Source organism: Lonchura striata, chromosome 5 (assembly GCF_050655825.1).
Source record: "Lonchura striata isolate lonStrDom1 chromosome 5, ASM5065582v1, whole genome shotgun sequence".
NCBI classification, from domain to species: domain Eukaryota; kingdom Metazoa; phylum Chordata; class Aves; order Passeriformes; family Estrildidae; genus Lonchura; species Lonchura striata.
Genome location: NC_140707.1, coordinates 64,513,875 through 64,802,232, shown reverse-complemented (window position 1 = coordinate 64,802,232; position 288,358 = coordinate 64,513,875). Strand labels below are relative to the sequence as shown.

At 40.8% G+C, this 288,358-nt stretch overlaps 1 protein-coding gene and 3 long non-coding RNA genes across 13 annotated transcripts; 2 read left to right on the top strand and 2 right to left on the bottom strand.

Annotated features, from left to right (window-relative positions):
- Positions 1-53,352: 53,352 nt before the first annotated feature.
- On the bottom strand, positions 53,353-64,251 carry LOC146767417 (uncharacterized). Of its 4 annotated transcripts, none has more exons than XR_014956086.1 (4): positions 61,346-64,251; positions 58,112-58,199; positions 53,921-55,181; positions 53,353-53,838 (listed from the first exon to the last, which is right to left on the bottom strand). It is a non-coding gene; the product is annotated as an uncharacterized LOC146767417 (long non-coding RNA). The 4 variants fall into 4 exon arrangements; XR_014956087.1 differs by having other exon boundaries at positions 53,353-53,810; XR_014956088.1 differs by having other exon boundaries at positions 53,353-54,068; positions 55,078-55,181.
- Positions 64,252-162,347: 98,096 nt separating this feature from the next.
- Positions 162,348-258,114, bottom strand: KIF26A (kinesin family member 26A). 7 transcript variants are annotated; one of them, XM_085582310.1, is made up of 17 exons: positions 257,980-258,114; positions 255,407-255,652; positions 225,323-225,823; positions 209,147-209,307; positions 200,112-200,297; positions 190,404-190,587; positions 178,367-178,576; positions 176,312-176,405; positions 175,562-175,824; positions 175,133-175,316; positions 174,687-174,846; positions 172,865-173,027; positions 168,933-172,317; positions 165,336-165,526; positions 164,861-164,881; positions 164,308-164,458; positions 162,348-163,826 (listed from the first exon to the last, which is right to left on the bottom strand). In XM_085582310.1, exons 1-17 carry the CDS (start codon positions 258,112-258,114, stop codon positions 163,651-163,653), a joined length of 6,411 nt encoding a protein of 2,136 aa, XP_085438436.1. In that variant the 3' UTR covers positions 162,348-163,650. The 7 variants fall into 7 exon arrangements, with proteins under 7 accessions (XP_085438436.1, XP_085438433.1, XP_085438431.1 ...); XM_085582307.1 differs by lacking the exon at positions 200,112-200,297; XM_085582305.1 differs by lacking the exons at positions 200,112-200,297; positions 257,980-258,114 and adding an exon at positions 255,840-256,191.
- Positions 256,510-272,695, top strand: LOC146767416 (uncharacterized). The gene is made up of 2 exons (XR_014956090.1): positions 256,510-257,067; positions 257,998-272,695. It is a non-coding gene; the product is annotated as an uncharacterized LOC146767416 (long non-coding RNA).
- A 4,725-nt stretch (positions 272,696-277,420) lies between these two features.
- Positions 277,421-284,035, top strand: LOC146767415 (uncharacterized). The gene is made up of 2 exons (XR_014956089.1): positions 277,421-277,751; positions 282,571-284,035. It is a non-coding gene; the product is annotated as an uncharacterized LOC146767415 (long non-coding RNA).
- The last annotated feature ends 4,323 nt before the right edge of the window (positions 284,036-288,358 follow it).

Below are 288,358 nucleotides of genomic sequence, written 5' to 3'. Positions count from 1 at the left end.
TAAATATTATTATCCTCTTTTTAGCGGTGGAGACAGCAACACACAGGAAGTTGAAGTGATTTTCTACATGCCAGAGATTCAAAAAGCGCAGCTGAAGACCCCAGAAAAACTTTAGCTGTATATAACACATCTCCTGCCACAAAATAGCATGGTATATCTGAATTTCATGGGACACTTTCAGGAAAAGGGTTAGCCAGAAACAATAATTTACAATATACTCCTTGATCATTTTAGAGATTGCATGGAAAACTTGTGCTGGAACACACATTCACAGGCCTTAGTTACCATTCTCCATTTGTAAAGGTGATTAGCATGGCATGAAAAAGTGGGGTAGGGGGTATAAAAGATACTATATTAGTACAATACATTTCATAATTTTATGTTATATTTTAGATATCCAAATATGGAAAGTAAGTCCTCTGATGGCACTAGTTGGTTTCCCACAGATCTGTAACAGAGATTCCTACTTCATGGAGAATATAAAGTCTGTGACTGGAGTCAGACAAATTAAAGGCCAGGCTCAAAAAAGAGATATGATTTATACCATATATACTGTGGTGTGTTCTGTTCTTCACAAAAATAATGGTTATTTGTATTGACTTTAGGAGGAAAGCACATTTTCCTCCTATTCTAAAATGGCTTTAAAAATAAACATTCACATTTACATTTGGTGGATGACCTTTAGTATCAAGAAGAGGTCACCTGAATCATATAATCCATATTTGAATGGTTATATAGGAATTATTTTACACAGAAGTCCCTAAGGTAATTATTTCATATCAGATCTAGGAAAGTTTAGTATCTGTATGCAGAATGTATTTACACTTCATGCCAATGCATTAAATAAAATTCCATCACATTCTGTCTTTGTATTCTCTTCTTTCCAAAGACACACAGTACATGACTAGATTGCAAATTCCCTCATAGTCTGAAAGGCTGTCTCCTGCTATTGTTGAAACAGATTTAGCCAAAACTGGAAAAAAAGTCAACAGAGAAGCCAACATTGGTTTAGAAAAGTGCACATCTTTGACAGCCACTCTGTCATAAATGAAAAGACAAAAAAATAAATGTGTTATTATATTATTAATAGACACACATAGATGCACAGGAAAAACAGAAGAATTTAAAACTTTAATGAAAACCTTATTTAAGAGAAACAGCAGAGAACTATTTAGCTAAAAGCCAAGTCCAAAACTTTTAGAAGCCAAAGGATATTCTTCAAAATCTTACACAACACTGTGAGATCTGCTCAGCACAAAAAGAGGAGGGCATGCAAATTTAAAGTCCTAAAACAGCATTTTAAGGACCTATTAAAGATATTTAAATTCCATTGTTAGAGTTAAAATGAAAAGACCTGAGAACGACCTTGAATCTGGGGTGTTTGGAATTTTGATTTGGATGCATCTGACGTCTGTGGACAGTGTGTACTCAGACCTGTTACCTGAGCTAGTTGAAACTCAACACAATTCATAAGGAGTTGGACATAAATGCCTTTTGAATTCTTGATACCTGAAAATCCTGAAGCCAGAGAGTAAACTGTTCAAAACACAGCTAGTTAAAATAGAAGAATCTCTTTCAGCGAGAAATGTTGACATAAATATAACATTTTCACATTTTCCAAATACTTCCTAGAGAAAGTAATAAAACAAAGGTTTGGACATTGCCTTTCCATTCTTTCTGCTACATTTTTCTCATCACTGTTGAAAGTGCCCACGTAAAAATAGCTGTTTAAACAAGCAAAATTATTTTTCAGAGCTTTTATCTCATTTTTCCAAAGGATATTAAAGAGGAAAATAGGAAAGGAGAAAAAAAAAAACTGAAAAAAGACCAACTCTCTTCAAAACAACATATTTTCCTGTTCACAAAAAGCCTGTTCACTGAGCATTGCATGGTCACCATCCATTTACATAAATCAGCTTGAATCCCCTCAAAATCTGGCTGTTGTTCAGCAGTTGGGCTGCAGCTCTCAGCGAAGCTGGCCTGGAGGAAAAGGAGCAGTGATGTCCATGTCCTGCAGGGCTTGGTGCAGCCAGGCTGCCCAGAGGGGCTGGGAGCAGCCTCCTGCCTGTATCCCCACTGCAGCAGGCAGCACTCACAGCCCCAGCAGAGGTGTTGAGAGAGGAAATGCAAGCACTCTTTTGATTAAAAGCTCCAAGCACATCTCCTTCTGTATGACCATGGAGGTGAGGTCCACATCACATTCCAACTTTGCATCTTCTCAAGAAGTCCCTTCCAGGATAACATCATAAGCAGGACTGCTCAGCTCCTAATTCAGACTCATACTGCAGCAAAAGCCAGGACCTAATGCATAAACCCCACATAGTCCTTGTAAAACACAGTCCACCTGAAGAAAGATCATTCCCAAAATTCCAGTGCAGACAGACAGTAGCAGAAGAAAAGCATCACAGGCTTTGCAGTCCAAATGACCTTTCCCACTTCATTCCAGCTATTGTGTACTTTGGAAATACAGGAGTCCATCTGGCATGGGACTGGCAGAATCTGTTCCAGAATTATGGAAAATGGGAACAGAAAAGGTGCTGCAGGTCAGGATGGAGGCATGTTTGCAATGTTGATGTTTGCACAGTGCTCGCCAGCACTGTGCCTGTTTTAAGCCAATACCATTAATCATTCACTAAACTCACTTGAAAAAGTTGCAAATAAAAATAATTAAATAGTGGCAAGGCCTTGTATTTTTATATGACAAGCTTTGACCTTCACATGTATATTACATGCAGACCATGCCTGCTTAAATAAAGTTCCGTAGCAGACAGAACATCTGTTAGGTCTATTTTATATTCATGTTTAAGATGGGATTAGTCTCTAGGCTTTGTCAAATAATGAAGAAAACAAAAGGGGAGAAAGAAATTAAAATCTTAATTCCCCTTTGATTTTGTGAAACAATTAGAATTTAACATAATTAGTGTAAATGCTTATAGAAAATTCTGTAGGATCCCTGCCTGAAATCTTCCAACCTTTCGGAGATTAATGAGCATCTATAGCATAAAGCCCTTTGCAAATGCAGCCTATGCACAGCTGAAGAATTATGAGAAAAGTTACTTCGACGTCCAAGTGCTTACGTGGTGTTAACTGGTACAGAGAAGATGGAGATAATCTTGTCAGACCAGTTTTACACCAGACTAGGAGCTGTCACCAGCTGAAATGTTTTCTGTATTTTTGTCTGGTGTGCAGAAAGAGACTGTTTTCCAAAAGTCACTGTAAACAGCACTGACACCAGGCTACAGCCATCCTACATTTAGAGTAATAGCCTCTCCATTCTCATCACCTCAAAATGCTACTCTGTACCAGAATATCCTGCTTTGAAGGTTTCACATGACTGAAGACCTACAGCAGAAGAGTGTCTGATGTCTCAGCGGGTGTTTCAGCCCAATGAACACTTCAAAGCTGGTCTCAGGAAAACTAAGTGACAGCTGAGTCACTGTGCACCACTCAGAGCCCACCCACAGGTGACAGAAGCTTGGTCAGGAGCTGAGGCCCCAGGGAAATTACACTGCAGGGAGGGCGGCGGGTGTGTTGGTAATGCTGAGCTACAAGGTAGCTCAAGCAGATATTGCCTATTTCCCAGGAAAGGCACTAAGTATCAAAAGCATTCCAGGAATGAAAGGTCAGAAAGGCAAGAATAACTGCACCCAGCTGAGTGGGGAGCTCATAGAGGAGTCCAGAGTCAATCCAGAGAACTGGAAGGACGGGGGAGCGAGCATTCACAAGCCATAGGTGAATGAAAGGGTGAAGTGTGATTTGAGCAGTAATTCCCAGTGTGACTCCTTTTCCCATCAAGCTGTGAACTGTCTCCATTCCAGCTCCACAGGCTGGGAAGGGTTGCTGTGTGAGGCTGCTAGTTTGCTAAGCAATGGGATATTGAGAAAAGAACACAAAGCAGGAATGAAAAGAAAGCTATTATTTAAAACAACCCAAATCCTACAGGCATCCATCTACTACAGCCCAGAGGCTGTGCCTGCTCCTGGGCAAGCACAGATCTACAAATCAGAGTATTTTCACTTGTATAAACGTTTGAAAGGCAGGACTCACTGCTTCTGCTGTACTTGAGTCAAGATCTCTTCCAGGTTCTCCTTACTGAAAACTGGACTCAGTGTTGCCCAGTAATGGCTTTTACAGCAAGCATGTGACAACCACTTTGGAGGGGTCACTTCACTGGTGGGGAAGCAGATGGGAGCGAGCAATTATGGACAGAGAAATATTGCATGTAGATAAATATCCACTGATGGAATGACACCAGCAGACCTCTCATAAGAGTTAATCACACCCCTTTGCCTTCTAGACTGTGTTACAAAGGTTCATAAAATAGTGGGTAAAGGGGATGTGGTGGGTGTAAATTACTTGCAATTTCAAAGGGCTTTTGACAGACTGCCTCACTGGAGATTATGAAAGGGACCAAATAACCATAGGACAAAGAGCAGTGTCATGTTAAGGATTAAATCCCAGTTAAATAATAGGAAACAAAGAGTTAGAACTAATGTGCTTTTTCTCAAAATAAAGAGAAGTTAGTAACAGGAAACCACACAAAGCATTACAGAAACTATTATGGCTCAGTATAGCTATTAATAAAAAAGGAGCAGGACAGTGGGATCATAGCATGTGCCTAGGACAAGAATAAACTGGAACCCTTTCTGATGCCTTTTTTTATCCAACCCCCCACCCCAAATCCCCCTGTGAAATCTATGAGAAAGTATGATCATGGTTCATAAAAACCAGCTCTCACTCCCAGACCTCTGCAAATAGCCAGCCATACTGGAACAGGCTGTAAATCAGTAAAAGGAGCTCCTGAACGCTGCTGCTCTAATACCTAACAGCTTATCTGTATTTCAAAATATCTGTCTGCCTAGTGATGAATGGGGTGTCATGGTTGCTTGGGAAAGCAGAGCTGGGACCTTATGAACCACAGGGTGAACTTCACGTCAGCACAGGTGATGCAATAGCTGGGCTCAACAGCTTTGATCAGTGGTCAAAGCTTTAGAGCAAGCTGGGGTGAGGGCAGGAGAGGGGATTCTTTGCTTGCTTTTCAGTGCATGGGGAGTTGATTGTCTAAATCACAAAGAGTTGTTTGTTTCTCCTTTTCTGCTCCCACTGACAATGGCTAGGCAGTGCTCTGTAGGGCTTTTGTAACCAGATACATAAGGCAATTGATTTTTTTACTTTTCCTTCACATACCTAAGCTACTTTGAAGGCACAAGCATCCCTTATTCCCTCCTCCCGCTATTTCAACCTTCTGCCCTGCAGAGACTGAAATGCTAGAACAGCTGCTTGCCACAAATAAGTTTTCAAGTGCACCAATTTTAGTGTAAAAAGAGGAAAGAAGCTGGGCAAGACAAGCCAGGCATGACCTCAGATATCACAGACCATGTCAAGAATATCACCGAAAGTGTGGTTGCTTCTGCACATCAACCCCTACAAGTACAATTGCAGATGGGAGAGCACCAAGAGGAAAAATACAGCTCACAGTCATTCAGAAAACTAACCTAAATTAGAAGCAGGGAAATGCATTGGTCTATAAGCAAGATAAAATCCAGAAGTGGGTCAGAGCCTTCTGATTTCATCAGCAAAGGGAAACAACATAATTTTAACTCAAGCATTCCCAGAAGCACTTACTGGTGCCTAATTCCTGTTTACATCACAGATAAAAATATCAGCTCCCACCAGCCATTTTGAATATCTTGCCCTTGGGATATCATTTATAATGTCCTTGTTATTTAGAAACAACTCTTCCTAGAGAAAATACAGCCCACTTAAACCCACAAGTCTGGGTCAACATTACAGTGTAAATCATTATAGCTTCGCTATAGGTATAATGCATAGCATCTGAAAATTGGGAAAAATTCATGGTTTTGAAGCATTTTCTCTGTCATACTATAAAACCAAAGATAATGCTAGTCTAATTTAATCAAGGAAAGAATGTTTTTAAAATTTAACTACATGGTTTAGAATAATAGTGAGAGCAGTATATTCCTATGCATACCTATCTTGGCCTCAGCACATATTTTTGAATCAGATTGAACTACTTTTGACAGTTATTAATTTTAAATGAAAAGTGAGTTGGCTTTAACTCAGAGTCCTAGAAATTACTACTTGTAGTTTTCTGTTGATTTTTTGTATTATTTGAACATCTACAGAGAAAAAGGAATTATGATAGTTTGAATCCTGGAATTCTAGCCAGGCATTATATTTTTAGCTGTGCAAATAAATTTATGATACTTAAAAGGTTAAAAAATGTTGTCCTCTTTACAAAATCTTTTCACGTACTGCACCAAAGGTGCTGTCAATTTTAATTGACTTTCCAATCTTATATCTTGCTTTCCAAACTACTGTTGGAAATAAGATTGAAAAACAAAAATTATTCACCAAAAATTAGACATTCTGGGAATGGTATGATAAGGTATTTTTAACCTTTAAGCAAAATGTTGTAACAGCAAAGCTTTCTTTTCCACATCATATTTTGTTGCTGCTGGCCTTGGTTAGTGCAGTTACAAATACTGGGCTGCTGTACTAAATAAGAACCTGGCCTTCACATTAATAATTTATTCATATCACTTCACTAACCATGCAACCATGCAAACATACATAGATCAGTAGAAGGGTCGTGCAGAATTAGGAAATATTTTGTATTGATCAAAACAAAGCCAGCCAAGGTAATTCCAGAATAAATTACCAAGAATGTGCTGTATTTTCAATAAGCACTAAGATCTTAATCTCTGCTCAAAAACCTTGAAATGTTCATTCTTTCAGTTTACTTAAAAATATTTTAAACATGAAAGTCTCTGCAAGATGTTAGCAAAGAAAAGCTTCTATCTGTGCAGTGGGTTTAGGTAGCAACTCTTTCGCAGGGGGCTACGTTGAAATGGGAAGCTGAGACTGTCTCAAGTAGCTGCAATAGCCCTGGAATATAAAACTGAAATAGCTATTGGAAAGACAGAACAAATTTAGGAACTGGACTTGGAGGCATTAAAAATTCATAGCCTCCAACACTTTACCTCTAATGCATTTGAAGCACTGAAACAGTTAAGGTATTTCACTGAGGCACAAAATAACCTCATTATCATTTCTAATACAGATCAATACTCAACAATGCCCTTTGAAAAGCACAGCACTTGCCAGTCCATGTGCTTATTGTGCTCCTTGCACTAGCCCTAGCCCACTGCCATTAGAGCTTTCACAGAAGCCCATTGCTGGCTTCTGAAATGTGCCTCTCCCCGCTCCCTCTTTGATCTGCATATTCCCATATCAAATTGTAAGGGAAAAAAAATGCAGATCAATATCCAACATATTGACTTTTTTTTTTTTCCTTTTTTCCTTGTGACATTTTGTCAGGTGGGTGTCTGCTCCTTGGGACTGCCTGGTGGCATTAGAGGGCTGCCCCAGTCAGGACTAATGGCACAGGCTCTGTCCCAGGTGGACACTGGGTATTGTTTGCAGTAACTGATTGGTGTGAGAGCCCTCTAGCTCCCTCTCCCCAGCATGTGGTCCAAAGCACAACATATGCTTCCTGCTTGCTAGATTTGTCTCCAATAATAAAAACAGGATTTCTTTTCAATTTTAGTCTTGTGCCCAATTTATCAAGCAAAATAACATCAAGGCTTCAAAAGGCTTGGTTGGTAATCTGGTTCTGCATTGGATTAGTGGGAAGAGGTGTAACACAGTGAATAGAGAATTACCAAGATAATATCTTGTGCTGTACTATGAAAGAAAAAAAAGACGTGTATGTGTACATGGGGTGGATGTGCATGTGAATTCTGACCAGTTATTAGGGCTTTTCCTGCACAGAACTGGGAATTGCAACCTGCAGCTCTCTAAAATGAGTTTAAAAAAATAATAATGCGGGGGGAGGAGAATTGAAGCCACAGTATTACTGAGATTCTGATATTTGTTCTTTTCATTGCAAACACTGATAAAATATGTTGGTTCCCTGGGGAGTGGAGGGATGCAATTGTTTGGTGATGTTTCATCCATGCTGCTATAGGGCTTTAAAGGGAAGGGAAGGAAAAGGGGGCCAGCTTTGTTGCTGGTTTTTGTTTCTTGGGTTTTGTTTATTGCTTGAGCTTTTTTTTTTTTTTGAAGATTGAACCATGAGAATAAAACTCCACCCCCTCAATTAACACAATAGCACAATTTAAAGAATCTTGTTATTGTTTACTAAAATGGTAATGAACAGTGCTACAGATGAATTTAGTGCTCTTCCTGACAGTACATTATAATAAATAACTAAGGCAATAATGTAAACAGCCTACTAAATAATATTAGAATGTAGTGTGCAAAATATTTAGCTAAGATTTTATTGTGAAAACCAGATTAGCCTTATTAAAAGCCACTGTTTAGTAAAAATGGTTAAGATTTCTGTAACCAACACAAGTTTTATTCTCTTTCAACAAAGATCTTGATTTGCCTAGAAATCTCTCTTAGCTATTTTGTATTTAGATCAGAAAAAAAAATAAAATAATTTGTCTTTATTGATAGAATAAATCTGGGACTAATTAGACTTCTTTTCCTCCTAGTAGAGCATGCAATTAAATGTATTGCTTCAGGGGAAGTCTTAATGCTGGTTGCACATTAGGTGAGGTAATGCCAAGCCAAACACTCTACAAGCTGCTCAAGGAACAGGCTGACTTCACAGCAACTCAGCTGCAAGAAAATCTCAGTATTCCCATGCAAACACATTTGACTGACTGAAACCTGGAATCAGCCCTAGACATTCAGTAAATTATATTTTAATTCCTGCAAAGTATTAGGATATTCAGTGATTTATGCTTTTGCCATATGAACTGTCTCTGTTTGAATGTCTAATTTACTTTGTATCAATCATAAAACTCCATGATAAAACTATGTCTTCTCCACTGTTCTTACAAGGAGAACTGAGCCATGCATGCCCCTGCAGAACATACTTTCAAAATGGCTCAATTTAAATGGAGGTTTGGACTTTCTGTATTAAAGTACTTGGAGAGATTTTGATATTAAACACTAACATTTATACTGCTTCATACTTTCCTCTCACAGATTAGAGGTTTTCCTTGTGGTTCTTAAGGGTTTTCTCAACCACATCTGATAAAGAAATCACTGCCAGGTAAATTAGAAAGGTCTTAAATTTGAGATCACCCATTTTCTGTCAAGGGAGCACAAACTTCTGAAAGTTCCAGGGTTAAGATTTCTCTCAAGAAGCACTTCATATTATTTTAATGATAACACTAGGCTGCTTGAAAAATTATGGTCTTGTTATTGCTAAGTTTCAGAAAACATCCGGAAAAAGTCTGAAGTCTGGATACCTCAGAACATCAGTTTCTTCCCAATTTAGCAGCAGGGGATTTCAAAAGAGGACCTTCCCCTGAACATGGCACTAAGCAAAGCACCACAGAGCTGCTGGTTTGTGGCACTGCCAGGGGAGATGGCAGAGTGAACAGGACAGCATCCAGCCTACCATAAGAAACCGTGGCCATTCCAGCCACCACGGGGCAAAACTGAGATATGGGTGGATGTGGATGTGGCTATCATTGCAAAAGGTTCAGCACTGTGTGAGCATTTGCAGAGTGACACAATGCGATTACATTTCTGTACCATATACGAATAGCTGCAGCTCATCCCAACATATCTTCTGGGAATGGCAGCAAAAAGTACAAATTTGCAGCTACACAATCAGATGGGAATACTGCACACGCTGAATACAAATATTCTGCTTTGTTTACACTAAAAAACCAACCCCACTGAATGAACATCACAGCGGCTGAGTTTTGATCACACCATGTGATCCATGTACAAGTTCTGCTCAGGGAAGGGATATTTATCATGTTAATCTCCAAGGCAAATAGAACAATGTGAAGTAGCACAACCCAGTCTAAAGCAAGAGTGCTTTAGACTCTTGCCTTATATGTCTCCTCAAATCATACATGCATCATGCAGAATCATGCGTCAGAGATAGGGTCAGAGAGAAATTTTATGGGGGAAATAAGATTTATTTGTTCATTTACCATGAAATCCAGAGTATTATGTTAAAACCTAAGGGATACAGAAACTCCACTGGAAACAATTACCACTGCATGATATGTGATATGCATTATATTTAGTTGATATAATTATTTGCTCCTGGAGCATCACCAAGGAGAGACAGAATGATCCCTGCATGAGAGAATTTATGGTACAACAGCTACTTTCTACAATTCTCAGGCACATAAAGTTCCCACTGAGGCCTATGTCTGATAATGCTCTGTGTAGTTAGGATGCACTTAGGGATTCAACACAGGTTTATTACAGGCTGTAATTCTAGGAGTAAGAGATCTTTTGTGAAGTCTTACAAGCATTACAGGTTTATATTACTGAATAGTCAGAATACTCCTATGATAAATGGGCAAGAGTCTATTTACCCAATAGCTTCTTAAAAGCAGTGTTCAAACCCAAGAAAAACAATAATTGCTCTGTTTGCATGCCCAAACACCCCTCTTTGTATCACAGAATCTGCAGAAAAGAGAAAATTCAGCTTGCAGAATGAAAAATGCCAACAAAGTGAAAAAAACCCCAAGATTATGTCAAACAATAAATAAATAACATCTGTATACTGAAGGAGCAAGGGAAAGAATGGGTGTTGCTCCAAATTCAATCATGTCCCTTTTACATAGTATTTGACACGGTAATGATTCACAATAATCAATTCTCTTTTGTAATGGCCATCCTGCAGAAAAGCAAAGAGGTGTACATACTAAGTGATAAAAAAGGAAACCATTTTTGCTATTCCACTTGTCAGGCAGCTGCATTTGTTTGTACGTCAGATAAATCTCACCTTAGAACAATTCATCTGTCAGTGAATATCATTGCAATGATGAAGTTACTAAGAAAAACCCAGGTAACCTCCCACACCAAAAATCCTTGGACATTTGATAATATTTCTTCAGAATAAAAGAAAAGCCTCTCTCCCCTACCTCCTACCTCCCATTTATTTCAACAAGAAGAAATGTGTGATTTTATTACACATACAAATTTGCAGTTACACCCCAGAATTCATTAAGAATTAAGACAAAAATATTCTTTGCACCATTCCAAACACTAATAAGCTTTCCTTAATTTCTCAGAAAAAATACTAGAGGAAAAAATGGAATAAAAATGTTAATAAGACAACTGATGTCTCCAAAGCTTTGTTAAACACAATAGCTTGGGAAATTATAATTTATTTTAGATTTGATGAATCTGGTGAACACAAGCACACCAGGGAAAAGTTGCAGCCTTTAACTTGCAAACCACACAGTAATATTTTGAGCTTGTCTCATCTTTTAAAGGCACAGATGCATGTCCTTCTTTATGTGCAGTAGACATATTTCCCCAAAGCTTTGCTAATCACAAGAAATATTGAAATTACTGATTTAAATGCTCTAAAGCAAGGCTGTTGTTGCATAAGGAAGACAGTTCAGCAAATCTTCTGTTATTTTATCTGTCCTGTTATTCCTTCAGGACTGGGCTGCGTGACTCCAGCCAGGGGGTGAGAAGCACGATTGGCAGCAGCCCCAGAGAAAAAAAAAAAGAGTGCAGGGAGAATCCTCCTCATCTCTGAGAAGAGAAAGACATCTCAGAGGCAGTTTTTCAGCTAGTCTTAATTTGTAAGGTTCCTTTGCTGAGACAAACAAAAATATTTCTCCTCACTCTCCCCAAAAGCAGAATCCAAAATCACAGATTCAAAGGATCGGTTTTCTACAGCCTCTCAAATATGTGTTTTTAAAATATCTGTACTGTTTTACAAGGCTTTTAGCAAAGAGACTAGATCTACTAATAGGAAAAAGAAACACAAAAACAACAAACCACAACCAGGCCCCTTTAATGACTGGTTGCTCTGCTTACAGTATGGCCTTCTCCTCCCTACAGTGGGAAAACTGCAGCTGGGACTGGTTGGAGATGGGAATTATAACCAATTGCAGATTTTTAATGGATGCCACCTGTTTCCAGCTCTAAGGAAGTCAAGATACTGTATTAGAGGTCTGTCTCCATCCAATATTTTTGGGAGTTTGGATGCCTGGTACAGCAATACCATGCCAAGGGATCCTGGCACCACTTTCTTTACTTCTTCCAAACCCACAGACCATAACAATCTGTCTGAAATTTTGAAATGAATGTGGAATTCACTTATCATCATCATACAGAAAGCTGCTATTTCTACACATTGCAGCATGAAGAATTAGGGTATTGTGTGAGATTTGGGGCACTGGAAGTCACATAAACACTGGGCTTCAGTATAAATTAGAAACTAATGTCTCTGCCTGTCCTTGTGAATGCTGCTTTCCATCTGAATGCTGGACTACAGATTTCTCTGCACTTCTAAACTGAGTTGTCTCCAGTCACTGTGAAAGTGAAGTAGATCCAAGCAGCTAGATGTTTTAGTTTAGTCTAATAATCACAGTTCAAAGATAAAGTAGAGAGGTGGGTGGATAAACCCTTGGGAAGCTCTGGGCCATTGGGCATGCTTAGACCAAACGTAGCAAACCTTGTCAGTGCACTATTCTAGAAAACTACTGCATCTCAGCATGGATTAGTTTTTTCAGTTTTTCTCAGGAGACTCTTTACTTTTAAATTGTGTGAGCAGGCTGAGATTCTATGGTTGGAAACACAACTTCTTCTCCTGAACTCTCTTATCAACACATCCTCAAATACAGCCTAGAGAAACAGACTCTTTCTTGCTTCCTCTCACTCTTGAACTCTTTCCTGCACAGCTTCAAAAGGATGGCCAGAGGCTGAAGACCTCAAAGTCAGGTGTACAAAGTGGTAAAGGGGGCCTTTCTGTGGAGAAAAGGCCTTTTCTTTTTTCACTGGCAAATTAACTGAAAGAGCTCTCTGCCTCTGTGTACCTGCACTAAATACCAGACTGCCTGCAAAGGTTATTTCTCTTTACTTACACAAAAAGGAGCATTAAACACCTGAAATTAGTTCCACCATCTTCTTCCTAAGGAAACAGAAGTCAGGGAAGAGTCTATCTGGTAATTGTCCACTGAAATAGTCATGGTGACTGTCTCTCTAATATCACAATTTAATTTCTGTGTTTGGGCATGACGCAGGTTGGTCTAAGCTCAAAGAAATTGGGGTGGCAACAAATCAATTCACTATTCTGTAATAAGATCTGATTTGTTTCTCCAAAGAGAAGCATTTAATTGAGGTAATGATGTATGAATGCATATATATCCATGAAGATGTGTGTTCAAGGAAAAGCCAGTCAGCCAGCACACTTCACAGGAGCTGCAGCTATAGCTACTAGGGATGATAAATCTGAATTAAAAACCAAATGCTTCAGCTAAAAATGGTGGTGCCAAAGTATAAACCAGAACTGATTCCAGGGAAACTTTTTAAAGTCAATATATGGGGGAAAGGTTATGGACTGGAAAGAAGAGGGATTTAAAAGATATTGAGAGACTGACATGGAATTTTTCTGAGTCCTGATCAGAGAGGCAGAGCCAACATTTTATGTCAAAATTATAGGGGACAAAATTTATTTGGGGCCATGATGAATGAACATGATTGATGAGTGCAAATGTGAGAAGCTAGAATAATACAGTGAGGTAAGTGAAGTCATCTCAGTGACTCCAGTGAGGCCTGGATTTAAGTATTATAATGTTGTGTCCAACACAGTGCAAACCACCAGTTATGTATTTTTATTTTTAAGGCTTCATTTCTTATACTAAAAAGGACAATTTAAAACTACCCCAAAATTAAAGAGAAGCCACAGGGAGTGAAAAAGTACAAAGCAGATAAAATACACCAAATTAGTTCTAGGTGGAGGTAATGCCTTCTGTGACTTGACAAGAAAATTGATCACAATTAGACAGAAATGAAGAGAAGAAACTGAAGACCTTGGGATCAGAGCTAAACACAATCAAAGGACCGAACACACAGAAGAAGAAATCAGAATGCAGCTGTGTGAAATTATTAAACCATGATCATATTTACATTATTGTCTATGAACCTGACCAACAGCTTTACCTTTTCAGAATTAGAAACTACAATTCTATCCCAGTAGTTTGCCATCCACTTAAATAATGAAAAAAGATTAAGGAATTAAAATTTTATCTTTGTTTGGAAAAAGGGAAACTCTCTAGAATTTCTTTGGTTTTGCCCTAGATGACATAGGAAGTTTGCAGAGAAGCTGAGATTTAACTTCTTTTAAATTCCTAACTTTCTCACAGAGCATTCCTCCTTCTCAGATACATGTTCAGAGTCTAAGTTGTCATGGAACTCAAAAATTATAGGAATGGAAGGGACAACAGAAGGACCACTGGATGTTTTTAATAGATGTACATCCTCCAGATAAGCTTATTACAATGATCATCTCCAGGCAACAAAGAAAACCATTCAATTCCCTGTAATAACGGGGAAAGCTGCACCATATTCCCTACTTTTAAAGAAAGTTAGGAAATAAGATCATGGTTAAGGGTCAGCTTTTCTTGCTCAGCTGGCCTGCCTTGGGCACAGATCAAAGAGGAACTTGCAACAAGCTGGATTTGAAGACTGCACCAACCTCTTCACTGAGGTGTAAAGCTTAATATATTGAAATTTCACCACGCCACCACGGCCATGTTAATAGCTCAGAGCAGCCCTTTGTGCTGTGTAAAGGTGCCAGCACGTTGGAGTTGATCTAGCATCTCTACACTTTGCTTCTGCTCATGAGCTTTAGTAATCTAAAGCTGACACACAACTGATTGAGAGAGAGGAAAGTGAACAAGAGACAAAACCTTGTGCTGGGTTCAAGGAGAAGCTGCAGTGCCCTTAATGTCACTGGTAACTCCAAGCCTCATTTTTCACATGTTAAATATTACAGGTCAAATATTGTTCCTTTCTAAGAATCAAAGCAACATTAACAGGCCTGGATCACACTTCCAAAGTTTTTTAACCTTTGTATGTTGCACATTTGTAAGACAGCCTTGCTTTAATCCAGGAAAAACTGTGCAGTGTTCACTGTATTTGAGAGAAAAGGCAAAAGGACCCTTTAATGTAGAGGAGACAACCTAATTGTCAGAGGTCTCCAGTTTCACCTGGCATTTTGGATTGTTACAGAGATCACCACCAGCCTCAGCTCTGCCCAGCTCTGGGCTTTTCTTTTTTAAGCACTGTTCTCTCCTCTGAGCAAAGTTTACAGGCAATAAATGGCCATGTTTTCCATTACCTGGGATTTGGTTCAATATTCAGAGATTTAGCCAGAAAGGAAGAAATATATGGGAAACATCTCAGGGGGGAAAGAGCAAAAAATCAAGTGGATCATTTCATTGAACCATTTCATTTCAATCTCAGTCAGCCTCCTGGCAGAATTCTAGGAGAAAAGGAATTATCCTTAGTCATTGGTCATCTATTCCTAATTCTAGTTAAAAATGTTTTCCGATGATCACATGATAAGCAAAAAACAAATGCTAGCATGGATAACTAGGATAATTAGAAATCATGGACTTTTCCATAACACTGCTTTGGTCAATAAGCACAAAATATATTTTGCAGTAATCAGTCTAAGGAGAGGGGTGAATGAAATGAAGCTGTTATGTTAATTTCATGTTTTGGAGGTGTTTCTTTTTTTCCCCATTTTTTCCCCTTCTAGATGAAAGCACGTACCTAAATATTCCAAGTACTGTTAGCATTTTCAAGCTCTCTGCATAAAGTTTTGAAATGGAAAATTTCTAAAAGATAAATCTGCATATATGCATAAGACTATTATATTTGAGACTACTATGTTAACTAGCTGGCATAAATAAAGATGGTTAGAAAATATATTTATTAATGTGATTTTGTTAAAAAGGAAAATCAGGTACTTTCTAAGCAAAACGCTCCTGTATATTTATCAATTACAAAATTAATATAGGGTTGCAATAGTATTTTTACTACAGTAGTATAAAAATGTGAAACATTTTTTTCTTCCTGTTTGGGTTTTTTCTTCACCAAGTATTGAAAAGCTGAAGCAATACTTTTGTCCTTGTCCACTCTAAATCTCTGTATATAACAAAATAGTTCAAAATGCAAACATATGGCTCAAAGCCTAAAAGGCTGTTGTGAGTTTTAACACAGATTAGAGATAGGTCAGACCTCTGTGTGGAGCAATGGGTAACAAAACCAGCAATGGAAAGAAAGAAAACAGTGAAAATACTCTTTCCCAGAAGGCACAATTTCCCTGATTTTCTTTTCTGCTTGATGCACCAGGCTTTGTATTCATGCCATCAACCTGTAGCCAGTTCCCTGGATACTACAGGGAGAAGAACAATCCCCAGTTTATTTCTAGATTTTCCCAATCTACTTGAACATTAACATAAGCATCTCCTGACTGTGGTATAGCCCCAGAACCAAGCTGAGCCTGCTGCTCTGTGTGGCTACAGGGAAGACATTCACCTCCTGGTTCTTCACGGCTTACCAGTGGCCCTGGGGAGGTGCAATGGAAACCTGCTCTCTCTGCCCCCCTTAATTTCAATATTTCATGTTTACCTCTATAAACATTGCAGTCACCACATTTTACAAAGTCATGAAAACCAAGGTGACTGCCTGCCATCACTCATCAGCTCAGCAGTGACTACACATGGAATGATGATGCCACATGAGATGCTGCTTGTGGAGAACTTTTTTCAATTTGCACACGCCAGCATCCACCCTGCTTGTGACACTGTCCAGTCCAACGAGGGCAACAGCACGATGTGATCTCTGTGACAGGGAATCTCTCTAACGAAGCAGAAGCAATGAATCTGTCCTACCAAGGAAACCAGATCTGTTTGATGCAGCTCAGACATTGTGTCTATAATTATTTTCTATCACCAGGCTAAGTGAAGATGTTCAAATAATGAGCTCTATTCAAGTAAATGGAGTTTGTTCTTTTGATATATTTGGGGCAGAAAAGTGAGACCAGATTTACTGAATATATTACTCCTACCTGGTGCATTAATTTAGTACTTTAGTGCTGCTGTGATTCTAATTAAATAGGTAAAATCTCAACTTGTTTGTTGTCTTCTGGCATCTAGTTATTAATTATCGTTTCATAGGATCATAGAAATACTTAGTATAGAAAAGAACTATAAGTTCATCAAGTCCAATAATAAATTTGATTTCTCTTTAAAATTACCTTTTTTTAATATTTATATTTTCTTCTTATGGAACATTTTAAAAGCACCCATGTTTTATTTCTGCAGAGCCAGAGGAATAATTCAAGAGTTTTCTTCAGGCACATTGCAGAAGCTGCTTCTTCAGCCCTTCTGAGCTTCCACAGTCATCAAAGAGCGTTGAAGTCAAATCAAGCAGACTCAAGCAATAATCCGAGTAATAATCAGATGACTGGATAAAAAACTGCATTTTTCTATTGTACATGGATCTTCACAAGATACACCATCCTGGAATTCATTATCATAGCAAACATTCAGGAGGAGCTATTCACAATTTACCCCTCAGTGAGTGAGATCAGAGCATTTTTTTTCAGGCCTTTTATTTCAAGTTACGTCCTATTTAAATAAAAGTTGATTTAGGGATAAATTTTTTTTAAATGTATATTTTTTAAGTAACAGGGAGTGAAAGTAATACACTGAGTACATATCCAGTTTTGAAGAGTAGCACAAGTTCCTTAAGGGGTTAGATCCGTACATATCTGTGCCACTGATGGCGATAACCACATTTTGAATCAACTCCCATTTCCCCTTAATTGTTCTGTCAACCTGTTTGGGATCTCATCTACCTTCCTCATTATGGCCTTCAGAGGGAGGGCTCCTACCACACTGAGAGTCAAGAGCAGATCATGTCCCTCATTTAGACCCAACACATCTTTCCACAGCCCACTAATTGCATGGCATCTCGGGCTCATTTGTCTTCCCAGATCGTTAAAATTCATCACCATGCTGTGTGAGCTCTCACTCCTGCCCTTGGATGGGCAGCTGTAGATTATTTAGCCACACCAATCCCTAATGTTTTTAACTAGGAACTGACCCCAGCACCTGAGCACCTGCTGGGCTCTTAGTCTCTGTCATGTTAAAAGAGTGCACAGAAGGACCCGAGCCATCAAAAGCATCCTGCTGCATTACATTAAATATTGATAAAAAATATGCAAATTGCTTATTGATCTTCTCCAGGAAGGCCTGAGATAATGAGAGAGGGACTGTTTGAGATGATGCTTGGGATTTTTAACTTTGTTTTTTCTGTTGTTTTTTTTTTTTACATTAGACTGTTGTTGATAGCTGAAGTTAATGAGGTCTTTTGGTTCACTCAGTATTTCAGATGTTACCACTAGTTTGACGATAAAAGAAATCAATGCAGCTTTATTGTGCATCACTACCAGCAAGTGCCCTGCAACTGGCAGGAGTATTTGTACAGGTGCAGTGCCAGCACTCCTTACTAACTTTACTTGTACTGCCCTGGTTAATATTACACTGCTCTAAATTGTCTTATCCTGCACTGTGTTTGTTTTCCAAGGCTGATATTTATCAGAAGTTGATGCTCACACTGTCTCCAACTTATTAGCAGTTCAGTATATAATTAATACCCAGAGACCAGTTGTTTCTCCGTTCCCCTTTGCTCAGAGCATTAACTGCATCACATATGCTTCCTACCCTTTGTGTGATTGACATGTGACAGCTTTTAGCTGTCTTTCTGCGCCTTCATCCTCATGCTGGAAATTTCTTCACACTCACACCCTTGGCTTATTTTTTCTTTCTTTCTCTTATATCTCATCCTAAATTTTTTGGGTACTCCCTGATACCTCAGAGGAATAAGCAACCATAAACCCAAAAGAGCTGGAGCAGAGTACTGTTGCCCCCACAAGAATCATCCATTTGAAACCAAAAATCTGTCACACCTGGATTACCTGCAGGACGTTATTTCTGCACTTCCATCAAATCTAATTCCAGCCAGAAACACTGTGGATGTGGCCACAAGAATTCTTCCTCTGCAACGGGGTCCTGTTAAACAAATTCCTGGGGTACCTGTATCTTGTCAGGCAGCAAAGAAGCAAAAAAAAAAACTTCATATTCTCACTATAATTATTCAAATTTTTTAGGATTTTGATGAGCAGGTCAGTGCTGCGTTTGGAGATGCACAAAACCATATTAAGCTGCATCTTTGCCCCAAAAAGTTTACTGCTCTTATGTGAACAGAGATGATGTGATCTGAATGTGAAAGAGTAACTTTTTGGTAGCAGGGAAACACCTCAGGTTTCTCCTTTGCCACATGATCCAACCATGTACCACACTGAGCAGTGCCCAGGAGAGAGGGAAGAACGGGGCAAAGCTTTTTTCCTTTATTTTCTTTCTCCTTAGTAACCTGCAGCTGACCACACAGGGACAGAAGAAGAAATTCAGGCAAAGGCATTTTGGAGAGGCAGAAGGAGAAGCAGAAGATTTGCTGCAAATTGCAACTGATTTGTGGCAAGACTGAAAATACAACCCAAATCTGGTGGGTTCCATTCTGCTGCTGTGGTCCTGGGCCACCAGTGTCCTCCTGGGGAATTTTGCAGGCATCTGCAACAGACAATGCCAACCTGACCTGCGCTTCCAAAAGCAACAGTCTATTTAATTAATGTTATCAAGTGGTTTTGTGGCAGAAAATTGACCTAGGAAAGGTATTTCCAACACAAGCAGACAGCAATAAACGTAGGTGGAAAAATACTGTTGACAAAACACTAGAGAGGGGGCAACATCTGGGGGTGATGTGTCCAAATGGGATGGTCAGACAAAATCTTGACTCTGTCATGCCCAAATTCAGATCCTTAGGGTATCAGTTGAAGAGCAGGAATTTGTTGTAACTTTGTCCAGGTGCTTAACCCTGAACGTACTCATGTTCTCAGTACCCCTGGCCACATTACACAACTTTACAAACACTACCAACTGTCCTGACAATGTGCAATGATAAAACAGAGACTTCAACACCTTCATATTTTTGTTCATATCTTCTAAGAGTTTGGATATAGAAAATGTTAAATATAAAATCTCAAGTATGCTATTCCTAGAAACAATTACATCCCAGCACCATTAGGAAAAAATCCAGGAGCAAATACTAAAGATATTCTAGTTCATAGACTGAATATATATGTATATTTTTCATCATCCTGCATCAACTAAGACCATGGGAGAAAAGGTATGTTTTCTCAAGGGAAAAGAGTCCAGTGAGAACCTGAAAAAGTTAGTTTCCCAGAGAAAATCAGAAAAACATAAATAAACAATTATTCAAAATTGGATGAAAGAACAAAGTGATTGATGGACTGTACTTCCCTGTGTACAATTTAAGATTGATGCCATACTATTGTGTATGTCAGGGTACAACAGACCTGAATTATTAATTGCTCTACGATTCCCATTCTCTGAATGATACACTCCCTCAGTGCTTCTCTCAATGTATATTCTGTACATGTAAAGTAGGAGCAAAAGCATTCCCAGACAAACAGAAGCACTTTTAGGTTTCACAGTTTTTTCCTGCCCCCACCAACAAAAAGAACCAACCAACTTATAATTGCTAAGCAGCAGGGAAAACATTCTTTTTTTCCCCCCGTCTCTTTCACACCAGAGTATTTAATTATGAATTTATTCAAACAAAAATTTCAGAGATTTCACTGCTCCAACAGTCTCTTGCCCGAGGTGCTTTCAAGCCCACAAGGGCAGAACAGAAGGGGTGGAGCAGAGCCCCAGCGTTTCAGACAATCAGCTTTGGAAGCATGTTACAGCCTGTGCAGCTGCATGGTCCTATTCATTTTCTGTGTTTCAAACAAGAGTCATTTGCTTGAACACCGTTTTGGTGGTTTTTGCTTGCTTTTTTAATATGTCCATTTATTCGAAGAAATGATAATATGTGAAAAGAACAAAAGCTAACTGCAAGCAAGAAACAATAGGAGGAAGAAGTTAAATGTGACCAATGGAATTATTTCTTTTGTCTCTATTAGCTGTATCAGAACTGAAAACACAAAGGACCTCTCAGTTACACCTTTGTAGGTTGAAAATGAAGTCACTGAAGTCAGGGGATCATAATCTGTTAATGAATTCAGAAAAAAATGCAAGATATCTCTGCCTCTTTAACATACTAAATTTGCAGTTCAAAACTACAATTCCCTTTTAATAAAAGGTCACTGTAAACATTTCTGAAGATGCAAACAGACCTCAGGGTAGGAACAAACTATATTTGCATCTACCAAATGACCACATTGAACAGTGAGTGGATCAAAGTGTCAACAGAAATTAGATCTTAAGTTCCAAAAGCAGAAGTATGCAATGACCATAGTAATAGTTAGCAATAACCAAATTGTAAAACCAGATGACTTAAAGCCTTCCAGATAACCTTGCAGTTCATAGTTTAGATTTACAAGAGGATTAGGTTTTTCAGGGGATGGTTGTCCACCATGCAGCAGGATCTACAGGAGCTCATCCAATCCTTGATCTCCAACAGCTCCAGAGCCTTTTTACCTGTGACCTGAGGATCCCATCCATAGTCCCAAAAGTAGGGTTCCTGCCTTGGTGCTTAGAAGATGCTACTGCAGCACTGCCTGGAAAACTTCCCAGGTATCACCCCCTCCTCCAGGGCAGCCTCCTGCATGAAGGGGCTCAGCCACCCCACTCTGCAAGAAAATGCAGATCAAATCAAATCAAATCCTTTTTTTCTTATTTCCCCCCATCCCTGGAAGTGTTCAAGGCCATTTTGCACGGGGCTCAAAGCATCCTGTTCTGGGGAAGGTGTCCCTGCCAGGGGGAATGGTGTGGTCTTTAAGGATCCTTTCAATCCAAACTATTCTGTAATTCTACTTGCATGTCTGCTTTACTCTTTGCATGAGAGAAATGTATGTATTTAATGCTAGTATCACAGGGTTGCTGGGCAGTTTCAGCACTCACAACAATGAAAGTAACAACACAGTCTACATTGTCCAGAAGGAACGTATGTTATTTATTGAATGGAAAATGGAAAACTGAAGCATAGAAGCCCTCTTAATACTGCAACAACCTAATTCAATATCCACTGAAGTTTTTTATTGTCTTTAACAAGCTTTAATAAGCCAGGTTCATAGAATTACTTCTTTACTAAATCAATTACAGAACTACAAGCTATTTTGCAGTAGGAATGTTAGTGCTGTTTACTCAGGATATACAATTACTGCTAACCACTTTTTTTCTCCTCTCTTCCTTCTCTTTTGTTATTTTTCTATGTACTTTCAATAGATTTTTTGGGGGGTCTGTAACTCTGCAATTCAACAAGTGAACACACTAATTATACACAGATACAAAGATTTTAATGATAAGCATATTTTATATTTAATAAAAAAGCAGATGAGCCTTAATTTGAAAAAAAAAAATACAATATGAATCACATTAAATGTCAAATCTTGACACAAACATCCCCTTTACTACAGTCACTGATAGAATCACCTGTGATTGTCAGTGGCATCCAGATTTAGGTCTAATGATCAAGCTGATAAGCACACAGGAGAGGGAAATCAGGATCCGTACTGGAAATTCAAGCTGACACTCTGACCTTAACACATGCTGTGGTGCTTTTTGAAAAAGAGGGCAAGGAGCAGCTTTCTGCCCAATCACATGAGTTCAGACAGAATTGTCATCCCATATTTTTCTTTCCTTCTTTGTGTAGTGCTATTAAAGATTACTTAAATATGTTCCAAGGTGGTTAAATATTTTAAAAGGGTCACTTTCTTGCATTAGAAAAAGTGCAATCAAAATGTTTCCATTTCACGGGGAGAATGCTCTTATCCATACTGAGTCTGCAAAGACTTGTTCTATAGTGAGAAGGCAATGTTTTTAAAGAAAAAAAAATAAAACTTTTAAAAACAGCCAGCTTGTATTGCCTGTTGGTTTATTTCCAGTGCTCCTTAAAGCAATAGAAAATGTCTTTTTCAAATGCTCAATTTCCTTCAGAAACTAAACTTGCCAATATAGAAAACAAAACATGAGCTCCTAATCTTGCAAGATCTAGAGATCTTGAAAATATATTTTATTTTGGTATTACCATGAGTTGCTTAAATGCATAATGGTGATGAGATTGTTTTTCTGATTTTAATGCAGGTAATGTACTCAGAGCTCAGTGATCCAAGAGAAAATTTCCCAGCAGGCCACACTTGACAAGCAGGTGTCACTCAATCATGCACGTTTTCACCTCCCTGAGAGGACAGATGGTCCCAGCCTACTTAGCAATTCCATCCTCTGTTGGCAGCCCCTCTCCAATGCAGTGCCATAATAAAGATGCTCTGAGATTTGTGTTAATCTGTGGTCTTTGGGGTAAACTGTAAACAAAGTGTGTAGAGTTATCGTTTCTCATTATGAGCTGGACCTCTTATCTTCTCCTCTGCCTATAGCATATAGCAATCTTTAATAGCCTATACCCCTGGACTCAGCTTCCATGGAGATTAGTTCCTATCATTTTAAGCACCACAGAATTACTCTGTCTGCAGAGACTTGACCTAATCTGTTTGAGGCTTTTACTATAAAGACAGTACGACAGCCTTTTTTCTCCAAATTAGGAGAACAATGGTTTAAATCGGCAGTGGCTCCTGTTGCTGAATTTTATGCATATACGTGTATTATACTTGCTGATTTCCTGCTCTGAGATTGAAGAAGAATTGTTATTCCCCTCGCCATCATTCAGAAACAAGTACAGCCAGGATTGAGAGGGAAGGGAATAAAAAATCCACACATCTGAACACCATGTCGAGGGGGGTTATTTGTCAATCCTTTTTTCACCACTGTGATACATTTCCACTGCATCCAATTTCCCCTGTGTAAAATGAAGATTATCTTCTCCCCACAATCTGACAAGTACGGTAGGGAAAAAAGCAGAGGGAGAGATGGAGAGCATGCAAGAGTTCCCAGAGTCAAGTCTGGCACCTCCTATAATTTGTGCCATTTGGGAATTTTCCAGGACTTTCTACATGCAGAAAGGAAAAAGAAGGTCAAAGGTTCAGAGTTCTCATAACACTACTCAAAACAAAGCCAGAGCTGCTTCCAGCACCAGCACGTGCCACAGAATTACATTGGAAAGAATATCACATCATTACAATGAATTATCCAAATTCATGATTATGTTGCAATTTTAAGTTTCAGATGTGATTGCTTGAATTCACAATCTTTCAGAAATTGCATGAAAAACAAAAGAAGTATATTTCTTTGGGTTTGACTTCTTCCAGTCTCCTAAAAGGGAGTCTGTGAAAGATTCACAGTGATTTTAGTGGGTTATGGGTCCAGTCACAGTGACTGGTGGGACAGAGCTCAACTGATGGAAAAGGGAATTTTGAACAGATTTTATTTCTAACAAGGTGGAGAACATTTTCACCTGCTGAAGCTAATGGAAAGAATTAAATAAGATTTACAAGTGTGTAATTTCAGAAGTTCTTTAGTTTCTTTGCTTTCTTAGCACCTATGTAAGCCTTACATTCCTCACAAGGTAATAGACACTTTCTGACCTCACACAAACCAGTCCTCGTACACATGTGAGAGTGGTGGAAACAGCCATGAAACAACCACTTAACTGACTGTATCCTCATCACTGACTCCAAGACATTAAAAGACTAGCAAGCAAGATTGGGATGGAAATTGCAAATATTCAAAATAAACCAAAACACCAAACAAACAAAAACTCACAAGATCAGTTTGTCTCAGTTGACACTACACTTCAGTGCTTGTCTTATAAAATTAAAATCAGTGAAAGACCTTTCCAGTATAGTGTAATACTGTATTTGCACATAAAGACAGAGACTGAACCATTGAATCCTTCTCCATATGAACAAATTATCCAGTTATTATCTGTATTAATAGAGTAAAATATAGCCCAGAAGCTTTAGGAGAACTTGGGGATTCAGTGGTGCCCTGAGTATCACACTGGGCTGAGGGCACAGGGACACGGGTTCACCCAGCTCTGCCTGACCACTAAGGCAGACCAAGTCCTGAAGCTGTGCAGACATCTCAATTCCCTTGCTAAAATATCCCACTTTCCCACACTTGCCCATTAGTTCAGGCTCAGCAATAGCTGCAAGGCTGCACTGTCAGAGCTGGCTCACCCACAGCTCGTGGGTGAGGAGAAAGAGCAGCAGAATTTACATTTCCATGGCTGGCTGTGGACAAGTGCCCTGTGAGTGAAGACACTGAGGCTTCTTTTCTTGTTTCCCTGCTGGTCTCCTGGGCCACTCAGCAGAATTCTGTCCTTTCACCACAAGCAACAATGGGGGCTTCCTGTGGGCAAATGATGCCCCTTGTCCTGGGATTCTTGCCAAAGGGAGAGGAAGAATAAGAAATAGCACCAGAGCAGTGGCAGGCTCTGGCCTTTCAGCTCAGTGCTCCGAAGGTGGGGCAGGTCCCATGTGAAAACCCTGAGAGCAGCTGTGCTGGGTCCTCCAGTGCCCCTCCACATGGCACACACAGACAGTGGTCCCAGCTCTCAGGAGCTGCAGGACTACTTCCACAGAGTCCTCAGGCACATGTTCCTTTCTTGTTTTTACTTCCCTAGAAATGGAGCTTTGCTCTCTTACTACCTTAAGCAACTGAGTTTAGAAAGCATCACATACTTTTTGAACTGAAGGCATATAAGCAGCCTATGAATATACTTTGGATAAACCATTTATGTTTTCTTCTTCCTATCATTAGGAGAGATCATAGGAAATGAGCAGTGAAGTACTTACAAGCTTATGCCACTTCAAGTTGTTGCCAAATATGTCTCTTGCTGAAAATAGGAAACTATTATAGGATTATTTCCCGTAAATTCAAACCACTGTCAAATGAAATATGATCATAAGAGTGACTACACTGCATCACACGAAAGGGGTGCCAATTTACAGCTGCAGATATAAGCAGATGCCCAATAAGAACAAGGTAAGTAGGTGAAACACTTATCACAGAACCACAGAATATCCTGAGTTGGAAGGGACCCACTCCTGGCCCTGCACAGGACAACCCCAAGACTCTCACAATGTTGGAGAGGTGAATCTGTAATTCTCAGACCTACAAAATTAGCCCCAAACCCAAGTTCTGGCCCTTACAAAGTAATGAAATAATTATGGGACAATTCCCACTAGAATGAATGCAATGTTATATACAATAGTGCTAGATTTTGTTGACTTTCCAGTTCTGTTGAAGCAGCAGTAAAAGCACAGATATTTAGTGAAGAAAATCTATAATTTCCCCACTTGCCAACCTCTTTAAGAAATTTTTTTTAGAAAATAATTAGTCATGATACTCATAATAGCTTATGAAAACTGGGAGTCCATGAGCCTCAGTATAGCTCCATCCTTTGTGAGGTGAGAGAAAAGTGAGTGTCCAGGGCAGAGTTTCCTGCAAGGGGCAGGATCCTTCAGGCAGGAGATTCAGTGGCACCTTCTTCCTCAGAGGCCTCAGCCATTCTGAGCTGCTGGTGGCCAGAGGCTCAGAGTCCCAGTGGACATCAGGGACAAGTTGTAGCTCTCAGGGGTCTGTACTGGGATGATCTTTGAAGCCCCTTCCAATCCCAAACCATCCCATGATCCTGTGATCCTCACTGCCTTGACCAAAGAGAACACATTGCTCTCAGCTGGTGCTGAGCTTCTTGCTCAGACTCCTCACATGCCTGTAAACAACCACTGAGTATGGTACAATTGGCTGATGGTTAATTTTCCTTTTACTTTTAATGCAAAAAGGCTTTCCAGACAATTATTTTCAGTGAGAAGGTATGTTATTTGTGCAGTTCTCTTTGCAACATTTTTTCTAAAATATCTCATTAATTTTTACTTAGGGAAATCACATCACAGCTTTCTTTTTATATTTTTTTCAAAATCTGTTTTTTCCCAGAGCTGGCTTTCTCTGTGAGCATTTTATAAAAATCTAAGAAAAAAAATGCTTTCTTTTCTCCAAATTATAGTAGATTATAGCTGTTAAAATTAGGGAAAACATTTAAATTATTGATAAAACTAATTTAAAACATTTTACTTCAGCAAGCCCTGAGAACTTGGGGTGTTCTCAGATTTAAGACCATTTGAGTTTCAGTTAAATACAGTAATTGGTTGTAAGTCAGCCCATCTATGCTAAAAGCATTGCTAGAAACTCTTCATGTATTTGAAAGGAAGAACAGAAAAAGAAAGAATAATTTAGTACATAGCTCAGAGGTATCATTAGTAGCAATAGTGTGATGTTAAAAACAGGGAAATTTAGGTTAAACAGCAGGAGAGAGGGCTGAGTGCAGCCAGGGGTGTGATGAGATGTGAAAGCCTCTCCATCCACATGACCCTGGGGCACATCCCTGCCACAAACCTCTCCCCACGCTCAGCTCTTCGTCCCCTTTTTCCCCAGGGATAACTCCTGAACTTGTTAAATCACAGGACATGCACCAAAACTTTTTTAAAACTACATAGTTCAGAAGATAACAAGTTGTCCTTCTGCACTGGAAATCCATGGGTTCAAAGAGACTTTGTGAGAGGCACCTTTCTCTTGCTGCTGGAGCTCCTCCACCGTGACCACATCTCCAGGTTTACAGGTCCTGTGAATGCCAGGGCTGTCTCCTACAGGAGAAACAAAGGGTCTCAGAGATTTTCAAGTTCATCTCCTGCCCCTACAGCTTCTCTCCACACACAGCAGACTTTGAATGTTTCTAAGTATATCAGCTTCATCTATTAGAAAGCATCACTTTAAAACCAGACACACTGAGACCAAGAAAGTAGCGGAGTTATTTTCTTACTTTAAATTTTTTTTGTACTTTATTTCAGGTAAAATAATATTTTACTGTTGAGTCTTTTTTTTAGAAAAAAATATTTAAACACATCAACCTGACAGCCACAAAACCTGCTACCAGCAGAGCAGGATTTAAGCACTGCATAATCTTTCCCAGAGACTTTTTCAAACAAAGATGCTGTGGTTTTATTTGGTTTCTATTTAAGTCTCCAGAGAGGTCTCTCTTTAAATCCAGGCATGAAAAATACATTCTCAGTCCAGACACAGAGATTTTGGAAAAGAGAAATGCAGTGAAATAGCATTTCATTTGCAAGTATTTTACATTTTAACAGTGTCTTTCGCCTTCCACTCAGCAAACATTACCAAAACTGCTGCTCCCTACAATAAATTGTCTTTGAATTTGTAATATTTTAAGTAGTGTACATACAGTATATATGCAATATAAACAACTTCAGCATCTCTGTAAAAGTGGGCATATAGAATGCTTGTATTTTTGCCTGTGCATACTATGTATAAGTAGACCATTCACAATATATACCATATATTGACATGTGTAATTTCACTTTGGTTCTAAATAAAATAAACATAATTTTAAAAAAAAAGTTTAGAAAATGAGCAAAATGAGCAGCAAAATCCTGTAGCAAAGACTACTGAATAGATGCTTGGGAAAATTAGGGTGGAAAAAAGTTAAGAGAGAAAAAGAACAAATAAATCAGGTTAAAATTGGCTTCTGATACACAAGGAAGACAGAGATATTTTAGTCATTAAAAAAATCAAGTTTTCTTGTGTTCAGTCATATCATTTAGGGTCTAGAAAAGGAAGGGAAATTGAATAGAAATTACTGCAACTTGTTTGCATTTTTTGGTAAGTTTTTCCATAAAAAGAAATTTAATTCAGACCCTTTTAAGCCAAGTAATTGTGTCCAGGAGTTCTGTTTTAAATATGCTCTGGGGCATCTCATTGTTCAAACTGAGTGTAAAGTAGATTGTTTCTATGCTTAAGGAACCACAGTGTGTGGGATTAAATTATGCACTTAATGAAGGGGCTAAAATGACTACAGTCTTTCTATTTCAAAAACATTCCAGGAAAGAAAACCACCCAGGATCAGGGAAAAGAGACTTTTACCATCTCATATTTTATTAATACACTTTCTGTAGTGCACCCTACTTAAAGCTGTGCTTAAGGAGTATCCAGCTATAATATTACACCACCACAGACTTTCTTAGTATAAATCAGAACATCCCATCTTTCATCTTACTTATCCTTTCAACACACACAGGACCAGAGCTGGCCAGATGAATTTGGCAAGGCTGAGTCAAATGCTAGTGAGCTCTGAGAAAGGTGAATCCCTGTCTCTAAATCACAGACTATTAACCCAATCCCTTGAGTAGTGATGGCTACATTTGGGCTGTGAAATCCTAAATGGTCTGGATTGTCACAACTCCAATTCATTGTCCCATCTCAGCTTTCTCCCACTTTGTGTTTTACATCTCAAATAAAAGGGAATTTAACTGCTGTTCTCTGGCAGCTTCAGACACATTCTCACTTTCTCCTACCATCATCTTCCAAAGATCCTCTAAGGTATTTTCCACATGCACAGTGTTAGCTTAGGAGAACACATCTCTTTGTGGTTCTCAGAGTACCAACTCTATTTTAAACCAAGGGAATCAGAGCTCCTTCCCTGCCATTCTTGACTACAGCTGGAGAAGAGAAGGACCTGGATAAGCAGCTGTAACACCTGGGGAAAGGAGGGATTTGCCTAGGTCAGGCAACTCTCAGTGGTGTTTACTCTTGCAACACCTGAGAGGATAAAAGAGAGCTCTTGTCGCTTCAGAAATCTCTCCTTGTCACTTCATAGCACTGTTTGCTCAAGCTTTTAATGACTGGGCATGTGCCACATGCTTTGCATGGCCCCTGTGCATGTCCCCACTGGCATGTGCCACATTTCACAGACAGATCAGCAGAGGCACTCACACACAGAGGCCTGGCTGGAACACAGGTGCTTAATGCTGTCTTTGTTACCAAGCTGGCCAGAGACTTCAATTTCTTTTTTTGGAAAGGTTAGGGGCTTCTATGTGAAAAGAGAAGCTGCCAAAGAACTCTGTTCTGGTATTGGCACTCTTGTCCTTGCTGAAGCACACAAAGGCTCAAGCCAAAGCCATTTAGCCTTTCTGCCCAGCTCTGCATTTCACCCTCTACTGGGCCATATAGACACAATGTCCAAAGCACAGCTCTAATGATCTCAATTCTATTGCTTACTGGCTTTTGGAATTTAATCCAAAATGCAGACATCTGATCTATGTGTCCTTCTCAATATGTATACAGAAGTAAAGTTCTATTTATGAAGCTCCACTTCTAATGCAATTGTGAGGGAAAAATATTTAAGCTCCCTTCCCACCATTTGCAGATAGTCTCTGTAATTTGTCTCTGATGGCCAAAGCTTTTGCAATTAGCAAAATCAGACAACAAGATGGAGCCAACAGAAATGAGACATTATCTTCTGCTGCCAATGCTTGCATCATCCTACTGAGCTCATTTTATAGAATACCTAAAAGGTGAGCCAGTCACTTGGAATCATAAATTGTGCACTTCCCTCCCTTACCAGCTGCCAAAGTGCACTGTGGACATTGCCCTGCCTTTGTTACTGCAGCTCTTACTCATTCTTTCTATTTATTTCTTCTTTTCCCAGGGGAGAGACTTGGAATTCTTTTATTTCTCTCACAGCCACAAATCCTCTGGTCTGTGCATGGTCACCAGCCAATAATCTAAAGCAATGGAACCGAGACCTTTGGAAAAAAATTCCTGACACATCTTAGAATGCTGCAAGGACTACTCAGACCAGGAGAAAAAAGGAACTTGAGTGTGCAGAAAAAGTTCATACATTTCTGCATCTTTGCACACATCTGGGACCGAGCTTGCAGAAATTTGCATGATATTTCTTTTGACAAGGAAGCTATAAATTTCATGCAAGTCTACCTAGATTTGAAACAAACTAAAAAACTAACAAAAAAAAAAAAAAAACCAAACCAAAAACCCACACACACACACAAAATGTGTAACTCAGTAAACTGGTGAGTACATGGTGCAATATCCACTGCTTTCTTCCTTCTACATTACCCTTCCCATAGAGCCAACAAGATGGCTGGCACAAGAGCTGGCTCAAATTGCTCTATACCCACTGAGAACCATGTTCTCTAGAGGAATTAATCACTAATTTCTCACAGCCAGATCCTAGACTCCTTTGGCTTCCTGAGCCAAACAAAGAAATAAAAACACACATGCTCACATGAAGCCACTGAGAGGATTGTGCTTGCAATTAGGGGCAGCAGTATTTTTATTCAGTTTTGCTAAAATATCAGAAATTGTGGCAATAGACTAAAATTCAATAATCTCCATTAGAAACAAATAGATTCATCCTCTAAAGGAGTTATGGAACCTGACTTTAGCTATGGACTTCATGTACCACCATAATACTAAACAGAGACTTGCAGAGAAAGAAAACTCCATCCTTAATCATTTCAGAAAGTATCTACAGCTGCAACACACTATCACACTGACTAAACATTGTCTGCTCTGACCACCATGCTATCTGTCACTCTAAAGCTGTATTGCACCAGCTTATCTGTTCCCTTAAAGCTTGGGGATTTATGGACTGCAAAGTCTATTTGTAAAACCTAAGTAGCCTGAGTGTGAATTCATCACAATAAATTTTGTTTTCAGCTCCCCGGGATTTTCCTGCTACTGATTTGTCACATCCTGGACACCTTCAGTACAATGGAGTCCCACAGTACGTGTCCAGAAGGGGGAGGATGACATATATGCAATACCTGACTGGTGAGAGTCATAATGTCAAACAGCTCCTACCTAAAGGTTACCACCTACTCTAGGAAGATGGTGGGTTCTCCCAGTCATGGACCTTTCCAGGGGATAGACTCAGTAACACTAAAATAACATAAACTGGCACAGAAAAGAAAAAGACTGCTTAGCAGACAGTTTCTACCACCTGATATTTTTATGTGTTTATTCAGATATAGCTTTATTTATAGGTCCAAGTCCTGTTTTTTTTTTTTTGTTTTGGTTTGGTTTGGTTTTTTTTGGTTTTTTTTTTGGCTATGAAAACTGAATATATCTATCATTCTGCTAAAACACCTCTAGTAAATACCCGCCACTGCATTGACTTCAGCAGCTTTTTAACTGTTCGGACTGATAGATGTTCTGATGCCTCCATGAAAATTGAGCTTGCAGAGGAGCATCTGGTGAAGAGCACAAGCAGAGAGGATTAGGAAGCAGATGTTGTCTAAGGGTCAGCAAAGCACTAGAGGAAAGAAACAGAACCTATATCTCTGTAAAAGCACTTCCTACCTGGGTATTGCAACAAATGAATATTTGAACTGCCATAAATATTTGAAATGAGACTGCTGAAAGTGCAAGATAGATATTCCAACTAGAGAATGGGCTTAAACACAGATTCTTTATGCAGAATACATAATAAACTGTCTGTACATGGGGGGAGAGATGACCACAGCACTGTGGACGGGAACACACAACCTTCTGCCCAGTCACAGGGCATCCACCTCTGCAGTTTAGCTTTTGAGTAAAATTACCTTTTAACCTGCATCTGTCCTTGTTTCTCAACTCCTTTCCTTCCTTTCAATCCACATTGCCAAAGCTACACCTGCTGCTGAAGGGGTTTTCTGTAGGAGGACAGTGAAGGATAAGCCATGAGCGGGTAGTAGAGATGGAAAACATTTCCCTCTTCCTGAAGCAATAATGAGAAATGAATCTGTCTGGATGCAGGAGTGGCTGAAAACAGCACTGCTCCAGGTGTGTGTGTTCTTCTGTTTCTGCTTGGGACCTTCCTCACCCTGCCTCCATCAGCATGAGGGCAAAGCCACTTCCCATGGCTGCTCTCACCAGCCCCAACACAGGGCTGTGAACTGCCTCTTACCAGGTTAGAGGCAGGAAAAGCAAATGGAAAGGAGCAAGAGAGAAAGATAACTAATTAGAGAAAGATGGATGAGAGAAAGGGATGGGATGTCAGCTTTGAAATGGAGCCTTTTTAACCAGGCAGACTCCAGGCTTGGTCCTCTTCTGGCATTGCCTCAGAGCAGGATCCATGCAGGCCTCTACATGTGTCCATATGTGTATGGCAGGGAGGCATGGGGAGCCTTTAATAATTCAGTTCAAGTGCATTCCTGTTGCTCATGAATGTGCTGTTTTAACAGCACATTCATTGTTGCAAAGCTGCCAAACCCCCACCTGTGCCTCTTGCCCTGACTCCTGGCAGACCCTGGAGACTCTGGGCTGGCTTCTCCCCTTGCTGAGCCTCTAGCCCTGCCTGGCTCCTCTGCTGCCTCCTCCTCCTCCTCCACCAGAGATTTCCACCTTCACTGAGCTATGGCACTTCTGCCTTCTTCCCATTTTAAGTCACGTCTGTCACAACTGCTGCTGCCACAGACAAGTGCACGTTGTTATTAATGCATTATTAAATTTTATCTCCCATTTAGAGCCTTGTCGATGGTGCTCACTTAAAGACACTGTGGTGATAAGCACTATAGGAATGGCTATAAATAATGAATATTATCCTTCTCATGTCTTTCCCAGTCTGCCAACCCGGTAGGTATTCACTGAAAGGCAAATGATCATCAACTCAGTTTTATTTTTACTGATTAAAAGTATCAGGATGCATAGCTGCCACAAATTAGGCAAAAGACTGCAGCTACTATGGGAGACAGCCCAAAATATTTGAGCAGCTTCTGTTCCCACCGGAGTACCTTTCTCTAAAAGCAAAGCATTAATCCTAATTTGCCTTCTATGCTCCTACTCCTTGCCAGGTTCCAGAAACCAAGTGAGAGGGTGAAAATGTAGAGAAAGGGTCCAAATTCTCCTGATGCTTTCTCTTTACAGATCAAGTGCACAGCACAATTTTTAGCTGGGGAATACATCACCCCCAGAATTTTCCTCCCATCCAGAAAAGTTCAGGCACACACTCTGGTTCAAAATCAGAGCCCTGAAGAGCAGGGCACCACCAGTGCCATCTCATTAATGTTTGTTATTCACGTTGTCTTTCTTCCATCCCTTTGTAGCTCCTGCAAATTAAGCCTTTGAATGCTGTTAACATTCCTGTGTATCTGCAGTTCTTGATCACTTAGACACTGAAAAATGTAAGAAATCTTTGCTATTACCTGAGTATTTATGGGAACTTGGAGAGAAAATCTTGGAAAAGAAAATGGTTCAGGACAATGCTGAGAGGTCTTAAAAGAAGTGCTGCAAACACTTTGGGTGTGGTCGCAAAAATGCCCAAGCGAAAATCTAGACTAATGCTATGGAAAAAGATTTCTCAATTTCTTCCTAGTTTTATAATGGACAAAAGATTGCATGGTTCAGATCTCGAAGGGAATTCTGGACTCAGAATAGATACCAAAATCAGGCTGCACTCTGTCTTTAAAGTTTGGGCTTCTTGGAGTTACTGATTAAATTTGGCTCAACAAATATTTTCATCTGGCAGTTCAGATAAGATGTCATATATAAAGCTGAAATGGGCAGAAAATTGCTTTTTAACCTGAAAAAATATTTTGGATATCATAATTTTTATTCAAATGAGTTTAAAATGTCAAAAAATAAGTCTTTTTAATACATAGGAGTCCAGACTGAGAAAACAAAAAATAAATTTGGGTCAATTACATAATTTTCTTCTGTTAATGTTGTACTGTTTAATTTTTATTTTGACCTGTTTTTCAGTTGTGTATAATTAGCTGGTACTGAGCATTAAAATGTTGTTTAAGTAAAAAAAGTTTTGTTTGGGTTTTTTTTAATGTTAAAAAGGTCCCTACATTTTCTCAAACAAGCAAATACACTGGTGGAAGACAACTTTTTTCAGTTAGAAGAAAGTCCCATTTTAGCACATCCTTGGCTTTTTCTGTATTAGAAAAACAATTTTGTGAAGAAACTATCATCTGTTTCACCTCAGATAAGGTGAATCCTAAGTCAATCATCCCCTCAGGTATTGACTAAAGTTACCCCTGATTTCATCAAGTCTGAACTAGACCTTGCCACAGTCCTTTAGCCTCACTACATGAATTCTGAAAGAATCCAAAACTACTACAAGGAAAAATTCTCATATTTCTTTTCCTTGAGACCTCCTGACTTCACTCCAACTTAGACTCATGCTTGCCAAGCATTTGACCTAGGATCCCAATAATTTTTCACTTAATACCTTTGCTTGAGCTGCTTCAAGATTGAACATGGGCTTGTTTAAAACTCAGATTCCCCCTTGCTCTGCTCTTTCCTGAAAGATGAGCAGGATTTTGTTAAGCTATCCTAATGAATGGCTTTTTCTCAGCAGTCACACATTGTCCTACATGGTGGTCTCACAACACATGAAGAAATTCTCCCACATTAATAGGTCTAATCACAAGGGTGCATTATATCACCTCTAGGGGTGTATCCTTCTGTAAAGCTTGGGTTAGATTTAATATGGCTACAAAACTTTGGGTCAGCTTAAAGTAGAAGGAAGATTAGTTTTTGCTTCCTTGCAGAAGTCTCCTTGGATGCAGCCTTGAGAATATGTTATGAAAACCACATAGAAATTTGGTAACAAACCAAAGCATTCAAGCACATATATTAATCATTATGTCATTTCCATCTTCTATCATTACTTAAGTACATATAAATACATATAAATTAAATTTGTATTTGAGATTGCATACATTTGTGGATCCAGATCTCAAACCTCCAGTACCAAACCTGAATTTTAGGGACACTAAGCATCCACATCTCCCATTAGTTTCTATTTTGCCAGGGTTCTCCCACCAACAGAGATAGCTTTGTGAGTGAAATAAAGCTCAAGCAGACAGGGAATAGTTATCACTCAGCACTCCCAAGATATGATTCAGGATTCCTATCACTTACCTTAGGGTTCCCCCAACAACACAAAGTACTAACTCATCACACAGAAGGGAAAAAAAAGTTGAAGCAGCTGAGCTCAGTGCAATAAGGCTGTCAAGGTCCCTCTCCTAAAGCAGAGATGCCAATCAGTCCACTCCAATATTTACTTTTTTATCTGCCCATCACAACAGACAATAATTAGATTACCATGGGTCAGGTTTTTTCTAGAGAGGTCACACAATGGCATAAGATGCTGTCTTGACAAGACAATACCAGCATTTTACTTTCAAATGAGAAGCATTTTCCACTTCAGTTTTACAAAAAGTTTCACCATCTGTAATTACAGCACGGTCATTACACCACATACAAACCAAGGCACACAACACAGGCCCACAAATTACAAAAATGAAGGCATAAAAAAATCAACAGTCTTACACACTCAGTGCATCAAGGAGAAAGAGCAAATATATTTTACAACCCAAACTGGGAACATCAAACTTCTCGAAGTGTCCAGTAACCCTCCCCAGCCACCTCTTGTTCATTTGAGTTTTCCCTACACCTACACAGTGTTTCTCAAGATTAAAGAGGATTAAGTAACTCCTTCCATAAAGGTTTTCACCAGCTCACACATGTCAGAAGGCCTCAGCAATCATATCATAAGGTATAAATGTTGCTACTCCCAGTGCTGTACTTTTGGGAGGCAAGATTGTCTGAGATAAATGTTGCTCGGAATACGAGCTGTTTCTCCTCTTATCAAGGAAAAATTTTGTATCCTGAGGATTCCCTCGTAAATTAGCCAAGCCCCACTGCTACACCCACTGCTCCCCTACAGCAATACAAAGAATATGGTAACACTCATTAGAGCACACCACCAGGGAAAAGTCTAATTGCTGGATTTACATTTTGTAGGCAACGTGTATTTATACTAATAATTCTATTTTGTGCGGCTTTACTAGTCAGAGAAGAAAAGAGCATATTGTATTAAGCTCCAGCCCCCAAGCACTGAAATAGCACTAACAGATCCAGGGAGATGGGCTTTCATATAATTGGCATCCACCCATAGAACACAGTTGATGATGAAGCATATTTCCAGCAGTTCATAACAAGGGCATGCGATTCCCTGAGGATTTTCAACCTTTAATATTCACCTATCTTTGGGAGCATCTACTCATCTCATCATTAGAGTAGTACTAGTCACTTCTCTGATTGCAGTGGGACTGGAAAAAGCAGCACTTTAACCCTGCCCATTCAGATCTTAGGTATTATTTCCCTCAGTAGTCACCTCCAGGCTCCCACAGATCCTGCAATAAAAAAATGTTCTCTACACTGTCTATCAAGAAAATAACTTTAAGAAGGAATAAGAAGCTGTAGAATTAGCATTACATCTAGAAACAATGCCTACATATGAAAAACCCAAATATTTATTTATTTACTGTATCCTATTCCCAAAGAACATTAAAAAACTCCTTCTTCACAATATCCCAGTGTTTCTAACTACAGGTAAAGTGAGGAAGTGCTAAGTTGTTGGCAAACCTAACTTCCTTATAATGAGTTTGTAAAATAAATTTTACAACCTGCAAAAGTCCTCAGATTTTATTCAAAATTTCTGAAGTCTCTTATTTTATCTGAAAAAAAATCACCCAATCAAAATATTTTCTTTTCATTTAATACTATAAAAGTGGGAGTTTTAGACCTATCAAATGGATGAAAGATAAGACAAAGCTTAAATTCAGTATGAACTCTTCTAAAGATCAAAGTTCTTAGATGCCAAGGTTTTGCTTGGGACTGTCTTGACAACTACTAATAAAAAAAGTTAAAAGCAAAGGAAGAAATATTTCTCTTACTCATAATAGGTTCACATAAACTTAACTCTACATAAAAAGAAATTAAAGGCCTCTTCTAAAAGGAGCTGGGAGCCATGGTGTTATGTCTCCTTCCATACATTTTTCATCCAATTGAGCATTCTCAAAAAAGTACATTATACATCTTTAAGACATGGCTGCTTCACATTAGCTCACGTAGCTGTTTTACCAGATCACTGCACATCCTACTTCTGGCCTCTTTACCTGGAAACTCATTCCCACAAATTAACACCATGCTATTAATACTTTTCTGTTTGATGTTCTCCTCACCTTCATTTTATGTAGCATTGCCAAACATCAGGCATCTATTTGCATGGTTCTATTTGCAAATCAGCCCAGCCTCCTTTCAAGTCCTCTCAGTTTTTGCGTGGGAGAACTTGTAACAAACTTGTAAATGAGAATAGATGTCAAATCTTCCCAGGCACTGGAGACTGGTTGGGCTTTTCATGAGCAGGACATCATTCTTAACTAATCTTCCTACTCATCTTAAGCTGCTAAGTCATGAGACTTCTGAAAGCAGGTTTTTTTAACGGGTAAAAAACCAAAACAATAAACAAACAAAAAAAAAAAAAAAAAAAAAAAAACAAAAAAACAAAACCCAAACAAACAAAACAAACAAAAAACCCAAACCAAAAAAACACTAAAACCCAATCAAGATGTGGTTGTGGATTCCAAGTTGAGTCATGGAAGAGCAATAGCACAACTGCACAACTGCCACTGAAATAGCTTTGCTCACCAGAGGCATTCAGGAAATGAGGCTCCATGAAATGCAGGCAGCATGGAAGGAAAAAAGCCTCTGCTGAGCAAATGCTGCTTGCTGTCAGGCTCTGCGTGACATTTTCAGTAGGTACAAGATGGGAAGATTGTGGAACATGTAATGATTAGGTGTACTGCTCCAAAAATACCATTTGGAAAAATAAAATCCTTCATTATAATGCAGCAGGAAATATGCTGGGATGTGAGAATGCCAAGAATAACTAATTTTCTACCATTCCTTATCTTACCTTTTTTACATCTCATGTAAACACTTGTTAAAGCAGCCACTCTGGCATAAAGGAAAGGAAGAGCAGAAGAGTTCCATTTTTGTTTTCCATCATCTGCTGAAGTGATGACTGCTAACAGAATCTCCCCTGGTAGCACACACATGGCCATCAGAGACAATGACTCACTGTAAAACAAACCCAGCAGCCAAAGCAGCCACTGTGGATATTTTTTTGCTGATTCTATTTGGGATGGGCTGGAGTAGGGTAGGACATTTTACCTTATTTGATTTTGGGGCAGACAATCTTATGCAGACCTAATTATTTCCTTATTCATAAAATAACTTGCTTCCTGGAGACTCTAATGTTGGTTGTCTCAGGCACCCTGCATCTAATGATTTAAAATGCATTGGTGTTTTAAAGGAGCAAAATATCAGGGGTCTGTTGTAGGCTGTTGTACTCAGCAGGAGAAGGCTGGAGAAATTATTGCTTGACCTCCTGGAGTGTGTATAAGACAAGCACACAACCACTAGCCCTCATCCACCCTTAATCCAACCCTGCTAATCCTGCACACCAAACCCAGGACAAGAGCCATTTGCAGGACAGTAGCATGACCTCATTCCTGGGAAGATTTAAGAAAGTAAAGACTACTCTCCTGGATTAAATCCTTCCCAGCTGAGTGTCTAACTCCTAACAGTGCACCTCATCCACAAGGTCTCTTGCTGCAGTCCCTGCCAAGACATGATCCCAGACAAAGCCCCATGTCTGTGATGTAACCCACTCTCTGCTGTGTTTTCATCACATCAGGAGCAGAGGCTGAGAGGTCTGTCCAAGTCCAAGCTTCAGGAATGGGACAGACCTCAGGTAGTCAGAGGCTGACACGTCTCAAAAAGAAAGGATTGCTCTTATCCAAGCATATGCTGTTGCAAATCCCCGTCCAGTTCCCCCGGCTGGCCACTGACTTAATTAGGAAGGCAGCCTATTGCTCTCAGCATTAGCTGATACCAGAGGTTATCAGCCCCTAGCTGGGCCACACGCCTTTCTTCATATTTCCAAATCTAAGTGATTTATTTCTATTAAAAATAAAAAGCTTCATCAGAGTAGAAGAAAGGAATACAAAATTCCTTTTCAAAACTTTTCCATCATCTCTTTTTCTGTTAAAAATAATTAAGACTGGGTGTTCATCAGTGCAAAGACCTCATTTGGCTTGTCCAGAAGGAGCTTTGAATAGCTAGTCAGTATAAATACTGCATAAAAAAATAAAAGTAACAAAGAGAGGATTTTTTTCTTCATTTGTTATTTTTGGGAAGAAAAACCAGCCATCTGTGTTCCAAATGTGTTGCTTTTCAATGATCCCCAAGCTGTTTCTATGGTTAAAAATTATTTGACTTTGCTCTTCTTCTGAATGGTTGCCTTCACCATATTAAAATACAGAGCCTCACCCTGCTGAGTGCTGTGTTATTTGTCCGGCTGCTCTGCTTGATAAGTACTGTTCATGTCTGGAAATGATAACCTACACAAGAGGGCAGTTTGGTTTTCACTGTAACAGTGGAGGAAGGAAGGAGGGAAGCAAGGAGAAGTTCACATTACTTTAGTGAAGATTTTACCTGAAACACAATTTTATATATTTTGGATGAGAGAGAAATTGTTTTATTTCTATTTGCAGCCATCATGAATGCTGTTTCTTGACCATTTCTCAGCTAGTTCTGAAATGTCTACAAATTAGGCATTCAAGTACTTAAAACGTGTGGTATGGAGGGGAAGCATGTGTAAAGAATATTCCTGCCTATATAAAAAAATCTTCCATATACATTGCTTGTACATAAAGCATTTTATTTTGATTGAGAGCAGATTGTTCATTCCTATACCAAATTTGAGATTGGACAGACTGCACTGTGTGCCCATTTTCACAATATAATGATCTTTATGTACACACAGATGTACATACAAAGACGTACATATGGCATTTTTTGTAAATTTAGCACTTGTAATTGTTTTGATGTTCAGATCTATACTTATTAGTTAGCCCAGAACTCATTTATTATTGAGAACACTGTGGATTCAGCAGCTATTCATTAAAGGTAGAAATGCAAATGCAAAAATATTTACATAAATATCTGCAAACACTATGCATCATTCTCTTTGTCTTCAGGAGCACAGCCACATGCCAGGTCTTTTGTATGTTGAATGACCAAACACACACTTAAATCAAATAGCAGTTCCATTCAGTCTGTGCTCTCCACAAGTCGTTAGACACGCTATGTTGAAAGGAGTGACTTCGTGCACACTCAGCTTTTTCAAAGAAACATCTGTGATTTAATGGCCAGATCTGAGCCATACAGAAGCCTGAGCTCTGCGAAACTTCCAGCCTGACTGCCACCCACCCAGGAAACTCCTGCTATAAAGGAGTCTATAAAGATGCCATTCACACAGTCATTCACTGGGCCCCTGATGCATGACAAACCCAAAAACTTTTACTGAGCTCTGTCCTACAGAAACTCCAACTGCTCAAAGTCTGGGAGCCACCGACCCCTGCTGCAAACACAAAGCAGCCCTTCCTCTGAACAGGCATCTCTTAATGAGAGCAAACATTCCCCTCTCTGAAGAAGGCAGCAGGAGACGGATGTGTGCAAGGACCAAGCTCTGTCTATTGTATTTCCATGGTTCCCACTACCACAGCATTTTAGAGCCTCACAACTTAAACACATTTCTCCCCAAGATGCCCCAGTGAGGGTCGGAAGTGCTGTCACCATCTGGGACAATAATTCTCTCCACAACAGGAAACCCAGGGTAAAATCATTGGAGATATTCAGGTCAGACTAAGAAAATATAGATGACACTTCTGATTTTCAAAGATCTGCTTTTAAGTTTCTCATTAACACTACAAATTTACATTGAATATTGGTCAATATTTAATAAAATTGAAATTTAATTCCAGAAACAAATGGAGAGATCATGTACAGATTCTCAAATATGAAAATATGTGACAAAACCACTTTATTTTTCTCTCCACATCACACTCCCTTCCCAATTTTCACCAAAGCCCTTCTTCCTGCTCCAAGTTATTTTCTTCCTTTCCCACCCAAAAGGGTTTGGATTCACCTAAGTCAGAAGGACTGAAAACTTCAAGAGTTACACAGAATCTTACCAAAACAACCTAAACAATCCAAATCTGTGAAAATGGGCTGTAAATCTCACCAAAGCAGGCATACATACATCCTTCTGCCCTTTGTGGCACATCAAATATTCCCACAGTATTTTAAATAAGAAATGAAAATGATGAATTGTGCTTCGTGTCCCAAGGAGAGTGGGACACGTTCCTGGCTTAGTATCTCCAGAGAAGGAGAGGTATCCCAATAAACCCTCCCTGAGGCTCTCTCTGGACACATCCCTTGCAGAGACCATGCTGGGACCTCAGCACTCTTTGCAAAACCAGGTCTCCTGTCCCCACATGGCTCTCGAGGCTGTGCCAGCTGAGCTTCCTTCAAGGTAACCCTGTGAACTTCGTCAGGAACTGGTCTACCTGAAATATAACCTATTCTTTTGTCCTTTGTTCTTTTATTTTTTGCAAAGTTATCTTTCAGCTGATGCATTTACTGCACAGACATGCATTGTCTGTGCTGGCACAATGAAGAGGCACTGGGCAGAGACTGCTAAAACCATCTTATACAGCACGGCTGCTTAATATTTAGCCATGGCCTTAAGCTCCTGACTCTGGTCCTCTGAACTGCAACCAAATTGGATACAGGAAACAAATCCAACTGTGAAAAATCTACTGCATCTCAGTCTAGGGTTTTCATCACCACTCTACCAAACAAGTTGGAAATATTTCATGGGTTTTGTGGTTTGTCCACGTTCCTCATTCCATCTGTGCAAGTTTGAAAAGTTAATAAAAAAGTATCAACTACTACAAAAGCAACAACAAAAAAATTCACAGAAAATTTTTACTATCTCTACCTGAGATGCTGCTTAAAGCCTGAAAGATTATCTAAGCAGAGATATATGTCTCAAAACCAGGTTTAATCCACTGAAGCCAGTTGTAAAGCTTTCATCAGTCTGGGTACAGCCATAAAAATATTTCTTTCCAAATACATGCAAGCAGATACACATTTGCCTCCATTTAGAGAGATGGAAATCTGTGTACAGTCATACAAATATTTATTTTCAAACACATATAATCTCTGATTTGTATTTAAGAGACATGTGACTCCAGAAGAATGTGTTGTAACCTGCAACATCGATAGCCTCCAAACTTGTGTCTCAAGAAAAATTAGGTAGTTTCATAACTGTATTTTCAAGATTTTAATCCTCCAGGAAAACGCATGAAGTATAATTTCTTACCTTAACTTCACTTTTTCAGTTTTGAAAAAGATTTCTCATTAAAGTGAGCATTTGTATTATAATAAAACACATAATTTCTATTGCCCTATTATATGCAGTGCCCAATGACTCTTGGCCTGTGGTTTGCACAAGGATGAAATACACAAATGAATTTGCCTCAAATACTGTAACAACACCATGGACTCCTTTCAAGCTCACCATAAGACTGGGATAGGGAATCAGAAAATACACATCACATTATTTTTGTTGGGTTTTTTTCCCCTCAGCTAATCTGTACTTTATTTATGACCCTTACATGCTACTGAAAAACAGCAGAAAAATCAATATTGACTTCTGTGCTGAAATATGATCCACTGTTTGAAAGGCCATTGAAGTAAAGATTATGATTTCTAGCAGGATGCATGTTAAAGGCAAGCAATGTCCTTCCTTTGTAGGACTGTATGGGAAAACTGATAAGGGCAGACTGGTCCTTTGTAGCCATCATTCCCAAGAAGTTGAAATGATGGGGAGACACTGGGTGAACTATCAAGAGCAGACTCAAAAGAAACAGTTATTTGGTGAATAAGCACAGAGGTTTGGCAGATTTCTCTGCCTTGGGCCCCTCAGTGCAGCCATAAATGACAGCATCCACTGAGGAGATCCAAAGTGCCTGCCAATTTAGGCATTCCAGATTTTTAAAAAATGGTCTCGGAGACACAATTAGGGTCATAAAACCTGTTCCCACTTTCAGTTCATTGCTAATTCTTCAAAAACCCCTTGGTATTAAACCACAGTTTATCTCTTTCCTACTAAGTCATGCTTTTGTTGGATGATCTCTGCTGGCAGCACATCCCCTCTATGAAATCACAAGGAACTGAATGCTCAATGATAGTTCAAGTGCTAAAAATGTCATCCTGGATCTTTTTTGCCTCTGATCAGCATAGGAATCTCCAGAGTTCAGTGAATACCTAAGAAGTTACAGTTCTAATTTTACAGCAACAGCTGTACCTAGGTTTTAAGAGCAGGCAGATGTCTTTGTCTTTCAGTAGCCTTCAGCGACGTGACATCACTTGTGTTATCAAGATTGAAAAAAAAGAAAAAAGCAGTTTGTGCAAGAAGCCTAAGTATATTCATTTGTATTGCATTTCCAAAAGGAATTTTTTTTTTTTTTTTCTCTTTACTGAATGTAAAGCTCAACCTTTGTTTTCGGCAGTGTTGATGCTCTCTGAATGCAGATTGAGCTGTCTACAATAGCAGAACTAGTTGGAGGGAGAAGGTCTCTGTTTAAGCATAAAATTCCTTCATGAATGAGTAGAAATGCCAAGCAAAATACAGAAGAACTAGAAGTCCTGTTTGTTGAACTAAAAGTCCTGTTTGTTTCTTTGCTGTAATCTGGGAATGCTTCTTTTTTTAAGATTTGTCTTTGCCAGTTGAAAAAATATTCATTTTACATTGTGACAAAAGTTTCAGAACTCAATTTGTTCTCCAGAAGGGATCCTCAATCACCACTAAAAACAAATGGAAAGACTGATTCCCTAAATTGCACAGGTCTTATTTCCTTAACCTGTGAAATTTAACAGGGAAGAACTTCCCTGGGATAACAAGCAGTTTCTCTTCTCTTTAGTGGGACAAGAGCCACTTCCTTTCAGCAAATGTCAAGGTGTGAAAGCCTAAGGTTTTACCATAAAATGCACAAATCACATCAGCTGTTCCAACCCCAGCTATGCCTCAAGCTGCCCTGCTATCCAAACCTCACCTCCCATTCCTCCTCACTCCCCACTACCCCTGGTGTCACCAGTCAGGCATTTCTTACAGGAGAGCAAAAGGCAATGACATTCTAACACTCCTTTTGTCACTATAGCACCACTGTCTGAGAATCCTGGACATCAGAACATCTTCACCCAGTGTCAAAGACCACCCTGGGTTGTGGGGTGGCTTTGTGTGGTGGAAAAATTTCTCCTCCAACCCGTGCTTGCAAAGAAAGGCTCAGCAGTCTCTTGTTGTTTGGTCTCATGGTTGTTTATTGCAAGTTATCTAAAATATTTTCTTCTTGAGCTGCTGTGGTTTGCTCACAGCTCAGGCAGAGGCACACACACCCCCTGACATCCTCTCTGACTCCTGACTGCTTCTCCTCTCCCCCTGCCCAGGACTGGTGCTCTCTTTTATATTGTACATTACGTGTTACATATTTACAGTTTTTCCCCAATACCTACTACCTATATTAAATGGTGCTTTTCTACTCTAAACCAATCTGTGAGTGCCAACATCACCAAAAACATGGAGGTAAGGAAGAAGAAAGAGGGAGGACAGGACCAGCCAAAATCCCTCCATCTTAAAACCTCTGACCCCCATGTACAAAACCAAAATCCCCCTGTACAGGTGCTAAAACCCCCCTGTACAGCACTAAAAATTCTTCCCTCTACTTTATAACTACTTCTACTATAATATCTAAACTTTTGTAACTTCTTGTTCTTCCTGCAAGGTTGGTAAATCATTCCATGGCTCAAATCCAAAGTCACAGCTGTTTCCAGCTGCCTGCCAGGGTCTCAAATGCTTCTGACCTGGACCCAGAACCTCCAAAAATGTCTCAGGGACATTTTGAGTTCTCACAACCCAGGACTCCTCCCAGGCATCTGCAAGTACCACCCTTCCCCACAGAAACAGCCCTCACCTCCCACAGCCACCTCCAGCCTCTGCTGCAAATGTGCAACACGAGCAAGACCAGCACAGTCACAGCTCCACACATTTATCCAAATGCATTTTTGCTTTAGTCTTTCCTTCCCTCAAAAATCAGACAGAAACAAAACTCCCTGAGTGTGGAGCTTATCAGAGCAGCCTCTTCTGAACCAGCCAGCACAGATAGCTATTGAACACCAGTTTCTCAAGCTGTAGAAAAAGAAATATATATCAGAAACCTGTTAAGCCATTACAGTAAAAAACAGTCATGTGTAAAGATGATCCAAAGAATATTTTACTGTTTAACTCATCTTGTCATAAAACTTCAGTAGGACTTACCTCATAAAATAGAAATTTCCCAGATTTTATATGCACTCAAGAAAATTTTAAAAGCCCTGATGCACAGTACATCCACTTCAGCACAGAAGAAAATTTCTGTTTAAAGTACCTGAGGCATGGAGGAAAGACAGGGCAGTGGGGACTGGGTGAAAGAATGCCAGCCCTGAAAGAAAAATCTCTTAGTAGTCTTTCCTACCTGGTATTGATGTTGACACAGCGTAAATAACACCTATTGCATGTTCAAAGCTTCTGGGTCAAAATCTCAGCCAGCATAAATAATTGATGATTTTTCTCTGTCCCTCTGATTTTAGGAGGGGAGCACTTTTTATTCCATACTCTGTAAACTGCAGTGATCACATCATCCCAGAGGGAACTGGTCAGACAAATGTGTGTTATTCAGACTACACATCTCCAGTAAAATTTAAATACCAGTTTCACTTTGAAGGAAGGATGGAAAAAGATTCCGACCCCGGTAAAAAACAAGGCAGAAAGTATTGGAAAAACACATTCAATGTTTTTATGTCATTGTCTTCCTATGGAAGGATGTATTATATATTATTTACACTTTAAGCCTTATGCTTTAAGGTTTTAAACCTTTATATATATTGGAAATGAAATTAAGTGGTAAGGCTGTGAAAGAAAAGTTGTCTATCGATCCAAATCAGAGAGAAGCATTCTCCACTACTCCCAAATGGTCTTCTGTAAAATTGTTGATTAATTTGATTTTCACAATTAATCACAAAAGTGGGTTTCACCATTTTGAATCCCACTACAAAGCAAGTTCCCATTTTTCCAATTTCTGTGGTCATGGCAGTTCTTATAACTAAAGCAGGGTACTTCAAGATTTACAAGAATATTCTCCAGTTACAAGGTCCATGACCCAACAGGTCATTGTTTGTACCAGATGCTCTCCTCAAACTACCATCAAGGAACCACAGGAATCATTGTCTCAATGCATAATAAAAAATTTCTCCTTTATTTCTTAAAAATAATTTTTATAGCTTCTTCCTTCCCTTCTATCCTTCCATCTATCCCACATTCTCTTTTTTCTCTCTTCAACATATCTCTTGACCTTTTTTTTTCTCTCTCCAGTTCTACTTTGGTAACATCATAAATCACCACCCCTTCCCCCTAGCTTTGACTTTTCTCACTATATATTTGCTGACTGTTCCTGTTTCTCTCCTTCCTCAGGATTGCTCCTCAGAGTGTAATTTTGTACTCCAAAAGAGATGAATGTTTTCAAAAAGCTTCTTTCAGCCCCAGGAGCGAAAGTGCTGCGAGAGGTATTTGGGAAGAACTGTCAGTGCTTCTACATTGAGAAACATTGAAACTATGCAGGAAGAATAAAACATAGCTTGGAGTAAAAGAGACCACTATAATGAGCTCAGGATCAGGTACAGAGAGCTTTTGTAAATCTGTTAAACCTTAGTTTAGTGAGAGAAGAGAGAATCTGTTCCTAAATGGGGAGCTTGCATGGACTGATTAATTTTCAGTGATCATACCCCAACATCTGACCACAAGACCTGAGTGAAACTTGTGTGCCCACATCCCTGTCCAGCCACAAGACACACTTCTCCATCCTTCTGGATGCCTCCTATTTGCTTCAGGTGAAGATGGTGCAGTGTGTACCCTGGACAGAGAGGGATATGGCGTCACATCTGAAGGTGCCATCAATGCGAAGCTAAGAACTCCCTGTTAGTGACAATTGTAACTAATCATCACATTTGTTATTGCTTCCATCTCATTCCTGGGCTCCTTTACAATGTATTGTCCACACCCTCACAATTTTCACCAAGGTGGCCTTTGCTGCAAGGAGCTCATAGCCAAATGGGGCAGAGGACAGAAGTGCTCTGCCTGTGAGGGGAGTCTTCTCAAAAACATTGCCTTCCCAGTCTGTCTGTACTACCCTTCCTGGATTTTTCTTTACAAAAGCCAATAGCCACCATGTTAGTCCTTTTCTGACATTACAATCAACCATCCACACCAAGTTAAAAGCAGTCTCCCAAGTTCTTTCCTTTACCGAGTTCTTCAAGATTCCTGTCTTTCTTCTCTAGACCAGTAATAGGCACATGCTGACCTGAGAGCTTTAAAACTGCTTTACTTCCATGCACAAACCTCAGGGGAATTTTCCAAATGCTGCTGGGATGCTCCCACCAATGCTACCCAGCCCAAATCCCATTAATTGCTCCCAAACCACATGGAATCTTTTCTCATGGTATTGAAATAACCTTGCCATCCTGCTGGCTTCACCACTTTCTTCAAAGGCCCATAACAAACATATCATAACAGTTTTATATCTTAACTTTTGGAGCTGTTGAAGCTTCTCTGAGGTAGAGACTCTGATTTATATTCTAATGCCTTCCTTAGTCTAAACTAAATGTAATTCTTTCTAAAATGCCCAACTTTAAATTATGGATTATAGTGCCCAGAGTGTTGCTGCAAAACCTCTCACTGAGCTTAGATCAAGCTCACCAAGTGGTCTTGTATTGCACTCATTTTTGTGTCCATTTTAAATTGTTTGTGATATTTAAACAATCACAAATCATTTTCCAAATAAAATTGATTTACAGGTGAAGAAAGGCTTGTCCTGCTAAATTTTTTTCAACCAAGTTTGTTCCAAGACAACACTGAAGAAAAAAATTAAGGCAAATGAGTGTAGCTGCACCTATTTTTTCAGTCAGATCCTGTGTTCATGGAAACAACAGTCTTGACAAATGGGAAAGCCAGCATCCTGGCATAGGCACGCTATTAAAAACCCCAGAAAATGGACATTCCCCAGATCAATACCTCTCTTAGGACCTATCAAAGTGTGAGAGGAATGCTCCTCATTAAGGCTATGATGGTAATATGCAGTCCTTTGACTTTTGTACTGCAGTTATCATTGCAGACGTATTGATATCCATTGGCAATGGACATTTTCACAAGACCTGAGATCAAGAGATCAATCTAGAGAAACCACAAAAGAATCACCAACCAGTGGTAATAGCTTTCACATTCTCCACACCCTAAATTCAAAGAGAAGGTCTAGATGTATGATGTTAAAAGTCTCATTGCACTGCAAATCTATCAACAGGCACTATCCACCTTCCCATGATGGCTGGTACTCAAACCTCAATTTCATTGACATTTTAAAACATCTTTAAATCCACTGTAAAAAGTCTGTGAAGTACCTGTCAGAGGAAGCACATCAGACACTTCAGAGACTGCCTGGGATTTGAAACTAGGTGATTTCAGATAAAGTTAGAAAAACATCTGTAAATTTTCATAGTTTAAAGAAAACCCCATGGAAAGGTTCATTGAAGACATCCAATTCTATGTAAAATTGAATGAAACACAGGCACATAAACCCAACAAGGTGGTTATAAAAAAAAAAGATTTTTGCTCCAGCCATAAACCGATGAGTTAATATCCATGGCCCATTTCTGCAGTGTGTTCCAGCTAAGCAGCCACCCTCTCTGACCTCAACAGGCACAGCAGGCTGCATACACAGAGCTGATTGCAGAACCAGGGCCCACTGTATGATACCATCTCAGAAAAAAATAAAAAGAATCGTCCAGTCAAGCAGAAAGCAGACAAAAACCCCAGTCTATCAAAAGAGAAGGATACGAAAGTTTACCAGACAAAAGCATCATGCATTTTATCCTCATATATTTTCTTGTTTTAGCACAACCCTTACTTACAAAAAGCATTGATGGAGAAAGAAAAAGAGAAAGAAAGAAAGAAAATAGAAGAGTTCGACACATCCCTGTAGAATTAATTAGTTGTGTAGAGTTTTCACCCCTATTAAAAATTAAAATGAATTAGTTCTCTTAGCCTATCTATAGACCCCGGATGTAATTAGTGTAATAATCAATATATCAGTAGGAAACAGCCACTTAAGTGCAGCCAGTGCAATTGTAGATTTAGGACAAGTGAAAGGGGCGTACTCAACAACAGCAGGGAAGAGTATAAATGCAAATGAAGCTCATAAAAAAGAATGAGTGGTTCTGGCTGTGCAAGCTGCTCAAAATTCATCTAGGTTTTTTTTACGAAACAGTGAAATATTAGGCTGCTGTGAACTACCCATACTTGGCTAACAAACATGAATATGTACTACAGACCTTCATTTGTTTTCTCACTTACTTGAAGACTTGTTAAAGTGCTGCTAGCTCCCTACTCTCCACTAATGCACAATAAAAAAGTTCTAATAAAATGTGCACCTGTCACACTCACATTTTTAGTGTTAAAAATACTCCCCATTGTGTGTGGAGTACCAGCTGTGCCAGCAGCTTCGGTGCATGACTGACATGCTCAGGGACATCAATGGCTGAAGGTAGTTTGCCTCAGATTTGGCTCTGATATTCTCTCCTTACAATGGGACTTTAAAAACTGCAAGTGAGTGAATCACAGAACACCATTTCACAGCAAATTTCACCTGATCAGCCTCTAAGTACAGGAATCATGTGCATACAATGAACAGAAAATGGCATTATATGTTTTATATAATTCTTTAGGCTGTGATACTCCTTTAAGGACAGAGGCATCCAACTCCTGAGACTTTCCCTGCCACTAAAAGGCAGGAAAAAATGGACTTGGAAGTAATGATGTGGCAGAAATAAATATGACTGTAGTAAAGGTTCATGTTCATTGTCCCACTCATGATGCTCTGACCTATGTAGAAAGAAAAGGGGGAAGATATTAAAAGAAAAGGGGGAAGATATGACTGAAGCAGGGATAACTGATATCCATTCCTCTGGGGGGGATCCCAAAGGCCCACAGTTTCTGTTCCTGGCATGAAACATTTTTGTCAGATTTGATCTTCAGTCAAATGTAGAGGAATCTTGCACAAAATATCCATCTCAGTCATCAGACCTTGACTCAGAGATGGGCTTCACATGAAACTGCAGATAGCAATTAAAGCAGGAAAATACCTTAGTTGTTGATTTCAGCCCCTGGAGGGCCCAAAGCTTCTTGGCTTTCAATATCTTACAATTCTTTATCCAAAAATTAAGTTATTTATTTCCTCTACATAGAATTACTTTCAACTCTGTGTTTCTAATGAATTTTTTAATATCCCTTCAGTTTCAGTCCTACCCAGGTAAGTTCAACATTTTTCTTTCACAGGAGTCCTTGTCACTAAAACATGGTTTGAAGTGAGCAATTTGGTGTCAGAACCCACAGCAAGATTTACAAGAACACCTCAACTTCACAAGCCAGGGTCTACCTCAACAAAACATTTAAACAAGCACTTAATGTTTTGGTCTGTGGGAAAATTTTATTTTAAAAAAATCAAATAAATACAACGAAGCTACCAGATTCATCCATTTGTTCTGGAATAGTGAAATGAGGATCAGAGGTGGCTCAAGAAATCTGCAACCAAAGAATTGGTGCCAGGCTGCCAAATCCTCAAGGCACTTAACACCTAAGTGCCCCAGACACCCTCTCTTCCATCAATGTGTTATTCTAAGCAGCACAGAAGGGAGTCAGAGATGGAAAGCACAATTACTGTTTAGGGCATTCTACCTGTGAGTTTCCATCTTTTCTAAAGTTTTAGAACCATCTTCCCCAAGCATCCAGGATTTTTAAGGTACAACTTTTTTTTTTTAAAGAGAATACAGATATTCTTTAAAATATTCTCTACCCTGCAGTTACTGATAAAGCTTTATCACCTCACGTGAAGTTGAATTATGATTTTGCCTGGAAACATATACATCCACTAGAGAGAAACAGACGGTGTGTATTCATATATTTCAAAACAGAGGATTTAACCTCTGAAAAGAGATATCAAAGAGCCACTGAAGCATGGACCTGCATTCAACATTTTCACATTTGGTTCACAAATATCCAATTAGGTTTCTGTCTGAATCACAGTACCCCAAATTTATAATTAATCATCTGTCAAAGTTACAAGGGCAACAGAGCACCAGATTATTTTGAACAGTGATTTAAAAAAAAAGAAAATATGTCAGGGTTTTATGAGAGAATATCTTAGCTTTGAGCAGTAATATCAGACTCCTCTTGAGCAAAGAGTTAATAAAGAACCACACAATATCTCTATAGCAAACTCAGCAACCTGTTTACATCAAAATAAAGACAGAAGGGACATACAATATTTAATGTAAACTCAAAATGTATTGCTGGAAACGATAAATTTTTTAATGTAAAATGTTTTTAAATGTAAATTGTTAGAAATCAATCCCCATTTTTTAATCTAACACCAATATTAAGATTGATTCCTACAACCTCAACTTTAGAAAAAGAGAAAAAGACTTTTTTCCCTCTGTGTTAATTTCAAGTGGTTAATGACTTTTCTTTGTTGGTCTGGGAACATGAGAACCTGTGGTAGATTCTAACAATGTTAATTAACACCACTATATAAAGGGACAAATGTTTATAACTTCTAAGGATGTGGAAACTCTATCAAACTAAACTAAAGCTCTTTTGTCCTAATTTGGGATATAATTGGAATGAATCCCGTAGGATTTTTGCTATTCCTTCTACATAAAACCCTATTACTGGTTGATCCCAGAACAAAGATATATTCCTAGAGATTCCCATAACCCTAATCCATACAGTTCTGTCCCTAGCGGGTACACAGGTGCCCATAAAATTGATGGTCCCCATCTTTTTTAAAGCACCTTTAATTGATACAACCCAGACAGACTGCAGACAAACACAGCAACATGGTCGGAAAATTACCTCTTTCCCACTTTTCCAGTGGGAAAAAGATAGAGGTTATTTGGCCCAAAGAATACCTATAAGGTTAATTTCAGAAAATGGGATTTTGTCTGAAGGCTGAAGTGATGCTCTCTCAGTGTCAGCAGCCACATACTGCTATAGTTTTGGACTTTATGCTACTCACTATGCTACTCCACTGTACACAAGGATGTTTGCCAGGATTTATTCCCTGGTGTTATCTGCTTGTAGTGTTTCCAGTTATTCTAGAAATGTAAATTCTCCTTCTTCCTCACATTGGTCAGGTTTAACACGGGACTCAGTTTTAATCTGCACTTAGACAGGAGCAATCCCACTGAATGAACCCAAGGGACAGCAAAGAGGGGGAAACCTGCTGTGGGAAAGAGGATAGGATCCAGCCCTCAGGAACAAAACCTTATTTGGCATTAAAAACATTCAAATCCACTTTTAGAAACAAAACATCTCAGCACTAGTCCAAAAGCCTCATTGTAGTGAGATGCAGAATTTTAATGCTTCTTGTGCACAAAGTAATCACCTCTTAGCCCAGTCTAATATTTCATTCTGAAGCAACATTGAGTAGACAACTAGAAGAGATAATCATGGAATCAGTTACCACCCACAGTTCTTGCTTTTCTTTGATCCTATGTACAGAGACAAAACATATTCAAACCTGGAGCCAAACTTACACTGGCTGGGACTCTCCCTCAGCAGAAGTTTCAAATCCAGCTGGAGCCCAGTTTAAGATACTGCTACCACCACATTTTGGGGACAGAAGAGCAAGTCTGAAGGGATGAGATCTACCAAGCTGTTGGAGCACAATTACAATGTAGGTCAGATTGTTGTGGGGGTCTTTTGTTTGTCAGGGCTTTTTAAAATTTAATTTGGGAATACTCAGCCTTTAAAATGCACAGAGACTGGCAACCATTACTAAAAACAGGATGTAAATACACCCCACTAACACTGACAAAATTTCCCTGACCACACACAGGCAAAGAGGCCCAGGCAGAGAAAAAGTGTCCTAGTTTATTGTTTTATTACTCCCTTAATCTACGAAACACAATTTGCTTTACACGGCATCACTAAGAATCACCCACCAAGGATTTAAATTTGCTTGAATAATGTAATTATCAATGTTAGCACTTCTTTTCATTGTTATGACAGACTCAGTTCTGCTGCCATCTCATTTGAGCATCCTCCAGCCTATAAAAGAATAAGCATTTCTCACCTGCTCTCCTTCTCCAAATTAGGTGCAAAATTTATGGACACATGACTTAAAGTTTCAGGCCTTTTTAAAATACAGAAATTATACTAAGAAACTGGGAAAATCTAAACCCATAAGGATATCAAAAGCAAATCAGCAAAAGGAATGTTTCATGTGAGGTTGTTTCTCTTCAGCCTCTTATCTGTCGTGAATCAATATAGGCATATTTTACAATCTTGTTCTTGACACGGAGCATATTCTATGGAAATAAGGCAAAGAAGGATAATCTAAATTTTCTCAGGCAGTTTTATATCCATTGCTGGAGCAGTTGTTTGAAAAAGTGGCCTGGGAATGAGCTCACTAGGATACCTGGTGCCAAATTCTTGACTGGTACAATGCAGATGCTCTTCCAGCACAATGCCATTCCTGCTGGCGTTGGTGAACTCCAGTGAGCATTCATGGAGCAGTAATATTTTCCTATCAGTTTGGATTCTTCCCTCCTTGGACCACTCTTGACCTGCTCTCCAGTTAAAGTCATGTGAGGAACAACTTTGATACCAGCATTTGCAAACCCAACATTCCCCTCTTTTCCTCCTGTGCATTTGTAATTACGTATTAAGAATCAATGACATGCACAGCACTGAGCAAGGGACAGGACTCCTGTTCATTGAGAGACAGGAGGGACAGGACTCTTGTTTGTCCTGTTTGACAGGCCTCTCTCCTTGCTGCACAGCCATCATCTGCCACATCAGGGCCATACAGATTTCCCTCAGTCACAAGGCTGTGCCTGAGACTGTTCATATCCAGTGCCCTCACAGCATGGAGTTCTTTTTTACTTTTTTGTATAGAGATTAGTCCAATCTAGGATGGGTTTCTCAGGTCAATGAACCTTCAAGGGAAAGCACAGCTTTCACAGTATACAAGAGAGATGGGAGGGTGAAACAAATCTTCCATGATTATACACAAAGAGTTTAAGCTGCCTTTCAGCTCATAATTTTTCAGACTCAGATAACAGCACAAAATCCATGCAGTATCCCTGCAGGGGAACAGGATGTGAGGTCTCTGAGCTAACCAGCCATGTAAAAAATACAAGGGATCAGCTGGGAAATAAGAACTACTGGATTTACATTAAAATAAAAGGTGTGTGGGAAGAATTAGGCCCAAAGTCTGCAGCAGAGCTATGTGTAAACCCAGATTCATGTCTGAACATCGTCTTGGTCCCCAGTCTGTTCTACTGTCAGCCTTTCACACAGTGGGCCCTTAAACAGTTAAATCAGAGATTTAACCTGGCACAAAATTATTCTTGGAGGACTTATTGAATGGAGGATATTAATATCACATCTGTCACAGATGAAAAGCTACATATATGGATAAGTGCTGTACAATGCATCCATTGTTTTATAGACCTGGAACTCCCCAGAGAAGAGCACAACAGCTGCATCTCACCCCCAAGTGAGGGATTTTACATTCAGATGTCCGAGCTGGCTGAATGTGTAAAACCACAGCCAGCTCCCAAGGGATCACACCTCTGAGGAGACTCCTCTGCCTTGCTGATTCCAGCACGGGTGTGGAGCATCTTGCACTCACAGGTGACAGCAGCACTTGTCTGCAGTGGCACTTCTGCACACCCCTGAGAAACAGGACAGAAAGATTCCACCTTTAGGGAAACCAAGTCCTTTCAGCTTACAGAAACAACAGACACATTAGCCCCGTGGATCCAGCCATGGTTTGCAGAACTGATGGAACTATGCACAGGCTGCTCCCTTTTAAAGGACAAATGGATGTAGAACTGAGCCCTGAAGTATTTACATACACAAGGGCTCAGGGCACATAGGGTGTCCAGTGTTTCCCCCAGGACCACGCTCCATCCAAAGGCTCCAGCTGGAAACTTGCTGACATTGGTGCTATTATTTCCTGGGTCTAGAATTTGCTGCCTTGCTTTGAGACATGCAAAACTGCTTCTACCTCCTCTCTGCATTTCTCCAATGGAAACCAAAGATTAGCAAATAAGTAAACAATTAAATAAATAATTTGAGCTCTAAGAAATGTCTTATGCTTTTGCACAAGAAAGAGCCAGGTTGTATCTCCTGCTGCTTTAACTGGTATATAAGTTATTATGTTGCTGGTTGGTCCTGTGTAAATAATGAAGAAGGCAAAATAGTCAAGGTGATTCTATCCAAAGTCCCTGTCTCAACTATCACAGGAATATGCCAGACAAACTTCTATAGGCAAGGACTTATCTGAAAATGAAAAATGTCTCCTAACATGTACAAAAATAACATGCCAGAGCATCCTATTTCCTGCTCTTTCCTAATTGGATTGAGTTTGGATTCAGTTTGGTATTACAAGTAACAGTCTATCTCCAGCCAAGAGCTAGGGAAGCTCTGACAGGGACTCCTGCAATCCTCAAATGACCCCACCATGCAGCTGCCTCCTCAGCTCCTAAAAGTCTCTTGGAATCCACAGACAGTAACACAGAAAAAATGCAATAAAATGAAAGTTAAAGACACCACAGAAAAGTGAAACTGATTTTCTGAAGACAGATATTCTGTTTCAACTGGAATATTTCATTTTCATAGAAGTTACTCAGAAGTGTGAGGGTGATTTTACTTGAGTTTGGCTTTTTGTAGTTGAATGGGGTTATTTTAAACTTTCTGACAGCAATTTGAAATTCTTCACAGAAAAATTAAATTTATATTTTATCATTATGGATAATTTCATGGAATAATATGTTAATTATTTCAAACCAGCTCTAATTTTCTCATCTGACCAGTTTCTTCAGGATGTATGCTGCTTTTGGTTTTCCCCCTATTGTAATTCTGTGGCCCAAAACTATCTTGGTGTGAAGCACAGATCACACTCAAAATAAGCAGATCCATTTAGAAATACTATCCCAGTATTAGTGTTCATCACTTTCTAATTCTTCCTCTTGCACATTGCCAGCTAGCTTACTGTTCACAAAGGGCATGGACTCACTTCATGTTACTACTGCTGGGGTCATTTTTATTATTCAGTGTATGATTTAAGTCTCATTCCTGCTGACTACAGACTTGATTCCTGGAGACATTTCAGGCTGAAGAAAAAGAAAGGAAATTATCTTTAAAAGACCTTCAGTCCTACCCTTTTTAATTTCCCTGGAATTCAGATGTGTGTGCTCTGTTCACACACAAAAATGAAATTCCTAAATGCAAATATATTGGTAATATGTACAATATGATCTGGCTTTCAAGAGGATTCTTCTGTGAGAAATAATATGCAGCACATAACTGCTGAGTTTGGGGGTTTTTTTCCCATCATTTTTTAGAAAAAAAAGAACTTTGAAAACCAGTTAAGCTTTTAAATGTGCACACTGCTATATCCAAGTAATATACTCTAAAATGCAAGTGAGAAATAACTGATGTATGAAGGTCTAGCAATTTATCATCTCAATATTTATAACAGTCTAACAAATGAAGTTTATTTTTCATTAATTTGTGTCTAATTATCAGAAGGAAAAGCTTACTATGTAACTGTAATATCTGCAGCCTACATGCAATTTCTGAAGCTCTGCTGAAGATAATGTCAAGGGGCTTGCTATTATTTCTTAAAGCAGCAATAGTTAGACATCATTCAATTCAAAGGTAAGTTTTACATATTTATCTTTAGCTTACAGGCATGCCTCAGATAGGATTAGGAAGGCATTCTGTGAAATATAAATGGGGAAAATTTAACAGAAACCAAAAATATGAGTCTGAGATAATATTTTTGTTAATGAATTCTGGATGTTTTTTTGTTTTGTTTTTTTTTTTTTCCATCTATTGCAAAGCCAAGAAAGAAATATTTCACAGTACAAAAGTTAATATGCTCAAAAATTTCCCAATATGCATTTTAAGTTCTCTCATCAGAATAACTTGTGGCTATTCAAAAAATACAGGGATAAAGAGGATAGAAGGAATGGATTAACAAAGAAAAGAAGACCAAAGCTGGTTACCTCTGTCCCAGTTATATTGCCACATAATTATTACTTTATGGATTTCCCAGTAAAATTCACTTAACTAGTTTTCTGGGTTTTATAGCTAAATAAATTGCTTAATCCATTTCAGAGGAAAAACCTTGTGCTGGTGAGTTTATGTTGAAGATGTCATAACCCCTTGGGTGTCGCTCACTAACCGCTCGTTCACGACTTCTGTCCCTGGAGACCACAGCACAGACATCAAAGGCACAGCTGGATAAACTATACAGATTGGATCCCGAGCAAGCATTATCATAAACACCATGAAGCCACAAAGAATGTGGAAGAAATGATCATTTAGGTCCAGAGAGTTATTAAAATTCTTTCAGTCCGTCTGCTTATGGAGGTATGCGACATTAACCATGGAGCGCGCCTGGCCTGAAGTTCAGGGAGGGGGGATTTCATAACAGCCATCCCACAACAAGGAGAGGCCAGGCCCAGCTGTGGCTCAGTTCTCACGAAATCTTGCAGTCCTAAGAGGGATTTCATGGCATGTGCAATCACACCATAATCACAGTGAGTGAATAAATCTGGCCTTTGAAAGATCTGGCGGATGATGGAGAACTGACCTTTGATTATTCACCCTGCCACTTTTCCCACTGATGGACTGCTTATTGCTCATAGATTTCTTTAGAGTCCTTAGGGAATTTTCCAAACCTGGGCCAAAAGAGAAAGAAACATTTTTTGTGATTATTCTTACAACATAAAAGACACACTTTTCCTGGTTTCCACTCTAAAAGTAGTTTTCTTGGAGCAAGAGCAGAGGAAGCTGAATTAATGAGAATGTTCTTAAGGATGCTTCCAAGAGTTAATAGCATGTGCAATAAAACATTTCAGTAAGTATCTCTGTTTATCAGGGCTGACAGTAAGTTTTTAGGAAAATCACTTACATTAGCACAAAATTTTCTTCTACTGAAAAATGATAATGATAGATTAAAAATCTGCTTCTTTTTATCACTATTAATGATACCCTTGCAGCATGCAACAAGTTAAATGTTAATTTGTCAGAGCTGTTTTATAAAAGGGTAATAATCCTTTTGGTTCCATATATAAATACAATTATTAACCTTGACTTGACTAAAACCTGCTTTCTTATTCCTAAGTGATCCTTCCATTTTATTCATCCTAATTGTGTGGCAATGCAAGCTGAATTAAGTATTTTCCAGTGTACAGAAACAGTAAAATACTAGTTTTCTTGGATACTAACTAATGTATATTAATGACCAGCCCCTTCTCCCTGAACTCACACTGTGCTTCATGCAAAATGAGATACTGTTAATAAATTGATTTTTAGCCTCTTCTCTGTGGGCTTTTGGGAACTAGCCTGTGGGCTATTTCTAAGAAGTCTTGTGAAAAGTGCCTAAAGAAAGCAAGGTCAAGCTGGTGCTAAACTAAGCCACATACAGAAAAATACCAAACTGTCCTTGGAAGAAAATTAGATACTAGTTAAAACCAGTCAGATAAAATATTTTCTTAAAAATATTCCTCAAAAAAAAAAAAGGAATAGAAGAATACAGGTACCAGACACCATAACTGCAAATGAAACCTCTACTCTCAAAACAAAGTTACTATATCACACAGAAAACCAGAAGAAAGCTGGATGTTACTGCTCAGGAAGGCACTCTAAAAAAAAAATGTATCTCCAGTTCTCTGCTCCAGTAGAAAAAGACCCACAGGAATGCCACAAGTGCCCATCTGTCTGCTGCTCTCCAAGTAGGAAGGCTGATCACATGCTGCTAGCTGACTGACTATGGAAATCACTTTATTTCTACGTTCCAAAAGGTCCACAAATATGCTTTAGAACATGCCCTGACAAAATATACAAATGTTCCAAACAGATTAAACATTAATTAATCTTAAGATGGGGACACCCACCTTTCTTAGATAAAGGCACCACCCTATTTTGTTGGTCTTAGTGACTAACTTCCAATGTGACTTATCTCACCCATGTAGGAAGGAACTGTGAGGAAAGGGTGTATCACTGGATTGCTCAACAGGATTGCCACCTCTCCCATTTCCCCTTCAGTCAATGCCTGCTCTTTTCCCTTCCAATACTTGGAAGGAAGAATGTCTTGTTTTCAGACCATTGCAGCTTCCAAGGATCATTCCTGGAACTTGAAGAAATGTGGTCTCAGTCCGTGAGATACCTTGTAAGGCAACTCAGTTCCTCACTTCTCACTAGTCCTCTTTATTTTAACAAGGTGGTAAAACAGAAAGAATTCTGTAAATTCTTTGTTAGATTTATTTATGGCTCCTGAAATTAAAAAGTAGACTTTTCTAGAAAAATAAGAATCTTTTCTAACAGTTAAAAGGGTTTGTGAATTTGAGCCAAATTTTGGATTTTTCTCAAACAGCATTTTCTGGTGAAACTGTCACTTGCCAAAAGAAATTATCTGTGATCTGGCTACTGTTTTCCAAGACCGAGATGGCAGCCAACAGTCAAATATATCTGTAGGTTAGAAAACTATTTGTTGAATGAGCTGGATAAACATTGGAATATTCTTCTTAACATATGGTGATGGAAAAGCAGTAAGACTTTTTCCTAACACAGAGATCACTGTGGAGTATTTGCAAAAGAGCCTGATTCTTACAAGTTTCCTATTTGATTTAGGCACCAAAAATTCGGTGTCATTTTTGACTAAGGCTTCTAAATAGCTGGGGGCTTTTAAACTCCCTTTTCAGTACTGGTGTTATAATTGCCTATTTTTCCTCAACACCGTTAGTGTGGCTGTACACTGCCATGCTTGTATTGCTTTGGGGAATTAGGGCCAACCATTTCAGAAACTGCAGCCAAGAGCTACACTTCCTAAATCCATATGTGACCACCCAAATAAATGCTTTGCTTTCCAAAAGCACCTGAAGAACTACCATTCATCTCCAAGACAGCTGCTGGATGTGCAGTACTTTGGTATATCATTCCAACTACTGCAAAGCTGTAAACAAAATCTGCAAAACTTGGCCTTTAGGTGGTTATCAACAGCACTTATCTCAACTGGTAAGTGCATTAAATCCATTTGCTGTCTTCCTCTGAGACTAAGTTGAAGCAGGAGAAAGCGAGTTTAAGATAATTGAAATACATAAATGATAAAAAAAGCCATTTGTGACAAAGAACCCTGTGTGTAAAAGATGCTGATGCTGTAGGGAGCAGCAGTGGGCTTGGCCTGCCTGGGGACATCTATTTGTATTTGTGAGGTTCAGGATGCCAGAGGCTTCTACGCTGCAAAAAGGAGGAAGTTAATATCACACAAGCATGCAAGCTGCCTGCCACATGCCAACACAAGCAGAATCTTCCCTGCTGTTACTCTGCCTCTCCTTCCCACCCCCAATGCATGTTTCCCATCTGACATCCTCTTTTCCCTAGCCTGCATCCACAGCAGCTTTGCTTTTTCCAGTGACAGTCTCCACTCAGCTCAAACCATCTTTGCTGAACAATGGATCCCAAGGCACTGGAGGCAGAGCAGAGAGGCTGGAGCAGCCAGGAAAGCAGCTCCTGAATTTGTGGGCAGATGAAGCACAGGACTCACTGCAATGCCAATAGAGGAGGGAAAGCACGTATATACTGACCCATTTCTATATATTGCCTAGGGGCTATTGCTGAAAACAACTAGATAGCACAGTGGTGGAAACTGCAGTTAACCAAATCTATTTTAGTGCTTGTTTATGCTCAGTGATTTGTTTTGAAAGATCAAATAAAAACTATCTATGCACTCTATACAATTATGTGTTGTTAAACCACCCTCCTACCACCACAGTTTCATCTTGCCTTCAATCCCCCACAGAAAAACAAGAAGAAGTAAAACTACCTGGATTTCAGCAGCGCTCTCAAAGAGTTGGAGTCAATCAAAAAGCTCCCAGAAGTAAGACTTTAGGGAATTAAGCTCTTTGCAACATGCTATTTTCTTGCTGTTCTGCAGCATTTATCTGTCAGGAAGTCCAGGAGCTCAGCCAGGTGATTTAGGGAAAGTAAATCTCCAAGCTCCAAGACAAAGCAGAGACACCTGAACCCAAGAAAAGCAGCCTTAGCTGGAGCTCAGGGATGCTTCTCCATTTCAGCTCCATTAACGTGTTGGGAGTTCCAAGCCATGGCAGCTGGGCTTCTCCGGGGATCCCAGGCTGGCCTCTCTAAAGCTCAGCTGATGTAGAAACAGAAATCAGTCATTTATCCTTATATCAATCCTGGCACTACAGGGTCCTTCTCCAAAACCAAGGTTTTCCAACCTAATGTAGTAATAGAACCACATTTGTCCCATCTCCATTGGGGATTCCTATTTTATTACAAGGTGCTGTTTTGACCACCATACATTATGTATGGGACTGTCAGACAGCCTCTTAGATTTCCTTGTGCCTCAAACAGTCCCATTACTTCCAGTGGGAATTTCTATAAGCCTTAAATGAAAGAAGCACTTTTCTGAGGCTATGAAACTACTTAATGGGTGCTACTTCTAGCTATCAACAGCATCATTAACTTCTTTCTCAAAGCAACTTTCTGACAGATACTTCTGTTCTTGCAAAGACCTCAATTTCCACTTCTACCAGAAGTAACTGGAATGAAATTGTGACACTCTGTATGAAATTTCCAGTTTGCAACTTATGTGGTACATTTCAATCAAGCTTTGTATTAGGTTTTGGCTTTCAGGTGCCATATATATCCCTGCAGGTGTATGTCAACCCATTTTCCTTTAGTCTGTACCATATGTTCAAATGATCTTTATATTATTGATGATGCTTCTTTAAATCAATGGAGTACTCAAAATAATCAATCTTCTTATTTTTCTGGCAAGCCAGGTGTTATTTCAGATCTTCATACTTTTAGTGTTTGCCTCCAGGTATAGCATCTATCAGAGTTTTTTTATAACTCAAACCAAGAGGGCTTTTTAAGGGGAAATATAATAACTAAAACTACTAGCTGGTGCCTGAAGAACATCAATAACATTTCGTCTACAAGAATGTTTCCATGCAAGACAGATTTTGGAGACCCTGCTTCTTTCTAAATCTAAAAGGCTAAGCAGTGTTGTGCAGTTCTCCATGAATTAATGTTTTCCACTTGTACTCAATTTGTGCTTTTTTGTTAATAACATTTATCTCTTTCCCAAAGTAATAATTTTGTATAATAGAATTTTGAAGTATCTCTGACCAAGATTACTCTCTGTAATATATTTTTATCAAGCTCACTGTTTTTTATCAGCACTATAATCTATTGAGGTTGTGACCTGTTATATTCTTTCTATTATTCTTATGCATATTTTTATAATGACCTCATGGGATTACAGTAATTTATTATTTATGAAACTCCCAGCCATTTCCCTCTGTCAACTGCAGATTCTGCCATCTCAAGCAACAGAAAGCTTACTTGACGCAGACTCTCCCAGCTCTTGTATTTAAAACCCTTTTGTTTTTTGGCTCATAGTGAAGAAAATTAACTTATCCTTAAGGCTTTGTGTAGGCTTGCTGCTTCACACCAAAGAAAGCTCCTTCATTTATGCCTCCTGAGGTAAGTTACAGACATTCAAATGCTAAAGACTATTGACTGCCTCTAATACCAGCTGTCTAATTCTGTTTTAGAGTTAAGATTTCTTTTTTGTTCACCTGTTATTTACCTCTGTAGAAGAGCAGACAGTCTGCTACCTATGCTTAAACTAGGAACTCTCCTGGATTCATTTGATAATGCAAATGTAGTACACAAACCTTTCTCCCTGCCCCAAATCCATCTTCTGAGAGAGAAAAGCAGTTTTCTGTGTGTAGGCAATGACCAAATAACAATCACATGGAAAACTCTCAAGACTTATATTTTAAAGTCCAGTTTATAAACTACAGAAATGAATCATAAATGCAATGAAAGTCTCTATTGGAAATGCAGTTTTTCTTCATGAAACTGGCACTGCTTTAAAACCAACCAAGTGCCCTTACATTTCAAGCACAGGCAACAAAATGTTCTGCATTATTAGCACCCACACATGAGCTCATGGTTTTTGCTGTATTTCAATGTGACCTGGAATTAGTCCTAATGGACCAATTAGTCCTAATGACCTAGGTGAGGGACAATCCCCAGTATCATGGTCACTGAGCACACATAACTCCCTCTCAGTCAAGCAGGACAGGTGCATGGACTTGCTGGGTATCAACTGGTGGCTTGAGAGCCATACTTGAAACTAAAAGACTGTAAAAAACCACAACAGTACTTTGGGACCAGACACAAATGTTCTCCAGCTGAATCCAACAACCCTGTCATCCCTGACCTGAGTAAGGTGCATTTGGAACCAGAACTACCTCTTTCTATGCTTATCAAAACATGTGTCCTACTAAGACTTTCCACATCTGTCCTTGATACTCTCTGCCAAAGCTGAGCCCATTGCCTAAAATGTACAATCAAGCCAGCCCACTGCATTCTTACAATCCCCAAATAGATTGTTGGAACGATAAATATTTCAGTGTTCAGTCTATCTCTGGATGATAATCCATTCTTTTCCTTGCATTTACACGTACAGCCAAACACACACCTCCATTCTGGGGTGTGAAGCTATGTGCTGCACCATTACAAATTGCAGTAATCAAGAACATCACAGGAATAACAAAAGGACTGAGTTCTGGGGGGCTCATCTCTGTGAGATGCCCCATTTCCTGCTGCCTGCCCCTCATGCCAGCTCTGTGAAGGTGGATTTGCAGCCCTTGGCACACTTGAGCAGCCCTTCGAGCACCGCAGAGCCCGCGGTGGCTTTGCACCATCGCAGGCGGGTGACGGGCAAACGCCACCCCGGAGCTGACACCTGTGCAGGGGAGGTTTGCAAAGTGCCTGACACCTCCAGAGGCTGTAACTTGTTTTTCTTTCAACTCCTCACTCAACCTGACAGGAGCTCGCTTTGCGTTTTCCATTTTGGCAGGGCCAATAAAATCCCCTCTCACTGAGAGATTTTGGGCTCTGCTCCTGCTCATCCTCAACTCCTCTCTTGGTGACATTGTTCCACACCGGGGCAATTACTGGCACTGTGTAGGACACATTAAATTCCTCATCAGCCAGTGTGTGGCAATATCACTCCTGCCACTGCTTACAGCCACCTCTGCTTCTCCTCTGTAACAGAAGCAGCTCTGGGGCCTCCAGTTCATTTCATTTCCACCTTTTAATTAGTTCAGACTTTTTCCGGGGGTGATTTTTCTATTGTTTTAGGGGCATCTTTCTAACCAGTTCATTTTGCCTGCTGTTAGAAACAGAACATACCTGAGAAGAGTGTCAGAAATGTGACATATTTGCATGCCTCCTTTTGCCAGTACTTCTGCCTCCTCTCCCAGTATTTTCACTGGATATTAGTGATCCAGAGCATGAGCTCATCTTTTTGGATGATGTTATACACTAGACATGCAGTGTACATTTTAACCTCCAGTGAAATCTGTTTTATCAGTGGAGGCCAATGGGACTTGAATTCTAGTGTGACAGGGAGATACAGCTCCTCCTGTATTAAAGGGATTGATCAACCCTCTTCCAAGCAGGGAAGGGAGGACAGCTGCCATTGTTAAATGATGAAATCTGAGTTTTCTGAAGCTTGTATTTACTGTTGCACCTTGCCTGGTTTACCTCTGCCCTGCATCTCAGTCATCATAATTTTGCAGTAATAAACCAGTCAGCAGTGGCAGGCCTCATGCTGTGGCTGCAGGGTGTTTGTTTTAAACAGCAGTAGCGTGCTTCCTTGTCTTTTCACTTTCTTAATTTTTTTCTCTTTTTTTCCCTGACAATAACCAGATTTAGCTGTCACTGCCAGTTCCCAGCAGCAGCTCAGGTGCTCTCATCAGCTCTGCCTGTCTGCCCAGAAACCCACAAATTGCCACAGGCAGCCTCCAGCAGCCACCTCAGACCCTGCTTTTCTCTACCGTTGATGTGCACTGCCCTCAGGATTTGTTTTCTTCTGAATCCTCTTCAGCAAAGAGAAATATCTTTCCCTATCATAATGAGGCATGCTGATGTATCAGCATTTCTGGGTTAATATAAGAGAAAAGAAGATAAAAAAACCCCAGTGACATTTAAAACAGTACTAGGAAAAGCAAATATCAGTCTCATCATTTGCTTAACAGTTATTTGCTTGATGGAATGGATCAATTGCTTTCCCTAGAAGAGAAAAAGCATAATTTGATAATTTCTTCTCTTTTTTTTAAATCTTAATTGAGCTTTTCCTCATATTCACTTCTTAATGTTCATAATTTAAAGTAATTTTCTTAAAAGAGAGTGTCCATCTACTTTTTTTTAAAAACAGTCATCCCCTATAAATACAGTGGGCAGTGAAAAAAAAGTTACAGCATTTCAGGGTGAGGAAGCACTCATGGACCAAAAAACAAACAAAGAAAGAGAAGCCCAAATAAATAACATTAAAGCTTAGCAAAAAAAAAAAAAAAAAACAAACAAAAAAACTCTAGATTTTATAAATTGCTTCTCATGTATGTATGTATGTATGGAAAAAATAAGTTTATGGACTTATCCCTACCTATTATGACTTCCTTAAACCCCATACACATCTAAAGAACCATGCATTCTTGGCAGTAGACAAAGATTTGTCCTAAATATATTTACATTTAATTTCATCTCATGAGACAATAATGTGCAATGATCTTTCAGAAAGGAGGCAACAAAAGTAAGATATTTTGTAGTGTAAGAGATTTGGAGCAGTAAACGTGTTGCTGTGTACTGGGTTCTAAATTCCTGCAGGCTCAAATTGTTATGCTAACTTCTTTCCAACCTTTATTAAATAATTTCAGGGTTTGAGGGAATGAGATTTCCTCATGCTACTTGAAGCTTTCTAAAAAGAAGCGACTTCAAGAGCAACACATCTGAGGAGAGGGGGATGTTCATCAGCTCTTTCACCTTGTGAAGATACAAGACAGAGATGATCAACCCAATCAGTTCCAGTCTCACCAGGGTTGTGTGGATTTTTCAAATTCTCTCTCTGCTTTCCCCAAAAATATTTCTTTTCCCCTCACCATCTGTGCAGTTCTGACAGAAAGATTTTCTTAGCTTTTTCTGTGGCAACTATTCCTCCCAAAACATTAATTTTACACTTGCATTGAGGGTGTTTCTCCCACTGCTCAGTCTCTTGGTTCACGTAGATTTTGCTCAAAGTCAAACATTTTCTCTATTAAAAATCAGCTCAGCACCTGTTGTCTGAGACTTTCTCTCCATTTCAAGGCAGACCACTTAATGTAAATTTATTTAGAAGTGATGAGATTAAGTCCTGAAATTACATGCCAGAATTTACTTGCTTGCTTATTTTGCTGAACCATACCACTTGCAACACTTTTTTTTTTCACCACCTTTTTTATTTAATAGTCTAAAACACAAACTTTCTCCTGAGGAAGCACTATAAACACCACTTTGCTGACCCAGATCCACAAGAGCCACCAGTTAGCCACGTTTTGGGAAAGAGAAAAAGGGCTGGGCTGTTTTTTACCACTCACCCCAGGCTCCTGCAGCTCTCCAGCCCCGTCTGCCTGCGGGCAGGGAGCCCAGCCCTGCCTCGCCAGGCTCCAGGCATGGAGTGCAAAGTGCAGAGATGAAACCTCGCCAGAGCAAGGGGGGTTTTTAAAGTCCAGCTCGCCTGATTTCAGGGTATTTAAAGCTAAACCCATAGGTATCCACAAGGACAGGCACACGGTTGTTTTTCAGAGAGTACCCATCTGCCAAATTGCATCTAAATGGCACAATTCGAATTTTGTTTGCTCAATATTTTGCTATCATCACACGGACTTTTTAAAAAAATATAAAATACTGTAAGGGAAAATATTTTCACTCTAAAACAGATATATTTACAAAAATTAGGAAAGCATGAAAAGGGCACTGTAGAACCACTGAAGTAAATAAGAGTATTTCTGCTGACGTCAATGAGGCTTTGGATTAGATTCTAATTTTTTGGGTGGATTTTTTGTTGACAAATCTTCATTCATCTATAACAGGAACAGACTGTGACACAAACAAGAATCTGGGCAGAGAAAATGTATTTGTATAAAAGCATTAGGACAAATGTTCAGACTGGATAAATTGGATCAGCTGGGTGAAATGTGACACTTACATGGACAGAGACATATGACTTTTCCTATAAGAAGGGCTGAAAAAAGACCCAGTTGAAAAGATGTGCTTTTTAGCATTTCCTGTGACATCTACAGCACATAATGTTACAGCACAGGGAGAAAAAATGACTCCAGCATGGAGTCATTCCTGGTTTTCACTGACATTCATGGTCTAACAGAACTTTTTCTTTTGCTCTTTGCCTGCCAGTCCAAAGCTCTGGTACGTGCAGAGTCAAAGCAGAGTAATCAACAGGTTAACCTGCAGCATGGTGGCTTTCAAAAAGACAATTGTATGCCCCTGTCTAGGAGGTTACAGCAATTTTATTCTCCAGGACTAACATTTCATTGCTGGCTCAGCTGTCTGATTTTCAGTGCAATGACACCTCCAGTCACCTGCAGACACTCAGATGTAAACAAAATGATAAAGGACAGCAGAGTCCAACTTTTTGACAGCTCTGGAATAGTATGTCATGTCATGTAACTTATCTTGATGCAATATATAGAAGCGTGTATAATCCTGCTCTCTCTGTGAAAAGTAGGTGCCCAGAAACACAACTTTTGGAGATCTTAAGGCTGCAAATGGAAAACATCTACTCTGAAGTGCATGGAGTAACTCAAGAACTAAATCTTTAGTTACTAGCAGCCAACAGGTTTCCTTCTTATCAGTCACAACTCCCACTTTTATTACTAGACTTTGGTTAAGGCAAGACATTTCCAAGACAAAAAAATATGTGTAAAATAAGAGCCACATACACTAAGCTTTCTGATTTTCTTTTCTGCAAAGAATTTAATGGGCAGCAGAGTAATGAAAAGGTGAAAGGTGAACCTCTTTTTAACAAAAACTGTTCCATCCACATATGCATGAGGGTTTCAGTATTAACTTGGAGCTGCAGGTTGTTTCCCTTCCTTCTCCCCACAGGACAGAGACAAGGTCAGTATTTGAACCCTTGCATGTTCATCCCCCTGCTCATAAGAGATCAGGAGAGTCTTCTGGAAATTAAGACAGGATTAGAGCAGATCAGTCAAACTCTTTCTGAACAAGTCTTGTTACCACCGGAAATTTGCTGAGAATGGAAGTTCACTGCTCATAGAATTGCTATGAACATCAGAAAGTAATGAGACTAACCTTAATCCAGATCATTCTCACTAACTCCCTGGCATCTGTCTTCCACTTAAATATCTTTAGTTTCAGCTCAGCTGTCTGCTTGAGGACACTTAAGGAATTAAGTAGAATTTTTCTTTTTTAAATAGAGAGGCATTAGAAAGGTAAGCTCTCACTCCTAATGTACATAGCAAAATTTAAAATCTGAGCAGAAGATGGGATGACTTCTAAAATCAAAATCTAAAAGACAAGCCACTTCTTTGGCTACTAAAGCCCAACATGAAATTTGTTGATAGGGCTTCTCAGTTGATGACTAGACTTCCATCAGATTCTTCCCACTTGAAAATCAAGATAAGGAACTATATAAGAGTTCATCTTCTCCAGGAATTTGCTCCAGAACTTGCTAGTTAGTGCCAATGATCCTATAGATTTAGCCTTTATCCTCAATACTTCAAACTGAAATGAGTGACTAAAGATGGAACAAATCAAAACTTGTTGCACCAGGTTATTTGCAGAATTATCTGCTGGTCTCCTGTAATAATCAACTGTGTTTCTACTGGCTGCAAGTTCACAGGCACTGCTTTTCATTTCCCACTCAATTCTAGTATTGACAGTAACAACAGAGTCAGCTGAGTCTAAACACTGGTTGCTGAAATCAAGGCATGTGGCTTGCAGGATATTGGTACTATAGGTGCTGATCAGTGGGAAGATAAAAGTGACCCAGCCACACAGGCTTTGGTGTGTCAGCACCTGTGCAAATTGAAACCTGTGCAATTAGCACAGCTTTCCACATCACAGCTGCTCACACCTGGGCAGTGCCTCTTCCCAGTCTGGTTTCAAGTAGGAGCTCAAGGCCAGGTTGGATGGGGCCCTGGGCAACCTGGGCTAGTGGGTGGCATCCCTGCCTGTGACAGGGGGGTTGAAATAAGATTACCTTTAATGTCTCTTCCGACCCAAACTATTCTATGATTCTGTGCTACTCCCAGTTAGGCTGGAAAGTGCACAGTGCCAGGAGAATTTTCACTGACTAACCATGGGCATAACACTGTACCCCAGACATGGGAAAAGGAAGATTCCTTCCAGCATCCCCATGCTTTGATGTAAGGAGAGGCAGATGCACTTATCCTGATCACCTGGCACATTGCAAACCTTTTCATGTCTTCAGTCACCAATCTCCAGATTCACCTGGAAGGGAGCAGCTCATCTCTTCCAATTTAGACACCTAAAAGGCAGTTGATTCTGTAAGAGGTGGGAGTCTGTTCCTGTAGTGATTCATTCCATCCTGAAATAAGTTCAGGGCTTTGACTTTCTGCACACTTATTCCTCATCCCTTTATCCCCTCAGATCTGTGTTTGCTCAGAGCAAAGCTCCTGCTTGGCACAGGTGCTCACAATCCCTCAGGGGGAATCAGGAAAGGGCTGGTGCTTGCTCAGGTCCTATCCCAGTGTGGGTCAAGATGTGTCTGGGACTTGGGAATTGTTTCTGCATTAGTCACAAAAGGCAAATCCCAAAAGAGAAGGAATAAGACATCCTCTGGCGATTCCTTCATCTTTGCAGGCAGATTAGACAAGTAAGTGTGGATCGGTTTGGATCCACCAAACTTGGATAGGAAAGGATAGGAATATCCAACACTATATCACCTTTACAGTATTCCCCAGAAAAAATAGCAAAAGGGAGAGCACAGTTGGTATTTTCATTCTTTTCCCCCTGGGAATTTCCTTATCATGAATCAGAAGCAGTCAATCCAATTGTGTTTTTTTCTTATAATTAACATTTCACAATATGTCCCAGCATGAATCCTTCTTGTTCAGTGTTAACTATAACACACTTCACATTAGCTGCAACACAGGCAGCAGTGACACCTGTTTCTTTGCTGATCATCTTTCCAGATACAAGAATAAATTGATCCATTCAGATCATTTCAGTGGGACCCTGACAGCACTAACATTGTGTGCTTTATGGGTAATATATCTATAAAGAAAAGCTTAGTGTGCGTGAGTTGCATTCTCTTTGTCTAGCACTTGGGCATGTGAGTCAGGCTTATATGTCTTTTGTGGTTCAAACAGAAAAATCCTCATTAAGTTACACATGTAATGGCCTCACAAAGTATGTGAGTAATAGACATGAAACCTGTTCAGATATGCTAGCTCAATGATTTTTTTTCCCCTACAGCATGCATTTCCCTGTGTCACAATGATTTATTCAAAATATCCATTAATTCAGAGAAAATAATCTCAGGTGGAATGAGAAGTAAAAAGGTTTAGGTCCCACTGGTGCTAATAAAGCAAAAGCACAAGGAAGCAAAGCTTGCATTACCTATATGGCCAACCACCATCACAGAATGAAAGAAGTTAAAGGAACAAGAGCTTCCAAATTCCTAAGTCCCTGTTCACAACCAACCAATTGGATGTTTGCTTACCTTCACAGGAAGGAAGGACTGGAAATCAGCAGAATCTCAGATGCTCACTGGACAAATCAGCTCATGCTCAGGTGAATTCCCCTTCGCTTAAATCTCTGCAAAGAGCAAACCATGCTACCAGAGACAGAGGAGGATTCCAGCAAAGCTTTGACTCTTACCTTGTGTGAATAAAAGCAGTGGGTGGGATGTAGGAGGGAGCCTAACCTGCACTCTGTTCATCTTTTTCATTGTGAAAGGTGTGACACTTACTCAGCAAGCACAGGAGTAACACAGAGACTAAAACCAGAATTCCCATTCAGCAGTCTCAAAATTGTAGCACAATCAGGGTCCAATTTTATGAACATCATCTCACCAGCAAATGCAGCAAGAAAACCTGAAGGGAAGCAGGCTGGGATGCTTTGTATTCCTAAGCAGTACCCAAACATAAAGAGAGTAGCATAGATAAGCACACACAAACAGAGCAACACTGAGCTCTATTTCCTTCTGAGAGTAACGCCAAGCACTGAGCAAGGCAAAGTGGTATTTTGTGTTTGGGCTACATGTTTTAATGCATGGGTACTGAACCACAAAATTACCTGATTGAATGGGGAATTAAATCAATACAAGCTTTTGCATTTAAACTCAGAAGTTTACTATTTACCTGCAAATTCATTATTTGCTTAGACATTGCAAGACACAGTGTGAGCAGCAGTAGCAACCTTTCAAAATTATAGTACCAAAGAATTCAAAGGCTGAAAAGCAGTGAAAGAAATAAACAGAAACTCCTATCCAGGATGAACTGAAATGTCTGACTCCTTGTTTCAAAATATAAAACAGATTGTGCTAAAAGAAGGAATGAAGAACAATTACCCTTTCTTATGCTGGCACCAGAATATATAAATAGAACACAGTTTTATGGGTGCTTACTCTCTCTCCACACTGACTTGTGTTATGGAACCACTGCTCTTTTGCAAATAAAAAAAAAATTAAAAATTAGGATAAAACTTCTATGCTCTCTAAAGCGGGTTAAACATTTCATACTACTTTAAAGAGAGTTTTTTTATTATTATTTAATTAGGGCATTTCTAGTGTTTGAGCAATATTATTACCATATATTGACTTTCTCTCAATGAAGCAGAACCATAATTCTCAAAAATTATCACCACAATTTGCAAAGGAAATGAAGTCTCATACTGCACAATTCATACTAAAATTAGAGTGATAACACATATTCTAAACTCTCTTCTGTGACTTAGTGTTGGCACAGCTTATTTAAAAGCATTTCTGTATTGTGTTGTCTTCAACAATTAAATGTACCTATATATACTCCACACTACCTGAGTATATTTTGATCTTCATTTTCCAAAAGACAGTTTGTTTGCATCCAGTCTATTTGCTAAATACAGCTCACAGCAGGCATTCTCCAGGCACACCCAAGAGAAATTTGCCATATGTGATTAACTACACCAACTATACCTTCACAGCTATGACAAAGTTCTCCTAAAAAATCTATGCATTTTTGAAAAACCTGGTTTGTATCTGAAGTTTGTGACTCAGTTTCTACCCAAATCAACTACTCACAAAATACAACCTTTTCATGTGGGGGAGCAATCCTCCTCCTTGCTTGAAGGAGTAGATTTCAGAGTTACAAACCATGTGCTTTCCACTTGAAAATTCAGTCTACGGGAGCTGAATGACTTTTCAAATGTGAAACAAAACTCATTTAGAAAATGGGCAGATTTCCAGATGAACTGTCAGGAGGTGACAAGAATGTGTGTGACAGAAGCACAGCCACCACTCTGCAGAGGAGGAAAACTCTCAACTCCTACAAGGAGCTACTGTATTCATCAGATCTCACCAGTGAAGTGTAAAACAGACCAATTGTTATCACTTGGCTTACAATCCCTGTTGTTAATAGAACCACTTTTAGCTGAAAATCATTTTGAAATTATTTTGTCATCAGCAAGTATTGCATGCAGCCCCCCTCATTTTGCTAAAGAGAAGGGATTGTGTCACCCCAAATGTGATGATGGCAGAATATGTTTCTTTTCTAAAGAAGATTTTTACTTCCCAGGTGATTCCTCTTTCCAAACAAAGAATCTGACATGTGTTCAGTGGCAAGGGGGTTATATATATTACTATTAATGTTATGAAAATAACTGTGCATCAGAGCCTGGTAAGTTTAGCTGAAAATAGTCAATAAATTATTTAGTTCACAAAATGTCATTATGTGTGGGGTTTACTTAATTGAATAGAATAATTTATGGTAAAACCTAGAAAAAAGATCAATGCAGATGGCTTGTGAGAATGATTGAGTTTCAGTGAAGGCAATTTGATTTTTATCCCTCATTATAATAATGTTAAAGGGAAAGCATCAACTTTGGTAAAAATCAATATTTGATGAGTGCCTAGGCCATGAATTTTAACTAGAGGTAGAACTGAGGTAGGAATAGGTGTAAATAATTAATAACTTCCACACCCTGAACAAATAACTGTTTTGTTTTGGAACAAATTCCTATTATCCAGAGATCCCTCTGGTTTCATAAAAGACAATTTAGTAATGAATGTTTGGTTTTTAAAATTCTTTTTTCAAATTGACAAGCGATCCTTAAAACATTCCTGAAATGTGTTTAATCAAGGATTTTTACAGACAACAGAAGGCTAAAAAATGCAAACATCTTACTTTTTTGAGTGAAGTAACACATTCCTAATTTTTCCCTTTCTCTTTACATTAGAAGAATATTTTCCACTTTGCCATCAACAGCTATGCTGGCTAGACAGAGAATGAATTTAAAAAGGTACACACTTAATGAAAAAATAAAATAGTAAATCAAATTTTTACACAACTGTGTACATGAACTTGCAGTTGTTACTGTCATGCTATAAAAGCAACTTGTAAAATCTGCTTGAAGAGCAATCTTACTGCAAAACACGGACCATGAAAAAAAATCATCTGTGTGGTTTTTTTAAAAGAACACATGATTGAATTGATGTGAATGTAGTGTATATCCTTATTTGCTGTGTAAAATATTTACCCCTCAACAAGACACTAAAGAAATATCTCAGACTATTCTAATGAACACTTTTTATCACTGGAGCATCCAAGAAAATACAGCCTGGAGTTACATCTCAGTGCCTTTCTCCCCAGCATGTTGAGAAACCCTCTCTCCCACTGACACTTCACAGCACTTCTGCACCTGCATGGATTCACCTGCACAGTCATGCTTCATCTCTGTGAATTATATGGCTCATCATGGTGAGCGAGTACACAAGTACCTTCAAAAAGGAGAAAAATATCTAATTAAGACCTATTAGCAATGCAAGGTTCTTCTATTTATTTTTGAAGGAGACAGAGGCACAGCATAGAAACTGAACACCCAATGGTTGCCTGAATGGGAGATTCTCATGTGGCACCACGAGTAACACACACCTCTGCATTCATGAAACAGTGACAAAAAATAATTCAGACTGGCAGCTGGTGGAAAGAAGACCTCTAAGAAGGGAGCACCAGTTTCAAACAGACTTGAATTCCCACTGTGATTGGTTTACTGAATAATACACTAGTTGCCTTTTTGCTTTTCTTTTTTTTATAGCAGCCAACTCTGCTTGACAGATCATACATGTGTGTGTAATTTTATTGATGCACATTGATATTCATTAGACTCATGACATTCCATTCCATTGGATCCAGAGCTAGAGGCTGTCATGAAGAAAACTGACATCCTTCAACAGCATTCCAGCAAAGTAACAATTTGCTTGACCTAAGGATTCAACAAGTCACTGATTTTTTTTCCCATTACATCTTTGTTTCAGGTTGAAAACCCTGACTGCAGTTTCCAAAATGTCATATTAACATCAATTTGTGGAACAGATTATGAAATGCAAAGATACTTGGAGATAATAAAAGATGGAAACCCTACACTTAGAAACGAGGTGGGGAGACATACTGCTCTCTTTGCAGCAGAATTTGTGTAAGACTCTGCTATTTAATGTACTTTGGAAACATTTACAGTCAGCCTGTTAAAGTTTCCTCTTATCACAGAGAAACATCCCATACGTGGGCTTGAAAGGCAGCATTCCTCACAGCAGGGATTATAGGTTAGAATAATAAAGCAACTTCCTGCAAGGCTTGTGAATCTTCTGTTCCCCGCTCTGTGCCTTATGGATATCATCTGCTTTCAACATTTACTTCTAACATACAATTCCTTTTGACGTTCATTTCTCAGCTCAGATTTCCTTGCCATTTGTACAATGATCCAGTGTGGGATTAATGCAGGTACCACAACATTTAGAAGTATGACTCATTTAGGCACAGGCCTTGCTATGCAAGCAGATGACACAGGTAATAGCTGGGATAAACCCTATGTTGTGTCTGCAGTTAATTTTCTTTGTTTGTGCCGAGTATCCTCCTGGCTGTGAGCAGTCACCCCATGTAAAGCAGCTTTTTCTTGTGCTGAACAGTTTCTCACGCTACCAGCAGAGCTCTGCAGGCCACTGGTTGAGGAAAGGTGCAAACCCCTGGCAAGGTAATTCTATCAGCCAAAGCATGCACTCATTTACATGAGCTTATGCTCCAAGCCACCCTACAAAAATCAATTCACACCTCTGTTACTCACCATAGAGTCACATCAAGAAGTGAGAAAATAAAGTGATGGGAAGCTGAAGCTAAAATTCATCCCTGGATTTATACTTCTGATATTGATATTCAGGCCAGATCCAGAGTCTGTTTCTTTTTAATGGCATTGAATAGAATAAAGGGGTAGGCAATAGATGCATTACCATTTGCCAGATTTAGCTCAAGAATTCAGTAAGGTGACCAGAACATTATTTTTTAATCTGTCTAAAGATGATTCCATTACCTAATCAGCACAGAATAATCCTGAGGTGTGGAGGGAAGGAGTATATTTTGGGACCACAAACATTCTAGCATTTGCACTTATTTTGGAAAAGCAGAGCTCAGAAAATGCAGAGGGTCCTCTGCCTTTCCTCTCATCTGCCCAAGGTACATCCTATCAATGCAATGTGGAGTTCTCCTTCCACAGATCCAAACCTGTGGGGAAGCAGGAACAGAGCTGTGCCTCTACTCACACAGGATTTCAACTTTTTTTCTTGCAAAAAAATAATGAGGAAATATCAGCTGGGCAGAACAGCCCGCAGAAACCTACCTAGGAAATTTCATTACTCCTTCATGATTTTTACTCCCTCTGTAAATTTTTGTCATTAAAGACAGTAACAACTATTTTAATGCCACCCTAAAAAGTATAAAATAGGCCTCTCTTGACCAGTTTTCCTCCAGAAGAATCCCAAGGCAGCAGAATATTGATATCACAGATTTTTAATGCTTCGCTTCTGAGTGATACAAGCAGAACCACATAATTTTATGCATTTTAAACATAAAATTTAGTCATTCTTCTGTCCTAGGAATATTCAGGCTGCCTGAAATACCCAGCATTGGGTACAGCCATGAGCAGAAAAGTAAGCAAGTTCAGAAAGCCATGTGCTTTCTCATAAAGACTTGAAATACCTCTTCCAAAGTTTTACACGCTGTGATACAGCGCTGAAAAATTTAGATATATGCTCTAAAATAATTACCTGAAGTAAACCTTAACTTATACCAGGGCCATTTTCAGACCAGGGTTGCTTGAGAGCTGTGTAACCCATTCATCACCAGTCCTGAGCCAAGCACAGGTCAGACAGGGCAGAGCATCTGACTGCTGAATGTGCTGTCCTGGACTGGCTTGCAAAGCCCAAAACACAAAACAGATAGGGGGGAAAATATTTATTCTCAAGATTTTGTACCAGCAAAATACAAGTCTGAAAGTTGTGAACAGGTTGAGCCTGAATTTATTGTTAGAGAAATGAGTAGAGCTAAAATTTCAGCTGTAATGGACCCCCCCCTTATGGGATTAAACACATCTAACTGCTCTTGTATCTGCATACCTGCTCTTACTCTGAAATGTCACACATTTTATCCATGCCAATCACCCCAGTACATGTGCCAATCACATAAATATTATCAGGTTTCTCAGCTAATGCAAAAGAGATTATAAATTGTCACTTCTTCCAAAAAAATAGAAAAAACCTAAATATATTTATAATTTTACTTTGAGAATGAGGCTAGAAAACAAAACATGTTTTCAGTTTATCTTTTCCCTAAAAGATAGATTTTCCTGCAAGAGAGTCAGAGAATTGTGTTTTTCTCTGTTTTGTTGCAAAACTAAAGTGCTGATCATGAAGTGTACAGTATTTTAATAGAGGTCATGGATTATAAACCATGTTTAAGTTTTATAAGCAGGTCCTCACCTCAGTCCTCCTCTACTGAAAGCTGTACTTCACCATATCCCATTGCAGTCTTCCAGGAGACTGAACAGTTAAAGAGGTTCCTAATTCATACTGAAGTCAGAATTCCCTTTGTGATCAGAAAAATTAGATCTCAGGGCAGATATTCAAAAACACATATTCAATACAAGAAAGAATCTTACAGGCTGTAGTTCAGTTAGTTTATGAAAATAATCGTCTATTAAGCATGTCTCTTTTTTTTTTTTAGCCATATAAGAAAACCTAAGACAGAAAGTCCTCCTCGACAACATTTGCTTTATTAATATATTGCCAATTCCACAGACATAAGACTTCTTAAATTTCCATTAGTGCCCACATAGATTTAGAAATATGTCCAAAACACCTTTTCTTCAACCTGTTGTCCAACACATGTTTTGAGTGCACTGGCTTGGTGTGCTATTATTAATTAACTTACCACCCTGTTTGGAAGTCCTCCAAGCAATCTGAAATGGGACTACAAATTCTGATCTGCTTAAGTCTGCAAACTTCAAGTCTCAAAAGGATTTAACTGCTATGATTTTAATAATCTTATTAATAACCCATGATGAATTTTTATGCCCATTAATCCAGAAGTTACAGGAAGTACAATTAAAAATTCTGAGTATATGATACAACCTGAATATATTATTTAAGCACCCATTCCTATAACTGGCCATAGTGATGAAAAATACATCATAAACAGCTTTTAAAAATTCAAATATCCAGGGAAAAAAATCCCTCAGAAAAAGCCTCAGGAGGTAGTTTATTGTACAAATAAAACTCTTGCAAATCACTGATGTTTTCTATTAAACATCAAAGCTTATTCAGTGTATAATTTCTAATTTTTACATTAAAGTTTGCATAGATTTCACAGTAAGAAATTTTTTGAGGAAATGGCATAGCCTCACACTTTCTCCCATTTTCTTCTTCATGGTGATTTTTAAAATAGTTTTATATTCCTTATTGATGATAGAGGGGCACACTGCCCTTTTTTCTCCCTTTTCTTTTTTTGTTTTATCAACTTCATATAATGTTCCTTCCAAATAAACTAGAAAAAAGTCTGGGCATGTCCCAGGAAATAATCTAAATCATAGATCTTGTAAGAGTAATGCCATACTTTACCTCAAGCAATGCCAAATGCAAAAATGGACATCTGATTGACAACCATATTAATTTTTAATGCCAGTATTTTCAGTTTTAGCTCTAGTGCAAGACATTTTGATTATAATATACTGTTCAGTAAAGTCACTTGTCACTCAAAAGGACAGGAAAACACACACAAGAAGATGGAGTAGGCACACCAACAATACAGAGAAGTGATAAGAAAACACTACCATTTCATCTCCCAGCAGTGATCATCACAGAAGCCAAGCTGTGGAGCTGAGCTGGCAAAACTACAGTGCCATTCAGAGAACAGCAATGTCGATTTGTTCAAATAAAAATCAAAGACACAAGAAGAAAATTATGCAGGACCATAGTGGTGACAAGAATTCCCAGCCCTTTTTCTTTAAGTCTTGTTTTTCTTTTTTAATTAACAGCAGTTTAAGCAAGCTGCAAACAATGTTCTATTAAATAGATTTAACACTTTATATAGTATAGACTATATACAGTCTATATTACACACATATACATATATACCATCCACATATTTGCCAATTTTATGTTTTGAGATAACTTCACATGATGATCTTGACTGTGATTTTCAGAAGCAGCTTGGAGTTCACAGTCTTAATATTCTGCTGTGGTTTACTTCTTGGTTCTCTCAGGGTATATTTTATATAATAAGTCATGGAAAACCTTACCAGCTCACATGTTGCAAGGTCAAGAAACACTTAAGCATGCAAGTGTGGGAAGCAGTACTGCCCTCAGTTCATTTCCCTGCAAGTAGTAATTAATAAAGAGATTTTTTTTTTTCTGGCAGAGAAGTTACAAGACGTTATTGAACAGATAGAAATTAAAAAATCAACAACAATTCTCATTCATCTAATCCACACCTGCATTACATTGTACTGTAGACTGAAGTGCCTCAGCTCTACTCATTCAAATTGCTTGCAGCCAATGAGCCACTTTAAGAATTTTTACGCTACTGCCTTTAGAATAACTCTCCCAAATCATACTGATTCTGCTGCAGATAGGCTTTTGTGTTGAAAGGCATTTTCTGAAGTAGCATTTATCAAAACTGAAACAAATGATAGGACAATCTAATCAAAACACTGAAATGACTGCCTGATTGTATTTTAAAAATCATAACCTAATTAGAACCGAATTGATTTTTCCGTTAGCATGAAATTAAAACTAATTTCCCTGCACAATATTTACTCTAATATTCCCCAGATGCAAATACAGACTCATAAAACATTTCATAAAAAAACGTTTTAAATTGTTTCCTGATTTTTTCATTACATCATCAATTGCATTTATCTTTCTAAACTATCCTTCTTGTTGTCTCTCTGAAAAATGCATTAATGAAGGGAGAGATGATGAAACATCACTGAAATTCTTTAACTGCTGAGATCCCATGGGCAGATAAAGAGGTATTTTTCAGAGCATACAGTCTTTCATTTCCTTTCCTAGCCAAACCTGCTGCTGAGATGACTTCTCCTAAATTAATGTTACAGTCAGTCTGATGGACAGCAAAAGGTGGCAGACACTCCCTGTTCAATTTCTTTCAAAGAAATAGGCTAGAAAAGTAGATTTGTCACCAAAAGAAATTCCTCTGTCATCCTTCAACATATTCACAGTTTTCTCATTCAGTGTCACGTCTGCTGCCCTAGGCTCTTCCTTTCTCTTTGCCACAGAAAAAGTTCCTGAATTCCTGCAGCATATGGCATTTGTACACTGGGAAATTGAGCACTGAGACACTACCTCACTCTAGCCCAGACACAATCAGATTTATAGGACTCTAATTTCATTTGCTACGATGGCTGCCTTAATGAGGAACGTATGTTTCTGTCCAACCAGGGCTCCTCCTAACACAATATACTCTTGACCTTGAGCGTTCACCAGGTCCATCTGACCACTGGCCAGTCGTGGGGAGTCCATCCTCTTTAAAGCCAAGGCAATGAACAAAGAGTGCTATACAAATATCAAGGAATTACTTAATTGCCTGAAGAAGAAAATTAACTATAGAATAGCCACCTCTCAACTTTTTCAGATTTGCATGCCTATTTATGAAGCACATCACCTTCTATAAAAACTGGTTCCCAAGTGACTCTGCTGCAACACTGCTTCAGGATAATATCTTCACAGCTCCTCACATTTCACTGGAATGTGCAGCATTCAAAAGGAAAATTAAATCCCAGAAAACTGTCTTGTTCTCCTTTCAGGAGACACATTTGCTTGTCACTGGAGAGAAGCAGATGCCCTCTTTTCTGTATATAAACCATTGATTTGTAAAGGCATGTTTCCTCACACTGAAGGAGACCATATTGTGTCCTTTGCCCTAATACACAAAATAAAACCATCCCTTCTGATTAGGAGAGTTCACACACATCCTTATTATAAAACTGTGGCAGCAGGATCTCCCAAGGTAGGTTTGGTGAGACGCCCTTGTGGCAGAGACATTTTAATGTATGTGGACCACAGAGTCTCTGGAGGGGAGCTGGGAATATTTTTACTGCACAAGCATATAGTTTATCAAGAAGGGAAGGTCTTTGAGGGACAAGAGTCTACGTGCTGCAGTAATAATAAAAAATAAACTGAGTCAAGGGCTTGGGAACTTTGATTTCTGTTCATACCTCTGTCACAAACCTTAGAGAAATCATTTCTTTCCTCTTTGACTCAACTCCCTGAATGTAAAATGAGGTTAATGGTATTTTTATAATATCCTTTGTCTGATTCATCAACTCAGAATTCAGGTTTTAGGGTGAGGTATGTAGGGATCTAAATGCATAATTCTACAGTAGCCACTGCAACAAGGACAAAAGTCTATTAGGGTGTCTGTTCTCCCCTGCCACCTATACAAATATGATAAATCATCTACTATTAATCATCAAGGCTAAGAAAATTAGCAATTCACAAAATGGTGATAACAGAGAACAATTCCTGCAATATCCCTCCCATTTATCAAAAGTTAAAAAAATAAAAAAAAAAAACAGAACAAAACCACCAATTCAAGAAAAAGTCAGGACTCTGTTGCTGGAGGAACACACAGCTGACTGATCCAAAAGAAAACTTCCATTAGCAAATTATGAATCCCACAGACAACTAAGTTCCTCTTCAGATTCCCTGCCTTTATGATTTCTCTCTGTAATTTCTTGAAGGAATTAAAGAAAGATTAGAATTTACCATGGAATTATTATCCCAGGGATAATTATTATTTTCTCTTTTGAAGGGCATTTTGCAGTCTATAAGCATTAGGAGGCTTGTATAGAGAACTAAAGACAAACTTATTTTAAAAATAATGACCATGCAACAAAGAAATTGGAATATGCAAATCTCCCACTTAAACAATTGCTGTTGTGAGGAAATGATCCCTCCTGAACCGAGGGTGAACAAATTCAGGGAGCAAGGTCCTTCCCCTCTGCTCTTTTTCAAAAGAGATGCTAGATGTTACTGCCTTGACTAGCCAATCTTTTTATTAAAAAAATACATATATATAATCTCATAATGATAACAAGTACTCAGGCTTACTCACCTGCTTTGGGAACTCAGTGGCTGGGTGCACTTCACTGCAAAATGCCACTTAGTTATGTACTCCTGGCCTTCAGCCAGCAAAGGGCTATACATTTTTCTCTCATTGCACAAATTTTATCTTTGTTATGGTACTGTTTGGCAGGCCATTAATAGAGCCTTCTTTATAAATTTTTTTTTTTTGCTTTTATAGCATGGTGAACAAAGCAAAACTAATGTGTATTTTCCCATGTCTTTGACTTAAATACCAACTTACCATCCAGCACTGACACCTGCAGAAAATTCTTTGTGAGTGGGCTGAGCCAAATCTCTCACAGGTCTATGCAAAAGCACTTCCAGTGAAAGTAATCTCCAAGAAAGAGACCATCCATTTTAAAATTTGTATTGCAATCCAACATCACAAAATAACAGAGCCATCCTGGATTAAAATATTGTTATTTTAAATCCTTTCTCAATATTACCTGTTAATCACACACTCTAGCCTAGCTTTGTGTTGCATTAAACCCATTGCACTGTCCCTGTTCACTCACAATGACATCACTAAGAAAAGCTCTTTTTCATTATTAAAACATAAAATAAGTATTTGAAATTCAGTTGATGTCTAGAAACAACAGGCCAGAATAACACAGCAAAAAGTTATAACAAAAGCTTAGATCTTCTTGAACAGACAAATATATGTAAAAGAAGCAAAGGCAGGCCACCAGCAAACCCACAGAGTGTCATGGCTGTGCACAAAGAAGGAATAATCTGATCCAGCAATGGGAAGAGGAGACTTCAATTAATGGAAGCTCAGCTAAGATGTAGACTCTGCAGATTTTATCCAAAACTAAGAAATGTTTTCTCTCAGGAAGAGAAAAAAAAATAAAAATAAAAAAAAATTAAAAAGAAAAGGAAAAGGAAAAGGAAAAGGAAAAAGAAAAAGAAAAAGAAAAAGAAAAAGAAAAAGAAAAAGAAAAAGAAAAAGAAAAAGAAAAAGAAAAAGAAAAAGAAAAAGAAAAAGAAAAAGAAAAAGAAAAAGAAAAAGAAAAAGAAAAAGAAAAAGAAAAAGAAAAAGAAAAAGAAAAAGAAAAAGGGTCTGTCCCAGTGCTTCCAACTAAAAGTGTGTCCAGTTGACTGCCACAAGGCATTCAAGACCATGAGCCTGGAAGCACTGGTACACATGAAAACTTAGATCTAAAGCTTTGCCCTCTTTAGTAGCCCTATAAAAATTATAATACATTTGGTTTTTTCACTGCCATCTCTCAACAATTCAAAGTGTTTATTATATACCAGATGTCATGTGAAGGATTTGAGTTTCAAAGTGACATGAGAGACTTCAGAACAGTGTGAATTCTAGGACAACATATTGTGTGTGTCCATCTCTATCTGTCATGGTAATGATAAGAAAGGGCAGGAATGCAGAGGCACTTGCTCCTCTCCAAATATAATCACCATGATCAGAAATTCCTAAATAACAGCCTCAAGTTGCTTATTGGGGTGAGCAGAAATGATAATCCTTCACTGGCCTAAATTAGCTTGAGACCAGCACACAGGAAAGCTGTCAGGGAGGAAGCTGACAGCTCCAGACAGCGAGGCTGGGTGTCTCATCTTACATATTCATCACCCGAGGTTCCGCTCACATCCCGGAGAACAACTGCGCGCGGGGACGGCCGCGCGCGGTGCTCACGGCGGTGAGGAACCCAGGATGAGGAGGGGGATGTTCAGAGAAGGACAGGCAGTGTGAAATTAGGAAATTAAGGAACCCCATGAGCAGACAAAGTAAATACTTGAGAGATTTTTAAGAAAATCCAGGTGCATTTTTTTTTAATTTGCAGAAGTTAATACTTTCAGAGGGTAAGGATACCATAAAATAAATGAGCGCACACTGCTTGGGGTCTCCCTCTTGGAAAATGACAAAGATCAAAGACTCCCTGCCTATTTTCTCTCTGAAAAATTGAAAATTAATTGCCTGAATTCACATACCAGTTTATTCAACTCCTGCCTTTTCCAGTCCTACAATTTGCATTGACTGACAGATACTTTTAAAATGCTAACATAAATAGCTGGCCTAATACTCCATGTCAGGGTGTATTTTAATTGGTAAAAAGCAATCATCATCTTTGTTGCAGTAGGGTCATTTTCTGAATGTCAGATATCAAATTAACACAAAATGATAAGGTCCCTATCAAAAAAGTTGTGTATGCAGAGCCGGCAAGATATAAGGTAGAGAATAAAATCCATCAGAATGAAAAGCAAACTCAATTCATAACGAGGACAATGGCATCCAAAGTGTTCCTCATCTGTGTTAAAAATAAAAAAGAATAAAGAAAAAGATAAAAGGGTGGGATTAAATCTATAGCACTGAGGTTGTCACATGTATGCTGTAGGTATACAAATGTTCACAGCTCCACCTATGCTACCAAAGATGAGCATTTGACAGGAACCCCTAATTAGTGATAGCTGTGGCTGTCACCAGTAGAGGCAAACTCAAACAACTCTGGGTGGTCTCTAGGTTGCCCTCACAGAACTCACCTCAATTAGTCACCCACCTGTATTACAGTTCTCAATATTTTATTACGTTACGTAGAGGTGAGTGCAAAATATGAAGCCTTGGAATGCTGCTTTCCAACAATAGAAAAATGTCTGTGCAAAATCTGTGCCTACCAATTCTCTAGCTGCCCTGTGATTAGTTAATTTTCATGAATATGCAAATCTTAAATATTGCAGTGGATACTTTTAGTTTCCTTTCAGTTCAATGGTGCACAAATAGACCTCGGTTTCCATCAGTAAAAGGTGCAACACCTCTGTGGTTTTGGATGCCAAATAATGTCTATATAGCACTTATCAAGAGGGTGCACTTTGTGCCTGTCAGCATCCTGCTTTCATTACCATTCCTCACAGCTTACCTGCAGCAAAGTCATGTCTAGGGCTCCAGAGCAGAGCCCAACATTCCTGTGAAAACTAGAATTGTCTGAGGGAGCTGCAGCCCCAGCTTTGTGGCACAAAATCGAGTAACTACCTCAGACCACAGCTGAAAGCTTCAGAGTCACAAATCACATACTCCCTTCCCAGGAGTACTCCCTTTAACAGCTCCATTGCCAGAAGTTACAGAAGGTGTCCTGGAGCCCGAGGGTTAAAACACTGGATATTCTTGTTACCTATAAATATCCAATCAGTTGAAAGTCTTGCTGCCACTGTGTGAATAATGGATTTTTGCTCAGCACACAGACATAAAGGAAAAAAAAGCCCAATGTGTCAAGGTGACCTTAAGTATTTTTTTATCTCTTGGCTTATTTTAAAAAAAATTTATATAGCACTACATTTGACTTATAGTCTTGAAGAATTGTGGGCCAAACACATCTTCAAAAGAGTTTCAAATATTTCCTTTTGAAAGTATTAAAAACAGCTATTGTCATTCTCCTCCTTTTTTTTACTTGTAGCTGAAGCAATATGTTTAGATTTGTCCTGAGTTTGAGCTGCTGTTCTCGGTGAACTTGCTCTTTGAAATCTGTTTTTGTCTATCTCTAATCCTAAAAGATTCTCAATTCCATGATATTTAACTTCCAAGTTCATATGGTGACTATAAGCTTTTTTTTTTTTTTTAGCAAAATCAGCTTCTCAAAGTTCCCATTACCTACAAAACACTTTTTTTTTCTTTTTTTGTCTGTCTATCAAATCAACTTCTCCACTTAGAGCAGAGTGCACACTGCTGCCAGGAGACAAGATAGTTAAACAAATTACTGTGCATGTGTATAATCTATACATGTACATGGTTTTGTTTAAAAATATAATAACAATAAGAGATAATCCTGAGAAATGGAGAGTGTAATTTCTGACCAATTTCAAAATGCCATCTTTATCAAAATTCTACCTTCAGCAAGTGAAATCAATATATGGATGTTGCTGTAAAATTAATGAGCTTTTCAATAGCCTGTGTTGAGCTCTTTTATTTTTTTTAAATTGTAAATCATCTCTAATTTTTCTTTCCTAAATTGTATAGACACATGCAATGGTTGACTAATGCTGCACCATAGCACAAGAAAAATCTACTGGAGAATTTGTTCCCTGTAATGATCTCCACTAGGCATATATTCTTTTCTCTCTGCACAGATAGACATCAAAATTAAGTACATTGGCTTAATTCAGTTGCCATTGTAAGCTCAAATGGGATACAAAGTGAAATCAATATTAGTGAAAAAGATCAGACTAAAATTGGAAGGTAATATAATTAGGTTGGCTTTGCTATACTTTGTAATGCTTATCTGTAGTATTTTACTAAATAGAATATGGGTATCTATTTTTTGAAAGTAGAGGAGGTTTTCAATGCTGTATTGTCCTTATTTATTTAACTTTGAGGAAGCACTTCAGAAGAACCTGTCTGTCCATCTCTGTGGGACTTAGGGTTGACATATCTCCCCAAGTGACCTGAATTTTGCACATACATGGGAGATCTACTTCTTAAGCAAAAGCAATAAGAGTTGTTTTAATAGCACAACACAGAGAAAGGTTTATGTGCTCTGTTTGTAGGAAATGTGCTCTTTACCTCTGAATACAAAGCATTTCACTGTGCTGCAGTCTCAGAGCACAGAAATTGAAAACATGAGATCTTGCACCTCTACTTCTCAGACTTCGCTCCAGCCTCATCAAACTTGCCCAGTCAGCGGGACAGCTTTACAGTGCATCCTTGAGATGGGGATGCAGAGCAGGATAACATCTCTCCAGGGCTCTCAGGAGATTAGGCAGCTCTCCTGCACGGTTTCTTCACTCCATTCTTGAGCTCAGCTGAGGTGCAGGGCCGAGTCTCAGCTTCTGCACAGAGGTTTTCATTAATTTAAGTAATTTCTGAGCAATCAAATGAGAGCCATGGGTTCCTTCCACACCTCTGACAAACCATCCCCCAAAGAAAGGTGAATTCATTCCCAAAACCCAAAGTATATTTCAAGGATGAATAAAGATACTTAGTGATTGAATAAGTTTGGAGCACTAAGTGGAGGGACAATTCTTTCTAAAGATGTTATTAAAAGGCTACATAAACTCTGTCTATGCAATCTTCTTGGTTGATGTAAAATGTTTTAAAAGTTTTAATAGGAAGAGACTAGAAAAATATTCAGATTTTGTCAAACATAGAATTTGATGTCTCCCAAAAGACCTGCTGGATATGCAATGAGAGCTTTATCTTACCAAGACCGAGCTATGTCACATCAGGACACAACCGCTGTAACATGGTAGAGGAATGTACCAGCCTTAGGTCATACCAGCCATGAATTCCCCCTGTTCTCACATGTCTTGCCCAAGGTGCCACATGAGATGGTGACACAGCATTAAACGTAGCCTTGCAAAGACACTGAGCTAGTTATTCATTCTAGTGAAAAGCTGGCTGATGAAGGAAGCATTCCTGCTTTTCCCACTCTGACATTGATGATGAAGCTTTTTTGTCACTTTCACTTCTTTGAATCCTGGGATTTTGTCCTCTCACTAGCTTGCTAATGGCACAACAGGTAGTTCCAATGCAAAAAGATGATTTTTTTTTTTTTTTAATCTTTATCACTAACAGAAGGAAAAAGAGAGTAAGTTACTTTCTGGGCCACTCTCTCTTCAAGGCTAGCTTTGATGATTTTATCTCTTTGTAACAAAACTTGTGATCCCAGAACTAGGTTTAGTGGCAGAGCACAAAAGAGGCATGTAAGAGCCAGTATAAAACCAAATACTTCCAGTATTCCTAAAGAATGGGAAAGTGAAGCAGGTTTCACACAAGACATAAAACCCCTGTAAAACAGATTAGAGGAAGCTCTCAAAAGGCTGGAATTTGTCCGTAACAATGTGATGCAGGAAAATTTGGAACCATAAAAGTAAATGTAGCAACAAAAAACAAAGCCTGTGTTCCCTGTTCCTAACTCAGCTCCTGCGTGCCAAGTAGGAATGACCTTCTTCAGCAGAGAAAGCAGCACAGCAGCAATAACCAGCAAAGGAAGGGCAGCACTGCAGGGGCACTGGTGCCATCACAGGGACAAGAGAACCAAGAGGAATGGGGAAATTAGTATATGAAAATAAAATAAAGGAAATCACTTGTAATTAGATTTTTATCTCATTTAGAGTCCCTGTTCCTTTTTTCTACTCTGCTACCCACTTTCACAGGTAAAATAAGCCAGAAATCAAAATTACAGTAATGCCTCACAGATTTATCATAATTCTAACATTCCCATCTGATTGAGAGGATGCCACAAATTTCAGTGTATGTCAAGGATCTCGTTTGTAGAGATACATCATAGAGTAAGAGGAAAAATAAGATTTCCTCATTTTGAAGTAAATTAAATAGAGTAAATCAGATCAAGTATAGCATCAATAAAATATATACTCTCATATTTTAATCACTGGTAAATGGGCTCACGTGCAGAATATGTCACACCTGTCATACAACCTGCCCAGAGATGTGCATTGTATAACAACTACTCAGCTTTGCTTTAGTGGCATGCAGCATTTACTTTTAGGTGACATGATGATAATGCTGAAGGTTCTGCCACCTCTCAAATCTGCTTAAATGATCATCAGACATGATCCAGGTGAGCAAAGAAGGGTGAGTCAGTTGCTATCAACTACAACAAATATTTCATGTCAGGGGGTTTGACTAGCCCGAGCTGAATTTCCTTCTGGAACACGAAAAACCTGAAATTTCACTGGAATAGACCGTTCTTAAGATTAAAAAATAATTCTCATAAAACCAGTCAATTCATATATCAAGGAGATAATAAAATCAAAAAATATCATCCATCACAGTATATAACACTATGTAGGAGTGAGTGTAACAGTATTAAGTTAAACAACACCATTTAACATTTATTGGCTTTTCTTAAAAAAATCAAGAGTTTAAAAAAAATCAAACACCAAAATATTTTCAAATGTGGCTTCACATAATGAGAAACAATATTTAAACTGTTATTGGTTTATTATTTTAAAAATATTACATCCATAAGAGAAAAAGAAATGCAGAACTGCCTGCCCAGGGCCAAGATGGCAAATCAGCTCATGGAAAAACCTCATGCTTGTTATTCTTTTAAAAGGCTTTTCCATTTCTCTTCACACGAGGAGCCATTCTAGACTCAAGAAACTATCCTGATGAAGCAAGTTCTCCCACAATCCAAAAGAAATGCTTTGTGAAGCTTCTGACATTACTGAGCAAGAGCTCTGGAACACAACCTCAGCCTCTTCTAGGCTGCAAGCAGGAGAGTACAACTTGTCTGAGGGAAAATGGCTTATAAACATGGAAATAATCTCATTCTCCCCCATCACAAAAGGATAAAAGGCTTTCCTTACCCTTGATACTTTGTTCAGCAGATTGATCTGGAAGCACACTGTTTTGCTTGTTAGAGACCACTTTCCACTCTAAAAAGGTTCTTCCTCCCTCCAGGTACTGTTGGAAGGTTAAACAATACTCACTCAGTAAAATAAATGTTTCTTCCCCCTTTGGACAACTTAGGTGCCCTCCTCAACAGCTGATCCAGATTGAGTTTATCTTCTTTGCCCCTGTTTTTATTTTCAAAATAATTTACCCCAACATGTACCCAAATGGCATTGTACTGAATGTCACAGCAAAAAAATATTGCATTTTTTTTTTATCCAGAAACTGACTTTTAGGCAAAAAACACCATTATGTTGGTCTGGTAATAATCTATCTTTGATAAACCAATGATAGATTTTATTCCATTTCCTATTTATCTTCAGGTATTCAAATATTCTTGCCTTCATTCTATAGTATGGTATAATCTGTCACCATTTCTTCAGGTTATATATCAGATTTGGTATTTATCTTCTCACTGTTAGACAGCTTCAACAAAAATACTGGTTGCCAAAATCTCTAATTTATGAAGCTATCTATTTCAAAGGCCAAGGTGGAGATTATTTGAGTCCTCAGACTTGAGTATATGGAGCACCTGTAACTGCCTTCAACACACAAACCATTTCCACTTTTGCAGCCCCTGTCTCTGAGTCCATGGTCACCTCTGTCATCCTGCCTGAAATAATGATGTCAAGTATACATTTCATTCCAGGACCATCCCTAAATCTTTCATCTCTAAAACATTTTCACTCTATAGGTGCCTCCTTTACCTACACTTAGTGTTCTCTGCAAGTTAGAAGTTACCAACTCTTGCTCCATAAATGTAGAGAGTTTCCTCTCTTATTATTATAAGAAAGGAATTATATTATTTTTCTTACCCAGGTGCCTTGGAGACCAGACTTTACACTTTTCTAATGTTAAGGAATCCAGTTGTGTTTTGTCACATTAATCCAGTTTCAGACCATTTGATCTATCAGGATTCTTTTGAGGCCAAAGATTGCTTTGGTATCAAGCTTATCATGTAGTGTTTTAATCTAACAGCCAAAAAAATTACTCAATTTGTATTTTGTATTAATTATTGTTTTTCAATAAACTTGCCTTACACAGAAGCTCTATCTGAGGTACTAAAAAAGAGCAGTTTAAATTACACAGTTGCAGATTTAAATTTCTTTATCATGGTAGCATCATATTCCAGATCATATGTGAAAGATCAATAATGACTATTGTTCATTGTTGAATCTGAACTGTAAAAAGGATTTCCCAATGAAAAAAAAAGATTATTAAAGAACAAATATGAACATGAAGAAAAATACATCTTCAAAGGTAGTGAGTCAGATATTGATTTCTGTCTGCTTATTATGCAAACCCAGATGGGCTTGAAAATAGTAAGTATTAGGAGACAAAAAATCATGAATGAACTTTGTCTCCCATCTTGAAGGAATCTCAGCTCAGTAAAAAAAAAAAAAAAAAAAAAAATCAACATTCCAACCCTTAAGTATTGTTTTGTTTTTATAGGTTTTACACCACTAGAACATGAAGGCACTGATCATACCCAAAAGTGAAGCCGCTCTTTGTAATTATATTTAGTCAGAGCAGCTAATTTTAAATCCTCCCCTTTGAAATTCTTTTCCATGTGACAGTAGTGAAAAATAATGCACAGCAATGTGCATTAATCATGTATGCACAAGCCTGAATCAAAAATCAGAGACCCATTGAGTGAAGCCTTGTGCAAACATACTGAAAGACAGGTGATGGAATCACAGCATTTTAGAAATCAGTGTGTGGTCTGTGTTTGATTTAACCTGGATAAGGCTGCTAAGGATTACACTCATTTCAGACCAAAATGGAAGAAGACATTGCAAGATAAAGCCAGGATGCAGAAAAGGCAAAAGGGTGGTGATAACAGTTCCATGAGCGATGGAATTAATGATGCTTTATCTTCAATTCATTTATTCCTCATGACTGACTGATTTATTTGGGGTTTTTAAAATTAATTTAACTAAAGTAACAAAATGAGATCCCCAAGACTTCCATTTTAGCACCAGAAGGTTAGTTTTATTTAAATTCCCTCCTGGGGAAGAGGTGGTTTGATCTGCAGTCTCACCCAAGCTACACACACCATCTCTGACCAGGAGTCTGGGCACTGTGTGCCTCCCAAGTGGTCAGCTGGAAACCAGCAATCAGGGAGTGGACTGAGAAAATTATTTACCATCTCTTAGTTGGTGCAGGATGAAGTAATGATTTTGGAGGTCAAAAATTGTACTTGATTTTATTGAGAATTCAGTACTTCGTGGCTTCCTATTATCCTATGGTATTTTATTGAAATAATACAACAGGTTCAAACATTTATGAGAGAATTAGGGAACATGCATTTATATTAAAAAGGTGACTTTCCACATCTCGTTTCCAGAGTTAAACTGAATAAATATTGGTTTACTTTCCCCAGGTGGCCTAACAGAATTTTTTAGAGAAATGCCTACTTACTGGACTGTGCAGCCTTACTCTAGCTCAGGCTCTGAACTGATTTGCACGTCAAAAAAATCCAGGTAATTTTTTGAACATGGAAACAAGAGCAATAAACAATACTAATAACACTTATGTCATCTCATTATGAGTTTACAATAATGTCACTCAAAAACACCTTAGCAAGAAGCAATTTAAACAAGGTTTAATCTGAATCAAGATACAAGGATCTCAAAGGACAGGGTTGGACTTAGTAATTCTCCTGCACAGAATAAAGGGTGAGGATCAGCCCCATTTTAGATGCAGGATCACATGAATTAGGTGTAAACAAGACATATTTCTGAGTATATAATGTGCACATTAAAAACTGTCTAAAGATACCAACTGTACAGAGTATGAATAATACACTGACAAACTTGTGAAAGAGTGATGTTCTTTGAGCTCATCATTGCATACTTGAATAGGATATGAATATTTTATATTCATGCTAACTGTCATAAAGCAAGTTGAGCTGTTTGTACTAGAAAGGTGTTCACATAGCAGCACTATTCATGTTTACAGTTATCCTGCAAATGTCAGCAAAATGTTTCCTACTTGTAAGCATCCCCCTCTCTCCCCCTCACTCTTTTTAATTCATACATAAAGTTATTCAAAAGGACCACACAGCAGCAGGTTGAAAAAAGATAGAAAGGGTTTCTGGGTATCCAGCCTAGGGAGAAGACAAACAGAACCTTATAATCCAATAATCCAACACCCACAGTACACATTAAGCTACCTACCACAAACAACTGCAAGAAGAGGCCCTTGATAGATGTGGATTAGAGACAGGGCAGGAGGAAGGAGGATAAACAACACAGAGATCCAGACAGAGTTCAGCAGAATCTGCAGAAACTAATAGGCAATGTGGAAATGACCCCCCAAAGAAAGGAGTCCTATTAGCTTTAATCTCAAATGATCACAGCACTATTTGATAAAAACATCTGCAAGAGCTGACACATCAAGATTGCTAATGGTCTTTCTTCAGCAACTCTCTTATCACTTGCTATCAAGAGAAAAAACAGAGGATTCAAAAGCAAGTAGTGTTCAACTCTAAATTAGCTTCTATAAATTAGCAGGTACCTAATTTATAAATGCTAAATGTTTTCCCTGAAGAGCACTGAAAAAACTTCAAACTTAAAACTTCAAACCTAAAACTAAGAGCTTGCTACTTCCACGGATCTTTAAGACACCCCAGAGTACTGGGGGGCTCCTGGTAAAAAGGCAGACCTGAACCTGTTGTCCTCCCAGCAGCTCACTTGACATTAAGGGAAGGACAGAGGATTTTCTACTTCCTGGGGTGAATCATCTGGTAACAGCCTGTACAGGATTCCTCTTTGCACAAAGATCACATCATGGTTACCAGAACACTCAGAGGATGGTTTTTAGGAGAAACTGCTCCATAGATTTGCCACTAATGGGCTTTTCTTGCCAGCCTAAGGGACCAATAACACTCCCACATCCTGGTTTTTACCATCACAGAATAGCTTTACACGTGACAAGCTTGCATATGCCTACCCATCATCATCAGAATCTCCTTACATTTGCTGTGTTCAGGATCTCCAAACAAGTATTTTGAGCATTTATTTCTCTAGGACCACATCTGGGCAGTGTGACTTGCGTAGTATAAACAGAACTGCTAACAATTCTTCTGGTCCTGAGCAAGCATAAAAGCATATGATCTAAAGTGTATCAGCCTTTCAAATCCTGCCCAAAGGCTGTGGCCAGGCTCCTGCTGACATCTGCACAGAAATCAGTCTCCAGCCTTCTGATGTAACCATCACTTAATATTTCAGAGATAGCACTGAAGACCTGCCATGCAGGAATATTTTTGAACCTAATTCATAATGACTGACATTTATAAACCATGCTACTGCCAGGGAAAAGTATAATGGTTCAGAAGAGGTCAAGACACCAGATAAAGGAAGAACTATCAGACCCCAGTGACAATATGGCTTACAGTGAAATATGAAAAGCTAAATTTAGCCCCTATATTGATGGCAGATTATTAAGGGTTTTCTTACTTTTACATTCCTATATATAGTGACATGTACTACTAAGGCTTAATCTCAGTGCTCAGATTTATTTTCCTCCCCTTAAAAGAAAGAAAAAAAAAAAAAGAGAAAGAATTTTTCCCTTTATTCTTCAAATATTTGCTCATACAGTAGAAGAACAAGTCAAGTTATTACAAACATATAGCATTTTGAACTACACCATCAGACTTCTCTATCCCTCTCATGCCACATATATGAAAGAAAGGGAGTGAATTTACTCACTTACAGTGAATTTACACAGGTGCTCTGGTCCAGAAGAACTACTCAGTAAGTTGACACTCCTTTGGACCAAGGTGTTCCCAAATGATTAAAAAAGAACCATGGATTTTTTTTTTTTTTTTTAAAGGCTGTGAAATTGGAAAACTGTAAAGGTTACCACCAGTTTTACTAGAAGAATTCCTTTTCACTAAAACATTGTCATAAGCAGCCTAATTTATTTTTTCTTAATCATGCAACAAGTAATGAAGATGCTGCTTTCTTTTTTACTGCAATTCATCCTCATTGTATTGCTTACAGACCAGCTCAGCCAATTAAAACCTTAAAGAATCACACAACACTTTCTTTCTTTCTTTGCTTTCCTTCTCTTCCTCTCTGTGGTATTGCCTGTGGTATTTTGAGAAACACAAACAGATAATAAATTCCTGCCAAGATTACTAAGCCAGTAAAGTTATCTAGGAGACTCGGTGGTTTCTTTTTTCTTCCTCCTGTGGTCTCTGTAGTAATTAAAAGAGTAAGCTATAGTCTGAGATCCCCTAATCATGCTACAAGTTGTTACATCTCCATTTATGCAAGAGCTATCCGTAATTTCTGTAAGTTATTGAGATGCAGCTGAATGTAATGCAGTCTTGTCAAGATAAGGTAAGCCTTGGCACTACTTCTGTGGGATCAATGATAAGTCCCTGATGTGGAATATCAGAGGCTGCCAATGAGTCACAAGAATCTTGAGTTCCACCAGGAAAGTTGGGCATGCACCCAAAAGAGCTTCTAGATTACAGGTCTATAATATGCCTCTTTCATGCTGATATACATAAACTTCTTTCATGTCAACACACATGAGATTTCTTTTAAAATAATTATCCAAAGGAGCTGGTGAATTTGTGCCTCGCTCAGCCGTCACTGGCCTACAGATTTGGATTCCTGCCCTGCATCCAGAAGAGTATTAACAGGGAACAGATATGAGAAATAACTACCTCCCAGGTACCAATGCAGGGCCTGCAGATTTACAGGGCTCAGAGGAACAGGCTGGTCCCACTGTCCCCAGTGACTCCACAATGAATAGGTCAGACCTCTCTCCATGGCACATCATCCCTTCCTCTGTGCACAGGCCCTGGAAAGTCAACAAGGGACTCTGTTTTCAGGGGTGACAAACCACATACTGTCCTCAAACACACACAGGAACTTGTGACAAGCCATGAATATATTGGCCTTTCTAGTGAGACACCAAAATGGGAGGAGGGGAGGAAAGAAGGCCTCTGACTGGTACCAATTACGCATTTTTCCAACTCACAATAACGTACCACTAACACTATCCAGAGGGAGTCCCTTTGGCTCTATTCTTAGCTGGTGTTTCTAACCCTCCTTTACAGAAGGATACTGAATAAATGAGGTATTTCTGTGACCTACAGCAAGCCTGCACACAACTGTTTGTATTATATATGGTTTCATTTTGCTCCCTGGCACTGCTCTTTGGTGACTGTTACAGCCCATAAAGCCATCTGTTAGGAACACTCAGTCATAAAATTATTAATGCCTACAGTCTAAAACCAGCCCTAAGTAAATAAACAGTACCAGAAGGCCCAGTGCAAAATTCTGGGATGTTAAATACACAGAACCATAAATCTTCTTAATAGTTCTACGTGCTATTATATATTCACTTGAAATTCTAACACACAGGAAGACTAGAGAGAAGTTGCTTCTAAGCCAGTGCACTGCAGACTAGCCTCAGAGTGCAACCCCACATGAAAAATTCTGGGAAGCTACTGTGAATCCTTGTGACATTTAAAGCTAATAATACAGAGTTATGCAATTAGGAAAGAAAGTTCTTAACAAAGAAACTCAGGGCACACATAATCCTCGACGTTCAAAATACAGAGAACAAAAGAAGAACGTCCCAAGTTTGAATCATTCAAATTCTTAAGTGGATAAAGGAAATTTATTTGTATGGGATACGTGGCATTTGCAAACATGAAGAGAATATTAAAAAATTAAGGACAGATGGATCTTTAGCACTACAAGGGCAAAGAGAAAAAGAGTAAAATACACATGATGGCCACCTTAGTCACTTGACACTGGCCCCTACTTTAATATAAAGACATAACCTCTTCACCCTCCATCATGGACTGTGCTGGCTGAGGGGTCTCCAGGAGGCTGGCATGGAGCCTGGCCTCTCAAGTTTCACATACAGGAAGCAAGATAGACAGTCAGCTCCACTTCCCACCCCTCCTGGCAGCCTGGGCCACATCCCATGTGTGCCCAGCACAGCAGAGCAGCCTGTCACCCCAGTCTGGTAGCCACAGATATCAAGAAATGACGTCAGCTGGAATTCCTGGGATCTAAGCATCTGCCAGAGCAGGAGAGAGGCTGCAGTGCTGCTGGCTTTATGCATATCTTTAAGAAAGGTCTGGTCTTAATGGGGTTCAGCATCTCCCTAGTGGCAGTTTAGCATCAACAACAAGTCCAAGTGTTCTCAGACTGGGTTTGTGAAGGAGGATCTGGCTTAGAAATGCCAGCCCTGCAAAGACAGCCAAGGCCTGGCTAAAAATGTATAAATGTTCACTGCCTGGAAACCAGCAAGTCCCCAGGAAATCTGGTACAGTCAACAGTCAAGCAGTGCATGGCATAATACCACTCCTATTTAAAATGTAGTTACTCTAAAGAATTTACCAGTCTTAATCCCTCATCCCAGCACAGTCACCAGCTCAGAAACTCATTGCAGCATATGCTCAGTTTAACTGGCTTGATTAGAGAAACCAATTAAGTTACTTTCTATTTTATTGTCTTAAATAAAGGCTTCACACCCTTCAAATACGTCAATGCATTGGAAACAGGAAGCTTTTGTTCCAAACTCTTCATATATTTAGCTACATTTTAAAACTGCACTGCCCTTTCCACCCTATCTCACTTAGTTTGTATCCCCAGCTTGTGCACCTTTCAGTTTTTAACCTAAGGTTTTTCTTCTTAATCACAGGGGAAAGAAGATGGATTATGAGAGTCACAGACACAGGGCTCTTTATTTACAGTATGTTGCAGATCTGGGTTTTCTCTCAAACTGCCAAATTCTGTAAACTGGGTTGTGATTTTTACCATGAATCACATTTTACATTTGTCTATCAAGGTTCTTTGAGACCTTGAATATCTCAGAAAGAGATATGTTTTATATATGTCAGAGCTCTGTAAAGTAGGAACTGAAGGGAAAAACCCACACTGGACCTAGTAATGCAGAGTGTTACATAAGAAAATGAAAATGTATTACAAAAATTATAAATTACCCACCACATGAAGGCTGGGACAGCAGTTTAATTTCCAAAATAAGATTAAAAACTCTGAGTTCTATTTCGACTTCAATGCAAATTTCCATTACAACTCTGATTTGATTTCTCTGTTCTTCATGTCTGCCAAACACAAACTAAGTTCTTCTTTTATCTATCCTGCCTATATACATGATAAGATTTTGTGGAAAAGAAGCTGAAAAGTAACAACACTAGTGGAAACTGTTTCTTAGCTGGGTTTTTAAGTGCCTAGTCTCATCTAGGCTTGGACTGCTGAATGTTAGTCTAATACTGATGAATTTTCCCTAGGGCACAAAAAAAATCATGTTGCTACCAGAATATATTGCTAATTGAAGAAAATCTTTAAGCCAACAGAAAATATCATTTTAAGTGACATCATTTGATATTTCACATCACATTTCACTTGTAAACACAATAACTTGTTATATCTTCTACTTTACTGACTAGGACTAGGACATCATAATGCTCTTTTACAGACCAGATGGATGCAGCAATAATTCTTATCCATCATGTGTCCTATTGTGTTCCTCCACAACCACAGTGCTTTACAAAAAGCTGTATTTTTACATATCAACCACTAATTTAATATAATGTCCATCCAGCCCATCTGACCCCAGAGATTCCCTCAGTGAATCCAGGTCAAACCCTGCCTCCTCCCAGATGAGCATTTTCCAGGTTTTTGCTATGCAACAGGTTTTCTTTGAGAGCAGGGGGACTCAACAGATCTGTATTTTCTAAATTACATATGTCAAAAGATATTCTAGGCACTCTATAATTAGCCAGCAAGGAAAAGCATTTCTGATTCATTAGGTCAACTTTAATGGTTTCCTCATTAAAAGTTTTCACTGTTAAGCTGACAGAAGCTAGAATTTAATAGTAGCTTCCAGCACTTTCTTTATTAGCCGATCTCTATTGAATCAGTCTTTTATCACCTGAAGAGATATTTTAAATGGAAATTCCTCAGCCCCAAGCAACCTAGATTGACCAAAGGCCTAGAGATTGCTCTGTCCCTGCTTTAATAAACTGACTGTATGTATTGCTGCAAAGGCCAGTCCTCATTAGTCAGAGATGGCTATGCAAGATTTAACACGTTATATTCCAGTACTAATTTGTCATTTGTTGATCCTGACCTATTCTTGGTAATATAAAGTATCTTTTAGAGGCAATTTATCAATACGAATCTCTGGAGACCTCTAACAAGAATTGTTCCCCTCCTCCCTGATTCACAGCAGCTGGATAATTCTATGGTCTGGACAAGCTAACTGCTGTTAAACCTGCAAAGGATGGAATTAAGCTCTTTTGCTGTTCCCTTTGAGTAAAAATCAGTCAAAGAAAAGTGACAGGCTTATATTCTATGTGCCTGGGAATAAGTGCTTTGGCAGGTAGCTCATAGAAGCTTAGATTCCCCCTTTGTCATGTTTCAGCCAAATGAAATCACATCTTATGCTAATATTCTTGTGTTTGCAAGGGAAATGATACTTTCTTTTAAAGGGCAAAATTTTATTTCTTCCATTTTTTATTAATGTCCCAGCTGCTAGACATTGGAATTTCATGGAGAGCAAGTCTACCCAGCTCTAGACAGCAATGATCTTGTGCAATCTAGTTATTTCAGAATGTACAACTGCAAATACAGTAAAGAATTGGGTCCACTGAAACCAATCAAGATTGCTCTATGTTGACTAAAAACTATCCTCCTTAGGAGACTAAATTAATTTTCTTAACAGCTTTTTAATAGATCTCTTGCTCTTTGTTTGCAAGTCACACAAAAAGAAAAGTCATTTCTTCAAACTTCTACTGTCTCTGGGGGCTTTGAGCAACTCAGATTATTTTAAGAGAGTTGCTTGTCTAATGAATTAGGTATTGTCCCAGTACTTGGAAAATGGGGTTTCAACCCATGAAGCTCTCACTGAGGCTGCATCTGACCTTGAAGAAACTCTCTCTCGGGGTTTCAATTTCCACAGACAAAAAGTAAAGGTGACATTTACCTTCTCCTGTCTTTGGTCTGTCTTGTCTGTCTGGGTCATAAACTCTATGTTGCCAGGGACTCCCTTTTGCAATTCATAAAATGCCTAGCACAGCACTTTAAAAGCTGTAACAGCTCGTTTAATATACATTTAAAATAGTAATTCATATGTCAACATACAGAATTTTTCCCACCATAAGCCTACATAGGTGCCTTAAGTAGAGGTGTTTCTTTCAAACAGTATCAGGTGAAAGAACTAAGACAAATCACATAAGATGGAAAGACATTACTAGAAGCAGTTCAGCTCTTCACTTCTATCTCCAGGTGCATTAATTTGGAATTTCACAGCTTGTTAGCTAAAGAAATATTTTTGGTTAGACACTGAAAATGGCATGGAAGGGAGAGGACTTTAGTCTTGGCCAGGGTGTTTGGCTTCACAGAATTCTCTCATTTCAGTAGCAATTTATAAGGATTCCAGGAACTCAGCTGGCAATGATTTGATATTTTTCATGCTAATCTCCTCTTAAGGCAAACCAAAACTAGCATCTAAGTTAACATTAAAATGTGGCTATCCATAGCTGCAAAAGCTTACTGGCACAGGAGTGACCTTGGCATCCTTCATCAGCGCCTTATAATGCTAATGGAGGATTAATATAGGGAGGAGGAGGCAGCAGCAAAATAGGGAATAGATGGGGAAATGTGTGGGCAGTAAAGTAGCAATGAGCTTTCAAAGCTTTTCCATGCCCATAAACCATAAAAAGTAGCTGAGAGGAGTATTTACAGAACCATTCTCCGGAACCAGGGTGAAATAATTCAGTATGACAGCAGTTTAGAGTCTCTTTGTAAGAAAAAAAAAAAATTAATTATAGATGAGGAAAATTATAAGCAGTATAGTAGTACCAGCAAGTAGGCACCTTGAACTTCTCATACTGTCTCTATTACTGGGGCTACTTTTGACTGCCAAAACACCTCAAACTCCCTTGTTTGCATTAGCATATGTGTCTTAAACAGACTCTGTGCTGCCATCAGCAGCATCAGAACAAAGGTCAAGGGTAGCTGTGAAGAATGTCTGTAAGCGTGGCATCCAACCATAGGCCCATTTCCAGTTTTTGTTTGGGTTTTTAAAAAAAACGCCCTTAGACAAGATGCAGAGTGGCAGACTTCTTGATGAACAGAGCAATCCTTGAAGGAGGAAATAACAGGAAGGCTTAGAGGCATATGGAACCCATTAGAAATGGCATGTTTGCAGGGACAGATTATAAATTGGATCAACTAGAAAAGCATCTGAAAAAAAGGCCTGCATAAAATTCCATCTTGTGTGAACAGTCTCAATCCAGATGAAGTGGCTTTCTAAACAGAGACTTCACTTTTCCATTGTTTCTTCATTTTACCACATTTGGAAAAGGCCCAGAAGTGATGACAGCAGAAGCCCTGTGCACACTAAGACCCATCCTGGGACAGAGAGAAAGGGGAGAGGAATGACTGGCACCATAATATACAACCATTATATCTCCAGTGTTCACTCAAAACAGAAAGGAGCCATTTCAAAGGTTTAATAAGGTCAAAATCCACACTTGGGCAAACCTTCAGACCTGGATGCAATAGACACACAGCTCCTGCACAATACCAGAGTGACACTCACTGGGGTGCTCCATGGCAGCCCCACACTTTGAATGCAGATTTCAAATCCTTGCTCCCCTCTACCTCACAACTTCTGGAGTCAGACTGCTAACTTCCCTAATTATTGATGCAGGTGCAGGGGATTTCAACCTAAAAGAATAGCAAACAGTCATTCATTAACATCGGACATGCAAAACAAATTTAGCTAAGCTGATTACTGTAATGGAGTAGCCAAGAGCACTGTTCAAATTGACATGGGAGTAGAAACACCTTTGATACTCTCAGTACAACAAGCTGTCTATTTTTGTGAAGTCTCATGTTTCCTAATTACCTTGATGCTGTAAGAATTAGGTAATACCAATGTACAATCACTCACACCGGGCTGGGTTCACAGCCTTCCATTCCATGGTGCTTACAGGGAATGTCAATCTGATACAAGAGGTCTGGCTGAGACAGCAGCAGTGTCAGACAGCTCCTGTGAAATAATCCGTTTCACCTCAGGATAAGGAAAACCCTGAAATGCTACAGGGCAGAATTCATGGTGGCCTAATGGATATGCTGCAGGCAAGAAGGCAGCTGTAAATACCTCCTCCTGAGCTGTGCCTTGTGCCCCTGCCTTGCTGAAACCTTTCTCAATGACAGCTGCACCACAGCAGACTGTCCCCTTGGAAAGCCCCTTCCCCTCTCTAGCACAGACAAAAATGAGGATGAAGTTGTCTGCCTTTCAGCACTGTGAAAGCAACTCTACTTTTCCAACTGTGTGTGTGCCAGAGGACACACAGCACAACCTCTTGTCCCACACATCACCTGTAATCCATGCACAACTCACAGAGATCTCAGTATGAACCTGGCACAGCAAAGAAGTGCAGCAACAGAGATGCCCTGACATAACCTGAGAGGAAGTGAGCAGTTACTGGAGAAGGTTAATTTTCCATTCCAGTTAAATTTCCATTCCAGCCTGTTCCAGTAACACTCAAATTTAGGTCTGAAGTAGCTGCATAGGTGATGCTGGATGTCAAGTATGATATGTGCTGCAACAGCTGAGCATGTCAGTGCTGGTAGACATGAAGCAGGACCTTCTGTGCTAACCTGTGTGTGCTTCACGGCGCAGTATTTTTCTCTGTGTGTTTATTTATGGGCAGATTTTGAAAAAGAAAGCAAAGCTTTCTAAAATGGGAACAGATGGGGCCTGCCTATTATCCCAAATCATTCTATGACAGAATAAAAACAAGCAAAGGCTCATGTGTGGCAACCTGCAGTGCAAGACACAGAGCAGACCCCGCTGACAGGCAGTATCTTGTTGCTGAAGAGACCCAAGCTGCTCCCCTTTCCTGTTCTTCAGCTGAGTTACTTCTAGCTTGCAATAGCAAGAATAAGGAAAGGAATCAGCCTTTGTGTGCCACAAACACAGCTGAGACTCAAACTTTGGCTCTTGAGTGCAAAGAAAACAGAAAGCCAAGTAGCTAGGAGCAGTGTTCAACTTTCCACAGCTACAAATTGCTCCTTCATGCATGATACATACAATTACAGTGTGCTTAAATCCTGGATTATTGGGACAATAGGTCATAGCAGCTTAAATCCAAGTGAGTCATTAAGCTGTGCCACTTCAGTAGGAATCTGCATGCTTAAAAAGTGCCTGTGTATCATACAGTCCATCTGTGTAACACACAGTCCATACAGCCTAGCTCCAGTAATTAACTCAACTGCAATTCCTCATGAACATATTGCTACCATGTGTATACATTAGCATCTTGGCAATATTTTCTTTTTGTAAAAAGATTGAAAGCATTAGTGCCAATGTGGTAAATCTGTCTATGTCTGTCTGTATGTCTAAGCCTTATGGCTGTTCACAGGGATTGTCTCTCCTTCTCCCCCCTGCTTGTGTTAGACTACCAACTGCTTTTGAAACTCCTTTTTCCATTTCAAATACATTTTGTGCTTCCATATTGAGATAAACCCCCCAGGAGATGACTAGCAAGCCTCTAGCATCTGAGGCAAGGCTAACAAAGGAGGTCTGTTAGCTGTTGATGATGCTGAGCTGAGTTGGAAAGCTTACAGGGAAATAAGGCAGTTGCCATCCAGTGCACCAGACCCTGGACTGCTCTTCATAGTAAGGCAACAATGCAGGTCTGCTGGGAATCTCCAGTGGCTTATCATCCTCATCACATAACTCAAGAAAGGAAAAAGGAATGTGTAACAGGCACCCTTGCTAGCTGATTTAGATTCACAGTTCAGTGACAGACTCCAAAACTTGAAGAAACCTTGTCATAACCAGACTGTTGAAGAGACCCTGACACAAACCCCAATAGACTGAAGAACAAAAAAAAAAAAAAACACCAAAACCTGGGGCAGGAAAATTTACTCAGCTTGTTCCTCTGATTTCTGCAAGAACATCTATACTGCAAAATGGATGCAGACCTCTTAATCCTGTAACCAGCCTGAAGTCCACACATCACAACACACCAGAATGTAGCTTGGCCATCTCAGCCCAGTCCTGCCCTGCGGTGGTGCCTGATCAACTGCCTCCAGCATTGCTCAAGTGCTTCTGGGAGCAAACACAGAAACAGCTGAATTGGGCAACCAAAATACATACAGGTTATTTCTTATGCTGTACAGACAGACTGGTATCAGAACCTTTGTAATGCTTGTAAATGACCTCTTTCAATATTTATCAGTGTCTAAGCTGCAACCCAAATTTCCATCTAGCAAATGTGCTTTCTCTGCTGGAGTATCTAGAGACAGTGAGGCTGCTCAAGCTGTTGAAAGCACATCCCAGTCACAGGTGGAAGTCCTAAACAGAGGATCTGCACCTCTGGATGCAGCCACAAAGGCAAGATGCAGCTGCCTGGAGTCTGCTTCATCTCAGGCAGCCTGTGAGAGGGGAGTATGTGGGAGCCAGATACTGCAGGGTGGTGTGGAACCAGCAGTCCAGGCTTTACCAGCCCTGTAACATCACTATCCTATAATCTGATAAAAAAAAAAAAATTACTTAACCACAAATGTTTTGCCATAGAACTGCCAGAAAGCTTATAAAAGCCCAAAGGCAGCAGTAGTCATGCTGCTTAGTCATATAGCTGCAAAGGATCACAAAAAATCCCAACAATAACTGGTACATCATTGCTCCCAAGCTGCAACTATACATGCCAAGCTTTACCACCAGGAAATAAATGGAAAAAATGCATAGGGAAAATCCAAATAGACCCCTGATTCCAGCTTTAGTAAGTTGTGCCAGAATTATGATTTGACATTAACTGCTAATCAGTGATTTGAGAATTCTCTTCCTCATTCTTTACAATATCTCTACATAGAAAGAGATACCTTAGGAAAAATATTTTAATAAATGGAATGCTAATTAAAATCAAGTTTGTGATCTGAAGCAGCAATCTCAGATTTTTACATATTAACTAGGATTACTAGTGGGTAACAGATTAAAATTTTGTATTGTTTTATTTTATTTTTGGACTAAATGGGACAAAAACCCCAAAATATAAGAGTTTACAGAGTGAAAATAATATACCCATCCACGCCTAAAATAAATGATTCTATATTTTTGGGTTTTTTTTGAAATTTATCTGGAGCTACATCCACCTAAGTGCCCTCTGAGAGCTGCAATATCAGAGCCTCAGGATTAATCAGGTAAAATAAAGTGCCCAGCCCATCTCTAATGCCCACCTTTTATAGTAATCAAGGGATTCCTACAAAGTCACAGCTGGCAAATGTTCTTTGTGCTATATATTGTAATTATATCTCACAGGAGATATGATCCAGCTAAGGAAAGGATCTAGGGAAAGAACAGCAAAATTAGATTGCAAAAACTCCACTCCTACATGGGACCATAGGAGCTGAGCAGATGCAAACGTGTTTTGAACTGACCTGACACATCCTGATGGGGTCAGCTACAGCAAAATATCTTAATTCTATTAAACTCAACATGAAATAGATTTTCCTCTCCAATTTTACTTCTTTTTTTTCAATTTTTTTCTGCTTTCAATCTTACAGTTTTCCTGCCAAAAAAAGTGTTTTGGTTTTGCTTTGATTTGGCGTCTCAGGAGGAAAGGCAAAAAACACACTACCACTTATACTCAGCAAGAAATGAGTAAAAGAATTTAGAAGGAAGAAATTTAAAGAGTGGTTGGCACCACTGCTTTTTAAGACTGAGCACTGTTTACATCCCTGCCTCAGCACTCACTGTGCTGTGCTAGGAAGAAAACTGAGAAAACAGGGCACTGCATGCTGTACATCCATTTTCTCAGGAAAGGAAGCAGATTCTGACATTAATAAAAGAGCATGAACTGCTGGAGGATTCAACAGCTCTGCTCCCATGCCCAGGGTCAGGGCAGTGTCCCATAATTCCCTCACTCTAGACTTGAGAGGCACATCCCACACAAATCTTTATTATTCTGGGTACTTAGGGAGGCTGAGGTGTGGAGAGGAAGTGGCAGCAGCTGATTTCCAAGCCCAGACACACAGATAAGAATGGCAAGCTGAAGCCATCACTGAGCTTAAGTAGAAATAGAACTTTTTAAATTTCAGGGGCAGAAGATTTGAGTTGTCTCACTGAAAAGTCAAAAAGTTGCAAAGGAGAGCCTTCATTGTCAGGCTGGAGAACATAAGGCAGATGTGGGCTCAGCAGCTGCCACAAGACTTGGCCTTGCTACCTTGGTAGGACAGGCATGAGATTGTGATAATCTGTAATTGTGATATTTTAGAGCTTTTGCGTCATTTTGGTTTGGGTAGTTCCATACCTTTTGACTAATTTTTCATGTTAGCAAGTTTGCTGGACTATCTTGAGTTGCATTAAAACACATTATGGAATTTGGATTTCCTCTAGAAACAATCCCATTTTTTATTTTATTTTATTTATTTTACTTGACATTTGCTCTAAGAACAGGCTTTAGAAACAAAACCTCTTACTGATCTCACAGGTCTCCAATTTGCAGTTGTGGGCATTTTATTTCAGCTGCTCCCTTGTATTCTGACTTGTTCTGCTGTGAGCAACAAGGTCATGCACTTTTCAAATCTGGATTCCCCTGAAGTAAGGCAGTCCTGACTACATTCACAAGAGACAGGATATATATTAGTACATGGAACCACAGGTCTTTTTTATCTTTCAGGAGTGTTATCAGTAGTTTCTGGGGTCATCAGCAGTCTTCACTCCTGAATCAACTGCACAACACCATCACAATGAAGTATGCCTGCGTTTCCAGGAAGCAGCAATTAGTACATCAGTCACTTTGCACTCCAGGTTTGTAAGCAAAGGTGAGCCAGCCACACTGAGGCCTCAGCTGGAACCCATTCTTAAAATAAATTAGTGACACTCACTTTAATCATTGTGCAAATAATAATTTCTGAAATTAAATCAATCTGGTGTTTAATTTTCACAAGAATTTATTGACCTTGGCATAAAAGAATGAGAATAAAAGGGTTTCCTTAATTTTTGTGGGTATCATAGTGAACATAAGACTGCAGGTCATAAAATAATCTGGAGAGCCTTTATAAACTAGTGCAGCTTCATTCTCTCTACATCTTTAAACACAGGGCAGATGGGTTTAGAAAAAATACAGATCTGCTCAAAATCTGTTTTCTCATTAAGAGATTCATTAGCCATACATTTAAGATCAGAATACCATTTTTTCTCTACATGATCCAGGCCCATACATACATCAAAAAAAGATACATACCCACAAAAAAAGTTGCAGAATAGTGACTGGGAGACAGCACATGCCATTGCTCACCTTTCCAAAGGTTTGTTTCCATCTCACTCATCACCATAATTTATGGTATTTTATGACTTTCAGGTAGATCAAGTTTATATATCTATCTCACCACTCCACTGGTCACAATACTCATTGCTGCTGTTGATCCATCGACCATCTGAGTCACCTGTTGGGTCTTAAATATCTGCACCATCACTCTGCACTGATCCAGTGTCTGGGTGCAATTTCCTTCTCCATGTCTATGGGAGCGAGGCAGGAGCTTTGCACAGCCTGCCAACTTTGACAGTGAGCACTTAGCCTAGAAGACAGAGGTAGAAAACTATTCTGGAAATAAACTACAGAGGAGTCATATTGCAAACATGCAAACAACTCTGGAATCCTGGCAGGAGGAGAAATAAACAGTGAAGAATGGAGGGGACACAGTTAGACAAAGTCAGCATCTTGGGAAGCATTTGGTAAAGTGAGAGACAGATTTCAGCTTAGTAAACAAGCTATAAAGTTCTCCACAGGAAGAGCAGACATACCACCCTGGATTACTGCAATGTCTAAGCCACTTCTCCTTTGTGATGACTTTCTTAGAAAAATCTTGGTTTTCTGCCTATTTGTTTATAGAAAACATAGAAGTGGCTGTCGCTTTTGGAATGACAACTTGAAGTCAAATGCTGTAACTTGGCCTAGACACACTCTCTCATGATGAACACACTTCCCACTTGCAGAAATAAAGCAAAGCAAAAAAGCATCTGGATGTACTTTTTTGGATTTTTTTTTTTTTAATATACATTTTTCTGGTTTGAGAATAGTTAAGCTCTACCGCTCACAATTCCAAAATGCAGGAGAACTTCATAACAATTGCGGGTTAGAGCAGCAGGAAGGTTAAATCAATAGAAACCTTACTTGGTCAGTGTATTGCAAAAATGACAGGCACAGCTCCCAAAGCTGTATTTTATGCTCCATGTTAATGGTATAGCAGCTGGCTTTGTTACCTTCTGCCCTGGCTCCCTCACAAACAGCATGTGAGCTGCTCATCCCCCAGCCCTCACAGACATGGCTATCTGCAAAGTGCAGGAAAGTGAAATTCCCGTGGAGATTACAGTGAAGAAAGGCATCTGTACCCCATCCCAGCAGCTGTAGGGGGTTTGTGGCAGCAGGGCTAGAGTGCCTCTCTTGTGCAAAGGGCAATATTGACATTCACAGATTTGGACAAAAATTAAGTGTTTTTAAACTGATCCCCCACTCTTTCTCTCCAGCCTTTTGACTCACCACAAATACATGATTTGGGCAGAAAACAGGCAGTCAAATATCCAGAAAGTCAGTGGGGAACAACTATGAAAACCAGCTCTGCAACCAAAGGAGAAAGATACCTTCTCATAAATCTCCCTGACAGAAATAAAGCAACAACCTGTAACTCTGACCAAGCCCGAATTCCTTTTTGGATCAGCATTGGAATGGTCTCCCCAGGGAAGTGGTCACAGCACAAAGTGTGCCAGAACTCCAGAAGAGCTTGGACAATGCTCTAAGGCACATGATGTGATCCTTGGGGCTGTTCAGTGCGGGGCCAGGAGCTGGACTCGATAACCCCTGTGGGTCTCTTCCAGATCAGGATATTCTGACTCTCCATGTGTGCTCATGTCCACATTTCACCTCAGTACTTCAGCACTGCAAGAGTCCATACAGAGCACCTAGGGGAGAGAGCAACATCTCTCATGTTTTCCTGACAGCCCTCTTACACTTCAAAATGAATAGTTTTATAGTTGTTCACATATCTCACCTACATCTGAACCCATTCAAGCTTCACAGGCAGAGAGAATTTCTTACAAGAATATAATTTCAGTCCCTAGGTGGAGGGAATTTCACAAACTCAATATTCATGTAAAGTACCTGCAGGCTACATGGATGTGCCAAAACCCTTACCTGTCTTCCCAAAAATCAAAGGGCTTGCTTAACAGGAAAAATATTATCCCTGAAGTTTAGTTTTATAGGAGTTACATCATTCACAGAGGTACTGCAGTACTAGAGGAAACAGTGAAAAGAGGAAAAAGAAAAAGAGGCCCTTTCTCTGTCTCAGCATTGTTGCTTTGCCACTTTAATTCAAGTAGTAATGTCACAACACTAAAATAAACCATTCTTTACACCACCACAGAAACTATTGCTTACATCTTAATATTGACACCAAACACTGAAAGAAGCTTCCTCAAGTGAGGTTGAAAATAGTTGATAAAGTTAGTTCATTAGCAAATAACTTGCTCTTTTTTTTCCATTATTTATTCATGTGGAGACAAGAATATAAGCATATATTGACTCAGACATAAAAATGCCAATTGACAAAAGGAAAAAAATCTTTAAATGTAAAGTTTGCTAAAATGCTCTTACCAAGAAGTGCAAATGTGTGATGATTATAAATATTCACTGAACAGACTAAAATAAATCTGATATGCCTTAAAAGGGCTATATATTTCCAGCCAATTTTATTCTTCCTGGAAGGCTTTATAATGCATTTATAAAGATATGCTTACAGGCAGGATTAAATCTCTCCTGTTTGCACAACTATAATGCAAAATATGCAAATACTGTGGTAAATTAGAGCAGTTGTTGGCTTTCCTCTTCCAAGAAAACTGGACTGTGAAAGTTTTTTCCCATTCTCCTGCTTAGTTTATTAAACTACCAAAAAAAAAAAAAAAACCCCAACAAAAAAAAAAAAACTTATCCCATATTTTCTATACTCTAAAATAATTTTTTCATGTGGCATCTTTCAAAAAAGCTATTGTGTATTTTCTCTAGGAAAAAAAAATGCAGGACTTGTCCTACTCGAGGAATGACAAATATGCCCTGTGAGCGAACCAAGGCTTGTACTGAGACAGGAAGAAATAAAACAACTTACATTTAGACATTTAACACAGATACTGATTACCAGAAAGAGCATTTACTGAATTAAATTGAAACCCATGAATAATTCACCAGTTTCAGCTGATGACAAACACAGAAGTGGCAGAATATTTGATGATCAATAATTATTTCTGATATTTTAGGAAGTATGGCACCTTATAACTGAACAATTTAATTAAACACTAGATGTGACTTTAATTGTACATGCTGTATCAATCCTCTTTTCCTTTTGAATTCTGTGCAGATGCTAAAATTGTTCATCACTGCTCAAGCAAATTCATTTCTCACCATGAATTACAAAACTGGTTCTCTAATAAAGTTTTCCAATATTACATTTTGTGCTACACTCCTGCTCTCATTAAACTGCTAATAGCCCTCAAATTATAAGTTTATTGGAAACCATAGCTGTAGGTTCACTGACATCACATTTGAATCTCATCTGCTGCTGAAGTTTACAAGTGACAGCGCTAAGACTGATGACCTTGTGTCCAGCACCACGTTACTCCAACAGTAGATAAAATTTCCAGCAGGCAGAGCCACAGCACATGCCCAGGTTGTCAGTGTCAAAAACATTCTTCAGAAATGAAGCAGACCCATATCCTTATTTACAGAGTTTTTCTATGGAAACAGTTTCTTCCTATAACATCTCCTTTAAAAATGTGGTATCACTGAACAAATCACACAAAGTCACTTAATTTTTTTACTAGGTCTGCTGGCTCTGCACCATCAGCTTGGGAAGCAGAAATGCAGCTTGTTTTTTCCAAACAGGTAACCAAAAGGGATTCTTTCAGCTCTGCATCAGAGCCACAACTTCTCCACTGTGGATTCCAACAGCTTTTGGTTTTTAAATATCATGTAGGATGAGGATACTGCTATTTCTCCTGCAGCACTGTGGGATGGCTTCTGATCTCTCTCACTTAAAAGATTTTTTGTTGCTAGCTGTTCCAGTTTTGTTTGCTGGGGTTTTTTCCACCATTACTCCAGGTTACAGAAAACCTCTTTATGCTTCTGTGAGAGGTTGTTTTTTCTCCTGAAAACACTCCATACAAGGAATCTCCATAAACAGGTATATGATTTTCCACACCATCTTCACAGCTTTTACCAACCCCCTTGATCAGATTTCAGCAGACTGGACCTTTAAACCTCTCCTAAAGTGATTAACCCAGAACCTTTGTTTGCATCCTCTTCAAACCTATATTTTCTACACCAGGATTCAGAAGGAAGCACCAAAAGTGCACTTTGCCATGTCTCTCCATCCCTAGACAAAACCAACTGAAATTAAAAAAAAAAAAAACCAAAAACAAAAACAAACAAACACACCAGAAAGCAAAACCAAAAAATGCAGGAGGCTTCCATTAAAGCTCTTGGTGTGCAAATACCAATTCCATCTCCATGATCCAGTGGTTTTGAACACATGTAACCCTGGAATTTGTGGACCATTTCAAATAATTTTTTCATAAAAAAAATTGTCATTCACTGACATCTCTTTTCATGGCTATGTTAGTTGGCAATAATTTTCAGTCAAGAACTGACATTAGCCTGTGACTGAGTCTTGCTGCAAACTCTCAACCAGATCCATGGTGTTTTCTGAAAGAGACAGAAATAAAAAATCAGTTCACACTTGTACAAGCATCTAATTCCATCACATCTCTGTTCATGGTAGCTGAGGTGCTGGTGAGACCTTTCTAACTTACTATGAACTCTAACTGCCCTTGGATTTACCACAAATTAAATTTTTACAGGACTGAGACACCTTTGTTATTAATCAAACAATCCAGTTATTTGGCACATTAAAGTAAATAATGCCAACTCAAAGATGAAAGAAACCTTACTAATTAATCTTGCACTTTAACAGAGTCTTTTCACACTAAAAAGATATTCTAGTCTAGTCTCAGCTTCCATAAGTAGAACAGCACCTACAGTTCATTTTCTATTTGTAGGACAGCTCATGTAAATTATGGCTTTTGTGTTCCTGAAACTAAGTTGATATATTGTAAACCATTAGTTGTGTCCTGGTGGAAATAATTCCTTATAGCTGCAGTGCCACATGCTATCCCCACTGTGAGAGAGCTGTGGTGATTGATATGAAAGCCCCTCCAGCACTAGATACCCTGATGTTGAAACAGCAGACTGAAGATACAAAAACCAGCATTCAGAGGGATGTTTTCCATGTGTATTTCACACTGCCATTCAAACTCCAATAACTTTTTGTGAGATTTTAATTTTTATCCATTAATTCTGCTCTAACCTTGCCCACAGCCCTTCTTTGCCTACTTTCCTAAAGTGTTCTGCCTGCTCAACCTTCACTGACAAAACTGCTCTCCACATCACAGGCTGTTACAGAGCAGTCATGGAGCAAGAATTATAAATGCAAACATTTTGCCCCAAGAGCCTCCCATATGCCAGGCTGGGAAGAGCCCCAGTCTGAAGGGCAAGGGCTCCAGAGCCATGTGGTGAATATCACTTTTTATAGCCCAGAGTGGGCAGGCTCTGCCAATTAGCAGTGGTGGGGGTGTTTCATCCAATTTGCTCCCAAGGTAAATCCTGCCTCCAGTCAGCATTATGCTCATTTGGTCTCAGCAGACATTTGATCTGCCTAATCAAAAGAATCCATTTTCTGCTATCCAAAAAGGAATAATGCAGTACACTCCAGGAAGGAAAAAAAAATGCAACAGTTTTACACAAACATACTGTCAAATCATACTTGAATAATTATGGCTCCTATGGCACTTGTGTCTGGAAAAGAAAAAGAAGAGTTCAATCAGTTAACATGCAACTCCTTACAGATAGGAGAATAAGGAGCTAGAAACCATGAATTTTGAATAATTTTGTTAGATTCATTGTTCCGTACAAAACATAACATAGGAATATCTTTTCAGAAGTTTCAGTTAGGAATATCTTTTTAGAAGTTTCATTTTTAACTGTTAGACATCGCTTGAGTTTACCTGGACATCACAGCCTAATGTGACTGAATGCCTCCCGTCTCTGGCTCACATATTTTAAGCCAATATTTGGAATAGTCTTCAGGGTTCTGCAACATTAGGTTTAATTCAAGGCTTGTGACACCTTTGTTTAATTTTTGATATTACTCAGTTACCCCTGTAACTAGGAGGCTTCGTTAGCAATGTGTGGCAGAGCAGAGAAGCAAAATCAGGATTTGGAGTACACTGCAATTAATACCTGAATCCATACTCAGCATCAAAATAAGAACACACAAAAGCAATAATTAAAACTGCTCAGAAAATAGCCTATCATTCTGGAGGAGCCTTCAGAGGTATTGCTCCATATCCCTGTATCATGCCACCAATTACTGTAAATGCTTCTTGGCAGACCTTCCGAAGAGGATACCTATACTACATGACCAGACAGATAAATATCATCTCACAAACATTAAGCAAAGCCACAAGAACACTCCCTTTCAGACTAAGCTTTACATAAAACAAGATTTTTAAAGTCCTGTGATAGTTTCTCTTCAGCTGTTTCTCACTTTTTTCATATAACAGTGTGTACCAACCAGGTGATGTTTCCATGCCAGAAACAGCCTCAGACAATGCAAGCATTGTGAGAAACAAGCTCTGGTCTCCATCAGCACAAGGCAGAAATTTGTTAGAACATATCAGCAAGCACCAGAGAATTAGTAATATTTTTAAAAACTTGGGGTATTATATTTAGCAAGTGTCTCCACGGCCTAAAACTGTACATGAAAATCATGTTTGTCTTTGCTTTTTCCTTAAAAAGCTATTATAATGGCACTTCTTCAGCTGAAGGCATTTGTCCATCAATATTCCAGCAGAAACTTCCTTTGCTTGAGTCACTGTTCAGTTCCCAACAATTGCTAGGATAAGATGTAATTTCTCTGGGAAGGTGACCTGGCTGCCACCTAACAGGCTGAACAAAGTCACACCAGCACAGCTAACAAAAACCACACAATTTCTAATCAAACCTCAACAACGGTTCCTGCAATAAGGGCAAGCGACTTCTACAGCTAAAAGGCTTTTCTTCTGCTGCATTTCAAAGTTGTGAACGCTTGTCAAAAAGAAAAAGGGAGCAGAAGTCATTCTGTATGGCATGTCTCAGGGAAACTTGAATGTGGGGATCACCATCTTTGACTCTGTAGGAAGAACATTTAACTTTTCAGCACGGAATCACAGCATCTTCTAGTCTCAGCCTATCCAAAACAGCTTTCTAGCACCACACTAAGAATGCTCTGGATGCTTTACAGAACAAAAATGCTGTTATGCAATCAAATTTCATCTTAAGGCATACACATTCTTGAGTACATATAGTTAATCCTATGGAGCAATTTGATTTTTTTAACCTGTTTGCACTCTAACTCATCTGCTCTTTTTTCTTTTGTATAAGCTTTGTGCTTTTGTGTTGCCTTTGTTAGTATAATAATAATAAATTATTAACTATTTAACTCGGTGATAATTTCTCTTTTATAACTTTTATAATTTCTCTTTTATAACTTTTATAACTTTTGTAGCTACTGTTTTCTACTTTGGATGATGACACATAATTCTTACATTTTGGAATCACTGCCACTTATTTAGCATCTCTGTATGAACCAGCTCTTCCCAAGTTTACTCATGCAAAGTTCTCCATAACTAATTCTACTCTAATCTACATCACAGAAAACAGGGTTCCTCTCAGGATCATCCTTAAAGAGTGAGGAAATTCTGCCTGAAGTCCTCACCTGAATGGGCTGATCACAGAAGGATTAAAAAATTACCTAAAATGATCTTGTAAAACAAAAAGTTAATTTACGTTACTTTTCTTCCCCTCTTCAGCTTCTCTATAATAGGAAAACTTTTTCTCTGGGGCATGGAATTTGCTTTTTGTCTCCACTGAAAAATTTGCAAGCATCCCCTAAATGCTCACTGTAGTTTTATTGGTATTAGAAGGAAAAAAAAAAAAATTTACTGAGATCAGTGTGGAAGAGTTCTTTGTACACCAAGGATGGATGTGACAGGTAACCAACATGCCCAGTTTAACCAAAGAAGGTGAGAAGCAGAGCTCAGCTTTTATCTAAGGTACATGGAAAAAACTTCTGAGGCCACTCATTCAAGGTTCTTCAGTCCTCAAAATTTGTTCTAATTTTAGATACTTGGCACAACACAAGGGGAGATTCGGCTGTCTCCCTCTGTTCAACACATAGTTAAATGCAACACATTTTAGAGGTTTTATTTTGCTTCTTATCAGAAACTCCAGAATTGCTACTCCTAAAAAGTTTCTTAAAATTCTAGGTTTCAGTCAATACATGGATATTACAAATAATATACCCTCTCTATTTACCTGGGATTTTTATGACATCCATTAAGGGGCTTCATCTAAATACTGACTATAAAGCTGAGACAATCAGCAGCAGCTCTCCACTCTGCTGTGATGGTGCACCAAGGAAGGGGGAGAGAGCTCAGCCTTCCCATGGGGCAGCTGAGAGCCACTCTGTCTCAGGAAAAAAACAGCCTCCTGGTCTACAGGGAATAAATCTATTACTGCAGTCTGCTCCCATCTTCAAGACAAGAGTCTGGAGAAAACATTCACATTAAGCATGATTTTTTTTTTTTTTTTTTTCAAGACTGATAATAAAGAGAAAGCTTCACATTCCAAGGCTTAACCTATCTAGTGACAGAAGCTGGGCATGTTGTATTGTGAGATTTCTCGTGTATTTTCAATCCATCTGGTACTGCCCAGAATATTGAACTAAATGGGCAAATAATCTAATCCAGTACAGCAATTCCTAAATGTTTCTTTCCCTCTAAACACACACAAACACAGAAATACAAACAGTGTGCTAAACATTTGAATCTCAGGCACTGAAGGTCACTGAACAGCACACAATATTCTCTGCCTCTCCAACCCACAGAACAGTGTGCTTTGTTTCCCCATAATTAATTTCTATTTAATAACTAAGCTTCTAGATAGCTTGTTACTTAGAAAAGAATTAAATACTCATGACTATGAGGTTTAAATTGGTCTTTTCAATAGATAAAACTATTGAAATAGGACAGTAAAATATCCTGATTTCAAGAGCAAGATGCATAACTCAGAGTTCAAGTAGTAAAGCAATTAATCTTCAACAGAACAGCACATGGTAGCTCTGAAAACAAAGCTCTAAATTCTGACAATCATCCTAAAATATTTAACACTGAATCTCTTCTGAGACTTCTGTTAGAACTCAATAGAAAAGCCCCATCATCTGCTCACAAAATAAATGCAAATCCTTACAAGCCTGGATAACCATAATATGGCTCCAGGCATACCTTTGGTTCTTTCTTACTATCAGCTCCTGTGAGAATCACCATATTCCCTGATGCTCAGGGAAAGCTCTTTAAATGCCTGTTTTTTCCACTCCCTCCCAGCACAGTCATTTTTAAACATCACCTCATTTTCGTCTCACATTTAACACTTCCATTAATGACTGAGAGCAAGAGTTCACATTTCAGTACATTAGTCCAATCAGCTCTCATCTTGTGATTTTCACATTGTTCAATAGTTTATAAAAACTATGCAGCAAGCTAAATAAATAAACAAACACTATACCCTGTCAAGGTAAATTCAGAAAGAATTATTCACAGTCAAGTCTTAAAAGGGATTACCTCACTTATGGCCAATGCCTACACCAGTGCTGCCAAGAGCAGATCCCACTGTCATGGTCACACTAAGCTCACACCTAAGGTGGCAGCACTTGGCAGCCCTTTTTTGATCCCCCAATTTACATTATACACATTTTGGTGACAAATTAACCTTTGGTTTGAAAATTGCTATGATCTCCAAAAGGCCAAAATGGGGAACCCCAAATTTATCTTCCTTCTCACTGACCCAGTACAACACTCAGTCTTCTTGTGTGTTCTCAATTTCTTTATGTTCCTGCAATGACCTTTGGGACATTTGTTTTCTCGTAGAGATAAAATGACCAGCTTTTCCCAGTGGTGACCTCCAAGTAGGACATGACCTCCTTTTGTTCTGAAGTTTCAGGACAAAGCACTGAAGAGGTAAAGGGCATTTCTCAGCTCAAACTCAGAAACAAATTCTCAGCCCAAAGTAAAACCAAATTATTTTTATGGATTATGCTAAGTCACACCAGGAAAGAGGCCAGCTATTTTTTTCTTAAAGATGGGAGGCATCATATATGTAATATTTGTCTCTTGTCATTTCTTACACAAATTCACTTTGTCCAGTTACATAATTTGCCCCAATCAGAGGTCCTAAAAAAGTGCACAATGGTATTTTAAAGTTCATCTGAGTCCTGTCCTTTGAGAAATTAAATAAAATTATTCAGCCCTCCTTTATTAGCTATGCTTTCTTACTGTGTATTCATTTCCATGGACTCTTCTCACCTCCTGTTTTGTCACCTCTTTCTTAAAAACAGCCCCAAAAGGAATATTCCACACTCCCTGCTACATCACATCATCACAAATATATACTCCTTCAGTTGCTGATTCAGATTTCTGCTCAAGAAAAATATATATGAGAGTTGAACTTGTCAGATGGCATTCTTGAGAAATTAGATTTGCACATACTTCTTCAGTTGTGATTAAATGGACAATAAATCTAACACTAAACCATAGGGCACTGTTGCAGGAATGAAACTTAAATTAGAAATTTTAGTTTCTTTTACATGCATAAAAGATGCATACTTGCATCTTAGCTTGTATGTCCTGGTATACGTGTGTGAGAGGGCCACTCATCTCTGCAGTAATCAAGCAGCATGCCCAGTCATTCACACATTACTCCTGTAAATCAAATAAAAATGGTTTCTTGCTTAAAACAGAAAAAAGGTCAGAACCCAACAGAAGAGGAAAAAACTGAGAGGAGATAGAGGAATCATTCAGAAATGAGTGTGCAGTTATAAAACAGCTCTTGTCTTTCTTTGAGACTGTATTATCAAGTCATTTGTGAAGGTTCAAGTGGCCCATTATTATTAAGAAAAAGAATCTTGAAACGCTGAAGAGCTGAATAATTTTAATAGGCAGATTATTTCTCTGAAAACTTCAGAAATATACATTTTTATCATATATTATCCATTTTGAGTTCAGTTTAATATTTTCCAGCCATCCAATGGTAAAAAAACTGCATGGCACTTGATACTCTTGAAACCCGTGTAAGTGAATATCTGGCAGCTGGGGAAGTTTGGGTATCACCAGCTGAGAGCTGCCCTGGAAGAAGCTAGAGTTGGAAGTGTGCTTATCAAATTGTCTTCTTTTCCCCACTGTCTTACAATTATTTATATTCTTCTTGCCACACCTGCAAAAGATCTCTGAAATAAAACTATGTCTCAAATGGTCTCCTTTTATTAACTGTTTCCAGACAAATCAATAAATTGTGTGAGAGATGTGGGCAGCATCTTTCAAGAGAAACAAATTGCCATTGTAACTCATAACATGCAATTAGTCATGCAAAAATGAAATGCTCTGGAAATAGGGTCTGCTTTATAAATGCTTCATTGTGAAGAGTGGATGGTACTTCAAAATGTTGGTGGAGTAATAAGTTCTTGTTTGTCAACATAATATTCCCATATGTAATTAGAAAATTGTGTGCAAGCTGACCACTTTACTTTGCTCTATTAAGGAAATGAACCACTAGCATTAAAAATACCATGACAAAACATCCACTTGCAACTGCAGAATGAAGAATAATTCCAGTCACTAAGCTGTTTTCACTGCTTATCTCTGACATATGTCATCTGTGGCCTTTAAGTGAAGTAATTTTTTCCCAAATATAACAGAAAAAAATAGTAATTTTTTTAAAAATTAAGGACAGTCAATTATTCAAACATCTTCCTGTGTTTATTGGGAAAACACAAAGAATCAGCTTAATTGCATCTAAAAAAATTTGGAATGAGGACCAGGAAAAGTTTCTGCTACTAAAGCTCATGACACACTAGAGTAAGGCCAAGAGAGGTCATATAATCTCCTATACTGCCTTTCCTTACACATGCCTGAAGATTTTTGACAGCTCCAGAAGAGACCCACATTGTGTCAGTGCAGAGCAGTGGATTTCTCAAAGTCCTTTCCAGCCTGACATTTCCATTATTCTCTGCTTTTATGCACCCTGGCTCTGTAAGGACATTGCTGGGCTGCTGCATTCGTACAGATGAAGCTGACAGGGCTTGGCATAAGTGTAGGGTGCTGTCAAAATACTAATACATGCTGAACCAGACCTTTTCCTTTAACACTCCATGGTTTTTCATTATTGAGACATGGATGAAGTTTCTACACACTTCAGTTTCCTGAGGTCATTACAACATCGTTTTTATTAACTGGTCAGTGCTGCTTGGTTTCTTGCAGCTGCAAAAATGACCTTCCTGAGTAATAGGAAATGCAGTTTTCATTCCTGGTGAGCACAGCTGATTAGGAAGAGGGGTGTAAAAGAAGCTATTTATTTTACTAAAACAAAGGAAAATTGTGGTAGCTGTAATTTAAACAGCAATTACAGCAAATGTTATGAGAGATTAGAAAGAACAAAATAGATATAGTGCAATGTACCTTCAAAAGATGGCGAAAACTAAGTATCATGCTGGTTACTATTTTTTCATCCTCTCTCAAATCAAAAATCTTTCCACAACTTACATGACCCAATCTGAAGATTCATAAAAACATAGGAAAACTGTACTTGGAACAGAAGTGTTCACATTTTTAGCCATATTTTACACCTCCACAAATTGATGTATCCAGTTTGCCTGTTATTTTATTTTTAACTACATTCATAAACTACACTGATGCCCTCAGGGAGATCTCTACAGCTGGCCCACCTAATACTATTCCTGGCCAGTACAGCATGACTGTTCCCTTCAATACATACTCCCTAGTTTGCTCCATTACCCAAGAAATCACATTTTTCCACTAGCCTGAGATAAAAATCAGGTAGCAGTCATGAGATCTGATGGAAAAATATATTTTACATAACCACTCTTTTATGCTCAAGAAATAAAAGATATCACTTCTTTATTGTGTACACAAAACATAAAGGGCCAGGGCAGGCAAATTAAAGTGTTTCCAAGAGACACTAAAATGGAAAAACTTTCAAGCATTTCAGAGCCTGCTGGGTGAGTAACAAGAGCATAATTTCCCATCTGAAATAAAAGCATTTCAAGTTTGAAGTTACAAAGAGTCTGTTTCTTTTTTTTCTCCTCCTCTGAATGATGTCTGCCAACAGACATGGGCAGCAGGGCCATCAGGGAAACTTATTTTCAAGTAGCCAATCTTTTATCTCTAATCACTACTGAAATATGGTTTGATACTGAACATGTCACACAACTGTTCTGGGCTTGTTTTGTTTCCCTCTATTGACAGCTCATATGAGCAGAATTTCACTTAACTAGAAATCCTGCCAATTTTAATCATGCAGAAAGACCTAGGCAAACATGACAGGCATTAAGAAGAAAACAAAACTTCCTCAAAGATGTTACAGTCAGATTAGTTTTCATGGAGTAAGAAATAAAAATCCATAAAACTTCTGGTTTATTCAAGTCTAAACAAAAGATGGATACACCTGAACTCAATTCCAGACTATCCATGACCCAGTATTACAGGTTCCTTTCCTTCCCTCTCACCACAGCACAGGGTGTTTCTTTCACTTAGTGCAAAACATGTGTTAAACAATCTCTGATTGTCACTGTTTCTGTACATTCACACAAAGGATTACAAATACTCTTAGAACAAAAATTAGGCTGCTTGTGCCACAGGGTTTACATATACAAGAATAAACATCATCACACACTATATTATTTCCTTAGTCACATGAGAGAAAAGCAAAAAGACTGGACAAAGCTTTATCCCTTAAATAAAGAGAAAGAAGCAGATTCTTTTGCAAATGTGGACAAAGGCTCAGGAAATTTCCAAGAGAAAGATATTACATTCTTTCCTCAAAAAGGGGTGTAATATGCTCTGCTCCTCACTTGGGATAAAAAAATCCATTTCTGTGTGACATTTAAATTCAGCAGGCTTTGCTGCTTCTCTAATTTCAGAAAATAAAAACATTATTTTTTATGTGAAGCCTTTTCTTCCTTTAATACTGAAAGAGTTCTTCTCTCCCTCTTAATTGTGCCTAATTTTTGGTGAGTTTGTCCGTTACTCATTCTTGGTTTGCTGCCTCAAATTTTAGCAAATTTTACCCCTTTTTTTTTTTTTTTGACAGAACCATATTTCACCTCTTCTGTCTCTCTAAAGACCAAAAAAAAAAAAAAATCCAACAATAAATAAGCAAGCTCTATTTTGCTTTTTCAAATAAAACAAGTATCAGCTGTTTCCTCATTCTCCATGTCCAGCTCTGTCCCAGCTCAGCAGGGAACCAGCCCCCTGCATAGCTACACCCCACTGTCAGTATATTTGGAAAACCCTTGACCTCAGGTTAGAATGTACTGCACAGCTCTCCATGCTCAGTATTCATGTTTACTCTCAATTGTCTTTAAAACAGATTTGTTTATACAGCCAGCTGTGTGTTGAAGCTGCACAGTTGCTGCTTGCATCCTGCCTTGAGCTGTTTCTTCCCCACAAAGGTTTCTGCTGCCCCTTTGCCCACATTTTTATTCCCTGCAACTGGGATCAACATCAGCTGCAATCCCTCTGACCACCACTCCACCCTCGTGCTGCAAACTGATGAATTCTAATCAAGATATCTCAGGGCATTTTACAGTCTCTCAAAGTCACTTTTGTGTTGCTTCATCTACTCCCCTCTCTTAACAAGTATTTCAAATTGGATGATAGCTCTAGAAGGTTTTACTGAGATACAAGTGGTACCCATTTTCCAGCCTTATTAAATCATAAAGCACTTGATTCATTTCCAGGGATTAAGTCCAAAATATCCTCTGGCTATATTGACCATTCAACAAATTGCATTATGAAAGCAGCACTACACCAGAATAGCTCTAAAAGCCTGCTTTGCTTGGATTTTGCATGGTTATTATTGCAATCAATATTGGAGCAGTTCAAATCCCTCATGATCAATCTCCAAGGCTTAAGGTACTTTTCTTATAGGTACAAACATTACACCAATATTTTTTGAACCACCCTCAGGGTTTGTAGCAACAACCTGCCTTTTCATCAACTTCTTCCCATACTGCCTCTGGTTTATGGGACACATCACACATCCCTCGGGAAATTCTTTGCCATCTTTCAGTATTAATTCTTGCTAGAGTCAGTTTTGTTTCTAAATCTCAAACCTCTAGAGCTGTCCTAGATGTTTGGCTTGATACCATATCTTTGAAAATGATAGCTCATTCAAAACAATGTGGGAGAAAAGTTCCTTTTAAACATCAAAAGCAACAAACAATTCGGTGCTGTATTAAATATTTCAGAACATTTTAATTCTAAAAATAAAATGCCTTTTCCCCACCAAAAAGATGTCTACTTCTGATTCTAGTCAGGAGTCCAGTATTTTAGTTCCTTACTTGGATAAATTCACTCTTCTAACAGGAAGAAAATCTCTGGTCTCTAAGCCCCTAATTTAGGAAAAACATTCCATCTCCTCACTTGGAGAAATGCTCTTTTAGTATGTGTTTCTAGAACACTATACCATAAAAATAAATCCTGTCATTCAATTCTATACCTTGATGTTGGGCTACAGTATGACCTCCACCACTTCCCCCAAACTGAGGTTAATTTTAACCTGTCTACTGCAGGGGTTAAATCAGTTAAAATCCAATGGAATTTCTATTTGATGCACTCAATAGTGTGACAAATCAAGGGAAAAGGCAGGGGCACATGAAGGGTGCACTAATTTCAATCAAGTCTTTCCAAGTGTGTGAGTGCCAGAGAATGATTGGATCTCAGATTTCATCATATGTGTGAGTATTGCTTTATTGGGAACATTTACATTAGTAGTTTAATCCCTTTAGGAGAAGAATACTGGAAATTGGTTTCAAAATGTTCCCTTCATTAAATCTACTGCAATTTCTTTAGAAATAAAAGGCACAGTCTGAGGTAGTAAGAACCTCACAGATGAACTGTTGGAAACATTAGGTAAGGACCTCTCAACCCTTAAAAGGAATGAAATTGTGCTGCACATTTCCCAGCTGAATAGTTTGCAACATATTAACATCATTTGGGGGAATAGAATTTTAAGTAAAGGCTGTCAATGTGTATCACATGTTTAAAGGAAATCAGAGACAAAATGAAGAGCTTAAAATGTATGAGGAAGCCACATCCACACACAGTCACTCAGGTTTTTCCTAAGCACTCTTTTCTGCCCATTATGATAGTTCATTCACAGTATTCCACTGTGCTGGGAGACAGAATAATGTTGTACCACCATGAGAAATCTCATGCTTGTGCTTCTTCTGATGCATCATGTGTTATATTTTATATTTTTCAGATTCTGTCCTGCTTGAGTGTGTGGGTCAGGGCTTCATAGGAGGGGATAGTAAGCTATCTCCCCAGAGTAGGGAGACAAAACAATTCCTTCTGGGGACCAAGGACAAATGATCCAACTCTCAGGCCCAAGAGTATAAACAACAGTGAGAGAAAAGAGAAAAACAAAGATGGGACTTCATAACATAAAGCTATAATTGGACAATTAACTCCAATTTACAAATGGACCAGAACTTCTAAATGTGTGAGATCTTGTGACCAGTCATCCATTCTGTGATCATTTTGGGTTCACCTGAGGTGTAGCCCTGGCTGGGCTTTTGTGCTGCCCAAGGTGGGTCCATCCTCCTAATAAATACCTACTTTATTCTTTAGCTCTGCCTAGTCTCTGTTCCAGGTCAGCCTTCACAAGGCATCACAGCAAGGTCTCATTTCAGATAAGATTTCATAAGAGTGTCATAAACCTTGAATTCTTGTATCTCATCCACTCAGCATGTCTCACATTGGCAAAAGAGATGTGGAAAAGCCAGCGACCAGCAGGCACCTGCACTGGGTACCAGATCAGATGCCAAGTGCAGAGTTCCCTTCTGGAAATAATGCTTTGGAGGAAAGTCTTGTGGAATGCAGAACCTGGTCCAGCAGCATTTGTTTTAAATTCATTCATACTCTGAGTCCTGTGATGTGTTAAAAAAAGCAGTTATGTGGCCTGGTGCATGCTAAGCAACCTTTTGTCTCTGTCCTCAATCTTCTCCAAATCACATAAACAGCCATCTATCAGATTATTAGAAATATCTATAGTTTCAATCTTAAATAAATTCAAATCTTCTCAGATCTGCTGTACACAGCAAACAGAGAGGTATAGACTAAATTACTAACAATTTATGATAAGGATGATATGGCTCTAGTCCCTTCCCTGAAATTGCTAAACTTGACTCTCCTGGATGCCAGGACATTTTGGCTCATGCTCTTTCCAGTTCTCTCAAAAACTAAATGAAGGAAAGTTTCCCTGAAGTTGGTCTGTTCTGTGAACTTATACTTGAATTATTTTGATGGATTTGCACTTTTGCAACAGAACACTTTACCTAAAATTTCTAAACACGCCTGAAGGCAAAATGTTTCAGACACTTAAAGTTTCTTCTGTACCTACAAATTAAGGATAAACATCTTAGCTTTTCTATTCAGCAGTGCAGCACGCTGTATTAAAAGAACAATGATACTGAAGAAATGACATAAGGCATATTTTTTAGAGGAAATATTATTTTGTTCTCTCTACTCATATTTCCAATAATCTTTTCTTTCTGTGCAAAGCACTTATGCATTTTTAGAACATCAGAATTAAACTTAAAGAATTAATTTTAAAAATATGTTTGACAAAAATGCATATTGGACCCACACAGAAAAGCTACAGAAAAAAACTTAAGTACTAATCCGTTAATGAGATGAAACAAGGTAGTAGAAGATTGATGTACAAAGAGTATTTGATAGAGTCCTCAAAAAAAATGGGTATTACAGAAGCAACACTAAAAGTAAACAGCACACAGGCAGCCTTAAAATCCTCCAGCTTCACTGCTGTGGGAATATTTTGAAAATAGGAAAGTAGGAATATGCTTACACTAGTAATTGCCACCATACTAGTGGCCTGATATACCTGAAATGAGAGGGAATAAATAACTCATTGGAAGCTTCCCATGTCTCTGTTGCCTTTTTATTGAGATTAAACAGGGCATGTTGTCTCTGCTCAGAACAAATATCCACAGCTTTAAATCCAGGAAGGTTAAAAATCTTCTTCTGACCCATTTCACTGTATGACACTTATAATCAGAATTATATTGATAACAAAACCAGAAGTGATACTATCTAAACTAAATGAAGTTTTCTCTGAGCTTACTCTTGATCTACCCTCTGGTATTAGTTGTTAAAAAAAAAAAAATCACAGAAAAAGTTAGGTTTTTGTGGGTGGAGCCAACACAAACTAGAAACACATGCTATCTATTCTCCTTGGTGGGTGATTTTTCCACATTTCAGTGCAGAGAAAAAAAAAAAATATAGATTAGTCTTCACTTGCAAAGATGCAATGGTTGAAAGGGCAGGAAACATTCCTTTGGACCAAGCTCTCATGTTGACAAAGCATAGCTTCAATACAACCTAAGTGCAGAAGTGCACAGGAAAACATTTGAACACTTCCTCATGTTCTAGCAGAACATGTGGTTGAAGTTAAGCATTTGCCTTTGTTCTTTCCCTAACTACAAAGCAATGAACAGACTCTTCTGTCTTCATGTGTTCTAAGGAAAAGAAAACTATTCCATCTACGACAAATGATTCTATATATCCAATAACTCTAGGAGCCCGAAGTAGGGCTGCAACTCTTTAAAATATTAATCCTAAGATCTGCAACATAGCTGAGTAACCATACTGGCTACAGCTAACAAGAAACCAGTTTAACAAAAACTCTCACAGAAACTCCACAGCAAAGAAGGCATTATTTTAAAAGTGCTTCATATGAATTGATTGCACTTTATCTATTCAGTATTGCTTTTTAGAGCCAGAAGTCCAGCATTAACTCAAGAATGCCTGGGTCTGTGCTTACACAGACACCCAGTCAAACAACTAGGAACCTAATCATTAAAGAGTTTAAGACAGAAAACAGATGTTCCAGCCAATTTTGTCAGATCTGGGAGCCTCTGAAGAGAGAAGTCTGGATTGTTTTGCTTGCTTATTTCTGCAGATCCAGAGATCATTCTCATTACTGTGTTTTGAAGCGGTAATTTCTGAATGACGATGCTGGCAGAACTACAAACAAAGACTTACACTAATCCAATCTGGAGGTCACTAACACACGTAAGACTGTCTTCAGATTTTCACAGGTCAAGCAGGATTTAAACTCTGCTCCATTAATAAGACAGAAAGACACCATTCTTGGGATTTAAAAGTGTCTTTGCCTAAAATGGCACAGGAATCCAGAGTGGACAACAATGCCTTGTCCTCCAACAGGAGATCACAGAAATAATTCATGCACATTGTACTGCCAACCATCAAATTTCTTTAAACAGATAAAACTTCTTACATTAAGCATTTGCAAAACCTTGCTAATCCAGAACTGCCTCTCCAGGGCCAGTCCATGCACATCAACTTTTGTTGTAACTGATAGCCCACTCTCAAAGAACAGTAAGTAATAGATTAGTAATGAAATATAACTTCAAACACTCTCCTCCAAGATATTGGTGAAGGGGACTGAGGGTTGATTTAAACCTCTGGGTCCAAAACCCATTTGGGGGTCTGGTTGTAGATCCAAGTGGCAAAGGCAATTTTAAAAAATTATACCTTAAATTTTTACATTACCTAGAGCAGCTTCAGGAACTGCTGAATTCTTAAAAAAGTTCTCTAATTACAAAAAAGCTTATAAGACAGCTGGGAGTAAGCAGCTTCTCATTTCTCCATCGCAGATATAAAGCTCATGTGTGCTCCAGCCTTACTGGAAGAGGCCAGAAGTATTTTGAAAAAAAAATTTGCAAGATACAAAAATAACAAACCAGAAACAAGAAGACATCAAAGTCCTCCACTGCTGAGGCCAGAGAAGCAATGGCCCATGGAACACACAACATATCATGCCTACATGACTAGAGGAAAATTCACATGCACGCATTCAGAGTGCTTTCAAGTCAAGCTGTCCAGATGTTTCTGCACAGCTGCATGTTAGTAATGTTCTGTGGGCAGTGTGCACCAGACCAAACAAGCCTGTCTTGCTGTGCAGAACACCTGCAGGAAAACGAAAGCACAACCATAACTCAGAAAAGCTAAAATTAGCTTCTCGTGTTCATGCTTTATAACTAAAGCTCAGACAATATGCATGAAAGAAAAAGAAGGGTAACCCAAATGAAGACAGCTTAAAAAAAAAAATTGAAAAATATATCCTTGCATTGGTTTGCAATTTGCATTGTAATTATGATGGTGGGGGTTTTTTTTTTCATTTCTCTCAGCAACCCATTTTCACATTCTCTTTCCCTCCTCTTTTTGTTCTGCATGTTGCTGATTTATGCTCCTTCACAGAGGAACTTAATCATTTGGAAAACTTCAAATCACAAAAACTCTAAAAAATGAAGTACACAGGCTGAAATAATAATGAATATCTCTGCTCAAAGAAGTTCTGACCATGCAATTTCTGTTAAAAGAGGTTGCAAAGAATGTTACTGATTTTAATGACATTTTTGATCATAGAATTGGCAAGGTCCATGATGAAATTTTCTCTCATTTTCAGAGTCTCAGAGTCAAAGCAGGTTTTTTTTCTGGAAAGTAATGCTTCAATCCAGCTTCAATTCACACAAGAAAAAAATACATTTTGCTCTTCTATAAAGTAAAATAAACTTTAAAACATCAGAATGTGTTCTTTCACCAGGACCTGTTTCTATCTGACCAAGAATCAGCTTTTTGAAATGCAGACACTTGGGTACTTGAGCATGACAGGAATTCAGTGAAATGCAGAAGAAAATTCAGAAAACTTTATTACTTTGACAAATTGCTCAGATATCACTAACATAAATGCCTACAACTTGAGCTAAAAGCATCAGAGATTACATCTTCTATTATTTGAAACAGTTAAAGGAACAGAGTTAAATCCTTGTCTGATATTCCAAGAACTTGAACAAATGTGCATTGCTGCATCTCTCACAAAGATCTATTGAGAAGATTTTTCTGATCCTCATGTCTTCAGATCAACTTCAATTTTAGGCTTTTTCAACTAAAACCTCTCCAGACTGCAATAATCTTCAGAGCTCAAATAGTGATAGAGACAAAGAAGACCCAAACATATGCAACAAGAGCATTAACTCAGTCATGTTTTCCAGGCATCCTTTCTGTAGAAAGAAGCTCCATGGCTAAAGGCTCTAAAAGAAATTTACTGTAGGAGAAAAGCCTACCAACTTATTTCAGCATATCAGAGGGAGCATAAGTGAAGGTCAAGGTTAGTGCTACACCTGTCCTTTGGATAACAGAATCCTCACAAATGTCAGTTACTATACGCATTAAATTAAATTCTTCTTTAACAACACATGATTTGCTTTGTAAAATTCTTAGAAACAAACTCTCCTCAGCAGGGAATTTGTAAAGGGAGTTCAAGCCTGAGAGATCTACCCAAGCCATACCTCACCTTCACTTAATCTAGACCATAAATGTGATCAGGAGAGAAAGCAACAGCTTCACTTGAACTCAGTCTACGCACTTGAAGCAACACAGGTTATTAAAGAAGTTCAAGGATGCTCAAACAAGCTGGACATCCCAATGAAGGCATATGGTACAAGAAATGCAACAATAACAACGAATGCAACAAAGCAACAGCAATATTAACATTTAAATACCATGAAAAGTAACTGATGACAGGTGTAACTGTATTGCCTTTCAATAACTAAATAATCAATCTGGTTTAGATGAAACCTCAGAAGCCTAAAGGCTTGAGACAAAGCCTGTGTGAAAATTCACACTATGATGACCTTTGGATCAAGTGTTTGGACTGACAGGTCTTCAAACCAGGGATCACTTCTGCTTTGCCTCTCCTCCTCCTGCCTGCAGCTCACCTTCCTCTACTTCTCTCATCACACAGATTTCTCTTGGTTTCCTAATTTTCAGCCCATTACTTCCTCAGTAAACTCCCATCTCCCTCATGTCTATTTTCACCTCATTTTTCCTCTTATATTTCTCCCTATTAGGATCCTCTTTCCCAAATATTTTAAGGTCTTGGCCTTTACAAAATCCACCCTTCAGTCCAGGTTATTATCCAGCTACCTCTTTTCATGATATTGTTTTTAATCTCAAAACATGAACTGTGCTGTCTAGTCTGCCTGAAGTAGAACTGGATGTGAATCAGTTTTCCCATGCTATGAAAGATCTTGAGCTTTAACTGTCTTTTTTGCTGCTTCACAATGAAATAAAACTGACATCATTTGATATTTTCATTAAAACCAGAGACAGAGATGTCTATCTCAGACTAGACAATAAGCCTTGCAAAGGTACTCATATGGGAAGATCTCAGTCTACCTAATTAGCACGAGAATTTTTCAAAGGATCACCCAGATTAATGATTTTCATATTGTGCTAAGGGCTAAAATAGGAATTCAGCACCATTTTACTTCCTTTCTCCCAAAAAGTAATATTGAGCTAGGGAAAAGCCTTTCATAAATGCTTCATTCAGATGAAAATGGCCTCAAACAGGTAGGGCTTCAGCAGAAAACTTGTCTAAAAACCATCTGCTTTAACCTCAATTGTCCCCTACAGCTCCTCTCCACCCAAAAGTGTCACCAAGTAATTCTTAGCTAAAGCTTGCCTGAAGATAACCATCATTTTCACCATTTGCCTGGTCTTCACAAAGCATCTTTGACTGTGTCCAAATAATGCTTGCATTCTCCTTTCCAGTCATACCCCATATTAGCTTCTGGAATTCCTTCACTGTGTGGGGACCATGGGACTGGCTTTGGTGGACTCTGCATGAGTGGCAGAGGAGGTAGGCCATGACATTTTAGCCACTAAAATGTCACCTTCAACTGTCCCATTCTCCTGGGCATGAACAATAGAGCACACCTGACACCAGCCCTTGGCCCAGTGTAGCATCTTAAGCAGACTTTACCTACATATAAATATAAAATCAAGATTACTCTGAAACAAACCAAGCCAAGTTAATCTATCTCAGGTGATGGCTAGCAATGGATGTCACAGGAAATATATTAGAACTGAATAAATCTATAGTCAAATTTCTACAGTTTTACTGTTCTGTTTCCTGAACCAGAGTCTTCTTTTCTCATTTAAGAGTTATGAGATATTCTCCCATTAATTTCTATAAATGCTATGTTTCTGATGCTTTTATATGTCATTTCTTACCTGGGTTCTCCCTGCAATCAGCCCACAAGCCAATCCAACAGTCATTATTGATCTCTCCAATAAATCCTTCTGTTTTCCCTTATGAGGCTCCTCATGGCAGATGTGCACATCCTTTCATTTCTGTGACCATGTCTGTGTGTGGTGCTTGGCAATAGCCTGCAGCTACATCTGAGTCTGCCCAGAGCTACATCTTGGTGTTTGCCATCTTGTACTTAACAGAGACACAGTGAGGGTGAGGCCACCCTGGATCTGTGTTTGACAAACAGGAGAATTCTGTCCCATGGCTAGACAGTACAGCGACAAAAAATTACAACTTGGGCAGCCAAGCTGTAGGGTTTGGGGAATGGGAAACATCATCTGTAAAGTGATTTGCACACATCCTGGCATGAGTCTGCTTTTTAAACCAATTTGTCTCAGAAAAAAAAAACCAACTCTGGGTCCTTCTGAGGAAAGGTCAGCCACATTTATCTGCCAAAAGTCAGTCTCAGTGTCAACAAAATGGCAACTATCCACACAGCAACAGGTAAATGTAGTCTGAAGGAGGAGGAGTTCCACAACTAATACTGACAGCTGGAGTGAATATGACCTCAAGGCTGCCCTTCAGGCCATTTGAGAATGGCAGGTGATTTAACAATGAAAATCTGATCACATTAGCACAAGGGAAGGAGGGGATATCAAAATAAATGCACTAATCCAAAATGGGAAGATCTTTGCCTTTGACTAATATAAAAATAATGTCAATTCTTGTTATTTTAGTATGTTTCATAATTTGGGTGATTATTTAAGTGATACCCCTTAGAGAAACATTATTGGTATCAGTACCTTAGCTTTTACATAGAAAAAGAATTTCAGCAAAAGCTGAAAGACATGAAAATCAAGCCACATAAATCAGAAAATAAATGGAATATATCTTTATTTACTGGGAGACATCAGGCACAATGATTTGGAAGGCCTCTCGAACTTTTGACTTTGCCTGATCAAACCTTATCCAGAAGTCTTTATTAAATCTAATATTACTGCTGTCCTTTTCCTGTAAAAAGTTTTCATTAAAACAGACCTGAAAATTAAAGCTTGAATAAAATAGAGTTTGTGTAGAGTTTGGGAATGAAGAGGATCTAGGAGCCATCCAGGAAAGGGCTGTAAGTATATCAAAGATGTAAACAAAACTTACTGTCAGAATTATCCTAAAGGATTCTGAACTTGCACAATTCCCGTCTCATCCATAGTCTGTGTTTCTTCCCCAAGAAATCTTCTAATTTCCCCCTGGTATAATTACCCCTTTAACTAAACTAGTTTGTCAATATGCAGAGAACACAAATAAACTAGTCATGGGCAATAAAGCCTAGCAAATCTTCTATTGTGCTGCTCCAACTCCCTACCATCCCTCCAATTTTTAATTGAATGGTTGCCATTAAATGGTTCACTTTAATATGCAGCCAGTGAGGTTCCTTTAGCATGCAAACTACTGTACTCCCAGAATAAGCATTAATTGCATGACATTTCTAATTCTAATTATTTTCGATAATTTTCTAACAGTCATTAAAAATAGAATGATTTTCTATATTCAATTAAGAAATAGGCCAACAGCCTAAGAAAGAGCCTTAGCAAATACACCTAAGGTATTCTCAAATATTTAAAATCTGCTGCCAGAGGAAATGAACATGATTTCCAAAGCTGCTTTCCAAAACTGCTACTAGAGATAGCAGGATAAGCTGTTGTAATCCTAGGTCTGGAAGCAAGGATACCACATCTTTCAAACTGCTGTGGGCAGCAACCAGGAGACCTTTCCCCCTCCTTGCCCACACTTTAAACCTGTTTCCAGCCCACTGGAGTGGGAAATACAGGCAGTGATACCACAGCCAGTTTCTGCCACCAAACAGATGGTGACTGCTGGAAGCCAGCAACACAGATCCTAGTCACTGAAACTTTATTGGGAGAGCCCACCAGTGTGAATAAATGTCTTTAGATGGACTAATTAAAATGACTCTTTTCATTAGTTAGGACCATCTGTTAAGCCACAGACCTGGTGGAATTGCACACAGGTGGACATTCCTGGGTGGGAATGGGCAAAAGAGCTTCTCATGGCTCGAAAAGCTATTGTGCCCTAATAACAGGCTACTGAGTTTCACACAGAATGTTCCCTCATTCTGTGTCCACAGAAGGACTTTCTCCCATCTCTCCAACTCACCTGGATGGGCACTGACTGGTATCAAAAGCTCAAAAGCCACTTAGTTTTTCTAGCCAAGTATAACAAATACATATTCATGTTACAACTGTCTGTACCATCCCATAATAACCCTGGTATTTTCTATGCAGCAGCAAAAAGGGTGGAAAAAACAAGTTATTTTTACCCCCCAAAAATTACAAAGTACTAGCTTGTAAAAGTTCAGGAAAAATCCACAAAAATAAATGTGGAATCCACAATATTGAGCTTTGGGGCAGAAAGGATAGTGATACATAACATGATACATAACACTGCCAAGATTTTGCTTGAAATCAAATCCTTCACACAGTGCCAGGTCATCCATGTAAGACTCAGCAGTAAAGACCTACACATGTCTTGTTCAACTTTCCTATGAATTCCACATAGACATTACAGATACAGTGCAATAGGCCTGACTTGCAGTTTTACATATATTCTTTCTTTTCCCTCACCCCAGAATGCCCAGCATTGCTCAGTGCTCACACAATCTCATATTCAAAGCTATTGGTAACAGAACTCTTGCTGACTCCATATCTTCTGACTGCTCAGGGCTTTATAAAAGCCAGGCCAATTTACCCCTATGAAGCAAAAAGCTCACACACAAACACCAAGTCATGGCTGTGCATCACTGCTGGCAATTGCTCACATTTCCTGGCACAGCAGCCTCTGACAAGCTACACTATTCTTTCATATTTGCTTTCCTGTAATTCTCAGACAAAGCAGAAATTGCACAAAATTAGATGGGTTCAAAGTTTCAGTCTAAGCATTTTAACAGAAGTACTGGTCACTGCCATTCATCTGTACTGCCCTATACACCACCAAGACCTCTGGGCATGAGAGCTGGATAGAGGAGGCATTACTGCCAAAGTAAAATAAAGGTCTGAAAAGAAACTATTTCAAGAAAACACTTGTTTCAACCTTAATTTACACAAAAGATCACCAACAGTTTATTTCCCCCCTCACTTTACATGCCACTGATTACCAACATCACCTTTAGACAACCAAAGAGTTAAAGTGAGGCAGACATCCAGGAAGCTGCCTAGCCAACATACAAAGTGCTTTAAAAAGAGCAGAGAGGCCAATATGCTTCTATTTGCAGTATTTTGTGACCCTAACCTACTCATCATGTTTTATTATTTCCTCATTTTATAGCTCTGCTCTTTCACAAGAGCCAGAAGCCAAGATTTCTTCTCCACTGGCCAAAGGAGCAGCCAAGTGTCTCCTTCACAGCCAATATCAGTTACTGAGCCATAAGCAGCCAACACAAGGTTGTGAATGCACAAGGCAGCAGCTGATGCCCTTCTACTGGAAAATTAGACTTGGGTTTAAGCACCTAAAGATTTTTTTCCTATCAACTTAATTCATTCTGCGAGCCTATTTGAAACAATTTGATAAAATTTGGATTTAAATTAGGGCAATGAGTGGAACTATGCCTATTTATGCCAGCTGAGGAACTGACTAATTTATCACTACATTATTTTTCTTTTGTGTGAGAATAAACAGAAAATAATTCTTGCCCAGAGAAAGCAAAATAGCATTGTGTAGTTTCAAGGCCAAATAAAAGGATGTGTGCAGAAATCAGAAGCTCTAATTTAAAAAGCCTTGGAAAAACAGGGAAGATTTTCCCCAGTGTGGAATCTGCAGATCTCAGTAGAAGGTGTTCAAAGCCCAGCGAGTAGAATTACTCAAATGTAAAACTAATCAAGAGTTTTCACATGCTGTGTAAACAGCAGTCACAGCTCTTGGCTTCATTTACTTGATGCTTCTACAAGCAGCCAAACCTTTGGTAGCCAAAATGCACAGGAAGGTTATGGTCCATTCCCATTATCTGAGAATGCTGCATTGCTTCACCCTTTACAAGACTTTCAGCACCAGCAATGACTGCCTCTTCTCCTTGTAACATTGTTCCTGAAAACAGCTGTCATGGAAAGGGGAAAACATCATGTTCAGCCTCTCAGAGTCCATCTTACCTGGAGACGTGGTCAAATGTCCAGAGACCCACATTTAAATACCATCTCACCCTGAAGTTTTATGGACACATCTCTGAAAATAATTTTTGTAAATTTAGGGCATGAATCCCTAGAGGATCCATAGGTTCTGTTCTGAGAGCAGTTTTGGGAACTGGAGCCTTAGGGGGGGTTATTGTAACTTAGTTCTAGTTTACCCAATTAAATGCACCTTCATGCAGATTTATGTGTTTTTTAACAACTTCTCACTACCAAAAAGCATGGGAAGCTCTTGGGCAGCAGCAAGCAGTAAAATTTCAGGCAGGCATCTGCATTTGCCCATCCCAGCCTAAAAACAAAACCAAATAGCTCTTCACTCAATCTGGTAAATATAAAAATAGGATGACTGCATGTCTAGAGTATCTACCTTTTTACATATTCATAAAAAATAATTCTGCTTTGAACACTAGCAGTGGCAGCTTTATCCTTAAACTGTAAGGAACACAAGTCTCTTGGATCTAAGAGTACAGGTTAAAACCTTCACTACTGCTTGTACAAATCCAGCACTGAATTTGTATAAGCAGTAGTAGACCAGCTTTACCCTTAAAATCTGAACATACCACTTCTGTGACATTTAAACTCATCACTGGCCCAAAACCAAGAAACAATTTGATTTTTCAGCTTGGAAATCCTTGAATACAAAGAGCACAGTCTTGAAGAATTTCAGGGTGGGGCTACTGTTTATCATTTACAAAGATTATAAATTAAGAGGAGGGGATTAAGGTGTACAGCAAAGGGGGTACAAAAAAACTGGGGAAAAGACCATTCTAGAATAGACATTAAATAGAAATGAAATATTTAGAGAAACTAATCATGCATAAAGCGCCACAACTTGGCACTCCAGCCCCACACAAAGCCTGGCAGTAGGGATGGGGGCCTGGGAACAGGCATGATTCACATGCATTGTAATGGCATCCTGAAACTGCTGGTAACAACAGAAGCACAACAAAACAAGCAACACCACTCAGCTAAATATGCCATTACAATGCATGCACAGTTGTTTTATTATGCACAGGCCAGTAGATTAGTACACTTCACCTAATAATGTACAATTAGGTTCACTTTAGAAACAAAAACAGATGGGCAATGTGGATGTTCACAGAAACTGCACCAGCAATGAAAACCTACGTGCATGGGAAAACTGGACAAACCTTGCCCTATGACAGATGAAGCACGTGGATAAAAAGAGACTGGTATTTTCCCTTACCACATGTCAGGGGATAAAAGGTGGTGTAAAATATTCCATTTCTTTATTACACACTACCATGAATGCCAGCTTGTAGTAATTAAAAGGATGGAACATCAGCATTTAACAAGGTTTAAAAAAACTGCCTAGGAGAGAAGTTCCATTTACCCATCTGTACTATACCACTTACAACTGCACAAGAACCCCATACCAAACACGAAGCTCATGCTTTTCAGCACTGCTGGCATTCCTATATAATTTCTGCACAAGTTAAAATAGTGGGTGATATAATGCAATGTCTACATCAGCTACCTGGCCATGGGCTGACCATCCCAACAGCTTCCATGGTGCTGTAGTCACTGTCCCCAAGTGGTTCTGTCTAAAATGGTTCCTCTAGATCAGATTAAAAGATGAATTATCTAATGCTTCCACGAGGCTGTAATCAGCCACCAGCCTGGCCATAAATATTTGTTGTGCATTGTGTAGCATCATGTATCATCATTTCCTACACTAATCATCTTCATCATGTTCAGGCCTTCAGTCCACCATTAAAGTTTCCCTTTACCTCAAATCTGAACAATCTTTTCCCATACTATCTTCCTCCTTCCCCAAATAATGGTTTCAGAGGTTTACAGTGTTGGTAACTGTAAAGAGCTTAATTTAATGTATAATTTTTTGCTTACATTATTCAAAAGGAACTTTGATAAATAATAGAAGCAAACCCAGACCACATAGTTATTTTAAATATTTTTTAAAGAAAATAAAATTTAAGACAGTCTTCACAGATCAACCAATGGCTGAATGCCAGGTCTTCTACAGCTGGTACAATTAATGTCATTCACCTTCAAAAAAACCAGACCCTAATGAGCCATGTTTCCTACACTCAGGGAGCAGTTAGAAATGCCATCATTGTAATTGAACCACTTTTTCAAACTTTTTACCAAAAAGCTTCACCAAAGATCTCAAATAGCAGCTTGAAATGAGGCTGACAGGCCTTTAAGATTAACATCAGATATTAAGCTCCATGATGAAAGCTGAAAAACTGAAAACACCAGCACTTTCTTGTAACAGCAAGAGAGCTGACTCCACTGAAACATAACTCACGTTACCAATTTGCAGTCAAAAAGTAATGTTTGCAACCTGGTGCTCTGAAGATGGGATTGGGGCAGAAAGGCAAATGTTAATTGCCTTCAATTAATACTTCATTTCAAGCAATTCACCCAAGTGCCTATGGCAAGTACAAAAGGGTAACTGAATACCAGTGGCAGCCAGGAAGAAGACCACTATTAACTGAGCCAAGTCCTGCTTCTTCTCCAACCTCAACCTGCACAAAGTTGAGATTTAGCCAGTGTAATTGTTTCAGGAATGTGTAAACCCTCAGCCTCGGTCCTCATGGCAACAGGTTCTGCAAATTAAGGAGTGAGGTAAATCAATTATTGACCAAAGCCAGTCAAGATCACATGTACATGAAGATGTTCATGTAGATATTCAGAAATCCAGCAGCACAGTCTCTCTCCATCATCAGTAAAAAATTCCAAGCACTCAGTGCAAGGAAAAGAGAGTGGGCACAATTCTGCTGCACATTAGAACAGCCCCAGGATTCCTGCAGCACAGCAGCCTGTAAAGGCACCCCAAGTCCATGACATCCTGGGTCAGATGCCTTGGTGCAGAGCACACACCACATTCTGGTCCATAAACACTCTTCAGATCCTCAGATTCACCTGCTTCTATGCACAGCCCAGAGGGCAGCTGCAATTACACTCACTGCCTTAGCCACCTGCTGAGTTTATTTCTCCAGCACATTTTTTAGACAGAAAAACAAGAACCAAGAAATTTAAAAGCAGCATACATTTGAACACTGCTAAAGACAAACATTAAAGCAAGAGCAGACAGACAATTATAAACTGAAACTGCTCCATGGCTCTTTCTGCAACTCAGAGCAGCAGCACTTTCCTTCCTCTTCCAGAACTCCTCTCTACATCAGCTGAATGATTGTTTAAATTCATTTATTTAATTTACTGTTCCTTCCTCTTGCAAAGGAGACAAAAATCAAGCAGACAATGATCAAAGACTCTAAAACATCAGCAGCCAGAAGGACATGTCTATTTTATCCTCCCTTCTCTCCACCCACTCCAGAATGTATTGCAGAGGCTTATTGAGAACCAAAAGGAATTGGGACTCTCTGGTTGCCTCTGACCCTTTAATTAGAGCAGCTGGGTAGAAATAAATATAACCTGCCTTCTACCTTCATGACCTTTGATTTCTGACACTGCAAGACACTCTGAAGGAACATTTTAATAATAAAACTCCTCTTCTTAGAGAAGAAGAAAGTCTAATCTTGCCCTTCTGGTACAGAAGATTTTTTAGAGATGAGACTGTGATACATTTCTATTCAGCAAATATCTCTACTTTATATTACACTCCTTAGTTAATAGGAGTGTTTCAGAGTCTGAAAGAAACTGCATCTGAAAGTTACAGTGACAGATGTGCTAAATGTAGTGAGCAATTGGTTCTCATTTTCATAATGAAAAAAAATCAAAGCAGAACCTCAATTTAACTCAACACAAACTATCCCATAACATTAGAGAAAGTACAAGTTTTAAAAGTACTTTGGTTCAAAGTGAGCATTTCTACTTAAATTTGGATGTAACTTTGTGAAGCATCTCTTTGTTATTGTTGTTAAGTTTTTAAACCAATAACACCACATTTAGATAAATTGAAACAATCCCTGAATGTAAAAATTCTCAGATGAAATCACCACCTATAATCCAAATTTTTACAGTTTTGGTTAATTTGGTTGGCTTTTAAATAGACTTGAAGATTTTTAAAGCAAATCAGTTAACCTAATATAACTTTACATTAAAAATTGTTTGCAGACTTTCCTTTAAACTGCAGCCAATTGTAATGGCCTTTCTTTTCAGACAAAACCTCTATCAGAACAAAAGTGAAACAGATCCTCCAGCTGGTATAATCTAAAGTAACTTTTCTGGCTGCTAGATTTGCACTAGACAGATTCTGGCACTTCATTTGAGCAGCAAACTTTGCTTTTATGGTTAGTTCAGGAAACATTTTGTAGAAGAGTGTACATACTTATTTTAAAAGAAACAGCTATGATCATCTGGTGTAGTTCTGGTAGTCCCCCATGAAGCATTGAGAGACATTTAGTCTTTTTCAAACACACCATATCCTCCCAGGATGCCAGAAAGCTTAACTTGGGTTGTGATTGTTATTAAAATCACTAATTCTCAAATGTCCAATTGCTCATTCTCAAATACTAAAATGAAGAGTGATAAAAATGGAGGTAAATACTACTGGGTTTAGTTTTCACTGGTTGAAACTGAGGTTTGTACCCCTGTTATAATTCTTTGGACATATGTTAATTATTTGCATTTAAAAGTCCTGGATGTGTTGATGTGGCTTTCATATGAAAAAGATAAAACAAGTCACAGATCCTTTATTTTGCTGAGAAGATGAAAATGACATTCAGGTAGAATCAGACATAACATAGATGTTTCCAATTTCACCAAACTTAACTGAGTTCCTGGCTGCTGCAAAGCAGCTGCAAAGTCTGAATAAACACAAATGTTCAAAGAACAGAGAGGTGCTGAAGAAAGTTCTTCTCCATGAAAGAAATGCTTTTACTATCTGAATGACCAGTTTCTCTGCAAGTCCCACCCAAAAATATCCTGGATGTACTTTGTAGCTAGTGTCTGACTCACACTACATTTTCACCTTGGTAAAAATACAAGATCAAAAGAGCAAAGCCAAGGGGTATAATTTTCTCCTCCTTTGTCACATCCCAAAATGTTAAGTACATGTTCTTTTCCAGCAATACTCATACAAAAGGATAAAATGAAGAGCAGTGAACTTCAGCCTACTAAATGTCACCCCAAAATAGGTAATTACCATATGAACATTAAACTGATGCACTCCTCTCCTTACAAGGTTCCTTTTTACAAGCTAAAGATATTACCAGAACTTAATTGATGTAAAAATGAAATATCTTGGAGCTGCAATTTCAAAGACCTCCAAAACTTCACCTACTAGCTTGTTCTACACAGAGTTGATAAACCTGGGCCAAAGTCAACCTTTAAAAATATTCACACTAAGCACATGGACATGGAGCATGTGCTAGAGCCAGAATTGTGTGCAGAACTTTGAATTCATGCCTGGGCACACAACCTACACGGGTCACTTCTCAGCCAGTAACTGCTGGTCTGTCCCTCTGTGGAAAGTTTACTGCATCCATCTGTGTCCTTGCCCTTGAGCTTTATGGTGAAGCACAGATACCCAAATATCAGTGTGCTACAGGCCAGAGGCAAATCAAATGTCAGCAATGGGCATCAGCTGAGTAGTTCCAGTCAAAAGCTACAGGCAAATTTAGACTGCACATGAATTTAGCACTTGGTTCATTCACTCTGGGGAAAACAACTATGCATTTTGGGTTCTCTGCAAGATTTATCGCTAAAAGTCAGAGTTATGTAGAGACAATTTGATTTAGCATCTCTCCCAAAAAGTACTCAACAGGGAATCTCTTCTGTGATAGCTCCTTCATCAGCACTTTCCTAAAATACAGGAAAGGGAGAGAAGCCCCTGGGGAGCTGACAGGGATCACAAGAATGGTTGCATTCATGTTACACCAGGACAGCCACGAGAGAAGTCTTAAAATTAGGTATCAAAGGGGAAAATCTAGAAAGCACTCCAGTCCAGGCAGGCTAAAGAATTAATCCATGGTACAGATACGCCACGTTACTTTAGTTCAGAATGTCCTGGTCAGATTTCTTCCTATATGAAGTGACACAAAGCACATTTTTCTGCTTATGTAGCACTTAAAGTAGAGTTCATAAAAAAATACACTGATTTTGGAAGGCTGAAAAAACCGTGGCATGTTTGAGATGATGATGTACATTCACTTTCAAATATTCATCTAAACCTTTTCAAACTAAAGCAGCTAATGTGAACTATGAAAAGTTACTTTTTTTTTTTTCCTAGAGGAATTGAGGTGTCTGAGAAGTTACTACAAATGGAAGCGAACATTTCAAAAGCTATACAAGCACTATGATTTTAAGGTAATTTCATATTGTTGATCAGTCCAGGCAATCTCCACATTAATATGGAGAGGTCAAATATGAAAATATACTATTACTATCTTTCTAAAAGATTTCTGATAAAGCCATATCCTCCCATGGACTCAGGAGTGTCTTTGATGCTCAACACTCAAAAGCCATAGTCTGTAAAATATTTTCACAAGCCCACAGATTTCCACTTAACAACAAATTTTCCTTAACAAGTGATTGTGAACACCTCTGTGCTCATAGTGATAAATGTGTTTCCTCGTTTCCTCACTGCAGACTCCATGTAGGAAACATCACCAACACAGCACAAAGCTGTGAAGGAGGCATGTCACAAAGCTGCAGCTTCCAAAAGCTTTCAACACAGAAATGAGCTTTCATATTTCTATTCCAATTTGATGGTTCTTTTCTCAATTTGTGCCAAAAGACAAGCCTCATCCAGTCTCTCAGCAGGCCAGTCCAAATGGCACTGCTAAATTCACACAGGCTTGATGCACGAAGCTACCAAGTCTGATATGAGTTACTGTCCCTGTTCCACAGACTTCCTCTCTGCCAGAGCAGCCAGGGGAAAAATAACAAGGCTCCAATCTGCTTGGAAGGGTTTTATTTTTCACTCCTCAGTATTCATCACTCAAGCATTTATTTGATACAATCACAGCCATCATGCTAAATTGACAGAAAATTGGGATTGCTGATTTATTCCCATAGCAGGAAGATTCAAAAGCAGGAAGCAGCACAACATACAATTCAACAGCAGCATGTAACTCCTGCACCTAAAATTTTATGGAAAGAGTTGTCTCATGTTACCTCCCTCCCAGCTGCTCCATTCCTGCCCTCTCCAAGCTCTCTGTGGGCTCCTGGGCTTCCATTCCCTTCCATCTGCTCAAGCCTGGAAGTCAACCCTGGACCAGCCCAGCTCTCACGAGCACCAGCTCCATGCAGACCAAGTTTTACTGCTGCTTCTCAGCACCTGAGCCACAACTCATCGACTGACTCATCTGAGAATACCTTGCCAGGTCCTCACTTGATTCTGCTTGAGGAGAACAGCAGCACCAAAAAGGGTCACAACTACCACTGTTCAGCCTGCACTTTTTATATGCTGAAATAGTTTTTGTAAGAGTGAGTACAGACAGAAAACAAAAAAAAATCCTTGCTCCATAATGCTTGCAAGGAAAATTGTTTCCTCTATCGACATGCTGGCAAGTAAATTTTTTTTTTTTTTTTCCCCTCTTCTCACACCAGCACTTTCATATTGTAAATTGAGCCTACAACAGGATGCTGGCCAGACTTATACAGGCCACAAGCATCCTAAAGCTGCCCTTTTTTTATTTGCCTGACAGTAACACTGAAACCTTTCAATATCATTCTAATTGACTGCATTAAACATCAATAAGAATTACTTTCAATACATAAATCTTTACCTCTCTCACTATCACCTTTATAGAGACAGATTCTTAGGTATATAAGCTGTTCTACCATGAGGTTAGGAGATAGCTAGATTTTGTTTTGTGCTTGTGCAGAGAGATTAATTTTGTACAGGGTCTGTCACTGACACATCCTGTCTGTACAGATTAACTCTTCCTGCTTAATCCAAATCCCAAACTCAATTTTGAAGCAAGAACATTCTGAGTTTTGCTGCTAACATGCTACCAGCCACTAGATCAGAGAAAAGCACCCTCCACTTTACACTGTACTTGAAATAAAGGAGGATTTGCAAGAGCTTACTCTCCTACTACTCAGCCATCACCTGGCACAGCAGATACAGCTTCTATTTTGTAGCATTAGACCATCTGCAGTAGAAGAGGGAACTACAACGCTCCATTTTTTCTCATTATAGATGCAAAAACTGAGGCTATTGGAGCCTGCCCACAGCTTCAAAATCTCCACAGTCACATTATCACATCCGTAGTGTGCTGTACACGGCATCACAGCAGGGCTTGTTGGGTTGGTTTCAGTAACAACTGAGACATGGGTCCAGAGCCTTCTGCCTCTAGCAATACTCACTGACATCTGCCTTACAGGCCTTGCACACTGCAACATCTACCAGGGCCTCTTCTGACTTCAGACGAGTCATGGGGATTTTAGCAGCAGCATTTCACAATCAAGGTCCTGCACAAACAGTTATTCCTGCAAGATGAAAGCAGCCTCCCTGGACAGCAAGTAACTGGCTCCCTGTAAAGTTACTGCTCTGTGCCCTTCAGATTAGGGAAACTGCACATTTGTTTTCATTATGGGAAATAAACTGATTAGCAGATGGCTATTCATTTTCCCCCCTCTGTCAACTCTAATAAAATATAAATGGAAAATATAGAAATAGAAATCTTACTTCAATTAACATTCAAAGAGCTCTAAAAAAAAATCAAAATTCCTGAACATTAAGTGTATGCTTCTTGCAAATTAAGTAAATTAATCTTTTAAAAAGGAAGTTTGTTTTTACACTTGACTGATAGCATGCAATATGATTAAAACACATTGATCTCCAAGCTTTAAAAAGATGACTGAAGATTCACTTAGACAATGGACCCACTTAACTAGCTTTTACCAACTGAGTGGATATTCTCCAGGCTACAAACTGCCCTTTCTTGACTTTATTTCACCTTTGTACCTTTATCAACATGGCAAATCACAATAGGATGTTAAAGGATAAAAATGTCAGGCAAGAAAGTCCCCTTTCAACTTGCCACACACTCTCTTCAGAGCCAAAAAGTCAGAAGCCTTTGCCTAGACTTTGGTTTCACATTTATGCATCATGCAGTGGAATGTGCTTTTAAAATAGTCAGGAAAGAGTTTGTGCAGGAGGCATCAGGTGTGTGCTGCAAGAAGAATTAGAGATTATTTGCCTTTCTGAATTTGTTTTTCCCATGTCTTTCCTCTCCCACCATTTCTCTACTTTGATTATAAACACTTCTTTGGGGTTCCTCATGACCAGGGAGGTCTCAGATCCCAAGGGTCTTCCCAAGGGCAGCACAATGTGAAAACAACAAATCTGCAGGGGATTTGCAGGACTAGAGAAATACATAGAAAGTATTTTCTCTGTAAGCTGTTGGTCAGAAATCACTGCAAAGGACAAAAATCACCATTACACTGGTGCCCTCCCCTCCAGATTCAGCAGATGCTACTTTAATGACAATGTGATCCAGCCTTGCTATAAAATTGTACAAAAAAACCCCACAGCATTTCAGTGCATTGCTATTGTGTTCTCACAAAATGTATGCCCTCTTGATCCCCAGCTATCACCTACCCAAAATACCATCAGCAAATACATTCTCTCAGACCTCACAGAGGTTAGGGAAAGTGCAGGCTACAATAATTTCCTTCTCTTCCCAAAACCAGCAGTCAGAGCAGCAGCCCGTCAGGTTCCAACAGACCAACAAAAAAAGTATAAAATAACTGTATTGTAATAGCAAATACAAATTCAGACCAAATAGGAGGCCTGTGGAGCAAGGCACACAGTCCATGAGTGCTTGCCTCCCACTGGGAATATGCCTCTGGTCAAGAAAACACGTTAACATATGTGTAAGACACATTGTGGTCACTGAGCCTTAAAATTAATAAATGCTTTGCTGAACAACAGCTTAAAGAAGAAATAAAATGTTCCCCTCTGTTTTCATAGTTTATTTCAGAAGAGGCTTCCTTGATCAGAATACTACTGTTTGTGTTATAAATGTTTGGCTCATGGCTTGAATTCCCTGCCATATGGAGCTTCCCCAAAAAAACACCTGGAAATTATGAAATAAGAATTTGTCTTAATGACCATTTCCAATCTTGCAGCAAGTTCCTCCTTGAAAACACATGATAAATTGGTATCTAAACAATCCAGTCAGCTATTAAAAACACATTCTGTATATAAGAATATTCTGTATCTAGACATTCCATTCCAGCCCCAAGGTCTAGAAAGGAGCTGGACATGAAGCCCACAGGGCCTGCCAGTTCCCTTCACTCCCAGTATGTTCCTGGCCTTACTCCTCTGATTCTCTGCTTGGCAAGGCTATCCCAGCATCTCAGCTGACAAACCCACACATCTGTTTTTTCAAAGCCATTCTCAAAGTGCTCAGCTCCTACCTCAGCTAGAGCTCCAGAGCTCTCCAGGAATTACAGAACTAAGAAAGGTTTGCCACCTTTCCCCCATGACCATCCCTTGAGTGGCTGCCCAAAGCAGGCAGGTCCCCAGCCCAGACCATCAGCAACAGCTCCCAGTCCTTCCCAAGGGAATCTCAGAGCCTGGATCACCCAGCCACAGGAAGAAGCTCCTGGTTATGGGGCCTGGCTCACAGTCCATATATTGCCAAGTTCTTTCCTCATCATATAATAATAAAGGGCTGCTTTACCACCACAAAATACCCTACAATTTGCATGGCTTCTAAACTTTTAGAACTTCTTAGTTATTTCACTCCAAAAGAAAGCGTTAAAGAATTTTAAAGCTAAGAGATTGGAGTTTTACTGTGTGAAATGAATTCAACCAAACACTGCAACCCAGTGGAAGCTCCAGACCTCTTTTAAATGAGCCCCTACAGCAGATAATGTCTTTTTAATCAGTTTGATGCTCTGATAAATTGACTCTTATTTTCTAGCAGGGGGAAAAAAGGAGCATCTGACTTGATGCTTGCTTGAAAGTATTTTGAGATAGAAGCTATTTGTGTTCATAAATGCCAGAAAGGCTAATTTAGAAACACAGGCAATTCCTTTCTATTTCAACTCCATAAATCTGTTTGTCTAAGCCTGGTATATTTTGAGGGATTTTATGATAGCCTATGTGCATATAATTCCACTTGCCTGCACAGCAAAATTTGGTTGAGTACACAAAACATATAGCAACTTGTTGGGCTGAGTAATAGTAATAATCCATCTAATCACACTCAATTCAGCTGCTGGTTGCTTATGGGCATCCTTTACACATTAATTTAAAGACTGAATAAGCAAGATCAGAGCAGCTATTTAACAAAAGCATGCTCATAAAGCTCCTCTAAGCACCCAACACTTATTTTCAGAGGCTTGTGATCTGGGAGCATGCTTTTAAAAAAAGTTTACCAGCTTTAACCTTTCTGCCTGTCATCAGAAACCCTCACAAATCAGGAGAATTTTGTTTAATTTCTGACTAAATTATACACATTTCTGAACACTAATTTGGGCATTGAGAAAAAGGACCCGTATACACAAACAACATAGTGGGGTTTTTTGCTTTGTGGTTTGATTTTTTTCTTAAATAAAGCACGTATTGTGTCCACTCTCCAGTCACAACCTGCCTTATTCTCAGTCAAAATTACCCCAGTGAGGTAGCACAGAAGGTCTAGGAGGCACCATCAGTCTTTCATTAAGAAATACTTCTTGTTTAAATGTGTCTGAACAGGAAAACCACACATATTAAGTGGCTGGGGTTTTGGCCCACAGTGAGTGCCCACTTTTTCAGCTGCCACAGAGGTGAATGGCAGCAGAGGTCACCAACACAGAACAATTCATGACCCACTCAAACAGGTCACCACTGCAAATCCCCACTGCATGAACCTGCTGATTTGTGTGCCTTACATTGTCACAACAGGGGGGGAAAAAAGCAGTGCATGATCTTGTGGGTCCAAATTCCCCAAACTGGGTGTACTTTCCCATGTGAAACAAGCACTCCCTTGGTGTAAAGTGTGTCAGGAGGTGCTATTGCAAAGCATGGTTACTAAACTTGACTCCAGATTTATGCCCAGCCTTTTGCTTCTACTGAGAAGAGCAGGTGATTTATCCCCCAAGACAACAAAGCAGAAATTTGGTTCCAGGAGAAATCAAGCGTCAGAAGTCCCCTCTTCCTTTCCAAGAGGAACATCAACAATAAAGCAGAAGTGGGTTCTGTGAACACTTGAGTGGATCTATGAGGGCCTAAGAAACACCATCCACTGAGAAAGAAATCCCAGTATGTGAGAGAAAAGAACAATTCTTCCCAGGCTTTTCCTGGCTTTTTGCTTTAAAGGCTGAGACAGTGAGTGCAGACAAATATTACATGAATGAAAACCCAATACAGTGCAAATAACTGAGTGGAAGTGTCGGGACCACAGATGCCTCTGCATGACAGTAGCTCTTCTGCAGAGTGCCATAACAATCCCAGAAAAATGCCATGTGAGAGTCAGGCCTTTTTTTGGTAGAACTCTACTGACCACAACACCATCAGAGCAGGTGGTTCAGGAAAGCAGAGATCAGTGGAAGCCATGGTGCTAAATCACTGATTGAGGCAGGGTAGGGTGTTTACTAGAATATGTGTCATGGGATAGGTATGCATCAAAAGGTCACTTACTTAGCTCCAACATCACATACAGAACCTAAATTTCAAAATTTCAATTGAAAATTGTAGTTGTATGCATGACTTTTCCCTTCTTCTAACTGGAAAAGAGATACTAGAAAAACTCTTAGGTCTTCATAGAATGTTATCTTCCTTTAAAAACACTTCTTTACACACGACTAGGGATGTGTTAAGTTCTTGACTATACGTCTAGTTAATATAAATTTAGCTTTTCACTGCAGCATCCGAGCTGTTGGCTTATAGAGCAGGAAAGTTTCTGGGCAGTGAACTCTGCTGGTACTGGCTACAAAAAATTAGAGTCTAGTTATAATACTTGAAAAATTTATCATCTTTTGATCGGTAGAGATACCATTATTACATCATTGCTATGCTATATTGCAACTGGGTTTCTCAAGGATGCTTATGAATCACCACAAACTTCATAATATTCCAGTTACTATTACTGTACTAGAAGTAAACAGAGATTGAGAAACCAAGTGTCTTGCCCTCAGATCCCTTAAATAGTCTATGGCAGATTCAAAGTGTTCTTTATAGCAAAGAAAAAGAAGGCAGTTTAATAGCTAAGCACCAGATTGATACTTGGGAGATCTGAAGTCACTTCTTTCCCATACACCTTTTGTTTTGTGTCTGGCATGCTTCCAAATATCTCCAGGTTCATCCTTAGTACAAGTGGGTGAAACTAATTAAACAGGAGTTAGATATAGAAAGCCTCAAAGAAACTCAGCCACGCACAGCCAAGCCAGTACTGTTTGTGCAGTAATGTTGTTTTTCACATGTAAGAAGGGAAAAAAATTCCTCCTTTAATTGCCAACTGCTTAGTCCTAGACAAAAGGAGCTAAAGCACAGGTTAATCCAAGGAGATTACATACCACCCCCAGTGCAGGTACACAAAGCACCTTATTCCACCTATCCTTTCAAAGTAGAAAATGACTTCACATCAAGGCAGTTTGGGAGCTCTGTGAACGTGGGCAAGTTTGTGCTAGTGCACTGCAACTGCACATCATGACTTGCTGCTTGTGCCTATCAGTGCCATGTGGACTGTCCTACACCCCTTGGGGAGTGTGCAGCTGCTTCTTGGCAGCAGAGGCATTGGGACACACAAGGAAATGCACAGAAGGCTCTGCAGGAAGACTTGTAAATGCTGGTGGGACTCAGCTAACCTCTTCCAGCAGGGAGAAGCTTTAGGATAAATGCTCATTCCTGTGTGCTTCAGCAGCAGTGCTGCCACCCCACCTCACATTAATGGGGGAAAGAATCTACAGAAGCAGCAATATGGATTTTATTTAGTCTTATTGAATTAAAGATGTGAAAGCAGAGACATAACAAAGGGATCTTGGCTTTGATTCCACAATTCCTTCAGTTCTGTGCTATCAATAGACTTGTTCAAAAAACTTGCTAAATAGAGAACTGACCTCATGCATGTGGGCTCCTAATGCACTGTTTTGGTTTCAGCTTGTCTTTGATACCTTCCCAGGCTGCTGCAGTATATATAACACATTAGCTTCAACCTTTTCATTCAATCACCTGTCGAATACATACCAGACATTGAAATACCTTTCCTTCTCTATGAGAAAGATTAACAGAAAAGACCCCTGAATCCGATTTAGAAAAAAGGTACAGGAAAGATTTGGCTCTTCCAGCTTCCCTGTATAAGTTCCCCCAGTAACACTAAGTCTGTTCTTCCCAGGGGAATTACATTTGATAGCATATTTAGTTCACAGGACTAGCACAGTTACATTAAACAGAAGCTGCTGATAAAACATTACATCTCCCTCCCCCCGGCACTCCATTTGCTGTGATGTAAAAGGCAGACACCCCTTAGAGAAATTAATCAGAAAGAAGGGGAATGACTCTAAAGAGTCAAAATTAAAGACCCCATGACATCTACATCCATCTACTACATCCAGATAAAAAAGTGTCACAAAACTCAAGGATGTATTAAGATCCTTCTGAGAGATGGAAGGGACCACAGAATTCAGCATATTATCATCAATATAAATTATAGTTATTTAAATTGAAAGAATTCTCTTTGCTCAGCACTGAAGCTCCACAGAGAACACAAGGTCTTTTAGAAGAAAGAACACTTGTTTTGCTTTGCAAACTGATGAAAAATACTTCAAGTTTAAAGACAACTCATATAGAAGCAGTATCAGTCTAACTTCAGTAAAACCACACTGCTTGGATACAGCCTAAGCATCTACATTTCTCCCATAATGAGAAATTTCAGAAAGTGTCCGTGTTAAAAAAAAAAAAACCACAAACCAACAAAGCAACCATAATTGTGTGTCCTCATATCCCAGTTCTTCCCCATTTGGTCTAATGCTCTCAAAACTTTTCAGCACCGAAAATATTCCTACATAAAGAATACCTAAAACAATTTTAAGGACATCTTGATCTCCTTTTATCCCTTAACCAGATACTCATCTGCCAGACTCCCTACAAAGACATTTGCAGAATCAAATGGTGCTCTATAAGGGAAGGATTCTAGCCTCAGCTAACAAATTTGGCTGAAAAGGATTAACCTGGATAGAATGTGAAAGAAGCAACCTTGGCTTTAAGCACACATGAACTACCCTAGCCTTTGTAAATTTGAACTACTAGAATGGAGAATGGACTTAACCAGCAAGGAAAATTACAAGATGTGGACAAAAGTGAATGGATTATGCAGCCTCTTTTAAACCACTACACACACCACCTACAGGTGTGCAGGTTTTGTTTGCAACACCCTAAATGCCAGGGTTTGAATTTATGATTCAGGAGCAAAATTATACGCAAGAAGAACCTCATGAACTCTTACAGACAGTACCTGAAGCAATGAAGCAATGCTCAGATTAGAGCTTTCTCAAAAAGGAATTTAGTAGAGCAGGGTTTGAAATGCTACTTTCAAATCAGTTAGGCTTTATTCAGGCAGACCTGAGTTTAAACCAGGGAGAGAAAGACCCTTAAATTAATCACGTCCCTTGACAACGTGGGATACAGAGTAAATATATAATTTTTCCTGTATAGTTATATCACTTCAGGTGTTTGCAGATGAATAAGACTGAATGAACCATGCAAGCATACTTATTTTACAAAAATCAAAATTTAACCTAATTTTAAATTGAAGATCACTTATTCTAGAGACACATAGCAACCTTAAATCACTTTAAGTGAGATGGTAAAAAGGCCTGGAGGAGAAGACTTATAAAACTGCTTCTATTCTCAAAACACCAGCATTACTCCAATCTTGGCAGTTCTAGGTCAGAGTTCAGGACTAGACCTTGAAAGATTATTAAACAAGTATTAAAGTAGAAGAGGACTATATTGCATGTTCTTGCTAAGAAGTCTCATAGCCTTTGTCTCTCAAATGCTGTTTCTTTGCAGGAAATGGCTGCACACTAGAAGATAGGAAAATGTAAGTTTAGTCAGAGCTGACTTTCAAACCACACTATTTATTCAGAGTTAAAACACCTTCTTACCTCCTGCTATTGCAGACTGCTGAGAGGGGTAGAATACAATGATCTTGTCTTCAGAAAGGATGGTAACATCAGACTGAGGCTGGGAAGAGTCTTCTCACATATTAAAGAATCTAGTTCGTAGCCAAACTCCAGTTAATTTTTTTTTTTAATTGTATAATGGTAGAGACTGCAACCAAATAGCAAGACAGATAGTGCTCCCATCAGTTGCTATCTATGCAACCCCACTACTTGACAGTAAAAGCTTTGGTACAGTCCTGCCTGTTCACCTTTCTCACTGTATCTCTCCAAATTCTCCTGTTTCCTTCCCATTCAAAACAGTTTCCTTACCTTTCTGCCACCGCATATGAAAAAGAAAGAAAAACTCACTGGCTGCCCAGGCCCTGTGTTTTTCAGAAAAGCCCCTCTGAGCCTCTCAGCTCATAAAGAGCCCCCTGGTTTAAACATCCCCTGGGATCATTGAATATGCTGAGCAGGAAGGGATACATCACTATCATTGGCTCCAGCCCAGTGCCCAAGCAGTCTCTGGTAACAATGCTACAGACATTTCATTTGACAGATTTCTCTAGATCATAAAATCATTTAGGTTGGAAAAGACCTTTAAGGCCATTCAGTCCAACCATTACCCAACATTTCCAAGCCATGTCCTTAAGCACAACATCCACACATCTTCTAAATACCTCCAGGGGTGCTTATTCCACCATTTCCCTCAGTAGCCTGTTCCAGTGCTTGACAACCTTTTCCATGAAGAAATTTTTCCTAATATCCAATCTAAACGTTCCCTGAAATAACTTGTGGCAGTTTCCTTTCATTCCGTTACCTGTTTGCTGGGAGAAGAGGCCACCTTGCTACACCCTCCTTTCAGGCAGTTCTAGAGGAGGATAAGGTGCTTCTGAGCCTCCTTTTCAGGCTAAACAACGCCAGCTCCAGACCCTTGTCCAGCTCCACTGCCCTTCTCTGGACTTGTTCCAGCACCTCAATGTCTTCACCGAAATAAGGGGTCTAGAACAGGACACAGAACTTTTGGCCACTTGCACACACTGCTGGCTCATGTCAACAGCACCCTAGATCCTTTGCCACTGTGCATTTTCCAGCCACTCTGTCCCCATGTTGTAGCACTGCAGAGGTCGTTGTGACCCAAGGACAGGACCTGGCACTTGGGCCCATCAATCCAGCCTGTCCAGAACCCTCTGCAGAGCCTCCCTACCCTCCAGCAGACCAACACTCCCACCCAACTTGGTGTCATCAACAAGCTGACTGAGGGTGCCCTCAGTCCTCTCATCCTGAACATCAACAAGATGTTAAACAGAACTGGATCACTACTAACTAATAGATGAGACACTAGAGAGTAAAAATTCCTTTCAGCATTACAGTGTAATGGACTTCCAACAACACCACCAACACAATAGCAAACCACATGAAAGCACTGTGACTATGACCAAGACTGTCCCAGGACTTAAATTTTCAAAGTTATGAAATACATCTTGGGCCGTGCAACACCTGTGAGACCAAAGTATCCCTTCCTACCACGGCAGGGACAGCAATGTGCTTCCTGGCTACATCAAAGAAAAGATGAAGTCAAAAATAGTGTTCAAGTAACATCATTTAGTAAAAACATTTATGCTACAACTTCCAGGCGTTAAGAAACATTTCAGATACATCTGAACAATAACAAATGTTATTAGGTTGTTTTTGTAAAGGATGGGAGGAGAAAGTATGACAAAATTTGTAACAAATGTTCGTGACATATTGAGCCAAGATGATTATCTATGCTTAAATATTCTTTGGAGGATGTTAGTTTATTTACCTTATGAAAGGCTTACATGGACTAGATCTTAGTTCAGATCAGCACCACACATGAGAACACTCTGCAAAACATTAACTAAGTGAACTGGAAACTTTGATATGTTTCTGACATTGTATAATACCAGGTTTTTCTAAGTTAGCTCTCGTTGGCTTACTCATGCTATTTCCCTTGATTATTTTCCACTACAGCCTTACAAACCAATAGGAACTATTTCATTGCCATGTTCAATACTATGGTTTCCTCTCTTTTTGTGCTACCATCACAAGGACAGTGGGAGGAAAGCTATTCTCTCTACATTTAAAAGAAGTTCTGGTGCCATGGGTACTTGCTGAATTGAAATGCTTTTTACACTTGGCACATTAAGCCATTCCCTAATACAGCAGGCAAACAATAATCAAGATAAAGACTTAGGTACATGAATAACTTTCATGCATTAGACTATAGTCTAATAATATACTATATAGACTATAGTCTAATAATACACTGAAGTCTATGCATTAGACTTCATTCAAGGGTTAATAATCCGCCCAGGGTTGAGGTCTGTGTGAAATGGCAAGATTTGTCTGAAGCTAAAAGGGGTGGTCTGTGCTAGCTTTCAACACCAGCAAATAAAACACCTTATTTTAACAAGATCACAAAGCAGAGCAATGCAATGTTGTTGCTATCACAATTTTCTGCCTGAATGTGTGTCTGTACGTATAACAAAATTAATCATTTTGTCCACATCAGCTTTCTTCAGGAATGTGACAATATCCAATTGTAAAAATATCAGTGAATTCCTACCTGAGGCAAGTTGAGGAGAATTCAGATTTTTTAGTGTTATAGCGATAAGCACCCTTTACTCAGAAGCACATTTTTGTCCTGTAAATAACATTTCTCTATTTGATTCAAAATCTTTTGGGCAGGTCCAGGCAATATTAGACTGGAAGCTGTTGAATGTGATGTTTCTTCCAACAGCCAGAGTGAGGAATAAGGAGCCAAGACATACTTGCCTTGCTAACTCATGTGCCTTTTCTTTTCCTCAGTTTACCCTCAATAGCACTCTTCTAATAATAGCTTGCTTTAATATTTGCAAGACATACTGAATGCATGTCACAAGTCTTGACATACATGAGAAAAGGCTTAACTGAAAACTTCTCCTCAGACTAAATACTTCAGCTCAAATTAGCAATTTGCATTAGAATCCACACACACTTCAGGCTAAGTTGTATTTCAAACTAACATAACTTTTTGCTCTATGACGAGAATAAGAGGACTCCAGTAGGAAGTACACACATCAGCACTTTCTTCTCCCTTTAAGCACAGCACAGGCTTTGAAGTAGCAACAAATAAGAACAGGTGTATTTTGTAAACAAATTTCTATATCAACTTTCAAGAGTCCCCCACAAAGTGATTAAAATACTCATCTTTGTTATTGTACAGAGTAACATAAATAAACAACTTTTTTTCAAATATATTAGGTTGATCAATTAGGCCTATTGCAGAAAGACTTGAATTAGTCTGATTAGTCTCGGCTACTTAAATTCAGAAGCAGATGCCTCACTTTGCAAGAGCAGTGATTAAAGGCTGCATTCACAAAAAAAAATTGGATTACGCACACTTAAGACAATACCTTCCATTTTTCAGCTCTCTCCCTCACAGCAGATGGTCCATACAATTACTGACTTCAAAAAAATCTCACTAGAACTCCTCCAAAGCTCACTTTACTTTTTGAGGCAAAGGTACGTACAAGTCGAGACTTTTTTCAAATGTTCTCCTCATATTAAGATTTATCACACAGGTCAAGAAAACCATTCACACAGGGTTGTAAGTCAAAATACAGTGCCTGCACATTCCCAGAAGAGTCACCCATATGGCTACTAGCAGCAAGGGAGAGGAAGAATAATAACATAAGAGCCTTGGCAGCAAATAAAATCCACATCTCACCCTCATAGCACTCTAGCCAGCACAAGCAAGTGAGAAAGCCAGGACTGAGAGATACAAAATGGCTTATTATCTACCCCAGAAGGCACAGCACTGCCAAGCTGCTCTTTATCAAGTCCTTAACAGGTGTAAAATTAGCACTTGTTATTAAAGACAATGGAGTTACATGTATTGCCAGCAGCTGAAGAAATGTGCTAGAATTGTTTTCACCTCCAGTTAATTCGGTGCCATTCAATAATGTGCATGAAGCCTGTAAATTAGAGAAGTGCCTCCTGAAGCATGGCAGAGAGCTAAGGAGTGTGTGAGCATCCTTTTTAAAACACAGGTGATTTCCCGAATGAAGGAATGAGGACCAAATCCTCTTTTCATCAGTACTGATGTAAGTTCAAACAAACTGCATTTACCTGAGTGTACTCTCAGGTAAACTTGTGCCAGCGCAATCTGTAACCAGAATCTGGAGCTGTCAGAAATCCTCATAAGCAAGTGCCAGTACAGTGCTCTTTTCATCTTTTCTAACCCCACAGAGCACAGAACCACTGGCTGCACTGATATTCTCTCTTCTCAGCTACTTACAATTCATTCCTGGGAATAAAGCAGAGAAAGGTGTTATTTACTGAGAATAGCAAAACCCTATTCCAGATGTATCTCATTATAGGCAGATCTCATTATAGGCAGACGACCTCAGGTTTAGGACAAGAAGTCACTGAATCACTCAGGACTGTGTAGCTTCATTGTGTATTTTTCTGTTCTAATATCCTTCTCAGCTCTGAAAGCAAATTATTTGGACAAATACTGCACATTGGAATGCATCTAACTGCTGAGCCCTATTATTCAATAGCACTCTACATCTCACCACTCTCCCCCTTTCCGCAGTAACTGGGAGAAGGGTTGGCCAACATCAAACAAATCTGATCAAGGACAGAAATCTCAGTGATAATTACATTCCCACAGGGTTTCATGAAAACTGGCAGTGAGATAGAGGAGGAAATTAACTCCTCCACCAAGGGGAGGCAAGTCAGGCATCTCGCTATCCCTGTGGCAGCAATTGGTCAGGCAGCCCATGCACAATTTGCTCTGTACTAGCCAAGGCACACGCTGCCTTTTGTCTGCAGGGACTGACACTGGGAGCATGTCAGGAGATCAGCTTTAGTGGGAAGGGGTTTTAAGCCCATAAGAATCCGTGCTACTCTGCTCCTCCTGCCATATACCATGCACAGCCTGAAGTGCAAGCCATGGGACAAAGCTCTCTTGTTTTAGTATTATTATATTACTGGTGTGTGGGAATGGTGCTGGTCTAGTGCAGAACAATCAACTCAGAGAGAGTTACTAATAGGCACAGGTTCTCTTCTGCTCTAGTGTTCTGTAGTTTTCCTAGTGTCATTTTATGATGCAGTCAGAACATGTCTGAAACACCCAATATAAAAAACAAACTGTGCTTCTATTCAAAGGCTTTTGGACAAGTTCAGGTTTGGACAAAATGGATGCCTGTTTGCTAAGGTATGAAACATCTTACCACTGTCTTTGGTTCATCATCCATCCTAGAGGAGGCAAAAACCAACATAAAGCAAATAAAAAGAGCAGTTTTTTTTTATACAGAGCAAATCTCCAGCTCTTGTTGGATTGATAGGTGTGGTGAGTCACCAGCACATTGCCAGGGCTGTCAAGTTGTCACTTTAGCTGGCTGCAGTACAAAGCTGAGTCCTTCCACATGGTCACCACTCCCCTCTCTGCGTGCAAATAAAGACTACAGCCTTTTCACTCCTTTTTCCAAATGCACAGGGAAATCTGTTATTTCTTCATCAGTCTTGCATCCCCCTGGGCAATGGGAGTGCTCATCATCTGATGCATGTAAATGCTAACAAAACTCCCATCTTGACATTAAATGGTTTAAAACCTATAAAATGGCAAATGCAGCATAATAATGACAAAAACTGGCAGGTTTCAGGTGGCCTACAGGGTTCTGCCATGCTGGCAGGAACATCTGTGACATTGCTAAACTAGCCCTGGGACTTCCCAAAGACTGGAAATTAGCAGGAGAACTTCAATTATCGTCTGCTTGCCACAGATATTTCTGTCAACCAGTAGAGCTTCTCAGTCATGCACTGACCCTCCCCAGCCTGCGTGGGTGCACTTCAGAAAGGAAAAGGAGCAGCAGGTTCCTTAGAAGAGTTCATGCCAGTGCGCTGCAGGCTGGCAAAACTCATCACTCATTCACTCTGATAAGATGATAGCACAGCAAAGGCAAGGCTTATGCAACACCTTTGTAAACACAGAGCCATGCTGGCTTTGTTGAAGTATTGCCACATTTTAAACCTATTTACAAACAACAGAACTACTGCAGCATGTTGCAGGGGTAGGTTGCAGGCAAATCACCCCCTGAAAAGCATCCAGGGCTCAGTGTAAGCAGCAACATGAGTGGCAGCCACTTGAAATGCATGCAACAACTTGCACTGGTCCTCAAGTGCTGCCAGCAGCCTTGCCCCTCAGTTATAATCAGCTGGAAAAGTATTAACCAGCTGCATCCATGCAAAGAGCAAAGAGAGGCTTTTGCCAGGGCCTCGGCATTTCCAAAGGGTCCCAGTTAGTTTGCACACAGTGCTGTCAGACTGCTGTGCTCCTTTCCAGCCTGATTATTAACATTGCTAATGGGGAGAGGCCTTGGAGGACAAGGACTGTAGAGCTGCATGCCTGGTGCACACAGAGCCAAGATTCCTGGCCATATTCCCAACATATACAGCCCTATCTACTACATTAATGGATTTTATATCAGAGATTCAAACAGTGCATCCAAACTGTGGAAGGGTTAATTTTACAAAAAAGTTCAATCCTATATTTACAGTTCACACACCTGAAAAGGGATCTTTAGTTGCTATAGTAAGCTAGTCAGTGTGTTCTCAGAATATTGGAAGACTTTCCTTACCTAGACCTGGATAGATTTCCTAGTTCTCATTTTGGAGGAAACATAAGTGAGACATATGATTGAAGTTGAATGCTTTAATGCTGTTTCAAATCTTGGTTTGTGTTGGGTCACCCATCTATCAAGGACAACCCCATCAAGAAACTTCATTACCATTACACAACTAATAGTAGACTGCATTTACAATAGGATAATTAGTAAAGAAGAGCAGGAAGAAAAGGGAGAGAGAGTTTGGATACTAAAGAGCAGATCAGAGACCAAGTGAATCATCCAAAGAGGAAACAGCAAGAATTGACAATGTCCTACTGAGCACTTAAAAACTGAGAAAAGGAGAAAACAGGGAAACCTTGTGTTTGCAAAAGTGTTTTAGAAAATTTCTAAACAAAAGCTATACATAGGGAGTTTGTGAATTATTTGGTTGGTGGGAGTCTGAGCTGAAATTTGACCAAGCACATAAACAGGGGAGCAACACACTTCACTCCTTGTGCTTGCCCAGAATGAGAAGCTTTGCAAAGAAGTGCACAGTCCATATACTGGCATTTTCTTCCATGGATGTATTTGTACACACCATTACATTTTCTTCCTCCTGTTTCTCTCCCCAAAAGCCAAATCAAAGCTGTCCCTCATTTCCTGTTGCATAAATAAGTAACATTATCTTCACTTTGAAAACTGAGCAGTTTGAAAACAGCAGCCCATTGGAGCCTGTCTGTAGGGTTTCAGCTGCCACAGCTGAATGTTCTTCTCTGTATTCAGCAAAGCACATTGGAAGAGACATATTTTTAAGAACTTTTATGAGCTCAATTTGAAGTCAAACACAGTAGTCCACTTTGTCCTTCCCTCTCTCATTCCCTATTTAGGCTAAAAAATTGTGTTTGTACAGCATTGAGCCCCATGAGACTGAAGCCTTTAGGTACAAATGTATCTCATTTAAATGGTAATATACAACAAAATGAGTGGCACTCTTCAAAACAAGCAGCATTTGTAAGTGTGTCTCTGCCGGGTGCTGACAAATGGAGGGTCATGGTTGCAGGCAAAGGGAAAGGTCTCGGCGAGACAATATTTAAAAGTCAGTTTTTCCAGTCAAAGGCCAAAATCTAAAATGTCTGCTTATTTCTCTACTGCCTGTGCCCTGAAGCACTGTGCCTGCCTCCCAGAGAGCAGCACACGAGGACTCCAAAGGTATTTCCTATACAAGGTCAGATCAATTAAAATGTGCTTTAAATAGAGTCACGTGAGCCATGTGCAGAACTCCACAGCCGGGTTAGAGCCCCGACGCACTGCAGGGCAGAGGCTGAGACAATCTGCTGACCTCGGGTAGGAAAGCCAGATAACAAGGAGGCAGGACCTGCTTTTTCCCTGCCCTGGGAATGAAGGCTTTGATCCTTCTGGTCATCTAATATTGCTTTAGCACCAGAGATGCCAGGAGTTAACTAGTCACCTGGTTCTTTTCCTGCTGAAGTCAACAGCAGAACTTCAAAACCTAGTCTTTCAAAAGTCAGGGCAAGCTCTTTTAGCTGTCCCAGAAAGCCCAAGCAGAAAAGGAGCTGCTGCTGCTGCCATCCTTTTCCAGACCTGATAGGAAGCTCCCAAATAAATGAATACATTAAATAAATAAATGAAGCAAGACCTTGTCAGAGTGAAGTCGTAATGGTTCATGCCAGGGCCTGGGCTGTCCACTTGGAAGACAAAGCAAATAAAACATGTCTGAGAGACCTTCTTAAAAGCAAGATTTGAGAGGTCCTATTCTCAAGAGGGAATATTGCTATAAAAGTGCAGCATGCTACTGAGTAAGTGTTGATGCAGTGGAGAGATGGCAGAAATGTTATTTGTCTGCTGTAAAAACACCCCTTCATTCTCCACCCCACAGTCTAGTGATGCCTGCCCTTCCGTCTCATAGAAGGGTCCCAGGAAAATCCTAAAACCAGGAATGACCTGTCTCAATCTAAATTCAGAAGCAAAAGACATATAAACAAGGTTAAAGACAGGCTGCTGAGAGAGTGCATCACCTGGAGCCCCTATGTGGGTTGCTCTAAAATATTCCCCTCCCCTTGGCTCCATGCTGCAGATGTCCCACCCACCCTCTGCTTCTGGGGAGGCTCCTGGGGAGGGAAACAAGGAGTGAAGCCATTGGCTTCCCTCTAAGCTACTCTAAGGTCACCGTCATGCCAAACACACCCTGTCATCCAGCAGTTCCCCTCAGGTCTGGTAATAAATCTCTGAGCATTTACACTGTCAAGGGTTATGTCTTATTCTGTGTATTTCACAAGCATATTTCTGGAAGTCAAATTCTGTATGAAGATGTGAGATGCTACACACAGGAGCAGCCTGGAAGGCAGTTTCTGCATTCTAATTTGCACTTGTGATATCATTGCACATCAGTATCTTTCTTTTCTCCTAAATACCACTGATAAATAAAATTATTTTAGCAGGATTTTCATCTGGTGAAAGTCAGGGTAGCTCTGCTGAACCTCTGCTAAAAGAATTTATACCATCTGAAGCCCTGGAGAAAAAAAAAAAAAAATACAAGTCGATGGGCCATAAGCCAAAATTGGAGTGTTTTGCTGGATACAGACCAGATTTACTTGCTTGCTTAAACAGGTGCCTAAGTGCTGTAGTGAAGTGGGTCCCAAATATGAAAGCATTTTTTATTTATGTCCACTTCTGCCAGCCTGGACATCTGATACAGAGGTCATCTTATAGCTAACATTTTTGTCTTAAACCCTGCCTATAGCCACACTATAGAACAGCTGCCTGTGGAGTTATGTTCCACACATAACTTTAAAAATAAAATGCAAGTGACTGGAAAATGTGGGTTTATAACTAGAAAGAGAATACAAGGGTACCTCGAAATAGAAATGAATGAAACATTTTCTGCATGCTGAGAAAATGAGAAAAATCACAATCTTTTATTTCAGCTGCATTCTCTTTTAGTATTGATGTTTCAATCTTGCAGTTACAGTGTCCTAGAACTGCCTTAGCTGGAACTGGTTAGACCAGAAGCACTGTACGGGAAAAGGGTTTACACATACATTAAACAAGTTTTTGTCTACAGGGCATTTTATTTCTCTATAGGGAATCTATGTTTGTGCTAACTGCAATTCCAAACACTCGAAGCAATGTCCCCAGCTGAAATCCCATCTCCCAGGAGTAGTTTTATGTATTGAACCACGATCATTGAATGGGAAAAGGCAAAAGTAAGCTTGGAGGCCAGGTCCAGAACACAAGTTCTTCCTCACTTTTTCCAGTCCCTGGTCACCAGATGAGAGTCCTGCCTTCTCACTTGATTTCTGTTCCAGTCCATGCTTCATCTCCTCCTGAAAGAGGCTTGACCATGTGGGCACCTCTCCTCTCCTTGTCCCTCACACACAGGCAAGTTCACCTCTGGCCTCCTCATGAAACCTCGTGAGATGTGAAGTTTGAGGAAAAGGGAATTTGTGTCCCTGAAATTTAATCTTTAAGCTTTGAATCACCATTGCACTTGTTCCAAAAAACCCAACAGCTGTCAATACTTTTTTTTCCCTGTTGTTGAGAAATAGGTGTGATGTGAGCTGCTTGATAAACTGGGCCATCAAGGGACTGTGAAAGTGTTGCCCCAGCAAGGAGAAGGTGAGGGATTTAATGGGAAGAACTGCAAGCAAAGGAGAAAAAATTCCAGTGTGAACTATCCCTGCCAAAAGTTATTCAGGCAGCTCTCCAAAGCCAATGGGTTTCTAAAGTTTTATTTGATACCGTAACAAGCTCAACACAATAAGGTGTTTGAGTGTGCAATTTAATGGTTATCTTAAACCATTAAATTTAAATAGACAAGGAATTAAATAAAGCACTCAGTTTAATTTTGAAATTTTTATGTGTAATCCGATATAATTAAGTCTTTGTAAAATAGACTCAAATAATAAACTAAGTATTTATTTGTATAAGTATTAGCTAGTCAGAACTGCAACAGCTAAAACAGTAAGCTAAAAGATTATCTCAGCTCTTGAGATATGAAAGATAATTTACTACCCCCAACTACTTATGAAGAACTCTATTTGCATAGGGAAAATTCTGTATTTCATTCATCAGTGCCTCACCTTATTTTGCATCTCAGGCTTGTTTTGTGCCACCTAGCCAGAGGCTAAATGCATTTAATATACAGATTATTGTCATGTTGACAAGGAATTCAGTAGCCCTGAAATGTCACATTTGTTTCTTTGTGGCAAACATAACTATAGTCAGAAACGAAAGAGAGAATATCAAAGGATGAAATTCTGATCAGCAAACACTATACAGGGGAATATTTAAACCAGTTATCAGGTTTATGGAAACTGGGATGAATGATTATCAGCTTGATTTTTATTTCAGAGGACAGTATTGCCAGGGTGGGGAGAAACAATGAAGACATCCAAGGAAAGGATGAGGTAGCCAGCAAATAAGTAAAAGAAACAAAAGCCCTTGGGTTCATTCAAGATGGTGTTAGAGGCTGCCTTGAGGAAGAGTGTGTGCCCAGCCTTGCTGTGCCCAGTGCTCACAGGTCCCACAGGTCACCTCATCCTGCCACAGCACCCCTGAGATGTGCATCTCCAGAGGACAGGGCAATGGCACCAGTGCAGAACCAAACACCAAGTGCAGAGCTCCTCATTAATACATTCTCCTTTTGCCATCATGTTTGTGGAGGTCTTCCCTTTTGCTAATAAATATTTGTTCCACAGCATGCTGCTTTTTTTTAATTGTTGTTTTTATTTATCTAATCCTCGCTCTGAAAAGCAATTGAATGTATTTAATCACAATGTATTGAATCACTACATGGTTTTGATTCTATATCTGAAGAACTGTGACTTTCTGCACACAGAAAGTAAATTTAGATGGAATTCACAAGTTAGTAAATATAGCTGGTATTTGAGGGTATCAGCAAAGGGATCCTCCAGAAATTCTAGATGCCATATTCCCTTGCATACAACCAGCCACAGTGCCAAGTATCAGTAAATATGGTGCACCCTTTTCCAGGGATAAACGAGAGGGATAGAGAAGGGGACTCTTTGTAACCCATAAAGTCAAAAAGCTATTTAAGCATCAAACTCTTGCTCTGATTCTCCCACTTCTCCAGCTGCAGAATGAGGAGGAAGGAATTTACCCCACCTCACACGCTTCTTGTGAGGGTAAGAAAACAGTACATGGATGCCATGCTGTTAGGAGAGAAAAAGAGGGAGGGGAAAACTTCCCACAGATCTGCCTTTTGGCCAAATGGCTGGAAAACACTGGAGCTGCTGTCACTAGAAGCTCAAGCTTTACATGAACCCTGTCTGGGAAGCTCCAGCCAGCATCAGGAGCTGAGGACCAGGCACAGCTGCTGTCCAGCCAGGGAGCAAACACAGCAGTGTCACAGAGGAATGAACGGAGCAGGTTGTCATGATGGACCTGTGGGGCCCAGGGCTTGATTCCACTCCCTACTCTTCTTGTGATTCCAGCCCCATTTTTAATTGCTTTTTCTCATCAGGGAAAACAAGTATGTGAGCCACAGGTCTTTGTTCTGTAAACTATCAAGTGCTAAGAGAATACAGGCATTATCACTGCTATTTATTTCACCCTTTGGTGTTTTGTCTCTCTTTCCTGATTGGTTTATGATGACGAATGTCAGAACTCTGTTCCCAATTATACACCTCTTGGGCAAGGAGACAATGCAATGTGACATTTAACACAGTGTACCAGAGACCACCCTCCCTGTTCTGAATACTAAAATCACATACACAGCAAAAAGCACTCGTAACAATAGATGTATCTTTTATTCACAGATAAAAACTGAAGCAAGCCGTTATAATACATATTTATACAAAGGATTTGAAAAAACCATAAAAAGGAAGATGATTAGAAAATATGATTCATTATGAAATGTGGTATTACATACACTATTAAACCTTTTCAAAAGTATTTGTTTGGCAACAATTTATATCAATAGTTTCCACACTTAAGTGGCCTCCTTCAAAAAAGCACAAATCTCATGCAGCATGTATAAACTTGATCCTGAGGGTTTGCCTTCCTTAGAAAAACTGTAAAAAGATATACTATTTGTCTTAAAAGTTCAAAATGCAAATGCTATATTTATAGTCAAAACTATATAAAAATATGGACCTAACTTAACATTTACAAAAACTTTTTGCTCCTTTTTTTTTTTTTTTTTTGCTTGTTTTATGGTTTTGGTAATAAACATAACTCTCAATTCCTGCAGTCAAGAGAGGAAAAAAGAGAACCAAAACCAACCACAGTGCCCTTTGTAGACTTCCTCACATAAAGTTTACGACTCCAAAAAAGACCAGGTCTGTGAAAAGTGAGGTTAGTAACCAAGGAATTAGGTAAGCAGTTAATATATATCTATATATGTATATATAAAATGGAAAACAAACATTTATTTTGATCTGAAAAAGTAATAATACAAAACCTGAAGGTAAAACAATCATCTCAAAATGCCATAATACTCCTTCTCAATAGATAAATGTTCATAAAAATATCTTGAACCCTAACCAAGAAAACAATTATAATACAATTTTAATTCTGCTACATAAAACAGCTTTTCTATGAAACAAGAAGGCAAGTTCAGGTATGAAAACATAATTTACTTATTGCTTTTGCTACAATGTTGTTTGTTTTTACATATAGTCATAAATACACTATACAGTATAAAATATTTCGTAGGAATACATTTTGTGGTCTGCTTAGGTTTGCTGGCTTTAATTCTAGCACCAAATACAAAAATGAAAATCAAATGAACTTTAAAGGCACTTGCATTTCATGTTTGTTAACATCAGAGTTTGTACTAAATTTCTTCGCTTCCCTCTGGTAGAAGCAATATTTGATCCTACTTTTACCTTTGTACAGCTCAGGCCACATTGAGGCACCAAATTATTTATGAACATTCCCATTCCTCAGCTGTTTCTTTCTCTTACAACATTCAGTGTTGCTTTTTAGTCTTCACCTTTCCTCCTTCACTTCCCAGCTACTTTATCCGTTTATTTCTTCATGTCGGACGACCCAGCTTCACTTCCCTCAGTCCCTGGAAAAACCTCTCTTCAAACCTCCACCTCCCGCACTCCATCCTGCACATCGCTTATCCCGATGTCGAAACACGTCACTATCATGATATGTGACTTGCACAGATTTACACACTGCTCCAGTTCTTCTGTCACTTGTTCCAGTGCCTCCAGGTACTCCTGTGACTCCTTATCAAGATCAGGATCCACTTCAACTGTCAGACAAAAAAACACTGAGTAAGAGAAACAGCTTATCATAAACATTATTCTATCACAAAGCAGCCAACATGGTAGAGTAAAATTTATTTTCTCTTGAACTAAGACTTTTTTCCCTGCTTTGTTGAGCAGATACAAAACTCTACCTTGAAGCTCCAGTTATGCACAACACTCAGTCTGGGAACAAATCTCATCCCTCAATTTCCCAGTAATAACATGGATATGGAAACAATATTTTCCTTCTTTGCAAAGAATAATAATAAAAGACTAATAAAATCACATTTAGTATTAATGGCACAATTTTAATGTCCTCTTCTGGTTGGTTTGTATGTTTTTTTTGTTCAAATAGCATATTACAGAAATACAGATTGAGTCACAAGTCAATTCAGCAAAATATCTTAGCAAGTGATTAAGTTTTTCAGTGGGACTGCTGACATGCTGAAAATCTAGATCATACTGCTGTTTTTGCAAAATACTTACAGTCTTCTTTCCACTTATTTGGATCCACCATCAACCTGCACTTTGTCTCTTCCAACTCTTCCTTCAAAAGTTCGTGCTTTGCCTTTATTTCTCTGATTCGCTGCTGGCGCCTCTCTAGTATCTTCAGCTTGGTATGGAAATACATCAGACCCTTTTAAGACACAGAAAGACCATTTCATGAATTTTCCTGTTGTGAGCTGGCCTATAATACTCTGACAAAAATTGCTCCCAGCTCACTACTTGTAAGAGTGAGCAGGTGGGTTGTTTTATTTAGTTGTGGGGTTGGTGGGATTTTTATGGGTTTTTGGGGGGTCTTTTTATTTGAAGCTTGCATTTAGGGATTCTAATCTAGAGGAACTGCAAGCTACATCACTTGAGCATTTGTTGCACTTCTCTGAATTAGCAAGCATCTCTTAATGCATTCTGAAATTACTACTGTTTGTAGATATTTTTTTTTTCCAGTACTGAAAATTATAAACACAGCTTAATGATAATGTCAGAGTTACAGTTAATAATAAAACATGAATTCTTATTTTCTAAAAAGCATTCCTACCTTCTCAACATCCTGGAAAGGCTATTACAAAAGAAAGGGGAAAAAGGCATCAGTAGAACATAGAATTCTGGTCTCTAAAACAGAATTAGCTGAAGTGTTTTCCAATTACAAAGTAAGTTAAACTCAGTATATCCCTGGTTTAACAGAATCCTGTCATTTACATAAAGAGTTAATGACCCTATCGTTGAGGGATGCTGTAAGGTTCCACAAGCCAGCCTAGGATTATGAAGTCTTCTTATAATGTATTCATTGGTAACTTCCATTTACACCATCAGTCATGTTAGACACAATTAATTTTAGACAGTAATCATTTTCATTTTCTGTGTTAAGAGTACCCCAACATATGAATTGTAAAATTAATAATTATAGTGCTTTAATTGCACTCAATTTCCTGAACACCATTCTGGCATTCAAGCAAGGACTTTGTCTGTATATTGTAATTTAAGTTGTCTACAGTTGTAAAATATGTGCTGACCTCAGTTTCCTCTTGTCTGTGTCGCTGTAATCGTTCCACATCATCAATCTCATAAACTTTAATTTCAAATGGCTCTTTCAAAGTGCCTGGCAAAGGTGGTAGATCAACCCATTGGCCAGTGACACTGGGTTTTCTTCCCAAGGAGGCAGCATCTGGCAATGGTGCAGGAATCAGTCTGCGACGCTGGAGACCTAAAACAAAAACAAACATTCCTCAGGATCTAAAAGACTAACACACTGCAGAGAACATACTGCAGTGAATTAAAGAAAGATCTAGGTTCTCAGTATACTTAGGAAAAAATGCTTTTCTTGATCTTTTCCTTTTAGTAAAATACCCTCAGGCTGCTAATTGAGGTACTGCCTTGACAAAGTAGGTTTCATTTGGTTCCCAGATGGAGGCAACAGCAGTTCCTCTCCCAGAGCAGATGTCTGAACATCAGTTCTTTATTCTCTCCTTGCAGAAATATTTTGCCTGGACTGATTTTTCTTTGGTGGACTACAATGTTTTTCATTACCTTGCAAAGGCAGTGAGATAAGTGAATAATCTGAAACTAGTACTGATAATGACTTACTTATCTGGAAATCTTCTGCTCCCCCAGTTAAAGCCAAGCCAGACTAAGATCCCTGTCACTGCACTCTATTTTTGCAAAGCTCAAACAGCTCCCTCCAGTACTACTAACTGCTATTTTAGGGTGCTAAATACCAGCTGTTTTCAGTGATTTTGTGGGATTGAGAGGCATTCAGAAGGCATCAACGAAGCTGCAACTTGAACACTTCTAATGTTGAGACATCTCACACCTTTGCACCAGCACCCAGAAGCTCAGTGCATGACAAAACTCAACAATTCTGTGAGCCTTCAATAGAATGCTCCCAGATTTTCCAAGCAAATCATACTGCTCCACTATGCTTCTGCTAGGGTTCACGTTTCATGAAGCAGAGAACGACTTATATCCTTCAGAAATGCAGGAGCTGGCACTCTGGTGCCCAGAAGGTTTTTTGTGATTATTAAGTCTCTTGTGATTCTCTGAAAATCTGACCTTTACAGTACATGTCTCAAGCATGAGTACATGCACAGAGCTGGTCAAGCAACATTAAAAAGCCTGCAGCCCAATCCTTAAGAAAAGAAGGGCTGAAGGCCACCAGAAGCAAGCTGAAATGACACAAGGTAGCACTAAGTGGAAGCTGGCTTTAGGTGACTGGTGACAATAAATTTAGCACTTAATTGCCTCTTCTTATTAAAAACTAACTCGGAGGTGAAGAATCTTGTTTCTTCTGCTCTTACGAAAGGGAGCACATCAAACAGACAAGGCAGCTCTGCTCAAAGGACATGCTGCCAAAATAACTTCTGGGCTGAGACCTCTACAGGAGATGTAAGCACAAGTTAAGGCTGTCAGATAAGCCCTGTCACGAACTCCAACATGAAATGAAGACAAAATCCCAGCAGGCACCCCCAAAGCAGCACACCTCTGGTGATACTCCAAAAGTTACCTGCTTTACATATTCTTAAGAAAAACATCCCTCATTCTTAATTGCATCCTTGCTGATTTCTAAGTAACAAGAACAAAATGAGAATGTTTTCAAAAGAGGAAAGCTCGATTCTACTTCTACAAAACCATTCTCACAACCCAAATCCATTCAGCCTGAAACACCACTAAGGTCCTGTTGGATGAAGCCACACACTGTAACCCTGACCCTGTAACTGCTGACAGGAGATCCCTCTGAGGAGGACACCAAACAGATATGGTCAAACATATGCAATAAGCAGGCAAATTTCATTTCTCCAAGAAATGGGAACCAAACATCATTTCTCTGTGAATGACGTTACAGGATAAGGGGACAGCTTTACAGTGACATACATGGGAGTAAGATGTGTCCTTAAATCTAGAGACTCCAACATAGTCTGGTGTTACATAATCTATTCAAAGAATATCTAATAATGTGCAAAGATTACAATTATTTTAGAACAGTAACAGGACTGAACCAAACATTTCTCATAAGAAATATTTGTTGCACTTCCTGGTAAACTGAATTTCATGCATAAAACACATTATTTTCTCAAAGTCTACAGCACTCCAAAAAAGTAATACATAATTTACAGACATAGAGCAATTACAACTGGAAAAAGAAATAGTTTGTCATTTTTAAAGACCGTATAAGTATTTCCTGGGGCAAAAACAAATACAAATCCATCAGTGGGTAATGCCTTCTCAATATGTGTGCTACTTATACAGCTGTTGATATTGATTTGTGGGAAAGGTTTAAGAGGCAGATATGCTATGGAAAGAGAAGAGCAGCAAATATTACGCTAAGTTTCCAAAATGATTGATCACTTGCTGAAGCAACTCAGTTTCCTTAACCAGAAAGCCCCATGAGATCGACTTCATTCATTTGGTTTTACTGCCAGAACTGAGCATCGTGGGTATCTACAGGGATTGCAGTAATTGCTACTTCCCAACCAGAAGTTCAGACCCAGCACATTGCTGATAATAGTTCCTACTTATTTCCAACAGTCAGGATGCCCAGGTTGCTGAAGGAGGCTGCAGGTCATGATCTACATGGCACTGGTTGCCATTGGCTCTTTACAATACCACAGTATCTCAACCTAGATCTGAGAAAATGTCACTGTAACACCAACCATATGAGCCAGATTACAAATACACTTGGACTGCAGCTGCACTTACATGAGCACCAGCAGTGAGAGCAGTAAGAAAAGGCACCAAAGGGAAGGAAAGGGGACCTGACCACCATATGCCCACTTTTTCTTGGCATGGTCAGACACACTGAGCCAGAGTTGCCTCTTCCAAGCAACTCTTCCAGTCAGTTTCCTACTGCGTATACTATCCACACACACAAAATTTCTTAATATAAATACTATTCTTAATATAAATACTATTAGAGTGCAATACAATAATGTTGCGACCAGCTAGCAGCATTAACCTAGGAGTCACTGCATCTTACACACACGCCCTACTGCTCTAAGCCTAATCTGATGCACATCTAGCAATCCTCATTAATTCACACTCTTCTCCCCTCCCAGCCTTTCCTTTGTTTCTAAACTACAGTCCCAGAAGTTCTCTCTGGCATTCCCTCACAGACACCCAGCAGCAGAGCTCCTCCTCTCCTCACTGCCCTTCTCTCACCAGTCTTCCAGGATCACTCACTCAAACCTCACAAAAACTCATCAGCACTCAGCCAGCACCTCACTTTTCCCAGCCCACCCATAACACCCTCCTGTTAGGGCCACCCTGGTCCTGGCCCTGCTGAGGGAGGAAAGAATGTCCCCCAGCTGCCAGCAGCCACCTGCCGCCTCCTCCCTTGCAGGAAGACTGCCGGCACCCCGGGGCACCCACACCTTTCTTGCCCTCTCCACCACAGCAGCTGTGTCACACCTGCAGCTTTGAAGTAAAATAAATGACAAGTAGCTGCTGTCACAGCAATACACATGCACACACAAGCGCATGCAGTCAGTCCACCTCCCTGCTTTGAGCTCCCTCCAAGCCTCCTGTCCTCCATGCCAGAGATGCCACAAAACGCCTCCATCCTCAGGATGCAGTGGGGCACCAGCGAACACCCGGCCACCTGCCCCTTCCTGTCTCACCTGTTGACCGTTTCTTGGGGGATTTCAGGCTCCTCATGCGACCCGGTGACGACATCCCGCTCTCGCTCATGGAGTCGTGTGCCGAGGAGGCACTGCCGGTGGCCTCGCTGTCCCGAATCATGCTCTCATAGCCGCTGCTGCCGCCACTGTGGTAGAACAGGGCCGTCCTGCCCATGGCTGGTGGCAGCTCTCCGCTCAGGACGCTGCTGTTGTCACTGCCGTGCCCGCTGCTGTAGCGCTGCGGCCGCCGCGGCGCCGTTATCTTGCTGTAGGGAGACGGCAGCACCGGCACCTGTGACTTCTCGTCGCTGAGGTTGATGCCACTGTCATTGCCACTGTCAGAGTCAGTGGAGCCTCGGAAGTGTCCCGCCTTGGCAGAGCCGCCCGACACCAGCTCGTTCACGCGGCTGTTGGCTGCCCTCATGGCCTGCTTGGTGCCCATGATGGTCCCGCGGCCGGGTTTGCCACTGACCGGCTGCACAGAACGGGGGGCTGCCTTCCCACCAGGGGCCATGCCAGAGCCCTTCCCTGCAGGCTGTGCCAGGGACTTCACAGAGGAGCTGAGAGACTTTGACCCACTGGCAGAGAGGCCCCGGTTTTTATTCCCGTTGGCTTGCACCTTCTGGTTAGCTGTGGGTTTTGCCTGGTTGTTTTTACCAGGTGCGGGGGCGGTGAAGGGCAGTGGTAAACCCATACTGGAAGCAACAGGAGGGACCCCTAGCCTGGGGACAGAGCGTCCTGCCCGGCTGTTGCCAGTGCTCCCACTGTCCCTCACCATGCTTGCTTTGGATCCAACTGATGTCAGGCTGTCACACCTCTCCAGAGACATGTGGCTCCCATATCGGTGAACAGTTTCACTCTTTGACGCCTTCACCTTTAAGCTGGATGTCATCTTGGGCAAAGAGTGGTCACCCTTCAAGTTCATTTTGCAGCTGGCACTTTCACTAAAGTAAGAGCCAGCTTTCAACCGCAAATCAGCTTCGTCTTCAGCCTTTGGTGTGGCAGCTCTGGCAAAGTCCAGGCCAGAAGCTTTCACCCCACCATTACCCAGACCAACAGGTTTCTGCTCCAGGCTCGATTTGCGCACAGGAGGTGTTGGAGGTGTCGGCCCACCTGGTCTGGGCAACATGGTTGATTTCTGTGGTGTGTTCTTCTTTCCCAGGGACGATTTCAAGCTGCCAGTGGCCAAGGGAGCATCCGAATTCCCTCGGGTCACACACTCTGGCAAAGTACTGTTAGTGTGTGACACTGGCATCACTCCCAGTGTGGTGGCTCCTCTCTTCAGCTGCGGTATCTTCATCACAATTTCTGACTTCTTGGCAGCTCCACTGGAGGATTTGCAGGCCATTTCACAACCATCCACAACCCTCTGCGAACAGGCGAGCATAGTCTGTGACTTTGTTGGCTTGGATGCTGTGCCAAAACCCTGGGCAGCTTTTTCTGGCTGCTTCTCAGTACCAAACGTGTAAGGTTTTGGAGACAGCAGTGACTCTGCAGGTTTTGCTTCCAAGTGATAATCAGTGCGTAACAGCCAAGGATCTTCAAATATACCATGTGGATTCTGCAGCTCTTTATAGCTGAGAACAGTATTATTGTGGATTGGAGAAGAGGTAGTTTTTGTTTTCCTAGGAAGACTAGAATGTATTGTTTCTATCACAGGCGCATCACGAGAATTACTAAATTTAATTTTTACTGGCTGATCAGTGACACAAAAAGCACTTTTTATCTGAGATGCTTTGGTAGTTTCAGAGGTTTGAGGGCTTTTACCAATGCCTGAGGAAAGCTTGCTGGAACTCAAGCTATCACTCTCCAGCTCAGAGAAGCAAAATCCACTGTCATTGAGAGCACTTTTCAGGGGTACACATAAATGGGATGAGTCCAAGTTGAAGGGTTCCTCGGACTTATTACAGTTGTAAGATGACTGTGCGATAAAACTGTCACTAGACTGGGCTCCATCACTTTCAATTGTACAAATGCTGACTTCACTGAGCCATGAACTGATGGAGGAACGTCTGCTGCTGGTAAACGGATCCTTAGCAAAGGGCACAACAATATCAATATTTACACCAGTAGAAGTCTCCTGTGAGGTATAAGCATCAAACTCATCATTTATGCTGCTGATAATACTGACCGGCCTCGAACCCGATGCAAGGGCCTGAAGGGAGCAGTCACTGTTAAAGCTAATGATACTGGAAGGTCTCCCATTATCCATAATTCCACTAATAGAGAGCTCTTCCACCACTGTGAAAACAAGCTCATCCTCTCCATTCAGCTCAACAGGCTGCTGCAAAGTCACTGTGGTGGTCAGTATATCCCGATCGAAACACTTCCCTCTGAATGCTGACCTGAAGCTGTGTACCTCTATGGCACCTGACTGACTCTGGGTGTTGCTACCAACAAGGAATGTGCTTCCTAAAGGGTTTTGATCAGGTTTATTTCCCATCTGTTTGCTCATTCCCACAGGAGGAGTCCGAACTGCATTGCTACTGTCCAGCTCCAAATTCTCAGCTTTGGAGCTTGGGGAGTGTTCCCTCTGCTGTGGAGGGGGAGGTGCTGGGCTTGGCAAGGGTCTCTTCATGTACAAGGACTTTTCGTTGGTGACACATTCAGCTGTGGCCTTATTCTGCTCTGGATTCCTCAAAGGGCTACACGTTGAAGTCTGCAGGGAATCAGTGATTGTCTCTCTCTCCCCCTCTAGGACAGAGTCTATTATTTTGTTGTCAGCTCTGTTCTGCAGCTTGGAAAGCTCTGCTTTCAAGTGAGGTGTGCTATTTTCTTGACAGTTGCCATTGCCACCCCATGGTGCAACAGCCTGGAAAGGAAGGTTATATCCTTTTTTGGGAGATGCAGTTTCTTGCGGAATCAGTTTCTTAAATCCTCCAGAAGGAGAGGATATTTTTTCCTTTATCAACTTAGACTGTGCATTTTCTGTACTTCCAGGAACAGAACTACAATTGGACCCAACAGAGATTTCTCCACAAGCAAATTTCATGGGTTCCTCACTTCCATCAATGCACTCTAACCTTTCCTGCAGTTCAGCAAAAGTGTTGCATTTGAAATGGTCCTTGTCGGAACTCCTACTAATAGCAGAATTGTCTTTATTTCTCTTCTTATTTAGGGACGGGATAATGGGAACAAACTCTGGTGGCCCCTCATTATCTGTCAATTCCCTGTCAGACAAAGCTGCACCGTTGGGACCAACATAGATGACAGTATCACAAGACTGTTCACTGCTGGAGGAATAATCAGGATCACTGGATATATTCAGGACAGGAAGGTCAGGGTCAAGGGCAACAGTTCGTGGGTGGAATGGTCGCAAATGGGGCGGTCTCCGGACATGTCCTTCTTCACACGAACTCTCTCCTCCAGAGGAGCTGGATGCATACTGCAAATGACAAGTAACAGTAAATTTATTAGTATCAATTGATAAATAAGTATATACATGTACAGAAACTGATTAAAAGGTCAGGTTGCAACATAATCTGTGCTTTGTGTATACTGCATCTAGTGGGAAAATATTAGAGGGAAGGGTAAATTAAAATAATATGCTACATAGATTTTACTGTATTAGTAATAATATAAAAATCACACCTTTTCAGATAATTTCTATTAAATACTATGTGTTGTCTTTTTCCTCAATAGTTTTCTGTTCCTCCTCTATTGATTTTTAATTAATATTGACAGAAGCTTTTCAGATAGTTCCACATGTAAGCAAAGAAAGAATATGTGCTTGAAACAAAAAGAAGGGAATTTCAGGATTAAGGATTGGGGGCAGGATGATGGATCAGTGCCAAGTCATTTGTCAGTTCCTCTCCTGAGATTTTATGTATTTTGTATTACTTCCTACCATTGAGAAATCTCATGTTCCCCTACTGAGAGGTTAGGAAAACTCATTTTCAAATGAATTAATTTCTGCTAGATTGTGAACCAACCTTGGATTTCTTCTTTCTCATGCGATGTATTCGTGATGCAAGCTGAACAGTTGTGAGAGTCTCTGCATAATTGGCTGGGGAGTCAGAAATGTGTGCAATCATAGTAGTCCTGCAGTTGATGTTCCCAAGTGATTCCCTCAACAACATTGTCAACTTGTTGTCCCTGTGCAAAAAAATTATAACACCAGGATTATTTAAAGAAACCACCACCTTTTTTTTGCAGAATTTTACACCACAAGCTGTGCTTTTACTCTCATGCAGGCATGGTACATGGAGATAAGAAGTATGCTCCTGTTATTGATCACACTTAAAATGTGTCTGAATGTACACATACAAAGGTACCAATATTTTAATTTATCTGCCTGTGTATTTACAGTATGGTAAGTCATTCTGTTGCTTATAAAATTGTAAACCAATTGACTGATAACTAGTTTTCTCAGGGTTAGGTCATACTACCCAAAAGAGCTCATGAGTGCTGTATTTTCAGCTGAACAGACTTAGTACCTGGGCAGTTACATTCTGTGAGATCTATGCAAACACTTTTAACAATAATAAATAAAATAAGTCAACGGAAATGGTAAGAAATCTCTAAACAGATGCTAGATATCAGAAATACAACTGTCCCCCCAGCTAATCTACTTTCCATTCTGCCACCTGTGGTCTGCTCTGACATAGCAAAAGGGAAGCAGAACTTATCTCTGAAGGCTTTCCTGGTGATGTGAAGCCTCCACTGTGGATAGTAAAGCTGACAAGACAAGTGATATTTTGTCCTCCACTGGTCTCCAAGACAGCTTTCCCCACGGCTCCATGGAGTGGGAAGCTCCCTTCTCCCTGAGCAGATCCAGCCTGAGGGAACTCTTGTCATGTCTGGCCACTAAACCACAGTAGGTGACCAAGCTGAGGATCTGCCCTTCCCTATTCTAACCCATCCATCCTTTACTCCATACACAAGCCTAGCAAGTAGCCTGAGGAAAATATCTCTCTGCCTAATGCAGAAAGGAAAAAAACACCTGTTTGAGATGCATCACTAGATAAATATGTGAAATGACATGATTGATAATGCATTATAACTTTGTGTTGTTGTTAAGACAAGCAGCAATTAAATTTAAGGACTGAAGGCCAAGTTCTGGTAAGGGTGCTTACAATGTGGCTGTTGTCTTTAAGCTGGGCTCCCCACAGGTGTGTTTGACACAAAATTGTTGTCACAGACACTCCACAAAGGAACACACCTAAACATTCACTTCTGCTAAACTAATGTGCAAAATGGTGGTCTTTTTTTTTTTAATTTAAAAGATGTATCATCCAAAAAGACACACAGAAATAACAACTTTTGATGACCATACTTGATCAATACTCAATTATTTTCTAAAATTTCAGTGCAATTTTTACATTTTCAAAAAGAAGAGAAAATCCTATGAAATTTGTGTTCAATTATTCACTAAGTCTAGCTGGCTGAGATCAGCCAGAAATTCCAAAACCAGGAAACAAAGAGAGAGAAGGAAGGAAAACATCTTAGCCATTTTTTCCTCTCAACTCTCCCCAACACTTCACCCAAATTCAGTACTTACCAATATACCATTTTTGGCCATCTAACTAAGAATTTCACATTACTTGAATATTTGAAAACCTGTGTGTATGTTAGTATGGACAAGTAAATGAACAGATACGTGTACCTGTATGAGTGACTTTAAAAGAAGACAGATTCCTCTCTGACAGCATTTCTTTTAATTCATATTATGTGAACAGCAAATTGGTGATGCAATCCATTTCTCAGGTAACACCAGCCACAAATTTAAGATAATGCAGACTAGAATTCACTTACTTATATGGCACATGCTTAGCACCATTAATTAAGGCCAAAATTACGTTGCCCAGGGCAGAGAGAGACAGACACAGAGAGCCTCCTCCATCTCGGCTCTTGCTCAGCACTTTTTCACAGCTCCCTAGATCAATGAGATGCAAACGACTGCGGCCTCCAGACACTAAAACAAAAAGGGGAAAAACAGTTGTACATCACGTTCTTGTATGGACTCAAGCCAAACTTGGTATTCAGAAGGCATTCAAATGAGGAGAATAATGAATACAGAATGGGATAATGACCACATTAATATTTAATTGTAAGGAAACTAGATATTAGTCACAGCTACAAAAGTTAAAGGTGACTCAACTGGCTTGAGAGATCATTTTTAAGTTAATTGCAAATTATTATTAAAACTAATGGAAGACCACATCATTTAAAAATAAACAATATGGTAAGAGCATTCATACTTCCTCCTTTGCCACTCTTCTCCATGCGATACTGGTATATGTGAAGAGTAAAGAGCATGTGTGAATTCCTCCTATCTTCCTCCTCACATTCAGGCTTGCTGGTGCTTCTGGCAGCAATTGCAGCATCAAGGAAAAAGGCAGCTTTCTCTGCAGTTGGGGCCCTTAGCTCACTTTGGTTTTGAAGCTTGAATATAGACAAGAAAATGACTAATTAGCACAGGGGCATTTTTTTATTATTTTTTGCTGAACATGCTAAATCTCCAGGGCACTAAGAGAAACAAATATGTACACCATGGGAGATGAGCTTATAAATTAAAAGCAATACATTTTTTTTACAGGCTTAAAAGTTGTCATAATTGTTGTCAGATAAAAGGAAATAAAAAGTTGAAGAAAGGCTCAGAAAAATCTATGTTGTGATACTCATTATACCTGGGTTCCACATATTGGATCTTCTCTCAGATAAACCCCAGGAGACTGGCCATCCTGAAGGCTGCCAGTGGCTACTTCAGCTAACAAATCCTTAAGGTTTTCATCTTTGCCACTGATCTCTACAGCAGATACTCTAATAGAGAAACGAGTTCCAGTTTTTTCTTTACGTTCATTGATCAATTTGAAGAGCCAAGAAATTGCACAGGGGATGATACCAAGGCTTTGTGTGGAGTTATCTTTCCCAATCATGGTAAAAGATTTTCCTAGAATGAAAAGACAAGCATAAACACAATTAACCTTTCTTGTACAAGGTAGTGTGTCTTCATATTGCCACTTGATATCATCATGGCATTACATGTAATGCCATGTGCTGCACAGATAAGGAAAAGAACAGATTAAAAAATTCAAAGTATTTAATTAATAATCATTACTATTTATTCAATTAGGTTTGCAAGTTTTGTAAGCCAGACCCACAGCAAATTAACGTTAAAAACATCTCTGATCTTTTGATTCTCATCACAATGCACCTACATAAACTTGCTCTTGAATAAGCTAATCTGATGCTACATTTTACCTTTTCAAATTAAAACTTACAATCACAGTGTAGAAATAAACCATGATAAGTTTGCAAAGCTAATTAAAAAGAAATTCTAATCTATTCATATACTCCAGGTTTATTGTTCCAGGAGCTGACAGCATGTAATTACCAGACTGACATAGTAATTAACTGTAACGAATTTGGGAGCTCACCAAGCTTGACATGACCAAAGCAAAATATGCAACCATCTGCACCATTCACAACAGACTGGATTACTTCTGCTACCGTTCCAGAGCATACCTCAGCCTGAAAGAAAAATTGGAGACAAATAAGTGAAAGAGCATATACTGCTGTGGTTTTTACTATTCTCCTGTAATGAAATGAACGACTCAATATTTTTGAGGTGCAATATTCTCCCCATTTTTATGGCATCAGTCCTATTATTTTAGTAAGTATGCTATCTTAAAAAATAATAAAATATGCTACTACAGCCTAAAATAGTTTTCAATTCTATTAAACCTATTCTCTTGGAATATTGATTCTATGACTAATGTAGCAAACTGAATGCTATCCAACCAGGCTTCCTGCTGGTATAATAGCTTAGCCAAAGATATTCAGTAATAGTAGCAACTCCACTGAAATTAAGCTACTCAGGAGTGCTCACAGGAATTAAAAAGACATCCATACTGGAGAAAATGCATTAAGATCCCTGAATAAGATTTCATAGTATCACATTTTCCTCTTCCAGTGGAAACATCATCATTAATAAAAAAAAAACTTGCTAAAATACTTGATTGTGCTAAAACCAGTTTATCCACATCAGGGAAGGTTTCAAATACACAGTAGGATGATCTATTAAGTACAGCAACTGAGGGTAGGGGAGGGGGCTGCTGTAAATATGTAACTACAGTGAAATGATAAGGCTCTGTTTGCAGATGCATGGCAGCAAGCTTGCCTGCAGCAATTACACCCCCACAGAAGGGGCTGCAGTGGCCAGCGTCTCCCAAAAACATCACAACAGGCCACCCAAGTCTGCTACTAGGAACTGAAAAGCCATCCCAAACCAGGGGTCAACACCCTGCAGGACTGGTGCCAAAAGCAGCAGACACACAGGCTGTGACCAGCAAGGCTGACAGCACAAGGTAAGAAAACCTCACTTCCAGTTCTGGACTCATGTTGCATACTTCTGCACAAAGACCCTGTTTGAACTTAGGCATGATCTAAAAACAGCTTTTGGATGTGGCCACCTGTGCTTTGGGCACTGACGCGTGTGGGAAGTTATTCTCCATTTTTAGTGCTTGTCTAGAATTTAGACTCAATAGATAGTTTCTTATCTACAGTCTAAGACCCAAAAAATTAAACAAAAGCCTAGGAGAAGATCTGAGGAGGGGATTATGAACTAGACCCTGTCATATTTTCTCAACATCAATAGACTATTTTTACCTTGGATACTTTGCACTATATTTTTCACCCTAATTTTTTTCCAGCCGTTCAGACTTGGTGTAGCCCTTCAAATGCTGTTGAATTAGTTCTTTTTAAAGCTGTTCTAGGATTTTATTTTCTGAACCAAAGATTTTTCACAGAAGGAATTATCAGATGTCCATGAGTGCAACCCTCACTGAATATACAGCAGACCCCAATCCTCTCAAAGACCAGCCATCCTGTCTGTGTAGCAGATTTCAGGTCTGAGGCTATTACTGAATAAGTGCTCCCTTTTGCAGGCCAAAAGAAAGACATGCATTACCATCAGCACAACCATCAACATAAAATAATCAGTCAAAACCACAGTAAAAACAAACTGGAAAAGGTGCAGATAATATAAAAGCTCCCTGTTCCAGTAAAACAATCCCAAGGGGTTAGCTTTATCTTTCCTCCTAACAGCATTTAGTTTAACATTAAGCACATGTTTATTTCCCATTGAAAGTTTTGGGGAAGGACTTTGTTTCAGTCCCATCAAATGGGTTAAAACCTAGCTGGATGGAAAACTGGATTTCAAGCTGGCTGTGTGCCTTTCTTTAACAACAAAATACACAAGAAGGCAATTTCATCAGCAAATCTATCTCCCCAGCTATTATTCCTTTATTTTACATTTCAACTGAACAGAAGATGTAAGAATTTACCCACTTGTCTATTAATTAGCATGTTTTTTCCAGGCATTAAGACAACTCATTCAAATAAAATTCCCCAGAAACAGAAGAAACTCCTCAGGCAATCAAATGCAGTGGCCAAGAGAAGACTCAAGAGGTTTATGTGAGTGACTCCAGTACCTGTGAAGCGTCCTGGGGGAAAACTGCATCAAAGGCAAACATCTTTGGGACAGCAACAACACCTCTTCTGTGACCTGCATTGGAAGGCCCATTTGCTGCTGGATCATAAAATGTGATTTGCTTTTTTCGTGGGTCTACCTTTAGGAAGGACATGGATTCAGACGTTTCATGTGTCCCTTGAGAGGAACAAATCCTTACCATCACTTTCACCTGCAAGGATTCAGAAGAAAGCAACAACCTGAGTTCCCAGCTACAGATAAACATATGCTAAGCATTCCTCCCAAACCCACTCCCTTTCCCATGATGTGTTTGTTTATCTTGTTTAGGTGTGTCAGAACAACCGTGGGACAAAAACGTAGCCAGATTTTCCAGCCTGGGGTCTTCACTGAACTAATTAGGTTTCAAAGGTGCACTTTGTCTCTTCAGCTGACACTGTTCCAGTTTTACCAATTCAATTTATAAATGTCTGATCTGCAAATATGATCCACTGTAGGTGTAACATGATGCCAAAGAAAAGAAAATTCTAGTCTCCTGCCTTTCAAGTACTCAATGTGACCGAAGGGACACTTTGAAAACCAGTCTGAATAACACAAGGCTCAGACAGCTACTGCATTAGAAATAAGTCTAGAAACTTTCAATTTCTCATTCATATTATTCTAATAAAAAGGTGTCTTTCTTACAACTGTCCCAGGCAGTTGCCTTTATGCTGTCATTGCTAGGCTCTTCAGTGCTTAGCTGCAGATTTAATGGGGGGAGGCGGGGGGGGAATGGAAAGAAGGGAAAATAAATCAAACCACAAACCACTAAGAGGTCAAAAAGCTTGGAAAGAACCCTCTCACAAAGGTACATTTTTATTGCAGCACTACAAATGATGATATCCTACACAGGGGTTTTTAAGACAGCATCTTTAGAAAGCTCTGACATGTTGGCTGTGATTTCCAAAGCACCTTATGAAAGCCAAGTGACCAGGTCTAAGGAAAATTCAGCAACAGCTGCACACCTGCTTCTTTTAAGCTTCCTGGAAATCATACTCTTACTTTAAAAACCTGTGAAATACTGCCTCACACCCACTTACAACCATTTATCCTTATGAAATGCTCCCATGTCAGAACCAGCATGTTTTATACAGCTTGCACTGAAGTAAATTACTATTACAGGTGCAACTTCAACTCTGAACTGCCCTGCAGATCAGACTTCAGAGAAAAGCAATGTTCAGTGAGAATTACTTTTTCCATGGTGTATGAAATGTTTCAGTAACAAGCTGAACAACAGCACAATCTCCTTATTCAACTACCACACAACTCTCACAGCACCAGAGTTAACCAGGTAGTTGGAGAGCCTCCATGGCTGCGATATACCACAGCTGAAATAATTTACATATGCACTGTCCACAGCACTCATCAGCACCTTCCTATTCTGCAACACAGCTACTGAGCCACGGAACACCCACTCCTGGGTTTAGTGGTGGGCCTGGCAGTGCTGGGTTAACAGCTAGACTTGATCTTGAAGATCCTTTCCAACCTGGATAACTCTATGGTTCAATTAGCCAGGCTCACTTTTAGCCCTGAGCTGGATATTGCATGTAGAAGCTGGGTTTAAAAGCATTTGTCTCTGATAAAGAATGATTCTCTATTTCAGTAAGATTTTAGCTAAATGTAACCTTAAATGTGCCAGAACAATTTGGCTCCTACTTACTTTGTTTCAAGAACATTATGCCATTAAAATGGTGTGCACTTACTTCATGAACACATTCTTTGTGTCTTTATTAAAAAAATGGACTGCAGTCAGCACTTCCCCATCACTTCTGTGTCCACAGAGATACAAGCAAAGGAAGAACCAAAGATGAAAATCTACTTCAGCCAAGCACAGCATGTGAAATACAGGCAACAAGCGGAGACCGGAGCAGGCTAAGGCACCCTCAGGGATTGAGGGACACTCGTACCAGACAAGATGAAAAGGTGACAGCAGACACATCTGCACCCAGTGTGTGCAGTGAAATGCAGTGGCCAAGCCAGGATGATCCACAGCAGATGTGGGAGCAGCAGGAAGCACCATGCTGAACTGTCCCTTCCCTCTCCAGCTGGCGAGGACAGGTAATTCGAACATTTACATTCTCAACTGTCCCATTCTTCCATCTCCCTCTCTCTATGGGGGCTAAGCTGCACATGGGCATCCCTACACAGTTCCTCAAGCACCCTCAAAGGAAATATTTTCCACAAAGCAGCTCTAAAAGCTTTTCCCCAACATTTCTTCCTGTAAACAAAGAGGTTAAGAAACAACCACCCCTTCCCATAAACACTGCAGGAGGCTCCACCAAACACAGCAGCAAATTCTTCTAGCTATTGACTAAGCTGCCCCCTGATTCAACACTTTATTTTCTTTCGCCTTTCACAGGGCAAAAGAAAATATGAAAATACAGCCCCAGAAAACAAGCAAACCTTAGAATAAATGAAACAGCTGCCTGAAAAGCAAAGTGCATCAGAGGTGACACACTCAAGGCTGTTTCCCCATAAAAGCTGCATGAAGCCAGCTTTGTGTATTCGCCTGCTAGCTCAACCTTGACATGCTACCAAGGTGCTCATAAAAAATAACCTCCCTCAGGGTAAAAAAAAAAAAAAAAAGAAACAAAACCTAAATATATAAATATATGTAAGTATAAATGCCCACTTCAGGGTCACTTGATTAAAATGAATTTTAAAATATATGCTGTTTTCAAAGCACTTACTTAAACAGTCCTTTCTGTTCTCTCTTCCATCTATTATTAGATTATAGCAGCCAGAGCTTGGATAAGAGAAAAATTGGTTTGCTCCTGACCAAAACAGCAAGTTACCTCCATCAGAGCATTGCTCCCCCTAAACACAATGATGGCTTCACCCACAGGAAATCCTTGTGTAACAAATTAGCTTTTTAAGACCACCTTTCTGAATCAGAAAGATACAAAAATAGCTTCCCACAATGGATCAGACCCCAAACTTAACAGGACTCAAGGGTCACCTTCATGTTTACAATGGAACTGAGCTTTCAAGACAAATGTGAGCGGGGGGAAAAGAAAAGCAGCTTGAGGGACTTCCTCTTTTAGTGTTTTGTGTATAAAAGCTGATTTGCAGAGTAGAAAAATAGATTTCACATTTCATTTCCCTGCCCACTAAATATATCTGTATGTGATATCTGTCAGTAATTTTAGAGTTATAATGTGCCACACTCATTCATGATGCTAAGCCAGGCTGATTTCACTCAGAAATAAAGCAGAAATGCTCATGGATGTACCATCAAGCACATAGATTACTCAAACATATCCCTTCACAAGAGCAAAAACTAAGAGCAGGCAGATCCCAGGTGCATGCACATGCTTCTGTGTGTACAAAGGAAAGGTTTGGTGTAATACTGTTTATTCTTCTCACACTTCCTGCATGCCTGTGGTTGAGGACCAATCTTAAGTGACAGGTTTATAGTCTCAGCTCCGAAGTTCATCCCAGTATTCTTCTGGAGTTAATACTGCAGGAAAACAGTACAGTATGAGTACTACAGAGCCAGCATGGCTCTTGCCTTAAGGATCAATTTAACTGCAGCTTCTCCTGTGTCTCTTTATCTACTTCTCACACAAAAGGCATGCTCACCTGTAGAGACAGCAGTATGTGGTGCAGGAAATCATCCAGAAACAAGGGCTTGCAGCGAGGGGAGGATTCAGGATAATACAGGGCCTGTAAATATTAAAGTAACTCTGGCCCATAACTAGGGAGCAAATCAGCAATGACTGCACTCTAATGCTTTGCTTATGAAAATGAATTATTAAGTGCAATTAATTTCAGGCCCACTCAAGATCACACCTTTTGTGGGTGATTATTTGACAATATGTCCAGGTTTCTGGGCTCAACTCCAAGTGCTTACATGCTTACATTTGTACAAAGCAAGGAAACACAAGGAATTTAGTGGAGAATGAATAAAGAAATGGAAGAATGACAGGTCTAAAGGAAAAAGAACAGGTTGGGGAGTGGGAATTAAAGTGAGCTGAAAGGATTAGGGGTGAGGGGAAAGAGAGAGAACACAAAAAATGAGAAGAAAATACAAGTTTGATGATTTCAGAAAAGTCATCTCAGGCTCAGGGCACTCCACAACTCTTATATTCCTTAAGGAGAGCTAACACAGACATCCATCCTGTGATGGGAATGACCCTTTTTGCTAAAAGTTGGTATTATTAATACCTTTCTTCCCCTTTTGTTGTTTCTTCTTCAACGCAAAATAAAGAGAACACCGCAAAGTAAAAATCACAAGTGAAAGTTTATAATTATGAAGGACATAAGACTTTGTATATAGTTTTTCATGCAGGCATTGAATACTGGATAGAGGCTCTATTTTAATGAGGATGTTGATGGAAAAAGAGGCTAGATTTGTATTTGAGTTCAATTTATGTAAATAAAAATAAAACACAAATATCACAATATTTGCACATTATTAATATTTTCTCAGTGCCTGAAGACAGCCTAAGTCACAGAAACAACTGAAGTATCTCATTAATTAACTGACTCTAATCTGGTGAGGTTTGTACACTGAGGGTTCACACTCCATTACTGAACTTTTCCAAATTTGTGTATATGCAGAAACCAGGAGGTCAGCAGAATTGCTGAAGGAAATCCTATTAAAATCAAAAATGTTTGGGAAAAGAAGATGGTAAATATATTTTGAATATGTCATTACAAGAGAAAGAATTCAAAAAAATAAATAAACAAGCATCTGATTTGGAAAAGCTCTAGAACTGGGTGGCAGAAGGTCAGAGGCCCCTCACCCAGCACAATAACGGATGCAATTTTAATCCTTCACTGGCAAGGGTGAGAGAAATTTTCCAAGCAATCAAAGAATTTTTTTTTTTTTTAAGTTCATCTGTCAGCCTACTGTAGAAGTCAGGGCAAAGAAAGGCAATAAAAGAAAACAGCCACTAGAATTCATTTGTTCCAGCTATGCAAGGGATGGATGCTGAAGCATAAAAACAAAAATCACACCAGTTTTATGCAAACATATGGAATTTTAAGGAGACAAATTTGCAAAAGGATAGATTTCTTTAAAAAAAATAATTAGGGGGAAAAAGAAAAGTCCTCTGTGTGGAAGACAAGGCTATGTGGAGGACTCTGGGGCAAAACCCCATAAAGTTTTAGAAACATCTGATGAGATCACAAGAGAATCACAGATCCACTCAAATATCAGTTGGAGCCTGGAGGCAAAACTCTAGACCTTGAGATCTTTAACCTTTATGAAAGTCAAATCTAGATGGAATATTTAACAGTTTTCACCTGAACATCAAAATATCTCAGAAACTGAGGGATGTACATCCTGGTGGGCACCAGCCCTTCCTCCCCTTGCAGCACTCCTCCTCATTTGAGATTCCATTTCACACAAGGGTCACAAGGAGAGACCTTCTGCCCCACTGTTGTGTGGAGTCACTGCTCCCATGCTGTGACCTTCTCCAGCACTGCCACATGACCCATTGGTATGTGCTCATGATTTCCAGATGTCCCCAACACACTGAACCAACTGGAGAGGAGGAGAACAGCACACAGGAGTCCCACCAACCAAAGCAATGGGCTGGGTTCAGGATGCATCACAACAGTGCAGAGCGTCAAGTGTATGTCAGTGCCAGAAAGAAGTCTGGAAAAAGGAAGAGACAGACCAAAAACCTATGAAATCAAAACTTTGAAGCAACTGACAGCTGAAGGTGAGATGGATAGTCAGAGGCAAACTAACAATTTTATCTAGTAAGGCCCATATTATTTGGATCTGAACTGAATGGAGCTATAGTAAAGCCACACATCAAAGAATACAAAACTCCAAAACCAGTCAGGCATGTATTGTCCCAGAAGAAATCAGGTCCAAGCCTGAATTTGCAGAGAAAAAATCCACTGATAAAGAGAGAGAATGACACAATCCTACATAATTCTAGATAGAAACAGACAGGAGATTGACAAACAGGTTCTCATAGATTATTATCCCATAATCAAGAGAGGTGGAAAGGCTTTAAACTCTGAGATCAGAGAAACGGGAAGGATCATCTCACACTTAAAGAACCAGATGATTTTAATCCAATTCCTAAGACTATAATGGATTTCTACTACATGTTTTAGGCAACAAATAAAAAAAAAAAAAAAATATATATATATATATATCATAGAAAATTGGTCATTCATCTTTCAGTGGAGGGTGCCCAACACTCTGCACAGTTTAATTAGGGACAGACATGTAGACAGAGAAGACTCCACTAATTCACTTAGGTAATGACTAGATTCCATGGCATTTTGAATGTTGAGGAAATTAGGGTCCTGACCCAGCCAAGTATGTTAGCACAGGCATAACTGTAACATATGGTACCTCCTTTGAAATCAATGGATGTGCAGTGTTTATGTTTCTGTAGTGATGCTTTGTTAGCATCTGATGCTCATATAGTTGTCAAGTTTCATATTAGACATAATGAGAAGGAAAAAATGAAAAGGAGTGGATTAAAAAGCATGTAAGATTTTCAAATACACGTGTTCAAGACTTTTTTACTAAAATGAACTCTGTCTATTTTTTGGGAAGGTGCTGGCACTACACTGGAATCCATTTTAAAAATACTGGTCATATTGTGCATTACAGCAGTATCATAATCCCTAAATGAACAAGCAATTTGGTCTTTAGCAATAAATGTCATTATAACAAATTTGAATGGACACTAAATATTCCCTAGAAACACGTATCCTTGACAGGCATTGTGCAGCCAGGAAGTTAATTTTGTCCAATGTTCACAAAATGGCGCATAACAGCAGGTTAATTAAATAACTACGCTAAGACACCCACCATTCTGAATTAAGATTTCTTACCAAGAAATTACAAGGAATTCAGATTCCATTGAATAAAGACCATTTTCCAATAAAATCACTTATTTTTCAACTACAGTGTAAATCAAATTACAAAAGTCCTAGTTCAGAGCCAATATTTTTCATGGATTTAATTGTAACTGACAGATATATAACCCTTGCTAAATTGTTTTACCGTGGGTGGTTCTTACAAGCCTTTCATATACTGCCACTACCAATGGATGGCAAATTTATATGCGAAATTGCCACACTAGCATAGACCATCTAGCTCCCCTGGGAGAACCTAAAACAGAAAGAAAAAAAAAAAAACACTTATATATAGTACTCTGCTAAAAAACAATTGATTCTCAGAAAACATGATGAAAAACTATTTCATTTTTTCAAGGTGAAAAACAAAGTACAAGATCTTATGTATTTTTATCTCACTTTTCCACATTTTTGTTTAAGCAGTTCAAGGTGTTTTGGTAGGGATGCAAGTACCTTGGATGATACATTGATAGGCAAGTGCTTACTCTGATACATGACTTATATCAGAAATAACGCTTCAGCCATTAGGGAGCAAGGAGCAGTAAAGATGACAAAATTAAGAACCTATTTGTTATCCGTCATCAAACCACCATAAGAACCAGTGAATGGGACACACAGCACACTTAAGACAACCCTCCATGATCAGTAAATCATATTAGCAGTACCTTAGCTATGGCTTAGTAAAGCATAAATGGAAGTAAATGTCTAAAACTCATAAATGGAGAGCCCAAGAAACATGTCTGACAATTCAGGCTCTCTTTAAATGCTCCACTTCAATTGTCTCATATAGGAGCATTCTGTCATTCTAACATTAAAACAATTGACAGAATCCTTGGAAGAGACAAGCACTTAAAGTTGCTGCTGTAAGTGATGCAGTATTATAAAGAATGAGCTGAATAGAACCCCAGAACATAACATTTTGCATGAAAAAGGCTTCCTACCATGCTAAAGAAAAATAGCCCATTAGAATGCTATACAGCAGCCACTGTAAAAAGGATGTCTTTCTTAATACCACAATATGATAAATTATCTTAAGTAGCACATTAATGTCAGAAATTGAGTATAATCTAACTTCTTTCCAGTGACAATATTAAATGGCTTTCAGATGTCTTTCCTACTATTCTGACATTAAATTTAATAACACCCAGAGAGACCACAAAAATGATTCAGTTACAAGAATCATACTGCACTGGATCATTGCCTTTTAAGTAGGATTCAACTAAATGGTTTGGACTCTGATGCTTTTGGCACATTCAAGAGAAAGGTATGAATTTTGCTACGTAACATTTATCAGCTAGTGTGTAAAATTCCTTTCAGTATCCAGTTTGAATTGATAGTGGGATCTTCCTTTGTGCATGAGTTGATTACTGTTGATTATATGAAACACAGGTCCAAGGCAGACCTGCTGTTCTAAATTGCTGCTTTTTTTCAACTTTTCTCTGCTTGGTATTCCTGCATGTTGACAACCCCAGCAAGCACCTGTGAGAGTGTATAACATTTTGCAATATTACTAAAGAAAATTAAGCAAAAGGCGTAATTAAAGATTTATATCACAGGACAAGTCCACACACTTCTTCTGAAATTATTATATGCAGAAAAAATGGTATTTCTGAAATGTAAAAGAGATTATTAAGACATTTATTTTCCACCTTCCAGAAGAATACTTGAAACACTTAGAAATTATAAATACAAGTTGCAAAAGATATGTAAGGGCTCTCTGCTGCAGTAAGTCTCTAATAACAAATGTATTCAACCACAAAAGCCACACAACAATTTCACCACAGAAGAACTGGATGATACACATGGAGATAATGATGTGAAATTAGGACTAAATTTAGATCTTGGGCTCAAATAATCAAAAACTGAGTGCAAATGCAAGAACTGGCCATCACAATCTCTCCACATTCCTGCCTCGCCCAGCAGTGCTCACAATGCAAAGTAACTGCACCTGCTGCAGCCATGCAGCTTATGAAAAGCAAGAACTCAAGCCCCTTCTTTTCCCTACATGTGTGCTCAAATGTTCAAGACCATTGGCAGGACCTGATCAGTTCTAGATGCCACAGAACACAAGATAGTCCACATGCTACTTTCAATCAGTTCTTTAGATTCAACTGTTCCATCACGCAGTTCAGAAACACTTTTATTTCTCTGTTAGCCTCAAAAATTATATCACATTTTCAACACTGCTTCTGTGTCTGTTACAATGTATTGAACCAACCTTGAGTATCAGTGGATGGAAAGAATGATAAGAATTACCATTGCAGAGACAACACAGAAAGCCATTGTAAATTTTGCCATTGTAAATGCTTCAACATGTATTTTACTCTAAGCTTCCAGTGGATTTATGAGAAATGGGACTGCACAGAATGTGTCAGTACAAACAATAATTAGTCACTGTAGTATTCAGGCACTGCTCACGTAGAATAAATAGTATTTTGGCACAGTTGGCATATCATTCATCTCCTCATTTTTTCATAAAGGGAGGCACATTCCTCTCATTGAAGCATCCTGGACACTGCAAGGGTTTTCAGTTTGTCACTTCTATTTTTTATTCTTGCAGAACAACTTCTCCTCAGAGATGAGGGAGGAAAAGGCTGCTCCACCAGCTGTTCAACTCACTGTAAACACACAGAATAGTGAGGGACACTGCTGACATGGGAATGATCACCCAAACCACAACAGAGTACCAACCACAGCCACAGATGCTGTGCTAGGAAAAAGTGATTCCAGAATTCACCACTGATTCTGTTCCATATGTGTATCTTATATTCATTATTGGACAGGCTGCAAAACAAGGCGAGGAAAATGACAGGAGCAATGTAAAGTAAAAAGATGTTAGAAGAGAGACTGATGTTAACAGAGGACCACTGCACAACTGCCAGTGTTTACTGACTGCTCTGTCCATTGCTGTAATACTTAAAGCAGTGAGGAAGAAAAGTAACTACTTTGTTCCCATCACCCTCATCATGAGACACCAGCTGAGTAAATCTTCATCAGCAGAAGCTGATGAGTGGGAAATAATGGAGAGTGTTAATGCATAGTGAGCTAAATGCTACCAAAAGCTGTTTGGCATTGCTCAGAAAAGGTGAAACTATGAATTTTTTGCACTAAAGAACACCTAAGAGTGATACTTCTCCTTGGATCACAAGTTCTAAGAATTCAGACACATGAAATTTCATTTGTGCTGGCTCATAATTTTTAGAAAAAGCTGTATTGATTGAGGTTTTTTTAAGGCAAACATTGATATTTATAAAGTTGCAAAAGAGAAATGGGTTAAGAAAAATTTAATACATACTGCAGATCTTACACTGTGTTTTGGAGATGGCTATTTTGGGTTTTGAGGAGCATTAAAACTGGTAACTAGCCTACCCCGTCACTATTTGGATGCTCTAAATCTCAAGTCAAGAAAAAAAGGGATGATTCAATTAACAGAGATCTCTTGCCCTCTCCAGAAAAGCATAGGATTCTTCCAAATTGTGGTCAACAAGTAGTTTGGTGAGAAGGACACAGCTGGAATCCTCACAGATTCTCAGAATACGCTGAGCTGGAAGGGACCCACGAGGATCACTGAGTCCAACTCCTGGCCCTGCAGGGAACCATCCCCAAGAATCATAACAAACAGAATCTTCAATACTCTATGATCCTTGCAGGTCCTTCCAACTCAGGATATTCTGTGATTCTATGCTTTTACTGTTTTTAGCTGAGAGCTAAATAACAGGTATTTTGAGAGTCAAGAGACAGACATATCCCATGCTGGAAAAGCTCCCGCAGCTGAGCTGATCAGGGTCCTGCCATATCCTTGGAATTTTGGTGGAGCTTTTCCCTGGAGAAGTTCTCCACTCTACTCGCTAATGAAAAGAGTAGATAGAGCACATCATAGTAGGTGGAGCATGTCATCTCCTGCCCTCTGAAATCATGCACTTGATCACAGACTTTGTTAATCTCTTTGAAGACACCAGATAAACCAGTGCTTTCCATGAGGTACAAGTCATGCAGGGAAGTTCCACCAGCTGCCCTCAAAGCACAGATTTTGAGGCTGTAAAAAAGGCTGTAGTCTCTTGGCTTCACACAGCTGCAGAACACAAATGCAGACACAGTTTTACTGAGCTGTAGGCACAAAGGTATACAATCATACTTTAAAGGTCTTCCTAGGGCAAAGTGCCTCAGAAATGGCAATGCTCCTGGTGCCACAGCCAAGTACTGAGTCACACAGAAAAAAAAAAAAAAAAAAAAAACAGGCACAAAAAATGGGTTTTGTTAAAGCTCACACATAGAAAGGACATTCCCTCCTCTACCTGGGCATGTCTAAATTACTGTGCCACGTTTCCTGTATTCCATCATTACATCCTCTTTTCTAAGACACTGGAAAAGCAGGAGAACAAAAACAATCCATTTTCCTCTGTGACTTTTCACCTTCTTAAAATAGCCCAAATTTCTCCTTTATTTTTCATTAAGTACAAACTCAGTTAGGAAATACAGAGTATTCTTTGTGAGCAAGTGTCAGCTCCAGGTATTTAGGCTGACAAAACTCTTTATGTTAATGCTGATTTGTATAGCTACTCTAGGTGCATATTTTAGCTCTCCGGTGCACACTACATACTTCAATTCTATCTTCAAACACTAATCTCTTGTACCCTATGTAAATAAGTATTCAGACTCTGTTGTGTGGATGATTAAGCAGCTATAAATATGAATAAAGCTCCAAGTAATTGGGTTGTATTTTAATTAATTCTAGATAAACTTAGCCCGAATTTTTCCATTTCAAAGGTGCTGCATTTCCTAAGTTGGCAAGACTGCTTCTCCATTTCCATACTCTTACAATGACATGTGAAGCAGAGGGAAACAAAGCCCCCTCAGCATATCTCCTTAACCTCAGCAGAGACAGCACCAGTGCCTGAGTCCTGCTGGCAACACAGAGACAACTTCTTCCACAGCTGCATGAGCACTGGGTTTGGACCAGTGGGTTTGGATGCGAAAGGAAATTTTGTCTCTTACTCTTTGCAAAGTCCACAGGAGGTAACAGGACTCAGGCACATTCAAGTGGTTGTGGCTCTCTCTATCCCAAAACCCTTTTCTTGAGTCAATCCAGCCTTTTCTAGACTGGAAGTTTCTAGCCCAGTTAAAATTTGTGTAGAGAAATATTTTAAAATATTGAAATCCAAAGTTACCTTTCCAATGCCAGGGTTGTCCTTGATTTTGGACACAGCTCTCAGAAGGCATGGTGGTGCTGGGGGAGGACAGAGCTGCAGGATGCCACTAAAGTTAGTAGCATAAATAGAGAAGTCGTGTGTGTGTGGCAGGGGCGGATGGTATTTCTTTCTCTTCGAAGAGAGGTTAAGCTTCTGTGCTGCTCTGTATAAAAAAGCAAGAAAGGACAATGTTACTTAGGTGTTAATAGGAAACTGAACCAGACAAACAGATGCTCATTGTCATCACTGCCTGCTTAACAAATCAAGTCATTGCATTCTAATCTGATTTCATAAGGACAAGCTATCAGGACATGAATAAAGGAAATATGGGTAGAAAAATTACTGGCAAAATATTCAGTTAATTCCTCCACCAACAAAATTTCAATTATAATCAAACTTGCCCTTCTTTCCCCCAACAGCCTAATATCTGGACCCTAAAAAATGAACATCTCATTGATGTAGTAAAAAGTTGAAATAATCCCCTTGTCACTGGCAGAACCAGATGGACTTTGCTGGTGATAACATTATGAAAGTGGTTCTTTGTACTCTAAAAGTTACTCAAGGCAGAGGATAGCACTCCAAGTCAGCCAGGCTCAAGATCCTCTCCTGTTGGCTGCACAGAAAATCCTTGGATAACAGGAAATTTCCTTCAAGACAGATTGGTTTTGCCTCCCCGATTCCATTCTTTTGCATTAAAATGGAAAGCTATTAAAAAGACACACTTTAATGTGCTGAATGATAATGATCCTGCTTTTGAAATGTAGAATTTCAAAACATAAAAGATGAAGAAGAAGCAAAAATTAGAACACACAATTAAAATTGTAACATTCTTCCTTGTGAATAAAAATAGGAACATAATCTGTTTTGGTTTCTTGTTTGGTGCTGCTGATGGGGAATAGTAGAAAATCTACTATTCCCCATCAGCAGCACCAAATAAGAAACCAAAACAGAAACTCTTCCCTACATCAAAATCCACATGAGAAAATAAAATTCACCCTGCAGAGTGATTATTTTAAGCAAAATAAAATATTTATGTTAGCAAGCACATGCTGGGCAACTGGGCATGGCAATGAGGGTAAAATCTCAGTTCTCTCAAAGTCAAGGACAGCTTTACCACCTGAAAAAGACACGTATGATCCAACCCTGTGATTGTCAGCAGTCCCTCCACAGATAAATATCATAAAAGCACCCAAATTGTTACCTTCTAGCATTACTTTGAATGACTGTTAGGGCAGCAAAGCACAAGGTGTCCCCCTGCCAGCATCTAGGGACATGTTGAGACCACACCACTGATGCCAGCAGGTCCTTTAGGGACAAACCACTATTCTGCTCTATGCTTGCAATATAAGGGCTTGTCACTTTGAACAAATTAGTATCTTTTTTTAATTACTACTTCATATTTTCATCATGCCTTTCAGCCCAAGATCACCAAATACTTTTCAGTGAAATCAAACTGGCACTAGCATCTGTGAAGTATTATAAGCAAACAGACCCATGGAGAAACCAAGACAGTGTTTTGCTGTCATAATGAATTAAGGATAAATCTAGAACCCCAGCCTTGCCATGCATCTTATCATTATTGTCAGGCAGCCTCAGGCTTAGTCACCTTAGTGAGCTGATCAGAGAGGGAAACTGCTCCTTTGCTTATGTTCATTGTAGGTGAGAAAAAAATTAACATCAAGAGCAGAAGCACTGCACAGCTTCTTCCAGCTGCACTATTGGCTTCAAATGAGCAACAGTACAAAGAACTGGCTGTGTCTGAGGAGCAAAACTGGACACTTGAGTTAAAATTAGACAGCTAGTTAGTACAACAGCAGGACTCAATACAGATCTCCAAAATTCCCAGTCCTTTTCTCTATATTCCAAACTATGTGTGTGTTAACCTCCTGAACCTTTTTACCTCAACTTCTAAAGATGCAGACCCCCTACAGGCTTCCTTCTCCCTCTATAAACACTACAGTATTTAGAAAAATACAAAGATTCATGTGATGAAAAAATGAGGCTCTAGTTCCAAACTCAGAGGGAGCCTAAAGCCACTGTCTTTTGAGGAACAAGTTGGACTTTTGCCTTTGAGGAAAGAAGCAGCTTTTGACTCCTACTGCATCCTGAAACCAGCAGGAACTGCATCCCATGGTGAAGCAAAATACCACAAGCATGGCTTTATACAGAACCTCAAGAGTTTGGTGGCAATGAGAACTGATTTAACTGCCTAAATCTCAAATCCCCTTGCTAATACTTCATTCAGTAGGAAAACATATGATGAAATAGGACACCAGGAACAGAGTTGCACAGCTTCACTGGGGTTGCAGCTGCACATTAAAACCATAATGCCTCCTAAATTATATGCAGCTTTACTGTGCAGAAAAGAGTCCCTACCTGTTGGTACTGTCATTGTGAAACTCAAGACAGTCATTAGCATCTATCTCCAAGTACCAATTAACAATCCTGCTTATTATTTAATTGTCTTGTTGATTAATATGAAAGATAATGTTTATTTTCTTGTTTACATGCTATGATCCCTTGTTGAAATTATAAAAACTCCTCAAGAGAATGCCTTCAAAGTGCAATCAAGATATACATTAAATCCTGATGAAATAATTACTCCTGCAACAGATTTGGCTGAAGGAGCTCCTCTGGGAAACATACATGAAAGAGAATGAGATACAAAGGACAAATTTACTCGGGAATTGTGTGTTCAAGCAGCTAACTAAGCACCACACTCAATGCATAACTGCACCCCAAAAGGCCAAGCTAAGCAATGCATATAAAAAATGAACACAAAATGCCACTTTATACAAGTACAGCATTTCTCAAAATACCTCAGTAGCACATTTGTGGGACATTTTGATAAGCAGATCCAAGATACTGAATCTGTTACTAACTGCCTTAACTTCTGCACTAGGACAGAACCACGTTCAAACTGGTTCACTTTGACAATATCTGTAACTCTCCTGCACGTCCACTGGTCAAAGGACAGTGGCATGTGCTACCTAAAGCAATTAACTGCTGTAGTGCTGATAAATCCTCTTCCTGTGAGTCTGGAGGGCGATGATTTTACTAAGAAATTTGGCAAAGGGACTGTTGATGTCCATGTGAGATAACAGGAAACTGAAAGCAGAGGAACTGGAGTAGCTGTTGTAGAAAACAGTCAGTGTTTTGATGGGCAACCAGCCAACTGCACTAATAATGATGTGTGTGGTTCACACTTAAAAAGCATCTCTTGTCAGGTAAAAGTAGACAAAGCTTCATTACAGCCTCTCTGTGTTTGAATGTAAGAATGGCTTTGCCTGACACTAAAACAAGGTTATTTCTGGAGCTGGAACACCACAGACAACTTGCAAAAGCAGTATCAAACAGCTTGCAGGATTTGAATTTGTTTGTTGTTTTGTTGTTTTTTGTTTTTGTTTTTTTTCTGAAAGGGAAAGGGTAAGGATCTAATTGAAAGCATAGGGCAATTCAGGCAAAACAAAACATCAAACTATCAAACTGTAGACTCTGAATATGAATTCAAGTAATTGTCATCCTCAGCTCCTATAAAAAGCACAGTCAGTTCTTTAACAGAAAGCCAGTTGGGCAGCCCCTTTCTCATGCTCTGCTTGGGCTCCTGGACAGGTCCAGGCAAAGAGCACAACAGAAACACTCATCAATCCCTATGTGCTTCTTGCAGAACAAACAATACATTTGGTGGCATGCCAGTTACCTACTCATTAGGCCAAAATATAGGCCAAGCTGGTCTGGACATGGGCCCAAATAAATCAAGCAGAATTTGACTTCAGAAACCCCTTTACTTCAGAAAAATTCATGAGAGGATGCATTTACATGAAGCCAGTCCTGCGACACTCCAGAGTGCCAGACTTTCTGTAGTCCTTACCCAACAATGCATTTCTGAATTTACACTTAAGTTTTCAGTTGTATCTTTTCTCCAGAATTCCTTTTCTCAAGGGGAATTTGTTCCATGGAGACAGGATTGGAAAAGATCTCCTACACTGGGCCCTTTCTGTCTAGCACCAGAAAGAAAGAACTCAAGCTCATACCACATCACTTTCTGTAGGGAGCCTAATTTGGTGCCATGTCCATTGCCTGACCTGCTTCTATTTCTCAAATTTAATCTTGCACAGGAGGCCCTCACACACACTTTCAGCACCACAATGGGCCATCTGACCTTGTTCAGTATCAACTCCTGTTTCCTCACAGGGAAAATTACAACCTTCAGGGAATTCTACACAAAATGTAAGCAGTAAATTTATTTGTTTCTCGGGACATGTACCAAACATTTCTCATAGCTCTGATAGAGTTTTACACTTTCCATCTACCTTGTCTTTCCTTATTCAGCCTTCACAACCCTCTTCTACAAAACACTCTTACAAGGGAAACTAAGCCCCACACCCTTCTGCTTCTCTTCCAATTAAAGCATGAGAGACATCCACAGATATTGCTTTTATCTCCAGCTGTGAGATCTACTGTCTGCATTTTGCTTAACTCTTCCCTCTTTAATAGAAGATGTCTTTTAAGACGCTCTGGAGAGTTCTTTCCTCATAGCTAGGCGTCACGGTAGAAAATAAAACTAATATATGGCACATGCAGGGGCACTCAAATATCAAATGACAAGGGACAGTCTCTAACCTGCTCTTTCCCCCACACGATTTACAGATTACTGGGTTTTCTGCCATGCATGGATGAGACCAGTGAGGAAAACCACGGCCAGATCAATTACATAATGCTCAGCACCTAGGGAACAAGACTCTGCAACAACAGTAGCTATAAAGCCTGCTCGTTGGAAAAGCCATGCCATTTTTAATTTGAAATTCTGCCTATGTTGTTAGCATGACATTTCAGATATTCTGATGTACAGCAAGCTGCTTCAAGCTTACACTCCCTGCACACATTCTGCACATTATAGCTGTGAAAGTAAACAGCACAATTTAAATCCCTAATGCACTCTTTCTGAGCATAATTTCTCCACAACTAAAGAAAATTAGATTTGAAACTTCAATAACTATGCAAAGTTATAATTTTTTTCCTTAAAACTTTGTGAATTTTATTAACCTTCAGAAGGAAGAGAGCTATGAAATATACTCTGGGACACATACTATAAATGAGTCAACTGAGATAAAGGCAGAGGACTTAATGGATGCAGTACATTTCTGGACAAACTGCCACAAGTCAGAAATAGAACTGGGAGTCTTGCTTCCCATTATTAAGTTCCACTGACAAGAATAATAAAAGAAAACTTCTGCACATTCATTTCAACATGACTCATTAAATATTAACAGTTTTAGTGTTCTTGGCCAGCCTTATCTCTCAGAGATCACTATCATTATTCACATTGTGAAAATGCTGAAGGGCTTCACTGAAAGGGTCAAGGCCAAACAAGTGTACAGTCCAAGCCTTAAATATCCTGAACTCTGGACTTTACACAAGAGTATGCTTACTCAAGACTTTTGGTTTGACCTTGACAGACATCACGGAAGTGATTTTTATCCTGATTCTGAGCCACCTCCTAAGTTTGGAAAATTATGGATGCAGGCTTACATGAGAACCAGTTGACTTTAAAGCAAAGCTTTCCCAAACTTTCCCAGTTCTCAGCTCAACAAGGCATAAACCCCCCCTCACACCCAATATCCCAACCTTTTCCTGCTACCAACCAGTTCCAAAGGAAGCAGTGGGAAAGTCACAGCCTGTCATCCTATCTGCAGTTCCAGTTATTGTTTCCTTAATCACTCATCAAAACAAGCAACAAAAGGACGGATGTCCTACAATACATCAGCCAGCACCCTGTCCCAAGTCTTCCACAACTCACAGGACAAACTTGGTTGGCATTATTATTTTTATTATTGTTATTGCTGTTTGATTTCAAGTTCAAAAATTAGGAAGGTAGCACAATGAAAAAAAAAATGCAGTTGCTACCCAAAACCACAAGCAAAATTAAAAACCAACAAGGTATCTGTTTCCACTAACAGCATTCACCTTGGAAAACATAATGTGATTTAAAAAACACATTTTTAAAGAGAAAACCAGGAATGTCTAAATATATCATGACCTGGTCAGGCATCATCTGTATTTCTAGAGTAAATTTTGTCCAAGGAGCCACTTATAAAGCATATGATAAACTTTGAGGGTATGGTCTCTTCCTCCCCCAAGCTTACTAGGTTCTTGTGATGGATGTTCAGCTTCTGAAGGACATAACACTTTCCCCACTTCATACCATTACACAAGTTCTACACCAAATCTTTCTTTGCTTAGTTGTCCCAGCAATGTTGCTGAGAAGCCAGGAAGAACAAACAATTAATGTTCCTTATTTCTGTGTTTTGACTTCCTCAATAAATAATTAGTTCATCTGGATCACAATGCACAGCCTCAAACAATGGCATTTTTATAATGAGTGAGGGTAATAAAGTTTCAATAGAAACCCATTATTCTGAAACATTCCAAAATGTCAAACCACATTTAATATTTCAAGTATGTTACCTCACCAACACTGTGAGAGCAAGTATCTCCAATTTGAGATAAAGTTCATGCCTTGCCTCATGCACATAGCATAATCTTGCAATTCAAACTTGAATTTCAGCCTCTCACTTTGACCTTGTAATTTTCTCTTACTATCTCTTATTAAAATCAGCAAGGCAGAAATAAAAATCAGCAGTGTTGACATATTAGGAACATCATCATCTTACAGTTTTTTACTAGACAGTTTTTAACTACTCTTACTCCTAGAAAATTCACATCTCATGCCTCCCATTCCTTATTTCTTCCCCCACCTCACCAGTAGGCATGTAGAGGAGCTTACTTCCATTTCCTGCAGCAGCTGTTACCTGGATGAAAACCACTACCACACTGTAGTCAGTCTTCTCTTTTCAAATTAAGAAGTCCCAATCCTTCCAACCTCTCCTCACAGGTCAGGTTTCCTCAATTTCTGACCATCCTTGTTGCTTGCCCCCAGCTCTATTTACAACTTCATAAGGTATGGAATAAAGTCTTTGTGAATCCATGAGCAATAATCAAGACTCACCTGAATTCAGACACAGTACAGACCAGGCAAAGCCACTTTGGGAGAAACTCAAAACAATCTCCAGAAAATGAGAAGCTAAAACAAATTAGCAAGGTATTCTGATATCACAAGAGCTCCCTCATGCTGTAGAGACCCTAGAGGTGGTCCCTCCACTCAGCTCTTTATTAACTTAACAGAAGCAACCAGTCTAGCCCATCTTCAAGCAATTTGAATATAGGTATCCAAGAAGAAATTTTCACCACATTTCTCTGTAATTTTTCCCCAAGTATAAGAAACTCCAAAGGGCAGATACTCATAAGCACTGACAATTGCACTCCAACCATTTTTTCTGCTCTCCCAAACCAGCAGCTTCTGAGGTTGCTGCTACAAAATTGTCCCTTCCACGTTCTCTTCAGCTTGTAGATTTAAGACATTTGCTTCAGCAGCCAGAATCAGCGTTCAGGAACTGACAGATATATATATATATCTATATATATATATAAATATATCAGAATAACAGCTAGTCACAGCAGCCTGCCTGCCACATACCATTTCCAGCTCTGCTCACTGAGGATGTTAAACAAAGCCAGAGCAGATGAACATATTGCTGCACTTCCACACTCGCTGTTTACAACTGTACCATATGACAAACTGCTGAAAAACTGCGTAGGTTAATCTTTAAGTAAGCAAGACTGTCAACACTTAATACAGAAATATGTCAGTTCCTGGGCTGCACACTGCATCGATAGCAGTGTACTATGTGAAAATACAACTACCTGAATGTCAGCAATATTTCCCCACTCTGTTTCATGAGCTAACTGAGCTAAAGAAGGCAGAGCCACATCAATCTAAGCTCACTCCTTAGGCAAAAAATAAGTTGGACTTATTTGCTAGCAAGACACAGATGCATGAAATAGTCAGGTTGAGCAAAAGATAATTCTAGTCTTATTTGTATTCTGTCAAGAAAAAGTAAGAAAGATATTTTTAAAACTACAAAGTAATGCAACTGAAACAATGGTGCCAACTAGCCCTTCACCATTGAAGTAACACTGAAATCGATTACTTAAAATTTTGTTTTGCACTATCAGCTCCTGGTATACAAAATTTATTCTGCTCATTCACACTGCTCCAGGGAAAAGGTAGATGTATTTGCAAGTTGAAAAGATGAGAGATAAAATACATGACATGGCTAACAAGGGCTCATCTGAAACTCCAGATTCAGACAAGTATCTGACAGGAAAGAGAAGTACAAAAAGAGGGGAAAATTCAGTATTTCCATGCTCCTGATTGCATATAGCAGTTTGAATACAAGTTAGTATCTATGAATACAATGCCTTCTTTACAATAAAAGATCTGAGGTGAGTTACATTTTCCTGTTACCTTCCTTTGACCCAACACACCATCCCCATAGATATATCTTTCTCATCAATTCCAGATCCCTCAGTTCCATATTTTATTGCACATCTAAAAAATCCACAGAGGATCCATTCCCACTTCAGCTGGGTTTTATTTCAGATGCTTAGTCAAAGGCTTGACACCTATACTGCCAAGCAAATAACTTCTCAGGGGGGCATTTACTTATTCCTACTGTTAGTGAGTTAAATAGTCACTGACAGCACTAAATGATGCAGTGGAAATCATCCCAGTACAGAAGTGGTATGTCTACACAATGAGTATTTTAAACAGAGGAGGGACACATGGGCTTCTAAACCCAGGGTTACTATGATTTATTTAACTGACATCAGCTCTGAAGTGATACTCCTCAGAGGTACAACAGGCTCATACTGCAGCGCCCTTTAAAATAGCACTTAGCAGGAAAATTTGAGATCCATGTTTTTCCATCATTGCAGACAGAGAGATATGACTATTTCTGACCCAGTGATGGTAACTTTAAATTTCAGGAAAAATGAGCAACTCCTGAAGACCTGCTTGAGATACATTATCAAATGATATTCTAAAGTTTGCCCTGAAGCCCAGAAAGTTTCACTAATAACATTTAGATTAGATTTATTATATGCTGATAAACATCCATTGAGTCCTTTCCTCTAGAGGGCAAGTGCTTCTTAGTAAGTGAGCTCCAACACTGAGGACACAAAATGCCAAACAAAGCAGAAAGCAAACCAAACATCAGCACTAACGATGGGTGAGATACTGGCTAAGCTTTTTTGAAATGTCCTGCCAAAAGAAACATCTTCCATACTCCAGCAGGAAGGATGAAGGAAGTTTTAGAAAGCCAAAATTCAATATTGCATAGAGAATTAAAAAGTAGAATCAGAGTAATCCTGCAGATGATCAAGCACTGCAGTTCTAGTACTGGTGCATTGTTTGGCTTGACATTTTATTTTTGTAATAAATGATAATGTGGGATGTCTTGTTTTGTGACAAGCAAAAGCAAGCAAAGCAGTTTAGCTCTGAAAAGAGACAGTGCCACTTCAAAGTCCATCTGTCCTGCAAACCACATCCTGCACACCACAAACTGAATGTTAGTGCGACTCCAAGTTAGCCACAAAAATGAAATATTCAATTAACTATCAATCTGATTTAAAACCATTTCACCTGCTAAGTCTGTTGGTCTTAACAATGGTATTAAAATAGTTAAATATGTTATGGAAGAGTCTGAATGTCTCTAATAAAGTTGTAAAAACAGGTGCAAACTGTCAAATTACATCCCCAGAAGAAAGTCACCATTATCATTTTACCTATGGAATGCTCCGTTCCCACTGCAGAAAAACCACCAGTGCAGCTGCCACTGCTGCCAAGCTGAGGAGCCCCAAATAACGGAGTCAGAGCAAGTGCTGGAGTTCAGGAGTCCAGGAACCAAAAAAGCAGGCAGACTGGGAGGGCTGGGCTGAGGGGGAGCCAGGAGAAGTGCTCCTCTTGACAAGCTAGGAAGGGCAGAAAGAAAGGAAAAAATCCAAGGGGAAAGAGAGACTCTGGTAGCTAGGCAGCAGTGAGATTCCACACACTCAGGACAACAGAATAATCAAGTGCATTTAGCTAGGGAGGGAGAAAATAAAGAAAGGATCATAGAGAGAAAAAAAAAAAAAAGGAAAAAAAAAAAAAACAACTAAAATTAAGGGAGAAAATATTAAGTCTGGGTGAGGAGAAGATCCAAGAGAGGACAAAGTAAGAAGAAAATATCCGCATGACTCCAGTCGAGTATTTCAGATCTTTTCCTAGTTTAAAATCCACTGACCATCATTTATGCCCATAAATAAATGCAAACCTTGGTAGCTCTCAAGGCATAGATTCTCCCCTACTTGTGGGCACATCTGTTTTAAATTATTCTTCTTTTCTCTTCCTTATGGGCATCAAGAATGCCTCAGTATATATAGAGCTAATCCAAGACCCAACCACTGCAACTACTGTCTGCACTGAATCACCTACAGCAGCTCAAAAAGTCACCACATCTCCTGGGAGGGCTGTCTCTGCTGCTCCAGAACCTCTTGTATTATCATTCATCAAGGCACTCAGGGCTGACAAAAACCAGGCTTTCTCAGGTGTGGCCTCAAATTAATAAAGATCTTTAAGGTATTTGGTCAGCAGAAAACACTGGAAGTGCTTTGTTGTGCTCTAATTCTGCTTCTGCTCTCAAACTGGATTTAAGACCTAGAACATCCTCTCCAAAATGCTGACCTCATCATCTGGTCCCCACATTACTAGATCCATTTTCTGCCTCTTTTCTGTCTCTTTATTCTCATATTGCTTACCAATCTGGTTGGCACCAGGTTCCCTCCTTGTTTCATTCTGCCACCTCCTGCACAGTCCAACCTGTTCCCACACAAGCCTCGAGCCAGTGCTATCCAACAGAGGCTCCTCCTTCAAAACATCTCCCTGACACTGCTGTCTCGCATGATCTCTCCCATACCAGGACCCCTAACACTACATACAGGAGGTTCATCTTCCAAGGCAATACCTCACAGATGCCCACTCCTGCTTCACCTAGTCACCAGTCTCAGTTTCCCCTGAGACTCTGTCAAACCCTCACCATGGGCTCTCCACCTTGGCTGATCATTCAGTGATCAGCCCCTCTAAATCAACAGCCATACCCTGACCACAGATCTGTTGGCCTTTGGGACTTTTTCACGCTTTGCGCAGCATACTAACTCAGCACTATTCATCTTCAAACTCTGCTTTCCCTCTTCTCTCGGCTACTCCAGTTTCCTCACGTCTCTCTTTGCTGAAGCACAACTCAGTGTCTCATCTCTGCCCCGCCAGCCTCACAGATGAGCTGTTCCTAGCAGGGAGCCTGGCTCACCACACACCAATAATGCAGTGTGTAAATGCATGATGCTGCATTAGCAGTGATACCAGTAATGATGTTCTGCTGTTAAACACGCTGTCCTGAGAGTCATTTGTGCTTCCAAGAACAAAGCCTAATAAATTCAGGCTTATCTTCTAATTTATCCTCCTCACGGCCTAACGTGAAATGGGATATACCTAAAGCTTTCACTCTTTGTTTGTCCTTAATTATAGGCAATATTATGCTGCCACAGCAACTAGGAAAGCTTAAGCTGCCCTAAGTGATACAAGATACTGCACAAAGCCTCACACCGTGCCCCATCCCTGTCCCCCACGGCACTGTGAGACGTGCAGGTCACATTTGCTCTCTGGGGACAGGGAGCAGCCACATTCCAGCAGCGTGGCACGGCACAGGCGACACGAGGCCAGCCCCTGGTGCCCCCCGCTCCCTGTCCATTGGCACATCTGCACAAGGGCTGCCTTGCTCGCCCTGGCTCCATGCAGAGAGGAAAAGGGGGACAGGAGGTCATCCCCTCTCCAGCCCCACACATCCCCCTGCAAGGATCAGGCTGCTCCAGGCCTCTACTCTAAATCCAGAGTAGGGGCTCATTAAGGATGAAACATTAATTATGTATCTGGTTGCCCCTGTTATAGCTGGGTGCTTTACTTCATCTGCACATCCACGGCTCTCCCTCAAGCTACAAACTTCTCAGCCAGTGACCAAATGGCAGCAAGAGAACGTGGGGCTTTTGGGGCTTTTAACAAAGGGATGGTGCACTGAAGGGGCTGCTGGGCTGCACTAATGCCAGCAATCCATCACATCCTGAGGAGCCCTGCAGCTCCTACCACACTGCTGTGGCACTGTGAAACAGGGACAAACCATGCAGGGGTTTGGTGCATCTGCCAGCAAAGCAGCCCTATCAGGAAGGGCTTGTACCCCACTCTCTGAGGTAACTAGTTCAAATTAAATTTTCCAACATCACATCAACACAGGATTTCTTGGGCGGGGGTTATGCTTACTGAGGAAGCTTTAACAAGTGTCTCTGCTTCTTCTCTTGACCCATGATTCATCAAGAATTTACTGTGGTTACCTGCAACTACAGCAGGGATTTCTGTTTCAGCCTCGCAGACTAGCTTAACTACCACAGGTCAGCACAAAAATCTGTAACTCAGGATGCAATGAATCACATATTTTCTTCACCTTTTGATGAACTGCTACTTATTCATAACCCAGTTATTCATATTATCTGTCAAAGAGATTTAATTTTTGCCAGCTCTGCACAAAGCCAGGATACCTGTTCAACCCAGCAGGGTACTGAACAGAAGTTTAGAGCTATTAAATACAGGGAACTGTGAACTACATTATGAGCTTAGCAGAAATGTAATTCTCGCTTTTAACAGGATAGAGAATGACAGGCTGAAGTGATTTACCTAGAAACATCTTAAACATGGCAACTTATTAAAAAAAATGTGTTCGTCTTTTTTTTTTGCTTTTTTCCCCTGCATTAAATTCTGAAAGTACTGATAGTCATGGAATAATCAGGTTTAACAGGTTAGCAGTAATATATGCTTCAAGTGTTTCTAATACTTCATAATCTTCTTTCACAGAATTTGCATCACTGTCAAACTGAACTACTGATTTCCAGTTGATGCTTTTAACATGTTTCTATGGTTACTTTCCAAGGTCGCATCAGAGAAGCCTGAACAACAGTTCAGAAAGACAAAAGGCATTTTGCATCCTTCACCATATTAAATAATTTATGAAAGTTAAGGCATCCTCAAGGAAAAAAAATCATAAAAGAATAGGCTCTGAGGTTATTTTATTTGCAACAGTTTGAAGCACAGCAAAATCAATATCTCTACAAAAGCTTTCAAGATTAGATTATTTGACTAATGTTCCATATGGTACAAAATGCTAAAGAACACATTCTAAGTTTGGATCTACATGCACAAGCCTAACTGAATTGCATGAATGGACTTTAAAGCAAAATGTGGACATCTAATTTGCTGTCAGCAGCTTCATCTTTTAAATCAGGCACCGAGGCATTGTCTCAGTATTCTACATTTAAAAGATGCAAAAATAAAACTGAAAAAAATGAAGTAAAAGCAGTAATGACAAGCTTTATTATTTCCACCATTTCTTATTCAAAGCCACACAGATTTCATCTGTCCCCTAAATGTTACAAATTTTGACTAGAATAATGAAAGCTTGTACAAAAAACATCTGAATTCTCTGCCTACCACTACACTAGATCAGAGTTTATTGGAACTAATTGAAGTGTCTAAGGCTTGGAACAAAAACACATTAGTCATTTAGTGGTTGTGCTAATATTGCTATGCCTTTCCTGGAGTTTCATTAGATACAAACTGCTTCAATACCCTAATCATATGCTCAGTCACAGCACAATCAGGACACAGAGTACTGACAAGCTGTCCCACCATGCCTAAAGCTGATAAGGTGTCTGCTCTATGAGTAACCTCAATTATTGACTGTATTTTATGGTCAATCTAATGACCAAATGCTTATCAGTGAACCATCAGGTGCCTGTAATAGGATAGTGACCCTTAGTTTATATGTACCATTACTGCTCATTAGTGAATAATTAGATTCTTTAATCCAAATTCACAGGCATTAAAATATGATGGAATATCCTGACTCCAGTAAAAGACAACTACGCTTATTTTACCTCTTCACATGTTCAATTACATTACCAGAGACTGTATATTTTGTAAAGAAAATCTGCTTTCCAAAAGCATATCATGTTCAATGTTTTATATCATGCCTAAATTGACACAGCTTTCCCAAACATGCAGGAGGATGACGAGAGAAGAAAAATAACAGGTGTGATTCACCACTGCAATTCTCTGGATTTATTCTCTTAAATGGTTTTAATCTAGCAAAGCCCAGCAACATCACAAATAATTTAGAAACCTGAAAACTAGTGAGTGTTATGTTTGGAAGACTAATGTTTCAAACAAAAGCAGGGGAATACAAGGGAAAGGAGTTGCACTATACAGTTATTTCCCCACTTCAAAGGCACCAGACCCACAGCAGCAAATGCAACCCTGTCAGCAAACCAGTTTGAAAAGATCAACATCAAACAAGGTGAGAATTTTAGAAGAGGGACTTAATGCAGTTGGTTTTCTGCTCAGTGCTGCTCAGGGTTGCTTGCTTAGATACGTATTTTCTTCTAAAGAGTTTTGATTCCTCCTTGCTGCCCTGTCACTGCTCAAACCTTCCTTCCAGTTTGTGCACTGAGGGCAGGTATCCCTGTTCTCCAAACACCACACCTCACCCAGCTGCACAGCCACTGCTGCCACCACTGTCACCAGCCACCAACAGGTGGAAATGGCACGTTAATGGTGTCAGCTTCCATTTATTGGGGGTCTTCATTCTTCTCCTAAGGGAGTGGTATTTTCTTTTTTGTCAGCGAGCCCATTAATCTCTTCCCAAGTGCATGCCCATTCTCCTCCTTGCTGCCCTTCTCCTGCCTGCTCTTGGAAACACCATTTCCTCTCTTCCCCCACTGTTCGCGTGACAAGAAAACCCAACTTTGTTATAAAACTTATTTCAGCTTTATGACAAAATATGCCAATATTTACTTAGCTGCAGGCATAGCCCACAGAAGGGTCCTACAACTATCTCACATATTTTCCCTTAGTAACATAAAGTTTATTCAGGTTCCTTATACAAAAAAACCCACCTGAAAACAGGTATAAAGTGTGGAGCACTAGGCAAGGCACAGTTCATGCCACACCAAGGGACAAAGCCAGCTGCATTCTTCTTAAATCTGAAGAATGCAAGAATAAACTTCTCTTGAAATGTAAGGGTGAACTGGGAGTCTCTTCACAGCCATCCATGAACCTAAGCTGTGCTTTTTGCCCTGGCTTCCTCATTCTGCCAGTGACCTACTGAGAAGTTCCATTTCCTGCTAAATCCTCTGGTAACACAACCACTGAGTAATGCCTGGCAATTTGCTTGCGTGACACAGTCAGATGTTAATCAAAGCTTTCCTCCTTCTGTGACAGATCACAGTGAAGAAAAAAGCTTAAAACTGATTTAATTTCTTAATACGCTTCTGTCTGCTGTCTTTAATATTTGGCTTTGATTTCGAATACTTAGCGCTTCTCTGCATTTCTTGGTAATGAATAAAATACATTTTTTTTAAAAGCATGAACATAATTAAGCTTGAAGAAATTAAATGTGACATTCAAATGAGAAAGAACTTTGGATGAATATGTAGATTCAGGCTGCACATATGCTTAACAAAATCAGTGCATTCCCTGCAAAGAATATCTTAAAGACACTCATTTTAACCATGAGGACCTCTTATGACCAGGTATCCTTTTTGTTGCATCTCTTAGCTATTATTTTCCAGGTGAGGACATGAATCCTATCCTGTCTTCAGAGTTTGTGACTTTGCAAACACAAAACTGATTCTCATCAAGGAACAAACTGGAGTGAAAAAAAACCAACTAACCAAAAAAATCCAGCACAGATCTTTCTTCCCAGGCACAAAACAGTCCAAAAGCAAGAGAGTAAGGGTGTTATTTCAGCAAACAGAAACTCCAGTTTTAATGTGAAAAAGGCATTTATATGTGGCCAGGAAGCCATGTCACAACCCAAAAGCTAATTGTACTAGGACCTTTACAAATATAGTGAATGCTGTTTCATTGAAAATAAGATTGGAATACTTTATTCATGTGGGATAAAAAAAAAATTGTATCTAGTGTTGCTGTGGCTCAGGAAATCACAGATGCAGTTTCCACAAGCACCCCATGAATCCTTTGTCTTCTAAAGTAACTAACCCTGCACCCAAATACACTGGACATTAATATATATGCATATTTTTGCCTAGCAACTTTATTCCTAAGGCAAAACAGCCCTTTTAACAAGCCAAAGTTTCAACCACAGCTCCTCTTACAAAAGGAGGATGTAAAGAGTTGAAGGTCCTCAGTAGACTTAGTCAAAGAGAGGCCAATGATTTGCAAAAAAATAAATGTGTCTGTGTTTATGTGATTGTCAATATATTAACTGCTTTTATTGCAGTAGAGAACAAGAACAAAATCTGCCAGGCTCTGCATAATGTGAGTAACACATTGGCCTTGCTATGAAGTTCAGATTTCAAGTGGCTGAGAAGTTTCAGTATGAAAAAAAAATCAGCAAATGAATGAGACTACAGCATGACAGTACAGCCATGAGTCTTCTTTCATCTCCAGGTGCTTCCTGAGAGAGGATTAGCTGAACAGAGAGATGGAGAGACAAGTGAATGTTGCTGCAAAAGAGTCAAGGCAGGGATGAACCTTCTTCCTCAACAAGGCTGGATGGTGCAAAGGAAACAAGGAGTGGAAGGGTTGAAAAACAAATAAGCCCAAGAGCCCATTTACTGAACAAAACCCCCAAACTGGTGATATCTCAGTATCTGTGGTTCCTGGATAAGCCATTTCTGCTAGTATCTGTGTCATCTCTCACTCATCCTTGAGGATTTCCTCCTCTTCCTTTCTCCTCCTGCTGAAAGGACTGCATGGCTTGAGGGTGGAGGACTCAGAATGGAAACTTGGATCCATTGAGGTCCCAATGGCAGAAGAGTCAAAAGAGAAGTAACAATGGGAACCTCTCCTGAGGCTAATGCTGAAGTTGGGGGAGCAGCCTGGCCATGCCCTTGTACCCAACTGAGAATCTGCTCTACCTATTTACAAGTATCAGGGATCAGTGATGGATCTCGCTCCCCCACAGAATCATTGTGAGATTTTTTTTTTTCTTGTATTTCAGCAACAACAGAATAAGAAACAAAAGTGCTTTGTGCACAAAAATTTCCATCAGTTCTATCCATCAGTTAAAAAATTCAAGAGAACTAATTTTGAATATAGGAAACATGGGTAGGGAATAAGCAACATACTAATGGGGTTTTAAAATGTTTTAGCTACCACAGAGCTGCTAAAGCTATAAAATTCTGATTCACTCAAGGCAAAGACAGATTCATGAGAAGCAATTAGGGCCTGATCCAACATACAATGATGTCATTTGCAGTCTTGCTGCTGACTTCAAGAACCTTTGAATTAAGTCAATGACACTCAACAGTAAAAACAGAACTGAGTTTTGCTGACCAGTGACAAAAGCAACACTTTTGAAAAAGTATTTTGGGTCTTAGGTTATACTATTAGGTACTGATTTCTTTTTTCTCAGTTTCAGGGAAGGTATTTTATTTTCTGGCTTCTTCAGTGAAAGGCAAAAATCTTTGCATTTGCTTATGACATACAGATTAACACTGAAATAAATCTGAAGTAGATTAAGCTATACCCACAATATGAAATACAGAAAAAAAAAGCTGTGCTGCAGTCACATCTAAATATTTTGGAAAGGATGCATCTGACCTTGCTTAGGTAACTAAACAAGAAAAGAGATGTCTGAGCTTCTCCCTTTATCATTCTTCTCCGTTCCAACTGGTTATTTCAGATACCTATCTTTGAATAAAACAAATCATCCTCTGCAGGCCACAGTTCCTCTGTGTTGACTTCAAACCCACAGCACAGAGACAATCCACTAACTTACACACAGTATTCTTGGGGCAGTCATTTCCCAGCCTCCTGTGTACAGACTGTGACACGCAGGCATTCGACACTTCAAATCATTGTACATTCTTTTAAAAAAACAGAACTTGCAAAGTCGAGCCCTTTCTGAGGTCAGATTGTAACTTACAGTAAACATCATTTATTTAATGTTACACAACATCTTAAAGACAAATGAAAAGGAAACAATACAATTACCATTGTGATTACATTCTGCAAGGGATTCTCCGTGCATAAATTTTACTTTAGTGCCATTCACAGACATACGCTTTTCAATATTGTCTCAAAATATGTTCAGTTCAGAATTAAAAAAGGAGTTGGAATGCAAGTACAAAGCCCTGAGTTTTTTTGTTTTAACTACCATCTGCTTGACAGTGTATTACATTTAATCAACATTGCTAATTACAACAAACATCCAAATAAAACTAACATGTTTTTGTTATAAGACACCAGAAAAGAAAAAGAAATATTGTTGTGGGCTATTGATAAAAGAATGTCAGACTGTTTTAACTGTTTCTACCAACCATGGAAAAACTTTTATTTGAACACATAGGCCATGCTACTGAATAAAAAATACCTTTTTTTAATCTAGATCTGAGAGAAAAAGCGTTGTTACTTCAGCTTTTGCTCCAAGGAAACCTACAGAAATAGCAGACTTTTGGTGAAGATGGCCATTAAAGACTAGACAAAGACCAACACAGGTTTTCTTGTGTTTTTGGTCAACAGAGGTTCCAGGTCCCCAGAGAGCGAATCGGGGTGTCCCCATCCCATCCCTGCTCTCCAGCAGCAGCAGAAAGCCACAGTCATGACCAGGTGACCAACCCCACCCCTCAGCAACCAGCACCTTCGCAAAGATGGAATAACATTTCCCAACTGCCTGAAGACCCACGAGCAGTTATGGAAACAGAAGAAGAGAAACTACCTTATGAAGAAGGAAGCTGCAGCTGAGGGACCTGCCGAGACCCCGGCTGGGGCCACCACGCTCTGGGACGCTGCCGCGCTGCCCGCAGGGTCGGAGCTGGGCTGCCCTGAGCTGGTCTGAGCGCTGGGAACATCTCGGCCACTTTCTGGCACTGCTTCCCCCTGATAAAAATAAAAACACACATACGGGTTAGTAGTCTTTAATACACGGCCATGACAGGGGAATATTTCACACAGCACTTCCAAAGCGACTCTTTGCGAGGGTGAAGGTGAAGATCAGCGGCAGGTGAGGAGTGGTACAGGCGGACAAGTGTACCACAGCAGGTTCAGCAACAGAGAAAGCAAAAACCTTGACTCCAGGGGAGGAGCAGAAAAGCACAGAGAACCTTTGTGAGGAGTAATGCACAGTTAAATAGTTTGACAGGCATGAAGAAATGGAAAACAATAAGCAGAACCCTTTTGTTTTACAGTGTTATTTGGGAGCTAGCAGAACTGTTTATCTGGTTCAGTTATGACTGTCAAGAATTATTTCTCAGTGTCACATCACCTACAAGACCTATCTGTTTAAGAGGAACTAACCTAACAGTCACACTTGTAATATGTTTCCACATGAATAACCCCAAGAACTAAATAAAAGAAAATCGATTTTTTTAGAAAAATATAGACAGCCCTGTTTTTCAGTATTATTTTTCTTATCAGCAAAAGTGTTCAACACTTTTCTCCTGCAAACCATTCCAGAGGAAGAACAGGAGAGACTGGAGATGCATCTTCTCCAGCATAAAGCATTTGCAGTGTCTGAGACACAGTTTAGAAGTGGGTAATTGTTTTGAGATTTTGCCAAAATTTTAGACATCTGTATTGTGAAATTGTGTCAGGTCTATATCCTTATGTTTAGGCGACCATTTCTTTCAAGTACTAAGCTCAATTAAGATCCATCAGTCAAATGCTCATTGACAGTGCTGGGAAGCCTCCTTTTCAGAAGAACCTGCTCTCTGTCTGGGAGTCCTGAAGATTTAATTAAAGATGACACCACAATAAATATTTGTCAAAAGAGTTAATTGCTTCATGTATGATAATATATGATGTTTCTGTCATCTGAAATACTACTTTGACATTTCCAACTAATTAGCTAAAATAGATTCCAGGAAAGGAGACAGCCTTATAATGAAGCACAAGCACAATTAGGTACTTCCTAGGATGCCACCAAATTTTAAATTTTGAGCTGCCATAGATCATGTTTTACAACTACAGATATATAGACATGGCAATAGGGCACTCCCAGTTGCATACACACCCTCAATTTTCTCATACACTAACAATACAAATAGAGATTTTCTCATGAGAACTGAGGCAACCCAGTTATTAGGTACCAAGGAAAAGAACTTTGCCAACCAAGTAGTGCTCAACTGGTGAATGAAAGCTTATATGAAGTTTCATCTGGACTCATTTCTATAGGTTGAGTGCTGTATTCCCAGTTCTCAACAAAGTCAACAAGAAAAACGTGCACCCAGCTCTTTTGAAGGTCTGCTCTTTCAATATTAATATTATTATCAGTATTATGGAGTGGCTGAGTAATGCTTTAGCATAGAGTGCTACACAAAAAAGTACATTTATAGAGCTGACCAAAGAGATCTAAGGCTGAGACAAAATTCATTCATGCAAATTAACTTAATCCAAATGAAGTTACTCATCCTAGAAGCCAACCTGGAAACTTTGAACAACCCTCTGCAAAACCCTTCACTTTGTAATACAGGAATCTTATGAGATCAGATTTCTCTGTGATGAAAGCAGAAAGACCAAGCACTGCTTGAGATAAAGACAGGCACAAAGAAACAGAGTGGAAGGAAAAAAGTACTTTAAAAAGGGAGTTTGTCCATGATCTACTGGCAGTGACAGCCAGGAACAGAGAAGCTTGGAAAAGGATCAGATCCACTCATGTGGTTAATTGCTTATAACTAAGTGATGGAGTAATGAACCTTGAGGGGGTCGATAAAGCAGGTATTTGATCATTAATGCACTGAAGCAACCAATGTGTGCTCTTGACCTGTACCAGTCACAGAAAGAATATGGCACGTGGAACAACATGTAGGTGGGTAAAATCCAGTGTGACATCTGAAATTCAGAGTTACATGAACTGACACAAAGCGCTGACAGCAAGTGCAGCTCATATGGATTCAGCAATTTACAAACTAAAAAAATCTACACCACAGCCTCTGGAGCCAGCACATGGAGCCTGCAGAGTGGCACACCAGGGACTGCCATGCTCAGCAGCAGGGACATGACCCAACCTGCAACCTGTGTCTGAAAAGTCCCCCATGTTCTGTCCAGGAGACAACCATAACCCTCTGCCACTGAAGCTGCTGCCTCAGATTAAAAATTACAGGCTCAAGTCAAATTCCCAAGACATATATTTTTTCAGTCACTTTCAACATGGGTTATACTAGACAAAAGACCTTCACACAAAGAAAATAGTGTTCAAGCAACATTTTAAAAAAAAGACAGGAACAGCAAAATGTTTCTAACCAATCACACTAATTAATGTATAATTGAAATGATGGCATGATCTAAAGCTAAATATGAAATCTTTAGAGTTAGCACAAAACTTCATTACATTTTACAACAAAGTGTAACAGACTTGTTAGAACTGACTGGAATCTGTTAATAGATCAATTCCTATAAAAGCTATTCACACTTAAAAATATATAAGCCACATGTAACACACATTCATTTTACACCACTTTTATATTTCTATGAGAAGTTAAAAGCCTAAATTTCTAAGAGACTGATGATTGTGGACATATCAGGCATGTAACTTGAAATACCCAAATCAAACCTGGTATTTCAGATGGCAGATGGTTAAAATACTTTCCAAACCAACATACTATGTTGCATAAATTGCTATTACCACATCAAATACATTTGAAAACTCAAACTGTAATTTCTTTTTCTGTAAGTTTTATTCTTTATTCTGTAAGTTTTGTGTGAACATAAAAAGAGGATGAGGGAAGCCAATAAGACACACCAAAGGAACAAAAAGTGAAGATATACAAGATAAAATAATCAGAAGATTACTACAGAAGACAATCCACACCATTTTCATTGTCTTCAACTACCCAGTTAATATTAAACACAGAGGTAAAATCAGTTTTGGTGCACAACAGAAGCTGAAAAACAACAAAAGTTCTTCCAAGTTTAGGATTCATTTCAAGGACTGTTTGCACCATCCAAAGGTGGCAGGATTTTCCAGCACAGCCATATGCAGCTGTCCCTGAGAAACTACATCTCCCAGGTGATGAGGAAGGCTCAGGTATGAGAAAATTTGTCAGGTCCAGGTCATTTGCCCTGAGGCAAGAAAACTAAAGGCAAGTAATGGAACCCTCCTGGGCCTGGACACTCCAGTTTACCAAACCACATAAAAAGCAAGGGGCATTTTTTTTAACTAAATGCACCTCCCTCAACAAATATTTTTCTGAGGACTGTGTGTGGAAAAGAGAATTCTTTAGAGGAATTTGAGCAACTTTTAACTTTTCCAAGCTTTCAAGTCTTGAAAAGGCTCCAGACTGCAGCTGAGAGGGAACGGCTCTTCTCTATTAAATGAATTTTCATAAATCATTAATGATCAAATGCAGAAAGCACAACTTTGTCACTATAAAGTGTTACTGACTGTACTGAATGTTTAAATATCATAGGGGTCCACATCCAAAGAGTAATGTTTGTTTCAATTTTCTAAGAAAATATTTGCTAGACAAAAGCCATTGGAAAAAACTGAAAACCCTTTGGAAAGATGCTAAACCTCACAAGAAGGTTTTCTAAAACTGTTCTCTAAGACCCCTTTCCTCTACTTTTTCCAAAACTACATGAAAACTGGCACCAGTAAGAACACAGCAAGGATAACATTTGAAAATGTCACACCAAGCATTTTGCACATGCAGGAATGAGCAATGTCTTGGTGCTCCACATCAGTGCCTGTGCCATGGACAGGAGAATTTTGGGACCAGGTCCCAGCACCCATCCTGAGGACATGGGGCAGGTCAGCCACACTGCATTCCCAGCCGGCAGCACCCACACACACAGGTGAAGCTGGCAGGGCCACAACAAGCAGTTACAGCATCAGTTGTTCCCAGCTAAGAGGGCCAAAGGCTGGGGAAAAGGGCAGGATGAGATGGAGGTGACCTGACATCCTCAGGCTATGGAGGTGGAAGTGGTCTGGGCAGAACAGGGGCACCCCCTGTCCTATCCCTGATTCCCACACACGAGCTCACTGTTGTGACTAGATGGCAGGAAACATCTGCCCAGGCTTAAGCAAGTCAGACTAGTCCAAAATTATACTATAAAGAAGTTGGCCCTAGATGAAACTTCCAGATCCACAGGACTCTGTCGGGCCATTAACATCCAAGGACAATTACAATTCTAACACTCTCTTTACACATTTGAAGTGCAGAGCCAAAAACTAAGCCATAATGTTTCCAGTTTTCTGAGTATTTCCACTCTCTGGACATTGACCTTTGTCCAGAGAATGTCCAGGAATCCAAAAAAGCCAAATGAGGTCATGCCACTTGGTCTCTGAAATGCATGTAAAATATGTATCTGGCAACAGGAAAGAAAAACACAGGACTATAAAAACCTATGGAAAAATAGATCAGTCCCAGGATAACACTGTCATGGCAGAAGAAACCCAGAAGGTTGGATAGAGCTACAAAAGAGTATTGAGGACAGAATCACTAATGAGGAAATTAAGAAAATTACAAGAGCCTCTATGAATCTGACATACATCTCTATATCAGAATCACAATTTAATGTAATTTATTTTACTTCAAAATATTGGTCCCGTAATGAAAGCACTTAACAGGGCAGTGCAGGTGAAACACAGTGCTCTGGGACAGCCTGAGTCTGTAGTGGTGATTTTTTCCCCTAACTAATTTTTCCTAACTTTTTTTACCCCTTTTGGACTAGCAGGCAGACAGAGGATTTTGAGAATTTGCTCTAATTTACTGTTTTCCCCTTTCTGACTAGAACGCCACAGTCAATTAAACTGTTAAAACTGCTTGATGCAATGATTTTGCAAAATATTAAGCCTACTGTTTATATATGATAAAACAATAATTTTCCACCTAAATGATTCATGCAAAGACTCTTACGACCTACTACCACTGAGTGGAACAAATGTGACGTAAATCTCGAGCTGGGTAAGGCTCACACTGTAAAGCCTTCTCTCCCATAGGGCTGGGTAAGTCCTGCACGCACCTCCTGTGAGAAACGTCTCCTCCTGACTGACGAGCACCACATAAACTTAACAGGGCAGCATATGCCAGGCTGAAGTGAAACGTGTTCTGGATAAACTTTTTACTGCCACTTGGCATTGTTTCTGCCAGGGCTCGTTATAAAATAACCAGGGCATTTTATAACTTCAATACACTACTGTAGTCATTTATAACCTGCAGCTGCGATGTGGTAACAAGAATGCCTAAACCTGTCATTTCAGACTTTTATATGCATCTCATGTTCAAAGTAAATCAAATGCAGAGCATAATATCCCTTCTCTCAAAGAAGGTTTTTCAGCTACAAGAGTTGCTAATGCCTGGCTTATGATCAATCTCTGAAGATGAGGCAGAAGGAGAAAAATGATAGAGAAGTAGAATTAAATAGAAAATAGGAGGCCCATCTGCTGTCACAGACTGGAAAGTGATATAGACAATCCAAAGGCAACCTCAGAGTGCTTGCTGTTTGAAATAATATCTGAATTTCTAAAGCAGGTTTAAGGTTTGGATCTTTACCACCAAAAATCATTAGCAGTCTGTGCTTCATGAAGAAAGGACGTCAACCTTTTGGGCAGGGCACACACCCAGCTACATTCAGCATGGGCATCATTGGCAGTGCCAGGATGGAGAATCAGCAGCTTCTCCCTTCTAAGGGCTTTGATTTCAATCTGACCCAGGTTTATCCTAAACCATGCTACTTGGTCCTTAAAAAATGGATTAGGGTTCTCAGCAGGCATCAGTCTACAAAATGAAATGTCATTCTTTCCTTCCTTCAGATTGAGAATGTGGACAATCCCTGCAGACAGGGGTCTGGTTGTGCAAAGATGTCAGCAGACAGTGACAGACCAATTCCTTCACATTTCAGCCATTCAGGACACCCATACCAAAGACACAGTGAGAAATGCTCTTTTTTCTTTCCTTCTTCGCAGCGATCTGACCGCCAGTCACATGAACAACACCCTCCTATCTGCACATGCAAACCCACCCCCTGGAAAGTCAGGAGGGCATGAAATGAGCTACCAACAAGGACACAGATCCTGCTGCACATTAACACTTTCAAATCAAGACTCATGTGCAGTGCATTTAAAACAGCCACGCTAGAGGAATTGTTTCTTCCAATGCCTCTAGGCAAGCATCAGAAAGTGCTGCCCAGAGCCCTCCCTGTTGACTTCTATTACAATAGCTACAGCCTCCAAAACCAAAAAATCTAGCTGTGTACTTCCCTGGGAATTTATTCAAATGGACAAAATATAAAAAAAAAAATCCCTGCTTTTTGTTAAAGGCTCATAAGAGTAAGCAAAGGAATTCATTAGCAGGTTCATAATAATGCAAATTTCTGTCATTTCAGGACTGGGTTTCCTACAAGAAGACAAATGCTTTTCCATTAGGACTGACTTCCATGGGTCAGATGTGTTTCTAACAGGCACTAAACACAGGTGACATGCAGAGCTTTGAAATAAGAGAACTTGTTTCACCTTCCTGACTCCACAACAACACTTCTCAATGATTTGGGCAACTCAACAAAAATCTCACCTTATCTTGATTAGTCTCTATTCAGCAAAAGAAATTACCATGTTCCCAATTTCATTAAAATCACTGTATTGTTATAATGATTGACATACAATGTCATCAAATAAAACAAAGGTGGACGGAGATTGTCATGCCTAATTTCTATCTCAATCACACTTGAACTGCTTATATATTAGATGTAACTGCTTTAAAAAGAGCATCCCTTGGGATCAATTTGCCTGACAGCTACCACATGGAAGGCACCCACTTGAAGAGGTACAAGCCCTCATTATCTGAAGGGAAAACTGGCTCTTTATTACACCCATATTTAGAGACCAAGGTTCAGTTACAGGCAAGCTCACGAAGCAGCATTAAGTTTGTAAAGACAAGGACAGCTGTGATCATTGGTATCATTGTTGAAGGACACCAAGGTCCCAAATTAGGGATAGAGATGTGCAGATGACACCCTTTTCCTGTGGGTGTTCCTGCTGACCCCGCTGTTTGCTCCCAGTGTTGGGGCCATGTAACCCAGACATGATTCACCATGACTAGACTGAAATCTGCAAGCCCGCAGATGTCCCAAAGCTCTTTCAAGTAACAAAATGCCATTAATAAGGAATTCCAGAAGAAATTCCCAAGTGTGACTGTGCAAAGCAGCTGCTCCAGGAGGAGAGATAAAAGAGACTGGGAGCCTTCTCCTGCTTGGAGAAGGGAAGATTGAGGACAGCCTGACTGAGGTTTACAAAGTCATGGAGGTACTGAATAAATTGAATGAAAGCAAATACTTCTTTGCACTGGGGTAGTGAACTCATGGAACCTGCTGGCATACAGAAGCTGTGGAGTTAGAGAGTCTTTCAGGGTCAGAGAGGGGTTGGATAAATTCCTGAACAGCAGGTCCCTAAACAGATCCTAAAGGGAACAGACAGGTATGTGTCCCTGTGAATTCTCCAACTGGGCATGCTGGGGAGTATGAGCAGACTGCAGAAAGCAGCCAGGCTCCACAGCTCTCCCTAAATACCATTTCCAGCTTCACTGCTGGAGACAGCCCTGGGCTAAACAGGCTGCAGCTGAGACTCAGCAGGATATTACTAATGTTCTTATCATTCCCATTCAATCTTTTCAAGAGAATCTCAGCGTAACTAGCAACAGGAGGTTGTGCTATTCATGCATCCCCCATCAGTACTTCAGAGTCATTGGGAGAGGCTCACAGGACTCAAGGTGATGTCCACACAGCTATCTTGCATTAATCCAGACCCTTCCCAAGCCAGGCATCACAAGGGCCACTCTCCCCTTCCTTAACCTTGCACTGCCACCTGACCCCTAAAACAGCCTTGTACAACTTCATCACCTTGCAGCACTTCATCACCTTCTTTTTTGAGAAGTACACAGAGGCAGTTCTGAATGGCAGATCCATTATCTTTGCCCAACAACACTGAAAACACAGCAACAGATTCATACCTATAGCACCTTTCAAATTCTTCCTTCGCAGAAAGTATCACAAAAGAACAAACTCATCCAGATTTGAAATAGTCGCAGCCATGCAAATTCAGAAGAATTAACTCAGTTGTCTCTTTTCCAGGCTAAACAAGCCCAGCTCCCCCAGCCTTTTCTCATAAGAGAGATGCTCCAGTTCCCTCATCATCTTCATAGCCCCTCCACGGGACCCTCACCAGGAGCTCTGTGTCTTTCTTGAACAGAGGAGCCCAGAACTGGATATAGCACTCCAGATTGGTCTCAACCAGGGCTGAGCAGAGGTGCAGGACCAGCTCCCTTGACCTGCTGGCAATGCTCTTCCTAATGCAGCCTTGAATACCATTGGCCTTCTTGTTCACAAGAGCAGTGCTGGCTCGTGGTTAACTTGCTGTCTGCCAGGAGTCCCAGAGGTGTTTTCCTGTAGGTCAGCCCCCAGTCTCTACTGGTACATGAGGTTAAACCTCTCCAGCTGCAGAACCCGACAGTTGCTTTGGTTGAATTTCATTATGTTCCTCTCTATCCACATCTCCAGCCTGTCCAGGTCTGGCTGGATGGCACAGCACATTGTGGTACCAGCCATTCCTCCTCAGCAAACTTCCCAAGGCTGCACACCATCCCTCCATCCAGGGCATTGATGAATAATACAGTGAACCAAACTGGAATCAGCACAGACCCCTGGGGAACACCACTGGCCACAGGGCTCCAAGCAGACTCTGCAGCACTGATCACAACCAAGGTCTAGCATAGTATCCCTTCTCACTGGCTCTTCTGTCATTTGGAGAAGAAAATTATCATTAACACATCCCACATTGCTTATGCCCTGCTGTGTTGTCCCTCCAGCTGGTATCAGGGTGGCTGAAGCCCCTCATGAGGACCAGGACTCTAAACATGAGGTTGTTCTTATCTGCCTTTGGAGGACCTCATCCACTCAGTCTTCCTGGTTGGGCAGCCCACTCTCTGTAATGTCACTGTGAAATTATCTCATCATAGTTTTAAAGTTCTATTTATAAGTCTAGTAATCCCATCATTGATTACAGTGACTGTATTCAAATTATAAATCCATTAGCTGCTCAACAATGAAATAAAATCAATAATGCACGTAAATGGGAAAAAAGGAATTTAAATGCATACATTAATGTCACTTGAAGTAGTGCTATTTTATGCACCATCTCTAACAAAACTGTGTCACATCATTAGCAATAATGTGAAAAATCTTTTTCAATTAACAGAGCTGATTTGATGCTATGTTCACTAAAGTGGCAATCCATTCCATTAAACACACACATATGAAATGCCTGAAATATCTATGAACTCTATCCATACATCATAAATTCTCTCCTAAGTGCTGAAACACAAAAATAGATACATTATTTTCTATTTATGCTTTTTAAACCTCCTGTCAGAAGCTACCAGGCAGGGCACTTCAGCGACTCTAGCTGCAAGTAACAAAGAGCACCAATTTTTGTCCCATGCTCAGCTGCTCACGCCACAAAACAGGAGATGCTTTCACCAATGCTCACACTGCACAGCTCAACCATCTGAGGGCCCACAACCTCATTCAGAGTAAACAGCCTGCTGAGAAAATGTCAAATTCAAAGCACTTTAAAAAAAAAAAAAAAAGATTATGTTAAATACTATTCTACACAACTGGGCAATCCTACCTGCATTCAGCTCCACAAATCAGTTCCTTTCATGTATACACACACTATTGCAAGACTTTCCCCTCCACTCACCTGCACACAGCTGAGGTCTGAGCTCAGCCTGAATTTATTTGTTTTCTCTGCTGCATTAACTTCTGAAGCCAAAGTGCATTACTCATCTGCAGCCCACCCTTAACCCATGTAGCCCATGCAACAGTAGCCTTGTAAAAGATGCTTTGAGCTTCAGCCAGAAAGTATGAACCTTCCCTGTATGGCAACTTCTAGTGCTGGGGTGGCATGGGATGCACCGATTACCAGTTCACCAGAGGATTTATAGTGGAGTAAATTCAGAGTATAAATGGACCAGCAGGAAGCAAAAGAAGCTGAAGAGAGCAAAGTTAACAGAAAAGGCCAAATGAACAAGTTGAAAGGCAAAAGTAGAAAATTTAAGTATTTGGGGTATTTAGTGTAGCTTATGATACACTTGCCAGATGAGAGAATGAACTGTGGGCCAAAGGTAAATCCAGTAGATTATCATTTCCACATAATCTCTAAAATCTGCTTGTCTTAAATCTATCTCTGATGAGTTACAGGTGAAGTCTGGGCAAACATTCCTTATTATTGCCTGTTGACTTCAATTGTCAACAGAGGCAAGTATGGACTTGTTTCCTCATGAGAGCTGTAATAACAACTGCTTAGCCTGGAGGGGTGAAAGATCAAAAGAACTGGTTTCAGGTGGTAATTTGAGCCACAAGAAGGTCTGAGTCCTCAAATAGTTACCCTGTCCCACAGCTGTAAAGCCAATACTATGGTGGAAGTGTCACACACAATAAAAAGAAATGCAATCACACCCTCACCCAAGAAAAGGCTCATTTCCATTTTGTAGCAAATAACCTTTCTGTTAACTCTTAATATTTTTCCTGTATCACTCTGATACCTGGAAATATGTTAAAAAGTAACCATTTTCACCATCATCACCCTACACTGGGGAGGCTCTAGAATAAGAGAGCACAAAGGTCCCATCCATACACACAGGGCTGTGCTTCCAGCTGCACATTTAAGGCTGAATTCCCAGCCCACTCCTTCCAAGCCAGTCTGCTCCTGGCTGTTGGGGCAGGGTCTCGGTGACAGTGGCAGTGCTGTGCTCCCTCTGTGTGTGCCAAGGCAGCAAAGCTCCAAGCAAGGCATGACTGCCCAGCTGACACGCAGCAGTCACAGCAAAGGTCTTTTCCATGGGAGCATAAATTAGGTTGCTATGAGAAAGCATTTAGGAACCTGGACCAAAATGTTTCCTTCTGCTGTCGAGACTTGTTATGGAGGGCGACCAACACTAACTTTGAAAATTAGTATTTTTTGCCACCCCCTTTTCCTTTATGTACTTCCTCTACAAAAGCAGTGACACCAACACTACTGGAGCAGAAGAGGAAACACAAATGCCTCTGTGCAGTCCCTGCCTCAACATCTGTCTAACATTGACTTCTTGAGGATCAAGATGTTATATGTGGAGTCTGAGAAACGTCCCAAAGATCAAAGACATCCATATGTCTCACGGACAAGATTTATGGTCAATGCACTGTATTTTAATTGTTTCATTACAAAATATATTTCCCACATTGTATTAATAAAAGGTCACTGAGAAAGCTATCAAGTAGGGTTTTAAAAATTAATTTAAAAATCCATTTGGCATGACATTTATCAAAGTAAAAAAGTAAATGCTGGAAAGTAAATCTTGTCATTGTTCTGTTTTCCACAGTCAGCTTTTTCTTGCATCTTTTAAACAAAATGTAAGTCACCCTTGTTATAAACAAACAAAGAGGCTTTAAGGAAAGTCAACAGAGGCTGAATTACTCTGAGACAAAACCATCTGGTTTAGATTAGGGTAAGTAGAAGATTTACTCAAACTACAGGAAAGCTTGAATTGTGACTAAAATAACTCGTAGGTTTTTCATGTAAGACAAGTAAACGTAACTTCTTTAAATTTAGAGTCTATGCACCATTTACATGTGCTGTCCTGTGGGTGAATCCTCCCTCCCTGAACTTCACAGACCCAAACAATAAGCTCATACTAAATTTAAATTTGTGAATACTCTCAGGAACATACATTTGATAATTTTACAATTTTGTATATATAGGCTTTAAAAGTTTTACTTAAGGCACTTCAAATTTTTAGTGCTCCAACTTTTTCAATTTCTTAATGGCCCATTTTTAATATATTTTTAAATCCACTTACAAACTGGTAAGCGTTCAAGGAGCCACAATGCTTTGCCTTATAACCAGTGCCAACTGTATATAGTCAAGTAAGAAATACAGTATGACGAGGATTTCATTTGGTGTAAGATGAAAGAAAAAGCAATTTGCAAATAAGCTCTATTTCACTGAGATGTCTTTATAGCACATGGCATGGCTACTTTAGCACTTTTATGCAGTACATAACACTGCATATTAACACAATTTAAAATATACAGTAAGACCTCTTTCTTTCTACAATACAAAATAAATGCAGATATTTCTAATAGGCATTAGAAATTTTCAGTGGAACTTTCAGTGGTTTTAATGTTTTGCCTCTCAGCCAGATTCCAACACATCTGAGAAGCCCAAACGCCCCTCAGTCCTCTCCTTTTGTATTAAACTGGGTGGCAGTGCTGAGTACTGCTAATGGTTTTTTTTTCATTTGAGTAGTAACCTTATAGTCACTTGTCAGGTCAAGAACTGAAAACATCAATATAAAACTATTTATTAATTACAGTTGTCAGGGATCCAGCACAATTCAGCTGCTTTACCCAGAGTTATACCAGCTCCCTCCCCTCCACTGTGTTCACTGTCTGCTCAGACAACTTATCACTGCTACTGGTGATTATTTTTTGTAATTTTTCACAACAGGCCACTTGGGTAAAGCAGCTGATTACATCTTCACCTTTTGCACCTTGGTTGCAATCCTAGTCTTCCCCTCCCTGAACCTTCCTCCAGATCCTTAATTACTGTTCCTCTTTACAGCTCCCAAAGCCCATGGTTATTATTTTCATTTGAGCAGTGCACACACTACACTTCAAACACACGTTCCTGTTCAAAAAATTTATAATCTATATAATGGATTTTTCACACTTGAGCTCCAAACACATATTAAAAATTTACGATGTCCTGCACTTCTGACCCCCAACATTCAGCCCAGAAGTGTTTTCACAACCGTAAGTGACATAACAAGGTAATACATGCGAGTTTGGGGAGGGAGATGAGAGCAGCAGAAATCAAATTTTTTTTTCCTCTCCATCTCTCCGCAGACAATTCCACTACTGCTACTATTAGAACTAACCATGAATAAAAAATACAGATCCTGGAGAAATGTGTGCAGCTGCAAGTCTCATGAGGCTTGGCAGATGTACACTGGGGTATATTTTCACACCCAGAAGGCACTGGGGACACAGTAGGCTGCATCCAAAATAGGATTTGCTCCACACAACCTGCCTGGGCTCTACCAGCACCCTTGGTGGACAAGGCAGGCCAAGAGAGACACCCAAGGTGAGAAGGACAAAGCAACTCTTTGAAGTGCCTGTTGGTCTTCTACAGCCACAAAGGAAGCCTCAGTAATTGTTATAATAAATACCTGGGGTTTTGATAATTAAAAATACTCGAGATGAACCCCAGCCTTTACTTTTGTCTTCCCAAATTTGTAAAATTAATCATGCCCACTTCATATGTAGCAGTGGGAGGGCAGGCATTGAGTAGGAGCCTCCCACCAGGGAGCTCAGCACCTGTTTCAAGTACCCTTTGGTAAGGAAAAAAGGTGTAAGTAAGTACAGATTCCCAGTGAAACAGGAGTATTTACAGGGTGGTCAAAATAACTGGTGTCACAACCAAGAGTGGAAACTCCCTGGGAAAAAAGCCATCTTTTCCTTCTGTATTTGTGCAGTATGTTGCCTAAATGGGGGCTGAAGTCTTCAAAATCCAGTCACACTTAAATAAATAGTACATTCAATGCTGTTCTTTCTACTGCAGTGGTTCTTGCTCCAGAATTCCTCTAGCCAGACCAGCTTTGCACCACAAGACAGGAAGTATTACTATAGACAGACATCACTAAAAGTAGGTAAATGAACAGTTCTCTTCTGGGTTAATCTGAAACTTAAACCCTGTTTCTAACTTCAGGAAAGAAAAGACAAAATTACTTGTCTAACCAGTAAAAAAAAAAGGTGTAAATAAATCAAATAAACTTTTCTAATAGGGAAGGAAGTCCAGATGTGAGAATCAATAGAACTCAGAAAATCCCAGTCTTTAAAAAATTGTACAATTATGTAAGATAAGCATTGGACAAGAATGTCCTGCAGTGGATACTATCCTAGACAAGGGCTAGACTGGCTGTTTCCTGAAATCTCTCCAGTCCTTTTTCCTTCAACACCTGTGATTCCTCAGGGGAAGAGCATAGGGGAAGCACTTTCTGCCTCACCCACCCAAACAACTTCATCAGACACAAGGCTCTTAACAATACAAAAGGCAGTGGAAGAATTCCGACAGACAGAAGAAACACCATCTGGAAAGAGATGCACTCACAGTCTTCAGTAACTACATTTGGGTTTAAATGAATAAAATAAATAGAGAGATGAGAGATAAAACAACTGAAGACTAGCTTGCCTCCAAAAACTGCTTATAAATCTAAACGATCCTTGCAGATGACTGGATCACATCCAAGCTGCCTCCAACACTCACATTGTTTGTCCTTTCGTTAAAGGTCACTGTTTTCCAGGCTACTGAGTTTCTTTGCACATTTCTAAATCACACTTAAGCTCTGCTGCATTATCCACAATTTTCCTTCACAGGGGTTAAATGAGGCAACAGTTTTATCTCAGAATAGCGTAGTGGTTAGGGAAGACCACATCTATCAGTCAGCATAGTTAAGCAGGAAGAAATCTACAGCTGGCTGTTACTGAATTATTTAGGACAAGAATAAGGGCAGACAGAATGAGCAGACAAATGGAAATACTTCTGCTTTCAGAGTGCAGGCTTCTTAGCCCAGCAGCTTTCCCATTTTTCCTTCTCTATTTCTGTGATATAAAAAGAACTTAGAAGGCAATTTAAAGGTAACATCGTATACCATACATGGCCAAATTGATCCTTAATGCATGGAGCAACATTTTAGAGAAAAGCTCTCATAGCAGAATTCCTTATAAACTACCAAGAGCTGAACGGGCCATTTTCAGTTTTCTCAGTGAATGACCTGATGTCAGTGGAGATTCACTGGATTTAAATAGGAGCCCCTCAGAGGTGGAATCTATGTGAATTCACAAATTTCCTTAAGAGAGGAAAGTATGGAAGGGAGGAATCAAGTCTCCAAACCTTTTCTGGAAGGAAACACAAGTCAGCCTGAAAAAGCAATGTTACACAGCAGCACTCAAATATTTATCTCTCATGATCTTGGAGCTCAACCAGCTGAAGCTACCAAGCAATATTAGGTAGTGTTTACATACAACAGCACATAAGACATTATGCTAAATTTAAAGCTGCTGGCACCAAAACACCTGATCTTGCAAGATCTGCTATGTCATCTTTAAATGAAAACCATTACTTCAAATTGTACACATTTCATTATTACAGACACTCCCTCATTCACTATCTGAAAGTTGGTCAGGAATAAATCTTAGTCAAAACCAGCCATGTACTGTATCCTTCTACAATTCCATAGATAGCCACATAATGCATTTGCTTTTAAAAGTAACCTGCACCACATACACACAATACAGGAAAACAACATCAAGGCTGAAAATCCAAGTGCAGTGACATTTACAAGTATGTGGCTCTGAAGCAACCTCCTGAGCCCCTTCCTCAGCAGCAAACTCTTTTGCAACACATCTGAGCTGCAGATTAATGCTGTGCATCACAACAGCAACTGCTGAACTGCACACAGCATTAGAAGCTCAGCATTAGACTTGAGGGTCAAGTTCACTTTTGATATAATACCACGAAGCTCCCAAAGCTTCATGTGTGACAAACTTGGCCTTTTGTGTTTTTCTAAAGGAGCTACCAGGTATGTGACAGACAAATAACATCACCTGCATATATGAAGCTAAAATAGGTGCAAAAACATCTGAGGAAAGGATCTCACCATGTGAGAGAAGAAAGCAAATTCCTCCTGACATCTGATAGAACATCTTCCAAAGCTCTTTAACTCTTCAGCTCTTGAAACACGGCTTTGAATACCATTAGCTGATCCCCACAAAGATAATTATGTATAGATCTCAAATTTTATCTGTCTCTGTATGTCCACACACATGCAAACAAAACTCGAGCAGCTGAATTATCACTACTTACTAGACAAGCCTGAGGCAGGAAGCTGTTCACTCTGGAGATACTCCACATGCCCTCCAGGTACTGCTGAGCTTGGATGGTGACAGAGCTCAGGGCACCACTGAGACCGCTGGGGGCCACGGTCACTTGAACGCTGGAGTTGGGAAAGCTGCCCACACCTTGAGACCATCCCAGTCCTTTCTTCCTCTCTGCAGCAGAGAAGAGATTGGGCGACTTTCCAGACTGCCTGCCCACCTGCCCAGCAATGAGGGGCAGGTCCCTCTGGGAAGAGACAGTGACCATCCTGGGTACCATGCTGGTCAGAGCCCCGGTGCCGGGCGGGAGGTCGGGCATCTCCGGGTAGCTGGCTTGGCTGAGGGTGTGCATCATCTGAATGGCTTCCTGCTTCAGCTGATTCAAGTGAGTGGCACAAGTTTCACATCTGCTCTCTCCTTCATTCCTGTTTTTCTGTAAATAGTCAGGCACTTGAAGCTTGTCAAAAATTAAAGCTGATAATCGTGGGTCCTAAAGAAGTGAAGAAAGCGGGGGGAAACATAGTCAGTTAAGCAGTGCAGAAATACAAAAAGGAGAGGGAAAAAAAGTTCTCTGATTTGCTCTCCACTCACGGAAGTGCTTTAAATCTGTTCTGGTAACTCTCAGCATTTTTCTTGCTTTATACCCTAACAGGCCCACAGTGGATTAATAAACCAGAAGTGAATTCATTTGTATTAGACCCAGCATGAAAATTATAATCAGAATTAAACAGTGGAGCTACAGTGTTCTTGATAACTGCTCATTCTTCTAATTAACTCTCCTTTGGAGACATCTACAGCACACGTGTTTCCCATGCTCAGGAACAACGTTAGTTGAGATGCTGAACCTACAAATACTGTAACTTGATTCAAAGGCATACCACCATCAGAAACCAAGGAAAATTAGACTTGAAAGTATTTTGAAAAATTAATGCGTGACCTGGTAAACATCTTCCTGCCCTTACCCTCAGAAATGATGAATCAAGTGGCGTAAAAGCCAGTTTACATGGTGCTGCCCACAGGATTGTTATTTCTGATCTTTGCAACCCAGATGTTGCAATATTCTTTTCTGCTACACTTGCTTTAATGAGAAATAGATTTGAGCCTACAGCCATGTGTGAAGGTGTGACAATGTGCACACTAAGACACTGATTTAAAAGCAACACCTATTTTGTTACCACAGAGCATTTCCCCACCAGCCCTTGACTAGTTCATTTTAAGGCTGCTGAGACATTTTAAAACCCAGCACCGTGTTTCTACTTCAGAGATAGAGTTACCTATCTCCTGAACACACAAACGCCCTCCCATCCCAGGCCTGCTACTGTAAAGATTAGTCAAGAGATTAAATCCAGCCCTGTCGTAAATCTGCTATCAAGACTAACACCAGGCAGTAAAGCTGACCCAACTTCACACACTCTCATAGAGCTCTCTAAACAATTAAGGTTTTAATGAAATCACAGCACAGCCAAAGGTTTATTTGTATAATTATTTTAAATGAAAATATTTAATTTTCTTGTTAGTAAGTAGGACACACATAGCTGGTAAATCAGCCATCCAACATATGCTGGGGATATCCCCAGATTGGCACTTGTTTTTAAAAATGTATTACTTTATGCCAAGCTGCAATTGCTCTCTAGGAAATGAATGTCCTATTAGAAAACTCATTCTGGTTTTAATTACAAAGCACATCAATAAAACTCTTCTTTAAAGAAGTCTTGGCATTGGTACTTTGGCTTTGCTTTGAACTCAGAAAGTACTAAAATACTGCTTAACTTCTGCAGCAGCAGCACAGAATTTATCTCAGGTTCAGCTGTTGGACTACTCCTGCAACAGTTTAATCTCTCAAGAGACACAGTACATTGTTGATAGAAACCATTGTAAATATATCTAGCATCACATTATTCCACAGCCAAAAGCCATTAACCAAAGTTGCTCTTTCTGCAATAATCTAAATGATTGTTTATTGACTTAAAATAAAAAATACTTCTCATGCTAAGAAAAGTTTCTCCTGCCACTAACTGAACAATAAATTGATTCACATTAGTGAACCAGTATAAAAAGTGAAGTGAGACATTGTTTCATTTTTGTCTCTTCTTTTTATTGAGGCTTAGCTCCTGCTAAAAATGCCTTTGAAGTTGTACCATTTGCTTACCCTCATGAGGAAGAAAATTCTTTCCCACCAAACCTCCCAGAAGATGGCAATGCTAAATTAAGATATATTAGTCAGGAAAAAAAAGAGCAATTAATATTTTAGAAATTTTTTTTCTATCCCTTCAGCAGAAAGTGCTAGTGGTTAGACTTTAAAAAAAGCACAGAGACTCAGTGCTGCAAGCACTATTTAGCCTCGGGTAAAACAAAGGCCATGCAGTCTATCTCCCAAGAAAAACAAACAGCACCGTGCTCAGTGCTCCTCAGAAACTTCTCCAAGGGAGAGCCCTCTGAGCAAATACTTGCAGAGGCTGACACACAGCATCCATTCAAAGAGCCCCAAAACACAGCAGCTCCCAGCACCGGGTGCCCCGTCTGCACCAGGCACATCCCTGGGCTCGCTCCTTTGATCCAAGTTGGGCACACAAGGAAGCACCTGCACGTCCCAACTGCATGAGCCTCATCTGGCAATGTTTAAATTGCTATCAGATGTCAAAAGTTTCAAATAAGCAATTAAAGCGAATTACTAGGTGAAACAGGCTTCTCATTTAAAAGAAATTACTTCTTTTGATGTAAAGAAAATTAATGACCCCAATTCTAGCTCCATAAACACAGTTTACAGCATAAGGCAGATCAGAGTCAGGCCTGTCTCGCAGTTACAAAGAAATCAAGTCGATGTCATATTAAAGGGGGGAACAAAAATAAATTTTAAAAATATATATATTTAGAAAATTACACAGACCAAAGCTCTTAGACACATAGCATGCCAAATTTAAACCTCATAATTTATTTATAGTGAAAGATAAAGGCATCTCATTTCCAATGCTTGTACTTTGCCAAGCTTTACAAGGAGCCTCTTAACCCACACATCCAGCCTCTGTGACCCCCAGTTGGCATTGTGGCCAACCTTCTCCAGCACCTCAGTGAGGGCCCAGCTGGATAGTTAAATTACTTTTATTTTTCCACTCTGAGAGACAAAAACACCTGGCTAATGGTTGGGCGTGAAGGCTGGAGGAAACACAAGTTACTGTTAAAAACATTAACTATAACTTAAAAGTTTAGCCAGCCCCATTAAAGAGGTTTTCCTGCCCTGTGACAATGCCTGGTCCTGGGGAGCTCCTGCTTCAGCAGCTCACACCCTAAGGAGGCTGGGGTGGGAGTTACACTCTCATGTTTAACAGGGGGAAGAAATAAAAGTTGAGTGACCAAATGTGTGACACACACATGGGAGAAGTGAAGCAGCCAAAGCCATCCTTGCTACAGCTCCACCAGCAGCCAGGCGAGCCACAAAAAGGGGGTGTGCAAATCGCTTAGGGGAATGGCACAAAAATTAAACATACAACACACAAGTTCCAAACAGTGCTCCAAAACCTCTTTAGTCTGCTGTGCTACAAAGAACATGACTCTTTTGTTCCTCTATTGCATAAATAAACTATGCTGTCTTTGTCACACCTACTTTCCAAATGCTCTTCTTTCCTCCTGAACAAGCAGGATAAGCAGAATACTGTGATGCTGTAACATTCACAGCTTCCCCTCCCACTGCAAAAACCAAAACCCTAATTTCAGACTCAGCTTGTTAACTTTTGCAAATTAACAAATTTTATATATTCAAACATCACAGACTGTTAGAATTGTAAAATAAATGGTCCCACTAGGAACTGAGGAGCCCAGCAGCCCCCAGCAAGGTCAGGGCATGAGATAATTACATGTTCTTATATGAGGACAAATTTCCTGAATGCTTGAATTTGCCACTGCTTTTCAGCAAGCAGTTCTTACAGACACAAGCCAGCTTGCCAACTGCTGCTGGGAGATTAGACACAAACATGCAAACTGCCCACATGAGAGGAGCTCACAGAAATGGTCTGCAAGTTCAGCTGGGCTGGATGGTAAACTTGGAAAACCAGGATTGTGTTCCCACTAGAACACACAGCAAAACACTAATTTCCTTCAGCATTGGAGCATTTAGCCCAAAGCCTGCCTTCAGGCTTTACCTCTGAAAGCAGGAGTAGGGAAAAGGAGCACAGATTTGAAAGCACATCAAAAGTTGCTACTTGCAACAGCAAGAAGGAAACAGTCTCTAACTGAGGTTTCCCTCTCTGGTGTAAGAGCTCAGCTCTGCTGCCTCACATGAAAGCAAGTGAGGACCGAGCAGGGTTGGGGTAACACCACGTGCTGCATGTGGGGCACACAAACAAAACCCACATTTCACAGCTGTAAAATACTACATCCCCAGACCACTGCCCTTGAAACTACAGACATAATTCAAAGTAACTGGGATGAGCCCAAAGGTCAATATCACCAAAAAATCCCTGCTACAGCTTAGACACCAAAGTCACAGCCAGGTTTTCAAAGCATGAAACACCAAATTATCTTCCTGGACCTGAACTATTCTGAGAACTTGAAGCAGTTTGTCAGTGATAACTGCACTTAAATTAAATTATTTTGAAAGTACAGCTCAATCATATTTCTCATCTACTTAGAGTTTGCAGTTAGATTTTCTGTTCAGCTAACAAGAAAGAATAGAGAGGGTTTTTTCCACTGAAAAAGAGAAACAAAGATACAAGTTTTGAATCTTACCTGCAGCTACTGACTTCTAACTCCCAAACTAAGCAAGAGAAGAGGAGGCAGCGCAGCATCTGGATTCTCACTTAAGAAGTCCCTGAAGTAATACCCACCCATCTGTAACCTAATCCTTTCAGCGAGGAACTCTGCACAGAGTGCGAACAAACGATGACGAACAAACGATGAAAAGTCAAACTGCCAACAACCATCCTCAGTAATTACCCACAATTTTGCCTGGCACTGGCTTCTGCAGTGTGAGTGTATCCGGAGCAGTATTCTGAATTGAATTAAAGTCTTGACATAAATAGAATTTAAAAGAAAGAAGAATCATTGAATGTCACACTGAAATATATAATTAAATACAGACTGAGGTGAACAACATTTTTAAAGGATGCTTTTGGAGAAAGGAATATACTATCCCAGTGCACAAGAATCAATGTTAATGACTTTTTGTCTTAATTGTCCTTCCAAATCTCTGCTGTGCTGCTTACAAATTAGTTTTTATCTTACATGACATTGTGAAATATTCCCTAGTTATCTTCTATATTGACAAATACCTTGAAGGTTGATGCATGCTTTCAACTACATAGTAGTCATTGTGAAAACAAACAAACAAAAAAAGTAAGCACTATATTCAGAAAACCCAAAGAGTGTTCAATGCAATCAAGGGAAAAAAAAACAATGCTAATGATTTTTTTTAGGAGAAGTTCCCAACTATCTGACTAATCTCAAGGGAGTGAAAATATGAGCTTTAAGTCTTCAAGTAACCCTTGTTGTGAATTCATTCAGTCACTGACCTAATCTTATCAGAATATAAACAATCAAGGAAAAACAAACACAAAAACAGAATTCACCTGAAGTCCCATCTCTTGCGGGTTAAGGGTATCTGGAACCTACAATGTAGCTTTACTGTCCTTGAAAGCATTCCCCTGAACAAGCAGGAAAGCAATCCACATTTCCAAAGTGAGCCAAATGCACAGGCATTAGGAAAAAAGTAGGGCTGAATTCTATTCAGCCTCCTTACAGTAAAGTCTCACTACCTTTACGTGGAAGGTTAATTTAAGCCAGCAGACTGTGGCCCTCCTCCCATTCTATCTCCTAGCAGGATTTCTTCACATCTCCAATCCCATTATTCTGTTTCCAGCCACAACCTGAGGTAGTGCACACAGACATATCCCCCTGACTCGGCCCAGCTGAGACTCAACCCAATTTCTTTTCATCTCTGACATCCCAAAGTGTTTGGGGAAAAAAAAAAAAAAAACCGCAAGCACATTTTCTTACTTATATAAAAAAATTACACAGTATCTCTTTTAAACAGAGCCCATCTTTCTGACAAAAGCCCAGCAATACGATAAAGCCGCTCAAAACCGCGCGACCCCGCACTAAAAATGACTGCGCCATGTTTAGTTATTCGGCAGCTCCACTGAACTCTATTTATTTCCATTTCCTGCCCACTTTAATGTACTTCAGTGGCCTGCAGTAAAGTTACAGCAATAGGTGTCTGTCATAAAGATGAATAGTGCTATTGGAATGCATAATACAGTGGAAAGAGGAAATGAGAGCAATCTGGTTTATTTACATCTCAGGCTCCCATCAGCACCTCAGCCCACCTCCCAATGGCTTCAGCTGCCTTTCCTGTTATCTTGCTGTATAGTCCCCTGCAATGAGTTGGCTTTTAACCTCTCAGAACCAGAGGGGATGAGCTGATCTCCCAGATTTGCTTTCATGAGCTGGCAGAGTACTGGAGCAAACAGCCATGCAGTGTGTTCAGTGCAAAGAAAACAAAATAAAGGTAGTGGTTGCCATTTAAAATAATTAAAAGACACAAACAAAACAAAAGACCCCAAAGAGATCTGCTATCACCGGTAAATTTAGATCAACACATAGGAACCTGACTACTTCTGAAAAACAGTAATTACTGTTTCACAAAATATTACTTTTAATCTTCTTTCTTTACAATCTAATTAAATAGATATTTTACTTGCCTTTGCAAAATGTTTTTCTTAATTTAATCCAATTTTAACATTTGGTGTGTTCTATAAACTACACATCCAAACTAGTATGCAATTTTATGCTTATTTTTAATAGTGTATGACTTCATTTAAAATTTATGACTTTTAATTTGCATGTTTATTGTTGGTTTTAAGTAATCTTTTAATTTTCCCTCTTGGCTGTGAGGCTTACTATAACTTCACAATGTAAATTCAGTACTGATTTTGTTCATGTGAAAACACCATCTTCCAACACATATTGTGTCTTTTTTAATTTCCCTCTTATTTCTTTTATAAACCTTCAGAAGCAGCAGAAAGAAATTGTTGCATATTTATCACCACACAATACTTGGTGTCTGAAAAGCCTTCGTTTGATTCTACTTTCAGAAATAGCCACTTGGACAAAGCTGACTTTCAGAAATTCAGACAAAATCCTCTTGCAGAAATTAGACTTTTTTGTTTAAAAGATGAAGAGCTTTCCATGCCTAATTATTTTTTCTTTGAAACCAGGGTAAAAAACTTGGTTATCCTATGAACACAGTAAATCAGATTATAAAAACTCTGCCTATTACAGTTACAACTGCATAAAATGTCACAACTTCTCTTTCCTCTTCAAAGCCAACCAAGTGTGCATGGGTTAGAACAGCTCCTTGGGAAAACGATGCTATCTGATGTCATCACACTGAATGCCACCAACTCCACACACAGTCTGAGTTCTGTGAGGCTATCCAGGTAACAGAACAGCTCTGAATTTCAGCACAGGGATGAAAATCAGAGCACAGCACCACTACACAGAAACATGCTGCCTTGTCAAAATGCCTTGGAAACACCAATTCTTAATAGCATTTTATGGGAAACAAAAGGCTGCTCCTACTATTAGAATTCAGTCAACAGCCTGTGTTTCCAGAATTACAAATTGCACTGTGAGCCTGGGGAAAAGGACTTCCTCACTGATGAACTCTGCCCAGCAGCCCAGCCCAGCCAGCCCAATGGACTGGGAGAGGAGTCACGCCCCAGATGAGATCTTCAGCATGTTTAAGTGATCAGAACTTCATTTGTCCCTGTAGAACTGTGCCCGTTTGTATCAGACAGACCTCTGATGAGGGAGTTCAAGAACAGCTGGACACCAGCCACAGTGAAAGCAACTCTAACTTAGAAAGCCTGCATAGGAAAAAAAAAAAAATTGCTTGGAACACTCCTCTATATACAAACCCTACCACTGCTTCAGTCCAACCATCTGAATCCAATTAACAGAACACTGAGCGGCAGAAGTTAGGGAGTGGACACATTTTCCAAATGAACATCATTAGCATAATGTAGATTTAAAATCAACTATGGAAACCAGCACTTGGCATTGGATCACACTCTCTTAGTGTCTCATTCACTTGCTCATTTTATCAATTATTTGGTAAATGAATATTTGAAGACCATACAGAAACGATTTAGCCTTCACAACCAAAAGGCTGCCCATTATGCACTCACTTGCAAGCAACAAATTATTGTATCCACTGCACAGTTAGCACACCATGCAGTTTTTATTATTACAAAAGTGGATTGCACTTATTCTTCATCTTAATTAAGTTCCACTGCATCAGTTTGACTGCTTCACAAAAAAAAAAAAAAAATTGTTGGCTGAAAAATTTTGGGTTTACATCTGAATTTAGGGAGAACTGTAGTGGAGTTGAGTTTTAAGTTTTTCTCCCTGCTTGGACTTCAGGGAAAGAAAAAGAAAAAAAAAATGGAAAAAACCTAACAGGGATGAATAGTCAAGGAACAATGAAGAGCATCTGTAACTCCTCAACCACAAGCTGGCCACACTCTGCCTGAAGAGTCTGCTTCAGCTCCTTTGCTTACTAGGTGGCATGTATGAGACACCACCTCCCTCTCCAAACTGCTCATCCAGGAGCTCTTTAAAGTGGATTCTTGGACAGCTTTTTTTAATACCACTCTTCAGCGGCACAACTTCAGCAAGGAAATTCACAAATCTGCTGACAGCCACCTTGTGGTCCTGTGCCTTCAATATCTCTGGACTAGGATGGAAGTAAGGTCCATTGGTGTTTCTCAGTTTCACATAAGATGCCAGGGCATAGAAGTAATTTATCTCACTGCTCACCCCAGCTTAAAAACTAAAAATAAATATTCAGATCCCAAGGGATTTCTGCAGGTGGAGGACATTGCCCAAAGAATTGAGTGATCCTCCTATAGAATCTCATTAGGGTGAAGTATGATCCCAGCCAGATAAAACACAGCTGGAGACAGACCATTTGAGGCATGTCTACAGGACAAATAGCAGTTTAAAAAACAAGAATGTTGTGGGAAGTTAAAGGAGTTTGGTTTATTTAGTTTAGAAGAGTGAAAAGTAATCAGAGTCCTCCAGTACAAAAAGTGGTTACAAAGAGACTGGTGACAAATTGCTTTCTAGATCCACTTGGGTAAGGAAAATATGAAATCATTCTACTTTTAAGCAAAGAAAACTCAATAAAAACTATCAAAGGTGAGTGAGCACAGGCAATTGCTACACAATGTTGTTGAGAAATCTTGTTCTTTTGAAAATTTCTAAAGAGCAGGTGAAAAACATCTGTGGGAGGTGATCAAGAGATAGATGACCCCATTCCAGAGGAGAAAGCTGGACTAACTTTTTAAAGATCTGAAGTTTGTTCCCCAGCCCTATGATACTAGTTTTGGGAAGATGGGTAACTTATCTGTGCACAGAGTCTGCTTGGGTCCAAGGGCCACAGACTTCAAAATATTGCTCTACTTAGATGACTGTTAGTTACTATTAGTAACCTACACTATCTTGCTCACAGCAAGATTTCCAACTTGCATCATTCCTGTATTCATTTCATACCTCTTCTCCTAGTTGTGACCCTCTATACACTTTGAAAAATTCTTCTACCAAATACAACCCATCATCACCACACTCAAAACTTTCTTTTATCATTAATTATGCTACATTTTATATCCCACTTTCAATTTTCATTTACAAAGTATAGAAACTATATTTCTTCCATTTCAAAATATTGCTACATTTTGTTCCCTACATCTTTAGGGACCAGTTTTAGGACTCCAAATGAGATGCCTAAATTAGAAGGTGCAAGTCCAGCTAATCCTATCTGTCCATCTCAGTGGACATCAGGTACAAGTGGTGTCCCTCAGGGTCCATATTGGGACTGGTGTTATTTAACATCTTCATTAAGGCTGATCAAGGGCAGCCTCAGCAGATTTGCAGGTGACACCAAGCTGAGTGGTGCAGCTGACACACCTGAAGGACAGGGTGCCATCCACACCTGAAGGACAGGGTGCCATCCACACCTGAAGGACAGGGTGCCATCCAGAGAGAGCTGGACAATTCCATTTGATGGGAATCTCATAAGATTTAACAAGACCAAATGCTGGTGCTGCACCTGGGTCAGGACAAGCCCCAGTACCAATCCAGGATGGGAATGAACAGAGTGGGAGCAGCTCTCAGAAGAAGGGCTTAGGTAAGAATTGCCTTTATCAAACCGACAAACCACACTCATGTGAATGGAATGACAACAGTCTGGTGATGAATATCCACCTGTAATCCTCTTGTTAGGAAGCCCTGCAGTGGTCCTGTGAAAACTGCAAGATGTGCAACATCTCACCATTCAAAGGACTGGTGTAATCAAAGAGGAGCAGCTCCCTTTGCCCAAGGTCTGTATTCTACAAACATAAATCCGTGGGGCTATGCCCGCAGGCAGACAAAAACCCACTCTGCCCATGCTCAAAGCACCTCAAAAGCCATGTTAATAGGGTTTATAAACTCTGCTAAGGCACAGGATGTAAACATATTAAACCCATGGGCAAAGTGAGCTTATGTCTGCCTATAACACATGCACACGTAGACATGCCCACAGATGATTGGCAAAAATACCTCTGCAAACTCTTTCAGGCTCCTCACACACACACAAAACAAGCCTTGTCTCCTGAGACACAGAAGCAATCAAATACCTGGCAACAGCTTTCAAAACCCTTCAAGCCAGATCCTATTAAAACCAGCAGCTAAGAGATGAAAGGCACTAGCTCTCCTACCAGTCACATTTAACAAGGCTCTTAAACATTGACTTTATCTTACGTTACCTCTGTAGAAATTCCACAACTGTAGACAATGCCTAACATCATAGGATACATTTATGTTTCCATTCAGTTGAAGGCACTACATAAAAGGATGTTTTTATTTTAATTTTTGTTCTGGGACCTTGGAAAAGAAGCTGCCTCATCACCTGCTGGAAAAGGCCAAGTACAGAGAGGAAGAAAGGGTTCTTTTAAGAATAGAAATTATAGCCCCAGAGTGAGACCTGGGCCATTAAGAAATCCATGGCAACATTCATACTGAATGCAAAGTCATAATATCTCCCTCTAAATTGAAATATCCCTGTTCCTAATTTCAAATTAGCAATGAACTCTTTCACCAACCTGCCTCTCCATTTCATAAAATGCCCATGAAATGCATATGTGCAGTTGCTGGGTGATGACTTAAGTTACATCTTGGTGTGAAAACTTCCCCATTCTTTTTTAAACAAGGTTTTCTGGCATTATGTGTCAAATTTGCAGTGAATCATTAAAAAAAAAAACCGCTGACATCCAAGTTGCCTTAGTATTATCATTACAGATGCAAATACACATTTTAAACCAGGTGTGTAATCCTTGCTAACATCCTTATAAAACCTTAGTTTGTCATATAGCCCCCATTGTGGACAGCACTGAAGCAGTTCTAGAGATCATCAGAGTTAAAGGGCAGTGAAGATAAGTACCTTGTCCCACCTCCTGCACATCACAGCTCTCCTAATTTTAACCATAAGAAGTAGTGAACCTGGCAGGCTTCTTTAATGAAAATAGATGTTTTAATATTTTAAGAAACCCTCACTTTTATTTAAGCTCATGTGTCTTCCAGACCCCCAGTACTTCTAAAAAAAATAACATTTTTAAAGTACATGGTATATGAATAAAAACCACAATCAAGCAGGCAGGGACAGCAATTGAGGATATAAATCCAGAACTGACACACACTACTCTTTGCTCCTGTGACAGTTTATATCAGCAAGGCCAGAAACCCTGCTCCCAATGGTCATCTTGTAAAATCCAAGTGGCTGATTCCAGGACCTTCAGCACCATTCCAGATACTGACTGTGCACTGCTAATATTTGATGTATGCTTGCAGCTCCAGTCTAAGAGAAAGCCATTATGCAGGATATGCTCAAAGATGTGTGTTTTACTCCATAGGGCTGATGCTGTGATTCATGGGGAAAACCTGCACAGAAGGCACAGGCTGGGATGTTACTGCTCCAGGTTCCATCAGCAAACAGTCACTGAAATAAATTAACATCAGCATCTCATAGAAGTTCCTGCATGAGAGTGTTAGGCAAGATCTATTCAAGACTACAGTCTCTGGAGCAATTTATCAGAATCAAAGGTAAGCCAAAAATGAAATAAATTAAAATGGGGCCAGCTAGAATAACAGCAGCACAGCCAAGTAGCAGCCACATGACAGCCAGAGGGATCTCCAGAGTGGTCAAAACAACTGTCCACAGAGCTTGCCAATGAGCCAGATGCTGCTGCTGGAAGAAGGGTAGTGTTGATATAAACTCAGAGATACAAGATGCTTAACACCAAGAGCAATCAATCTTGATGGTTCCCACACGGCTGCCAAGTTTTGCTTTTATGCCACAAAGAGATGAAAACAAACTTCATAAAGCACATGTAGATCCTACATGAGAAACTTCCTCCACCCTCCCCTTACAACTCAGAAACAAACCCACAGTTTGGGTGTAGCTGTAAATGACCTGATGCTTTTCCTGAGTTAACAACAGAATCAGGAAAGAATATCATTGGCTAAACATTGCACTGTACACACCCTGCCAGAAAACCAATGAACTTATCATACTGTATAGGAAATTCCTATCTTCCACATCAATTAGTGACCCAAGAGTGATTGATTTTATAATCCCAAACTTGACTTACAAAGTGACTTCCTCTGGGGCCAATTTTCCATTACCCAGCATGTGGAAAATTGCATATGGTCAGTGCACTATGAAAACCAAGGAAAAATAAGTGCTATTTAAACCCCAATTCCACCATGCCTCCACATTCTTGCTTTCCTGAGGGAGATGCACTTTTGACAGTTACTTCCTTTCCCTGCCCCAACATCCTATCTGCACCACACACCAGCTGGGCACTCAATCAAAACAGAAACAACAACAGGAACTAGCAGCTATTCATTACAATAGGATCAAAACATTTCTAGGCACTAGTGCTTCACCGAGTTACCAGCCTTGAAGAGCTGCCACAATCCTCCTCTTCCCTCCCACCACAGACACCATCCCTGAAAGTGGCCCCACTTCAACTTGAAGGAACACATTTTGAAGATCACAGCTTTTGAATCACAAGCCACCTCTCATAACTGCAGGAGGCAATAGAACTGGGCAGCAGAAAGGTGAGAAAATTACATGGCCAACAACCCATGCTGCTGTTTGTCCTTTATTCCAATCAAATTAATGTTAGCTCCAGTCTATAAAACCAGGATTGCACTGCACACTAACTGCTAGGGTAATCACAGAAACAGCACCACAATATGATTACTGGGTGCTAATTATATCTTATAAAGAGTTAAAGACAATCAAGTACATGTAATAAAGATTTATATGCAGGTTTTCACTGACTTGAAACAGCTTCATACATTAGTAGGTTAACATTACTGCAGGAACAAAGCAAACAGTTACATCTACATGATAAAATACATGAAACCCAAGAGCCAGATGTTAGGTCCTTTCATCCAGGAAGCAATTATTTAATTCCTGGGAAAAGATGATCTCTCTCATTGTTTCATCAACACATATCTGAGAACCAATCCTGGCACTCTGGCCTGGTCTGAGTACAAATCTGCAGGACTGCACAGGGTCATGAATCAAGGATCTCCTTTTCCTGCACTGCCATTGCTTCTGGGCAGGGAACACAGAGCATCTGGAGATATCCTTGGTCCATATCTCTATCTCCCCCTTCATGCACAAGAGCACAGACCCCAAGGAGGCTGTAAAGAAAGACTGTGCTTCTCCTCACACTCCTCCAGGACAGCCAGTTCTCCCTGGCTAAGCACAGCAGGGAATGCCAAGGAGCTGTCCACGCTCTCCACCACAGTTGCTGACCTCCAGCTCTGAGACACCAAGGGTCCCTCAGCCACCAACTAAGGGCTGCTCCAAGCACCATCAAGAACTGCTGAACTTTGGGGAGCATTTTGGCCACACCATCCTCATCTGTTGTCCATCCTCCCAGATAACAACACCCACCACCTCTCCAGAGGTGGACAGTCAACAGCCACCAGTAGCACCCAGCCAAAGATCAGAGAATACTTGATTACACGGGACCCTACACCACGAGCACTTCAGCAGTTTTGCTAACTACACTACAAACAACTTAACTGAAAAATCACATCCCTCTGCAAGGTTACTCCCAGGCTGCCACTGGATAAACCAGCCTGAGCATCCCACATGTAAGGTGCACTCCTGAACAAGGCACAACAGATAGGAACACTTAATAAACACAGCCATTAACTAGCAAACATCCCTGCAGCAATTAAAAGTTTGCAAAGTACTACAACATACACCTGGTTATTGCTCTGACATCTGCTTGGGTTTTCTGTGTGTTTGTAAGTGGGACCAAACAGGAAGATAATTGAGTTTATGGGCATTTCATGACAAAAATGACAACAAGGTACTGCTAATTGTTCATGAAAAATGGCATAAAAACTCAAATGAAGCACATGTAGTGTTTGAAATGCTTAAAAATTACCACATTTTATAATGAACCATATATGACCAAATGGTGTTTCTCCTACTAAAGAATAAAATTATTCTAAACTAAGGATTTCATCATAAAATGAGAGGAAATTCACAGTCTGAGCAATTGCATATTGTGCTGAGCACATTATAAGACATATGGCAACTTTATAATGGTCGTGGGGGATGAAGAGGTAGAATTCTGTTGCAGATTTTGAATTTAAGACATTTCACATAAAATTGCATCTCAGGAAACAAATTAATTGTTAAGTGTGCATCCTCATAATGTTGTAGACAATATTTGGCATATGTAAGTATGACTATCTCAAAATATGAATGCTATTGTTTTAGAAAGGCTCCAAGTAAGTTTTTAAAAAAATGTGTGAAGGCATTATCCAAAGTAAACAAATATAACAAGATCTGCCTTAACTTTATACAGAATTACTGCAATATTATTCAGCTACAATATGTTATACAGTGTTCACAAGTAAATGCCCCAATTACTATTGTAAGTCTGTCATTTAAATAGTTCCTTCCTGTTTAAAATGTGGAGAGCCAAATGCATTTTCCCACCACTAGGTATTGTGTAAGACTCCCTTCTCTTCCAGCAAGCTGGCTGAAGATGGATGAGCTTCCAAACTGATATCATTTTTAATTACGTGTTTTTCTCTCATTACTAATTTCCTAAACACGTCTCTAATCTTGCAGTGAAATCTCTGAGCGCAGTAGGTGTAGCCACATACATCATGCTCTTGAAAATTAAAAAGAGATAATGATCAGGACTGCCATCACAACATAACCTGAAACAAACAAGATACACGAGAGGTGATACATATGTGTAAGACTCTGATCTCAAGTGTTTCTGGAAAGCAGTGGCAATTGGATGGTTTCCATTCTTCCTGGAGCCCCTCTCGGGGTTAACACAGCTGGCAGGGTCTAGGAGAGGAAGATGCTTCAAGCCACCTCCCGCCTTGCACTTTCCACCTGGCATTTACAAGCTTGTGATGCCAAATGCATTTCCAGCCCTTCCCTCCCTTCCCCTAAACCCTGCACCAAGAATCACTGTGTGCATCAGGAGCCAGAGCAGCTGCTCCTCTGCAGAAGATGCACTCGGGTGTCCCAGTTCCCTCCCGCCATCGGGGCTCCACCAGCTCCTTCCACCGAGGCCAAGGTCTCCTGAAGGGGCTGCCTTCTCCAGGAGCACAGGAGAGCAGAAGTGCTGGAGACAGGTAGGGAGGCAGGTGCCCAGGCACCAGAAGGTGCTGCTGCACTGAGGCTCTCCTGGCAGGAGCTGGGGCTGTGTACACACCTGTCAGCTCAGGTCATTCCCATGGGATCCCCCTCATTCCTCAGATACCTCTCACTACCTGAAAGGCATTGCACAGCTGAGCTGCAGCATTCTTTAACCATTAAACCAGCAGGGCAAAACCGAAGCTTTTTGGGGGTTGGGGGGGGGGGGGAGGGAAGCAAAGAAAACAAAAACAAAAGGCTTTCTTCCCAGCTAAACACTTCACACACCAAATTCCTAAGGGAGTGATGCTTTCAGCACATCAGCTGCCTTCTCATCAACTGACACTTCCCAAATAAAGGAGGAAAATCCTAGAACTGTTCACAGTGGCTGACATTTAAGGAATCAAATAGAGCAAAACCAGATAAATCACAAGCACTTAAATAAGGTTATATCTTCTAAGCAGTCTTAAGATATGTCACAAGTACAGTTCTGCCTACTCTCAAAGAAAAGGGATCTCTGCTGTTTTGCAGCCAAAAAAGACAAAGGTAGAGAAGGACTGGAAACAGGCTTCAAGTGCACACATCAGATTAATGCTCATAAAACCAGTGTATGTCTGAGGAACACCAACACCAGGGCTCAGGTACATATGCATGCAAGTCACTCGTCTGTAACCGCAGGCTGATCAAAATGCATGTGCTAAATGGGGTAAGCTTATCTAAAAATGCACTACTAGCTGAATTGCCCCGGGCCCCTAGGGAGGCCTGCAGCACAGTGTGAGTGGGCTGGAGCTCTCATGTTTTGCTGTATTGACACAGGCTGCTGTAGAAGCTAGATGATGGAAAACCCTCACTATTTCACATTGTTTTCTCAAAAAAAAAAAAAAAAAAAAAAAAAAAAAAAGTCCACAAAATTTTATCCTGTTTTCTTTTTTACCTGCTATCTATCCACTGACCAGGATCAAAAGCTCTAAATCCAGACTTAACTTCCTCAACAACTCCATGAAGAAATTCCTACAAGAACCCTGGTTTCTCTTGAAAACTAACACTTCTAAACCTTACTCAGCAGAGGGAAGGAAAAGGTGGAGGATGCTCCCGTTTTCTCCTTCCCACAGCATCTTGGGAGGACCATAAAGAGGACACCCACAGACCCAGCTCCACCAGACCTTTGCTTTGCACTACCCACCCCTTGGCTGGAAGCAAGTGCCCACCTGGGAGTCAGGGCAAGGCTGAGCTGCACAACACAACCCCTGACCTTGGATGGGAGTTCACCTTTCTTGTGACTCCACTGGGTTATGACTGGGCTTCTATTCCTCCTTAATTCTCCTTAATATTTGCTGACACCTCCTTTACAACCAGAGGGACAGGTTCTTTACGAGAAGCTGTTTTACCTTTGCCAGTTAATGTCTTAATCCACAGATTGAAGCAGGTCACATTATCTACACTTATCAAAGACATTATGCTTCATAAGCTATTTTTCTGCTTCAGTAAGGAACAAGCACGTTTTATTTCTTACTGTGTTTACCCATTAGCTCACTGAGCTGCATTATTGTTAGTCTTTCTGAGGCTCTCCTAGAATAGGAACGCATGAAACAGGATTTCCTCCAGCTCTGTGCACCTACTTACTCCAGAGTCATTAATGACATAGGACTGGATTGAACAAAGACTTAACATCAAATGAGCATTCAAAACAGCTGGGAACAAAAATATATCTGCCTGGAACACTGCATCTGTGTTTTGTCTTTTGAAAAATGCCAATGAGGCGAAAATTCGCTTTCAAGAGCACTTTTACAGGGATGTTTTCCTGAGAAAAAAACTGAATACTTGCATGTGGGACATGTATCCCAGTGGGCTCCAAATTAGTTTAGAACAGTTTTTATACATAAATCTGTGAATCTCTTTCTGGAGATCAGATGTAACTTAACTGCTGTCAAAAGGAATTCTGCAGAAAAGACCCAGGAGCTGCACAAGAATCCTCCAAAAACCCAAATCTAAATTGTCTTTCATGTGATAACAAGCAATAGCTGAAATACCCAAGGGCAGGTAACTATCCTCAGAACTCAGCTCCGAGGTTTTTAAGATACCTATAACCAATATTTTAAGGAAAGCTTACAGATATTTTTCTTACATGTGTACATGTAAGAAAAATACAAGTTACACTGTTCCAGGATTCGTAGAAAATAAGGATACTGCTCGGGTTCAGTGTTTAGCACCCAAAATAACTTTGGCACTCTGTTAAAGACCTGTGTATGGGTGGAGTACACAAAAGCAGTGGCAGCCAGCAGGATGGGGGGGCAATGCAGGGATGCATGAGGAGAAACACCACAGGCTCGCTGCAACGCTGTCAGCTCCCACCTGCCCCAGGACATTTCCTACCTCTGCCTACAAACAGCGATCCTCCAGCCACTAAGTAAACAGCCTTTGAAGATAACAAAGCTTATTCTAATCCCCCACTGATGTCACTCCTGCACTGTACTCAGCTGAGCTACAAAACTCTCGGGTTAACTCACTGCACAGACCACTCCAAGCATCACTCTTGGGTTAACTCACTCTGTAAAATCAGGATTACCTTAACTCAGTTCTTGCACAGACTTCAGAAATCCTGTTCAGGTACAGAAAGAAGTTCGTTTTTCACACAGTGATTCTATGTTTTTTCTTGTTGAATAACCAGACATTTTTCAGCTCACTCCTTTAGCAGCAGGTGGACCATTTCTTACCATTATGCTTAGTGACACAGTTTTCCCAAAGAAAGCACAAGTACAGCCTCTTGGAAGGACAGAATGCCATGGACAATTTTCTAACACTAGCAAACAGGACTGTTGATCCAGTCACAAGAAGGAAAATCAGACTGAGCCTGGACCAGTGTGGTGTGGTTCTTGGAGTGGTCCTGTCCAAGGCCAGGAGTTAGACTTGTGGGTCCCTTCCAACTCAGGATATTCTATGATTCTAGCAAGAGAAATTAAAATAAAAATCATAAAAATAAAACAAAAAAGTAGAGACTTCCAATTAATCACCTCAGAGGACAATGTCTTTAGGTTCTCACTTGTGTTCACTTCCTAGGGTTATGTGTTCTGCATTTTAGTTCTTTAACACTTCTCACTGCACCCAATCTTCCAAGAACCAAACCCTCCCACAGGAATAAAACACTCAGTGAAGAGCTCAGGGTGAGTCAGGAAAGCCAACCCTGCATATAACACATCTTCTGTGTCACCAAAAGACTTGGCAATAAGAAGCAGAAACCAAACTAAATTCTTACAGCACAAACAGAGCTATTTTGCTTTTGAGCTGCATGTGCTTATGAGCAGCCATGACCAGAATAATAAAAGAACACACAGCACAAAGCTGAGAACGGGAGCTCAAGTTGTGCCTGAATATTCACACTCCCTGTCAGTCCCAAAAGCAAGGTTTCTTTTGGAAAGCCTGAATATTGTCAGCCAGGGTTTTTTTGCCTCTTCAATAAGCTACATCATAGTTATAACAAATAGATCCTGGCAGCACTTCCACACACATACACATAAACAGGTAATTATGTTCCCACTGAACAGAAAAATGAAGAGGACGTGCTGGAGAAAAGCAGATGGAGGTAATGATACCAACAGAGAGAGATGGATTTGGAACACAGACATTGACCAGTTCTGCAGTCTGGCTTCCTCTGCAATTCACCCATGTAAATCAACTGAAACTGCACAAAGCAAACAGGCTTCATTTTCCACCTGTTAACACAGGTTATTGATTCCACTGTCAATAAAAGAACCACAATGCAAACTGCTATGAAATGAAAATCCAGTGTCGCATGTAACCAGAGACTGAAGCAGGGAGATGTACATTCAGGATGATGTATTGCTGAAAATACTCTTCCCTAAAAGCAGCTATGGCTCCCCAAAGGGTTCTTACCAAAGACATGACTGCTTCCCACTGCCAGACTGCCCTCAGGGAGCCAGTAAGGCTCAGCCAAGGTGCTGCTCCTCGTGATCAACTGAGCAAATGCTGAGCACAAACTCCACCTTCCACACAAAAATCAGAGAAACCCATTCATAGTCTGTGTTTCACAAGATGTCAGCATGAGCAACTCTCTCAACCACACAAATATTCTTCTAATCATCTGGCTCTTTGTGGATGTCTCAGATTTTAAACTTGACTAACCAGGAACTTCAGCAGAGGTCAGTGAAGCAGCAGTAAGGCTGCACGAGGTGGCAGGTTAAAGCATCTCATGTGTACAAGAGTACAAGCATGAAATTCAGAAAGGGCCCCCAGGGATCCCAATGCAAGACATGAAGATGTAATTAAAAACCATAAATCCATCAAACGAAAAATATGTAAACTTAATGTATTAACTCATATATTTTTCTTCCTTGAACACATTTGTCTTACTCTACACTCATTTGGAGCACACAAATAAAAAATTGGAAGTATCAGAAGAAATATTTCTTAATATGTTAAAAAGTGAGTTTCAATAATAAATGCTTTTTACTTTATTCTTACAGGTAATTGCCGAAAGAAGCTTTCTCAGCAGTCTGCTAAGATTCTGTGCATATTATGAATTATTTCAACTGTATCTCCTCTTTACAAAATCCACAAAAGGATGCTATCCTACAGTGTTTCCATGCCACTCAATCATCCACACAAAATTACCCTTGTGAGAGCTTGTTGGAGGAATGTCAAATGTATTTGCCTGCCTTTGCAACAAAATCTTCAGAGAAAGACAAATAGCTCACAGTGTAACTTGTGTAACTTTAAACTAACACCTGAACATTTTAACTGCAGATTCTGGGTTTAACCTTGAATTTCAAGCTACAGGCAAAATAGTTATAGGCCAAATCCTGCCTCATGTTTCACCCACAGCATAGTTTTCAAGGTGTCTTACAAAAGCTCTTCAGTACCTGTAGGTCATACTAGGTCTAAGGCACATCTGCTAGAAAGGGTATTTGGGAAAAATTAGCCCTTCCATCTTCTGCTCACTGACCAGAGAAACAGCACCAAGTATTGCCCAGAAATGACAGTGGCAAAGATATTTGTCCTTCACTTCCATCCTTCGAAGGCCAAATTTTGAAGAGCAAATTTGTCTCTCATCATTAATGAGTGTTCTCTTGGAACCAGGTTTCCCAGGGCCACACAGCAGTACAGAACACCATGGGTGACCCAAAAGGAGTACAGCAATTGAAACAAGGATGGCCAGATTTCCTGATCATACAAGCCACTTGTTGCTCCTCAGGTTTCTGACAATTGTAAAGATTGTCACATTACACAGAGTCTCTGGAGACTGGCTGGCATTGTGCCATTGATCTCAACCACTTCAGCAGTCTCACCCCTGCAAAACACTCAGCAGCAGCACCACTCTGCTGAAGGCCATGGGAGGTACCCTGGGCATAGACACCATTCCTGAATTCCTCAGGAGCCACATAAAAGCCATGCAAAAGCACCAGACAACCCCTAAAAATAAATTTTTACTTGATAAAGCCATATGCAAGCTGTAGGAAACTGCTGTAGTCTGAGATCTAGGAGAAAAGCAGCAATGCCAAAAGGAGTAAATACATGCTACAACATACAATACAGTGAGAACAACAAAAGGCAATAAATACAGACTACAATACAAACTGGGTATATTTAACATCCCAAATGAGTTCAAAACACTGACCACTTACAGTATAATCAGCACTGATAAATTTATACACACAGACAGCAACACAAACCACATTGTTACAAATGGTATGTTGCAATAAAACAGGAAACACATTTAAACATAACCTTTTGAATGCTGTGAGAACCAGGACTAATGTTCTCTTTCCCGGTTCATGCTGAAAGCCAAGTCAGTGCCCAGCCTGGCCAGAAGTATCACATTTCAGTTTTGTACAGAAGGCCCCCATCCCATTCACCCAGCAGTGTAAAATCCCTCAGCAACATCAGGGGAAGATTTGCTAAGAGCAAAACAAAAATTGATCATCTTCCCACAGCTGTCCAGTGTTTCAGTCAATCCTGCACAGGTACTGATGTTTGGCAATAGCAGCCCAGCCCCAGCCAAAACTCTGAGCAGCTTGCAAATTCCAGGAAAGCTGATCAAGGACAATTTTCAAACTTGACTCAAAGAAGGAGGTAGTACTCACCTAAGCCTCTTTTTGTGAGCAAGAGCTGAGATTTCTCTGATTCACTATACAGCAGTCAGACTCTTGGTGATAAAACAATCATGCAACAATGGCATTATGCTGCCTAAAATAGGTGGATATATTTATACTAAATATTTTTTGTCCAACATGAAAATGAACATCTGCCAGCTATGTCTTAAAAGCTCAAGCAGCTTCAAAGCAAAGTCAGCCCAAAGAACTACATGCCAAAGATTTACATCCCTTTTAGCATATCCTAGAAAAGAATAGATTACTCCTGCTAAGTGACATATTCCCAGCATATTCCAAATGATAGCAATAATAATTTGAAGCCTTGCTCTTTAGTTCATCTATAAAATTCAGCTTTCTTTCCATTTAAAACATTTTAATGAAAAACTAATAATTGGTACACCTTGGCATAAAACTTCAGCAGCAGTAGGAGAGACTGAAGCCACTGAGAGCCTCCAGTTAACAAAGCCACATCACATTTCCACAAGGCAGCTTTCCAGTTCCATCCAGGGAGGCATCGTGCAGTATGCAGATAAAACCTTTTTAGGGACTACCAGCACAGCTCTAACCCCTGCTCCCTGAGCTGATCTGACACCTGCTGCTTACTGAAACTCCAACTGAACACACACCACAGACCTTCAGACTTCTTCCACAGCCTCACCACTCCTCTCCTGGTGAGCTAGCAGATTTTCAGGGCTACCTGTTACTACCTTTACACTTTACCTGAAGTCTCCAGATTTTTTAGCTCTTTCTGCTGTTGCAGTTCCAGAAATCCCTCCCCAACACCTGACCTGAAAATTCAGCTGGAAGTCACAGAGTCCACTATTTTCTGTGTCCCTGTGCTATATATTCTGATTATGCACATTACAGGAGAAACAGCTCTACTTACAGCAGTTGATGATACTTAATACCATAAAAGCAAGAGAGAGTCCCCACCACAAAAAAAGTTTTTACTGCAAATGAACAAAAGATGGAAGCATTTTCTCTTTGCTGAGCAAAGGAGAAATTAAGCCCGTGGGTATTAATCTGCTTGCCCAAATTCACAAACTCAGTGACAGATCCAGGGATTAATTCAGATTTTGCATCCCTGCAGTGGGACAATTCCTGTTAACAGAGCAGGAGGTATGATTCTCCTTCAAGTAAGGCCCAAGTTTTCTCCCATAAGTCACTATACAAGATTAGTAGCCACTTTGAAAAGAAGACCAGACAGGTCCCAATCACAAGCACAGCCAGCAATAGACAAGATTCCCACCTTACCAATGATGCCTTTCACTTGGGGAAATACTGGACACATAAATACAAAATTGTTATTCCAGTGCTGCAGGTCTGCAGTCAGAGAAGGAGACAAATCCAGACAAGTTGAATTCCACTGATTTCCAGTAAGTAATAAAGAGCAGATACAGTACTTCCAACTGGACAGCTGCCTGCCCTATTCAGTGTGACCAATATCCAAATAGAACTAGTTCCTGAAGGTAATCCAATGTTGAGAAAGGCAACAGATTGGCATGAAAAAATATTTCATAAAACATGTAGACGCTTTCAGAGAGGTTCTCCTTGTCTAACCAGGGTGAAGCAAAATCTCTGCTTACTTTTCGTGACAAAATATTAATCTGCCAGCTGAAAACCCAGGGAATAACTGGCTCTTTCCTACATCAGTATCTTCACTGTGGCAAGAACAACTCAGGCCCAAAGAGTGCAGCTATTTTGGGGTACCCGAGCAGCAGGAGACATGTGCAACAACTGTGAACGTTGTGGGTAATCCTGGTCATGGAGGAGGGGAAAAAAAAAAGAGAAAGAAAATCCTGGTGGTTGCAGTCATCCCCACTCCTATACCCTGCAGTGCCAGGTCACAGCAGCAGCCAGGGATGAGGAGGAGGATGACTACTGCCTCCAACAACCTCACTGTTAACAAGTCAGAGACTGGGATCACTGTAGGTGGAAACTCTTGGCAAAAACAATAAAGCAGCTACTACATATTTCAACAGGTTCAAAGTAACCTCAGATGTTAGGAGCAGATGCTCTTTTCCACCCCCTGGGATTTTGAAATGGTTTATGTGTTTCCTCCCTTTCCCCTAATAGGGCAGGGTGCTGAAGGAATTAGCCAGGGAGAGAGCCAGAGAAACACTAATTACCCTCAGCTACCCAGGAGACCACAGCACCTCCAGCTAATTGTGCAATCCCCACTCCCCACTTCAGATCCCCCAGAGAGAAGGTCTCTTGCCTCCAGCATCCAAACTGCAAGATAATCCCTCTCACCTGTATTTTAAAAGAGCATGGTTGAAAATCCTAAGTGTCTAAAGCAAAGTCACAACTATCAGTTTCTGCAGCCCATCCTGTCACACCGGGAACGACTGCGCCGAGTCCACGGAGGGGACTGCTCGTGTCAACACATTTGACACAGTGCTGCCACTAACCCTGTCATTAGACTGCACATGTACCTGAAACCCACATCTGAGCTCACTGCCTGGAGCACTCCACAGCCAAGTGTCTGCAAGAGTCCCTCTCACAAAATTAAATATTAAATGTGCATCTTAAAAAAAATGCCCCGTAGTTTCATATATACTAACGAAGACATTACTTTTCCACTTACATATTTTTCAAATGTTAAGTATACAACATTTTAAGGTGCATTTAGAAGAGCCTTAATGCTTGTGAAGAGCCATGAAAATTGGATTCCTCTAGAGAGCAATCTTTAAAAGACATCTCTCCCACTCAATTCCCCTTATCCATATTAACCCAGATGCAGAGACCTCCCCCCAAAATAAAAGAGCCCCTAAGTAACAGAGGAGCCCAAACTTAGCCAAGACTCAGCTGTGTCACCATTGTGACAGCCAAATTCCAGACAGTAAGGGCTACCCCAGAATTAAGGGTTGACACACTAACAGAAAACAATGGGCAGGAACTGCTCCTAAAAGCTTACATCAATTCCACATGCACCTCAAGTGTTGCAGGAAGCCCCCATATGCTCTGAATCCTTGTTCTTTCAGGGAAGCACGACCCTGCAGGCAAACACTGAGGACACAGAGCCCTCTCCCAGGGTCCTACACTGGCTCCTGGAGCACCCACCAGTGCACAGTGAGGAGACAGGTACGGGCAGCAGGGATCACATGAGCTCTCCTTGCCTCAATTCCTGCTGATACCAGGCCATCAGTGACCATGGGGGGAATTACAAAGCATCCCTGACTCTCACACATCAAGACTACAGACCTCAATCCCATGCCTGTCCTCTCAGCCTGGTTTTCCAAAGCACTAAGAACTACTGCATGGTCCTTCTCTCTATCCTTACTACAAGCCCTTCTAAACAGCTTTTGAACCTGTCAAATAATCTAAAATTAAGGTGGAAGGCTCAGAACAAGTTCCTACAACTTCCACAAACTATGGGAGAAATTGGGCAGTATCCACATGTTATTAATTGCTTGGCAGAAGCCAGAAGTCCAAGCCCTAGCTTACTGTAATCCAAACAGTGTGTGCAGCTATAGAGAAGATGCTGCCTCTTATGAAGTCATCTGGGACGAGGAGGGAACAAATACAGTTCAACATCCATCCTACCAGACCCTCCTTCCCTAGTTCTGCTGCTGGTGGGAACATGGGAGGGTTATTTAGCACACAGGAGAAGCCCATAGGAAAGAGCCTGCCCATCCCAAAACTCTGTTCTGTATCTCTCCTTCAGGTGATGCAATCAGTAGCACACACAGGTGTGCCACCAAGAGACCATCACTTTGAGCAGAAGGAGGAGTGATGGGAGCTCAGTCCAGCAGCACTGCCTGGCATTTGCACAGCTAAGACACATCCATGTAAACAGCACGTCTAAAGCCACTGTCATCTTCCCTTTTTTCCAAGAGCACCAGCACTCAGAAAAGCTCTTCCTCCAACTCTGGCTGGTGTAACACTGAGCCCTGACAAGGACACAGCAGGCTAGGGCTTGCTTAGCTCTCTCAAATGATTCATGGTTCATCAGCAACAAAGGCATAACCTTGTCCTGGTCACTGAGCTGGCAGCATGATCCTTTGTGCCCAACTGCAGTTTACCTGGGCAGCTGGGAATACAGGACTTTTTAGGTATTGAGGAACAAAAAATTGCCAACTCCACCAGCAAAAGAGCCACATTCTCTCTTCTTTGTCCTTCAGGCCCTTGGAAGCCATTCAGTGGTGTGCCCGTGTAACACACAGTGCAGATAATGCAACAGGGGTAAAAATTCAAAACAAAACAACAGAACAGGGAAGAAAAGAAGCTCTTAAAAACTAAGACAGCAAGAACTTCCTGAACTCAAGCTATAACACAAAATTAATGTTTCTTCCCTGTTTAATTGCCTCTAGCACCTGCCTGCACTGGCAGCAGGGACAACATAAACTGCTCAGACTGGGGGTGTCTGGGGTGAGGGTGGATGGGGACAAGTGAAATGTGGTGTCTTAATCCCTGGGCTGGAGAAACATGATCATCAGAGCTAATCACTTCCAAAGTGAACTTCTGCTGGTCTTAGCCTCCTTTCAGTACAGATAAAAAAATTCTTCTCACACAGTATACCTGGGCACAAACATTACTTTTCTACAACCAAAATACTTACACCAGTATAAATCCCTTCTGTGGATGTGTGTGTGTATTCCTAACACCAGGAAAGCTTTTTTCCTCTGCTCATAAGGGATTAGCTAAAACCATTTTGCAGTAGCTTTAGATCCTTAAGAGTACTGCCTGTGCCAGAGGCAGCACAGAGTTTACCTCCAGAAATGCAGCTACAGGAGCACATCTCTCATATTGAACAGTCCCTGCCTCTCCACTTCCTTCTGGAGTTACACACCTCAGTCTGACATACACCTCTACAGAAATGACAGCATGTTTGGGTTTCACCTAACAGGGGCAATCACACAAATTGATTAATTAGCATTTGTGAAACACAATTAAATATTTAGGTGCTAAGAAATATTATTACTAATTTAATCTACATCACATTCAGTCCTCAGTGTCTTCCTGAAACTGCCAACAATGATGCCAATTAGTGGTAATTGTGGTTTGTGACAAGGCTATTTGCCAATTGGGAGTGAAACACAGACCACCAACTCATTTCCCATGGATTGTCCCACAGCTGCCAACAGCAACAACTTCCAGGCAGAACAACCTGCTCTCCACTGCAGCCAGAACTCTGGAAGTAGGAGATGTTGTATCCCATTACCAATTCTCCAAAGACACAGCCTGCAAAACTTTAAATTAGGGATAAACCAAGATACCTTGTTTTTCCCTCCTACATTAGTTCAGTACATGACCCAGTAACTGATGCCAACACTGCAATACCAAAATGTTAATCTGGGATAATTTCAGATTAAACTTTACTTGGCTCCATCCACACTTAATGAAAATCACATTTTGATTCACACACAAGCCTCACTGTGGTAGAAAACTGTAAAGGCAGCAGCAGTAAACTGAAAGGAATTGAGAGTGTAGGATGCAGTAAATCTTGAGCTTGGGAGACTGTTTAAAGAGTTTAAACATAAGCAAGGAGGTGTATCTTTTTATCAGCTGTCCACAGAGATTTGGAGGACTTTGAAGAGACACAAACAACTAACAGTATTCTGTAATCAATGCACATCATCTGAGCACTGAAACTTTAAATTATTTATATATTTTAAATAGGTCTAATTGAAAGGATAGCAACACAAACTGTATGAATCATAGCCCTCTCAAGTAATTAGATTTGTTATCCCTGCAAACAGTACGTCGGTTTTCTATTCTAATGTGAATTCAATCCCTTGTCAGCTGCCCCACGCATGATAATACACCTCCACTCTTTCATCAGGAAAGATATCAACAGCAGGAAACTAGCCCTTCTTTCATCTCTGAGGCACCCACCCACCTTTCCAAAGGGTTTTCAACCAGGTGTGGAAACCTTTCTGAATCTGTGCTGAAAGATCTCTTAATTATTATGGCAAAGGAGGTAAATCCTTTGAGAGCAGCATGCTCCAAGCAGTAGCCTTCTGGTATTTACTCATCCAGTAGTTGCTTAGTTTGACAGAGCATTAGAAGAGCTTGTAGGAAACTTTGGACTTGCATTGTATGGGCATGAAATCCTTACAGAGAGGAGCTGCTTTTTCAGATGTCTTGTTATATAATTATACAAGAGGGGGGGAAGTGGGGGAGAATCGAGCAAGCTGCCTTTTTGGCACAAACATTACACACTGCTCACCCTGCCAGCATATTGCATCAGATTCCCACTGCAAGGCCAATTCACAGCAGCTGAGTAGCCGAACCCCTGCTATAATCTCCCACTAACCTACTTCACGCTCACAAGGCAGTAAGGACAGCTGTTTATTGCATCTTCCTTCCCGAGGAGCTGCTCACCACACCAGGATTAGAGGGAATCTCAGCTTGCAATTCAGCTCCAGGTCTCACAAGTGTCAGAGAATGCAGTTTTCAAGAGATTTCAACCATCAAGCCTTCCTGCATGCTGCACAGTGAGTGAACTCCAGGTATCTGTTACTCGGTGCTCAGCTCTGCCGAGGCTCTGACACTGTGATGACTCCTATTTTGTTATGTTCCTAGGCACGCTTTGAAACCCTGCAGAAAAGGGGGATTAATTTACCCATCATCAAGTGCTTATCAAGGAAGTCCCCCGAGACTCGCAGGAAGGAGACCACACAAACAGGCCTTTGCTCACAGGTCTCCTCACCTGAACACCTGGCTGAGGCCCCTGACTCTCCTACACTGGGATTTTTTTTCCCATAGCAGAGATCCGCTCAGAGATAGGACCCAATTCTTTATGGCAGAGGCCCACCTCAACACGGGAACAGGGGTCTCTGTGCTTCTCATTGAAGCAGCCTACCTCAGGCACTTCACAAGGGAAATTAAACTTCTTTCCACCATTTGCAGCAATCCAGAAAACAAAAGGTCCAACAGTCCTGAATCCAGTGAGATAAGATATGTGACCTTTTACACCACAGAAATAAGAGCCTAGTCCTAGCCCAGCAAGCCAAAAGAGAGACTCCTGTCGATTTCAAAAGGCTTTGGATCTGGCTTGAAAATGCAAACCTCACTGTGCATTCGGACACTGCTCCACAATGCACTTCCAAACAAAACTATATTTAGATTCAATGGGAATTCTGTAGATCATACAGGAACTCTTTGAATGAAAACGAAGGTCAGTAGGGTTTGGCTTCCTCTTCAGACCCTCCCCCCCATTCTTGCAAACATCCAGATAAGCATTGTTTAGAAAACAATACATTACTTCCAAATGTTATCAAAACCCCAGCACAGGTTTTGTGTGCCCTGAAACAGAATCTCAGGGTCTTCTGTTGCATTTTGCCCTATCAGCTAATTCTCAGGATCTCTTCAGATGTCTAGGCAAGACTCTGTAGCAAGAATGTATTTTTTCACCTTTCAAAATCTTTGCTCTACCTGCTCTGACAAAGGAAAAGCAACAAGGATAATAAAGCCTTTGATAGGAAAAAAAACCACAAACATGGAAAGGAAAAAACTGTGTAGACAACTACAATACATGCCAATAAAGCTGCACCTGTGTAAGAGGGAAGCTCTTGGCATCCTCATGCACTTTCTCCATTCCCTACCAGGTATTAAGTGCCACCGTGCCGCACAAACTGGAGGAAAATGACACAGCCAGTACTTGCCCAAGGGACATTAAGGACAGGAGTGAGCCCATCAGCCAGGCACGTTCAAGCACCCAGAGGGCAAAAGCACAGCCCACTCCAAAATCATCCATCCCACTCAAAGTTTCCTCCAGCGCCACAGACACAAGTGTTTGATTCTCAGCTGCACTTTATCGGCTTCTCGGAAGGAGGAGCTGAACGCCTGTCACCGGCAGCTTCTCTTGGCGAAGCTGGATCCCAGTCGCGACACCGAGCCGGCATCCCCGGGGCGGTGTCAGCGGGGCTGGGCGGCCCCGGTCCTGCGGGGGCACACGGGAGCGCCCCCAGCACCCGGGCTCTGCACGGCACCTGCACGGCCGCTTCCCGGCTCTTCCGCTCCTGCTGCCAAACCCCCGGTTCATTTTTAACTGTTTCTGGCAGCCGGTGGCTGTAGCAACGGGTGAGCGTCCAGCCGCACAGTTTCGCTTTTCGATAAAAGCCCGGGACGGGAAATCCTTGAACTTTTGAAGAACCCGCCCGGGTTGGAAATCTCCGGCTTTGCCGTCACGCTCCCCTCCCAAATCCTTTGGGGATGTACCTGTGACCCCGCGCGGGCCGGGGCCAGGCTCCGGCCCCGCACCCCCCGCGACCCCCGGCGGTGCTGGCGCTGCACTTACCGGCGGGGCGTTGGGCGGGCAGCCGCCGGCAGCCAGCCGGGCCGCCTGCCTCCTCAGCTCGGCCAGCTGCGCCTGGCAGCTCCGGCACCAGCCCCCGGCCGCCGCCCGCTCCAGCGGCCGCGGCTCGGTCCCCGCGGCGGCTCCCGCTCCCTCGGGCGGCGGGCGGCTGGCGCAGCGCTCCTCCTCGGCGGCGGCCGGCGGCCTCTTCCGTGGGGAGAGCTCCCGCACCCCGCTCCCCTCCGCCACCTGCGGAGACAGCACAGCTCAGCAACGCGGGACGCGGAGGCAACGCTGCTCCCACCCTCCTCGCGAGGGGGGAAAAAAAAAAAAAAAAAAAAAGTGAGGAAGATTGAAAAAAAAAAAAAAAAAAAAAAGGGAAAAAAACAAGGAAAAGCTCAGCCGCGGGGAGGAGATGAGTGTTGTAGGAACTTACCCCCGGCGACCGGGAATCAGGTCCCAGAGCCTTCCTGCCGGCGGCCGCGATCATGCTAGCGGGGGATGCTCCCCAGTCCCGCGCCCCGCTCCGTCAGTGCGGGCGGCGCGGTGCCCGGCGGCGCGGCCGGACCGGGGCTCACATAGCGGGGCGGGGGTCGGGGTGCCAACAGTGATCGCGCCGGGTCCCCGCCGCCCGGACTGCCGCTCTAGGTGATGCTGCCTCCCATACTGAGACGGGAACGAAGTTTGGGATGGGAGAGGGAGGAGTGAGCTCTCCACGACAGCACAGGGAAGGACCCAGAGCACCGGAGCACGTCGGCAAAAAAAGCTGGAAAAGTGCTCCGAGGCCAGGGGAGGAGGGACTGGACTGGGTTGGGCTGGGCTGGGCGGGGTGGGGTAAGTGGGGCGGGAGAGCCGCGGCCGGGGCGGGCTGGGGTTCGGGTTTAGGTTTGGGATACCGGTGGGGGGAGAAATATGCCATTTCATAGTGACACTACGGGACAGTGCCAAAATCAGTGTGAGTCGCTGATCCCTTCACACTCTAAGTTCCTCGGGAGTCGGAGAAAAGGGCCGGGCGCGGGGTGCGGTCCCGCCGCAGGGCGCGGGGACAGAAAAGCGGCGCTGGCGCTGCGGACCAGCTGCCAGCGGGGGTCAAGGGTCCGGCCGGGGTCCGCTCCCCTCGCTCCGCCCGCGGCTGCCGCTCTCCTGCCCGGGCTGGGATACGGCGCCCCCGCTCCGCGGGGCCGCGGGACACAGGCCCCGCGGGGCCGACTCTACCGCCGCTCGGCGGGCGCGACGGGATGCTCCTACACGCGAAAATTGACCTGACAGATGGAGAAATTATCGTTCGCAGCTAATTGTCTACTTGGCTGCCGCTCCGGCTCGTATATTTAGCAGTTCTCTCCTTTTTTTAGTTTCCCCGCACCTCCCGAGAGCGGAGCGCGCCGCTGTCAGTCACGGGGCCGGGACGCGCCCGGGCTCGGCGCCGCCGCCGTCCCTGTGACCAGAGCGCCCCCTGCCGGCGCCGCCGCGCCCGCGGTCCCGCCCGGGACGGAGCAGCCGGGCCGGGGCCGGAGATGCCAACGCCGCTCCGGAGATGCCAATGCCCCGGAGATGCCAACGCCGCTCCGGAGATGCCAATGCCCCGGAGATGCCAACGCCGCTCCTGGGCCCCTTCCCGCCACCGCGCGAGTGGGCGCTGGTGGCGCCTGGGGTAAGGTCCTAAGGTGTGTGGTGAGGTGGGCATCGCCGAGCACAAAGAGTGGGGAAACACATACATACGGGGGGAGAAGATAATCCCGCCCCATGAGGCACCTTTACGCCGCCTCTTTAACTTTTCTGGCTCTCCCGGCACGTGTGTGAAGCGCCCTACCGGCCCCACCCCTAAGGGTGCATGTCCTGGGGCAGGGCTGGGGCCGTGGGCGATAAGCACAGCCTTGAGGCGCGCCCCGCACCGCGGGCAGAGAAAGCTCCCCTGCACTGTGATCGCCTGCCCGGACCGCCCGCAGCCCGGGAAAAGTTGGGGTGCGAGAGTAAAGCGGTGACACGGGCGGGTACCCGGGGGCTGCCATGTGCCCCTCTCGGGGCTGGTGAGAAACCGGGACTGGCACAGACACACGCACCAGGGCGCCGTGCCCCTGCTCCCTTCTCCCGCCTGCTCGGGGTAATGCTGCTCTCCGGGAAGTTGCTCCGAAATTTCCTGTGCCCAGACAACGTCCGCAAAACCCTCCCGAGGCTACAAGGTTCGGGTTGGATGGGGCGGGGGGTAAAGGGGTGGGCTCCCCGGCCGACGCTGGGATGAGCCGCGCCACGGAGCTGAGCAATTTCCTTTTCTTAGTAAGTACAAACCCCCCCTAGAAATAGCGGGGCGCGGTACCACCACTCGCCATCTGAAACCGGGGTCACATAAGGTGCCGCGGTCCTCACGGGGAAGCCCCAGGAGGGGTCCGGCAGCGCGGTTTCCCCGCGCCCCTCCGCGCCGCTCCGCGGAGCCGCCAGGACTGTTCGTGGTGCTGAAACCTGCCCGACACCTCCACCCGCAACTTCGCACCGCCAAGTTTGACACCCGCTTCCCGTGAGCCGGCCCTCGACCCCCTTCCGGGCCCCAGCAGCCCCGGAGCGCGTCAAGATCCCCTTACCCTGGCTTTCCTCCGCAGGAGGTGGCTGGTGAAGCCGAAGATGATCTCCGAGTCCAAGCACAAGGCTCCTATCTCCAAGAGGCTGGGATTTTTCCTCGTGGTGTTGGAGGCATCGGACGATTTTTGAAAAGCCATAGTTTGGGGTTTGAAATATCCTGCTCCCTGAGCGGAGGCGATGTATTTGTATACACACACAGAGGGGGAAAAAAAAAGGATAAAATAGCAAACACCTCCCACCCCTTAAAAAAAAAAAAAAAAAAAAAAAAAAAGAAGAAGAAGAAGAAAAAAAAAAAAAGCCAGGCGCGGGTGAGTTACTCCGTCATATGCCAGGATGCGCCGCCGGGGTGAGGTAGCCAGCAGCCGGGCAGACCCGCCAGTCTCCCTGCCTCTCTCTGCTGCTCTCCGCCGCTCTCCCTCCTCCCGTTTTATCCCCCTCTCAGCGCACCTTGCCTGACGAGCGAGCGCGGGCGCGGAGCCCTCAGCGCCCCGCAGGCGCCGGGGCCGCGGCCGGGGCCGCGGCTGCGCTGGGTGCGCGGGGCCGGCAGCGCCCTGCTCCCCCTCCGCCGGCCATCAGCTCGCCGAGCGAGGGGGCTCCCACCGCCCGCTGGCCAGGAACCCGCACTACGAGCCTCCTGCCTCCCCCCATCCACTGCTGGGTGGGTTTAGTGTGGCTGGGTTGGTGGGTTGTTTTTTCCCTCCTCCTTCTCCTCCTCCTCCGGGGTGAGTGCAAGGAGGGAAAACCTGCCAGTGAAAGTCAGTTTAGGAGGGAAGAAAGACACGCACGAAAATAAAGGGAAAAAAATAATAGGGGAAGGTAAAATAAAAGGAAAGCCTGAGGGAGCAGAGTAAAGCACTTTCCGGAAGGGACGCGGTCTTTCACTCCTCCAAAAAGCGTCTCTCTCTTTGCTCCCCACCGCTTAATTGTATTTGGAGTGGGTGCGGACGGCAGGAGGGAGCGAGCTCCTCCTCATCGAGGGGCCGAGACACAGGTGCCCGGTGGCTGCTCCCGGATCGGGCAGCGCTCCTGTGCGCTGCCCGTCCGGCCGCGCCTCCGCCGCGTGTGCCAGCCCGGGGCCGGGCAGGGCTCGGGGTCCCCGCCGAGGCGCGGCCCATCCCGTCGGGGCGGGCGGGATGGATGGAAGCGGCGAGGGGGCTCCGGGCAAAACGCTAATCCCTTCCCGCGTATTTTGCCGCTAAACAAATAATCCCCCCCTGACAAAAGCATTATCCCGCTTCATCTAGCCTGCAGTGAAAGGGAGTTGAATAATCTATTTATCCGCGCCGCCCGCCCCGCCCGGACGCCGGCTGCTGCTGGGCGGGGGTGGGGCGGCCGGGCCCGCTGCTCCCACCCGCGGCTGCGGCCGGGCAGGACTGAGGTCCTGCCCCGCAACCTGGCCCCGGCCGAGCCCTACACATCGGGAGGGAGCTACGGGACAGTGGCGGCTGCTGGGGATCGGGGGGAAGGAGGGAAGTAGGGATAGAAATGAAGAATGGGGGAGGAATTGAGGGAGGGAGGGAGAGAAGAGACAAAAGATAGAAGTCACGTCTCTATGGCCATGAAAGAACATCGTAGTTCATTCTGAATTTACCCAGTTGTCTGTTCTGCACTTCCCAGCACATGATGATTCTGTGTGTTAGATGATGAAAGTGGGTTAATGGATGTCTCTGTAGGATGGAGGTGTACAGATGTAACAGGCAGGCACTAAAGCAGTGCTGGCAGGGAGAAGAGGATGGTGGGAGTGGTGAGATGCTTACAGCAAAGGCACAAGGATTTGTTTGGCTCCTCACTGCATTCCTTCCTGATGTCCAGCTATCAGAGCACAGACATGCCAGTGTGTTAGCTGGTCCCTGAATCCATCTGGGAATGGTGTCTGCAGGGGCTCCAATCCCTGGGCCACCTTGCCCAGACTCACCCTCTCAACCTCCACCAACCCTTTCCCAGCCTCCTGTCTTGCTGTGCACCACTATGCATTCAAAGTTTTCCACCACCCTCCCCTGCACAAGTGGGATGCTCCCCAGCCACAGAAGATCCCCATGCTTGGAAGGTCTCACATGAACAAGGGAGTACAAATAAGTGGGTGAAGAAGAGTGCAGAAGAAAAAACTATTCAAGCAAAATGGTTGTATGGATGTAAAAAGTGTCTCCACCCAGGCACTCAGTTTAAGTGTTCAGCATGTGGCAGAACCATGAAATGTCATTTCCCAGTCACTGGAGTCTTTCCCACCTTGGCTTGGAAACATTGAACAGCAGAGAAAAACTCAGCCAAGTGAGAAAGGCTTGTTGCCTGCTCTGGAGAAGACCTGAGGCATCTGTCTCCATCCCCCACATTTTCAGACCAACCATATTTAAGCACTCACACCATGCTCAAAGACAGCCCAGGCCTTCCCTGTCATCATGCCACCTACAGCCCACCGTAACTTCCTTCCCCAACACAGTTAATCCCTCTTCCCTGACTCTTGGCAAAGTTCCTAGGAAGATCTGGGTCTAAAATATACCCTGAATGTCAGGCAACCCCTACCTCTCCCCTAATCCTGGAGAGTCTCCATTTAATCACCCCTATTAAAGCAAATATCTCCCCACCTCACTGCCCTCAGGTGTCTTGTCGATAAACAAGCTGAAGGGAAAGTTATTACCTTGTATTCATGGTGTCTAAACTAAAGTAAAACATCAACAGGGTGACTGTACATAATAATATACTAGATAAAGACCATTTTTCTTGGGCCCTCTGAAAGCGATCCCTGAGCATTAAAACGGGTCTCTTAATAAATATCTTATCTCCCTGCCACAGAGCCCTGGCTGCAGATAACCAGACAGCCATTACTGTACCTCTGAAATAACCCCATTACCATCAGGGCCACTTCAAACAGGCTTCCCTTTAAAGACCCCCACCTCTTCCCCCAGGGGAGGTGGGAACAGGCTTGAACCTCCCTGGGTGGGGGATTTCATCCGAGTCCCCAAGCACGGTGTGGGGTTACTGCATTGCAATGCATTCCCTTCCACAAATAACCATGGAGCAAGGCATTCTGCCTGCCAGCCACAAGCCTAAATCCATCCCCCTTGTGCCCTGCTTTGGGGTGAGCAGTGCTGGGCTCCCACAGTTCTGCTCCCCTGGGCCTGCTCTGCAAGCAGAGAGAAAGTTGGGTAGGAGAGGAAGGACATGGCAGGCAGCTCCCACCTCGAGGGAAACAGCCTTCCCAGTGTGTGCATCCCAGGCTGCAAGGTGATGCTGTACAGGTTGCACTGGAGCCCTTTATTAACACACCATACAGGTGATAGTGGATTTATTAAGTATATTGCTGTGATTTCACATTTAATTTACTAAGAATACAATGGTTTGGGCTAGAGGACCCAAGGGAAATCTAGGCAAGAGTGAGCAAAAATCCATGAAATTCAATGTAGCACACTAATCATGGAGGCATTATAGTATTAATTGCTATAATGATATACTTCTAATCCTATCTTACACTGCACCACATAATTTCATTGGCTAAGAGAGGAAAGGAATTAAATTTAGTTCAATACAGCAAGCGTGTAACTTAATAGAGTAGTTTGACTTCAGCACACTCTGGGGTTTAGGGCTGATGTCACATAACATGGTCAGCAGCAGGGAAGAAGGATGGCACAAGACTTTTGACACCCTCACTGAAATCTGGAAGCAATATGGAAAAATGTTAGATATCTGCTTTTTGAGAGGCAACCTGGCCATATAAAGGATAATTAGAATTCGTTGCAAAGATGATTTATCATGTCTATCATTGTGCTTGAAAAGGCTAGGTCACCCATGAATGCTGATGAAATTTCAAAGATCTACTCCCCAAGGACTTCCTGCATCTGCTGCCCTCTGAGATGGGGAAATAGCCTAGGGCAAGCTTCTCATTAATACAGCAGGAAAATATAAGCATTTTGTCCAACATAACATTTTTCTTCAGTATTATACCTGACACGATCAGACCTTTAAATAACGTGGTAATAGGGCTCACTTTAAAGTTCATGTACTTGATGTTGTGCCCCCCCACTCCTTCCCGTTCTCCCCTCCCTCCCTCCCCCCGGTTTCAGCTGGGTAGTACCTCTCTCTAACAAGCCAGCGTTTTGACCCGAAACACACTTTCTCCCGTAACAAATATTGTATGAGGTGGGCGGAGGTGGTAAAAGTAGCTTTTGATCTTGTTTGTATAATATGCAAGAGTACATCAAAGCAAGGGAAGAGGAGGAGGGAGAGAAAGGAGAGCAGAGCAGGAATAACCCTAGTCAGTGTAACACCAAATAGCTCATGAATAGCTAAATAAAACATAATTAGGAACACACGAAAAATGAGTGGTTCTTTAAAGACAGCGATGGCGAAGCGGGCTGGGAGGGTGGCCGGGGAGGCGGGCACAGCCCGATTCAAAGCCGGCCTCGAGGCAAACCAAGCGGAGCCCGGAATTTAGAGGGGGCAGCAGGACCCCTCGGGACCCGTTCCCCGCCGGCCCGGAGGCGGCTTGCCCCGGCCCCGTCCCTCTCGGGGAGCCCGGGGGGCTCCGGGGTGCCCGGCCCCGCTCCCTGCGGGTAAAGGGGAGCTGCTTCCCCCGGGGCGCTGCAGGTTTCGGGGCGTTCCCGGCTGCTCTGCACCGCGGGCTGCTCGGGGGAGCCCTGGGAGCCGCGGGGGCGCTCGTTTGTTTTGGGTTGGTGTGTTTGTTTGCTGTGTGGCCTCCCCTTTATGTTGATCAGGCCGGCTCTGGGTTTAATTGATCTGCGGGGCGGGCAGCCGAGACCATCAAGGGAAACTTCAGCCCTTGCAGGCTGCGGAGAAAATAAGGACGGTATCGGTGAAACCGGCGTGAAAGGCAGACACAGCCCCCCGCCTTCCCCCGCGCGTGTTCGCACGCAGGTGGGGACGCGGCTAGCCCGGAGGAGCTGGGGATGCCCGGCGGACCCTGCCTGGGACACCCCTGGGGCCCGGGAGGAGGGGGTTTGGAGAAGCCCCTGGGCCTCTCCCGGTCACCAGCTAGGAGGATACCAGTACCAGCTCCGGGGTGATCTGCAATAGCTCAGCAGTGACTCCGCAGGCGGGATATGTCTGCACCAGAAGGGGCAGGGGGAACATATGGCAAAGAGTGGTTAAATTCACCCCCAGAGGCTGATTTCCTCTCTGTCCCTGAGGTGAGTCGGGCTAGCCAACTACATCCTAGCTGTCCTTCCAACTCTGCGCTTGGGTGCCTCTTTGTGGAATTCTGCTCTCTGGTCACCCTTACAGAGCTTCCTCACCACACCTGTTGTCCTGGAGGGCCCAGCCCAGCCTACAGAACCCTGTTTCTGTTCCCACCACAGTAAGGAGCTCCCTGCCATGACAGGACTACGTCCCACCTGCATTTAGGGCAATGCAGGCCACAACGTGGATCTCACAAGTCTGGAGCAAAGCGGGGCCTTTAGTAAGCCCCAGGTCACAACCTGCATTGTAGAGAGGGTAAAGAACTTGCTGTAAGGGCTCTACTGTCCTGGCCTGGGCTTGGCAGCTCAGAGCTGATCTCGGGTCTGCTCTGCCTTGGTCTCTTGCCTCTTCGTGACCCTGCTCTCCAATGGGAGAAGGAAAACTCTCCTGTAAACAACTGGTGAAGGTCAGGGGAAGGAAAGCCTGACACCACTTAATGAAAGACAGTTACAGACAATTTTTTGCTCAGTTGTCCGTGTCTGGGAGGTGTGGATATCTCTGTGTTCAAGCTTTTTAATTTCCATTCTAATTTGCAAGTCATAAAGAGAGACAGTACACTGTCCACGGTCTCATGTTTAATTTCTTGTTACCATAATCATGCCAGTTTAACCCTCACTTGCTTGCCTACGTGTTTGTTATGCTCAGCCCTAGCTACCATCTCCTCTGTGAAACAGCCTGCCCAGGCACATTAGTAGTGTCCTACTTGCACTGTAGATTTGGGGTTTGGGGTTTTAATACTATTCCAATGACTTCTGCCCAGATGCATTTGTGTTGTTATAGGACATGTGAAAGCACAACATGAGCTACCCCTATTTGTAAGGTAAAGAAGAAGGTTTATTCTCTGACTCTAACTTTTATACTTTTCCAAAGGTGACAGTGGATTGGAGAGTGAATGGGCTACCTCTCCAAAGACATTGGACAAACCACTAGTACATCAAGTTTCTCCACCCTTATGAAAGAATGCAAAATGATATGTTGTTTATAGAAAATTGTGTGAGAAAGTTTTCTAACAGAATGTAAACTCAGAAGGCTTTAGAAAATCTTAAGAATCATGGCGACCCGTTTGAGCAGCCACAGCACGTAGGAAGAGTGGAAAACAAAGAAACAAACAAAAAACAAACAAAACGAAAAATCCCAAAGCCCACAGCTGCCTCCTTTTCAATGTCTGGCTGGGTGGTTTTTAAAGGAGAGGGTAGGAGTGAGGATTACTTTTTCCGTACTCTGCCTGCCACTTTAGAACCGCCTTTGCCCCCGTGCGGGACACGCTCCCGGGGAGTCCCCGGCAGGGCTGTGCAGTACAGGGGGTGAGCACAAAGGCTGGTCCCCTTTCCGCGCTGCCAGCGGGACGAGAAGCCCGCGGCGCCTCCCGGGGCCGGAGCGGGGGCGGGCGGGGTTCAGCACCCTGGAGAGCGGCCCCGTTCCGGCCCTGCGGCGGAGCCGAGGAGATGCCCGCACGACTCCGCCTCGGCGAGGGACAGATGTCAAAGAAAAAAGAGTTTTTGACAGCAGCTGGGCGCTATGGCTCAGTGTCCTTGTGGCTTTGGCAGAGGGATCGCGTGGGCTGCGAGGGATTGGTGGTGACGGACGCTCCCGCAGAAGTGGGGCTCAGAGGATTGTTCTGCTCAGTCCCGTGACAGGTTTGCATTACCCAGCCCGCACAAACAGCGAGAGAAGCAAGGAAAATCACCTGTTCTTTAAACAAGGAAGCAGCCCCGCGCTGCCCAACTCCAGGGTGCCACGGCTTTGCTGAAGGGGCATGAACTGGTATTGACCAAGTGTCCTCCTCTTCCTCCTCCTCACATTAGCAGAGTGACTCTGGATGGCCGGAAAACTCTCCCGTGGAGCTGTGAGAATCCTGGGGAGCAAATGGGAACTAGGAGACACTTTATGCAAGGGGGAGGGCAAAGAAAAAGGGAACAAACCAGCGCTGACTTTTGGCCTTAATCATATATATCCCCATCTCTTCAGCAGGGCACAGAGGCATTCCCAGGGACAGTCTGCTTTGTGACAAAAGACTCTCATTAGAAGCGAGCGTCTACACAACCACATTTCCATCAAAGGTAAAACAGCATCACAACAAACATGAGAATATCCAAGGAGCTGCAGCAGAAAGATTCAGCTTTGCTGGCCATGCATCGACTGGAAGTGAAACTTCCTCTCCTCCTTTATCTTCTCAATGAAGATTATATCCGAAGCAACAAAATCAAAAAATGTGCTACAGAGAGCTCGGTGTGGCCTCATCTTGTATCTCTTCTGAGGTCACATTAATGGAGCTTACTTACTGGAAAATTGCTGGTTTTATTTCCTACACCACATCAAGTCTTGAGTTTTCTAACGGCCCCAACCAAAGTAAATCACCTTATTAATCCTTTAATCAAGCAGAGAGACTCGATTTCCCAAATCAGATTTTAAAATATATTTATTTGAAAAGAGAATTGTATCTCTCAGCCAAAAAGAGGCTGGTTTACCAGTGAGAGGTGCAGAACGTGGCAGGTGATTATATTTCATCAACCGAGTGGCTCCTCAGAGCAGATACCACTTGCTGCAGGCAGGAAGTTTTGGATTGAAAGATAATGGGAACTACACTGGAGGCGCTGGATTCCCAACCCTGGGGAAAGACACATGCCAGCGAGTATCCATCCATCCATCTATCCGTCCCTCCATCCATTCATCCACCCATCCATCCATCCCTCCATCCATCCATCTGTCCCTCCATCCCTCCGTCCCTCCGTCCATCTGTCCCTCCCTCCATCCATCCGTCCATCCATCCCTCCGTCCATCTGTCCGTCCACCCATCCATCCCTCCATTTGTCCCTCCATCCCTCCATTCGTCCATCCATCCATCTGTCCATCCATCTCTCCATCCGTCCCTCCATCCATCCCTCCGTCCATCCATCCATCCGTCCCTCCCTCCATCCCTCCGTCCATCCGTCCCTCCCTCCATCCCTCCGTCCATCCGTCCCTCCGTCCGTCCGTCCCCGCGGCCGGCGCGGGGCGCTCCCGGCAGGTGGCGCTGCCCCGCCAGGAACGGGCCGGGCCGCTCCGAGCGGGGCGCGGCCGCTCCGGGGCTCCGGGACACGGCACGAGGGACACCGGGAATGCCGGCGCGGCACTGCGAGAACGCAGTTAGAAAAGGTCCCCACAAAAAGCACATTTCGCAGAATCACAGAACGGTTTGGCTTGGAAGCGGCCACTGGAGGCCAGCTGGTCCAACCTCCCTGATCAGGCAGGGTTCCTTGGAGCAGGTAACTCAGGATTGTGTCCAGACAGCTTTTGAGTATTTCCAGTGAGGGAGATTCCACGACCTTTCTCAGAAACCTGTTCCAGTGCTCAGTCACTCGCACAGTAAATAAGTTATTTCTCAAGTTCAGGTGGGAATTCCTGCATTCCAATTTCTGTCCACTGCACCTCATCCTATAGCTCAGCAGTTCCAAAAAGAGCCTGGGTACATCTTCTTGATACCCTCCCTTCAGATCTTTACATACACTGGTGAGGTCCTCTCTCAGTCATTCCTTCTTGAAGCTAAACAAGCCCAGCTCCCTCAGCCTTTCCTCATAAGCGAGATGCTCCAGTCCTTTAAACATTGCCACTGCCCTCCACTGGATTCACTCCAGGAGCTCCATGGCTCCCCCGTACTGAGGAATCCAGAAGTGGACACAGCAGCACATGCTGTGCCACTGATCACAATCCTCTGGGACCTGCCATTCAGCCAGTTGTCAATCCACAATGGCACAATAAATAAACAGCACACCATCAATAGTTCTTTCTCTCCCCACCACACCCCACCCCTTCCTGTGTGCAGGTGCTTTACAAAGCAAGTTTTAAAATCAAGTGGCCAGATTAATTAATTAACCAATTGATTGATCTTCTTCAGAAAAACCTTCTTTTTCTAGTTACTAATATTTGTCACTGAATTTTTTGCTGTATATTGCCTTTTCTCTGTCCTAGGATAGAAAGGGTGAAGACCTGAATCACTGTCAGGGTGCTGACAGCCTGAGAAAGAAAAGGAGAATCGATGCAGTTTTCCGTGAAACAAGGCAGAAAAGGGGGTGTGAGAGAACCAGTCTTGCACATGGAAAACATTGCTGGAGAGCCTATGACACAAAAAGTGATGACAGGTTCTTGCAAAATATGACAGTTCAAACTACAAATGGTTCCCTAAACTGGAAAAGCACTCCCTCTGTACCCATTCTGACCCAGACATTTTCAGGCTACAAATACTCTACTGACACATGAGGCTCCTACAGCCTTACCAGTCTATCTCTGGGCCATCTTAGCTAAGAGTCAACCTACATGGGGGAAAAGAAGAGCCAGACCAGCTACAGCCACTGGCAAAGCAAGCAGTTTTCTAGAGCAGCAGGCAACTGGACATGGCCAAATGACCATGAGCTCCACTGCCTCTATTCCCTTTGCCAAAGCTGTAGAAAACCAGGTCAGAAGGTAAGGAGCCTCCTGTGGAAAAAGGGAAGATCTTTTTGGCCCTCATACAGGCACATTTCCACCAAAACTGTAGAGACACCAAAGCAGAATCTCCTCCCCAGTATTTCCTATTGCAGAAGACACCTGGCCAATATCCTTATTTATAGGGCAGTGTGTCAATTTTTTTTTGTTTTGTTTTTTCTTTTTTGCTGCGTAGCTGAGAAGCTTTCAGCCAGCTCTGCTAAACACATCGAGACAAAACAGTCCATCACATAACAGATGCAAATTGATCATTCAAACAAAGGAAAAGTTTGTTTCCAGTGGGGAAGGACAGAATTCAGACACATCTCCAAAAGACTAAAACAATAACTGGGAGAGGCAATCTCCCTGGTTCACTGATTCTGCTAACTAAACCATAACTGGGTCTAACTTGGAAAATCTAGCAAGAGATGTGAGCACCAAAGGTTGCCTTCTCCTCTGGTGACCCTTCTGGCAGGTGGGAATGGAGGAAGAGGTTAGAGTGGAACAGGATTTGAGGAATGCAGTCACAGGAAGAAGAGGCATGAAGATAAAAGGAGACAAGAGGGAAAAGAGACAGAAACAGAAAGCAAGCAAAGACAAAGGGCAAAAAGTTAGCATTCCCACACAGAGGAAGATGCCTCACTGAGGCAGAGAGATAAACCTTTGTTGGAAAAGATGCCAAAATAAATGAATACCTAAGACAGACACTTTCTTTTCTACTCCTTTCCTAACAGATTCATCCTAAATCCCATACCAGGGCATCCATCCCCTTCTTGCCTTCCTTTCACCTCTCTTATCAAGCACGAGCTGAGTTCAGCACAACAAACACATTGCCTGGCTGCTTTGCTAGGCCAGCACCTCCCCACACCAATCCTGCAGCAAGAGACCCACCCACCCACTGCAGGCCACCATTTATCTGCTCCACAAACAGCAAGAGCTTTCAGCTGCTCTGGCAACACAGCAGCTCTCCTGGCCCCACAGTAACCTATTATTTTCAGCTCCTTAATAGATCTTGCTCAATTTCCAGCACACAGTCAGGAACAACCCCAGTTTACACAAGGTTGCACATACTCTCCCCAGACTCCCAAACATTCAGGAGTCATTCACACATATCAGGATAGTGACAACAGTAAAGTCTTTGGTTATGCTGCTTATTTATCTTGGCAAATATGATGATAGTTTCCATTTTATCAACATCAGTGACCCAAAAGTCATGATTGAAAGCACTCAAATGAAAGATCTCAGGCATCCAGATTAGAGCCTACAACACTGGGACTTCAATGGGTCCATCTTCTCTCCAGCTTGAACAAATAGGGTGACACAGCACATGCCACCACCAAACGGCCCTTTGCTACTTCCTTTTATTTAACTAAAAACCCACATATGAGAAGGAGAGCCACAGGAGTGGATGGTTTACCATTATAATTAGGTCAGCTCATAGTCTGTTTTTTTTTCCCTTAACTGCCTTAGTTATATGACTGCTGGTACAGCTGAATGTGGCAAAGCAGCTACAGGGACACAGAGCCCACAGGTGTCTCCCCTTCTCTCTGAGTGAACTTCTGTCCCACGACAGGGCAGTTGCTACCAGCAGCAAAAGGTATCTCTTTCACAGTGCTGAAAAGTCAGCTCTTAAAGGAAGATGGGCAGCAACTTATTATTATTACCATTATATTTAGAAAGTTTCTCAAGAGACATTATATAAAAAAATCTGACTATAATCTCTTTGCTCTTTCTGGAACTTGTGGTACATAGAAGATTACTGATAGGTGGTCTCAGTAGAAAGCACCTGAAACCAGGCTAGTTCTCTCTGTTAAAAAAATTTACATTTTTATGATAACATTCTGGATTTGTTTCTACTGATCAATAAATAATAAGTAGTAATCATAAATAAGCTGATGGAGCCATGTCCACAGGCTGTGTGATAGAAACACTTTCCTCTGATCACTATAGCATCACTAAATAGCATCTAAAGTCACAGTTGTATGGTTCAGACTGACTCTAGCCCAGATGTGATGAGTACTGGACAGCCCATGAACACTGGACATGCCTGTGCTCCTGGATGCTGACATCAGCTCCTGGAGGCTGAAAGATGCAGTTTCTTCCATGTTGGCTTTCTAGAACGCTTAAAATTAAGTCTAAATATTAATTTTGGAGCTTAGTTTAGTCTTGGAGTCTGGAAAGGCATGACTTTGCAGAAGGCTGGTCTCTCCTGGAATATTAGGTCCTTAATACACAGTCTGCACAAACATTAAAATCCAGTCCTCTTCAAAGTAGTGTGGTCAGTCTGTTTTTTTTCTTTAAACCCTCATTACCAAATGGAATGCATAAGAAGAGCCAGGAAAAATATGTTTGTATTTACTAGGGAAAGAAAAATAGAGAGGAAAGACGTGAACATTATTATATGTGATGAATCTCCTGTTTATTTTAGAGACTCTGGAAATTGCCTCATTTTTTCAATTGGACCACATGTCCTTGTTAAAGATGTGTTCCACCCTAAACCATAAATATTCCAAGGGCATCCTATTAGCAGTGTTATGAAAGAGAAGGAACTAGATTATCCCAATGGAAAGCATTCACACTGCCTCCTGACATGCATTTGATATAAGCAGATCTTCTACACTCCCTTCATGACAGAAGAGATTCTGTCCTCCCTTTGGGGATTTCTGGGAAGATAAACCTCTCACACATGTCATCTAAAATTGGTGTCATGTGACTATCCTCTTCTGGCCTTTTAAACTTTGAGTCTATGAAAACAATAAAACACTATTCTTTAATTTGACATGAGCACAAAACAGCCTTTTACGATTGTGCATCTGAATCTGGTTAGAGGGAGCCTGGCATGCCACCACTTTGGCCTTTAGTACTTGGCACTGTGCTGCTCAGGTACAAAGCCAAAAAAGGTTCCAAAGAAACCTGCACAGTTCTGCTGAGTCCACACCAAGCCATGTGAATGTGGCACAGTAGAGTATGGCCTGATGGGGCAAGTTTACATACAGGTGCAGTGAGGGGAGAAGGATCAAACTAAAACAAAAATCCTGTCTGACCTCCTCCTAATTTTAAATCACTTTTTGGATCTTATTGGGGAGATTAAAGGGAACATGCTCCACAAAACTCATCATACTCCTGAGGAAGCTAATCTTCAGGGAAGAAAAATCCAGAAGGAAGCTCTAAACATTGGAAAGAAAAAGGTTGTGGTGCACAGAGCCACTTATTCCTGCTACAAATCCGCCTTTGTCTGGAGCCAGGTACTTATGAATTCTGTCCTCAGGCAACAGAGTCATCAAGGGAACATCTTTTTATATCTCTTGCTGCTAGAATTTAAACTGTCCTTCTCAATTGCTCACCAAATTTAATTTTTCCATGTGCCAGTTGAGCTCCACAAGTCTTCTGACCTGGTAACAGAGCAGCAAAACACAGACTGGGCAAGACAAAATTTGGGATTGGGAAACCCTGGTTTTGTCCGACATGATAAATCCACAGATTACTGTAGCAGTTTTAGCACCTTCTTTCCGTTTATTCTGTTCCATCAGTGTATACAAATAACTGTTTTTTTTCTGGGTTTAAGCCCATGTGAAAGAGAAAAGATTTGGCTTTCTGTTTGGATGTCATAATATTAATAGAGAACATCTTTAGAGGCTTATTACAATGCAATATTGGCGATTCCAAGTGTTAGGAAAATGAAAGAAAAGAAAAGGACATAATGAATCATTCATCCCCACCCTTCAACAAAAATCACGAGAGTAAAAATGGCTTTAATTCCATTTGTTTACCAGTTTCTGAGCATTTCTGTGTCGTCAGATTACTATTTCAGACTCCTCTGCCACAATGGGAGCTAGGAACTGTCTTAAATAAAGATTTTCATTGTCTTTAAATCACACAAATCCTGAAGCTTCAGCCTTTGGGGAAAAACGTCCAACACAACAAGCTAAGAAGGTAGTTGGGATGAAAATATCAGAACAATTAATGAACCATCAACACTGAACAGGTTCATAAGGTTGGCTGTGCTGCAAAACCCAGAAAAGATGACATTTGCTAGAACAGATTTAAAATGCCTGAAGTGAAAAAAGGGCCAACGTACTACATTTTGGATATTAAGCCAGATCAACTATGGACAAAGTACCTAGGAAAAAAAAAATATTAAACAAAACCCACTCCAAACAAACAAAAAAAAATAGTTGGGGCTTTGTTTTTATGCCAGCTTTCTCAGTCCAGCTATCTTATGGAGTCAGGAAAAAAGCTACTGGCAGGAATAGCTCTGTGTAAGGCTCTCAAAATGTGGTAACTAAACATTATTATAAATTTATTTCATCTTGACACCAAAGCCAGCTCTACAGCTGTTTTATGATACTGTGAAGGTTAAACTACTGTGGAACAAGTACTCCTGCATGTGGCTACTATAAAAGTGTCACTGAATTATTTCTAATTTTAGTGCCTGTTGTTCTAAAAATTGCTTCCCACTGCTCTCCAAGAAGCAAGAAAAAAGGTGATTCACATAAACCTAGGCAGCTAAGGATCTAGATGGACATAACTGATGGAGCAGAGCACCTACAGGGCTCATATTGGACTAAGGCAGAGGAGAGATTCTCAGGGGGTTTAAGTTGCCATGGACCCCAATATGTCAGTCTTGTAACTGATTTAATGATGCTGCCCCAATTTCTGGAAAACAAAGAGAAACAGGTACTTTTAGGGCATAATGAGACTCCCTTAGTTTAGTCACCCAGCTTAAGATGATGAGTTGAATCACACCTGAGAATAACCATTTGTCTGCACCAACTAAATAATTTGTTTGGGCAACTAGAAATTTTATTCACTTTTTTTTTTCCCAGGTGAGTATTATTCAAGTGTCCAATAAAAGGTAAATTGGCAGAACACTACTCCAGCTACAAATAGCTACACCTCCACCTCACGGGACTCAAATGTCACCAAAAAAGGAGGGGAAGAAAACAAACTCAAACAGTAGATATTACACCTTGCCAATATGCTTGGCAGAAATTAGTGTTCTCAAAAGCCATTTCCTTTACAGGTATTTCCAAATACCATTAAAAAAAAACAAAACACAAAAACAAAACAAAAAAAAAACCAACAAAACATGTCTGTGAGCTGAATCTATTTAAGACCCAAAAAAAAAAAATAAAAAATACCTGACACAAAGCCATGTAAGCTAAAGGGAGATGTAAATCACTGGTCTCTGTTAGTGAGATGATCACCAGCCCTCACAACATCACAGGATAGTTCAGGTTGGAAAAGACTTCGAGGCCATTAAGTCCAACTGTGTCCAACCCAGCAGAACCTCTCTCACCCTGGACTCCCACAAACACTGTAGCAACTGAATAATTTTATTCTCAGAAATTGCTGGATACCATAAATACCCTTAAAGTGGACATAATGCAAATTCTCAATCACAGGTTTTCAGTTTTTAGTTAAAGAAAAGAACCAAAACCAAACCAGTTAACAAAGAATTCAAGCCTTCATTGTTACCAAGCACAGACTTTGTCACCCCATTTATCTTATGGGAATGCTATTACTGTTGATATGGGCAATTAACTGTATTTCAAAAATACATTTTTCAAAAATTATCTTCATTTTCCATCATCAGTTTTGAGCAGAAAATTACTCACAGGGAGAAATAATTTCAAGACTTGCACCTGAGTTGGGGCAAGCTGTTACAGCTAAACAGAAATAGAAAATCATACACCAATTAATACATGCTGAAAGAATGGTCATTAACTCATGCCTAGAGGATTGGAAGCTTCCAGTGTGTCCTCCAGGTCAATAAAGCAAATTGTGAGATCAATCCTAAGAATTTTTTATACTTGAAAGTGGTAGATGTGTGGTCTCTCAGCATGAAAATTATTGTGTGAACAACACTGCAAGTCCAATCCCAGAAGTTAAGCAGACCTCGCCCCCGAATGCTTACTACTGATATCTAAATATAGTCTGTTTATTTGCAATTAGTTTTTCATAAAACAACTTCTACTGTTGTAAAAACTTTTTCTGTTGTAAAACCTTTACTGTTACTTTTAAAGAGTTCTAAGAATACAACTACCTTGCTCAGAGATGCAACTTTTCTTGTTAAAGAATGCAAGTATGATGCCTAAGTATGGTGCTAGGATGCTCTGATTGCTCCATTATTCAATAGCTAATAGCACCAGCAGGCAGATTGCTTCTGTGCAGAAGGGCATTATTCAGTAGATTACCAAGAAAGGTGTGTTCTGGGTTGCTCTTTCTTAATTCAAATGTGCATTTGATTTGAATGCATACTTTACTCGGTGTTGCTACCTGAATCTCTGACCAATCAGCATCCCACCCAATGTATCTGTGTGTGCACTGAAACTCCTGGATGCTGCCAAAGCATTAAGCAGCCTACAGAAAAGGGTGGGGAGGGAGGAATGTGCTTCTACTTCCTCTTCTTGGGTAGAGCAGACAGTAAGAATGACCTCCTTAGTCCAGAGGTTAGTCCAAAACCAGAAGGTTTAATCCACCTATCCTTCCAGTCTGGTCATAATATCTTTGCTATTCATTTTAAAAGGGAGTGAAAAAATTAAATGCTATTATCCAAAGGCCAAGATTTCAGTGATAAGCAACAGAAATATTGTCTGGGACTTTAATAGTAAGAGCTAAGAGCACGCTCTGCAACTGCAGGGCAACATTTTACTAAGTTTGGCAGAAAAGTCTCCTCCCTTCATCCCCTCAGGCTTCTGCTTAGCTTAGACAATATCACAAGGAAGGGCTGCTTGCCCAGAGGTTTTCATTGCGAATTTGTTGGGCATTTTTGTTTGTTTGTTTGTTCATCCACATGGTTTACTGCCAGATTATGAAAACTACAAACCTGTCATCAGGAGTTCACCCAGTCTGAGAGAGGAAAAACAATGGTTAGAAGCCAACCTGATACCTACCATACCTTAAAAAATGTCACAGAGTAACACACACGTAGAAGAGACATTTCAGTAATGTTGTGGCACTCCCCAATTTCAGCAATGGATTACAATGAAACATTGGTTTGTGCAAGCAATCAGGAGAGGTTTGTCTTGACATGGACAACCCAGAACAAGACACTGAGATCTTGTCTTTGTGTAAGCACAACCTCCCCCACAGGTTTGCATGATTAACAACATCCTTAAAAAAACACAACTCTTTCCTTCATCAAACAAGTTCTTCCAAACTTTTTCGGGGCACACTGCATTCAGAGACAGGAAAAAAATTGAATCATGTTGCACTGTACTAAGAAGAGCGAAGAGGATTCCTTCAAAACAAGAAATTCTACTTTGTACAGCTAGTATTCCTGCTGAAGCCAGTGGACAACTTGGATACAGCCAGCTGCGAGGATCAGACTTTTCAACTGCAGATACGCAGGAGAGAAAAAACTCTGGGTCAAATCCCAGCTAGGGTAAATCAGTGTAACTCCATGGAAGTTAAGAGGGCTGTGCCGATTCAAGCCAGCTGTGGATCTCACAGTGTTTTGCAAGTCCATTTTCAACTCTTCAGGGCTCTGCTCTGTTTAAATATCCACAACACCCACTGAAATTAATGAGAACTGTGTGTGCAGAACACTAGTATTACTTTTTAACTATTTGGGAGGTGCTCAGACACTGCGATAATGAGCACCATATATTAGAACCCAGACAGAATGGTATTGAATCATCAGACCCTTAAGTGGGACAGGTCATTAATCTTTTTTTTGGGGAGAGCATTTCAAATTTTACCTTGGCAAATGAGGATTCATCATTAATAGATGCGGGGGTTCTACGTTTGCCAAGTCCCAAAGTGTGTTTTTCCATTTGCCTTGGGCTTGTGTAAGCTTGCCTAAGGAGGCCAGCCTTGCAGTTTGAGAAACACTGCTAGCAGCCACCATACCCTTATTCCCAGCTAAATTAAACCCTATTATGCTGTAATTAACCTTGCCTAACTTGTTCTGAGCTACAGCAGCAGGTAAAAATCACGCTTTTACTAGGCTGTACCCAAGAAGCATTTTTGCGTATCAGACTTGCCTACTCTTCAAGTATTTCCAGCTACTCTTGGAAGCTCTTCTCCTGAAGATCACAGCTGAACTGCAGACATCAGAGCTCTTCTTGACTTCAGTGAGGGCAGAATGCACCTCATGTTCATGCCAGATGGCATATTTTTGGCGGACATGGGAATTCCACAGAAGCGACAGCGAGAATATGTGTATACAAATTGTTAGGTTTAAAGGTTTAAAACATACACATAGGCAGGACACTAAGTTTGCTTGGTCAAATTTAAAGCAGTAAAATTCCATTTTATGAATTAGTCTATTGCCCTTTTTATTTAAATCCAAGTTAAGAAAAATAAGAAGAAACCTATTACATTTCTAGTTTCAATTTGATACTTGGGGTATGGGTGAGAAGAATGAGCACAAGGTAAAAAGAACCTCTCATTTACACAGCTACACTTCTGTAAGAAAAATAAATTATTGGAAGAATTGCAGTTTTCAGACTTTTTTCCCCCACCTCTTTTAAAAAAATCAAAATTCTTCAGCTGTATTTTGAAAGATCCAGGATTTTCGCTTAGGTCAATTTGATTAAGTCCATAGACCTTCAATCCAGACCATCATTGCCACAGTTCTAAAAGCAGACATCCTCTGAAGTAATTCAACCAAGGTAGGACAGAAAGTCCAGGTGTCCTTTAGCTGCCTGCAGTAAGTGTATATACGCAAAATACAGGATTAACAGCACAAGAGAAAGGCTACACACTGCCCTAAGTAAAAGGCACTCAAAGACAAAAGAAGTGCTATCACTGAATACATCTTGCATTTAATTACAAGTGGAAAGGTGGGAAGCCTCTGGAGAATGCAGCCTAGAGAGTCAATCTGATTTTTTTTTTTTTTAATCTGCGCATCTGAGTGTATGGTGCAGATAAAGAACAGATGGTTATGCAGTAAGTGTATCAGCCTGCCTCTAGCACAGCAGCTGCAGCAGCAGTATTTATCCTACCTGCTCCCTTCAAGTTATTAAACTCCTCAGTTCCCACAGGACATGCAATAACATTAATTTTTTTTTTAAGCACTTGCCCTGTCTTTGCTCATTCCGCCATCCCCGGAGCGGGACCCGCGGCCGGCGGCGGCGCTGGGCCCGGCCCTGGCTGGACCCGTCCCAGGGGCTGCGGGGCCGGGCCGGGCCGGGCCGTTCCCCCGGCTCCGGTTCTGGCTCCGGCCCCGGCTCCGGCTCCTCCTCCCGGGGCCGGCCCCGCGGCTCCCCCGCTCCGGCTCGCTCCGCCGCGGGCGCTGCAGGTCTCCGCCGCTGCCGGCCGATGCCCGGGCCTCGCTGGTCAAGTGGTCCTAAACATTTCACAATTATGCTAGAGAACTGTTGAACTGTTAAGAACCACTGCACCAAGGAGGCTGAGGGTCCGCGGGGAGCGCAGCGGGGCGGGGGCGCGCTCCCCGCCCGCTCCTGCCCCGGGCTTGGCTCTTCCTTTCGCCGCGGCGGACCTGGGGACGAGACAGAACACACGGGGCTGGCGGGCGGGCGGCGACAGCGCCCGGCCCGGCCCGGCCCGGCCCCGCACGCCCGCCCGCACTCCTCGCTCAGCGCCGCCACTTACTGCTGGCCACCGTCCCGCGAGCATCCCCGGCCTTGCGCTGCGGCTGGGAGAGCTGGACGGCAACACGCTCTCGTTACAAAGTGGAAAGAAAAACAACAACAACAACAACAAAAACCCCAAAACAACCAACCAAAAAAAAAAAAAAGTTTAAAAAGAACGAACTAAACAAAACCAGCCATTCTCCCGAGGGGCCGCAGCTCGGCGGCAGCCCGGGCCGGGCGCCCCGCCGCTCCGCGCCAGCCGTGCGCCGCGGCCGCCCCTCTGCCGCGCCTGGCCGCGCGGGGCCCTTTTATAGCCGCGCGGTACCTCGCGGTGATGAGCCGTCCCCTGCGCGGCAGCCAGGAATGCTGCCCTCGCCCCTCACACGACCAGTTTTTCCAGGCTGCCTTCGCACTGACGGGGCGGTTTTGTTTCCAGCCATCATCTGGGGCGGCCGAACGTCAGCAGGTAGAGAAGGACAAACCTGTTCCGAGGCGGCGCGTTTCCTCCCTCCCTCTCTCCTCCCGCCGCCCTCCTGCCCTCCGCCCTGCCACCGGGGGAAACTGCTCGACAGGTTTCGCCGAAGCTGGAGGTGGCTCCGGGGGTGAGTAAGAGACTCCACCCTGCGCCCTCCCGACAGGCGCTGCCGCTGACGGGCCGCCTGCCCTCGCACCCTTGCCGGCCCCCCTCGCCTGGCTGGCAGCCCTGAAAAACAAAACAACAAAACAAAACAAAAAAAGCCTCAAACCGGCACGTCACGTTCTGCGGGGGGTTTCGCCGCCCGGCCCGGCCCGGGATCCGTGCTTGCGGCGTCGCGCCGGGCGAGCGTGGCCGCTGCCCGCCGGCCTGAGGTCCGCACTCCTGCCTGCCCTCCGCGCCGTTCGAGCCGGCTTTCTCCTCCTTCCCCACCGGCAAATACTCTCTGAGACGGGAAGGGAACTTATAAAAGCCCTCTGATATCCCTGAGTGAGCTGGTAGCGTTGCTATGTGGTGTTCAGCGCTCTTGAAGGGTAGCACATGTACCCGTTTCTGATCTGGAATGTTCAGTGTCAGATTGATTGTGTTGAGTGTAGTTTCAGGGAGTTTTTTGTAAATGACACGAGAAACCACCTGCTGTGCATGAGTGACTGTGTTTGCCCTGTTTCCCCCCAGTATCCCACTGCTGCTGTTTCCTCAGGTGCCTTGAGGAGCCACCACTGGGGAACACCAGACCTTTCAGGAGGTCACTTTCTGCTCCTGAATGTTCCTGACCTTGGTTTCAGAAAGTTAGTACTAAGAAGCCGGAATTGAAAAACCTGAAGAAGGTTCTGATGTTCAGAGGTGTTGGACAGCCAGCAGGGAGGGAGGACACCCTGAACTTTGACAGGCTAGCGATGAAATCCAATTCACAAGGGTTTCCGAGCTGTGTTGTTGGGGTGAACTGCAAGGTCCTCACGCCCTGTAACCTTGGGGTGGGGATTATGGTAACTGCACAGTTGGCTTCCCCATGGTGGCAGTGGGGATGCTGGTTGCTGGTGGTGCCAGGCTGCCTGCACTGCCTGACCACATGCTGCTCTCTCCAGCCAGCCCAGGAGACACCGTTTCAAAAAGATGTGGATGGTAAACCTTGCTCTGCCAGTGACTCAGCCTCTGGCCTCAGCCAAGTTGCTTTACCACACCTTGAGAGGGAGATAATGCTTACCTACCTCATCTTATGAGGCTTCACTAATGTTTATATAGTGCTTTGAATGTTTAAAGAACTGAGTGCTGTTTATGCATTTTGGTGCTCCAGATCCTATGATCTTTGGCCTTTTAAAAATACACAGGAGACTCAAGCGGTCCCAGAGGAAATGCCCATACAGGAGGCATCCCAGAGCAGCAGAGCAGGGACAAGGCCTTGTGGCTGTGCACAGCTTGTGTGAACGTGGTGCTGCACCAGAAGCCGGAGTGCTGGAACCAGAACAGGTTGTTCTAGGAGACTATGCAAACCTCATGCTGAGGAAGCTCCCTGGATCTAGGCTGGAGGCGTTTCAGTCTGCTTTGGTAAAGCCAACTCCTGCTCTTCTGCTCTGGCCTCTCACACTCAAACCCAGGGCTTAATTTTTTGCCTTCTTCCACATAGCCCAAGCCATAGTGGGTTTCTGGATCTTCTCTTTCTCCCCAGAGGATATTTGCTTGCCTTGGATAGAGGAGAGTGCACGATCTGTGAGTTCACTCAAAGGACACCCCTGTCCTTGGCATCCATGGAAATCTGTGGAAGCAAGACTGCTATTTACACCCTGTTAGAAGAGGCATTTGTGCTATGACACAGTGTTCTAGGTCGTCCACTCCTGCCAGTGATGTGTACAGCATGTGCAGCATGACTGCATGGGCTGTATTTTATATATAATCCTTCACAGAGTACACTGGCGACTCTCACCTCCCTCTGACAAACACAAACTCACACCCACACCCACAGCTCCACGATACCACCCAGCTAAATAATAACCTGGCTGTCCATACTGACTTGGTTCAAGAGTCCTTTCCAGCCAAACCAGTCAGAACCTGCTCCTGCATTGGTGAGATACATAATCCCCAGGATCTCATTGCTGTTCTGGTCCTGGGTCAGACACACATGGCAGATGGCCCCTAAAGGACTCTGAGCAATAAGGGGGGACCTGTCTGAGGCAGCCAGGGTTCTCTGAGGTACCAGAACCTGTATGGTCTTTAGGCAGGATGAACCATCTCCTGCTTTCAACTTGTTTTTAATAAGTGTCAGTGGTTTCACAGTGAATGGGTAAACATACCTTTCATTTAATTATATAAGCACTTAGCAGGTTCTGTTTCTCACCCATATACTCTCAGCTATGGAAGTAAGAAAGTTAACATCCTGCTTCCTCCCTTCACTAGGTAGAGTCTCAGAGAACAGGCTGAAGGCTTTGAAAGGTAGAAGAGTAGAGGTACCTGAAAGTGGAAATGACAGGCAGCACTAGCCAAGGGGTGAGCAATGTGTTGTTCTTCCTCTGTGAAAGTATGAAAGGTGATTGAAGCATTAAAATAACAGAATAGGTTCTGAAATTAGATAGAGAGGAAATGAGGAGTAGTAGGAATAGTAATTAGTCCCTTGTTTCTATTGATGGTTAAACTAAGTATTGTTTATATCAGTGGGACTGATATGAAAAGGACTGTGGTACCCCCCAGCATGGCCTCACCACACTGGATGCTGAGAGCTCTCTGACTGCACCAACACTCCTGAAACCTGGAGGAGCAGCACACTACTGTGGAACATGATGACTTGAGCCCCTTGGATAGCAGGCAGTTTTCTTGGATAGGGAAAGCAAATACCAGGCACCTTAGAGTGTAAAAGAAAGAGGGCAGCACAAAAGGAGACATAACGCCAGGGGTGGTTGCAGAAGACAAAGAGTGGTCTGGGAGGAAGTGAAGATGAAGGGTAAGCTTGTGGGAGGACATAAAAGGCTGTGCTGTTTGCATGGCAGAATATGGAAGATCATGAATGCTTGGTAATGAAAGGAGGATTATATTTCAGGGAGGCTCTGCTTTGAAAAAATGAAGTTATGAAAAATGACTGGAAGGTGCTATCATTATTGCCAGTCAATATCCCCACGCTCCTTTGGCAAAAGCTCCCAATACTTCCTGCTAGTTCCTTATTCCACAGGTAACGTTATGGAAGGGCATAGGACAACCCCAAAGTACTATTCCTTGTATGACATATTTTATCTGACAATTCTGGACTTAAATCCAGCACTGAAACTAAGCATGGACATGGAGCTTACCATGTCTCTGCTTATTGTTTCTACATTCCTCATCATTTCCCCACCAATTTCCTGCTCTTACTCATTAATGCTCACCTAAAATTAGACTGGAAGTTTCTTTAAGAGAGACCAGAATCTGTCATGTCCTGGAAAGTACTTTTAGTATTTTTGGGTCTGGTAAACAGAGAAAAAAAAAAAAAATCTCTGCAAGTGGATTTTCTCCCACCCTGGGAAATCAGCATTCCATATGTTCATAGCAAACAGTGATGGGGCAACTTCATGTTTGCTTTAGTTGGCTAAACTCATTTGTCAATACAGCAGCCCACTATGTGTCACATGTGAGTATAATAATAGGTTGATACTAACTTGATTTGCAGTCATAAACACCCTGAGAGATGGCCTAATGCCTCCTCATATAAATAGGAAGCCTTTTGAGATTACTGCCTAAATAACATCAACTGATTTACAGATAAATAGATGAGGTGGGATATTTTTCCAACCAAGAACTTTTAGAAAGATTGTAGCTTTGCAATTCAGTAGATAGATTAATAAAGAAGTGCTAGAAATGAAAATATGGCTAGCACATTCTTACAAAGCCAAGAATTCACATTTTATTGGAAATGCCACTATTGTGTGTATAAAATTTTGATTAAATACAAGGTTATCAATTTAGCAAGAGAGAGATTTGTATCTCAAATGCTTCATCTAAGCATGCAGTTCAATGTCCCTGAGCACTACAGAGGTTACATACCAATTTAATGTGTAATACTGCTTTTCACCATTTTCCTTGTTCTGACTTAACATCTTGTTCATTCCAGAAGCTAACTGTGTAAATTACATTATACAAATAAATGTAGTTTTTCCCTTTTTGGGAAAATTTTTCAAGTCAATCTCTGTCTGTATTCAGTGACACAATAGCAAGCAGCAGATTACAAATTTTCTGGTTTCTATTTCAAATTTCCAGTTTCATTGTTAAACACATCAGTTCTTCTAATAACAAGTCTAGAACAAGGAGACCTCAAGGCTTTGCACATTTCCAGGCTGGTTCTGTGGGTCCAATTTCCTGTGCTTCAGCAGGAAAAAGAAAAATATGTGAAGAGCAATGTTTGTGCTGCAGAGATAGTGTGTGAGCTGTCAAGCAGATGTGTCCTGGGAGATCTATCCATCCCTGCACTGAGACCCTGACAGTAAGGAGAAGCTTCAACTCTGGCCCTAAAACACATAAGGAAAAGCACATTGCAAACAACCAGGAGGTACTTCTGCAGCCCTGATGTAGATTATACTTTGCCACAACTTTCCACTGTAAATTCAGGAGTCCCAGCATTGTGTTGAGATGACAGCTGGAGATCACATAATCACAGAATAGTCAGGGTTGGAAGGGACATCTGGAGATCATCCAGTCCAAGCCCCCTGCCAAGGCAGAGTCACCTGGAACAGGTGACAGATGAACTTATCCAGGTGGGTTCTGAATGTCTCCAGAGAGGGAGACCTCTCTGGGCAGCTGTTCCAGTGCTCTGCCACCCTCAACATAAAGTTGTTCTTCCTCATGTTGAGGTGAAGCTTTTTGTGTTTTAGTTTATGGCCTTTGCTCCTGTTGCTGGGTACCACCAAAGAGAGTCTGACACCATCCTCTGACACCCAGCTTTGAGACATTGCTATGGATTAATGAGATCTCCTCTGAATTTTCTCTAGACTCAACAGGCCCAGCTTCCTTGGTCTACTCATAAAAGAGATGCTCCAGTCTTCTGATGTGGCCTCTGCTGGACCCTCTGCAGTAGCTCCTTGTCTGTCTTGTACTGTGGAGTCCAGAACTGGACACAGAGATGTGTGCATGAGACATGAATCCACCAAGTCCTCTTCTGCAGTCAGCTCTCCCTGTAGTATTTCAAACTTCAGGAAAGCATGGTCTCATGGTTACCTTATGATCAATTTTCCTGTATCTCTCTCTCCCTCTTTATTTTTCTTTTTTTTTTAATTTGAAATAAAAATACAAATCAAATAGCCAGTGAGCACAATTCTGACATGACCAATTTTGAATGCCTCACTTCCCAGATGCCTAACTTTATAGACCATAAGAAAAGCTGACTTCTATTAAATGCCACTCACCTTTTACTCTACCATGAAGTTTCAGGCTAAACCCTGGAAGCTAACACTTGAAATCACTCACTTTTTCTAAACATTTCCGAAAAGCAATTCATAGTTAAAGTTAGCTGCTATGCATTAAGTCTGCTTCAATAATGTTATAATTGATTGCAATGTTTAATTGTGATAGCCATCACAAACCTTGTAGCAACTTGATTTTTCATGTTCACCAACCAGCTGTTTTTTCAGAGTTGGCAGGATTACGTGTCCTGTTCCATAAAACCATGAGAAAGGAAGTAATTACTAATTAATTGACCATCTATCAAGATTTCCTAGGCTTTTGCTGGTTCAAGGTATTGAACATACAGAGTCAGAGTGTGACTTTGCACTGACGTAGCATAGTAATTTTTAGCAACATCTCATATTTCCGGTTTTCTGTCCTTGGAATATAGAACTTTCCAAACAACATTGGTGAATGGTGACATAGTTGTGGGCAGAGATCTTGGTCAAAGTGGTCCAAGTAAATAAACCGACTTATTTCACATCACACTCTTGTCAGACAGAGAGATAACAGGGCAATTGTCTGTGCCCTGAAGCCCTGGAGCTCTACAGGATTCAACAAAGATTTTTGCTGGATGCCTCAAGGGTGCTGGAATCATGTAATCCCAATCTGACCCTTCAGTGGGAATAAGGAATTCAGATGTGCCACAGAAAGAATTGGATGCATTGAAATCCCAATTTTACTGGGCCCTGGTCACAAAGATCCACAGCAAAACATACCCAGGGAGGAAGCCACACGCCCTGGAAGATGCAAGTGTAATTATTCATGCACAGACAATCCACATCAGAGAATCTCCCCAGCACAGCAGTTTTTTGCATGGCAGGATTAATTGACAACTGTTTGTTGTAATTGTGATAACTTTATATCTCTCAGCAAACAATTGCCATTAAGGTTCCTTTTTTCTCACCCTGAAATTCTTTTCTTTCTACTGAATTGCCAGGATTGTAATTTCCCTTCTATGCTAATAATTAATAATTTCATGTAAAAATAATCAGCTGGTGTAAACAAACATAATTTTCATTCTCTTGTTTCTTTCTTAGCACCTTTTAATGTGTGGAGTCTCATCTAATTTCACTTTTAAGCCCTTAAAACCAGGATTTGGGACTGTCAAACACCAAGCACAAGAACCTAATGAGATCTACAACAGTGGCACTGGAGGAGAAGTACATTAATTATGCACATAAACATGTAATGATGAGGCTTATCTGTACTCAGAAGTGCTGCTGAGGGTACTTAGCAGGCAGCTTTGGCCAGGCAATATCTCCCCTGGCCACCATCCGATCCCATGTGGAAGCTGAGGAGATGTGAAGGAGTACTGTGGCTTGGGAGAGCGGTTATTTATTGCTGTGGTATTTACTGCTGCTGCAAGACAGGGAATGATATCCCAGCCTTTTCCTGCCTCGTTGTGCAACGTGCCACGCAGCAGGTCGCGCAGTGCCGAGCCTGCCAGGGTCTGCGCACGGAGGAGGCCGCGGAGCAGAGCTGCAGGATGTTGTTGCTTGGCACCTTCCCATGGATTCCCTGTGATGTGCAGCATCCTGGAGTGGGAGGGAGGTGCTGGTGTGAAGCTCAAAACGCCAGTGGGAGTGAGCAAGATATGCAGCAGTGAGCGTGTCCCAACAGGAGAGCCCTGGCAGGGCAGGCTGGGGGGGAAAGGGGCACAGCCTCTGCCCTGCCAGCCTGTGAGGAGCGTGGGCCCCACTTGTTATAACCTCCTGCTATGTCAGTGCCAGGTTTGGACAGCAAGGACCCAGTCTTTTGACCCTGAGATTTGAATCAACTCTTCTCAACTGGAGCCATGTTAAGAAGTGCTGTTTAGTGTAGTTCACACTAGCCATTTTGCTGCCATGATTCAGGATTCTTGTCTCAGCTACACTTTTGAGACACAGGCTTCTGCCTCTTCCCATTCAGCTGATCACAGGTAAACAAATGTATGTATAATGAAGTCTCTAAAGTAATTCTCAGATAGACACTTTGCAAATTAATAAATCTGGTAGTACGAGATTTTATTCTGACTCATGGACTATCTAAGATGGCAACATCTGAGTCCCACAGATTCATTTGTATGGGACTTTACATATCTTATAAGCGTTCTACATTAGTAGCTTTTCTAAAAGAGTCACTAAAATTAAAGCGCTGTTAGAAACATGCAATCAAACACCACTGTGTCATAAAACATTGTTAAAGAATCATGGAAAGACTAGTCATACTAGTCTAGTCATAGTCATACTAGTCTAGAAGATGATTATACTGCTGATAGAGTCCACTTGGAAGACACAAACATATCAGCTGTGCTTCTGATATATGCTGCATACATTTGAGCAGTTCTTTATAAAGTTCTTGTTTTCACCCACCGTGCAATTAATTCAGGTTTATCTCAGTGATCTAACAAATTGTGTTGCTGGGAACTAAAAGGATTTTGTTTCTTAGCTGCTGCAATAGGTCCCATGGAGGGATGAGCATTGGTACCTGGAGAAGGGCATTACCCCTATGGCTGCATTTGATCACTCTTTGGGTCCCTTAGTGTAAGTGGAACTGGGCTCACTTTGTCTTCTGTGCACCAGGGACACATTTCCCTCCCTACTCATCTCGCTACTTGAACAAGCCTTAAAAATGGAGGAATCTTCCAACTAGATCACAATCCTTTTGGAAGAATTCCAGTTGATCACAGTATTCAGAAGACTGCAAATAAAGGAACTCTGATTCAAGGAGGGGTTTCATTCCAGATGAGAGATTTCATTATCACTCACAGCTGAACAGCAAAATCCCTGTATGAGGCAACTGAGACATGCTACAGTATAGTAATTATAAGTTAAGATGTGCAAAACTGGAGATATTTAGCTATTTAAGTTGAAGGAACAGATACTGAAGCTTTGCTGGACATGATTTAATTCAGAAAGTACTGATCAGACACAGCCAGTCTGTCTGGGGGTCAGGCAACCTTGTCAGATGTCAACAGTTTACTATGTCAACATTCAGTAGGAGAGCAAGCACATGCTGATTTTTCAAATAATTAAGAGGGCTCATCAATGACAAAAGCTTTATAAGAGAATCTCCAAACAGAAACTTAATATTTTCAGCCATCAGTAGAAAAGAAAGTTGGTTGCATTCAGGAAAGAAAAGCTGTAGCTCAAATCAGACAGGAACTTGGACATGTTAGTTGAGCAAATCTCTGCTTTCTGCAGTGTTAAGAGAAGTGCTGACATAGGCCAAGTAGTCCCTATCCCTTGGCAGTATTAGCTGGATCATTAGGAAAAAGAAACAAAGTGGAAGCTGGGTGTTGTCTTTCAAGTGAAGAAAGCTGTAGAATTGATGTAATGTTTGACTCTTAGAGGAGGCATTCATAGTGTCTCCTCTGTGGAGAAGCAGCAGAGCTTCCAGCACCAGCATTCATTCCCAGAACATCACTGCAACTTAAAACATTCAACACTGGAAATAAGTCCAACATTTGTGCAGCAGTGACAAATGTCACATTGATTATGCCTTTATGCTGTTCTATAGTCCCTGCTGGAACTTTTTACAACAGGATGGTCCAGACCCTCAGGAGCCTTTCTGATACTCACACAGATGCAGGCTGGGAGCTTGTGCAGTTTCCTGCTGTGGCATTTGATGTAGTGATGATTCTGCAGGGCAAGGAAAACTACAGCCTGACAACTTGCATTATTACACTGGGGCTGGAAAAGAATGGGAGCCAATGCCATTTCCTAGCAGAAACTAAAATGCCACTTTATATTCCAATTAAAAACTGATAGTAAATAATATCACAAGCTTTTCTGCACAAAAACAACAACAAAAAAAGCCAAACTCCAAAAGTAACTTTATCCAGCTTCTACCATACCATTTCAATATGTACTGTGTATAAAATACCAAGCACAGATCTGCAGCTGATCCTCACAGTGACAGATCTCCCAAACTGCAGCTGGATGTAGCTATGGAGGGGCACAAGCACATCATTGGTGTCTGGAGCTAAAACTGCTTGAGGAGTTATGAAATGGACCCACAGTGAGCCCAGGCCATGGAATGAGTGTGTTTGCAGTACCCAAAGCCCTGTATGCCTGCTTCATCTGGAACCCTTTACTGAGCAGAAGATTGGTGGGTAAAAAGAAGAGTGTACTGGATCTTTTCAGGAATGGTCTGAAGAAAAATTAGGATGTTTAAAAAAACTAAGCTGCCTCTGGGATGTCTAGCATACTTCAACTAATGAGAGACACTCTCTGCTGGTTACAGTAACTGAAACAAATAGGTAGAAACAAACAGGATCAATTTTATTCCTTACTAATATTTAGATTTTACTTTTGAGCAATAACTATGCAAAACTTAAAGGTTACTACACACAAATAAATTCATCATAAGACTGGGAGTTATCACAGAGAGTATAATTATGATTATTAAATCCAGCATGAAGCAAAGGGTGTAGTAGACAAACAAGACAACACAGGATCTCCAAAGTGTTACTGAAGTTCATCTCCAACATTGAGTCAAGAGCTGAAGTTTCTGGCCTTGGTTGGGTGAGTCTTGCCACAGCACCCTACACACTTAGGTTAAGTCAAGTTTCTCTTAACACTTGTAGACTGTTAACAGTTCCTGAATGAAATTCTGACACATATAAAAGAGATACAGTTCTTTCTCAGATAAACATTAAATTTGCATTCATATGCCTGCCACTAAAACACACTGGTTTATTTATAAGGCACATCACAAATTTTCAAGAAAGTTGCAGGAACACTTTTAGGTGAGATTATATATTAATAGGATATATACTTATGGAAAGGTTTGTCAGAAAGTAGCTAATATTTCTTTATTCTTAATTTAAACATGACCCAAAACATTTCATTTTATCTTTATGAGCTTCTAACTAAAAGTCTTCCTACTGGATCACATCTCAAAATGTTGTACTTGTTGTCTTTACCTGGCTTATATGGAGGACCAAAATGGTTGGCTGTTTTCTTCCCTCTCCTTCAGTTTTAGTGTTGAGACCCATTATTTCAGTAGTTCACACCAGAATACAATTTTTTGTTCAAAAGAAAAGGCATTTTTTGTACTATAGCAATATAAGACGTTATTGTTTAGAAAGTTTTCTGTAGATCAGAGGAGCCTTTATTGAAAAGTATGAAGAAAATATTGATGCTTCTGTCTGTGCTGCAGTGAGTCATTTTGGTACAGAAACAAAGAATGGGTGCTGTTGTGAGCAAATGATGGCATCTTAGAATAATTAAAAAATAGAAAATATTCTAATGCCAAAAAAGTCACTTGTGGAGAAGTTTACCAAGGGATTTCCTGATTTAGTGCATCAACACTAAGACTATTGATGAGGCAAGATAATAGTTCTGAACAGCA

Bases quoted from the DNA above. Each gene is read 5' to 3' on its own strand.
- KIF26A (XM_085582310.1), bottom strand. From the start codon at position 258,114: ATGGCTTTTCAAAAATCGTCCGATGCCTCCAACACCACGAGGAAAAAT. The intron at 174,847-175,132 runs GTATGAATGCTC...TTTTTGTTTTAG, and splicing joins GAAGAGTGGCAAAGGAGGAA to TGTCTGGAGGCCGCAGTCGT. The intron at 164,882-165,335 runs GTCAGCACATAT...CTTTTGTAATAG, and splicing joins ACAGACAAGAGGAAACTGAG to CCTTTCCAGGATGTTGAGAA.